Genomic DNA, 271,301 nt, shown 5'->3' on the forward strand with positions numbered 1-271,301 from the left:
GCTACTGAAGACAAGATTGTTACTGCACATGAACTAAAGGACTATTTGTCCAATAATGTCAGTCAGGAGATGTAACAGAGGGCATCTTGTTGTGCGGTCAGACAGCTCAGCCATCCTGTCACCAACATGAGTCTTTGGCCCATGGCGTCCGGTCCCCTGCACAGGAGTCTGATTGAAGCTCGTGTGTGAGGGGCCTATGTAGCATCTAGCCTGAGGCGGGGAACAGGCCTAGGCCTCGCACTCTGAATAGCTCCACAAATACAACATGATCATTACCATAGAAACCACTAATGTGAGTCATCTTTTGAATAATCATCAATTATTCATGGAGCAAGGCTCTCAGACTGTTTTGTCCGTTTTGTAAACACTAACCAGCTAACTTCCCCCTCATAAGGGAAACAAGTGACTTGTTCTCATCCTGCCATATGTTAACTGACGGAGTTCGACTAAGTGCTTTAAATGTTATTATTGTGTGCTTTTTTACTTTACACACTAAGCCATCTTCCACTTTACTATTACAAAGGATTCTGATAAATATAAGTTAGATTTGTTATTGTATTCAAATATAAATACATGACTGCAAAACCACTGGACAGAATGTCTCCTAGCTCCATCAGGGATGAAATAAAGTGTTATATTTTGAGCTATGCTGGAGCTGTGAGTGCTGTGACACCTCCTGCAGTGATGAGGCTGACTGACATGGAAACACCAGGAATTCAACACACGTGTTTCATCAAGTGGTGTTGATAAGTCAGCATATTCTGCCTGAGGTTCCTGAGGGTATCAGTGTCGAAGAACTCCAACAGTGTTGGGTCTCGCATCCAGAAATCTTGCTCATCTCTCCTGTGGTGAGCACTTGGGACAGGTCAGCGAAAACCGAGGGTGAGAACCACACCAGACTCTGGCCAATGTTAAGTCAACAACACTAAACAGTTTGTCCTGTTGAGAGGTCAGCCATCCTCACTTCCCTATGACCTCTGACTCCTGACTTCTTGCCTTCAGTGCTGTGCTGTCAGTCCTAGGGCAGCTCCACAACCTTAACATTGTCTGAGGCTGAAAAGCAGATCCTTGCTACAAACAAGAATGTAAAAAAATCTAACCGAACTCAATTAGTGAAAAGTCAGAAGAAACGCAAATACTCGTGTCATGCTTCATAGATAAATTGCCTAGGACAGAGCCCTCACCAAGGACATTGTCCTCAACATGCTCGGAAGAATATCGTTTTTTCTCCTACTTAAAGCCAAATGTGTTTTTCTGTTGTTTTTCCTTGTGAATATTCTCAAGCTGACTTAGCCTTTCAAAATGTGTTTTTTTCCCTAGCTTAGGGCCAGGATGTCTGAAGCAGATTTCATTTTTTTCATGAGGAGTGGGTGATTTCCTTGTGTATATAGAGACACAGCCCAGTTAGATAGCACTGTCTGCACAGGCTGGAGTCGGGCTCCTCGGCCCACAGATAAGAATGGTGTGTGTTTGTGTGTGAGAGAGAAGAGTGAGACAGTGCTTACAGCGCCAGCATCTATGTTATAGTATGGAAATAATGTTAACAACAGAAACACTTATTATGGCAGAACCATTTAAACAAAAGCTCAATTAAGGTTTTGGCTTGAACTATGTGTTTAAGGGTTGCAACATAACCTGCACTGCACTAGATCAATTGTCTGACGGACATGTCTATTTAGCTTTTTCTGAATGACTCGGTAGCAATTAATCAGCTACATCATTTTAATGAAGTGTAAACCAAGCTCATCCTCAAGCAATGCACCCTTAGATAAAAGTGGTTTTATACATTTCTAATGAAAAGAGACCCACATGCACTGTGCTGAATTAGAAAAAATCATAATCTCGATTATTTGGGTCAATAATTAGGGTCTGAGACCTAGGTCGGCGAAGACCCTATTGAAATCGGTCGCGCAGCAACCGATAAACCTGCGAAAAACACCCCAAAACAGGGAAAACGACCGGCAAAAGCACAGAAAAGGTTCGGAAATCATGACGGCTGATAGGCCGCGTGAGCCCAGTCACGTGGGCGGAGCCGTGATTTGGCGCCAAACTTCGCGTTCGCTCGATGATAGGCGGTCCCTCGCCATGGAACACGATGATGTCATAACTCAAACTGACATACTCCGAACGCCACCAAACTTCACATGATGGTTAACACTACAGCCCTGAACAGCTCTAGGTCAAATCTGATGTTACTTAATTTGGCATTACCATGGCGACGGATCCTTCTCCATAAACAACGGTGTCGTTGTAACTCCAATGGACACGGTCCCATCGTCCCCCAATCTTCACTTTTACATCACCGGTCCATGCCTCAACAGCTCTACGTGAAATCTGAAATCTCACTGTATGCCGTTTCCATGGAAACGCATCCCTCGCCAAAAAATACGATGTTGTTGTAAGTCAATGGAAAATCGTCCAAACAGCACCAGACTTCAGACTATCATTAATGGTCCGGCCCTCAACAGCTCTACGCCAATTATGGGATGTCATCATATGCCGTTGCCATGGCAACGCGTCCCTCGCCAATAAACCTGGTGTTGTCGTAACTCAATGGAAAATCGTCCAAACAGCACCAGACTTCACACCATCATTGATGGTCCGGCCCTCAACAGCTCTACGCCAATGATGGGTTGTCATCATATGCCGTTTCCATGGCAACGCATCCCTCGCCATGAAACACGGTGTTGTCCTAATTCAATGTCGAAACGGCACCAGACTTCATATGATGGCTAATGGTCCGGCCCTCAACAGCTCTATGCCAATTACGGGGTGTCATCATATGTCGTTGCCATGGCGACAGATCCCACGCCATAAAACACAATGTTGTCCTAATTCAATGGAAAAACGTCACCAGACTTCAGATGATGACTAATGGTCTGGCCCTCAACAGCTCTACGCCAATTATGGGATGTCATCATATGCCGTTGCCATGGCGACAGATCCCTCGCCATGAAACACGGTGTTGTCCTAATTCAATGGAAAATCGTCCAAACGGCACCAGACTTCATATGATGGCTAATGGTCCGGCCCTCAACAGCTCTATGTCAATTAGGGGATGTCATCATATGCCGTTGCCATGGCAACAGATCCCTCGCCATGAAACACGGTGTTGTCCTAATTCAATGGAAAATCGTCCAAACGGCCCCAGACTTCAGATGATGGCTAATGGTCCGGCCCTCAACACCTCAATATGACAATAGTGAAATTTCCTCAAAAGCTGTTGCCATGGCAACGCTTCCCTCGCCGTTAAGCACGATATTGCTATAAGTCCTGTGTAAATGGTAAAAAACGGTTCAAGCTTTACATGTGTGCTAACCATCAAGCCCTCGAGACATATATGTGTCAGTTTTGAAATTTCGTCAAATGTCGTTGCTATGGTAACAAAATGGTCGCAGTGAAACAAGGTTTTCTCATAACTCCAGTTAATATGCTCCAAACGGCCCAAAACTTCACAGGTTTGATAACGATGCAGCCCTCAACACATCTAAGCATATTATGGGATGTCATCATATGCCGTTGCCATGGCGACAGATCACCCGCCATCAAACACAACGTTTGTGTTACTGCTGTAACTCAAAGACATTGTCCGATCGGCCTGAAACTTGCCAACGGGCGAGTCCTCGAGACACCTACACACGTCGACGTGCGGACAACAGCCTGTGGAGCGTCGAAGACCCGCTCAACGCTACTTGCAGCTTTAATTGTAATTGCGATTATTAAATGCGATTATTCATTGACTTTGAAAACATCCATTTATTGGAGAAAAAAAATATGAACAGTATGTTTTTAACAGTTGATTACCCTGAACTTTAAGTATAATTCAACTGAAAAACCAAAACAAAAAAATTATTTAAAAAAATAAATAATAAAAGAATAATCGTTTTATTTCGATTACGTTGTTTTCGTAATCGTTGCAAGCCATAATCGTAATCGCGATTAAAATACGATTAATTGAGCAGCCCTATGCTGAATGTTGGTGAGATAGTTTCGGGGGAGGCGGGGCTGTTGGGTCTGCAGTCTCGGACAGAGCTGGGACACTGTCGCCTATTGATCTGGCCCCCTGGCACCTCTCTGCAGACTGTTGTTGAGAGCAGGTCTGCTGGCCTTTTCTCTGCAGAGCCGGGCAGATTTGAGTGGTGCCGCAGCCCAGCGGCTGGGATGTGCAGTGAATACAGTCTGCACAGATAAACAGTGCCTTGTTTAGCTGTTTCTTTGCTGCTGCTGAGCCAGCTGATAACAGCGGCGGGAGGGCAGGCGGCCCTTGGCGGCAGTGGACGAGGCCTAGGGAGGCAGACTCTCTGGCAGCAGCAAGCTCCCTTCCCACATCCCTCCCTCTGCCCCCCCCCCAGCCTGCCTAATCTCACCTCTTTTCTATTCTTCTTTTTTTTCCACAGAGGAGGGCTGTGCCAGTTAATTGCCAAGTGAGAGTGAAAACTATCAGTCAGTTAGCATGGAGAACAGAGAGCGATGATATCTAGGAGACAGACAGTGCCGAAGTAGTTAATTAACTAACATTTATGTGCACATACACAAAATATATTCATGCACAATATTTCTCTGTCGCTCAACAAAAACTATTGCAGTGATAAGAAAGATTTTGTTGGGTTTTGATGTGTTTAATATAACTGATGTGAATTCCAGATGAAGTTTTTGATACAGCAGGCCGCCATAGTAGAGCTCAGAGAAACACAGTAACTGTGAGGACAGGGCTAGCGCAGTACACAGAGTACACACAGGAGAGATGGGAGTCAAACTGCTCTCCCCCTCGACACCACAAGCTGTCATCTCATTGTCTTGGCCCGGCACCAGGCGCTGGAGTAATTGCAGCAGTGTGGCATTGTGGGGAATACTTTGCATTCCTACTTTCACAAGGAAGTTTTTCTTCTTTCTCTGCCTCACACTGCAACCTGCCATAGATCAAAAATGTCTCGATTAATGTTGTTTCCACTGTCGCTCTGAGACAATGCTGCTGTGTGTCGGAGGCAGAGGAGGTACAGAGTAGACTCCTACAATAATGAATATCAATCTACAGTGTAGTTAAAGGTGAAGGTGGTGAGTGTGTGTGTGTGTGTGTGTGTGTGTGTGTGTGTGTGTGTGTGTGTGTGTGTGTGTGTGTGTGTGTGAACAAAAGAAAATGTTCACGTGTGGCATCTAACTTCTGTAAACATTTGTATAATCTGTAAATGTTAATGCTATGAAGAATTAGGAGGACAAAACCAAGCCGGTTGAACGCTCAACGTCCTATAACTTGTCATCATTTAAACTGGGTTTTCTCTCCTTTGCCCATCTACCCCCCTACCATTTCAATGTATAATTTTAGACCTTAGAACCCTGCTGATATTCCAAACATACCAGAGGATAAGCAATCAATAATGTGGGAATGTTTTTGCCCAGAACCCCACTTCCCCTCTTTCAGCCCCCGCCCCCATATTCTCGACTTAGGAGGCCACATCTGTTTTTAATATCCTTGCCTCTGTGCGGCACAGTTACACAATCATGATCAAGTGTGCTTTCTGAGAGGCAGAAACACTCACAAATACAGACGAGCACTCTTGCCAATACCATGAGGAATGAAGAACATGATTTCCCTGCTTTGTGGATATGTTTAATAACATAATAACGTGTAGCTGGAATGCATACGCCTGGAGGATATTGTGAAATCAATAATCAAGTTGAGAGAAAATGGTTTCAGCAATTAATATTATGGCACTACTGGATCACCGGAAGCACTGTTTTTACCATGAATATACCAAATTAAATTGTATTATAGATTTAATTAGTCCTGTATTGTCGTAAAGAACAACAATAACCAATGTTCTCTGCCATTAATGTGTTATTATAAGCTAAATCTTAAAAAAGCCTACATTAAAGTGGGCAACAGTGAGCTGAATGTTTCAAATTTCATTTTGCAGAGATGGAGCAAAGTGGAAAGACAAAATCAGTTCTCAGATTTTACAGCTTTTTCTGTCCTTGAATGCCACCGATTATTTTTTACGACAACGTTTGTGAATAACACTTCTTCTGATCTTTTGCTTGCCTGACATTTATTTATCTCTGTACGGCATGAAGTATTGAACATCTACTTAGATGACTCATTGGTGTGACTTTCACAAAAAACAAGGGGACGGTGACTTGTTTTTGTAAGGAAAGAGTTCAGCTGGAGGCATTGAAACAGAGGCATCCTGTCGACCTTTGATCCATGTATTATTGTCGCCACTTTATCTTTGTTGTTTGCCACAGTGACCACATTTTGAGGGACCTACACTGGAATGAATCTCCTACCGAGAATTCCCCGATAAGTTACAAACTGGAAGGATGCCATTGGCTGGTTGGGCCCAGCTTTAAGCTCCTCATGCAGAGTATGACAGCCGTTATGACTCCAGATCGCCTTACACTGCACTTCCCAAGCGGCTCCGGGATTCCTGCACTTACACTTAGATGTCAAGTTATGAGCTCCGTGGAGTGACAGTGGAATTTTTCACAAACTTGTATACCTCGCTGGGGGGGGGTCGTGGTATGCTTTTGATTACCACAACTGTAAAATTGTGAATGAGGCTAGTTAAAGTTTAATATGGACGCTCAAATATAACGCAACATCCTTGAGTTTCAAATTGAGATCTTATGTCTTCTGTAAGTTAATGAAAGGTTTACAACAAAAAAAGTCAATTGACACTTAGAGTATTCAAATTAAAAGTGCACATACAACCACAGGTATTACCCCAAAACAAAAGAAAACATAATATTTAATCCCCTTCTAACCACCTCTCCTGACAACGACAACCACAATTTTGATTCCTTTCTTCCATTGTGATTCGATGCTGGCATTGCTTCGGATCTTTTACGACTCCTCCAGCTCAGACAGCTCAGCGCTGCCACACTAACGTGGCGCTGTTGGTTTACGGCATTCTCTGATTCTGTACAGCAAGCCCTCTATTATAATTATCAGCGCAATTAGCTGATTCACAGCATTTTAACAGTGTGCCCGAACATACTCAGACATCTCACCAGTCACAGTTAAAAGCCCTGTGTCTCAGTGAGAGGCGATTCAACGTCCTTCGGAAGGGGCTCAACCAGGCCCGGACTGGCCATCGGGAGGACCGGGAGGTTTCCCGATGGCCTGGCCTGCTAAGTGGCCTGAGGATTTTTTTTTGTTATGTATGTATTGTGAACGCAACGCTGCGCAAATGTGGGTCTGACTCTGCCTCACACAGGGTGACTGGCTGTCTACATGATGTGGCCTGCCGACATGGCCACTTTCATACAGATCATACTAATACCCTCGATTGGTCTCTGTGTGTCATTCAAGCTCTGGCGGGTGTGTGTTATGTGTGACGCGAGCGAGTGAGATAAAGCATGCGCACCGGTTACGTGTATTGTTGTTGTTAGCATCTGGTGCTAGCTAGCTGCGCTAACGGATATAAGGAACTGTTTCAACAACAAGGTGGAGGGAGAGTCCTCTGCTGTCAGACTGAGAGACTGATAACTACAGCTCAGGTGAGGTAAAGGACTCTCTGAGTGTTTAGATAGTTAACTTAGTCTAAGTTATCTCAGTGGGTCTCAAACGGTTTGGACACCATTTATGTAAACACATATTTCCATTTGAGGGGGGAGTGATTAGTAAAATATGCATGAATAATAATAAAAAAACGTTAACTAGGTGAAAAAAGGTAAGATAAACTATTAAAACTTGTTGAGAGCTAAAACTAGTCTTTGCTGCTGCCTCAAAGAGGAGCAGGAGGGAGAGGGGGAGACAGGAGAGGCTGGTTCAGGAGCACAGACACACTCACAACTATAAATGAACCAAAAACAAATAAATAAACACGTTTCAGTGTTTTTCATATTGGATATGGTATGTTATTGGTTATGGCCATGTTCTTATGATTTTATGATTATTTAAATGTATACAGTTATGTTTCATATGGGTGTAGTCTCTTTATTTCCCCCTCAAAATGCACCAGATTGATGCATTTAAGTCCAACATTTAAAAAAAAAATGCCCCCGGACCCCCCTATAGGATTTGAGGTCCAAACCCACTTAAAATATGTTCACATAGGTTCCTAAATAGATTTGCAATTTTTTTTCCATATGTTTATTTTTGGGTAGTAGATTTAGAGGGCTATCACTACGGGCAGCAACGCTGTAAATATTGACAAATAAATCCAGGAAAATGGCACAAAAGAAAACTGGTAGTGGCCTGGCTGGGTGTATAATTCCCGGCCTGACTTATTGTCCCAGTCCGGCCCTGGGCTCAACTGTACGAGGCGGCACCGCTAAGACAACGCCACAATCTAAAGACTATAATTTATTAATTATATTGAATGAGGGAATGCATCACACCTTTCCATATGTCACCTTTCTAGTTTGGGTGTGTATTCTGTGTGAAACATGCAGTAGTTTAATGTAGATCAAGACTAATGGAGGAGCCTTGTCATTGGGTTACAGAGGAAGCGAGGTGTCCTAAAAACATTGCACCTCCCTCTTCACCTTGCCCCACACAGCATTCAACTTTAATTATATGCTGAGTGGCACAGATGCTATCTATCAACACGTTTTTCTTTTTTATGAGATATTACTGGCAATTATATATGGATGACTAATCTCAGAAGCATTCAAACTGGTTCTTGGCTCTGGCAGATGCTTAATGAAATACAAGGCATGTGGACTGCTTCTGAAAAAAAGAAGAAGTGTGTTACCTCGTAAAATCCTTCCTCACAAATATATACCTTTGCCTGCGGGCTGGAGCTGATAAAAGCCATAAGCTTCACACTCCACCCAAACCTGCTTGTCCACTACCAACAAGTGGAGACTCTGGCCATGATTTAGGCCAGACAAAGCAAACAATAACCTGACCTTGATGATGGAGATAGAGTTATATCCACCGGGGGCCGGGTGATAACATTTGTGACCTATGCCTCTGGCCGGCTCTGCCTGGCTGGCGCTCTGCTGGTGCCACGCTGTCTTCTGCAAACCAGCTGATAGAATGTTTTCTTGTCTGTTTCTCACAGCAGATTGCAACCTGTCTAGCCATCCTTGAATACCCCCCCAACCCCCCCCCCCCGCACCCTCAACTCCACCCATATCGCCACGCTTGACTGCACACTGTGAGCGCTCCCAGCGCTATCTGCTTCATCAGACGCTGATGATAGTGTGGAGACTGGCGTCTGAGCTGGCCGGTAGCCGGCAGGCAGTTCAGAAATAGAGATGTGTGAGAATGAGAAAATATCACGAACACAGCCATCGTTTGCCTGTCCATCCCTAATGCTGTTGATGACACAACAACATGTTTAATGCTGTTGTTAGTGTTAGAATACTCACCCCCATCAAGCTCTGACTCACAGATCATCTTTGTTTTATTTTCTTTAGAACATAAAAGTGGTACAATATAACTTTATCCCTCCCTAATGTTGAGCTCTATAAAAAGATCAAATAAGGTGGAACGTGCCTCGCTACATGTCTCATTCTTCCTGATGTTTTCCTTTAGCCGAAATGTGCACGTCAGAGGTAGAGTAGTGGTCTGCTGTGGATGTGTGCTGCGGTTTCCTGACGACAGTAAGTCTGCAGGTAGTCTGGCGATGGGGTCACCAGCAGGACTTTGTATTCAAAGAGGGGAACAAACAACAGAGACCTTGACCCTCCAGACCCTCCCCCACTCCCCAGTCTCCTTCTAAATATGTGCATCTACAGATTCAGTGATGTTCACTGCAGCAATGAGTGTGGGCTGTGACTGGGGAGAGACTATAAGTTAAACAATTGAAACGTTTCAGAGAATTGCCCCACATTCATTTTTTTTCATTACATCATGAAAACATAATGGGCATTTGTTCTGAAATAAAGCCACAGCAACAGTGCAAGGGAGATCATTATCAGCTTTGCTAGCTGACTGGCTGCTCTGCTTGTAGCATGTTTAGGTGGGTCAGTGGAGACTCAAAGTAAATGGCCATGCGCCGGTTCTCTCTGCTGCCGAGTCGACCAACGAAATAATGAACCGCACAGGCCCGTTTGATTTCCTCTGGAGACAGCTGAGCAGAAGTCTGATCCACACGCAGCCTTGGCTCCCACTAACCCAATCTGCTTCACCGCGCTACTTCTCTCCGTCTCTGACCCAGAGGCGGCGTCTACGCAGGCCTTTTTGTAGGGCACATCTATTCACTGTGATTTATAGAAGATTAAAAAGCTGGGAGCTCAGCCGCACAGCTAACTCTCCGGCAGCCTGGCCATGCTCCACTCTGTCTGAGCTGGAAGCTGTGTCCTCTTATGTGCACTTTGCTGCCATTGTAAGCAATAATTCACATAAAAGTGTGTGTTTCCAAGGAAAGGTTCATTTAGCCCAGCAGTTTGTGGTGCATACTGATCACGCTAAAATAAGACAGCTGGCAAGAATGAATATGATATGTACCACAATATTATGTAGCTGTACATATAGACTCTGCTGTCAGGTGTAAAACTGTATAAATAGTGATTTTGGATCGCCTGCCCAGCACTATAGCAGTCACATAATTATGGGTCCATGATATTACAGTGCAAAAGTCAGAGTGACTGGTAAAGGCACAGTCATGAAGGAGCACACCGAATCCAGTATTTTTCTTGGAAATAAGGAGGTTGGCTAGCATGCAGGCAGCCAGTGGTGATGTGTCTTGGCAGGCATAGATAGGGGCAGTGTAGTCATGGACCCAGTCATCATCATCTGGCCGCACATTCCTACACTATCTATGCACTAAACTGGATCTCCTTCTTCCTCTTATCAGCTGTCCGGAATTTTCTATCAGAGGCCCTCTTCTTTCTCTCTCTCTCTGTCTGTCTCTCTCTCTCCCTCATATCTCCTTTGCTCTCTTATTCTGACTCCCTTGCTCTTATTTTCCCTCTTCCTGTCCCCTTCCTAGAAGCTGCAGAGCTGACACAGAGCAGAAACGGTTAATGGTCATTAAGATAAGGAAGCAAGGAGACGTCAGGCGGCTCCACGGACGGGCTGGAACCCAAACAGCTCCGGTGCCCCCTGCGTCACCACAGCAGGGAAGCACCACACACACACAGAGACGTGCAATACAGATAATAAACATTACAACCTGTTGTGACCCGTTTCTCTGGATTTACTAAGTGGAGCTTTTATGATCAAAATCAGCTTTGTTTTTGTTTGAAATACTTTTATCGTAGCATTTAGTCAACAATCAGCCAGTTATTACATCATGGGGCATTCCCAGAAGGCCAACTAATGATTGTTCTCAAGTGTACTTTAATCCTTGATTGTTTTATAGATATATCTATTAAGTCTTTTGTTTATAATTAAATGTCAGAAAAAAACCGTAACCCTAAATGAAAAGCAATTCAGTTTGCCATTTGTTGTTACTTTCTTATCTTATATTTTGTCTATTCGAAATGTATTTTATTGTTATTAAATGTTTAAATGTTGTTCTAAAGTATTTGTAAAGTTTATATTTTAATCTTTCATAATGTCAAAAACTACGAGTGAGCTATCTTAAAGAAAACGAGTACTTGACTTGAACATTTCTCTCTCTCTGGCAGAGAAGCACCAGTCGGAACGAGTCCGCTAATGGTCACATCAAATTGTAATCATACATGGAACACATTTCAGATTGACAACGAGGCTTATTGTTTTAGTTTCTGGTAGCAGTAAAAAAGTTATTTTCTTCATTCAATGGAAAACTATTTCAAGAGTTCATACAGTGTTGCATGACATTAAACCAGTCGCTGAGGTTGTAAATCACATAGCATGTTTTTAACAACCAAGAATACTGAAATATTAACAAAGGTTTAAACATGTTTCACATATTTCTACGATGGTAATTCAATGCTGTCGAGATTTTCACGAGGGAATCTCTTTTGAGTAGAAGTCAAATAAACACAATCTGATCTGTATTTTAAAGAACACATTTGTACAGGTTTCTCATGAGCATGGTGCTGCTATTATATACCATGTTAGCTCCTGCAGGGAACAAATAGGTTTCAGTGTTTTCAGTTAAGTTTCAAATGTAAGGGATTTCACTGCTTTCCAGAATCCGATATAACAGTTTTTCTTGGATAATATGCATTATGCATCTTGTACCATCAATCCAAATATCTGCTGTGAAATCCAGCATTTCCCTGTAGGGAGTTTATGGCGTAGTTTGGGCGCACTGCTGAAATAGGGATTATGAAGAGTACCACTTCACTACGATCCTGTCCCGCATATAATCTTAACATCTGGTCTTCACATACAGCTAGCTAAAATATGGCTACAATCCATGCCACTGTGCCCATAATCCTGTAGTATCAAAGCACAGGCAGAGGGGTCTCTCTTTCCTCCCTCTCCCTCCCATTCACCCCCGTGTGATGACAGACCCCTGAGAGGAGCCCTTTGTTGGTAATTGAGCTTACCTCATTTTCAAAATACCAGGAGCCCTGCTGGATAATAAAAATGTGCCTATACCGGGGTACATATTTCTGGCAGAAGTCAAACAGTGCTATGCACAGAAAACAGAGCTGCACTTGTTGAATTAGACCAAGAGAAGGAAAAGGTTTGTTTTTTTCATTCCGTGACTTCTCTTTGGTCAAGACCTTTTTCCCCACTTCCTTAACTACAGCGGGAGAGTGGCCTTGTGTGGAGTCTGAATCGCTGGGACCTTAGTAATATCCACCAGGGAGCCTGTAATTACTCAGACAGCAACGCTGCCTTCAGGCCACACCCCCCCCCCCCCCCCCCCCCCCCCCCCTCCCCCCGCTCTCTGCAGGCTCGGCGTCCTGTAAACGTGTCAGTGGCAGGATGTCTCTCCTCTCTTTTTATACACTTTCTTACTCACAAGAGGAAGGTCAAATACCCTCTCTCAATGCAGACACACAACAGAAGAGACCTTTAATGTTTACTTATTTGCATTGGATGATGGTAAATTGCTAGACTTGATGCTTTTGGAACTGCAAAACACAGTTATTCATGTTAGTACGACTGCTATCCATGCAGTGTAATAATGCTGTGTTCGAAAGCTATAGGACAAGGTGAACAACGCTCCTGGGTTGTGTTAATCGGGACATCATTGTAATGAATATCCCCCACAAGCCATCTCCAACAATGCAAATCTCTAGGAAATACCCTTTTTCTCTTCGATAACAGTGCATTTTCACAGGTAGAGCAAAGAAGCGACAGAGTTGCATGTGATCATACAAAGGCACAGACTAGAAATGCTTTTCTCCTCCTAACTTGCACACAATCTCTAGCTCTAACTATTGGCTATCTCACCATCAGTGTGGAGGCTGGCAGACTCAAGTCTTTGAAATGTGATCCTGCAGCCAAGTCCGCCTCCCTCACCCTAATTGGATGATTATATCCAGAACAACATTATTTTAACTTGAAATGAGACGAGGGAGTCCTTTAATGCTAAGTAAATTCCTCTTGACTTGCTATTTGTACCCGTGGCACAGAGTTACCAACTTCACCCTGTCAGGATTGGGAACAAAGCGGGGAATGGCCTTGTCAGCACTTTAGCTTTTTCAGTGGTCATCCTCAAAAAAAATCCTAAAAACAGACAAGGTCTCTTGAATATTTGCTTAAACTTTCAATGCCTCATAATCATGCCAGTAATGATAGTGTGTTTGCTTTGTCCAAACACCAGGGGCTCTGTTCTAAACACACAGAAACACACACATACACACGGGCAAACACACACACAGAGCGATGGGACGATGATGGACGTGAAGAAATTACAGGCCAGAGGTTCTGAGTCTCCTTCTAGTCATTTCAAAACACAAAGCACATAAACATAGAAGGGCTACGCTAAAATCATGTTCAATCTATACTGAAACAAATTATTAGTAAAATCATAGTATTCTCAATGAGTTGGCAGAGAACATACTGAATCACTGAATCAAAACAACTATGTATCCATTCCTTGTTAGTTCTGGATATTACTTTGATTATGTTTTCCTATAAGTCATTCATTTACTTTATGCAAGCGTTTCGTATTCTTAGTAATGAGAAACACCCTTGTTTTAATGTTTCAAGTCAATGTATTGGAGTCATTGGCAATGTACTCCTGAGTGATTTTGTCAGCAGAAATTAAAATCTTGAGTAAAAATAGGTTTAAATATCAAAGGCTTGGGTTAAAAAAAAAAAACACATGGGGAAAATTGTACAATTACCTAGAATGTGCCAGGCTGCTTGCCAGTTGAACATAAGGTCATGGAAAATGTACATATACAGCACAGAGAAAAAGCAAAACCATATAGTAACATAAGCATTGTCATTCTTAATTTACAAAAAAATGATATTTTCTTTGTTTACAAAACCAAGAAATTCTGCAGGCTGTCAGTGTGATCTTGCATGACTGTGTGTGCAGGCACAGTTTCAATTAATGCACGATCATTTCCTCTCTGCTGACTGAAATGAGTCAGAATACATTTGAGTAACACAAACACGTATACTAATTCAAATCCTGGTGTATGCATCACCCCCATCACCTCTGGTCGCTACACTATATTGACAGTCTGAAGGGTGCCATGGCATTACTATAGCAGCAGTCTAAACCCATGCCATAACATGGGCATCCTGTCACGACACTGAGTGCATGTAAGTGAGGAAAAGGGAACTTGTTTCCTGAATGCTCCACACCAGAAATGAGCATTAGCCTTGTCACAAGCTCAGGGTTCAGATCAGGGGTATGGTAGCAGGAGAGAAGTCACATGACAGCCTCACTGGCACCTGCTATTTGAGGTTATTGGCTGCCAGGCCTTCAGCAGGTGAACAAACACTTCATGCTATATTCTGAACATGCAGCAGCTTCTGGTGCTGTCATCACATGCACAGCGCTAGAGGTTATGCTGCTTTCAGACGCTGTTTTCTCTCACATCCAAAACTGTCTTAGTGGGTCTGTGTCTAATTAAGATGTTTCATTCCCCTGCAAGATCCTATAAAGACAGGGCTACTATTAGCTCTTATTTAGCTCCAGTGTTTGCCTCTTATGTATCATCATTACATTTACATTTGAGCGAGGCCCAATTTTTTAAGAAAAACAAATAAAGATGTCTTTTCAAAAACCCAAAAGGTTGTTTTTCAACACTTATCACAAAAAGTCAAAAAACATGTTCCCAAAGTTACAACTTTTTCGAAATTCAAAGGTAGTCAGCAATGACCCATTTAAAAGTTTAACAAGATTACATTTTTCTACCTTGATATGTAATATACATTAAATATATATATTTATTAATATTAATAAATATAGTTATCTTGTATTGATCAAAACAAGCACTGAGATATGCCAGTTCTAGCCTCCAAGGAGAAACTGCTGCAACTTGGGAAAACTGTTAAAATGTTTTTTTTATCTTGAAACAGAGTATTTTACATTTTGCCTTAAAAACAACAATATTTTTCCTTTGTAAACAAGGATGCTTAGCTTTGACTTGTATAAATATAATTGTTACTCACGAGAGGCAAGCACTGGGGGAACTCTACTTTAAGACCTAAGACTGAAACGTATTTGTTAGTATATGGTTAAGCTGACAAAGCTCTTTTTGCTGTAGCATAAAAAACACTATGATACAAAATGACTTGCAACTTGTGTTTGCCAGAGCTGGTTGGCATTTCCTCTGAATGGTACAGACAAAGGCTAACCACAGAAACACATGACGTTGAACAGAAAATAAGTCGTTAGCGTGGGCGTATATACTGTAAAGAAAGTGCTTGTCATGCAGGGCCTTGTTTGTTTGTACTCTTTCCCAGGCTGCCTGGATCATTAACACGGGGCCCTTGGCAGCACCCACTTTGGCACAGGGCTGAGCTGCAGGACGACCATGGCTGTGCAGCCTCCGCACACCAGGAGATGAGGGCACGTCGTACCCCACCCATCCACACTCAACCTTACCCTACCCTGCACCGCAACCTTCTCTGGCACATATCAATCCCACCTACATTTGCTTCAATGTTACTGGGCCTAAAGCTGAGGCCAGATGTATTGTAAACGTTTATGCTTTGGGTAACAGAGACTGTTAATCCAGAGAAATGCTGCAGGTTTTAGAATACAGAAACAATGAGATTAGTGGGTGGAGTAGACGGCCATTTAGCGACCAAGAAGTCCAAAGATGTTTTGTTTCCAGTCATTACTGCCTTGCTTTGTCTAAACCCTTTCAGCTGGCCAGGTACACCCCCTCCGCTCCTTCTATCCCTCACATTCACCCACAATGCAACTGGAGCAAGGCCAGGGCTGCTGTTAATTTTGCCTCATTATTAAGTTAAATGCAGCGCGGGCGGCGGTGCTGGAGCTAATGAGCAGTGCAGAACTGGCTGTGCTGCTCCCAGCCTCCTGTCCCAGCCATTAGAAAAATTAGAGTGTGGAAAATGAGTCAAGGGTTGTGGAGGCCTTAATTTAAGTCTTGAATGAAACTGTCTCTGATCTGAGTAAACCCTGCGCCGGCTGGGAAGGTCTCAACCCTCACTTAGAAACAGAATAGCTCCTGTTGGGACCAGAATGTGCATTTGTGTCAACAAAATCAACATGGTGTCCCACAAGGTGTTTTAGGTACGAACTGATACATGATACATAAAGAGCCTAATCTCAACCAAACCATTTTTACAAACAATTTCTCCAGCCAGAGTATGGGTGGGTGTATGTGTTTATAATTCATTTGGTGTGTGTTAGAGAGACCCCTTTGGTTGTGTTTATGCACAAGATGGTATCTGAGCTGTGTGGGTGGCAGGGTCTCTGCTCAGGGAGAGCTGTGGTTTCAGAGGAGAAGCTCAGAGCAGAAACATACATGTGAGAACGGAGCACTCAGCGTATCAAAAGACAAACTTACACTTAAGGCTTTTAAAGACTGGGGAAAAAAATACTGATTGCGTAAACTGTTCAAAGCTGTCCACTCCTCTGGTCTTAAGTAATCTCAGGGACCGTCTATCATCCAGCCACTCAGTCAAGACCGTGAGAGACTGGGAGGTTTAGGAGTCTCTATGTTTAGATGACTTTGAGGGTTTTTCCTCTGCAGCCTCGCTAAATTGTCCAAACAAGACCACACTGGCATTCATTCGCACTTCATCCCAACACCGCTTATTCTGACCACACATTGACAATGTTTTTCTGGGAGATACGGCGGAGATAGCTGGCCAAATCTTTGAAAACCAAATCAGGAGCTTACGAAGATCAGCGAGAGACTCCATTTCGATATTAAAAGAGAGAGAAAGATCAGTCCTCTGTTTAGGTTTGGCTGAACTCTGCAAACAGATAATAGCCTGAGGTTCGAGGAACATGGCAGGCAGATGATGACGATGGTGTTCTCGGTGTGTATTTTCTGGGCGTTTCCTTACATTTGACAGACATCTCTGCTTAGATTTGTCTCAAGGGTCAGAGGTTGTAGTAACTGAGCTGCGTTCAAGTGGCTCATCCAGGCTCTTGTCTCCTCCCTCTCCCCTTTGCTGCAGCGTGGCTGGGGACAGTGAACGGCTAATTCCTGTCACAGTATTGTCCTCCTGCAGGCCCGCTTCTGATGGAGAGCACTTAGCCATGTTTATAGCTGTACAGGTTCAAAGAGAGGCCAGCAGCACAATGGATCAGGGCAACTTGGCTGCAGCACCACTGTGTGGGAAACACCATCGCACACCAAGGAATCAAAACAAAGACAGAAGACGGGAAAAAAATCCTGCAAGGATTAAGGAAATTGCCATTTTTTCCCCGTTCTATTCTGCCACGTTGAGTTTGAGAGAAAACATTTCCTTAGCACAACAGCGATATTAGCCAAAAAACACTCTGATACAATAATGGACGTTAAAGGAAACTGACAACAGACATTAAGGTCATTAGTGCATCAGTCAAAAACATTTTGTATTGAGTAAAAAATATTTTTCAGGCATTGAAAAACCTCACATTTACAAATACTGGCCTCTGATTGGAGAATGCCTCTTACTCAGTGAGCCATTGGCTGAGGGAAAGGGTGGGGGCACGAGGCCATCTATAGAGCAGTGTTGTCAAATGATTACATCAATGTGCATGACACTGCAGACTGGTTGTAAAGACTTTCACTTCCCGTCATAAGAACAGAAACCTATGCATACGTGGCGCCTGTGTAGGGGAAGGTTAGACACAAAAGCCACATAAAAAGGGATAAAACTGGACTTTTGGTTTTGAGTCAATGTTTGGCTAACTCAGCTTCATCACATGTCCGGCATTTAACTAAATAGTGTGCTGACATTGACCATCACGTACAATAAAGGCAGCCAGTCTTCTCGTGGTGGCTTTCTCACCCCAACCAGCCCCTGTGACCTGTCCTTCAGCCCCCCCTCCAATGCTTTAATCCAGCTAACCTTGTCAAAACCACCGGACCTCATTCAGAACAAGCAGATGACTCTCTGCACGCCAGTGGCCTCTATAAATAGAAATTTCATTGAGGAGCAGCAGGCTGAATGGGAGGTATTGTAAACAGCGGGCCAGCCTAAAGCCTTACCCAGGGCTAACCTGGGAAAGTGATGGAAAGTGACATGCTGCAGCCATGAGGCATGCAGTACAATAACACACTGACACCGATGTACCACTGTCCTTCACTTCACATGTAAAGGTTTTACCTCACGCTGTTAGCTGCCCAACATCTACTTGCTAACAGAATACTGAGAACATTCTTTGGGTGGATCAACAAAACAATGTGGTTTATGTTTATTTCTGAAGTAAGAACTCTGTCCCTGAGCGATTTCTACTTCCCGGTGGCCCCTTTAAACAATAAAAAATAAGATGTTTGTGTAATGACAAACAGGACTGCTCACTCTGCATTATGTATCACGAGTCAGCAACAATCCATAACTGAGCAGGGAGCAGCCAACTCTCTCTTACAGTATAAACTTGTACATAGTATGTCTGCTTCTTCTCCACACATAATAAGTATACAAATGATGGTTGTTTTTAGCCACCATCAGTCTGTGTGTTGGGCGCAGACCCAGCGGCCTGATTCACTGAATCATTATTCAGTTTACTTTCATACACAACGCAGCAGCTTACTCTGACTTGGGTTAATATGTTTGGCATGGAAATGATGTCTTCCTCAGGGTGGGGGGGGGGGGGGGGAATAAATTGAATAAATCAAAGGATTATTTTGTGTATCAGTGACGAAACATCTCATTCAGCTATTTGCAGCGTGATGGATGTTTTTGATGGGTGAGACAATTTGATAAGCGAGGATAAGCATACACATTTATTCTGTCAGTATGAGCCTGCTGTTGGAGCTGCAGAACAGCAGGGGTCTTACTTTCAGTTGTGTTTCTAGATTATATGTAGGTGCTTCTATCCACCTATTTATGTTCTCATTCCTTTAACACATGGACCAGCTATAGAGGAGCCGAAACAGGCATCAACCTAACCACACAACGAGAGAGAGAGGCTGAACCGTTTTTAAGCCACTCATTTGATTCACAATTCACACGCAGATCCCAGCCAGGGGGCAGGGATTTTGAGGAGGAGAGATCAGTAGCCAGGCTTAACTTAAAATGTCAAATGCTTTACTTTGACTTCATGGAAAGAAAAAAAAGACAGTTCAGAGAACCCGACAGACCACATGCTACCGAGCATTTTCCCTACCAACTAGAAAAAAAGATCTCAGGAGCAACAGGTACAGACTGGCTCTGTCAGCGAGCCGTAGTAAAACAACGAGGTGCTTCAGCGCTGAAGGCCAGTGATACCTGATCATCAAACTGCCACCAATTAGAGCATTAGGAGAACTCGTTTATTTTGCCAATGTTTAAGAAGGTGCTAAACTCCATGAACCATTCCCTCATAGCCCTGCTGAAATTTCATCCAGAGCAGCGCTGGCCCCACGGAGAGAAAGAGGGATATTGAGGGGCTAAATGAGACGAGGGCCCTGGAGACCCAGCTCACCGGAGTAGACCCTGCCATGCCAGACCCGCCAGAGAAACAACCCCCCCTCCATCATTCCTGCCCTCGCTGCCCTTCTCTCTTCACAGCCAGGTTGGAGGACTTGATCAATTCATAGTTCCACGACAGAAGAAATAAATCTGCAAGCTCAGAGCGATCAGTCATGGAGGTCTACCAGAGCGCAGGGGGTTTGAGGTGGTGAATGACGCTCTCCCCTTTTTTAGGCTATGACCTAATGCAGGTAAAGGGTGAGGCTTGATGCTAAAGACCCCTCCCCTCCATACAGCCCCACACCCAAATCTCCACATTTATTTGCTGAACCTCCTGCACTGAAACCGCTGCTCCTACAGGAACAGAACGGCAGCACACAACTTTCCATGCATGGCAGCCAATGAAAGGAGAACTCAGTAAGCTTTGAGCATAACCAACTCCACAACTCAACCAAGGTTTCTTCAATAACTGAAACTGCAGGAATACGCAGCCCTTCAGGTTATCAGTAGATACAACTGTCAGCAGAAATACAGGGATTTATCCATAAATCAACATTTAGAAATGGAAATTGCCATCAGTGAACAAAAGGAGGAAAAAGACACGATAGAGAGATGAACTCCGGAGCGCATGCAGGCTGTCTGGTTGTGTGAACAGGAAATAGCGTGTTTGCATGGTGTCTTATCTGAGAGGTGTTTCCAGGTGCTGCTCAAGTGCTTTATCTGATTTAGCCCCCTGAAGATTGTCAGCTCACACCTGAGCTGTGAGAGGTGTATCCAGCTCACATTAATACATCACCGTGAACACCTCCAACTGGATGTCTACCACACCAGCATGAAAACAGATGGACTTTCATTCTTGAATTTCATATAGTAAAAAGCAGTATTGAGGAAGACATGTGGTAGTTATAAACTACCATAGAATAATATCCATAGTTTCTGTTACCAGTGAATACCCTCGTAAAGAAAAACATTTGAAATAATAAATGATTTGATTATAAAAAAGTAAGACATACTTGTAGTTGTTTCTGTTTCAGTACCTCTTTACTGACATGTTATAAGGACTCCCCAATTCTGATGAACAGCACCCTCTGCTGGCTGGCCTCTGAATCATCCATCCAGCTCCTACCTATACTGTTTAACTGTTCGGCAACAAGGGGTGTGAAGTCTATCCCAGCATGCACTGGGTGAGAACGTGTCACCAGTTAATTATGCTAACTAATAAAGACAGGAATACAAAAGTTAAGTCGAATTCCATTCGAAAAATATGTTTTTGTAAACAAAGAATCATATAATAACATATGTATTGAGATGATAGACTTAATTAACACAAACAATGATTTGAATGACATGTCACACGATGGTTAATGTCTCAGGGAAAGAAACATATGGTAGGCATATTCTTTAAATGTTTATCTTACAATACTGGTATCATAATGAACACATATCATTCACCGCAACAACCAAATCCAAGAGCATTAATCTCTGGAAAACTGTCTCCTTAGGACAGCCAACTTTTATCTTCCTAAAAGCCAAAAAAAGCCAAATTAAAGGAATAAAATCGAAAATAATTTGCAGTGTGAATGTATTCAGTAATTGTGCAGGTGACCTCTTCACTTAAATGTGTCGGTTTTGATCAATCAGTCTCTATTAGTGTTGTCTGACCAGCTTAAGACACATGATGAGGTATAGTTCCTTACAATCAAGAGTGGCGTTCCTGTATCAAGAGTCAATCCCAAAGTGAGGAAGAGGATATTTCATCCAGCGGCTGAGCACCGGGCTCCAACAATAACACCTCCCCACTGAAAGGAAATTCCTCCGCCTCCTCTGCTCTTGGCTGGAACACACAGCTCTCTTAATCCGGCTCTGGTAATGAGGTCATTTCACATAATAATTTTCTCCCTTCCTTTTTTTTCATTTGAACTAATTGAAATCTGGCCAGTTACAGGAACAACACTTTGTGTCTGATCTCTATGTTTAATAAGATGCTTTCTTTACTGAACTATAAATGATTAAACTTAATATGATGAAAGGCTATATTTCTGTAGGAGAACCTTTGATCCTTCACATGTTCAGCAGTGTTCCTGCAGCTAAGATCAGAGGCCTTCAGTAAGGTGGGAGTTGAGGGAGAGGAGGTGGTAAGGCAGTAGTGGAACAGACAGAGATGTTGTTGAAAGCCATGCGCTGCCAAAACCAACTCTGATCACTGATCCGAAGCCATCTGATCGCAGGAGCAGCCGGCCTGGCCTTAAGTGGAGGTGACAGTGTGTCAAGGAGACACATTACAAATCAGAGGAAATTGGAGATAAACAGATAAAAGAATGCAATCTCTGTTGGAAGTAGCGAGGCACAGGGGGCAGGAAATAAACCTGTATTTAAGCTGATTACCCGAGCAGAGTCCCGGCCCCTTTCAGCAGCTCCGTACAGCCCGGGCCTCACCACTACCAACGCTGTTAATTAGAGATTTGCTTAGGGAGAAAAAGGCAGCCTTGTCAGACTTGCAGGAGTGTTAGTGATGGCTGGCTGGAGGGGGACGTGCAGGGCTCTTAATTGGGTCTGTATGCTGTATCGGTGGCTGGCTGGAGCGCTGGTGATGATTGCTGTGAGCAGGTGGCCGTGGTGGCAGCTCCATGCAGGCCGTCCCAAGCCAACCTGTCTGTTCTTGTCAGGACCTGGAACACTGAGCAGACAGCTCCTGAGCCCCGCGCTCATTACGCCAACTTGCCCACCCTGTTGCCTAGTGACGCCCTCACAGCCCCTACACAACACTTCCTCCCTCGTCCCACAATGTAACCCGCAGTCGAGGAGGACTACTTCCACACAGTCTAGCCAGGGGAAAGAAAGATGAATACACTGCTACCCCAGTGTCCTCTGCAGATACAACATGTTGTACCTACCCCAGTGTCCTCTGCAGATACAACATGTTGTACCTACCCCAGTGTCCTCTGCAGATACAACATGTTGTACCTACCCCAGTGTCCTCTGCAGATACAACATGTTGTACCTACCCCAGTGTCCTCTGCAGATACAACATGTTGTACCTACCCCAGTGTCCTCTGCAGATACAACATGTTGTACCTACCCCAGTGTCCTCTGCAGATGCAACATGTTGTACCTACCCGTGTCCTCTGCAGATGCAACATGTTGTACCTACCCTAGTGTCCTCTGCAGATACAACATGTTGTACCTACCCCAGTGTCCTCTGCAGATACAACATGTTGTACCTACCCCAGTGTCCTCTGCAGATACAACATGTTGTACCTACCCCAGTGTCCTCTGCAGATGCAACATGTTGTACCTACCCCAGTGTCCTCTGCAGATACAACATGTTGTACCTACCCTAGTGTCCTCTGCAGATACAACATGTTGTACCTACCCCAGTGTCCTCTGCAGATGCAACATGTTGTACATTAAGCCGGCCTTAATGCATCATATTTTCCAACCAACAGTGTACACCAAATAGAATTATGTCAGTGGCAATCTATGAAAGCTGCAAAATCACTCTGGTTCCTCACCGTCTCGCCAAAAGAACAATCCTTACCTTTAATATGTTCGCTGCTGCAATGGGAAAATTACATTGAGGACACGATTAGAGATTCAGCATCTACTTTCATCCAATGTGTGCGTCTGGAGTTTAATCGGACAACGTCTCAGACACGCCACAGCTGCTCATACATGACATTTGTGATTACGATCTGCGTCTAACAGCACATCAAACACTTGAGCACACAAATGCAGACATGAACATGTGCAAGCTTTTACACACACGCACAGCAGCAGTTAAGATCTTGGAAGCATTCTTGTTAAATCTGCTGTCGACCTTTTCTGGCAGCAATCTCCATTTGCACCAGAGTGTAGCAAAAGCAGGAGTGGGGAGGGGGCAACTTCATGCAAATACTGCGGTGACCTAAACTGTAATCTAGCAACTGGACTGGGAACAGCAGGCTAGAATTCAGAGTTCACCTTTATTCCTATATTCTTCTTCCTACAAGTTCTGGTGCAAAACGAGAATGTTAAACAGTTTTGAGTGACAAGACTGCCTGAGGCTAACTTTACAGGGAGAACTCTGAATGTGGGACTGCATGGGGGCAGAACATGCAGTATTTCTGTTCTATTTGTATTACCAAATGTCAGTAGTTCATGAGGGAAATCTATGTCCCCAGAGGACCTAGCATTTCTATTGCCATGGTTAGATTATTTTGGACAGTAGTCAGACAAAGTTTCATGATTGAATGGAATTGTGATGAATGCTACAAATGAAGTGTAAAAGAATCAATCATGTCAGAGTTTGACTGGACGGACTTTGGAGGAGGGCATGTGGAGCAGCGCCTTAATGGGAAAATGACAGGCAACAGTAGAATGACATCAGCTATGGCACAGTGCAAGGCCTGTTTAATGAGACGGAGAAGTCAATGGGCTTCTTTAACGCCTTTAAAACATGAGCACACCTCGTGACTCGGGTTGTGAATTAAAAAAAAGTACATATTTAATGCGACCGCAGAAGAAATATGAGCTGAGTTGGAATCCAATCAAAACCAACATCACCCCCTAATATGCAGTGACTCATCTTGCAGTAATAGATGTTATTTTCACTTTTCGTGGCTTGAAACTAAAATGAGACCATCTAATTTATTGCTGTGCTTATGATCTGTATTATTATTATTAATTTAATCCAGTCAAAGGTCTACTAAATGACACACAATCCCTACAGTCCTGTCAGTGTTTAAGTTCAGGCTGTCCGGTGTGAAAAGGTCAGAATTAAAGCATCGCCCCACCCTGAAGTCTCTCTGAAACATAACAATCCACAACGTCCACATTCTGCGTTGCTGCTCCAGTAACTGAAGCCGCAGAGAGGGAAAACTCTCAGCCCGAGACCCACTTCTCCGTGCCAGGAAGCCCGGGGCATGTGAAAGCTGAAAACCCAAAGGGTGATCATTTGTCATGGGCCGTTCACACGTCTGGAATGTCTCAGTTTGTGCACTCAGAATATCAGACAAGATGGGTGGTGTTCCTAGAGATCAGGGCCGCTCTCATGCCGGGGCGATCAAAGTGAGCGGGGCTGGCGCTACAGAGTTCACACGCAGCTGTGTCTTCCCTGGGGTTGCACTTGGGCTGCGGGTGCTAGACCTCACTGTGGAAGTGCCTGTAAATAAATGGTTTTGTCACTGTGTTCACACATTCCTCCAACCAATGGGCCTGCTCTGCCTTATTAGCATAAGCTGCCATCCTCCCAGCTGACTGATGACATCACCTCATCACACACGCATTGACTTTACAGAGGAAACTAAACGATACTTGCAAAGTTGGCCAAGAGTTATAAAAAAAAAAAAAAATTCACACTGAAAATCATTGACATTTTTTATTTAATTTATTTAAAAAGGAACAGTATATTTTAAACACTTTAAACATTACTTTCACAATGGGGAATGGGAGTGACTGATATATGCCTTTTTGAGGTGGTGCAGAGGTCTCGGTGGAGGAGTGAGGAAATCAGGAGGAAAGGCAGGACTGCCGTACCTGTGCTGTGGTCTATCCATGAGGAATGCAAGGAATGCCCAAACCTCTGTAGTCAATATTTGCTTTAGATGTAATGATAAGAAAAGCTTGGTCTATTACCAACTGTATCTGGGATGCTAGCCAAAACACAAAGCCCAAAGGAACACATTCAAACCTGCAAAACAACCAGCTAATGCTTGACTTATGTTACATGTAGGTACCATTTAGAACATGACACACACAAACAAACATTGATTACATCCTAACTGATGCTATATCGTGATCTGAGACATTGAGTCATTTGACCTTGGGTTGTCATTTGACCTCTGTCCTTGGCACCAGCACCTCAGACTTTCCTTGGCCCAGTGCTGTAACGAGCCTTATTTCACAACCCTGTCATTATCCGCTCTTTTGGGTTGTGGTGAATCGGGTCAAAGGGATTTGTTTATTTTCCCCATTCTCCAAAACACCTTTCAGCACATTTAGTAACCAGGCAATTTGATATTTGAGATTGAAAAGGCTCAATAAAAGAGAAAAATGAGCCTGCAGACTTAATAATAATGAATCATTATGAAAAAGGAAAAAAGCAGCAGAAAAGGAAAACAGTGGATTTCCTTGTGGCTGGTCTGACATTACAAGGATGTTTAACTTGGGGCACCAAGGGAGGTGAACTACGCAAACTAATACACCAGACTCAGGAGAGTGAGGGAGAAAGAAAGACAGAGAGAGAGGGAAAGGGGAAATGTAATTAATCACACCACAGTCAGAGGGCCGGGTTTGTCATTCTTGAGAGAAAGGCCAGTGGAACAGCAGGGCGGTGCATGGGTGGTCAATTAGTTTGCAATCTTCAGCTGTAACAGAGGCATTCTCCTCAGCCCCAAAGTCCCTGCTGCCATCCCTGACCAAACCACATCCTATCAGGGCCAAAACCTCATGCCGTGATCTGATACAGTCCCCAGGCTCCAGCATGAAGAAGATCATTGGATGTAGCTCAACCTAAATCAACTGTGGTTACATGGCCTTCTGTCCAGGATCTACCTGAGCTTTCAGCCCCTTTTCAATTTTCCATGCTTCCAACGTGAGTCTGAGAACCAGACCTCCTCCGCTCTGGTGATCTGCTATTTCACTTCTCAGGGATCACAACGTGTTGCACATCTTTTCCAATCTGACTGAATGTACTTAAACCTCTCCGGACAGATCAGTTTAACTATAAGAGCGAAATAGAAAAACCCACAAAAGCAGACTGAGATGAAATCTGAACAGGGGATAAATAAGCTTTCCTGAGCTTGTCAAGAATAGGGCAGAGAACCAAAAGTCTTCTGATAGGTAAGAGCTTCGGATAATAAAACGCTGAAGGCAGCAATGGTCCGGTTTTCCAGTTGGATAAGGCAGTAATGCTGGTTTTTACTGCACTTGCATGTAAAATGAGGACTGCATCATAGCTGCAGCGCACCTAGCGATACACTTACTACACGTCCCTACAAGTGTTGATGGACAAAAAACACACTATGGATTATACCACACAGCTGTGGTTTATAGGGTGATAAACACTAGTATCCATCATCTTCTGTGATGCAGTGACAGCATGCCCACTGGGATTAAGAAGCTGACTGATTTAGTGTGAAAAGATTCAATGTGCAAAGAACTAAAGCAAACCAAATCATTATTCTACATGTTGCCATACCTGTAGAGGACTTTTGAATCGCTAAAATGACTACATAACATGACCTTTACTGGATAATATCAGGATGTACGTGCCGATAAACATGTTTTACTCACTTCATTTGTGCACCAATGGATCTGTATCAGTACACTTACGCATCCTTACTTCTCCAGCGAGGTATGCATCCATGTCTCTCTGGCTCTGTGTACGTGCAGAAGATTGGGGCTGATTACAATGAATGAACTCAAATCTATTTGTCCTACAGTGTGCGCGTGCCAATTTGCACGTCATATGTATGTGGGAGTGTAGGACAGGAACTGTAAAGGTTAAGGTAGTTCCTTTGAAACAAAGGCTCTCCCGCATCTTTGCATCTCCATGAGTCCTTTCCTTTCATACAGTGCAGGCGCCAAAGGCTCCAGACAGCCTCACTGTAACTCTAAGAGGGAACATCCTGGAGCCGCCACCCCCACATTTCCCTTCACATCCTATAGATGGTTGGACTAATGGAGTATCACATTCATGTATGCATCACACAGAGGGGGAAGAAGTAAGTAAAAGTCCTGCATTCAAAATGTTACTTAAGTAAAAGTACAAAACTATTAGCATTCAAATATACTTTAAGTACCCAGATATTTGAAATAGTGGTATTATAATTATTGATGCATGAAGGTGTTCATGACTTCAATGTTGCACTTGGCAAATGTGGGGTTTATTTGAATGAAATGAAATACTAGTACCAGGTAACTTAACCTATATAAATTCAAATGTATTTATATTTTTGTATTAATAATGTAAATCTGTGGTATAGTCAATCTCTAAAATAAATGTAGTTTATTTTGCCAACAAAATGTAGTGGAGTCAAAGTAGAACGTAGTATGAAGTACAGTACTTGAGTAAATGTTCACTGTGTTGCACACAAACTCACTTCAGGGCCAGGCTCTGTTGGACTGGTTGCCTCGTTCTTGAACTGGAGACGAATGACAAGCAGTGCCGGCCATGATCTGGTTTTGCTCAGCTGTGATTGCATAGAGCCCCAGATTCCCCGGTGACTCACCGACCCCACAAACGCTCCACTGCTGTTTTACAATCTTATCTCTCCGGGCCTCACCTTACACTCTGTATCATCGTCTTCCCTCCCTCTCTCCTGCTCCATCTTTCATCCCTCCTCTATTTCCATGCTCTTTCTCTGTGTTTTACTGCCACGATTGAAAATTGAGTCATAACTTCCTGACGGCTCTGTTCAAAGGTCAGCCCCGCCCCCCCTCCCTCTTTCTCTCTGTGTTGCCTGCCTCCTTTCCTCCTCTCCCTTTTGGTAGGCCCCTCATCCAACACGTCCAGCGCTGCATTCCTCAGACGGTGGGAGCACCTTCAAACGCTGCAGCAGCATCGCTCGCAGGGCGACCGGGCCCCGGCCTCAGCTGCCACCGGCCCCCAGCACCGGGCTCAAGCCCCTGCATAAGAGACCTTTGATTGTTGGGAAATTGCAATGGAGCAGCAACAGAGTCTCCGTGATGACAAGGAAAAAGCAACTGTAGCTCTCAGGAGCAGAGTGATAACTGTATAGTATTAGCCACCTTCAAGCTGCTGAAACCAACTCCAAGTAAAACCCTCATGCCGGAGTGGGGCCCCTCGTGTCTGTGCTGGGGGGGTGGCAGCTGCGATAGTGGGGAGCAGGCCTCCGAGCACCTTTTCGTCTGACCCCCAAATCCTTGAGGTCTCTACTACACTGACACACAGCTCCAGTTTCACCCTCCCAAGGCTCACTATGTGCTCGGCTCTCATAACAATAATGTTCTTGTACACGGTGACATACAACAACACGGCAAATGTACAGTGCTGTAATGAACAGTCAATTAGTCCATGCGTTGACCAACACAAACCTAATGGATTCCAATCTTGACATTTTCCTCTAAGTAGCAGTTTAACAGTTTTATGGGGATACATCTTGTATTTTGGAAATACCTGCTGGGTTTCAAATGTTTCATTTCGCCTCTGCATAAGGCAGTGTTTCTCAAACTTTTTCATACCAAGGACCACTTAACCAATAAAAAAACACTCGTGGACCACCTAACTCCACAAATATCCCAAATCACATGGTTTTTCTAGAACAGATTACAAATCGCCTGAAAATGGTACAAACAAGTGGCAACATGTGTGATGAAGGTGTTGGGTTGGGCCATATCATGCAATCGAAAGTGAAACTTTAGCTCGCTCCATTGCGGAGATATTCCTGCAAGAGTGCGGAAAACTTAAATGTATTTATTTATTTCAAATGTGAAATGTTACCAATATACTCGCGGACCACTAGGGGGCGCTCACGGACCACCAGTGGTCCGCGGACCACACTTTGAGAAGCACTGCAGGGGTTCATTCTTTTGTTGAATAGTAGTCGTGAAATGTCATGTACTGGATGATTTAAAAAGAATGTGCGCTTCTTAAATTATTCAGACATTGAAAGATACAGAAGTGCAATCATTCTCAAAAGAAATGACAAGGTACAATAAATCTATATATTGGCACACGCATGTCTGCAGCACGGATCAGTGTAGCACATTTCAAAGCAGTATTGACAGGTGTAATTGATATCAAACCTGTAGCAGAGACACATGAGGACACTCTCTTGGCACCTCACATTATCTGCCCCGCTGTGTTATATCTGGAGGCATCCTGGGTCTCTAGCGGGGGCACTGTGTGGCGCTGGACAGCTGCTGCTTCTCACCTAAAGCACAGGCAACATACAGTATTTCTACAAAGTGAAATGATGGGACACAAATTCAAGCAAGCGCAGTTGACTAAAAAGGGAGCGACAGATTCAGACAGGAGGGCCATTAAGATTCATATAAGTGCCAGAAGGGTTATTAGTGAGCTACATCCAATTGTGATTAAAAAAAACTAAAACATGTTATTAAAGGTGGGGTAGGTACGTTTCAGAAACCGGCTCGAGTGCACTAAAATTTGAAAGTACACAGCCGAAAAGAATCCGCCCCTTCCTTCACCTCCTCCAACACACATGAACGCGCACATGACGTCAGCAGACTGGTGAAAGTGGCCTGTTGCTGGCACGAGATACATTTGTGCATGCACGAGATGAAGGCTGACAGACAGGGCGGCAATCCAATCCGTTTAGCCGGGCCGGCTAAACGGATTGGTTGTACTTTTTACAGTACTACGGCTTCCACAGATGCATTTTTTTAATGGATTTTTTGTCAAAGCACTTAAGATATTCATTGCTATCGGGATGTTAAGAGCATTCCATGGAATATAACAAAAAGTGTATCTCGAGCCGGTTTCTGAAACTTACCTACCCCACCTTTAAGTCAATCTTTGGGTAAATAATGTACGTATTTTGGCGAGAGGATATTTAGAATAAAGCCATTCCATAATCTGTCGAACAATAACTTGAACAAATTCTACACATTTTACAATTTCATCACATTGTAGTGACCAGGGTTTTTTAAACCAAAAGAAGGCGTTTGGTGAGAAACATTTAAGGACTCCTACATCCTGCAGTAGTCTTGTTTTCATGTTTGTGTGAACATGGACGGCTAGGCTCTGTCTCTCTCTTTGGCTGGGCTCCATTGTTAGTCTCCAGTCCTGCCTGCGTGCTGTGATTATCAATGCAAACATCTGGAGGGACTTAGCCAAGGAATCCTATAAAGAACCTAATGGGCTCTTCTAACATTTTTGAAGACTGATTAAGAGCCGTTTCAGATCTCGTTCACATCAATGAGTTCCATCTGTGATTTATTTGAGTTTTCAGTTAATTCGTTATCTACACTTTGCTTTTCTTTCAGTGTAATGGGGGTTTGGGGATTTAAGAGAGACTCTCATACTTCCTAGTTAATATACAAGACTGGTCAATATTTGCTTATGGGGCAGCTCAGATACTTGAATAAACATGGAGGGCTGCTCCATCATCACTGTCACACCAGACATGGAAATCGTAGCTGTTTCTGTACCATGAAAACAATCCTAGCTCCCTTCAAATGCTGAGAAACTCTTGCATAAATTGTCATAAATATCCTGCAAACTTTAGTTATCAAGTTTCACTCAATTTTAGTATTGCTAATCATAAACTAAAGCCATTACTTGCAGTTACTCCAGCTAGAAAGCAAATGTACACTTTGCATATAGCCTAGTGGAGTGGCAACCAGGCCTCTCTTTTAAGGCCTATTTGCGTTCCAAAAGTGTGACCCTTATGTTTTATGAGGGAGACTAACACCATGAAGTACATTTGTTACAAATTAGGCTTCCTAGAGCCGTAAAGTTGACACCTGCCACTTCAAACCTCTCTTTGGGAAGGGTGGATGGCCATTGATAACCGACTAGAAAGAAATACCTGCATTAATACAGGTTCATTAGCCCGCTAGCTAACTAACGTTAATGTCCACCTGGTTACACGCCCACAGGGTACTTACAGGAAATCAAGCTGAGCCATAACATGTTGGATCGTGTGCTCCACGAACTCGGCTCAGTAACTTGTAACAAACAAATGTGATGGGTTTCTTTTTTTCAGCGTGTCTCATCCACGTTTTGTTCAAACAATTCTCAAATAATCTGACTTTTTCTCCTCGAAGGGCAAGGCGGCCGTTACCGCTGCTTGACCAGAAGATGGCGCCAAATTCAAAGTTCGTTTTACAGTAGTGCTGCGTTTAGGTGCCTCTCGTGAAGTCGTTTATTAAGGACGCGTTGAGGTTAATTTATTACACTGCATTAATTGTCCAAATGATTCAATGCAAACCTCTTGTTGTCACCAATGTTTTTTGTTGAGGGATTTTAAGTAGTGATGTTACATACTGCGCCGAAGCTTCGGAGCGTGGTTCGAGTAAACCAGGAAGTATTTGGTGAAGCGTGTATCGATTAAGATAACTCAGACTCTCACTTATGGGAGGACGGAACCTGACGTATAAATAAATAAATGCATAAATAAATGTATGAACACATGTATGAATAAATACGGCAATAAATGAATAAATAAATAGACGAATAAATACATGTGGAAATAAATACATGAATGAATAAATAAAGTGTATTTAATTCTTATTTTCATTACTTTATTTTTGTAGTTTTAGTAAAACGTTTTTTTTTCATATTAAATATCTTTATATCTTTTTTTCAAATTTTTATGATTGTATTATCTATTTCATTGTTATTTTTATTTGATTATTTTCATTCTTATAATTATAATTGATTTTTTGGGGGGCGTCTCCCTACTGTTATTATTTTTTGAATTATGATTTTATTGTTTTTTATATATTTTATTTATTTATTTATTATTATTTGTTATCATAATTGTTTTTATTATAATCATTTTTTTGTTATGTATTTATATTATTTTATTTTGTGTTATTTGTTTATTTATATTATTATTATTGTTTTTATTATTATTTATTTAAGTATTCTTAATATTTTATCAATTTTAATCATTTATGGGCGTCCCCCGGAGTTAATAAATGTATTCTTTGATGTTGTTAAGACTTTCTGAGGCTCTACCATGGTTAAGTTTGCGAATATTATTAAGGAATAATGAAATGTTTCCCAGCCTCCTTAGGCTTTTCAATCACAATCATTCAACAGGAATATATACAATATTGATGCAAATTGATTACATGAAAATATTATTGTATGTTAATTGTTTAGTTATTCTAAGGCTTTACTCATTGGGAACTCGAAAGATCACACTGTTGGGATATATCTGCCTGTTTTACACCCTTTGACCAACAGGAGGGTTTGTGCTCAAATGAAAGCCTTTGACATGAGAAATGAGATGATGAATCCTTTTGCGAACCAATTGGCTGAAAAGCTTCAAAGCTTCATAAGGCTTCATCTCGCCATCACTAATTTTAATTAAGACACTTAGTCCTGAAAGTGATGACACATTGTTAGCTCTCCAGCCAGAAGTTTTACATTTCCGATAGTTATAAACGTTACCAAAGGTCCGGATATGACATCATGACCACAGGAACCAAACTTTAGCTCGTAACGGTATCTGTAGCATAACAGCTAACTTATCAGTATTCAAAACAAAAGCTCTCGTAAGCACAATATCTTCGTTCAACACCTATTTGGACGTTAATATGGAGCTGTAGGCAGGACTTATAAATAAAGGTAATAATCTTAAATTGGGTTTTATTTTGCATTTGTGAAAAGGATATATTTGGGGTACCGCTAACGTTATTATACAACATGTTGTTCGTAGCGAGCAGCAACTAAACAATACAGTTACCTTTTTTAGATGTGTTATTTTACACAACCTGTACTTAACTGCATGCGATAGTAGCCCGTACTATATTGAACGTTTAGCAAACTAGCGTTACATTGGATGGAAGCTGCTGAGTAGAGTTAATGAATTGTCATATTTTTCAATGAAATCCTAATAAATGGGACAGGAACAGTTTGAAACTGTATATTATCTAAATGTTTGCATCATTTGAGGTTGAGTAAAGTGACTTTCTGTCAAATAAAATAAATAAGTAGGGCATTTTGAAGACTTGAAAACGTTGCCACCCCTATCCACTTTGTAATGGATATCAAATCTGACATAACACTGTAACCATGACTACCTATCTCTTCCCTTTCAGTGTTGAGGAATGGTGTGACTGCAGCAGAACCAGTAAAGATGCACAGCCGTCTGCAGGAGTTGAAGAAGGAAGAGGAGACTCTCCTCAAAATCAAAGTCATGCTCCAAGACCAACTGAACAGGCTGAAGGTGAGTGAGAGAGTCCACAATGAGTGTAGAGGTTTGTGCTTGTGTTTGTGGTAAATCTGATTTATATTTGATGTGTTTGCTCTGTGTTTCAGTTCGAAGAGGGGGCTTTAAAATCTATCATTAGTGCACAAACAGAAGAAGGAGCCTCTGAACGATCTTCCCCAGAAGCTGAGGTAATCCCTGTCACATCAGGCACAACCCTGCTAAATGTGCACAGGTCACAATCATATTTTTGCCTGTGTTTTCTGATCATTTCACACTTCAGTTGTTTTATTGAAAATGAAGATAACTTGTGTTTTACTACACAACACTACTGTAAGCTTGGGGTGTTACAGTTTGCAGGCCTGCATAACCGCACCGATTTAAATCCACACATAAACCATGTTACTTAGAGTAATAATGTTAAGACAGGAAATTGGCTAACTTGTTTATGTGAGTTGTCGTAATCTGATTACTTTACCACCTAAGTTTACATCAGTACGACTAAGTTATACATAGCCATGTAATCCTATTTGGCTAACAGAAATGTTGCTGAGTTTATTAGGTTGATTAAAATGCCTTCAATTGTGACGAATAATCAGATTATTATGTTGCACGCAAAGGCTATAACATTTTAGGAATGTTATTGTTTTTATGATTTAATTTAATTTAATTTAATTTATAAACATAATGTATGTACCCTTTTTTAAGAAACTTGTACATTACTATTGGGAGGGATGAAACCCTCTTTAATGGTCACACATGCAGAGCACACAGTGACATGTGTTCTCTGCATTTAACTAGTACTAGGAGCAGTGGGCAGCTATTGTACAGCGCCCAGGGAGCAATGGGAGTGGGGGGGAAGGGGGTTGTCCGGTGACTTGCTCAAGGGCACCACGGCAGGGCAGGAGGTGAACTGGGACCTCTCCAAGTAGAAGTCCACACTCCATTTTTAGGTCTGGTCGGGGACTTGAACCGGCGACCCTACGGCTCACAGTCCAAGCCCCTACTCACTGAGCCACTGCCAATGTACATATTGAATTACTGGATAATAGGATCACTGAGAACGTTATTAATGGTTTTATAGGCCTTGTCTAGACAATCGATGATTAAAACAGTAAATATGAAATGCCTCTATACTACTCATGCACTGTACACTAGTATTTCATTACACTTTTTGATTTCATTGTATGCATCCGTCAGCTTAACATTTTTTTTCTTCTAATTATTACTTCTAAGGCACATGAAGCTATACCTACGAGGAATCACTGGGCAACAGAAGTCTCTAAAAACAACTCTCAAAGACATACTGCTCTAGCTAGTTATGCATTCTCACTTTGACTTTGTTTCAGGTTCATATTAACCTCGATGATGAGGGCGAGATCAATCAAACCAAACTGCTACTGAATGCCGCAATAGATCTTGATATGGAGGAGGACGACGATGAGGAGGAAGATGAAGAGGATGACGAAGAAGATGACATTGAGATTGGGTCTGGCCCTGATGACGATGAGGAGGATGATGATTACTGAGATTCTCAGTGTCTCATGGAGCTTAACTATTTGCACCACTGAAGAAGAACCACATGTTAACAGACATATGTTCATTTGTTCACCTGTTTATCACTTATACAGTTTAATTTATTTGAATGGAGTGAGTAACAGTTACAGTGTAATGATGAGTGGTGCTAACAGTACCCTCCTTGGTCTGGTTTAAGGCACAACAAACCACATAAGAATTTATTTGTCAAATGTTGTGAAAAAGGTCTATCTGAAATGCAGTAAGACAGTGTTATTAGCTGCTTATAGCTTACTAGACATATTGTGCATTTTGAGGATTAGCATTAAAATGTGTGGCTGGGCCATATAAGAAGATAGTACATATACATTATGCAAGAAATGATAATTGTAAGCACAAAATAAAATGTTTTGCATACGTTTCATCTGACTGATTTTTACTATAACACACTTCTAGTTATACACAAGCATCATACAGTATAGTTTTTCTAAGTTGCCATGCATACATATGGGCAATAAGCAGATTCATGTTATTTTCAATTTAGGTTATACCTATTTAATTGTCCTAACCTGACCCAGGCGAATGGGTTATGCAGTGCAAACACTTTCCTCTAGCAAACCATTCAGCATTTTCTAAACAGCTAAAACAATACGGCGAGCCTCACAATAAGGCCAGCTTTGACACTGGCAGCAGGGGCAGCTCTGGAGAAGGGTGGTGCTACAACAGGAACATACAATAGAGAACGCAGCGATAGATATATACAGCTTTCTACGTGGGCGGTTGTTCCAGGAGAGCTCCCATTCACACAGGTACACACCTGCTGCAAATGAACTCTTCTTAAAGTACGCAGGTAATTAGACATAATTCATATGCTGTGAATCAGATTGGAGTGATGGTTGATGGATTTATGATTGATTTAGCTAAAAATAAATGACTAAAAATACTATTCATATTTGTTATATAAAAAATAATACCTACACAAAAATGTTTTAGTGAGAAATCATCTGAGAAAAACTAAGGTAAACTGTGTTTTTCAATGAGTGTTCATTATTCCATGAGCTTTAGATTCTTAAGGTGATGATTTTAAATGACTAATTTGATCATACAGAAATGCGTCAATTCTGCATTATATGATGAAGCTTTCATTAAATTGATTGCCGATTTATAAGACGAAAGTATTGTGACATGATGCTCATTATTTATTCAATTTAAGATTATTAGGTTTGTTTAGTTGTGAGGACTTTACATTGACATTAACAATGTGACAAATAACATTAAATATCTTACTATTGTCTAATGGTGAGGTTAAGGCATTTCCCAAATTCATTGGACAAAGGTTGGTCCAATGTCATGTGATTGTGCACTAAATATATCCCCCCCGCTAACATTAACTTTGCTTACAGAGGGGAAACCATAGTTTGTATGGGATCTGTCTACCTCAGCACGATGAGCTCAAACTCCATTGAGTTTGAAAGGGGCTATTTGGGGATGCGGGACCCCCCATAGTCTATCAGATTGTATGCTTTTAGAGACAGTTTGATGGTAGTTAATTGGGATTATATCAAGATTATTTTCTGCTACTAGTTCAACTTTTATCAACATTTTTTAAAAGAGGGGCATGTGTTACTGTGTACAGTATATGTATTTTGATGAAATTACATGTTTGCTACCTAACTTGTAATAGTGATTCAGAGGTGATGCTAAATGATTCTCTTTTGTGTGCAGACGTGAGTGAGGGACTGGAGCAGAACCAGACAGTGACTGTGCTGCAGGCTCAGGAGTACCATGCTGCCCCGCTGTGCGATCAGTGTGTGTCATGTGTTTGTGCTGGTGCTGTGTCTGTCTTCGGCTGAGGACTTCGACTGGACAAAGAACGACCACGGCTCCTTCTATTATGGCACTTTTCCAGCTGGTAAACACAACCCTTTTCTCCAGTAGGATGGAGTTAGTGCATTATAATGAACTAATAAGTGGTGATATTATATCTCCTAAGAGCTGTTCATATTATCTCCTAACTGTATGTGCTTAATAGGATTTTCGTGGGGTGCCGGCAGTTCAGCCTATCAAACAGAAGGAGCCTGGGACAAAGATGGTAAAGGATTGAGCATCTGGGATGTGTTCAGTCATAAGAAAGGCAAAATCCAACAAAATGACACCGGGGACTCGTCTTGTGAGGGCTACCACAAAATCAAGGTGGGATTATCAAAGAGATATGGAGAGAACAGAGGGGGGGAAAGGAAATCTAAATATTTCACTCCGTGTGTGTTGTTCAGGATGATGTTGGTCTGATGAAGGAGCTGAAGCTTAACCACTATCGCTTCTCCATATCCTGGCCTCGACTCATCCCCACTGGCATAAAGTGTGAGTAACTTGCTTTTAATTCAAGTATTTCTGAACTGAACCGGCACATATTATTTCCTTTGTCAAATACAAAAAACTCTATAATTACACAACATTTTATTATTTGCAGCTGACCATATAAATGAAAAAGGAATACAGTACTATAACGAACTGATTGACCACCTGCTGGAGAACAAGATCACTCCCATTGTAACTCTGTATCACTGGGATCTGCCACAGGTTGGTATACAAGACGTTCATAAACCTTCAATCATCTTGCATCACAGCACAATTGTTCTTTACTGAGTTACTGCACTCTTTTTGTCCTACTAGTTCTTACAAGAGAGATATGGTGGATGGCAGAATATAAGCATGGTCAATCATTTCAATGAATTTGCCAACCTGTGCTTCGAAAGATTTGGAAACAGAATCAAGTACTGGATGACTTTCAACAATCCATGGGTAGGTTCAATATAAAGGATTTGCAGGTGTATCATTGACACCTGCCTCACATGTTCTTTTTGACATAGCATAGCTTTGATTAGTTTATTACCTTTGAATTGAACTCCTGTTGTTCTCAGACTAATAATCTGCTAACATTTTTCATTTAGTCTGTAGCAGTGGAAGGCTATGAGACCGGTGAGCATGCTCCTGGTCTGAGGCTGAGAGGAACAGGCGCATACAAAGCTGCACATCACATAATCAAGGTAGGAGAGTTCATGAATATTGACTTATCAATAACACTTAGCAATGCATGTGCCACTTGAAATGTAAATCATGTCTAAAATAATCATCCCTTTTTCATAGGCACATGCTAAAGTTTGGCACACTTATGATACACAGTGGAGGGCGAAACAAAAAGGTAAACAGGGTCAAACTCAGGTTCATTATTTGCCTCTCAACAGTACTTTCTGTCTGAGTGTTGAGTGCTGCTGTTTGCATGTGCAGGTCTGGTGGGCATCTCTCTGTCTGGAGATTGGGGGGAGCCGGTGGACATCACCAACCAGAAAGACATCGAAGCAGCTGAGAGATACGTCCAGTTCTACCTGGGCTGGTTTGCCACACCCATCTTTCATGGAGACTACCCTCAAGTGATGAAAGACTTTATTGGTAGGTTCAATATTTAACATCCTGAATCCGGTGTTATATTGGTGATTTGGGAATTAACCAACTACTTGTTTGCACTGGTGGAATGAGTGTTCAGATCCTTTACTTAATTAAAAGTTGCAATATCAGTTTGTCAAAGTACTTGAAAACAAGTTGCATTTAAAATACAAGTAACAGAAAATACACTTTTGTGTGTATTACTATATTGTATTTTTATTATTCATTCATTTTATTATAACTGATTCATTCATGTTGTACGAAATTCACCATAATCAGTCTAGGTGGAACTTATTTGAACTATTTTGTATGCTGTTGCGTTTTTTCATATATTTAATGAACAAAACACATGATAACCTGATAAAACATAATTCATTGTTGTCATGTTTTATGAAATAATCAATTGTGGTGAAGTTAAAATCGTAGTCTGCAAATTAGTATCTTAGGTCAGATGAATGTAGTAGAGTAAAAATTGTTATACTTACTTCTGAAATTTAGTGGAGTAAGAGGAAAACATTGTATAAAATGGAAATACTCAGGTAAATTGCAAGATCCTCGAATGTATACTTGAGTAAATATACTCAATTACATCCCACCGCTGCTTGTGTGTGCAGGTAGGAAGAGTGTCCAGCAGGGCCTCGGGACGTCCCGTCTGCCCAGTTTTTCCCCTCAGGAGAAGAGCTACATCAAGGGGACGTGTGACTTCCTGGGCGTCGGTCACTTCACCACCCGCTACATCACCCAGAAGAACCACCCCTCAGCTCGTAGCAGCAGCAGCTACTTCACTGACCGGGACCTGGCGGAGCTGGTGGACCCCCGCTGGCCGGACCCCGGCTCTGAGTGGCTCTACTCCGTGCCTTGGGGTTTCAGACGTCTGCTCAACTTTGTCAAGGTGAATTATGGTCTTTACATTTGAATGATGCCGGACAGGCTTATTGACAGTTGTGCAGAAGCTGAAATGATCTTGTAGGCCTAAGCCTTTAATTACAAAAATCAACTTATTGCATATTGACTTGTTCCCTATAGTCTCAGTATGGAAACCCAATGATTTATGTGACTGAGAATGGAGTCTCTGAAAAGATGCTTTGCACAGAGCTGTGTGACGACTGGAGGATACAGTACTTCAAAGACTACACCAATGAAATGCTGAAAGGTAAATGAGCTTATAATATAAGCACCTGCAAATCTTTATTGTTTGGTCATTTGGAGCATATTTATTTAAAGCTCAATCCCATGTTTGTGGTCAACTCACTCTCACTCAGCTATCAAAGATGGAGTCAATGTGAAGGGCTACACCGCATGGTCCCTGCTGGACAAGTTCGAGTGGGATGAAGGCTACTCCGAGAGGTTTGGCTTGTACTATGTGGACTTCAGGAACAAAAACAAGCCTCGTTATCCCAAAGCTTCTGTCCAGTTTTACAAACGCATCATCAGCTCCAATGGATTTCCCAATCAGAGAGAGGTAAGAGACTTAATGAGTCCTGCCTCCATTCCTTTCATGACAACACTTTTAAAGATATTCCACCAAAATGAATTGGATAATGCTCTAATGTGCCACAAAATAAATGTCAGTTATTTTATGAAATTGCATTGTGAACCTCCACAGGTTGAAAACTGGAGGAGGAAGGCAGTGGAGACGTGTTCCACCAGTAACCAGCTCCTCGCTGCAGGTCAGTGTGTCTTGCAGGTGAACTAGCTGGGGTAAACAAATAAAGATTCTGACTTACATATCAAACAACTGGCCAATAGTATAGAAAAAAAGGGTAAATAATATCAATTATTAATTATAATCTGACTTGAATATGTGTTGCTGCCCCTCAGAAAACACATGGACAAATTATAAAATGAATAAGAATGGAAGTATAAGCCAAAGTTAAACAAATCTCTAACAGAATATCTGAGATATCTTTTTTGTTTGCCCCTCCAGCTAGAAGAACATCCAAGGAACATGCAGAACTGCCAAAGGTTTGGCCAGTGCATGATGAAGTTTAGATCTTGAGGGTATATGTTTTTTTTATATTATTTAATATCAGTTTTAGTGTTGTTGCTTTGTGATTGTGTTGTTCTAAAATTAACTAACATAATTGCAGTTTAACACTTAAACATGCCTCTGAAATAAGCGTGTACTCTGTGTGTACTATGTTCATATATTCAAACTTTTAGTAGTGTGCTTGAATCTCATTTGCAACCATGAGCAGCCCTTTAGATTTCACAGCAGCTTTGACAACAACTTTGCTTATCTGTGGATTTGTGCCCACGGGGTAATTCACAAAGCAGGATTATAAATTCACTAAAACATCATAATACCAGTTAAACTGTCTCATACATTGGAAGTTGATTTATAAAACCAAACTCAAAAGTGATGTTAAGGAACACGATTTAGCAATGCCAGCTGATGACTGGTATTTATAAATTACATTTCAGGGGATTTGATTCTTTCACAATAAACTGGCCATGTTACAAATTCTGCTTTCTGAAATATTCCCCATAATCTGCATGCAAGTTCTCAAAGGGTTAAAGTGTTGTCAATCAACTCTGAGTACTTTCTCTTTCTTTATTAGAGGAACAGCGGAGTACTGCTGCCAATATTCTAAGACTAATACATGGTAAGGAATCACTTATGCTCACAGAAAAAAGTTGATTTGATTTAGGAGGAAAGTATTAACCCTTTGAGTGCTGTGCTGGAGCTTTATCACCCGCTTCATAAGCAATGTCTGAATCGAAAAAATTCTACTGAGTTGTTAATGTGTGTGTATGCTTTGCAGACCCTTTGACCAGCCACATGGAGATGGTAACTGAGATCGTGGTTCCCACCGTGTGCACGCTCTCCATTTTGCTCAGTGCCGTCTTCCTCATGTTCCTGCTGCGGAGGCGCAACTAAAAAATGTTTACAATCAAAAAACATCGATACACATGCTTGTATTTAAGTGCACCTTTTCTTTAATTGATTGTGTGAATAAATACATGATTTGAGCTGAATTTGAAGCGAATACGTGACTTCATTAAAGTACTTTGATGTGCATACAATGTTTGCAAAAACAAATGATTGACTATTGAGCCTTTTATAATGCATGTAGTACTGGGTTAGGGTTAGTGTGATAAGCCCTGCTGCATTTTGGGATTTTCTTACAATGTTGCTGTGGAATATTACCATTGCAAACAGCCCTTGTGTTATATTGTACTTTGTGGTTTGAGTTGTTCAGCTAACATCTCTTTCAACCGCTTTATTGATCATTAAAAAAATCTGTGAATGTGATAATAAAACTGCAATAAGAAAACCACACATAATCACATCATCAAAAAACAGGACTTATATTTATTTTTTCAAAACAATTGACAATAATACAGTATATTAATAAAAGCATACACTTTGTGATGTGGTATAAGGTATTCTGGAAAGTTCAAATGGCAAATTTAAAACATGTTAATTGCCGATGAGAAAATAGATAATGACAATAAACGCATCTTTGTCGTTAAGTTGTGTGTAAACTCATGCAAAGTTGACGAGACTGCAGCAAACCATGGTGGTGAAGAAGGCCGGATCCTCACTGTCCACATTCACTGTTTCATTTGGATCTAAATACAGAACAGAAAAGGAATATTAATGTTATCGGTACTTTATTAAGATAATTATTAGTTAATATGTTGCATGAACTATATTTTGGAGTGGTGAGGATCACCTGCTTCAAAGATGACATGATCCACCAGCGGTCTGTCACTCAGCTGTACGGAGGTCCGGACCTCATGGGGGCCGTGGCCACTGGACACCTCGGCCCTCCACAGCACTGGGTTCTCTCTGTGGAACACACACACACGAGGGATCAGAAAATAGTGCCTGCTAAACCTATACAGTTGACACTAAAGCGCATGTTGGGAGATCTGATCAAAAAACCTTGGATACAGAGGGTTAGAAATGGTTACATTTCAGTCACTACAGCTATATTTGAAGGTAGGCACGCACTTGAGAGCACATTACAAAATTGTGTGGAAGCAATTGTGTTATATAACAACAAATATTAGTGGACTTACTTCTTACAAATGACTTCAAATCCTTTTTCTTTTTACTTCATACATGATGCAAATGACAAATGGCCCCTGCTACCTTTCTTCTAAGGCTGATATGGTATGATATGATATGGCCAAAATATTCCATTACAATATAGATCATTTCCTATCTCAATATAGACTTATATATAAATCTATAGTATGTCTTCTGGTAGGTCAACAAGTTATATGAAACATGAGATGAAAAATGAACTACTAAATTAATAACTGACAGATAAAGGTATTGAGTTTCTTGTCATTATTTATAATTTTTTCATAATTACCAACTTAAGTGAAAATGTACCTATTTTTTCCAAGTGAAAATAATGAGGGAAAATAAACACTCACATTCATTGAACAATCTTCAAATGATATTGTCTTAAAGTATTACACATCAGATTTTCTGAGAAACCTCAGTTAGTATGTGCTTACTATTTAAAACTTAAATGTTATTTATTATCACCCAGCCCTACTTAATTTCTGTTTATATTTTTTGGCCGTGCAAATAGTTACATTCCTTACTTCTGGTAGAAATGGCTGATCAGCGCAGGTTTGATTTGCAGTTTGAATTCATGCTCCTCATCGTATGGGTATGTTTTGTAGTGCTGCAGACATGATCTGTGGGGGGGGGGAACAGTTTCACCTTTAATCTAATCTTTAGCAGAATACATTTAGCACAGTCAAAAATCAGCAGAAGAAGACAAATTCATTTACTGTGTGAGAAGGAAAAGTCTGTCGTAGGGCAGACCCAGGAAAGTACCGCAGGTCATGATTACTTCCAGCAGGTGGTGCAGTTTCCGGAGTCTGATCACTTGCTCCTGGGGGTCAACCTCAGTGCTCAGGAAATAACACTAAGGAGTAAAATATTCAAACTTAGAATACTTTGGTGACAGTCAATTAAAAAAGGTTGTCAGTCAAATAGTCTTAGGCTTACCAGGTGGTTGAGGGTTGTCAATTCTTCACCTGAGGAAAAAAGTAGAAAATAGAAGAATATCAAAGCAAAGTGTGTTTAATTTAAAGTTTCCTGACTGTATGACTCATGCACTGAGGCTCAATATGACTGTTACACTCTGAATGACATGCATTTATACAGATAAGTAAGAGGTTACCAATGAGGTAGTTAATGTAATCCTTTCTCATCTTGTCCAGCCCCATCTCCAGCAGCATGTGGACAGGGGTGACACCTGTGAGAGACACGTGGTCGATCTGCTGGTGGTACGACTGCAGGATGAGCTTACTGAGAGAGCTGCTGCTGTCTCTGTGGATCTGAAAGAAATTCAACAAAACAGAACAAACTTCACACACAAGCCTCAATCTCCTCTCACTGATAAACAGTTGTCTGATTCTGCATCATATCATACCCAGGGTTTGATGTCACCGTATCTTAGAGCTTCGGTGACCAATTTCAGGCAGTCTCCAATATCTTGATATGAAGTCACACCTGTGATGAAAAACAAAATGGGGGGAAATGGTTAGAACTGCTGTTTTGTAATGATAGATCAAGTGATATTTAGTTTCCTTATTGACAAACTGACTCACTCTTTCTCATCCGAACCCACAGCTGCTCCACGAAATCCAAATCGCCTCGTTCCAAGAAAGAGTTGAAAATGGGAGTGTCCATGTCTGTCGTCGGCTTTGAGTTCTTTTAAAAAATATGGAAAAGCAAGAAAGTTATCTTATTTATCCTGAAATTAATGAACTTGTAAAATGAAAAAGTCCTTTGAGTTCTTGATATTGACACTAACTTACCTCAGCTGTTTTTGCAGCATCTTCTTGTAGTGTCTTTGCAGTGCCCTGAAGCTCTGGGTGAATAATAAAACAAAGACAGTCTTAACCTACTGTTGTCATGAAATCCTGATAAAGGTGCCTCGATTGAACAAAACAGATACCTTCTAGGAACGCCTTGGTCAGGTTTACAGCTGATGTGCTTTCCAAAGGCTCCATCCATTCAGTCTCACCAGTTCTTAAACCATCTGCAAGAGACTGAAATAACAGAAATCTTAAATATTTAGTTGTCTATTTACGTATTGATACTCACAGTCGTTCACCTCAGATTAATGTGGGACACAAACCTGAAGAAACTCTAGCTCCCTGTACATCTCGTACATCGGGCTCCTCATGTCCCCAATGGCAACTCTGATATTCTGCATGTGAACAAAGATAAACAAGTCAAGTACACATCATGTATCACTTTATCCTATATTTGAAATGGTAATACTAAAATAAAATTCAACTTTAGACATATAAAAAGTAGTGGTGCACGATAATTATCGGCCCGATAATTATCGGTCCGATATTAGGAATTATGACGTCATCCCGATAAACCCGATAACAGTATTAATAGCCCCGATAATATACAATATATTTTTGGGGTAAAAAAAAGAAAAAATACTGCGGTGTGGGTGGATTGAGATGAGGGGCGCTTGTTTTTCACTCGGATCCTCCCGTTTTGCCAGTACTGTGGTATTAGTGGTTTAGGAAGAGGGGAGTTTTTCACAAATCCAGCGCTCCCTAACTCATGCCTGGCTGTGACGTAAATGGTGTGTGGCAGTGAAGCCAGGACAGTAAACAAACATGTCGCCGGTAGTATGGGACTATTTCAAAGTTTCAGAGTTAGATAGTTCGCTTGCTATTTGTATTAACAAATGCAATGCAGAAGTTCCACGAGGAGGGAAAAAGGCAACGAGCTATAATACTTCCAACCTGATTTGTCACCTGAAACATCGCCATCGCTACGATGGTGTGTTAAAAGCGTACGAAGACGCCTGCGCTGCTAAACTAGCGGCGAATCCAAAGCCAGCTGCAAAGGCACCGGGGCTTTTACCTATCGACGAGGCTTTTGAAAAAGGCAAGAAGTTTGCCAGAGACGACCCCAGGGCTAAAACGATCTCCAACTTCATCATAGAAATGATGGCGCTTGATAAGAGTCAAAACTGTTCTTGGCTTTGTTTTGTTCATAGTAGTAATGCTCATGTCATTTGCTCACTGCTAGTCTTTTTTTTACCACCAGGTGTGCAAAAACTACAGGTACATTTAATATATATATATATTATATTATTATCGGTTATCGGTATCGGTCTTGAGAAGCAGGAAGTTATCGGTATCGGTTTCAAAAAACCACTATCGTGCATCCCTAATAAAAAGTAAGCATTCATGTTAAAGGAAGATAATGTTTTAAATGTGGTTACTGGTGCTTACCAGTGTTGCTGTAGAGGACAGGGGAGGGGTCTCCAGGACACTCTCCACATGGCTCCATTTGAAATCCACCGTCACACTGCTCTGTGACTCAACCGTGGTGTTTTCAACAACAGTGGGGCCAAACAAGCTGAACCTGGCACTGCCTTTAATCGCTGTCTGTAAGCATCAACAGATGAAAGTGAATGAACATTAATTCACACTGAATTACAAGAAAGGATGCTCATACCGAGGATGGGGGGTGCCTTTTCTTGTGCTCCTGTTTAAGCACGTCCAGGGTTATGAGAGATTTTTTGTCCACAGTAGAGCCTAACAAAAATGAAGTTGGATTAGCACAATTGCCAAAGTTAATGAAAAACAAATATTCCCTTATCTGATAAAGTTTCAACAAAGGGTTATTCAAAGAGGTATAAAGCATTTGAGTTATACCCTTGCAGGTAATGGAATACAATTTGACAGCAGACACTTTATTGCCCGTGCAGACGGTTTCAGCTCCGACCCAGGCTGTTCTAGCCGGATCCGACATGTCACATCGCACCCACAGCGGGTGTAAGGCAGGGTTGTTGTCCACAGCTGATACATTAGCATTTTGAGATAATGTGTACCAAGACAGCAACTGCCTAAAAAGCAAAAATACATTTTGTTTGTCATCAACAGTGTGTTTGATACATGGGTTATAAACAAACCCACTAGATCTGTGTCATTTAGATGAAGTTTTCTTAGAATCGGTCACCTTGCTTCCATTATTGTGAGCGGCTGTGGTCCCAATTCTGGGAGAGAATTGGCATCGTCCTCAGCATCATCATCATCTTCATTAGCAGTATCTTCATTAGCAGTATCTTCATTCAGTGGACTCTGACCTGAGTTTCAACAGTCACATTAAAACTGTTATTAAATCAGCCTTCTATCACCTAAAGAATATATCTAGGATTAAAAGACTAATGTCACAGCAGGATTTGGAAAAACTTGTCCATGCTTTTATCTTCAGTAGACTCGACTACTGCAATGGTGTCTTCACAGGTCTCACTAAAAAATCTATTAGGAAGCTGCAGCTGATTCAGAACGCTGCTGCTCGAGTCCTCACTAACACTAAGAAAGTGGATCACATCACTCCTGTTCTGAAGTCTTTACACTGGCTTCCTGTGTGTCAAAGAATAGATTTCAAAATACTGCTGCTGGTTTATAAAGCACTGAATGGTTTAGGCCCAAAATACATTTCTGACCTCCTGCTAAATTATGAACCATCCAGATCTCTCAGGTCTTCAGGGACTGGTCAGCTTTCTGTCCCCAGAGTCAGAACTAAACATGGTAAAGCAGCGTTCAGTTATTATGCTCCAAATATCTGGAACCAACTCCCAGAAACCTGCAGGTCCGCTGCAACTCTGACTACTTTTAAATCCAGGCTGAAGACTTTTCTTTTTGTCGCTGCTTTTAATTGAACTATTCATATCTTAGACTGCACTGTAACTTTTATCCATGTACTTTTTCTTTTAATGTTTAATTGACTGCACTGTAACTTTTATCCATGTATTTTTTCTTTTAATGTTTATTTTATTAGCTTTTCTTTTTAATGACTGATTTTAAATGCCATTTTCTTAATCTCTTTCATTTTTTGTAAAGCACTTTGAATTGCCTTGTGTTGGAAAGTGCTATATAAATAAACTTGCCTTGCCTTGCCTTGCCTTCATTAGCGCAGTTAGATGTTTTAGTCATTGGTTGATCATCGGGTTCATATATTTTTGGAACCTTTTGAAATCACAAAAATAGAACATCACACAAACATGATCCAATGGTTAACAATAGGAAGGTCTTATCATACAATTGTATAAACAAAAAGGATATCTGCAGGTATCTGGAGTAATATCCCTTGATTTAACAATGATGCAGGATTGTATTACACAATACAATTATCGCCATTAATATATTGTTTTAAAGTTATTTATATATATTATTTAGATTACACAGCGATACTTGTCTAGGATTTGCAGACACTATTAACATCTCTTAATAACATTAAGAATACTCACAGGTTTTTCACTAATGAAGACAGGCTGGTTTCCACAGTATATATTCAGCACAGGGATTTTGTTTCCATTCATCTTTAAGATTTGAGTGTCCTCCTGAAATCAATCAGATACTTTATCAACATCATTAATAGATACATACACGACAGATTTGTATTAAGGGATAATGAAATACCTCATAGATCAATGGATTGTTGCTTTCCTGATCTTGGAGAGATCTTCAAACAAACGAAAAAAACACCTTACTACAACAAGATTGGTTCAATATTATTCTACATAAAGGGTGACAGTTCATTCACTGCCTAGCAATCATCTGACGTTAGCTTAAAAAGGCTAAACAAGCAACATTGGTAACGTTGAGCACCCAAAAGTAGACTCACCGAAGAGTATTGTAAAACTCCTTTGCACTGGAGATCACCCTTGAGCCCATCGCAAAACAAAAAAATGGATTACTTGTTACAGAACTAATAACATGCAGAAAATAGAAGAGAAGTTAGCAGAGTGAAGTTTGAGCTGCTACTGTTGTTATGTTTGATACTCGCGCGCTGACTTGGGTCCTGACGTCATGAGGTTACAGGTCATAATTTTATTTTATTTTATTTTTCAGTTTACACTTAAATGTGATGATTTAAATAGCCGTAGTGCATATATAACATAACCACAAATAAAATGTAAAATACATAGAAATTAAATAATATTTGTTGTAGGAAACGTTTACTAAGGAGGTAGTTCGGGCTTTCCGTTCACCGTGCGCCAACATGGCGTAAAGAAATAGTCCCCACCGAAGCTACTTACTTTAAGGTTGTTTTGTTTAGCAGTGTGATTTTAAGTAAAAATAGCAACGCAATAATTTGTTACTAATCTACAAATGTAACAGGTGTGTTTCCGTGCGGTAAGCAAGACAATTGTGAAAAATAATCCGTCGGCGGAAGTGATACTCGTCAAGGCGGAGGCATAAAGCTGTACGGGTGACTTACACACTTCCTTTTTACTGTGGCCGCCATACCGTAAGGAGCTTGGTTCACGGCGAGCCTAAAATAAATAAACGAAAATGGTAAGAAATACCCCTCAGATCGCTATGGAAAGGTTGTTCTGTAAGTTAGAATGTATTTCGGTGCTAAATAAAGCCGTATTGATTGTCTGTGGTAAGCTTAAATTCGGGTTCAAAGTGGAGCGAGATGGAATGCTCCCGACTAGCGAAGCTAACACGAGGAGCCATTTTGGACGAACAGCTTCAGTAGACCAAGTTACACGTGTGCCTGTCGCCTGAGTGCTAGATATGTTACACGCAGCTATCAGATAGCACTTCGTTAAATGGGGTCTATTTTTTTTGTTTTGTTCATGCTAATGTCATGAGACTTAATTGCATGCCTTCAACTGCGTTAACACCATCTATAATGCTTTAATTTTTCTCTAGCTAACTCATGTTAGCACACTTAGGCTAGGCTAAGGCCAACAGCCTGACATTTCACGGTAAATCGAAAATGTCTTAACACTTTAATGATCTGCTATTTTCGTGCGAGGTGCACTTGATTTGACGTGTCACCAATTGCACCAAGTTGTATCAGATTGTTTTAAAGTTAATGTAAGTAGTTTGAGGCCCCCACATGTTAAGAGATGGGTTTGCTGGTTCTTAAGACGGGTTTAAATTATTTACATTTCTCTAAAAGACCCTACATAGTTTACAGTGTACATGACGTTCTATTAATCATCCCAATGGATCTGTTTCTCAATGTTGTTAAATGTGCTTCCTAGGCTTGTGCCCGACCCCTGATCTCGGTTTACTCCGAGAAAGGAGAATCCTCTGGCAAGAATGTTGTCATGCCTGCTGTGTTCAAGGCTCCAATTCGCCCTGATGTTGTGAATTTCGTTCACACCAACATGCGCAAGAACAGCCGCCAGCCTTATGCAGTCAGTGAATTGGCCGGTGAGTGTGTATTTGACTTGAACTTGCAGGTTACAGGATTTTATTTAAAAAGTTTCCTGAGTGCATGCATTCACAACATCTATTGTTTGTAACTTGTGTGATTGTGTTTATTTCAGGCCACCAGACCAGTGCAGAGTCCTGGGGAACAGGAAGAGCTGTGGCCCGTATCCCTCGTGTGAGGGGTGGTGGTACACACCGCTCTGGCCAGGGTGCTTTTGGAAATGTATCCTTTTCAACCAAAATGTGAGCTTTTTTTTTCTTATTTATTTGAGTATAGCTAGAAGAGCTGACACAAAAGACTTGCAATGATGGTGTAATTTGCGACTTACTCTGTGACCAGTGACAGTATGCCTGCTGTCATATGCTGGCACAGATGGCTGACGATCCTTGAGTCTGAGCAGGTATTTAGAACTCGAATACTGTGTTACTTCAGTTGTTGTCAAAACCTCCTTGACTTGGGTCTAGATGTGTCGTGGAGGTCGTATGTTCGCCCCCACCAAAACCTGGCGTCGCTGGCACCGCAGAATCAACACAACCCAGAAGCGTTATGCCATCTGCTCTGCCGTGGCTGCAACTGCCATTCCCGCTCTTGTAATGGCCAAGGGTAAGCTCCAAAACATTTGTGAAGACAAACATAGGTTTAGACATTTTCTTTAATATACAGCTAGGCATGTATCTTGCCATGATGGTGTAATTTGCGTCTGAGCCTGTGAACAGTGACAGTGGCCTGCTGTCGTTAAGCTGTCATAAGGCATTGACGAGTATGAGTTTCTGAGCAAGCTAGAGCAAAACTAAAGTCAAAGCCATCTGAAGTTTTTGTAGATAGGTTTTGTTGACTAAGATTATCTTGACGTTTAGGACACCGCATTGAGGAAATCCCTGAGGTCCCACTGGTTGTTGAAGACAAAGTTGAGGGCTACAAGAAGACCAAGGAGGCAGTGCTTCTGCTGAAGAAGCTCAAGGCCTGGAATGACATTAAGAAGGTAATTTAACATTTTCAAATGGAATGTGTCCTGCCAGTAAGGCCTCTTTTTCTGGCTTTATTAAAGTATTTAAATATGTACATTCTTTTCTTAGGTCTACGCTTCTCAGCGCATGCGTGCCGGTAAGGGTAAGATGAGGAACCGCAGACGTATCCAACGCAGAGGGCCATGCATCATCTACAACCAAGACGGCGGTGTCACCAAAGCCTTCAGAAATATCCCAGGTGTGTTTGGTATACAGATGTAGGTAAATGGCTGTCATGAAGTTAGCTTAAACCTACAGATGTATAGTTTAAATTCCTCTGTCTCAGGAGGTAGTGGATGCCCACCGATGGGGCTATAAACTTAAAATAAATTCCTATCCCTACGTTTTTTGAATATTTTGTTTTGGTGCCAATTGTATATGTTTTTCAACATTCAAATTCCTATTTAAATCAAACAAGATCATTAAACCTGAGTGTTGCTATTTTCCTGTATGAAGGTATCACTCTGCAGAACGTGAACAAACTGAACCTCCTGAGGCTCGCCCCTGGTGGTCACGTTGGACGCTTCTGCATCTGGACCGAGAGTGCTTTCCGCAAGCTGGATGACCTGTACGGAACATGGCGTAAACCCGCTTCCCTGAAGGCCGGATACACGTAAGTACTTAAGGAGCAATCTCCCTGTAGCACAACTGCTTATGATCAGATCTGTGATGAGCTTCCACTTCATGGTCCGTGTTTTTGAAACTCTGTGATATTAAAAGAAGTTCTGAGTTGAGCATCAAAGGATTTGTCATTTTCTTAATTTTCAACATGTTTAATTAAATGTTCAATGTCTTGTTTGCTTCAGCCTGCCCATGCACAAGATGACCAACACAGACTTGAGCAGGATTCTGAAGAGTGAGGAGATCCAGAAAGCACTTCGTACACCTAGGTAAGCGCCTAAAGTTCTTTATATTTATTTCAACTTATGAGCTATGATGAGTTTCCTACTTCCGGTCCGTGTTTCTGAACCCTGATTATATGGAAGTCCTGAGCAACAAAAGCCTTTTTAACGACATTTTTGTTTAGCAGAAGTTCATATTAAGACTGTTATTTTGTCATTACAGCAAGAACATCCACCGCAGAGTGCTGAAGAAGAATCCTCTGAAGAACTTGAGGATAATGCTCAAACTCAACCCTTACGCCAAGACAGCAAGACGTAATGCTATTCTCAAGCATAACCCTGCTGTAAGTAAATTAACAATTCAAGCTAGAAGCATAATCTTAACATTTTAAAGTTTATTGTGACTTGACATCTTGTTCTTTGTCTCTATAGATCAAAGCTAAGATGCTGAAACCCAAGAAGAAGCCTGGAAAGAAGGGAGCACCTAAAAAACCCAAGGCATAAAGTTCTAAACTTGACTAGGTTCAGTGATCAATAAATCATTTGTTTCAAATGAACGAGTCGGACCTTTCATTGAAAAATTCAGAAAGGAATAAAGCACATGTTGAGCATTCGTTATGGTTATAAAAGGTAATGACGCACGATGGCTTTTATATAGATCTAGAAACTAAATAAAAATATATTCATAGTGTGTTTATCTAATTTATAACTTAATATAAATTGATTAATTTATCAGTAAGACAAACTCGGCCATCGGGATGTACGGATGAGAGGTTTCCTGTAGACCTAGACATAGCTGTATGGTGGTTATCACAGGCAGAGTCCAATGGGTCCACACGACTGACCTGCTCTGCCGAGATGGGTTCGATAAAAGGATACTCCTGAAGACCGGTCTACAAGGTGAGTGGATTGATTGGTGGCAAGAGGAAGAATCTCAGATTAATCTAACGCAGAAGAGCACATCTAAAGCCAAGACCGCCACCAAAGCCTTCAGAGAAATCCCAGGTTTGTTGTTCAAATTGTAGAATTTACTACTGTTAGTAAATGGATATCACAATATGATAACGTTTTTCTTATTGTAAATTACTTAGCTTTCATTGCCTCCTTCCCTTGATGAGCTGTGCGGCACCTGGCGTATCCTGCTTCCCTGAAGGTCGACTAAAAGTGAGTATTCTAAGGAGCAATCGCACGATACACTTTTAAGTTGTGAGCTTTCACTTCGTGGGTCCAAAAATGGGTTTAGACATTTTTGATTGATATACAGCTTACAATTTATCTTGCCATGATGGTGTAATTTGCGTCTGAGCCTGTGAACAGTGACAGTGGCCTGCTGTCGTTAAGCTGTCATAAGGCATTGACGAGTATGAGTTTCTGAGCAAGCAATAGCAACACCACAGTCAAAGCCATCCAACGTTTTTGTGGATAGCTTTTGTTGACTATGAGCATCTTGTCTTTTAGGTTACCACATTGAGGAAATCCCTGAGGTCCAACTGGTGGTTCTGAAGAGTGAGGAGATCCAGAAAGCACTTCGTACACCTAGGTAAGCGCCTAAAGTTCTTTATATTTATTTCAACTTATGAGCTGTGATGAGTTTCCTACTTCCGGTCCGTGTTTCTGAACCCTGATTATATGGAAGTCCTGAGTAACAAAAGCCTTAACAACATTTTTCTTTAGCAGAAGTTTATATTAAGACTGGGTTCTGTTTTCATCACAGGAACATCAACTGCAGAGTGCAGAAGAAGAATCCCTAAAGAACTTCAGGCTAACGCTAAACCTTTACACCAGGAATCTGAACAGTGAGGAGATCCAGAAGGCACTTCCTACACAAACGTAAGCACGGCTAACTAGGTTCTAAAATATATTTATAGCTTGTCAACTGTGATGAGTTTCCTACTTCCGGTCCGTGTTTCTGAACCCTGATTATATGGAAGTTCTGAGCAACACAAAGTATTGGTCCATGGTCCAAAAATGGGTTTAGAAATGTTGATTGATATACACAGCGTAACATTTATCTTGCCATGATGGTGTAATTTGCGTCTGAGCCTGTGAACAGTGACAGTGGCCTGCTGTCGTTAAGCTGTCATAAGGCATTGACGAGTCTGAGTTTCTGAGCAAGCAATAGCAACACCACAGTCAAAGCCATCCAACGTTTTTGTGGATAGCTTTTGTTGACTATGAGCATCTTGTCTTTTAGGTTACCACATTGAGGAAATCCCTGAGGTCCAACTGGTGGTTCTGAAGAGTGAGGAGATCCAGAAAGCACTTCGTACACCTAGGTAAGCGCCTAAAGTTCTTTATATTTATTTTAACTTATGAGCTGTGATGAGTTTCCTACTTCCGGTCCGTGTTTCTGAATCCTGATTATATGGAAGTTCTGAGTAACAAAAGACTTAAATAACATTTCTGTTTAGCAGAAGTTCATATTAAGACTGGGTTCTGTTTTCATCACAGGAACATCAACTGCAGAGTGCAGAAGAAGAATCCCTAAAGAACTTCAGGCTAACGCTAAACCTTTACACCAGGAATCTGAACAGTGAGGAGATCCAGAAGGCACTTCCTACACAAACGTAAGCGCCGCTAACTAGGTTCTAACATATATTTATAGCTTGTCAACTGTGATGAGTTTCCTACTTCCGGTCCGTGTTTCTGAACCCTGATTATATGGAAGTCCTGAGTAACAAAAGACTTAAATAACATTTCCGTTTAGCAGAAGTTCATATTAAGACTGGGTTCTGTTTTCATCACAGGAACAACGTCAACTGCATAGTGCTGAAGAAGAGTCCTCCGAAGAGCCCTCCGAAGAGCCCTCCGAAGAGCTTCAAGATAATGCTCAAACTGAACAATCGTGCCTGGCAGCTGTTTATTTCAGCCTGCCCATGCACACGATCATCAACACAAATCTGAGATTTGGACAAGCACTATGTACACCTACGTAAGCACCTTAAGTTGTTTTCACTTATTTCAGCCTGTTAACTGTGATGAGTTTCCTACTTCCGGTCCGTGTTTCTGAACCCTGATTATATGGAAGTCCTGAGCAACAAAACCCTTAAATAACATTTCTGTTTAGCAGAAGTTCATATTAAGATTGGGTTCTGTTTTCATCACAGGAACATCAACTGCAGAGTGCTGAAGAAGAATCCCTAAAGAACTTCAGGCTAACGCTAAACCTTTACACCAGGAATCTGAAAAGTGAGGAGATCCAGAAGGCACTTCCTACACAAACGTAAGCGCCGCTAACTAGGTTCTAACATATCATTTTAGCTTGTCAGCTATGATGAGTTTCCTACTTCCGGTCCGTGTTTCTGAATCCTGATTATATGGAAGTCCTGAGCAACAAAAGCCTTTAACAAAATTGTAGTTTAGCAGAAGTTCATACTAAGACTGGGTTCTGTTTTCATTACAGGAACAATGTCAACTGCAGAGTCCTCCGAAGAACTTGAAGATATTGCTCAAACTGAACAATCGTGCCAGGCAGCTGTTTATTTCTAGCCTGCCCATGCACATGATAATAAACACAAATCTGAGATTTGGACAAGCACTATGTACACCTAGGTAAGCACCTTAAGTTGTTTGCACTTATTTCAGCCTGTGAGCTATGATGAGTTTCCTACTTCCGGTCCGTGTTTCTGAACCCTGATTATATGGAAGTCCTGAGCAACAAAAGGCCGTAACAAAATTGTAGTTTAGCAGAAGTTCATATTAAGACTGGGTTCTGTTTTCATCACAGGAACATCAACTGCAGAGTGCTGAAGAAGAGTCCCTAAAGAACTTGAGGATAACGCTATTCCTTTACACCAGGAATCTGAACAGTGAGGAGATCCAGAAGGCTCTTCCTACACAAATGTAAGTACCGCTAACTAAGTTCTAAAATATGTTTAGCTTGTCAGCTGTGATGAGTTTCCTACTTCCGGTCCGTGTTTCTGAACCCTGATTATATGGAAGTCCTGAGCGACAAAAGCCTTAACAAAATTGTAGTTTAGCAGAAGTTCATATTAAGACTGGGTTCTGTTTTTATTACAGGAACAACTTCAACTGCATAGTGCTGAAGAAGAGTCCTCTGAAGAACTTGAGGATAATGCTCAAACTGAACAATCGTGCCTGGTAGCTGTTTATTTCAGCCTCCCCATGCACACGATCATCAACAGGGGTCTGAGATTTGGACAGCACTATGTACACCTACGTAAGCACCTTAAGTTGTTTTCATTTATTTCAGCCTGTTGACTGTGATGAGTTTCCTACTTCCGGTCCGTGTTTCTGAACCCTGATTATATGGAAGTCCTGAGCAACAAAAGCCTGAAATAAAATGTCTGTTTAGCAGAAGTTCATATTAAGACTGGGTTGTGTTTTCATCACAGGAACATCAACTGCAGAGTGCTGAAGAAGAATCCTTTGAAGAACTTGATGATATTGACCAAACTGAACAATCGTGCCTGGCAGCTGTTTATTACAGCCTGCCCATGCACACGATCATCAACACACACGGGTCTGAGATTTGGAGAAATTCACTTCCTACACCTACGTAAGCACCTTAAGTTATTTACACTTATTTCAGCCTGTTAACTGTGATGAGTTTCCTACTTCCGGTCCGTGTTTCTGAACCCTGATTATATGGAAGTCCTGAGCAACACAAAGTATTGGTCCATGGTCCAAAAATGGGTTTAGAAATGTTGATTGATATACACAGCGTAACATTTATCTTGCCATGATGGTGTAATTTGCGTCTGAGCCTGTGAACAGTGACAGTGGCCTGCTGTCGTTAAGCTGTCATAAGGCATTGACGAGTCTGAGTTTCTGAGCAAGCAATAGCAACACCACAGTCAAAGCCATCCAACGTTTTTGTGGATAGCTTTTGTTGACTATGAGTATCTTGTCTTTTAGGTTACCACATTGAGGAAATCCCTGAGGTCCAACTGGTGGTTCTGAAGAGTGAGGAGATCCAGAAAGCACTTCGTACACCTAGGTAAGCGCCTAAAGTTCTTTATATTTATTTTAACTTATGAGCTGTGATGAGTTTCCTACTTCCGGTCCGTGTTTCTGAACCCTGATTATATGGAAGTCCTGAGCAACAAAAGCCTTAATGACATTTTTCTTGAGCAGAAGTTCATATTAAGATTGGGTTGTGTTTTCATCACAGGAACATCAACTGCAGAGTGCAGAAGAAGAGTCCCTAAAGAACTTCAGGATAACGCTAAACCTTTACACCAGGAATCTGAACAGTGAGGAGATCCAGAAGGCACTTCCTACACAAACGTAAGCACCGCTAACTAGGTTCTAAAATATATTTATAGCTTGTCAACTGTGATGAGTTTCCTACTTCCGGTCCGTGTTTCTGAACCCTGATTATATGGAAGTCCTGAGCGACACAAAGTGTATTACTAACCAATGGAAGCAAGTGCTTTAGCCTTAAATGTATGTAAATTTAAAAAACGTATTTGTTCTCTCCATAGATCTAAACCAAGATACTGAAGCCCAAGAAGATTCCTGGAAACACAGAACTGCCAAACCAGTCATATAATGAATGAATAAATATTTGATTTCAAATGAACGAGTCAGACATGTTGTTTAAAATTGATTCACAAGACTATTTATTTCACAAAAGCTAACAAAGACTATAATCTGTTGGCGCTGTAAGGACACAAGGCAGAGGTAAATCAAGCACACAGGTTGAGCAGCATTTGTCATGATTAAATAATTTGATCATTAGAAAAAGATGGCTTTCAGTCAGGCCCGCAATGTAGCCTTATTGAATACATATTAATTTCACTTGGCATGTAGGTTGTACACTAAATATACAACTTTTAAACCCATTTCGTACTTTGTATAAACTGATACATTTTACTCATGATATAAATCCATTCATCAGAGGATCTTGGGATATGGAGTATGCTGTACACGCATCAGGCCTCACATAGCTGTACTGTGGGTGGGTGTCAAAGGCTGGTTGAGTCCAATGGTACTGCACAGCCAGCCTGCAAAGTCCACCTGCTCTGCCTCAGACTGCTTGATAAAAGAATGCACCTAAGGAAGAAAGTGTTAAATTGCTATAGAGAAATATTTAGGGAATAATAAAACTGGTAAATAAAGACTATTACCGTCAACTGCTTAAGGTCCGCTCTCTCTGCAGGATTCTTCACCAAACTGTAAAAGAGACACATTATCTGAGTGTAATGTAGTTTAACACCACTGGATGGCAGAAAGTCTGCAGATGTTTATATCGGTTTGGTGTATGATGCCAGTAAATATTTCCCAACATACCATTTGTTCACAAAGTCTTGGAATTCAGAGCTGAATATCCCGGGCAGCTTGGGTGGAGGCTGAAATGTTAAAAGGTCTGGTCAGCACTGCATATTTAATGATGAAATGGTAAGTAGATGGCAATTGTATTGATACAGCAGTTGACAGATATGTCCGTGTGGGGATGCGATCACATGATGAGCCCACTCACCTCATTTACTATGTAATCAAGAAGCTCAAATATAGCCATTGGTGGTCTGTCGGAACTGTATGCTGGTGGTAAAAACAAAAAAGATGTCAGTCTCTTTCATGCTTCACTGTCATCACTCAAGGTCACTATTTCATCACGATGCTGTCAGTTTTATTGTGGTAAACATGCTGTAATTTAAAACCCCTGCTTAATGTCAGACTTACTGCTGCCTGGCCGCCCGGGGGGCTGTGGCTTTGGGGAGGACTCGCCGCAGGCTGCCTCTCCTTCCACTGGGTAGCCAAAAATCTGTTCAAGCTCCCTAGCATCAGGTGGAGGGATAGGGAAGCGTCCAATGGCCATTTCAACCAGGGACAGACCCATACTCCAGATGTCCGACTGAACTGAGTAATGGGTGCCTTGTAAACGCTCCGGCTGCACAGCACAAATGAAAAAATCAGTTAGTGATTTGCATAAAGATTGACATGCAACAAAGCTGAAATTCATTACATACAGTGACATGTACAGTGAGGCAAAAAAGTATTTAGTCAGCCACCAATTGTGCAAGTTCTCCCACTTAAAAAGATGAGAGGCCTGTAATTTTCATCCTAGGTACACTTCAACTATGAGAGACAGAATGGGGGGAAATAATCCAGGAAATCACATTGTAGGATTTGTAATGAATTAATTGGTCAATTCCTCGGTAAAATAAGTATTTGGTCACCTACAAACAAACAAGATTTCTGGCTCTCACAGACCTGTAACTTCTTCTTTAAGAGCCTCCTCTGTCCTCCACTTGTTAACTGTATTAATGGCACTTGTTTGAACTCGTTATCAGTATAAAAGACACCTGTCCACAACCTCAAACAGTCACACTCCAAACTCCACTATGGCCAAGACCAAAGAGCTGTCAAAGGACACCAGAAACAAAATTGTAGACCTGCACCAGGCTGGGAAGACTGAATCTGCAATAGATGAGCTGCTTGGTGTGAAGAAATCAACTGTGGGAGCAATTATTAGAAAATGGAAGACATACAAGACCACTGATAATCTCCCTCGATCTGGGGCTCCACGCAAGATCTCACCCCCGTGGGGTCAAAATGATCACAAGAACGGTGAGCAAAAATCCCAGAACCACACGGGGGGACCTAGTCAATGACCTGCAGAGAGCTGGGACCAAAGTAACAAAGGCTACCATCAGTAACACACTACGCCGCCAGGGACTCAAATCCTGCAGTGCCAGACGTGTCCCCCTGCTTAAGCCAGTACATGTCCAGGCCCGTCTGAAGTTTGCTAGAGAGCATTTAGATGATCCAGAAGAGGATTGGGAGAATGTCATATGGTCAGATGAAACCAAAATAGAACTTTTTGGTAAAAACTCAACTAGACGTGTTTGGAGGAGAAAGAATGCTGAGTTGCATCCAAAGAACACCATACCTACTGTGAAACATGGGGGTGGAAACATCATGCTTTGGGGCTGTTTTTCTGCAAAGGGACCAGGACGACTGATCCGTGTAAAGGAAAGAATGAATGGGACCATGTATCGTGAGATTTTGAGTGACAACCTCCTTCCATCAGCAAGGGCATTGAAGATGAAACGTGGCTGGGTCTTTCAGCATGACAATGATCCCAAACACACCGCCCGGGCAACGAAGGAGTGGCTTCGTAAGAAGCATTTCAAGGTCCTGGAGTGGCCTAGCCAGTCTCCAGATCTCAACCCCATAGAAAATCTTTGGAGATAGTTGAAAGTCTGTGTTGCCCAGCGACAGCCCCAAAACATCACTGCTCTAGAGGAGATCTGCATGGAGGAATGGGCCAAAATACCAGCAACAGTGTGTGAAAACCTTGTGAAGACTTACAGAAAACGTTTGACCTCTGTCATTGCCAACAAAGGGTATATAACAAAGTATTGAGATGAACTTTTGTTATTGACTAAATACTTATTTTCCACCATAATTTGCAAATAAATTCTTTAAAAATCAGACAATGTGATTTTCTGGATTTTTTTTCTCATGTTGTGTCTCATAGTTGAGGTATACCTAGGATGAAAATTACAGGCCTCTCTCATCTTTTTAAGTGGGAGAACTTGCACAATTGGTGGCTGACTAAATACTTTTTTGCCCCACTGTATGTAATGACAAATCTAAGTGTTTTTTTTTTATTGTCCCATGTTCCAGTGCTGTAAGCATAGCCTACCTTAACATAGCTGATGCTTAAAGGATATTTTCATACTTGATATAAATGTATAGACAGTCCCAGTTAATTTGTGAGTGTCTTGTTGCCTTAGAGATACATCTGTGACACTCTGGAACAGGAATTGTAAATGCTTATGTGTGAATGAGAGCAGCTGGAAAGCAGGAGTGTGTCCTTTATAACTCACAGACATGTAAGAGCGGGTGCCCACAAAGGAGTTGGCCATGGAGTCGATGAGCTGTCCGCTCACTCCAAAGTCGCACAGCTTGATCTCACCGCGGGAATTCACGAGGATGTTAGAAGGCTTGACATCTGAAAGAGAGACAACAAAATATTGGGCAAGTGTTCAAGAGGGAACAGACAGTTCCACAGAGGAACTGCTGCAAAGCCTCAATGCATGCTGTGTACCGTGTGCTTGTCTGTTATAACATTTCCTTTCATTATTTACAGGTACAACACAGATCTACTCTGCATTCAAAACAGGGAATTACTGTGAGGTCGAGAACAATGCTCCGCATCATGTGAGCTTATTAACAGCACACATAAGCTTAGTATTCATTCATAAATGTATAGCATCTTTTAGTAAATGAAATAGTAATTTACCTCTGTGCATGATCTTATGTTTCTCCCTCAGGTAGGCAAGCCCCTTAATGACCTGGAAAGACACATATTGCATATCAGTGCAGAAAGAGATTTACATTATTTAGTCGTGCAATAGACATAATGTGCTCGCACATTTGCATCAAAAAGAAAACAAATGTAGCTCTAGTGTGACGTCCAGAGCATGAAACTGGAAGGAGGTGTTGGAGCTACCCACAGCGATGCTGACTTTGCCGAGGATTTGCTCCGGGATCTTGCCTGCCTTCTTCAGCGACTGGTCCAGGGATCCACCGTCCTACAGCCAGCAGAGGATTCAAATATAAACAGTATTTACTGAAAGAACTCTTTGAAATTCAAATATCCTTTATGCATTGCAACCCAATTAAACAAAATCCTTCAATACTAATGAGGTTGTACATGCAGGGAAACGCATGCCAGACACTCACAGCACAGTCTGTAAAGCAGCACTCAAAGTGAACGCTGTATAAACACACTGGCAGCCAGAAGTTATTAAAGATAAGTACCATATGCTCCATGCAGATGCTGATTTCTCCGTCGCTGTAGAAAGCTCCGTAGAATCCCACAATGTAGGGGGAGTTACACTCGTGAAGCACCTGCAGCTCTCTAATGATCTGGTTCCTGATGGCTGGCTTGATCTCCAGGTGGATCAGCTGCAACACAGCAGGAAGCAGGTTTCATGTATGCTCTTACATCACAAAGAACAGGGAAAAAAAGCATGATTCAATCCTCCTTTTGGACTTCTGTGTGAACATGTACACAAACATTATAAAATACATGGCATGATCATAAGGAAAATGTTGAAATTTGAACACAGCATTATGGTTGGCACTCTTTATTGTATGTAACAAATAACTGATTCTAATGATTCGGTCCTTTTAAGAAAGATCTTTATATATTATTATTTATATAAAGTATGTGTATTAATGTTGCAGCGTGTGAAAAAAGGAGCTTAATTTGTAATACTAAATACTGCAGCGTAACTTGTGAATTTCCATTTTATCTTTCAAGTTTATCCAAGTTTTATCCTAACCTCACATAGCAAATAATAACTTATTTGTTGATACTTAATTCAACTATTAATCCCAATATGAATCTTCTTAACTGAAGCATTCAAATTAATAGAACAAAATGTGTCTCTCAATTGTAGTGAAGTAGTATAATGTATATATCAGGAAATGCAAATAATAGGTGAAGAACAGGTACTTAAACAATGTGCTTATGTACGGTACTTGAATAAATATACTTTTTCATTGTCCACCAGTCTTTTTGCATATATGATACAGTACTCTTGGATGTTGTGACAGTCAGTCTGTTTTTTCAATTAACCACATTTCATGTTAAACAAATAGTGGAAAATGGGAAACAAATGTAACTGCACACTCGTTAAAAACATTGGTGGTGGCTGTAAAAACCAATACATGTCTGCTATACTGAAGAAAATACCCATGTACGTTATGAATGTAATTCCAATGTACACATCTCCTCTAGTTACAGTGCTTTTAGTATCTCCACCAAAGCCCTTCTCTATCAGCATACCTTCCTCGCCATGATCAGACCTGAGGGTCGGTGGGAGACCTTGAAGACGACGCCCCCGTTGCCAGCACCGAGCTCACAGATCTTCTCAAAGTCATCGTCCTTCAGCTCGCCCACCTTCTGCTTCTGTGTCAGAAAAGCCTCCAGACGTTTTCGCTGCTGCTCGTCCAACTCGAGCTCCTCTAGTTTCTTCTGCAGGGCATCCAAGTTTGTTCTTAGAGGGCAGATAGAGAAAGACAGCGAGAAAGAGGAGTTATATATTATTAATGTATTCCTACTCAGATACAAAGGCTATTGAATTCATTCTGAGGGATCTTTTTGCAGATGTTCATTTCATCCATATCTACTGTATTTCATATGATATTTAAACCTTGGAGGAAAGACAGAGCACGGAGTGTGACTGCCGCTCGTTCCTCTGGGATCAACATCAACCAACCAAAGAGCCAGAAGAAAGACAGAAAGTGTTGCAGGGTGAGTTTCAGAGAGAGGAAGCTCTGAGTTTGTCAGCGCTGATGCCGCTCTCCTTGTCGCTGTTGTCATGGCGATGCATTTTCTTGAGAAATATCTTATGGAGCAAGATCTTACAGCATGATTTGACCTCTTCTTCCCTCCCACTGCACTGTATAATGTTTGTTAAAAATCTATTTGGGCTTCTATCAGTAAATGTAAAAGAAGGTGAGGTAAAGACAAACAATAAGTCATGTTATTTAAAAAAACGTCTGCTCATGTTGACTAATAGATACAAGAAACCAATCAGCATTTTGGGTATATGTTAAGATTCACTAATAAGGACATTAAATATGCCTGCAATTTTCCTACATCTTTATCTCTCAACAAAAAGATTTACCTTTACTTAAAGTACTGGTCTTTTATTTTTGCATGCATATCTGATGACAATAATATCAGTGGGCTCAGTGTTAATTATGCATTTTCACAAGCAGCTAGAGCGTGGTAGTGCGCTCTTCTCTCGGCTGCTCTCCACCACACAGCAGTGAGAGGCTTAAGTGGTTTTATTTTTGACAGTAGGCCTGCATATCCATGGAGACGAGGTGCTGAGTTTGAGGTGGTTGTGGGAAGCGTGGGTGTTTTGTCGACAAGAGCTGGAGGTGGAGGAGGCTGAAACACACTCCACACAATACTGTGAGGGACGTCAGTAGCTCCACACTGCAGCCCCCCCCCCCACTACGGGAGAGATTGAGCACGATGCTGGCCTTTTATGCTCCATCCACACAATGTCCAAGGACATCAACTGGAAGGCAAAAGACTAATTATTTCTACAGCTTGCCACAAAGCTCAAGAGAGATGAAGCCTATTTTACCTGTGGACTTGAACTGCAAATGTATTTGCCTACTTTAAAGTACACAATTATATGTAATTATTAGTTAGATAACATGGACTGCAGCGGAGTACAAAGGGTCCAAGGGGGGAAGATCATCATGGAATCTTTGCTTCTTTACATTACATTCTGACTTAAATTCAGGCAAAGTGCACATAAATAGAGTAGTTTGATAATGTATCACAAGAAAGGCGTTATTGCATTTCCCCCAAAAAAAGGTCTGCAAGAGAACATAACAGTTTTTTAATTTAAGGGAAATGTATTGTTTTGCAACAAGGCGTGCCTATCTCAATTGCAAATAAGAACCAAATCCTTTGAGGTTAAGCAGGATATGCAAATCAAAGAGGAATCGGCACCACAAACTACGGTCAACTGCTCTGTTGGTTAATCATTAATTTTCTTTTTTACACATTCACATGAACACTGTATGTCAAAGTTCTCTAAACACCACTCACTGATTGACAGCAACACTTTTCTGAAAAATAAAGCTAAAGAAAAAATCCTTTAAAAAAACAGGCATATTCTGTAAGTGTGGGTTTTTGTGATAGTACGATGTTTTCCAACATTTCCAAGAACAGGTTGTTTTGTATTTGTTTTCAGATCTGCTCTGATAATGTTGGCTGGCATTATGCAGGGCACTCAGTACACTTCTCCCATGGCTGCCAGCCATTTCACACTGAGAAAGCATTTTGCGGGCTATAATGGCAACTCCTTTCCACCAGAGTGGAATGGTCTGGGTTCATTAGTGGCTCATCGATTGCATCTAGCTCATCTGCCTACTATATGAAGCACCTGTGCTGCTAGTATGAGCATCAGATACTCCTGTGTGCTTGTCCAAATCACCCAAAATAACAGGCTGATGTATTTGTGTGTTCTGAAACATCAGCCGTTTCTCATCTTGCTATTCAAAACAACTGGGAGGCTTTCATTATTTTTTGCTGAATGATATATTATTACAAGATTGTTTTGAATTGCAAGCGTAAATAATCTCATAAAACAGTTGAATCTGTGTTAAACTGCAAAACATTAATAATGATGGTGGAATTTCTTACTAACTGCTTAAGGGCCTTATATAATCACACTCAGTAGAGTTTAATTAATGCCATAAGTTAAATCTGGGCTTTATAACAAATTAACTTGACAGGTGTCAATTGAGAAGAGGCGAAACCAACCGAAATAAAAAACACCTGTAGGGACAAACTATGTACCCAAAGCAAGAGTCTCTAATACTATTCTATGCTTTTTGGGGGGGTTTGTAGCGTACTTAAGAAAACAGGGTCCTACACACTATGTCTATGTAAATTGTTGCAGGACTATAATGATCATTTATCAAATCAATCCTCAATTTATAAACACTTAGTTTACCAGCTCACAGATTACCCTTACATATTTTGGTCCCTTAAGGCACCCTCAATCTTGGTGGAGAAATGTGTCCTGTTTGAACGTTTTGAAAGTAGCCATGCTCCTCAGTCACAGCTGAGCTCCAGCCAAACATTATGTCTTCAGCAACAAAGCCAAGGCACATCTCTCCCTTGTGATGGTTCCCACTTCCTAAATGTGAGAATGCTTTTCTTTGTCTTAATAAAATGCATATCTTGGTCGTTTTAAAAACGCCCACAACATTTTAAGACATCACCTTACTTTACCAATTGACAGTTTTCTCTCTCTTCTGACATTTCAAAGGCCAAATTATCAATTAATCGATATAGAAAATACGAAACAAATTCATTGAAAAGGTCTGCTGGTTGTTATCCTATGACTTTTAACTAAAGTTCCAAACTGTGGAAATAGATTTTTCAAAGATGAATGCAGAATTATAATCAGACCTTACGCATCATTTGATTTCAGTCCATTACTTTTTAAGTCATTTATTGAAAAAAACAATGAATAAAAAAATAAATACATCTTAGCACCCTCAGATATATGATCTAATGATAAAACCATGAATTGTTCCTCCTCTACAGGACATAAGAAAATCCGCCATCATGCGAGAGGACATGTTATGTAATTTTCCTATCAACTCATGCAGCTTGTTGCTGGACTGACTGGCTTCCTCTCGGTGAAATGATAACTATGTTGTCACAACTGTTTAATATCTCCATTACTGTGTTTTGGTAAAGAGTGGTGGGAACAGGTCTTACACAAAACCCCTCCAACACACAGCAATATTATTCTACACGCTACCTCCCTGCAAAGGTCAATCTCTGTCAAATGATTGTGCACGCAAACTGGGAGAGATGGAGTGACTATGAAGAAACGACCCGTGAGCTGTACGTTATTCACCTTTACCATGGCAGACACAAACCAATACAGCAGTTGACCGTAGTTTGTGGTGCTGATTCTCCATTAATTAGATAACACCTACCATATCCTGTTCAACAGCAAAGGAATTGGTTCTTATTTGCCATAGAGACATCCATGTCTTGTAGCAAAACCATTCATTTCCCATGACTGTAAACCCTGTTGTGTTCTCTTGCAGGTCAATCTCTGTCAAAAGACGGAGATGGAGCGACCACGAAGAGACGACATGAGAGCTGCACATTATACACCTTTACCATGATAGGTGATACATATTTCACTTATTATGGCTCAGTTCCATAAGGTGTCCCTATAATTAAATCCATTGAACTAACATGCACACTGGCAGAGGCCTGAAACAACCTCACCTAAATGGAATGCGCTGAAGACAGATTGAATGTTATTAATTATAGGTTTGCTTTTCCTGCTACAACCTGCAACCACACCTAAAAAAAACTAATACAGACAATGATGCTTAGTTTTTCTCTGCTAATAAGCAATGTGGTTATTTTACAAGAGTTACAAAACAGTTTGAAATATTTGGAACGTTTAGCGGTTTCAATATTTTGCGTAAACTATAGTGCATTAATGATGACTTGATCAACAGGGAACCAGCAACTTAATGTACTACAAAGTTATAGTAGCTTAATGATTGAAGTCATTATGAAGCATATGTATGCTGTGTGTTTTGCACAATAGGTCTGACGGGAAATGCTGTTTAACACTGTCAACTTGAGTTTGAGGTAAATGTTTAGCTTTTCACTTTTACTATTACACTCTTACATTTTAAAGTTAAATTGATTGATTTAAAAAACGAATCTACTGATTAATCAAACATGACACACACACACACACGCACACGCACGCACGCACACACACACACACACACACACACACACACACACACACACACACACACACACACACACACACACACACACACACACACACATTAGGAGACCTAGGAGGACAAACTGTAAGGTGAAGAAGGTTTTTTGTTATGTGAGTGCAGATGACTCAAGCCTTTACAGCACATTGAACATGAACCTGACATACACGATCAATCAGAGATCCCTTATCAATGCTCCTGCTTCACCTGAACATCAGTGGATGAATATGTAATATTGACACTCACTCTGTGGCTCCGGTGCCATTGATAGTGTTTCCATCGGGGATTGGGTTGAGTTGGATGGGCTCTGGCTTCCTTCTCTTCTGCATGTTACACAAGACACACGAAACACACGAGCTGCAGGAAATAAAGATGGACACAACGAGGAGAGCTCTGCTATCAAAAGGCACGGTGAGGTTACTCGACAGAGAATAAGATACACAGCTGTGCAGGAGGGGATGATGCTCTTCTCAATGGGTGGATGTGAATGATCTGGGAGATGAAACGTCACAAAAATATTTACATCTGTCTTCCGGACAGCATGGCTGGGCTTGGGATAGCGCCCCCTCTGCTGGTGATGGGTGGTATGACCATCAGAGGAGGGAGAAGTACTCTTTTAGCAGGAAATCTACAATGTGAAACATTTGAGTTAAGTCTTAAATCTTAAAGGGAAAATAGTATTCTTTACCAATAGAATGCACTTTATTTCATTGAAATATATTTTATGGAAATCAGAATCAGACACACGTTATTGCCCCTTTGGAGGCATTAGGTGACATCACAGTTGTTCCGTTTCTGAATAAAAATGTTTAAATAATAAGAAATATGTACAAATATGTGGATTAGAGTTCATACAATAGTCAAAAGTAATAAAAACAATGCTTTTTTACTATACTGTAAAGGTACAATTCAGTCTTAACTTTATCCATAATACATAATTCTACTATGATTATATTTTTGTATTATTATTATTTACAAAGCATTAGCATTTGATTGGAAATGGAGAATTGTAATGAAGTCCTCTGCACACACAGTAATATTTAGCCTTGCATTTAACCCATCCTAGTATTAGGAGCAGTGGGCATAATAGGCGGTTATGCCATCACTTACTGTACGGAGGCTCAGTCACTGGTACTTTTTCATTTACAAAGCCATGTTGGATAAACTACCATCTTATATCTGCTCCCTGATCTCTCTGCGAATTGAAAGTACTTATTGCCTGAGATCGCATGCTGTGGTTTTATTAAATGTGCCAAGTGCTAGGACAGTCTTAGGGAAGAAAGCTTTTAGATGTGCAGCTCCACTAACATGGAACAGTCTGCAAAAAGAATGGAAAATTACCAAGCTAGTACCACTACATGTTTTTAAAGCTCGGTTGGATGCTACAAAATCAGATGCTGTTGGTACCTGTACTTGTGGTTAAATATGTAAATTGTAATCCCTGTACATTTTGCTGTATGATGTCCTTTTGTTGTTCTGTTGTTTATGTCTTCTTGTGGAACCTACTGCTGCAGGTCTCCCTTGAAAAAGAGATCATTGATCTCAATGGGATTTTACCTGGATAAATAAAGGTTTTGAATTGAATTGAATTGAATAGTACAAATGGAAAAATAGTTTTAAAAAAAATACCCTTTAAAGTTTAGACTAAGCTACTGTGGCTCAATAAAGATAGGAAATAAAGTATATACATATATTAAAAGTAGTTAAGCACAGTACTTGGGTGATTCATTTAGTAACCATCACTGATAACCATGTTGTAATCTAAATTGCGGTTTAATTCAGACCTGATGTGGGACTCGGCCTGAAGATGCCATTTCCTTTTTTCTTTCAATCATCTCAACTGTGCAACACTCTGGCATTGGTGCATTATTTACACAGAGCATTTCCAATATATTTTTGTTTCTATCCTTTTTGTACGCATTCCAGCATTTTAAACACTTAACGATTGATGGATAAAGCACTTATATTTGAACACTTTAGTAGATATTGTAATTGACAATTTTTTGATATGTATTTCTATTTTCTTTTAACATTAACTTTATATATACTGTTTGATTGTACTCTCATTTTAAGAGAGCTTTTTAAAAAAATAATATCATCATCTTTTTTTCTCCTGGTTTTCATCAGCAAGGGACCTTTTCTGTGCATGCTCCGCTTGTATTCTTTATTTCAGTCTGTCTGATTTAACCCACAGCAATACCCTTCCTGCTTTAATGCCTCCCTTTACACATATGACACATATGATACTTGATGACACCTTCTGTGGCTGTGAGGATTAAAAGAAGATGATTCAATTCAAAACCTTTATTTATCCAGGTAAAATCCCATTGAGATCAATTATCTCTTTTTCAAGGGAGACCTGCAGCAGTAGGTTCCACAAGAAGACATAAACAACAGAACAACAAAAGGACATCATACAGCAAAATGTACAGGGATTACAATTTACATATTTAACCACAAGTACAGGTACCAACAGCATCTGATTTTGTAGCATCCAACTGAGCTTTAAAAACATGTAGTGGTACTAGCTTGGTAATTTTCCATTCTTTTTGCAGACTGTTCCATGTTAGTGGAGCTGCACATCTAAAAGCTTTCTTCCCTAAGACAGTCCTAGCACTTGGCACATTTAATAAAACCACAGCATGCGATCTCAGGCAATAAGTACTTTCAATTCGCCGAGAGATCAGGGAGCAGATATAAGATGGTAGTTTATCCAACATGGCTTTGTAAATGAAAAAGTACCAGTGACTGAGCCTCCGTACAGTAAGTGATGGCATAACCGCCTTGGCATACAGGGTACAGTGATGCGTAAGTGCTTTACAATTTGTCAAAAATCTCAGTGCACTGTGATACGCAGCATCTAACTTGCTCAGGTAATTGGCAGGTGCATTCATATATAACAAATCACCATAATCCAGCACAGGTAAAAAGGTCACAGTGACTAGCCTTTTCCTGGCCTCAAGCGAGAAACAGGACTTATTTCTGTAAAAGAAACCTAGCCTAACCCTCAGCTTTTTAAGCAGGTTATTGACATGAAGTTTAAAAGTGAGACAGTCATCAAGCCAGATACCCAAGTATTTGTAAAAGGTAACCACTTCAAGTTGTATTTCTTGCGTAGTTACAATATCCAAAGCAGTCTCTGGTGTATTTTTAGCTTTAGCTTTAGAAAAGAGCATTACCTTGGTTTTATCCACATTTAAAAGAATGATGATCTTATATTCTACTCCAGATTGGACTTTTACAGGAACTCAGAGATGTTTAACCTCCAAGAGCTGGCTTTGCTTTTCCAGAAATGCCCGGTTTACCAATCATTCACATACAAAAATATATAAAATATCAACTGGCTTTTGCATTTAACAAAGATGTTCTATCAGGATTCATTTGAACAGTGCTTATTAATTGTTTAAACTTTCTGATGTATTTCATAGATCCCAAAATAGAAAAACGTTTTGATCTATTCTGTCTTTAATTTAGGGTCCATACTGTATCAGTCACTTTGACCTCTGTGGAAAATATAAATCAGAACCAGCGATGAATGCTTTCACCTGTTAGGCAAGAGCCCATCACCTCCCTTAGTGAATGATGTTTCAGCTGTCAGCCCAACCGGTCCATGCAGATTAGACATCAAGCACAACTTGAAACAGGCTGCCATTTTACAATCTGCTCTGACGTCTCTACACACTGCCCTGACAGACACAAGGCCACTGAGGCGTGCCTGGTTTACCAAAAGCATCTTACTGCCAAAATCATCTTTTTCTCCATAAACCAGGACTGACAGAGAGGAAAGATTGGTCGTGTCCTATCTTCAGCCCATGGACAGGAACTGTGTGAATTCTAAGTTGCTTTTGACAAATTGGGATGTGGGAACTCAAGCATATCAGACCTGACTACAGTCCCTGTCTCCCACATGGGTCATAAAACATCGACACCAGGGGGTTTCTTTCCTGGGGGGCGAAGTACAGTGTATTATATAAAGGGTTCAAAACCCAAAATAGATGGGGTCCACTGATCTGTACGCTCAATAGTGTTTCATTCATTTAGTTTGTAGGAATTCAAGCGATCTTTCAGATTTGGTAGGAGGTGTAGCAGTAATGCACACAAGATGAATGTCATTTCATTGGTTGTGATCGAAACATAAAAAAACTTAAAGTCCTGCTCCTGAGTTTTGATTATTATGTACTCAGTTGGAGTTCCACTGTACTTCAATCTGATGTTATATAATCAGCCATAATAAGTGAAAACACCTGCGTGGGTCACTTGGGCTGAATCCAATTAGATTCAGTTAAAATCCCCCCCCCCCCCCCACACACACACACACACTCAAAAATGTGTTTTTCTTGTTGCTACTTCACTTTGTTGTTTAGATACACTGCATAATGATGCAAGTGCAGAGTTTGTCACACATATCTGCTCAACGGGGACATTTTCCCTGCGCTCACCTTTAATATTGGATTGCGTCTTGTATACAAGCATGATTTGCTTTTGGACAAACATTTTTAGCAAATGATGGACCAAGTGACACAAGTGAGAGGAGGCAACTTAAAAACACCAGGGATGAGAATTGATTTTTTGGTGAAACAGGAGACATCTTTTTCCATCAGTTAAACTGTTGATATGAATAATAGACGTTCTGTATTGTTGTAATTGGAAGGAAGAAGATGCCATTTTAAAATGTATTACAATCTAATTTAATATTTCTTGGCAAGGCAAGGCACGTTTATTTATATAGCACCTTTCAACACAAGGCTATTCAAAGTGCTTTACAAAAATGAAAGACATTAAGAAAATGGCATTTAAAATCAGTCATTAAAAAGCAAAGATAATAAAATAAACATTAAAAGAAAAAATACATGAATAAAAGTTACAGTGCAGTTTAAGATGTGAATAGTTCAATTAAAAGCAGCGACAAAAAGAAAAGTCTTCAGCCTGGATTAGTCAGAGTTGCAGCGGACCTGCAGGTTTCTGGGAGTTTGTTCCAGATATTTGGAGCATAATAACTGAACGCTGCTTCTCCATGTTTAGTTCTGACTCTGGGGACAGAAAGCTGACCAGTCCCTGAAGACCAACAGATTTAATGCGTTTTCATTGTTTAAAAGCATTAAAAAATGGAAGCTATTGACAGTGAGGTTTGTGAATAACTCTGTTCGTGTTGCAACAGAATGTCATTTTTCAAAGCTGTGAACATCAATTACAACAATTACAATTAAATAACTTATTTATTTAATTTCTGCCCTCAGATTTTACCTTAATCTTGCTATAAAAATAACTCACACCCTCCTATTCTCTCTTTGGTATATTTATTTTTGTTTTAGCTTTTTAGAGCAAGTACAGTACATACTTGCTCCTGTGGGTATTGTCCACAGTGGTGACCATTGCATGTATGATATGTGAAATGTGTATTTGTAAAGCGCTTTGAGCATCTGGAAAAGCGCTATAATAAATGTAAGGAATTATTCATTATTATTATTATTATACTGTGTGAAGCTTGTACAGAAATATCCATATTCATGGCTGCATATGTAATGCACATATACTGTATTTTAAAAAATCATTGCAGAGCAAACACACATACAGGAAGACTGTAGCAGAGACATATAACAGGTTTCACATAGGCAGCCAATGTACAGCTCAATCATTTCAGCCCAACACTGTTTCACCAGACATTGCAGCACCATGAGGAGACATAAAAGGAACCCACTCAGATGCTCTGATTGAGGACAAGCAGCAGTGGTGGGGAACCAGAATATGCTATGCCTTGTTTGATGCTGTGAATGTGTTGCCTCATCCACCACTACTTTGTTTGGGGACTCTGGGATTTGCGGTCAGGGATTACAGCAGGCCACAAAGGCAACTTCTGAAGCAGTCGATAACAGCAGACAGTCGCTCGGGCTGAGGAGAGGGGCCAGCAGTAGAGGTCCCAAACATGCAAATCTGTGCAATGACTAACACAGAAATGTTGCCACAGAATGGGAAGGACAAGTGGGCACTCTTTTGCACTGTTTTCAGTTATTGTAGTAACTGTTTGATCAGGCCCGGTTCTACGGGGGTGCATAAGGGTGCATTGCACCCTCAGTTGAGTCAAACACCGCCACCCCTCAGCGGCCCGCAAGTGCCAGAAGACCTCGGCAAAACAGAGCCTGCCCAGGTATATTTAAAAAAGTACCCAACTCGCCTGTACAGTGGGGTAAGGCGCTCATTTTGCAGCTCATGGTTTCAAAACAGAGATTGGCTGGAATATTCATGTGAAAAAGATGCCATCTTCTGCTATGCATGTAGACATTTCAGTTCAAGTAAGTCAGATGCCTTCACCACAACTGGCTACAACAACTGGCGCCATGCTCTTATAGGCTACGTGATAAGGGAGGACTGGGAAGGCATGAATCAAACAAAGAGCACATAGATCCATAGATCTCTTAATGTTGTTCTCAAAGTGCACCAGATTGATGTTTTAACTTCAATATTTAAAAAAATATCTTCCCGGGGGAGCATGTCCCCAGACCCCTCTAGAGGAAGTGAGGACCCTCCTAGAGGGTGTTAGGTCCACTCCGCACTTATAAAAATAGCACTTTACCCCTGCACTCTCTCTAATCTCAGATGCACCCTGAGTCATTTTGTTCTGGAACCGGGCCTGTGTTTGATGTTAAGCATACTATTTCCTTTTATTCATTGGTTGAAACTTGGAGTGTTTGAGATTCCATCCTTGTTCGGTTCCACATTCAAGGTAATGAAATCCAACGCATGGACTTCATTTTCAAGTGTTGGTCCATTTAATCTATTTCATAAAATGAAATTCAAATCATTGTTTCCTTCACCTTGAGTGTCCCCTCCTTGGTCTATCAGGTGCAGACTAAATTGGACGTCTTACATTAATTTCACCAAACTGATTTGATTCCTCAATGTTCAAATAAAACCCTTTAAGCAATGTGTTTTTTTTCTTGACTAATGCCTCACAGAGATCAAGATATAAATCATTAAAAAGATAACAGTTATAGACCAATGCATTCATATTATCAAAAGAAAAAAAAGGAAAGGAAATACAAATGTTGCACATCCTTGAGTGGTGTAATGGACTTTCATGTTTCATACAGCATAATGTCTCTTAGCCAGTGTTAAAAGGAAGGTGGAGCTGTGCCCTTCTGTTTTGGTAAGATAACTCAGCGAGCTAATACAGAGAGCAAAGGCAGCTGTGTCTTCTTTTACTTTTGGGCAGATGTAGTTCATCTGGAGCCGAGCCAAAGACAGCACACAGAGGACTGCATGCGCCAAATGTGGCTGCAAACACATTTCTGATAAAGTACGAAAAACAAAAGTCCAACACTAAGATGTACTGAGGCAGAACAAGTACTTGTAAATGATTGAGAAATCAACACACACACACACACACACACACACACACACACACACACACACACACACACACACACACACACACACACACACACACACACACACACACACACACACACACACACACACACACACACACACACACACACACACACACACACACACAGTACACCGCTGGGAAAGTGCAGGTTGGTTTTAGTGGCATGGAATATGTTGACCTAGCCTACAACAAACATAAGCAGACAGCAACAACTGAGAGATACTCAACGAGTTCAACGTTTCTAAATACATACATCCAACTAGTTCAAGGGGCCCTATGTGTTTTGGGTTATCTATCTTCTGTTTTGTAAAGGCTTTTGTGCATGTAAATGGTCTTCAAAGGCATCTCTAAGCGGTTGATCAATCACAACAGAGCCAGCTAACCAATCAGAGCAGACTGCGGGCTCTGGTTTCAGGCTGAAAAGCGGTGCTGCAGAAAAAGGCAGTATGAGAAAAAAAACCTTTTGAACATTAAAGCATGTAAACAGGTCACAGTAGAGGCACAGAATACAGTTATGAAACCTGAAAATTATGAAATTATGAGAACCTGGCACAGAAAACAATTATGAAATGTGAAAATGACCCCATTAAATTCAAATCTGAGCTTTACCTATACTGTAGTTGAATGTTTCAATTTCATGCCACATACCACTATATCAGTACATATTTTACAGGTGTAGTTAGGCTAAAGGTCACTTTACAAATGAGGATTTTACATTAAAAAAAGCTTATATAATATGGTGCATTGTTAGAGATTAAACTCCCCAAACATGTGCAGAACTAGAGCTGAAACATTAAGTTGATTAATTACGCAAATGTATCTAATTGAGTCAAATGCTTCTGCCTTAAATCAAGTGAGCTGACAAATGTGTCGATAGAATAGCCATTGGGTGAACAATACAAGCATGTCCACTTTTAATTATATATAATTTAGTATTTTGTGTTGTTTTGTTACCTACTACCCACTGTGTTCATGAACCTGGTCATGTTATACTCAATTTTTGCTTGTTGTCTATAATCTTCCTAAAAGTCCAAAACCATCTTGATCTTATAGTCCACTTCTCCATCTCTGTGATTGTATACCCTGTTTGTGGCTCTTACCCTTAATCATAGTTGTCTTTCCTGCTGAAAATGCAAATCACAAGGCTCACATATAGTTTCCTTTTAAAAATGGCTCCCTAAAACAGGTGGTCAATGCAGTTTTAAGGCAATGTTCCTCTAACAGGAGTAAATGGTGCATTTTTTTGTTATCATTTTCAGACACAGGTTAATACCATATACGTGTTACAATACAATACGTGTTGCTCTGAGTGTTTACAGCAGCAGGCGGTGTAGGTGGAATCGACTCAAAACAAAGTAAAGTGCCAGTGATCATTGTAATAAAGGAACCTCTCAACAGTGCACATTGATGTGTTTTTAATTAAAGAGGGGTTAAGCTTTATCAAGGTTTGGGTACACAAAAAATACTTATTAGGGATCAGAACAAACATTAAATACCACAAGATGTGTCCTTTACAATGTTTTGTCAGGTCAGAGAATAATCCAGTTAAAACAAGGATATTTACCTTAGATGCCCTGTCCGTTACACTCTCAAGCCTCTGACCTTCCCCAAATAATCATACCTCTATTAAATGTCACAGTGTGAAACTATCCAAATATTTCCAAATATTTCATGTGGAAAATTCCAAATGGGGATAGTTTATGTTCTGGGAAACATCAGGATAGTTGAGTTTGAGTTTGACTGAAACCTTGCAAATACTTTTTGCAACCAACCATTACTTAACTTCGTCTTTAAAAAACTGAAATCTTTTGGAGGTCTGGGGATATGTCAAATGGGTTTGGAGCAATTATCTGAATGCAGAAGGTGAAGGAAAAACTAATTCCACCTGATCTAAGTTGATCCTTTTTTTCTTGGTTCAGAGGAGAGCTGTAGTGTTCACCCTTGCGGAAAAATATAGGATCTAATTATAATAATCACGCTGCTCCTGGCAATGTACCCACCATCACCTCATATCATTTTTGCAAGCTGACAGATGGGAGCTAATCTTAAATAGAAATAAGCAAACTAGTTTTTGCCCTTTAAAGAGTCCCACAGGTTGTTTACCTTAAAAGTGCATTTCATATATCTTCTTATTTCAATTATAGGAATATTGTGGGATTATGTTGAAGTGGTTTGTGTGTGAGGGTGAGAGAGGGGGGCGTGCGTCTTCAGCATCACCCCCATGACGTCACCATAGTTTAAAGTGGGCCGCGCTCCACCAGAGAAGGAGAGGAGAGAGAAGAGGCAGGAAGCAGCGGCAGGTCCCCTCACAACACCTGACTTCTGCCCGCCGTGCGTGCTGCACAACGCCGCTCTGAACCCCACAAACAACCTGCTTTAACCCAGCAGCATTTTGAGTTTATCACCAATGAAACATGGAAGCCCGGGTCGCACCGTGGACCCGCTGAATGCTGTTTTGTCGAGGGCGATAACTTTAAATCTCAAGTCTCCAGACGGGTGAGTTTTTTTTTCGCCAAACAAAAAGAGCTTTGACTTAATCAGCAGAGGATGCTAATAATGCTGCAGTGTTGTATGTCCCCACCCCTGTACAGTATCTGCTGATAAAACAGCTTTTCTTTTTTGTTAATAGAGATTTGTTACATTTTTAGTTTGTGTTTTGGACGAAGCCCGCAGTAAATTGGCATTTGGGGAGCCTGCTGCTTGCTGGCTGCTTGGTGTGACAAATGGTGCTTTCTATTTAATTAGGCGATTGGCAAGTCTATACTATGGAAATGTGCGTACTTTGCCAAATAAATCTATCCAGAGAGTTTTATAATTTTGCTGACATGCTATTGTTGTTTATGTTTTTTTTTGCACGGCTTGGAGACTGCGTTTGTATGCCAGGAATGCTATTAGTTTGAAGACGCAGAGATTTTAAAGTCTGTCGTTCAAGGAATGCTAATGCTGCAGAAGTGTGTTTAAAAGAGTTGGTTTCAACTGCTTCAATGCCAACTCTGCTTAGATTCATTATGGTGGGTTTATTCATAAATTATGTGACTGTAGCTGATCATAATATTGCATGTCTTGCTTCCCCTGGGATTAAATCATTTCTCATTAACATTGGTTGAAGAAGCCCCTGTGACTCAAATGTCTTTCTCAATTCTAGCTGAATTTCTCGGTGGAATTCCAACATTTGTTGTGTCTATCAAAGTCATGAGTGAATCAGCCAGCTGTGATCAACAACATGATTCAGTCTAGAAAGACCCCATGCTGTATGTTATGTCAATTTTGAGCCACTAGATGACAACATAGTGCAAGCTAAAGCAGCCGATTAAACTTTCATTAGTCTATTGGTCAATGAGCAGATCTGCACCACGGTTAAATAATGAAGTCACTACTGCTGTAGATTTATTTTTGCAAAAAAAACAACATAAACAGACAAAGGCGGCTTTTGTTGAATTAATACTTTTTTAAAAACGACTGGCAGATACAGGAGGTGCACTGACACACACAGACGTCTCATTTGAAGCCCTACAGTAGATACGGTTGTTTTTCCTGTTGGAGCTGCATGCACTGTATCCCACACTCTGCATGGGTTGCCCGCATTATAGCAATTTGTCATAAAGTCATTTATCATAAATGTGCCTTGGCACTGACTCCAGCAATGCAGGATTTGTTTTGAACCTGAGACTGACACTTTGTACAAGATGTATAAGTTCATGTTTTCAACACATATTTGCTTCCTTACCCTTTGATGACTTTATTTCCATAAGTCTTTTAAGTTTTTTGAGTATGTAACGGTGACGCATGTCGTTTTTAATCACTTCCCAATTTTTAGATTCTACATTATTTCCCTTATAATAACCACCCAAATCTTTCACGGTGCACAAATAAATAATTCACATCATTTAAAGTATTTGGCCTTTTTGTATTTTGAAATTTAGATTACGAGTTTAAAAGTCAAAGCTATTTCAATTCCACTAAAGCAACAAATAAAGACGGTTCTGATTCTATCAGAAAATGTGGACTAAACCTTTTTTTTTATTTGTTTACTCCCACAGAGCCTTTATTTTGGAAGTCAAACAAATCCACATATTCCTTTTTGTAATTGTAATGTTACTGTCATGTAAAAACTGTGTCTCTACAATATGTTAACCATTAACCTGGGTATAAATAGCCACATGGTTTTCTGTTTGAAATTGTAATTTTCAGCCAATCAAGTAATTGATTTATTCTTTATAAGGACAGGTTTTTACTTTCTACAGCAGATAATACACTTTTGAAGTAATTGTATCCCATTATTATGCTCATACAGTATACACAACTTTTTAATGTACAGTAATAATGAAACCTTTAAAAACAATTCTATTTGCAGCTTATGCATATAAAGCTTGTGTGATCAAAAATACATTTTATTTATTTATTGCACAAACGGTTGCTTTAGTCTCTCCGGGAATAGCATGCACCTGCTGAAGTGGTGTGGCATGTTCAATGAGCATTCCATTTATTTTACCCTCTAATAAAGTGTCTATTCATCATCACATGTGAGCTGAGGTTGCTGTTGAATACCATCTGCCGGTCCTCAGGGTTTGGGGTTTGATTCAAGCTGTGATTTCATACAACTTTTTCCAGCATTGAGAGGTTATTCTGCCAGAAAACAAATTGATACTCAGTTCAGCCTCAGTGCTTCAGCTCTCAGTCGAGCCAAGGACGGTATTTGCCTCCGAGACGCTGTGAATTCTGACGTTGTTTAATGAGAAGTGAGCGGACACATCTTTGTCATTTTCTGAGCTCTTCCAAAGCGACGGAGCCTTCAAGGGCACACGAGTGGCTTGTGCATTTGGTCGTTTTCTGTTGTTTGCTCTTTACAGTCTAGTAAACCCTTTCAACTGGAAATCCTGATGTTTGGCTAAATCAATACCTTTAATTAGTGTTGATTAATGAAAGTGTGGCTGTGGAAGGCATACGGCTCTCTCATGTCACAAGGACACATTCTATTAGCAAACAGAGAAATTGCTTTACATGTTAGGAATTTGATTTGCACACTTATAACCATTCACAATGTAGATAAGACATAATGAAAGTATACGTAAAAACTGTAAGGACAATTTACATTTCTGAAGGATTTAGAGGACACACTAATTTGTTCTTTAAATATTCAATGAATGCAATTAACACTGGTTTGGACTCATGCAAGCTCAATAATCTCTTAATCACATGTGAATTAAAAGATTTGGAAGCACTCTTCAGCACATATGCCGAGGAACAATTTCCCCCACAGGCCAGATATGTTTTTGGCAGTGTGAATAGTCTCTAGCAGCATATCTAGATTTGCAGTATACTGTGTTCTGTAGGAAAATAAGTATAATGGGTCCAGTCCACAAGGGCAAAGCATAGTCAGCTCATCGTTGTAAACTTGACTGTGATGTTGAGAACTAGTGAATACCTCAGTGTTCTGTAATATTTCAAGGCAGTGTTTGTTGTTTTGAACACTGTTTTTTCTGTCGAAGCCCCTCAAAAGTAACAGCTTGAATGACCTTTATTCTGCAAATTAAGCTGTTTTTGCTTTGCACTGACTGATAGATCTTATTATTTCAGCAAAATAGCATTGAGCAAATACCCTGGAGCCAAAGCAACTGTATTAACAAAAGTTAATGAAATATAGGAGGCAGAACCTGAACTTTTTGGTATGCTTTTAAAAGCTGTGGCATTTACATTTTGAATGCCTGTGTAGAGGGAATAAAAACAATATAATGCAACATACACCCTCATCTGATATAACTATGTAAACATTCTAATGTGTGCTGGAGCTTTTACTCTATTGGTTGACTCAAACAAAAGCTTGTTTGAGTCCTTTTTGTCATACTTTTTTTGTTTGTCTAAGTCTGTACGGTAAGAAAAAGTCATGGTCAAGCAGGATTTGCATCAACCAAGTTAGATAAGTGCAAAGTGATGCTACATTTTTAAAACAGCATAGCAAGCTGGCATTGAAAAATAAGAGGAAATCTCCAATTTAGATTCTGCTTCAATTCTATATTAGCTGTCCCAAAGGTCTGACCATGTCTGCTTCTGATTACGCTTGCATGCATTTAATTAATAATTCGACAATGCACGGCATTGATGTCGGTCAGCCAGCGCTCTGCAGGGGAATAGATTGCCTGAGCCTGATTTCCAGCCACAGCCTCTTAGCAAGGAGCAGAAACGATGAGCTCAGGCAGATTTCAGATACAGGGGCTTCAGTGTGGAGCAGTGTTAATCCCCCCCCCCTCCCTCAGGTGCAGGCACTCTTGGGGAGGAACGCCACGGACTACAGCTCTCCCCATCGATGCTTGGCTGCGCTCTGATTAATGCACTCATCAGTTCTTTTGTTGTTTGTTTTAATGACAAGCATGTCCCTTGTGGGAATCTGGTGACTTTTTGCAAATACTGCTGATGATTCTGCTTACACCTGCCACTTTTTTCCTTTCTTGTCTTGTGAAAGGAACGTTACCATAAAGCCTGAATCTTTTTGACATGACTAGGTTGTCAGTGGGAGAGCAGGGAACCACACGACACATTCTCCAACCGAGATACAGGAAGTACATGAGCTGAGGAAATGAGCAGTGATAAGATCCCAGCGTGTTGGGATGTGTTGTGCTTTGTTGATAAGGCTATTATTCATCATTATGCCTGAGACAGCAAAAATCCGCTTCTCCATCTCAGGCATATGCTTTTTATGCATAGTCGACTTTGCAGTTTGTTGTACTTGCTTTTATAATTGCAGTAATTACTGTAACGTTTTAAAATGATTAAATCACTAATTTAAGCGTTAAAGAATCCAGAGATAATCAGTGAGCATCCTAAATGTTGGCTTTTCTTTTCATTGTAAGATCATGCGTTTAAAGATGAATGTTAATTTGACAGCATCAAAAATGTACTGAGAGGCTATAAGAGAGTATAACAAATTGTGGAAATCAGTTAAAATGTATATTATTACTTTCATAAGTGAAGCCAGTTTTTTCTACCTTCCTTTTTGTTTTTTAAACTCAACAATACCCATTCCTGTTAAACAAACTCAAACATGAACTGCATCCTGCAGTGTGAGCTTTTCATGGGTCTTAATTATATATCTATTAGGTTGTGTTTTGATGATCAAACAATATTTCTTCATGAATTAAAATTCCTAACAAGAACAACATATGTAATTAACATGAAACGCTGACCTGCACTTGAACTCTTAAGGACACAACCTAGGTGGTTCAATAAGTATCACAGTAAGTCCTGTATAGGCTATCCGACACATGCGTACTCATTATTATTCAGTATTCACATTTCACATTATACAGTAATTCTGCAACATGATGGATGATCATCATCTTGACAAATGCAGACAGGGAAGACTTGTGGTTATGCTGCATTTGTTTGACTGATGATTGATGATTTAAAGTGGACAATGATTCTCTGTGCTCAACTGTCCATTAATACTGTGATGCCTATTGGAGTGTGATACCTTGCCTCTGGCACCTTTCAGAGAGGGACCTCATCATAGCATTTTTGTGTTACTGTATGTGTGCGTTCTTCTTGCTGATATAATTACATTGCAGATAACTTCTGTGGAAGTAAAATCTGATTTAGAAACTGAGATGCTTACTTGCATTCACTCGGCCTTATTGCCTCATTGCACGTATACCTGATATGGAACGTATTGCAGCCACATCTCAGCCACATGCTGTGCTACTCGTGTTTAATAAATATTGAAGATGCATCTCCTCTCATCCTGTCCGATCAGTTCCAGCAAGCAAACTCTGGCCCATTTCCAATGTCTAGTGATTGATTGTTGTGCTAGGCGCTTTGAGCTCTATAACATAAAGCCCCTGCGCTTATTCAGCACCCGGATACCTCGCTATTGATCAATGGCCAGCAGTTAGGGCAGTGAATGGAGCACAGATTGAACCACATCTGGGATTTGGATGCTGAATAACTGCCCACTCAACAGGGGCGACTCATGAATAATACACCAGGCAGCCGAGTGTCCCTCCTTTTGCCCCTCGCAGGCGATGCTTTCACACTCTGACCTGTCCAGAGAGCAGAAGGTCAGGGGGGGCGCAGGTACTTGGCACCCCAAGCACCAGCACCAGACCTGCCTGCCATGGCCATGGGGGAGTTATGAGAATAATGGCTCAAAAAGTAGCAAGTAAGGGTGTCAGGGAAACTTTTGGTTAGATTTGTATAGATTTTTAGAATAATAAAGAGCACAAGGCTGTGTAGGTTGAGATGGCAGAGAAAACTGCAATCACAGACAATGAGAGCATATGAGTGCATTACATTTATTTTATTTTGTTTGTTGGATTTCATGGTGATGTATTACACTATTGTGATCCATGACACAATTATATTGTAGTATTTTACCCTACAGGGAAATAGAGATACAGAAAGAGTTTTAACAATGTGAACCTCTTATGAAGCTGAGGATTTATAGAACATGTTTCACTGCATTGTTTCTTCAGCCCAGTAATTGTATTATGTATCCTAATGATTATACAAGCAAACTCCTACCTTTGACTCTGGATGTATGTGCGTTCTCACCATCTGTTACATTTTGGCTTCATTTGATTCTGTCATGTAGTGATGAATTTAGGTATCTTCTTTGTGTATTCATCAGGCAGGCTGAATAAAGCCAAGCAATCCTCTCTTTGGATCATTTAAAAAAAATGCATTCAGTCTAAGTAGTGGAGGCGTGTTATGCTCAAGGGGATTCAAGGACATTTAAAAGGTCATAGTCGCAAAAATGAGGCATACATCTTTAATGCAAATCTGGTTGATGGAGCTATCATTTTACTAAATTGCGATCATCTGGTTGTACGATGGCCTGGTTTTACGTGCTGCAGAAGCATATTTTCAGACTTAATAATCATGATAGTAAATCATCCCTCTTGTAGTCATTGACTGGTAATCCAAAAGGTTAATGTGCTACACTGGCTGGCAGAGGGAGTAATCCACTGATATACCGAGGAAAGTGGGAGCTTTTAGTCTTTAATATTCTATTCTGATTGGTTATTTTTAGAAAATAATTTGCACCTAAATACACACACATTAATCTTGTGAGAGATCCGACTGGGTCTTGGATATATCTGAATTTTTAATAGAGTTGGCCTGCACTGGATTGATAGTTACAATACCAAAACTACAGTACATCAGTAGTTGAAAGTAATTGAGTACATAAGGTCAAGTACTGCATGACATTGTAGGTACTTGTAATTTACTTTAACTGTTACCTTATGCTTCAACTCCATTGCATTTCAGATGAAAATATTGTAATGTTGACGTTTCGGCCGGCTGAAGTAACTTTTCAAATGAATAGTTTGTGTAAAACAACTGCAGGATACATTGATAACACATTGTTAAAGATTACATAGTGGTTCGAACTGTTTTGATTAGTGACCCCTTTTGGATACAAATCAATGTCCTGTTTTAGAGGTCTGTGAGCTATTGGCAGGTCCAACAAGCACACTTTCCCTTAAACTTATTACACAATCTAATATCAATAACAGTTCAAATTGTCCATGGATCAGAATAATTCAAATATTAGAGAAATAAATATATATATTATTATATATATTTTTATTCTACTATTAGTCATCTCATCACCACCAGATTCATCTTTGGACCCTAATAGTTAGTTACTATTTACTAAAGAAGTAAAAATGTGCTTCACCTTGACAAGCATAGCTATGTTCTGCTTACACACTGCATCATCATGACCTTAACACTGGTTCATCAATTTATTCAAAGTCTAATTATGTCATATATAATGATATATCAATCTCATAGGCCATCTACTTTGACACTTTGTGTGTATTTTGCTGATAATACTTATGTACTTCCACTTAAACAAGATTTTAAGTTCAATAATTTGACTGGAGTATTTTCTACACTGATGTACTTCTGTATCCATGCTTCTTCCCCTGCAGCACATACAGTGATCAGTAAACAACTACACACTTGTTATGTGTTTTCCTATGTGTACCACTAATGTGAAGTGCAGTACTCTTGGTAGAGAAATCTCTACATTGTCTGCACAGAGAGCGAGGTTCATCCAGGCGCAGTGGCTTTTATCTTCTCGCTCCCCCTGTCTGCTTCACACACCGCTTACCCTGCGACATTTGGGACGAGTTTCTCACTGCTTGGCTTCTCACATCTTGGACACTGACACAAAATAAATGAAGACACCAAGAAGACGTAAGGTTCAGAGTTGGAAGGGGTTGGTGGCTGAGGTGTGAATCTATTGGAGTGTAAAATTGCCCTGGCAGCCATGCTGTTGTTTCAGCATTTCATGGCGAGCTGCTCAGCTAGCGCCTCAACTTGCCTGTTCAGTGCCTTCTTCCCTCTGCTTTTTGTTCATTTGTTTTTCTGTCCACACCCTACCTCTGCTGGGTTCTGCCCTCTCTCTGTAGAGGATGAAACCTTTATAGAATATACTAATAACTGTCTTGGCTGCTTAGTGTGCAAGATTGTGTGTCTGTGCTTCCTTGAACAGACCTCCAAAGTAATAAAGTAGCTCAGTTTTGTTCTCCTGGTGGGACAGAGCAGAAGGTTCAACAGGTTAATAAGCATGTTAATTTGTCCTAAGATGTCCAACTGTTATGTTATTTTTAGTTAGTCACAGGGTGGCTAATTGTCTTTTTGGGGAAGGAGAGCCTTACTGGTGCGAGGAAGAGGAGGCTGGTGCTTCCTCCTGGTGGCAGCAGGAGGCCGGAGCCAGGCCGTGGAGAGAGGACAGACGCAGTGCAGAGGGCATAGCGAGACATTCTGCTGTCACTGTGACGCCTGCGGTTTATTATTAGAAGCATGGAGTGAAACATAGTGACTGTTCTAGCAGCAGGCAGAGCTATGTCACACAGGCATATTGTTATTTTTGATTCATCGAGTGGTGTTGTTTCACTAATTAGTTTTATCACGTAAAATGTAGGCCTGAAGGCGGTAATCGGTGGCGTGTTTATGGTTGTGGATTCTGTGACTGTTATGTGGATTAGTACCTAAATCCTATTAAGTACAAAATATGTAATAATGTTTGACAGTAGAAAAAGCATGACCAAATTGAGGGCAAAGTTGCAGTAGCTCCATCCTATTATCTATATTTGATGATCATGTTTACTCACATTAGTTTCAAATTGTCTGCTCTTTCTTTGAACCACTTCTGAACAGATGGCTCGCCCGGCCCCACTGCTCTCCTCCCTTGTGTGCCTGATTCTACATTCATAAAGCTAACGTTAGACTAGATTAGTTCCTCTGATGTCCATGAAGCAATTTCTTATTATTGCCTGTGGTGGAGAGCGGGCAGACTGCTGCCTGCGAGCACACAGGCCAGTGTGTCTGCTCTGACAGGCTGCAGAAAGTCTTTGTGCCCAGACTGAAAGAAATTAAAGTATGAGGAGAGTCCCCCTCCAATGGGCTGTGTCTGGTGTTGGCCTGCCCTGCGGTAAGGCAAGGTTATTCAGATGAAAGATGGTGTTGAGATTAGTGAGCCCTGCCCGAGCCCGTGGACGTCCAGCATGCCGCACTGCGTGATTTATGAGAGTCATGATATCAACGGTCGCCGCATGAATAAACCATGTGGCCAGAATTAAGCTCCTGTTAAACGACGCACAGCATTTTCCCAGGTGCATCCACATCCAAATGGAATCATGGAAGTTGTGTTGTTGCGTTATAGTGGTTTCATAAGAGCGCGTGTTGAAGGCCCACTGCAGCAGCTGAAGAACTACCAGTGTAAAGCTTCTCTGAGGATTTTCCTAATCGCTCATAATTCCCACGATTTACCACTGCTGTCAGCGGAGGGTTGGATGTTATAAATTCATTAATGGTTGGCGAGTGACTCAAGTGAAGTTAAAAATATTTGAAGGCTTGACGCAAGAGAATGTAACTCCACTATATAATGTATTTCCATCCTATCATTTATTCAATACCATAATAACTTGTTAAATTCAAATGTTGGAATGTGTCCCCTTTTGAAAAACATATACCAGTGCTAAAACTAATGGTTCTTTTTTATGATTGATTATTTAGTCTGCTGGCTAAATTGGCATTTTGTCCGATGCTGGAAAAATGACTTCAACGGATAAATCCATGATCAAAATAGTTTAATTGATGGCAGCCTGATTAATTAGAATTGCACCTGCATACTATAAGATGAAGTCTCTAAATACAATATCTGTTTTTGTACATTGTATTTTATACATATATCATCAGAAACACTGTTTTAAAGTGGGAAACTGAAAACACAATACAGCTAATAACTTTCATATTGCACTAATGGGATCTTTCCCTCATCATATGTTCAAACCCAGAGCTAAGGCAGGGTGAAACTTTTCTTCCTGTCTTTGATAAAATATTGAGAACTATGTCCTATATGTCCTATGTCCTCACAAATGAGTTGAACTAATAACATCCATAACCAGAGCTGAGCAGTGTTATAGTCCCTCAGTGGCCGGTCTGAGATTGAGAGATTGTGAAGTTAATCCTTAGCTGGATCATGTCAAGCCGGCATTCCTAATCATTCAAGTGTAATAAAAAGAAAAGTACCCAGGAGTGCATTTTTACTGAGATCAGGTATAAGACATTGCTGCCTTGGCTGCACTTCATGCTGTCAGCATTACTGAAATTCCCATAAATGCAGCGACAAACACCCTCTCAGGCTTTACGACATCAATACGTTTGAACTCAATGCATTTGGCCTCTTTAAAGTGATGTGTGTATATAGAGAGGAATAAAATGAAAAGTCAAGAGAAATTAAGAAAATGTCTTGTTGCCATAAAGATAAAAACAGACAACATAATGTTAAATTAGTATGTTCTGTGGTGGAAGAAGTATAAGATCTGTTCTTGATTAAAACAAAAAATACTATGTAGTACTTCTTTTGCAGACTGGTTCTATTCTTAATCCAATTCATTAAACATTCTATTGTCTAAAGGCGCATAAAGAAATTATTTTGTAATATTGTAATGGTGTAGCTTTTGACAATGAATTGCTGGGTTGAATCTCAAACAATGATTTATAACGAATAAATCTGATTAATTTGTTCAATCTTAATCTGCAAAGCAACCTGGAACATTAACTGTCAGATACATGTATTAGTCTCTTTTTAAAAGACAAAAGTTTATCAGCTAAAGCAAATGAGCATTTATATTGTCCTGGAAACAGGAGTTTAGTTGGGAGGCATTGGAGAAGATGTGCCCAACTCTGGATTAATTTACTTAAATAACGATTAAACATGACAATTTAGTTTCTGTTTGATATCTATTAATACATTAAACAATATAGAGGCAAATTAAAGAAAACATTATCATTACACCATGCTCTAACTTGTGTACATTTATCTCACCTAATTACTTTCCACCACTTCGCCCATGTTGAAACATGGGCCTAAAATACTGCAGTAAAATCCAAGGAGCTTTAAACTGAGTTTTTGCAGGCGGTAGAAGCAGAAATTCAGTGTGTGCTGTTTTTATGCTCCGCTTGTCAGAAACCAGCACGGCCCCCGACATGTCATTGTCCCCCTGGCCTCCAGCACATCAGCCGCTCAGGTGTGTGGCTGCATTACATTACATTACATTACATTACATTACATTACATTTAGCTGACGCTTTTATCCAAAGCGACTTACAATAAGTGCGTTCGACCAACAAGATACAAACTTGAAGAAAACAGAATCATATAAGTACATCAGGTTTCATAGAGCTAAAACATTTTAAGTGCTACTCAACTGGCTTTAGATAAGCCAGCCCTTTATTAGTATATAAGTGCTTTGTTAGTAATTCTATCGCTCGGCTGCAGTGTCTCTGATGCACCACAGCGCAGCTCTCTAATGAGGCCTGACTCCTAATGACTCTCAGCCCCCAGCAGCAGACAGGGATGGCCGGCAGTGGGCTCATCTCATTGGCACTCTGTGCTGCGCGGTTACACCTGTAACCTTTAGATCACTCCGAATTAGGTTGCTCCGGGATGCCTTCAGTAGTGATTACAAAACAGATTGAGTGGCCGGGAGGATTCTCATAAAAATTGTATATGAGCCCTCCGCTTGAATCTATAGGAGGGATAATAGGCTGATGGTGCAAAGACATGTTACACACACCCACAACTGATCAGGCATTCTCTGTGCTGCTCCAGACAAGATTGCAATACCAAGCAATGTTTCCGTTGACTGGTTTCCATTATGTAGATGTAAATTAACACAAGCAAGAAGAAATTGAGCATTGTGATAAATGAGCACATAGAGCACTAGGATGAGACTGAGAAGCAGCTGGGGTAGATGGGAGGGGAGCTTCTGACTTGTACCAGTCAGTCATGTCTGCCGAGCATCATTCATGCAAGAGTGCAGGTGCTGGTCAGCCAGGGGACAGGGTGCTTAATTGCATTGCACTTTAATAAGTCACATGCTGGAGACACACGGCTTTAATCATGCAGATGTCTGTGCTGAGGTGGTGCTGGGGACAGAGGTCTGGCTCATCAATGTTTCTGCAGGCAGGTGTCTGATGTTAACCATAGTCCGTGTCAAGATTCAGAAGTCCTTATCCTCACATACCCTAGCTCCGACACACACCTTCACTCTACAGTTTAACCTGCTTCTTGCACTTTGCACTTGTGTCTCCATCAATAGCCTAAGAGATGTTGCTATTTCAGCAGTTTTTCAGCGGATCAGATGTAGCAGCTCACAGAGAGAGAGAGGGTTTCATACTCTCAGTAATCAAAGTGATGGGGAACAGGATAGGAATTCATTTAGGGGGGAGTAAGGTCTCTGGAGAGCATTTAGTTTGGTGTAAAGTGAACATGTTTGAAGCCAAAACAGAAACAAAATGTTTTTGCGGATGTCGGCAGATACAGGGAAGAGGAGAGGAATACAGAAGAGCCCCAAGTGATGAAGCGCCATATTGATCCGACTTCTCTGTCTCATGCAGTGCTCTTTGTTCATCCTTGTTTCTGTATGCAGAATAAACAATGAACAAAAGTCACTTCGACCCAGTGAACCGTCATTTTTGTCTTTATTTTAAAGATTTAAAATGTTGAACCATGTTAAAGGACAAGGCAGAGATCTATTCAGGTATGAAACAATATCAAGGATTTTCCTGTCCTTGACATTCCAATATTTAAAGTCACCAGCCTTTTCCTCTGGCAAATGCAGCGCTGCACACAAATAACTCAGTGGAGCAGATTAGGGTAAGATTTGGCTTGACATCTCAGTGTGATACCTAACTGTAGTGGCAAGAAAATATTAGGTCAGAATTTGCAGCTGCAGTCTTTCTTTCATGGTGGGCTGAGAAAAAAATACAGCATTCAAAATCATTTCTGTTTACTAAAAACCATAGAACTTATGTCATGAGCAAATCTGAAGTGTCTTGAAGTGCTTTGATGACTACTTTAGGAGTTAATTAGAAATCACAGTGTTTATAATGTGGAACTTGTATTGCCACATTAAGCACTAGTTAAATAAATGACAAAACAACCTTTACAAGGGTTTCTGTTGGGGGAAAAAATAAGTAAAGGTTTTTTTTTGTATCTGCTAAATATGATCCAGTTATCCTAATGTTACTTTATTTAAGTGTTAGTGCTTGTTGATAAGGGCTCTCCGTAGACGGGTTAATTTAAACTCAGTTCTGATTATAGACATGACAAGTCTATTCTTTCTATAATTGGTCAGTCTTCTGTGTCAATGTCCGCCCAGCTCAGCCTTAGCAACAGCTTACATGCAAAAGAAAAAAAATCTTGAATTATTTATTTAGCCGACAACAAAAACAGCCGTTTTATTATGTCATGCATATGTTAACATGCTATTCAGAATTCACAGCACATGAACGGCGACAGAATCTCATACCCGCCCTCTGACCTCCTGGAGGAATCATTAAGAGCAGCATAGTGAAAGAGATGATAAACACATCAATGTTCTCTTCATGCGTGCATTCATCGCTAATGAACACACGTAACGTCATCTTGTCACATTGTGCACAAACCACTTGTAGTGTTTGAAGTGTGCACAGAGTTCATTGTACGAGACCCTCTTCAGTTAATGTAGGCTTTTATTTCTGTGGGTAAGTAAGAGTATCAGTGGATATCAGGTAGGAGGGATGCTGGAAAAGGGAATGAAAACTGTGTGGTCGGATGTGAAGGCTCCGCAGAGTAAATTGGCCTTTCAAGAGCAGCTTTTGTGAACTATATTCCTGTTGAGATCCTTGATCCCATAAGAAATGTATGAGTGTGTGTGTACGTGCATATGTGTGTGTGTGAGAGCAAGCAAGGGAGCGTGTGTCTTCTGTGTGTCATCATAAGCTCATTACTTTTCTTCTCCCACAGATCTGCGACCTGTCATCACCTCTGCCAGTGAGTGTGTGTGTCTGGGCACAGCGGCACTTCTGTCACTGTGTGCTTCCCGAGCCCCTTCAGCCGCCACAACAAACACCCGGGGACCACAGGCAGTAGGATTAGGTGAGCTCAGGGACACGTGCTTCTGGCTGGTTAACCTGGCTACCTTGCCACAAATTCAGGAAAATCTAAATGTTATCACCGTTCTGCCTCCCACCGCAGGATTCTAAGAACTTGTGAGGTTTGCAGAATGACGTGAGAAGTTATGAGTATTTCCACTTGTCCAGAGTCATTAAGAGAAATGACTATGGGTGGTGGTGGTCTAATCACAGGAGCAATAAAAGCTTTTAAGTCAATCAAGCAGGGTCTCGGTAGTATTTAACAGGATTGTTTCATAGAAGGGCCTGAATATGAAAGTAGCTGTAGCCCTTTAACATCTGTGTTTCTTGATGAATCATCCTGTTAAGGAAATGAACATGACCTCTGCCTGCTCAGATGAACTGCTACTTAGAGGAAGTGGAGGCCTGATTGATTTTCTTTCACATGTAGGTGAACTACATGCGGCTATCAATGCAGAAGATTAGCCGAACATGTGAATGCCTGTGTTATTGGATACAGTCACTCGGAAATATTGAACACAACCTTTTTTAACACAACGTAGCACATGCAGAGCACACACAGCTTAATGAATGAACAAACTATCACATTATGTATACACTCCATTGAGCTTTACAAAGATATATATATATATACAGCCAGTTTCCCTATTTATTCTCATGTGTTTGTATTTATAATACAACAATGTGCTTTCTATTCTCTAGAGGCCACAATCCATCACCATACTGTACATAAGATACAGTTACGCCGCTGCTCTGGCATGCAGCTGTTAACCTTAAGTGCGAGATGTTGTGTGTCAGTCATGCATGTGTCATCCAAACATCCTTTATCTTCGGTAGCAACGTGCTAAGGTAAATTCTGCTCGTGTGGCGAATCCATCACTGTCATGTCCGTTGATAATATGCACCCTTCCGCCTGTGGGTCTAATGAAATAACCTGCTGGTCTAAACAAATCAGCGTCTCTGTCACTGTCACAGGGAGGTTTCATCTCTGAGCTGCTCACTGAGCAGAGCACATGTGGTTTTTGAAGGATTTATTGAAGGTGAAAAGCATAGGAGCACATGTTAAACAAGCATAGGCCTAATCATTTATTGTTTCAGTTCTAACTGGAATATTAAGAAATTGAATGGTTTGACTTTTTGGCAAAAACACTTTTTTCTTGAAGAGAGTATGATGAGAAGATTCAAACCACTTTCTTTGTAATTATGAATCAACAGCCAGGAAAAATGTCATGCTCTTTTCAGAGTTATCAGAATCCACTTCTCTACCTGTCTATTTAGACAAAAAGCAAGGCAAATTAACGCAATTTTCATATGCAAAATGTCTTTCTTTCTTTTTATCTCATCTTTGTACGTTTATATTACCAGCAGGAGAAGAGCACAAAAGTTCAACTAATGAGGGTCCACCTTTGCCTCAGTAAAACACATTTCTTTTTTTTACAGTTAAATTACAATAAATGTAACTTTTTATAAGCTCTGGAATTGCTGGAAGGAAATGTGTTAGACAAGCCCTGGTAGTGGGGTCCTCTGTTGTTTTCATTGTTTTATGCTAAGCTTAACTAACTGCCCTCTAGCTGTAGTTTTTATATTAACTATAGCTTTGGTATGAGAGTGATATGTCGTACATAAGAAAAATACGTAAAGCATATTTAAAAAAATAATCTAGTTTATTGCGTTAAACATAGGCAACATTTTTAAAAGGCAATTTCTATTATTGGAGATTTAACACTTCCAAGATCAAATAACCTACTTGCTGCAGGTCTCCCTTGAAAAAGAGATCAATGGTCTCATTGGGATTCACCTGGTTGAATAAAGGTTTGAAATGAAATGAAATAGGTTCTTATTTAAAAGCCCACCATGAAAACTGAAGTTACAACCATCTATCTTTCTTCCCTGTCTCCTCTCAGAGTGAAGGATGTGGTCGTCTGTTGCCCTGCCGGCTCTGCTGCTGGTTCTGGGATCGACCTATAATGTATGGAGTCTGAATCCAGATGACCCTAATGTCTGCAGCCACTGGGAGAGGTAAGCTTCATCTGTATGTGATAACACATTGAATTTTAGATTTAGAAGGGAACGGCTGTATTTAAGCAGCACCAGCCTCCAGGACTGAAATAGTTGATCCTGGAACTTTTTCAATGTCCTTCCTACAAACGCTGTTAACCAAAGTTGCAGATCTATTCTCAAAGTCCATACAGCATTATCGATCTCACACAGCTCATGTCGCTAGGCTCTGAGAGATGGGAGGAGTTGCAGCTCAAATGAAATACGCAGGGAAATTGATCAGTGTACTCTCATCCCAATCAATCACAACAACGATGGAGCCTGAATAATTATTAGTTGTGGCGGGCAGTGTCATTTATGAGAAATAAGCGAGAATAATTTCTGCGCTCGATGCAAAGGGGAGGAAAGAGAGGTGTGAAGATATATTATCTGGATTATTGCCTGACCAAGGTGAGTGTACTTAGGGATTGTGATTCCACCTTGTTGGCATCAAAAATGAATTCCCTAAGTGGGCTGTGTTCACGGCTTTGAGGTCCTCCAATATCCTCAGACTGCGACCGGCTGCATATATATTACGAACATGAATCACCTAAAAGCTCCTTTCAAGTCCTTTCTTTGCATATCAAAGTTATTGTATTACTTTCATTCGAACTATATCCACTGACAGGGCCTGCGTACTGTTTATGTATTGTTTTATTTTCCTCCAAAATTCTCCCAGTAGCATTAAAATCTATGTTCCAAGAAATGTTTAATATGATGCAGTGTTGCACTGACGGAAGAATTATCAGAGTGAAAAATAAAAAGAACCAGTACAAAAAAAAAACAGAACTCGAGGCATTATCAGCTAAATTGACTTATAGTATGAATGTAAAGATATGGGTTGTGAAGAAAAAAAGCTCCTTTGATCAATTATTATATTATCAGGCTTGTTAACAGAGATGTAACACCAGAAATTCGCTGTTGGTCGAGGTTGAGCTAGCTTAATAATTTATTCAAGTGGTTTTTATCCCAGGGGTCGGACCCCCCTCCAAAGAAACACATCTGAAGGGTTTCTAGAGGATTAAGGGGGAAGGAAATAATACAAAACAAATTCTGTCTTTGTAATATCCTCTCATCTTTGTTTTTTGTGGAGTATTGTTTTTTTTCTTTTTTTTCTTGAGGCAAATTGTCTCTTTGGTTGAATTGCTTAAAAAAAAAAAATAGACATCTGAAACATAACAAGGCAAACCACTGGGTACATTTTTTAACAATTTATTATATTTTCTAGTTTATAGTCTTAATTCTAAATGTAAAATCTAAATATGACAACTTATTTTGGAAATATAAATGTAAGCACAATTTCCATCGGATATGTAATACTGAAAGAGTGGCATAACATGACATTTTAATATACCATTTAAATTAGGTTATATTATCTCAAAATGACTCTTTACCACTGGTGTCTTTACATTCCTTTCTTTTAGCTACGCTGTGACTGTCCAAGAGTCCTACGCTCACCCGTTTGACCAGATCTACTACACCAGATGCACAGACATCCTCAACTGGTTTAAATGCACGAGGCACAGGTACGTTTGGAGGAGCAGAATTCGTCCCCATATTTGTTTCATGAGTGACTCGCCCTTTACTGTCAATGAAGGCCATAGTGAATGTCCTTGTTAATGCGTCAGTGCTCAGATCCTCGATGCCACTGGCTGTAATCATCTCATGTTTTAATGATCCATTAAGGTTTAAAATGGGCATCTAACTAAACACAGACACGCAGAAAGTACAGACACCTCTCAAGTACATCATTTTTAAGTAGCAGCTACTTTATGCAAAATTAACATAGCTTTTAATCTTTTTTTTCTTGTTGCACTTTAAAAAAACGTGCCAATGGAAATGTATGCCAGGGTTTACTTTCAACTTCTATATGTTTTTCTGCCCTTCAGCGAGGGTCACTCTTTGCATCACGCAGCTGTCTCTGTGTGTCCGTTTTTCCAGGATAAGCTATAAGACGGCTTACCGGCGGGGAGTGAGGACCATGTATAGGCGCCGCTCGCAGTGTTGCCCGGGTTACTTTGAGAGCGGAGACCTGTGTGTTCGTGAGTATCCTTTGTTTTTTTCTCAATGGTGTCAGTTTATGTGTGCAAGACCTTTAGAGAACAGGAGTAAATAATATGATTTTTACTGTAGGCAAATAAAGCTAAAACGGCCCACCAGGACACAGTCGTCTCTCCACCTCTGTCCCCCCCACTCCTGTCTGATCCTCTTCATCACCACCACCCTCTCTGTTAGCATACCGCCATCCATGTGATGGTGATCCATGTTTTAGGTGGTTGAGAATGATTTATTAGGAGGGCACAGCAGACTGCTCTCTGCTTTACTCTTCCACTATAAGTAATTTAATTGAAGTTGTATAACAATGACAAACATTTACGAGCCAGGACAGTCCTCGTTACAAACCCAGTAGGTAAAGCACCCATCATAAAACCACAGTTCAATTGAATAACATAAAATAATCAGAAGCTGTGAAAATTGGACTGAAGCTACAGTATGTGCGGTTAACAATCCTTCCCTGTGTTTTTTTTTAGCTTCATTAATTGTCATTCTATTTATATTCACACACATCAAACTGAATATTCTGCGTTTTGGCCAAATAAAGACAGAACATATAGCTTCTGAGAGTTATGTTCTTGATATTCTCGCCTTACCTAATGTTTTATTCCCTTTTTTAAATAAGATTGGAATCAGACTATAATATTTTTCTTAGATTTTTCACAACATGAGGGAGTTACTGATACAGGGACTGGTGTGGGTATGCTCTTTGACCACAGCTGAGCTTGTCCCTGTCTAGGCTTTACCAGCCTCGGGGCACCGGGAAGCCAGCCAGCACAGAATAAGAGCTGCGATGATTATCTGGAGGTCTTGAGGAGGGAGGCGCAGATTGATCAATAATGTATTCATTAACCATTTGACTGCCAATCGAGCTAGTTGGTCATTGACAGACTCTTCTGAGTGTTAACCAGGGGAATCTACAAACAGAGGAGGTGCCTCTCTCTAGTCTGGCCTTCCCGTCGTATGAACAATAGTTTTTCTTTTATATTATATGTCAGGCTGAGTGTAAAAACAGCGACTCTCCCCTTTGACCCTCTTTTAGTTGAAGTAGGGAAACTGTGTTGATAGGGGCCAAGAGGGCAGTTTGGCTTTTTGCTGCCTTTGCAAACTGTTCCTCCCCTTTTAATCCTAGCACTCTCACTACCAGGATTAAGAGATTTGTACTCCCCATGCTGTTTTGCATGCAGTGACAAAAGGGGGCATTGTAGAGTAAATCGACCCAAAATTAACTCAAGTTGTCTATTTATTTCAAGACACTTTGTTGTTTGCTGAATATAAAATACCCCCCTTCCCCTTGTGTATTGTTTACTGTAGCTTTCTTCATTCCATTTCATAAAAAGTCCGAAATGCTTAAAGAGTGTTTGACGTCTTAATCCTGCTTGTTTTTATTACCATATGGCACAGCATCAACACTTACATTAGCTCCAATTAGAGGTGGCTAAACAAATATGGGGTTGTGTAGACCTTGAATGAACCAAGAGTATCACACAAACACACGAAAGTAAAAATGCTTTTGACAGTAAATCAGCAACATTTTCGTTTACGGACCTTTATTTTAAGCATGTTGTTTAGAACATATTTTTATTTGAAGTAATCGTCTAATTTTCTCAAGCTCTCCACGATAAGTTAAACTTTGATCGGTTTATTGCTAATTAGTGCTTGAAGTTTTCTACTAAAGGTCTTTATTAATTCTGTGACCTTTGATCTGTCGTAAGTCATTACCTTAATCTGCAACTAGCCTATGTAGAGGATGAGAGGAACTAATTTCCCTCCTAATAAGCATGATTATTACAGTTGTGCATGAGGGGAACTCTCTAATGACAACAGCTCGTAATATCCTCAGAGGTTGAGAGGCTCTGAGGCGATGAGTCCGTTTTCTTTGCAGAGTATTTGGGTTGGATGACTTCTGCATGACTCTTGCCTGTCCAGTGGTGCAGAGTAATTCTAAAAATGGTGTTGGTGGCAGGCTTAGTTTGGTCCTGACAAAGTTTCAGGCGGCAATACGCTAGCACATTTCACATCTGGGTTTTGATGATGGAGATGATGAGATTTTTCTCCAGAAAGGGATTCTGTACCTTTGATTTCATTTTCTTTTTTGGCTTTGTTGCATTTTTTTTTTATGCTTCAAAGACACGGTTTTAAAATGAATCATCTCTGTACTAGATTGAGGCATGGGGAGAAAGCTTTGGAGCGAGTTGTTTGATATGTTCTGTAGGCATATCTCCGAGATTGATTAATCCATCAGCTTCTTCATAATGTTCCACATTTTGTTCACTTCATTTTCTGGTGTACAACAAAAATGACAAACACATAGAATTAGACTTTAATGTCTTCTTTTTTTTACTGCAGAAAACTCTCAAAAACTTGGAGAGAAACACACTTCGAGTTAAGCCTAAATAGATATTACATTTCAAAAGATTGTAGTTTAACTGGGCAAGAATATGAAAATGTATTAACACTGAATGACAATCACCAATTAGCTCCATTGTTCCCTGTTCTGATAACACCTCTGCATAATGAGTTAGATTAACCTTTTATCTAGATGAAAGACTACATTTTCCAACAGATTCCTTAGACATGAGTTAAGCAGAGTGATTCATGAATTTCAATTAAAATGAAAGACCTAATTTATTATGCCATCCCTTCAGAACATCGGTTCAGATCTCAGGAGAACGGTGCGCTTTATCCTTCTCCCATATTCAAAACTTCATTTCCATATTCCTTTTTTTAATTTATATAAAGGATGCGACACATTTGCATTTCCCTGTTCTCGCAGATCAGAATTTGCTGATTGAAAGTAAACGAAATCAAGTCATCATGGTGACATTGAATTTGTCTCCTCTTCTCTTTGAATGCTCTGCATACTGTGGACTCATTGATTACAGGTAGTCGATCTCACACCTTCGTCAGCACAAATGTTCAAGCTCTTTTCCATTTTCTTTCTGCTGGCTTACTATAATTAGACAGTTTTCTGCCAGAGTACTGATGCTCAGAAATTATCTTTCAATCTCTGGTTTACCGTTTTTGCCTTGGGAGCATTTCTGCGATTAGCATCGGCTCGTGGGTGTTTGGGATTCACTCGTCATTCTCCTCTCCTGCAGCATCTCTCCCGCTGGCGGTGGATCCTAATCGATGGCTGATTGAGTGATAATCTATAGTAGCACTGTTTAGGCCTGCATCCAGCTCTCTGCTGACCTCTCTGCCGGCAGGATGAGCGCTATGGTGTTGCACACAGATCTGCAAAGCACCCCAGGCAGTATTTCTTTTTTGTATAAAGCCCAACAGATTTTATCCTGCTGTCCTTTTTAATTCTGACCATAAAACAAGAAAAAATAACAAAAGAAGTAGGACTTGAATGAAGTGTTCGGATTAGTGGATGTTCAGTTAAAGCGATGGTATGTCTGCTGCCCTTGGATAGTGTATCATCCCTTTTAGCAGTCCGCTAAAATCCCTGTTTTAGCGGACTGCTGATTCCCATCAGGCTGAGTTTCTCTCTTGTCATAGTGGCCACACTTTCTCATTTTTCAGATAAGAGCCTGCCTGTCGTAACCCCGCTGGCCAGATGACCTTGGCTGCCACATATTTATTCATGCTAAGCGCTTTTTTGTGTGATACTTCTCCTTCTTGGCTTCAGAGAAAAAAAATGGCACTGTGGCAAAGGAGAAAACTCTTTGTAGGACACTTTATTATCCAGCCGAACCGCATCTTCGACTCTTATGAAAACGCTCCCAGGAATACTAATGCAGACCCAATCAATCGGGTGCCGTGTTGCTCAATATGAATGATCAAGAAAACTGCACACTTAGTAAACACTGAGGTGCCTGGACCTGCTACATTAAAGCCTCACTATATGACAAAGCACTTGCTGATCAAATTAGAAGGGATTTACAGCTTGTTCGTTTATAGCTCAGCCTACAGATAACAGCTCATTGTGCAAAGTAAAGCTATGTGATAAACAAAGATGTTAACCAAGGACTCAATCTCCTGAGAAATCATTTAGCCCAGTGTCAAGTAGTGGGGATGAATGTTGAATATGAGTGCCATGGCTAAGATTTACTCCCCTGGCGGTATTAGGAGATATTGAGTGTTACATTTTATGGGCCATTTTCTTTCAGCTGTTATCTTTGGTGGTTTTCATTATGCTGTTTATTGGTGTTTTAATGATGTTTTACACTCTGCTTATATGTGTGTATGTGCATTAGCTCAATTATAAACTAGACTAATGAGGAAACGTCTCTGTGTCTCAGCTCTGTGTACTGAGGAGTGTGTCCACGGTCGCTGCGTGTCTCCTGATACATGCCAGTGTGAGCCCGGATGGGGGGGACTGGACTGCTCTAGTGGTGAGTGCACTTTATTCCTAAACCAACCCGGTATCACGGCAAGACGTGAACATGTGACGATTTACCACGCTGGGAGACGTGAACATGTCATGATTTCGTCCCTTCAAACGTGACAGTTACACTGTATTGTTAACATGGCCCAACCAGTGGAGAAATACCCGGAAATGCCAAGCAAATGCTCTACTCCGACGGTCGGTTGTTATTGTCAATATATAATCATTATTTATTTTTTAATAGTCACACTCGATTTCGCCAATTTTCTTGTTTCCCCAGCTGGTTGACACCTCTTTTAGCAGAAACAAAGGCTACATTAATGTATTAAATCGATGTTAATCCATGTGTGTGGTTGTGGAATTAACGGACGTGACGTTGTGCGATTGCGTTGCCAGGCAACAGCTTGGGTTCATGTTAATTTACAAACTCTTCAACTAGAACCCTAGTTATATTTTTAAAAAAATTAGAAGGCCTCACAAAATACTTTAATGTACATTTTATTTTAAATGTGAAGGAATGTGTGTATAACAAAAATACATCCGTACAATACCGGAAACGGACGTAGGCAAGATCCTCAGCTCGGTGATTGGATGTTTTCGCCGCAATGCACGTTGGGATATGGTGTTTATGCAACACATTCTCACTCCCAACTCGGCCTATGTTGACGTTCTGTCAGGTTCGTCACTTTCTAACGCAAGGGAGGGCCCTTTAGCGTCGAGTTTCATCTATCAGGGAGTCCCATTGACTTGCATAGAGCTCCCTGAACGTTGGTAATAGACGAGTTGGGATCGCGGCAAAATGCTCTCCGCAGATCCATTCTCACAGCGTTTATCAACCTTTTTCTAACTCAATATCAAGCCACACTTATTGTGTTTACTTCTTTATTTTAATTGAATAATGTCGGATTTTGTTGCTGTCAGTTAGGGGGGGAGTAGGGGCTCAGAAAACTGAAATCTGTATTGTTTCATCGTTTTTTCCTTCTAATTTTGTATTCTTTTCTAAACCACACACTGTTATTTACTGAACAATAAGACACAATTATCCTTGTTTATTTATTTGTTTGATTGTATAATGTCGGACTTTTGGAGTCCGTCAGGACCGAGGGTCGGAGCAGCTCATAGTAGTTGCTTTAGAGAATTTTACACCCGGAAGTAAGTATTCTCTCCGCTTTGCTTCACAAACCCCGTGATTAGTCCTCAAGCTCTGTGATTGGATGTTTGAGTGGCAGTGCGCCGAGGGTTACGCAGAGCGTCAAACAGCACTTTGAAATGGGATGGAACCACGGCGGACTATCCAAAACTGGATTCGAATGGGTCCACCACCCCCCTCCCCCACCCCCACCCCGTCCCCAGAACTACACATGCTGGCTATTGTGTGTTTCGCAACATGTTCTATGGCACGTCTCTACTGGGAATTGTAGTTTTAAAAGACGTTTTCGTATTTCCCATAATAAGAAGTTGCCAGTATTAAACTGTGTACATCCCTGGAGGTTTAGGGTTAAAGGGCTAAAACATATAATTAATAAATGGGTGAAAATTGCTTGTGTCCATAATGGGCAGCATTAATATATACCCACATGCCAGCTAAGGTCAGAAGAGCTTTATTTAACAGCTGGTCTTATTTCTGTGACCCCTCCTGTTAATTGATAAGCCTGAAACATGCACTTGTCAAGGTTCGGAGGCACATTTTACAAATATTGCAGTAGCCATCGATCATCTTAAGATAATATATACTTTATTGATCCCAAGTTGGAAATGTTTTCGTTACAGCAGCATGTGTAAATATGCAGTGGTGTTTATTTGTAAATCATTTAGTATAATCACACAAATTCTGTGTTTTATATTTAATAATTCTGTGTTCTTTATTTATTGAATGTTCAATACCTGATAAGGTCGGAGATGAAAAACTTGGGTCGCAGGTTCCTCAACAGTGCATTACAAGACATCTATCAATGTGTGTATACCTCCACCATTAAACTGTCGTATTCTGCACATTTGTTATACTATCTACATACATCTTATAAGAGTATAATACATATGTATAATATCAGTTAAATAAGTGCTTAAACATACAGTAGTTAACATGGCAGGAAAGCACTATATTAGTACTTTGTCAGGCTTAATATTTATCTGTAGATACCCCCAAAGCTTTTTTCTTATTCAAAAGAAGACCTTAACCTAAAGTATTCTTTAATGTTTAAATAAAGCTTTATTAGTTTGTCTGTCTGTGTCTCCTATTAATATCTAATAATACAAATAATAAAATTCAATAACGTGCTTTAACCACTAGGTGTCCCTTTCTATCAGCTGTGCACCGTTATGGTGTAAATACAGCCTACCTACCAATTGGATCAAATATAAAAGTCAGCCGAATTAGTGTCGATACTGCAAGGAGACGTATATTGTGAAGAGAAATTGAAGATGTTGTTTAATTGCTGATATATTTATGATCCACGTCACATATTCAGTTGGCATTTCTTCCTGTTTGTCCAGAAGTCTTCTCAACAGGGCTCTATAAATAAAGAACTACGGCAGATGTGTAATATTTAATTTTTTTTAATTTTATGACTTCCAAAGAGAAAAGCAAGCACACTCGGAATAAAGTATTTTATTTTTAAATAATGTTTTCGGATTTCACAGCGCATAAACACCATATCCCAACGTGCATTGCGACTAAAACATCCAATCACCGAGCTGAGGATCTTGCCTACGTCTGTTTCCGGTATTGTTTATGACAGATGTATTTTGTTATACACACATTCCTTCACATTTTAATTTAAAACCCATGAACCCAAGCTGTTGCCTGGCAATGCAATCGCACAACGTCACGTCCGTTAATTCCACAACCACACACATGGATTAACATCGATTTAATACATTAATCTAGCCTTTGTTTCTGCTAAAAGAGGTGTCAACCAGCTGGGGCAACAAGAAAATCGGCAAAGTCGAGTGTGACTATTAAAAAAGAAAAGGAAAGGATTTTATTAATATTGACAAGAACAACCGACCGTCGTGGTAGAGCATTTGCTTGGCATTTCCGGGTATTTCTCCACTGTTTGGGCCATGTTAACAATACCGTGTAACTGTCACATTTGAAGGGACGAAATCGTGACATCTTCATGTCTCCCAGCATGGTAAATCGTCACATGTTCACGTCTTGCCGTGATACCGGGTTGTCCTAAACACACCATTACTCACTAAGACACATTTTAATCTTGAATGGCTTTCCCAGCCAGTTATTTCTTAAAAATGTACTGTGAATTGTTCAGCTATTTTTGCCTGGATGTACGACACGTCTATCTCAAAGCTGCTCAGCTTTATATCCTCTCTTCTTTGCAAACACTGCCAATGGAACAGGTAAGTCACAATGAATTCATTTTCATTTGCTGGAAGTGATTTGCTTGATGAGTATAGCGGATGGATGGATGGATGGATGGATGGATGGATGGATGGATGGATGGTTGCAGCCCCCTGTGTCTACCCAGCTCTCTGTTATGGTCTTAATCATGATTAGACTGGTGCCTATGACTTGTTCAGGGGAATGAGGAATCGATGCCAAGCTGGAGCAGACCATTATTGGCCTTTCTGTTTGCAGGGGTTTCCTCCCAGCTCCCAGAGCAGGTCTCCAGGAGAGATGGGAGGGAGGAGTTAGGCATATCCATCCTACAATCAGCTAAATGCTGAGGCCAGACAGGAGGAAACAATCTATTTACTCCTTTGTGATATTTATGTCTTCAGAGATATAGTGCGTGTGAATACAGGAGGCTGTTATTCCCAGGTCAGGACTGAGATAGCCGTCAACATTTCTAACCTCAAATTATTAACTCCAGCTGTCTTCTCATAGTTGCATTTAACTGTTATTGCGTATTGCATATTTAGAAATTAGTAATGGGAGCAAAAATCATATCAGTACTACAGTTATTGTATAGATCTATGAGTTTTCATTAGCGAAAGAGCCATTCCCTGATTAGCAACTGTGTGTAAATCAGCTGCTCTCGCTGCAGCGCCGGCCCATTGGCGGGGGATTCATGGGCATAAATGACAAGCCTGAGCTGTTTGCCGCTGCTCACTCCTGCAGACTGCTGAGAGTCCAACAGGGAGGATGTGAGGTTCAGGGCCCCCAGGGACTCTTGTCCCACTCTTGGTTGGTTAGGAGTGCAGCCTTGTGTGCCTTTCAGCCTGCAGGTGCTGGGCTAATCCACCTTATTAAAACAGACTTGATGATTGAGACAGAGGCATTATTCATAACTTTTAGATTTCCATACCAGGCATGATTCCAGGCTTTTTCTTTTACGAGCTTTCATCTGTAGAAATGAGGAATGCGTGCCAATTTTTAAATTAAATCTGCCCTCTTTTTTTCCTACGTGTAAATGGTTCAGGATGTATTTCTTTTGTCTTTCACAGTACATTTTACTTTCACTCAGCTCAGGTAGGTGAGGTGAGCTTTAGCAGTCTTGTGTGTGGATCTAGCATCATATCTAGCCTTATGTGGGCTGCAGAGCACACATTTACATCTATTCAGAATTCACAATCAATGCCACGGTTTATGTGCTGTTTGTTTTACTGCTATTATATTTGAGTTGAGGTATTGGTGTTAACATAACAGCCAATTTCCAGAGTGTGAGGGCAGAATGAGGCGGTCACGTGATGAAGGATGTGTGAATTTGATGAAAAGTGTGTCGCCCAGGCTTGGAGATGAAGAGCTGCCGTGGGATGCTGAGCGGCCTAAAGCTGAAGTGACAGCCTTTCAGCCAGTGATCTGGAGCCGCATCAAAGGCTTGGACCTCGTTTCTGGAGCAGTACCCACCAGAAAGCAGTTTTGTATTTGGGTCAGGTGGTGAAAATAAAGAGTCGGAGTGTTTGTGGCCAGAAGAGAGAAGGTGATAATGTGGGAGAGATTCACTAAGTTGTGTTGAAGGCTGAAGAAAGATTTCACCTGTTTTTCTCCCGCTGATGTCCACCTGCTGTAGCTAGAAAACATTTCATCCTCTCCCCCTGCCCGAGGCAAAAGCCCCACTGAGACCAGCCCTGCCCTGTGACCTGCCTGCAGTCCTGGGGTGTCTTACATTCATGTCAAGGACACAATGGTAGAAGTGGACCACAGATAAAACAGCATGTTTGCTGCTGGCTTTGTTTGAAAATGTGGTCTCGTTCTATATCTATCAAACGTTGATCAGGGTTGAGGTTGTGTTTTCCCAAACGTGTGATGAATGATTAATTGTTGTTAGTTGTTGTGATGCCTGTGTGTTGTGTTTGTGGAACGTGATTTTGAACATATTTCTCTGATCACATTGTCGGTTTTATTTTATTTTTAATTCAAAAGCTCAGGTACGGAGCCCTGGATGGTTCATAGAGAGAAAAATAAATAAAACGTGGCCACGTTTTACTTTCTCGTGCGCACGCTTTAGTAACTCGTGCGCACGAGTTACTAAAGCGTGCGCACGAGTTACTAAAGCGTGCGCACGAGTTACTAAAGCGTGCGCACGAGTTAATAAAGCGTGCGCACGAGTTAATAAAGCATGGCCTCGTTTTGTGTGTGTGTGTGTGTGGGGGGGGGGCATTTGTTTATGATAGTATCGTTCGTTCCGGTGCACTCCGGCAGGACTATAGCACATCGAGATTAAGATTAAACACATTTCTTTCACTTGGGAATACACTTAACTATGGGGAACCAGATTTGTTTAAAGTACTGTTCGTGGTAATTTGAAAACAAATGCCGGTGGTGTCGGATACACACGAACACGCACACGGAGCGGAGCTGAGCACACACACACACACACATCATGCGCCCCGGTGACAGGACATCTCCTTCATAAAACGAGGGAGAATACTCTGGTAGTTCGATGTGTGTATAGGTGTGTGTGGTTAAACGTAGCAGCCTCGATCTCTATTCAGCGGTTCTAATGAAGGGAAACGCAGTGAAGTAAACAGTAAAAGGCACAGCTCTTTGCAGCTGGTGCTGCTCTTCTCAGATTCTGCTGAGTTACACGTTACTGCCTCCAGTGCCCTGTACGACGAAGCCAGTTCAACAGACCCTGGACTTGGACATGTTCGATTTACCCGGCTTAACTAACCCTAACAAACGCGATGTCGATAAGCGGTCCTACGAAGCTGGTTATCAACTCAGTAAATCAACCAGGGTTTCTCTGTCCGGCTGAGAGCGCGTTCACGTGAAAGGGACGGGGTTAGCAACATTTGACCAATCACAAACATGGAGACGCGTGCTGACAGCGCAGCGTCATACTTCATGAATGAATAGTGTAAATAGCAAATCCTGCTTCGTAGTAAAGGCCACTGGTGCCGCAGAGATTTCATAAAGTGAAGGAGGTTTTCCTTCTATAAAACAGCTGTGGGCAGCAGATACTGTGAGTCACGGACAGGAATCCCTCAATTTAAATAAAACGAGGCCACGCTTTATTAACTCGTGCGCACGCTTTAGTAACTCGTGTGCACGAGTTACTAAAGCGTGCGCACGAGAAAGTAAAATGTGGCCACGTTTTATTTATTTTTCTCTCTATGAACCCTCCAGGGCTCCGTAGCAGGACATTAAAGCAGTGTGGTGACATGCACCTGTTAATGTTTGTTCTGTCTGTTTTTGTTGTGCTTGCATTTTATGTTGCTTTGCCTTATTCTCTGTTTATATTGAAATGCACGGTTTGTTTTCTCTGACACTGTGTATACCTTTTTGTTGGTATGGTGTTTCATCAAAAACAATATTGTTTTCTACCGGATTTTCACCATGTGAAAAATAAAACATTATCAACTTGAAAGAAAACAGACGTTTTTGCAAAGGCAATAAAGATGGCTAGAGCACTGTTATTGGTCTGAACAGTGTGTCTTCAGTCCTTTTAGTCTACTGAAAAGTACTACTGGGTATCACCAAGTAGTTTTATTATTAGTTGTAGTTTGTAGTATACAGTATATTGCTGTAAAAAGACAAGACACGATATGAGATGAAATGTTGAATCAAATCTTTGCAGCATATGAGTTTTTGAATCAAACTATATATTTTTCTTCCAAAATCTAATGAATTTATTGGCTTTAAAAGTACACTTTCTTATTTTAAAGTTGATGTGAAATGACCCAGTCCCTTTGCTTGCTTCGCTGTGTACTTTTCAACCCTCGTGATTGAATCCCTCTTGATGAGTCTGTCACACAGGGTCACTATACATATGCTGCAGTAATAACAGCTTTCAGATAAGTATGTACAAGGTATATTTAGCTATGACTGCCATCACTTGTAAAATATTAGGTGCAATGAAGCACTATCATTGATTTCATGTGCTTCAGTCAGATAATGATATGTTCCCAGTGCATAAATATGGAGCTTCAAGTGTTTCTCGTCTCTGCCTTCTTAGAGTTCGCTTTCCCTTGGAAATGTTCTCCCACTTGTGCAGATAAAAAAAATCAATGCAAGTATCTGAAAAGTCCAGGGAGTAGTTTAGCTTTGTTAAACATAAAGCATCCTTTGTGTTCTAAGAAGAAATCTATCATACTTAATGGTCAAATCTAATGTGGCTGGTCAGCCGTGGCCCATGAGGTAACATATTCCTCCTTAATGTATTCAAATGGGAAGGCAGCCACTGCTGCGGGTGCTATTCACATGGTTAATTGATGAATGTGGCCTATGAATTCTTGTTTATGGTATATTGCACCAGACAGGGTGGTACAGGCTACTTATTTTATGTTAATTGTCTTACTGAAACAGAAATATTATTCATTATTATGGGTTTCAATCAGTGATTGGTTTTATTAGATATTGGGCTTATTGTTGAAGTAAGAATTTGGGCTGGTCTAGCAAAGATGGCAGATATTTCCTTTAGCTTTATTAATTGCAGATTACATTGCCCCAACCATAGAAGATGCAATATCAAAGAATAACAAGACCAAAAACCGTGCAAGTGAGCTTCCTCTTGGCTTGAAAACCCCCTTGTGAGGACTCCCTCTGGCACCCGTCGACTGAATTTACCCATTATTCTCAAAAGTGCATCTGATCCAGATGGTTCCTCTCCAATCTCACAACAGCAGGACATTGACATGCATCGCTGTCAAAGACCAAGAGACTGTGAATAACACAGAACGGGACACAGATTTACTATAGCTCCACACATCACTCCAAATGTCTCTATACTTTCTCACACAACTTCTGTCTTCATTAATCTTACAGATAGAGATTTCAATATGTGTGTGAAAGTCTGTGTGCCTTTTGAATGTGTATAAAGTATCACATCATTTTTCATTGGGATGATGGCCCCATATCAACAGAAAACCCCTGAAAAGTGAGATTAGATCTCCACACCACCTCTTTTATAAAAAGAAGTCAAACTCAGTAGAATTCCTCATTATATAACCATGTAAAGATAGATATTTGCGAGCACTATAAATATTCGAACTATCTTTTTGAAAGGTTTTCCTTGCCGCATGTAACAGTTGATGCCGTCTGCCTTCATTTTGATGGATCAAAGCGCCCGGGCGACTGTAATTCTCAAGGGGACACAACACCGACCAATCTATGGTGCCTCACGGGACACAGTTACTTCTCTGTGTGTGTGTGTGTCAATGAAGCTGTCCTGTGTTGACGGAACTACAAATATGAATGTTACATGGGGCTCCTGGGGAGTGCTGCAGCCAGTTTGTACACTGCGGAGGATGTGACAGTGTTAGTTACAGTATTCCTCTTCACCAGAGTTAATTGAGATATCACCTATTTTCTTAATCCTTATCGTACTGATGAACTGGAGCTATTTAATCTAGTTATTCATTAAATCAAACTTGGACATAAACTGGAATTTCCTTCCACCAAAGCCACATACACAAGTGTGTGAAATACTTTTTCCAAAATAGAGACAACATGTACAATAAAGTTAAAGATGAAAAATGCTATTCATTTATTGTATTTCAAATTTTCTTTTGGATAATAGGCGTGTGGTGCAGTGGGTAGAGCCTTGGTGTTGGGGTCAGGGGGTCACAGGTTCAAACCCCACTGCAGTCAGCATGTCGTTGTTTCCCTGGGCAAGACACTTCATCCCAAATGGCTCCTGTGGGGATTGCCCACAGTATTGAGTATGTAAGTCGCTTTGGATAAAAGCGTCTAACAAGTAACATGTAATGTAATAATATGGTAATCTGGAATTATTTTGGCCTTGTTATACTTTTGTTTAGAGAATTTCACAACCCTAATTCTTACCTCACACAATCATCATGCGTTTAATAGTTTCGATTTCATAAGCTATGAATTAAAACAACTTATGGGACTTCATTTGTGGTTTTGAGAGGTATCAGTGAAATAATGAAGTCGAGACCACCTTGTCACCCATAACTGGGGGACACGTTGGCCCTTCCCCACTTCCATCCCCTTACCTCTGATTCCCTTGCTCAGAACACAACCATTTTTAAACACACACTACATTTTATTCACAATACACAGAATCAGAATACCTTTTATTAGTCCCACTAAGGGGACATTTACATTGTTACAGCAGAAAAAGAGCCAAAGACATCTTAATGTTACGTAGAAGCATGCATAAAGAAGAATTAAAGTCAACAAAAAAAAAAGTAATAATAGAATACAAATATACAATCTCTATATCTATATATATATTGCACAGAGTTGGTTGGTATTTAACAGCCAGGGGTGTTATAGTGTGTTTGTGTGGGGGGGGTCTACTATACATATATTTTTTATATATATATATATATATATATATATATATTACATATTACACAGTTGTAGCGATACTGTATACATTTGGAAGCATCTGTTCACAGAAACATGTTCTATCCCGAATTGGAGTCAGGCTTAATTTGTTTTCAGAAACAACCCTGTGTTGTCGCCCCCATCCCAACTGGTCTCATTGAAATGGAGGAGGCTGCATTATTTTTCAACCAGGGTTTCAGACAGTCTGAACACCCCCTGATGCATGACTAAATAAAATGGGTTGCACCACCACAAGAAATTCTTCGTACGTAGATATTAGCTGCTATTAAACATTTATACCCAGTATCTGCAAGATGTTATTGTTACATAACCGACTGAACGAACTGACAAGGACTTCATGTCAATGCAATATGCTCATCTCATCTGACTAACATTTGATCCAAATGCTGTTTAATGATGATAGTGTGACAATTTTAAACTGTATAAAAAAGAACATACATCTTAAAGGTCCCATGTCATGCTTTTCCGGTTATTACCATATACTGTATTATACCCGTCCCCTTGTGTGTTATGAAGGTTTTTATGCATGTAAACGGTCTGCAGAGTCACAAAACCTCAGAGTACAACTCTAACACAGAAAGTGGAGCCTCGCAGATGGGGGTGCTGCTGCCCCCTCAGCCCCCTTCGCTTCCCGCGTCCATTCGTGATGTCTCGCTGTCTCGCAGACCCCACGCAGCAAGCAGGAAATGAACCCAGCTCACACTGTCCACTCCTCGCAGCAGCGAGCCGAGCAACGTCCCGCCAACACGGCACCCAGACCCCACGCAGCATTCTCATCTGTTTGTCATTACAGGTGTCATTTTCTGGTTGTAACATATAATCACTGATGTTCCGCTGTAACGGTGGTGGACTCATCAGAACAGAGTGGGCGAGCTGACCAATCAGAACACAGTGGGCTCATAGGGAGGGGGGGGCAGGAGCTCCAACAAGCCGTGTAGGACAGAGAGTGAATACACATACTATGCGGAGATGCTGTATGAGAAACCAATGTGAGTTTGGAAAATTGCACAATGTAAATCTATTCTAGTATACCTCAACAATGGAATTTTGATCAGTAGAAATGGCCATGACATGGGACCTTTAACATATTATGCTGAAGGATTAGTGACAAAAATATGGCAAGGTTAGCATAATCAGATATCTTCCAGTCATGATCACCCAACTCAACAAGGCATCTTTTTAAGTGAAATATATAATTTGACCCTTTTAAAACTTTAAATAAAATGTGATACATTACAGTTACAGTTTTGACGTTCGTTAGTGTCACCTAAAGCTTTTTTGTATTGTAAACATTTCTGGACATCTTGAGAAAAATACTGGAAATACAACTAAATGAATTTGACGTGTTTTAATTGTATTAAAAAACCAAACATACCAAAACACAAGCTCTTAAATAGTCAGAGACATTACCTAACAATACATAATTTCCTTTAATTGACTATGATTATTTACTATGGACAGCATGTCTCCCTATTTCCCAGAAATGAAATAATGGTTGGATATGTTTTGCTATCCGCGGCTGGTGTTTTCATCATGTTGCAATTCATGAAAATTAAGCAATGGTTCCAACTTACACAATAGTGTACATGCTGAAGTGAAGTTCATAGATAGGGTAATTCATGCAGACTGAGATATATACATATACATTCACATACTATTACTTTAATTCAGGAGGAACTTTACCTTTAAGCCTTGTTTCAAATGTGTTATGTGCAGTTTCGACACTGATGATGGTCGTTGAATAGATCAGACTAAACTGTGTGGATGCTCCTGGCTCACACAGACTGTTTCAGGATGTGGCTCGGACAGCATGCCTCTCAGATCTTTACTCGCATGTCTTTTAGTGACTGACGTGACTTATGTGTGGTGTAATTCACCACGCTGAGACTTCAGCTGACTGATGGTGGGTCAATCGAATGAATTGCGGCATACGCAATTTAGCTGACAGCCGCCTTAACTGCTAAAGACACACACACACACACACACACACACACACACACTAAATATTAATACAATATTCTCACTTAAAGCGACAACCAGAAACCTTTTAAGATGTTTTGCATTACTGCTATTCATCTACTGGTTTGACACACACACACACACACACACACACACACACACACACACACCATTTTCAGTACATGTAAGCCTCATTGGCTGTGTATGCAGATTGACTTCGCTCAGCTCTGAAGATTTTTTGTACCATCCCATTAAGCAGGATTTATTGTTCCCCAAGAGCTCACTGCTCCATTACCTTTGGGAGAATGCCTAAAATGTGTGTGTCAATGTGAGTGTGCTTTCTCTCCATGCATATACCTGAGCACACAAACCCAGTAGATATCACGGCATGTCGTGTGATGGTTAGGATGATACGATCATTTTGAAGGAGCAGATACAGCATCCAGTCCCGCTGGTCATTATCACTGCGATGCTTATTAGTCACTAAGAGAGTGAAGGGCTCCTGAAACACTGCACTGCTCTGGGAGTCTGCATAGATGGCTTGATTTAATAAGGACATTAAAAGCCTTACCTCCTGTCCTTAAGAGAAGGTCAGTGTGTCGAAAATAGCTGAAATGCTATGATAACAGTTTAAAGCGATAAGATATCTCCTGAATACTAATGCTGAACAAAGCTGCTTGAAGCTCATTTCACAGTCTATAAGCAGATTTTGTGGTCCAATGCCGTGTTTATGAAGTTTGTTAGCAAAGATTCAATAGATTTTTATTGATCATTGATTTTGATGACCTTTTCACAGTTCAGTGTGTGGTAGATATAATTCAAAACAACTGATTTAGACTGTCATGGTGTTAAAAACGCTGCTCGGTTCAGTTTCATGAAGTCACTCCAGCAGTGCCAAACATTCCTTTCAATGTCGCCATTTTTTTCTGTATTGAGCAGCGGAACTTAGCCTGTGACCCTTTTTAAAGCAAAACAGTGCTTTGTAATTCTTCTGATTATTGAGAGGTCTAAAGAGGTAAAACAACTCATAACAACAAATACAGTTAAAAATAGAAAGATTGGACAAATTCTTAATCTGTTTAGGAAAAAAAAACGTTTTCCCTTTGTCCAACATTATTAATCAGAGCCTCTCGACCCCTTCGTTGCAAACCTGTTTGGGTTCTCATCCGCTACATATTTCAAGTAGTCCCGACAACTACTGACTTAGACCACAATTGTGCAAAGTCTCATACAGTATTTTATTTGCAAAATATTTGTTGTTGACACCGGTATCATCTCTGGGGACCTGGGGTTCATGATGATTTTGGTCAGAATAATAGCATGAGGCGTAACTCATCTCTTTGGTATGATCTGAGCCCTTTGGGAGTTGTGTTGCAGTGTCCTTGGTTTGCTTTGGGATTGGGAGCATATTAGCAGTCTTTCTCAGATCCTCTGGTGCACCTGCAATCTCCTGATGTTTAACCCTGGACTTCATTGGAGTGTTGCAGTGATTACAGGCCGTCCTGAGGGACATCGATTGTCCTGCTCCTTGTAGGCAAGCCCCACACAATGCTGACGAATGAACTCGTGGCCCTGCCAAGTCCAATTAACTGTCAGTGCCGCATCGACGAGCTCCTCCGTTTGTTGAGAGTGAAGAAAAACAAACTTTTAATCAAATTTGCCTGCAGGCCCTAGGGTATTTGGGGTTGTATTTTGCATTCTACTGTGTTCTGCCTCGCCTGCAGTCGGCCACTCTCTCAGAAGGTTAGATTGCATGTTGTTTTTGTGAGATAGCAGAAGGCCTGCACCTTACTTTAATGGCAGCCCTATCTCTCCACTGTCTTTGACTGATGAATCATCCAGCGCTATCATCTTGACATTACACAACAACAACAACAAAACTAGAATGCTAGGTCAATTCATATCAAATGTATTTGCCACTCGCATTGTTTTATATACAAGTTATTGTTTGGTCTGTAAAAAACAATCACAGTAAAGTTTATCTTTGATGTGACTTTACAGCATGTTGTCATGTTTCCTGTGTGTTAGTGTCTGGAACATCCATAAGCATTTTTGACTAGTTGATTAGTACAAACTCAGGTTTCGATCTTGATAAAATGTTTCTTTTCAAAGCATTAACATCCACTAATACCCTCTGCTAATTCTACCAAGGTCGAGATAAACAAATCTACTTTCCTTTCTTCTGATTAGAGTAAAGGAGATATTAAAAGCCCAGAAATTCAATTAAATTGGTGGCTTTTTCCACAGAGAAAAAAAGGGAAAAGGACAAAATGCGAGCAGACTCTATCTCATAGCTAGGGCGTACTAAGTGGAACAAAGCAGCTTGGGATCTAAACATCGACAAAAGGGCATCTGGCTGATAAGGATCAAAGGAAATTTGAGAGGAAATGTAATCATTACCAGACACAAGTAAGCATTCATAAGGATCTGTGTTGTGCAGAAAGTTCAAAATGTGTTGTAAGGTTGAGAGAAAAACAACACAACAAGAAACAAGGTCACTGAAGTTGTCTTTTTGCACAAAGCAGCCGAGCATGTGTCGTCGGCTATTGCAATGTTAAGTCTGAGCAGAAAAGCAGACCTATAGGAGTTCATCATGTCCTGTAGTGTGCACTTCATTAAGACCCTTCAATTGAATTTAGATGGATAAAAGACAGAAAATGCTGACATACTGGTTCAGGCACCCGCATCCTCAAAGTGATGAATCCCCCTTGAGAAATTAGATTTGCAAAGAAACTTGACACGATGCGGTTCTCTCAGCCTCACACTTTACACATTAGCTTGTATTATGATTCTGGGACTCACTTCCTTTCGAGGCCAAGGCTTACTCTTGTATGAATGACAAAATTGCCCTCAGCCACTGAACAAAAATAGGGTTCAGGTCCACGGATCGATATCACGGTCCTTGACTCTGAAATAAGATTTTGGATGGAAATGTTCTTGTATCATCTGTCTGCCCTTTACCTAGACAACTTCACTTTAATCAAAAGTGACCAATGATTAAATCTATTCTTGGGCTGATTTTAAATACTTTAAAAGTTTTTCCGTCAGTCATAGTAAACGTCATGTGGAGTGAGATTCAGGATTTATGCCCCATGCTGACAGGTGCTGGAACCTCCTGCTCATCCCAGATGGCTCGATTCATTTCTTAGCTGGCTCTTTAATGTCCTCCTTCCCTCTCTCACACTCTTTTTGTCACACACACACACACACACACACACACACACACACACACACACACACACACACACACACACACACACACACACACACACACACACACACACACACACACACACACACACACACACACACACACACACACACACACACACACACACACACACACACACAAAATATTCCCTAAGTTGCTGTTGTATTCTTTTCACTTTGACTTTGAGAAATGGGGAGAATAATTCATGGGCCTAGCGAGTTTCAGAGACTGAAAGAACAACAGTGCTTTCAGAGCCAGCAGTTCATTTGAGATGAACAGTAGGATTTCCTTCTCATTCTTTTTTCCTTTCAAGGGTCCATGTTATCCTAGAGAGATGATGGTATAAAAACAAAACATAATCTACAGTTGTTCTGTGTTAATCAAAGTCTAGAGATGTTTTCCTGTTTCTGTCCTTTCATATTGTACCAGCTCTATCCACTGCCACCGCTCTTCATACCTAACATTATGCACTGCTGTGGTTTCCAAACTTCTCTCTTCAGATATTTGAATATTTCACAGGATCCAGTGCTAATTTAGCATTAAACACACTATGCCACATTCCATCCGTTTTTATATAAATATCAACCCAGAGGAGTAAATTATACATTTCTGGTATTTGTGGCTTATTTTTGACAGTTTAAATAATTTAATATGCACAGTATTAAGGTATATGATTCATAGATAAGAAGATGGAGGCCAGTCAAAATGTTGTTACCTTTGCTCAATATAACTTGTCTATAGGCATTACTGGTGGTCAGGCAGGTAGGAACCCCCTCAAAGATTTATTACTTCATAATAAGCATTTGCATAATGTGAGATCATTAAAAAGCAATTATCCTTGTATTTCTGTGTTATTGGGATTCATTTGGGGGTTTTATAGGCACACCGATTGTCTGCCTTTAAACTAAATCATGTTTTTGTTTACAGTAAGGGATCCATACACTGTGACATGGTAGACACACTAAACTGTTTGTTTGAGTAAACAGCTGATAGGCTCTGTTTGCTTACACTCCACAGAAGGAAATGGGCAAATGCATGCAAACAGTACACATACTAACTTTCCCTTCGTACACATTCACACTCCTCTTTGTCGATATGGTTTATTGCCCTTTGACTCCAATTGTATTTATTTATTACTTATTGCATTGGTACAGCTTGAGGTCATTCAGATAATTAAATTGACAGGAACATAAAAAAGAAATAATTAATTTCAAATTGTTCTTTTTAATGAAAATCTGATATGAGTGCATATAAACTAAGGAGTGATAAAGGTACATGAATCATTTGTGTTATTTAATAAACAGTTTAAGTTTTAGTTTGTTATTGTTATTTTGCAGAACAAATCTATGTTTTTCTCTTGTATCTTTGCTCTTTCCCATCCGTGTGTTCTTTGAGAGGTATTATTGCAAAGTTTACAGTCGACTCCTTCACAGAGAACAGCGGCTGTGCTGTTAAACTTGGATTATCATCAATCCTCTCCTGCAGCACAACCGCTATTGACTGTTTTTAAAGTATACTGCGAAGACTTGTATTTTTGCCAGAAAGTGCCAAAATATATCTAAATCGACTCGTTCTATCTGCAGTTGCAATGTGAGTTTTGAAAGCACTACATTACAGCAATCGACACCACAAGAGACAAATTGTAAAGATATGTGTTTGCAAAACAATTGGCATTCTCATCAGGGCCGTTTCTTCCTATAGGTGGACTATGCAGGGCATAGGGCCCCCGCGGCCACTAGGGGGCCCCCAAGCTGAAAGTATTTTTTTTTTTTTGATTCATCCGAAAAACAAAAAAAAGTTTAATTCATACACACAAAGACTTTATTACCCCAAAAACAAAAAAAGCTTTTGAAAATAATATATTTTAATAAAAAGCTTTTTTTGTCTGATGCTTCGATTAATTTTAAACAGACAGTTTGACAAAAGGATACCAAAAAATGTAATTTTATCATTTAAATATTGAATTGTTCTCTCTTAGTAAGATCCCATTTTCAATAAAATTGCGGTCTTACCTTGACTTGAAGATGAAGTCCATTTGCCTATCCTTCTGGACAAAAATCTCTATTACTTTTTTGTAAAAGTCCTCCTTATCTTCTTGTAGTTTCAAAAGTCTATCATAAATCTAATCGATAGATTTATGATTAGAAAATTATAAAAGTGGGGTAGACATGTGGATATTATCCGGCTGAACAAAACGTGCATTTATCTAACAGGTACGTTTCCCACAGATCTTATTTTGAGCTATTTTCTAAAATCCCATGGAGAAATATCATTGCTTTTTTGTGGAGGGAAGCCATGCGCAGCTTACTTCCTGTGCCCCACCTGACCCTAATGACCAGTCGCCACTGTGTGTTCGGTGAAGCATTATATGCTTACAAATCCAATGTACAGATGTAGCACTCCAGATAGGACTCACATGGGTGTGTCCCAGTCAAAAACCCAGCGGATCCCAGTGGCTGGGGGTGTTGCCAAATTGCTAGAGGGCGTTACCAAAGTTCTCCATTTGTTCAATTACAGGATTTAACCATGAGATGGCGCTTCATTCACAAATACACAAAGACAACTGGGTGTTGTAGAACTTAGTCTGTTTGCAATGTTTGCAGCTCTGCAGTTGTGTTTGCTGAATACTGTAGCATTTAATCACTTATTTGTTATGATTTTCACAAGCAACTATAATAAAAAAACATCAGTTTTAGATCAAATAAAGTATATAGTTTGTTTTATGCAGTATATTTTTTGTAATATTGTTGGGGTGTTTTTACACAGTAGTGAGAGTGAAAAACAGGATAGCACAGATTAATAAAATCAAAAATAAGATGAGCGATAAAAATAAAAATAATGAGAAACTATGAAATAAGAAATGAATAAAACTTAAATATAATTATCATATCATATATTATAATGTATTGTATTATTAAGTAATATCATACATTAACCCCATTATAGCAGATGCCACATTGAATGGATGAACTCATTTATGCATCAATAATTACAACAGAGTATTTCTAAATACAAGTTGTAACAATACTTATATGTATTTAATATTAATAACATAATGATTAATTTCAGATGATAATACTTTTCAGGGTTAGGTCCGGTCTGACAGCGCTTAGCTCTCTGCTGCAGAGAAGATCACTGCTCTAAACAAAGTAAAAAATCCTACATCCAAACGGAATAAATATAATTAATTATTATTAATACCTTAAGTCTTGTTCATTGTTTTTCCCTTTTATTAAATGTTTGATATTTCCGGTGGAAATGGTGGACTATCGGACATTCAAAATGCAGCACATTTTCACTCTTACACACATATATTCTCCTTTTACATACATACATTTTCACTCTCACACACGTATATATTTACACTCACACATTCATACATTTTGCTCTCATATTATCATATTTCAATGCACACATTCATATATTGTCACTCACACATTCATGCATTTTGTTCTCATATTCATATATTTTAATGCTCATATTTATACATTTTGCTCTCATGCGAAATCTACTAAAAAAAAGTATGTCATGGTAGTGGTCAGCTGTTAAACACAAAAGTGTATCTTAACGGCTGTAAATAATATAATAACATTCATTTTCTGGACTCAATGTGTGTCTTGGCCGTTTTCTTTGTTCCAAGCAAACGAGTGCTTTTTGTTTTGAAATCACTTCCGCGAGTTTCGCGGGCCTCCCCCCTCGCTCCACTGACCATTAGACCATTTAGTAAGGTAAAAAGCAAAAGGGCAAAAACGCCTCTCAGACGCTCTTCCGTTTACTTTTTTAATAAAGAAAAACAAATGGTCTGGTTAATGTTTGTAAACACAATCCCCAGGATGTGTCCTAATCAAACCAAACGAGAAAATGCAGATATCATTCTCTCTCTCGACTCGGTGGTATCCCGAGCTGAGCGCTCATTGGTGTTTATACTGCTTACAGGCTGGGCTGCTGTGTATATCTAGTGTATTCATACTGTACCCCTCCTCACTGTTTAGTCATCATTCAACCATTTACACCTTCCTTTTTTCCCGTCAAGAGGTTGAAAAAGATTGATTCCTATGTTTCCAATTGGTTGCCAAATCTGAACATTGACCAGTGACATAAGATCAGGAGCTGGGTAAATGAGAGACTGAGGAGCCCCCGAAAAACAGATCCCGAAATAGCTCGTCCTGGTTTCCGCAGCAGATAGGCCTATAGTATGGTGTCTGTTATGTCAGTTATTTTAAATAAAACGGTGAAAACTGAACTTGAAAATGGTTTCCTCTTTTTATTTTATTTATTATTTTCGGGACGGGGAGACGTGGGGAGACGTGTGTGATTAAAAATTAATTAGCAGAAATGTAAAGTGATCTAACTAAGTTCTATTCATATTCTTGACGGGAAGAGCAGTGTAAATGGATGGCCATATGCATTTGAAAAGCAATATAAATCACACAGTTATTATACAATAGGCTATAAAAGCACCACCGATAACCATTACCTTTATCCAATTCAAACTTTGGACGGGGAAAAAAGGAAGGTGTAAATGGTTGGGCTATACTGTAGGCCTACTGTATACATACAAAGGCCATTCAAGCTAGAGTTCTTCTGGAAATGTTCACATCAGGCACCTTCAAGTTAAACAATACTACAGTAAACAATTAACACAGTAAATTATGTGGATTAAACCACATTTATTTCGTTAAAAATAAACGAAATATGATTTTGTTTGAATGATTAAATGTCATCAGGCACCTTCAAGTTAAACAATCAGGTGCACACTTTAATGTACCGCCACCTCCGGAGTCGGCTTGACTCGGTTTAAAGAATGCACAAATGTGTTTAATCGTTTGTTCCTGCTCAAGATTAGATTCAACTTTATTGTTATTGCACATATTGCAGGTACTGAGACAATGAAATGCAGTTTAGCTTCTAACCAGGTGCAACAAGCAGCGAAAAGTAATGTGCACAATACTACAGTCAACAATTAACACAGTAAATTATGTGGATTAAACCACATTTATTTCGTTAAAAAGAAACGAAATATGATTTTGTTTGAATGATTAAATGTAGGGTGAATTGCCCTAATGTGGGACATTTTTGCATTTCAGACTTCGGGAATATATTGCGATATGAAGCCGATACAATAAATCAAAATCCAGTACCATTCCGAAATCCCCAGTAATATTAGACATTAATAATACAGTAAACTATTAACACTGTACATATTATTGTTTGCCCGTGGGATTAGGATGATCGGTAGTGAGAGCCGTGCTGCATTTTCCTCCGGTCGGATGTGATATAAAAACAAAGCGATTATTTTTGTTGTTGTAAACTCACGTGGATTAAATTTAGTGCATTAATTTCAACTCGCGAACATATGATAGGCTACATTAAATGATCGTGAGGATGATGATTGAAAATCGTTTGTTTGAGCCGGGATGCATTTCCTGATCTAAAAACATAGCGATGGTTTTGTACTTACGCCAACGTGAATTAAACATTATTTTGTTAAATAAGAACATGGTGATGTTTAGTAAATGATTACATGTCTCTTATTTAGCACAGAATATGATCCTATCCGTGACATATGCTTCTTAACAAATATCCGCTATATCAGATACCTGTAGATCAGCTGTTTATTTCACATGAGTTCCAGTGTGGCAGCTTTTTAATCACGGCTCCCCCTGGTGGATTCATGATCCATTGCAGCTGGTTTCATTATAATTAAATGTATTTATCAAGGGGGCGTTTCAAGTCCTGCGGGGGGTTTTCCTTTTCAGCAGGCGCCCACCCCGCGCCGATCACGGACCCGCACGGGTAGGCGTCTGAAATGAAGCGCTACATCTGTAGGATATAAACACGACTAAACTGCAATGATAGCAAACCTGTGGCTTGGGTTTTTGGGGTAATAAAGTCCAAACGATCACTCATTGGCTGACAGCCAATGAGTGACGTCTGAGGAAGATGAAAAATGTAAATCAAACATTGTTGAGAAAATGCTGCATCTCTTGCATTTATTGACATAGAGGAGCCTTATTGTTTACCTTTTTAATATCATTTTTTGTCATTTTCAATTGCTTGGTTTTTGTGAAATTAGCCTGTTTTCCTAATAAAGTGTAACAGATTGATGCATCTCCACAGATCATCTTAAAGGCTTCGGAATCCCCCTCATTGTAGTTAAAAAACTGTCAAAACTAGGGTCCCCAAACAGCATCTTGCACAGGGCCCCCAAAAAGCTAGAAACGGCCCTGATTCTCATAGTTAGCTGTGAAATGAATAATTCTGTAATTCTTTTGGCACTTGAAAGACATGTAGCTAACCAATGCTCAAGTACATTTTCAGAACAGATGGTCATGCATATCTGATTGGCAACAACAACCAAATGTTTTTTCTGTGTCTACATCTACGCCGGGATCCGGAGTCGAGGCTGATCCTCTTGCTGTGGTCCTGTGTCCTGGATCCTCTATCCTGAGTTCTGGATTAAGTCGTGGACTTCGGGTCGTGGTTAAACCTGTCTCTACGGTCCTGCCTGGGTCTCGTCATGCTGCTTCCCTGATGGCTTCCACAGGATTGTAGTTGACATCTTCGTAGATTCATCTTCTTATTACAGACACATGCATTTCCTAACATTCGGTCTATATGCTGTAAAATGTATTATCTCTTCGATTTACACACGGCATCTATTGCACGTCTGTCCGTCCTGGGAGAGGGATCCCTCCTCTGTTGCTCTCCCTGAGGTTTCTCCCATTTTTCCCCCTTAAACTGTGGGTTTTCTCTGGAAGTTTTTCCTTGTACGATGTGAGGGTCTAAGGAAAGAGGGTGTCGTTTTCTCATACTGATATTCTGAACAATCTGTGCTATTGTATTAGCTGTAAAGTGTCTCTACTGTAGGCTATTTTTATTATATGTAGGCCTACAGCACTTTGGCTTGACCAAAAATCGTTTATAAATGTGCTATATAAATAAAACTTGATTTGATTTGTGTTAAGGAAGTTTTAATAGCTGTTCACATATCAGCTACTTTAATGCAACAAATTATGATTCTATCAAATGGTAAAGAGAGAATCACTAAACATTTTTTAATGAATATATTATTTTATGCTCTGGGCTTTACAAACTATCTACATTTAAGTATTTAGTGTGTTTTGTGCATTTTTATTTTAATTGCAGCAGAAAAATGTTAAGTCTATCATCACATAAAACAGTATGTGCATACCATTTTGTAACAAATCTAAATGAACAAAATTGTTATACTCTACTTTTTATTCCTCAACCCTTTCCAATTCTTACCCCATCCCTTTGTCCCTCAGTCTTAAAACCAAACATTTAGCAACACTCTGATATTTATTTCCTGGCTTATTTCAACATGCTTTGTCCTCTTTAAATGCATAGTTGACAGAGAGGATATTATCATTACAAAAATCAATACTCTCACAAACAGCAAACTGCTCTGCATACAGACCAGCGTAGCAAAAAGGCAATATTTTCCCATTTTAATCAGAAAAAGAATATTCACAGATGATCAAAGTGTTGTTTTGCATTTTACTCTGCCAATTGGTGACCAAAAACGGATCCTCAACCTATTTTGGGTCACAATCCTAATTTTGGTAAATACTGGTTTTAAGAAATACAAACAAGGCAGAGCGTTATTCTCTATAGCAGATTTATAATATGTGTAGCCTGGAGCTGTTGAATAAGTTGTGGCTGTGTGAGACCAGGCTGGGCCGGACAGCTGCAGGCTGCAGATGTCCGTAGTATTACAAGCTGCACTCGATGGTGAAATGTGTGCTTTTATATCCTGCTATTTTCAGTACATGCCTGGCATGTATAGATAATTGATGTCATGTGGATGTTAAAACAGACTGGTTTAAAAAATCTCTTTCAAGCTCGTACCCTACAATAGTGGGTACTGGATACCACAGAAGTCATGCTATGCACAGAGGTGCACTAATGATTAGCATGTGCACATATTTAACATCCAAAGCTTTCTTAAACGTTTCACTTACTAACCCACGTATGCAAATCACGACAGTCATAATTCTCTAATTACAATACCTGAGGCACAACAATGGCCCCTCACTCTGCAGCCTCGCGCTCTAAATGAAAGAAAGTGCAGGTGAAAGATCACACTGTGATGTTTCTATAAACCACCAGAGGCTGGGAAATGAAGGATTGAAGTGTTTCAAAAGTCGTGTCATCTTGACTTTATGTTTAAGTTAATTTTCTGTGACTTCAAGAAATGTCTTATTCCATTTTTATAATCTGCTCACAATTTAAAATTTAAAAAAAGAACACTTTTTAAAGTTTTGTTTTTTAAAACATCAACTCTGGCTTTTTCAGGATGAAGGGATGTACTTTAGTAAAAAAAGTTGATCCCAAAATTGAAAAAGTAGTTATCCCACAAATTCCTGCATTACACTTTTTAATTAATAAAAACACAGAAATCTTTACCCAAATCATTTTTGGGTCATAGTTATTGATGCATTTTCTGTTTAAGTGGACCAAGAACACAGTTGAACTACTGTTTGTTAGTTTTATCTATCCATATCCATTGCTTGTTGATATGTCTTTTAAGGTACAATTTAATCTTAATTTGTATCTAAAAAACATTGATATTCATATGCAATGTTGATATTCATGATATTCATGATATTCATGTGCAATGTTTGCCTCTGAAATATAGAGTATAGAGTACATTTACTAAAAATGGTTTGTCAATGCAGTATTTAAGAAAATGCGCTTCGTTACTTCCTGTGCACAGAGTCTGAATTGTGTAAACACACCACCGCAATCATTGATAAAATATTGCCCTGATGGTTGTTTGACTTTCTCATGATGGGGGTCCCCTATTAGCATTACATGAACGTGCATCTCCACCCTGGGACCGCACCCCGTCCCATCGACTGCTGCTGCCCCGTGGCACATTCTACTTCATCCTAATTACAATTAATAATTGAAAATAGGAAATCAATGTGTGCAAATTAAGCGTTGTAACAGTTGGCTTTATCGGTTTGACATTGTTTTTCGGGCGGCTTCCCCATTGCACGTGACTGAGTCGATGTTTATTTTTTTGTTATGTCTGTGCTGCAGTACAATCGTGGCTTTATTTATACTCCAGTCACTGCGTTTCGCTATGTACTGTAGATAAACGTCCACCTCTACTGGGATTGCTTTTTTGTTGTTGTCCTGTGGCAAGAGAGCAAAGGGTTTGTTTTCTGCAGGACAGGGTGAAGGGTAAATTATTAATTGGAAGGAGCAGTGGGCTGTGTAACAATTTGCTGATCCAGAAGCTTTCATGAGCCGTGTCAGGTTCTGTTGAACAAGTGACTGGTTTACTGCGCTGATGGCAAAGGCATCGCTCACAACCTGCACGCATTACTGCTCAACAAGCCCTGTTTTATTAGAAGTAGAAGGCGGCATCTCTCTTGAGTACTTGTTTTGAATAAAGCGTGAGGTTACCTGGACTTGTCTGTGCTGGTGAACCCCCGGCCCTGTTAACCCTGTTAGAGCTGCAGAGGAGAGCCTGCCACCTGCATGGCTCTTATTGATCCGGGTTCACATCCTGAATTGGACTTGGACAAATGATCAGATCCTCCTCGGGATAAACAACCAGGATGGACTTTTTAATCAGTAATGTACCGTCTTCAAATAATTAAGTTATTCCCTCATTAGATTGTGGTTCCAAATAGGCAACAGTCCGATCTTGTTATTTCGTATTGAACTGCGAGGTGGTACCAGGATATATGGTGCATTATGGTGAACAGTCAGAGCAGCAAACTCTGTTAAAAGAGTCTCTGTGTTGTGTTGTGGGTTTGGCCGGTGCTGCTCTTTCCCCCACCCAGGGCTCGGATGAGATGAATTAGGGCAGGACAAACGACACGCCCAACAACAGGAGCTGCAGCGTGCTGTTATTCCAATTCAGCAGAAGTGTCCCCATGACTATTGGCAGTTTTTTTTTGTATATTTAGAAATTCATTTGTCAAGCTCACAGGGATGTATCTAAACTGTTTACTTGTCGTGTCTGGATTTTTCTGAGGATTAATAAATAACAGTGTAATAGGTGTCAGCAGAACATGGAGCGGACAGTGGGTCCTGCCTTGTGGCGTATTGACAGCTTTTACAGCGGCAAGTTTAACAAAGCTGAGAGACATTTATCACTCCTTTTCATCATCACATTCCCTCAAGACTCTGGTACTGTACCAGGCCTGTCGTCTTTTCACTCTATTAGTCTGCGTCATTGAGTCTGGGAGCTGTGATGAATAGCTGGATGTTGAGTCGGGCTTTTATTGAATAACTCCCATTACAAATGGCTCATATTGACTGAAGAACTGAATATTACACATTCTTGTGTCAGCTAAATTGTAAGCACAATTGTTTCATTGTTCCTTTCTAGAATTAACATTTGAAAATCTGTAAAGAAAGCCTGTCTCTTCATGCCATTTTGATATACTGACTGGCCTGTATTAATTCTGGTCATGGAGTGTAATTTGAAAATTCAGATCTGTCAAGGGAAAAAAATGAACAAAGCTTGTGGTACAAAGCGTGAATCAGACAATATGAAACTCGGAGGTGCACTCTTGTAAAGAGGAAATGCTGGAGACTCGTCAAGACAATGAGTCATGCGGCTTTGCTTTGCTACAAGCTCTGCTAAAGAGTAAGCAAGGAGGGGAAGGCTCTCGGGAGCATTTAGCCTTCTAATGTTTTGTATGGGTTGAGTTATTCCCCGAGTGTCAGAAGTGTGTGTTAATAATAGTTATGTGACAGTGAGGAACTCAGGCAGTGGGGAGTGAAGTTGGGCTGTGTGTCACATTTTCCAAAAGCAGTAATGTGGTTTTCCTAGTTAAAGTTGTCAAAGCAGCAAACAAATGTCTGCACACACCTCCTTGAGCGGCCAGCGTTTACACCCATCCAGCCGTGACTGGAATGGAAGTCTGCTTTGCACTGCGTCCAGCTGAATAAATGAACTTGGTGTATATTCTGCGTTTTAAAGAGCTTGACTCAGGCCCTCATTTCATATTTAGCTTTGAGAGGCTTTCGGTGGCACAGACTCCCCCCCGGAGAGAACAGTGGCCAACATTTAGCTGAAGAGGCCAAGTTCAGGAGAACTTCAGAATCAAGTCAGCTGCAGAAAGTTGTTTGGTTTTAATCGTGTTGCAGCCGGCCCCAGATCATGCAGACTCTTGAGCACACTTCAAAGCTCCGCACCACCATGATGGCTCTCTCAGCCCATTCTTTGGACATCACCGTCAGAAGTTTACTATCTGCCGGTACCCCTCAACCTGATCTGTTTTGTTCCAGCCAAGGGGATTATACCCAGCACCTTGGGATTCAACCTCTCCCTGTGTGTGAGGTTATCCACTTTCCAGCTGTTATGTATATTATGAGCTCTGAGTGTATGTTTCCTCTGGTTAGGCTGGCTGACCCGGGCCGGGACAGTTAATGAGGGAGGTCGCAGCTTCTCTTGTTTCAGCCTTGAGTGGGATTCACCGCCTACACACACCACAACCCACAGGGGGGGTCTTCATCACTCCACACAATTGATCTGTACTCTCTAGAAGCTGAAACCTCCTTGCCACATGCTAGTTTCCTCTGCTGTTTCTCTCTGTTTTTGCCCGTGGCTCATCGTGAACTCTGACTCCTAAATCACAGTTAAATGCTGTGAGAGCTGGGAAGAGAGAGACTACTGGGTAAAGTTTGAGAACCTCTGTGTAGGAGAGAGACAGCGGGATAATGGGCTTTGCTCTCAATGTGCTGAGGCCTCTAACTGGAAGCTAAAGGAGGTTTAAAACTTCAAATGGTAACATTTGTTGAGCTCCTAAGCGCCAGAAAAAGCCTGCAAATTAAGCGTTAGATAGATTTTGGTTTATTTCTGTTTTCCTCTGCCGCTCTGGGTATTTTTTTTTAATGACATCATATTTTGAGTTATACATGTACGAATATAAAAACACTCTTAATGTTGTCAAGATTTGAAGCTGAAACCAGAGGTGATGATGCCTCCAGTTATTTAGGCACTACCTGTTTTTGTGCAGCGCTGAGCGAGCACTGTTGAGCTGAGGGAGCTCTGATGAGTGCTTATAGAGTACTAAACCAAGTTGCAGCTAAACTGCAAATCCATTACGTCGGCCGCCCGCACACCCCTCAGATTTAATATGCCAGGGTCGTTTGCGTGGCAGCAGCTCAACCTTCAGGGAACTCATTCATGCCGGACTGGAGGCCAGAAGCACATTAGATCAAATCAATGTGATCCCTGTAATGTGGCCTCTAGTCTGCCTGACCACAGAAGCAATACAGCACTAGCCCAGCGTTTCAGGACCCCCATCAGGGCAGACCTGTCTGTATCAGGGTTGGCCTGATCATCTTCCTGCTGTGCACCTGGAAAAACAAGCTTCAGTGCCGACTATGAAACAGGGTTCATTAAGCTCCCGCTCTGGCTGATCACAGCTCTGGCAAAGTGAGCATACAAGGAGGGAACATTGTGTCTCTACATTTTCAACTGAGCCTGCTATGATGCAAGAATCAATAGTGAAATATTCAGCGTCCTGGATGCTGTGCCGGCCCGGATCTGATCTCAAGCTGAGCTTTTATACGAGGCAATACTGCTGCTGCTAGAAATAAGGACATACCAATCATTTAAATCAACACTATACTCTAAAGAACAATTACCCTGGTGCGACTGAAGACTGCTTACTACCCTCGCTCAGGGCCCATTGCTCTTCACATAAGAGCTGGTTGAATGTGGGGGTGCCACTTAGTAGTTTGACTGAGCTATTTACATTAACCCATGTAAAGTAGCTAGGTTGTATAGCTTAACCAATGTTCCTGCCAATATCATAATACAGCTGGGAAGACCAATTTTCTTTTTAATTGTTAATGAGGAATGGCACCTATGGGGTCTGCATCACAGAGGATTAGTATTGTCTCTCCCACCAAATTAAAGCTTTCTGCACTTCGACTCCAAGTTCAATATTAGTCTGTTTAGAGAAAATGTATTGAAGTTTGGAGAAAAAAATGTGTTTGTCAGCAGCACCGTAAGATTTTTTTCCCACTTCCTGTTTTGACAGCTAATGTTGCAGCTCAGAAAGGTGTTAAAACATCGGTAACAAAGCGTTCCTCGTTCTTAGTCTTCGATCCTCTTCGCTCTTCTTTTGAATCCCAGGGAGGTGTGAACAGCTTGCACATTTGCTTCCCTTTTTGCAGATTAAATGCAGGTTTTTTTTCATGTCTTTCTTTATCAGTAAACCTTACACATAGTCATGTATATCAGGGTCACAGAATGTATCTTCTACAATTTGTGAGTGACAGAACTTTCGCAATTGTTTGATAATTTCTACTTGATGGTTATGCAGATTTGTTGTCACTTCACACACCGAGAATAAGATAAAGCACACGAAGCAGCATTAATATGCTAATATATTCTAATGATTGATGTCTAATGTCGGTAAGGCTGCTTGTTTCACTGAAGTTAACCCAACTCCACACATCTTTCAGCCTTTGAACATTTTGTTATGACTTGTTTTACCATATGTTTGATTCTAAATGTAATGATAAGTAGATTAATTGATAAATGCAACTATTTAGTTAATTAAAAAAAAAATGCACTGTGTGTTAACCTGAATTGCTTTGTGTTTGAAACGTTTCAATATTTTCTTCACATTTTATACACCACACTGGAGAAAATGCTGCTCCAAAAACATGTTAAACAATAATGAAAACAAGCTGTTTTCACTTGAAATAAGCACAGAAATCTGCCAATAGAACAAGTGAAATGTTGCTTTGTAAGATTTCTTGAAATAAGATGGGATATTTAGATAAATTAGATCTTGTAATTAGCTGGGAGAACTCATTTTGAACTATATTTGACCAGAATCAGGAAATGTTTAGTGACAATATAAGCCGCAAATGCTCACAAGTGTTCTGTTTTCTGATGTTAGTGATTTCTAATACATTTGTAAAAAAAATTGTGTTTCATCTGAGATACAACTCAAAATAAGATTTGTTGACTTATCAAGATGATGCATTGTCTAAAAACAAGACCCGATATCTCACTTCAGTGTTACCTCTGAAGTTATTATGTCTTATATCAGGTGTAAAGACATGACTAGATATTAGACAGATATACTTGACAAGATTTTAAGTTTTTGTAGTGTAAATCATGATCAATTAATCAAGACAGAAATAAGCCCAACAATTATCAAGTTCTAGACTTCTTTTTTTTCAACGAACTACTTTGGCTTAACCTGTTTTATGTTAATTAGCTAAAGTAACCTGCGAATGTAGGAAAGCATTTGAGAGATCTATCTCAGTCTAACTTTGGTTCAAAGACGTAAAACAGGACAGAAAGTCAAGTGTGTGAAAATCCATTGTTTTATTATTTGTTATATTGTTTTTATAGACAGATCCAATGCTTACCGGTTTGCAAAGCCACTGAACTGTTCATCCTGCGTGATGTTTTTCCAGTCAGAAGCACTCTTTCATAACTTCTCTATGGTATTAATCTGTCGGGTTACAATTTGATTCATCTTTTGGGAGAATATTGACAGGTGATGTATTTTTTTTACTGCAGTGTTTTTTGCTGGCTTTAGATATTTGTTTCAAAGAAGCTTTGCACATATACTGGAGGAGTGTTTAAAGATTTGAAACAGAACCTCACTGAAGTCTCATTTAGATTTCTGGCTCAGCTTCTCTCTGTGTGGAGCTTGCATGTTCGTCCTGTGTTTGTGTGTACATTTCTGTGAAAGCGATTGTGGTACTGTATGATGTCAGATCCGTGATGGATAGCAACCTGATACACTCCTGATTTATATGACTGAGCAGAAATACAGACAGTAAATGGATTTAAGGGATACAGCTTGTAATATTCAATATTTATTCAATACTTTTTAAAAACCAACAATTCATACTATCCACTTTTTTTACTTCACATTTCCTGTGGCTCTCAGCCTAAAGCCATTGATTTACGAGGAGGTATGTTCTAGGTTTATGAATAAACATGTTTTTTTGTTTTGTTATTAGTTTTAATTCTTGATGATTTTGGATGGCTTAAATAGCTGGACACTGCAACTTCTAGCAAATACTCAAACAGGAGAATTCAGTGTATTTGTTGATGCACTAGTGTGTATTTAACTACAGCAGCACAATGGTGAATGTGGGATTGACTCAAAATAAACTACAGAGCCCATGTTCTTGGTAATGAAGAAACATATTTCCCAGTGCAGCAGTGGGGCTCATCGATGTGTTTATAATAGTTTTTTGATGACAATCAAGCACTGGCATTTGAGCACAGAGGAAAAGTTACAACATGCTTTAAATTCAAATACAGTATAGTTAGAATTCATTCATTTTTGGTTTTGATCTTCTTAGTGGCATATCTTGACTGAACAAATAATACAAATGTCATACCATATTAAGAAAATAAGCATGAGCTGAATATGAATGTCAACAGTCACAAGCGTATTGAAATCTGTCTGAAAGTTTTCACAGGGATAAATAATGTGTTGTGTAGTGTGTACTTTTCTAAAACATTCACTATTAATGTATGACTATTACTACATGTACTTCAATTATGAGTAATTATGAATTGCTTGCATTACAGGACTTCAACATTTTCCCGAGAATAATTGCGGGGGAATAGCCCTCTTTTGTTTTGTCGCTCAGCTCTGTCTGATGCCACTTCTCTGTGTGTCTGCAGGCTGTGAGAGTGACTACTGGGGACCTCATTGCAGTAGTCGGTGCCAGTGCCAGAATGGAGCTAAGTGTAACCCCATCACAGGTGCCTGTGTCTGCACTGATGGGTACCAGGGATGGCGATGTGAGGAGTTCTGTGAGCACGGCTACTACGGCAAGGCCTGCCAACTTCCCTGCCAGTGTCTCAACGGTGCCACCTGCAACCACGAGACAGGAGAGTGCATCTGTGCACCGGGCTACTCGGGGGCTTTGTGAGTACCAGCAACATATTTATTCCTTTGCAACTCTCTCTTTGGTGTCTACAAAATTAATGTTGATGCTGCATTTGTTGTTTGTCTGAGCGTGCTTTGTTGATACAAAGAACTGCAGGCAGAACCCAAGTTTTGTGTGTGAGTTGTTTGACTTTTGACATGTGGTGATAGCTGTGGAGAGCGCTGCCCCTCCGGTAGTCACGGGCCTCAGTGTGAGCAGCGCTGCCCCTGTCAGAACGGAGGAATGTGCCACCACATCACTGGAGACTGTTCCTGCACCACCGGCTGGACGGTAGGTCACACCAGTTAAGGTGGGAGGGCAATATGTAATAAGAAAATAAACTAAATGTTGTTGGTGTTCCTGGAAAAAAACGTTTATAACTCTTTACTGCAGAGACTGACATGTTGATAACATGGACCTCAGGATCAATAGGTTGTGTTCAATTATAAATGAGAACGTGGGATTCTCTACTCCCTGCAAGAGAACAAATAATTGGAGTGCCTGGTGGGGAGGTTGTGCTTGCTTTCTCAAACCACAGATCAAAGAGTCATGTCAAGTGAACATGGCCACCCACATTCAACAATATAGAGTGTTTCTTTAGGGACGTCCCACTGGCCAAGGGTTTTAAGGCAACAATCCCAGTTGGATTACAGCTGAGATCCTTTGTTGCATGACATCTTGCTTGCACTCTCCCCGCATGTCGTTTCCACTGTAAACTATTGAATAAATGCAATCAAGAAAAATCAAAACCTTTTAAAAGAATTGAATGCATTAAAAAAAGCAATACCTAGTTAGATTTGTAGCATTCCTTCGAATAAGCAGAGGAAGATAAATTCTTCTTTTGTGCTATAAATGGTTGTCTTTATGTATTGTGATGTCATATAATTTCTGGAAATTCAATTGAGAAAACTGATTGCATATGAAATAACCAGATATGAAAGTGGGTTTTCGGCTAATGTAGAGAATTAAGTACTTTATAAATTGAGGTACTTCATCACATTTATTCCAACTTTTTTTCTTTTAAATCCAATTTTGCTGTAGAGCCTTCCTGCTCATCGATGTGCAAACAGCCCACATTACCTAAAGCAAGCAGAGATTTAAAGGGGACACCATAATATAAACTGTATCATAAAAAGTCTGATTTATATTTTTTCATGCTTTTATCGTCCTCTTATCCAACCCCACTGATTAAATCAGTAATTTGCCAATAAAGAGACTATTGTTTGTTAATTAGTAAAATAAAATAAAAATCTCCAATGCCGGTGTAAATGTTATTCCGTCCATCAGTTTAGACGGTGTTGTCAATTTATGTTATGTCTTTAATGTTTTACTATATTTTTATAAATAGCAGGATATAAGGATATGGCAGAAACATTAACAATATCTAAACCAGGGGTGTCAAACTCAAGGCCCGGGGGCCAAATCCGGCCTGTGACTTCATTTTCTGTGGCCCCACAAGAGCTTGCAAAGAATATTATATGTTTATAATATGGTTACATGATGATTTACAGAAGCACGTTGCCCATAAACTACATGTCCCACAATGCATCTCAAATTAGACTTTTTTTCTCAGAATTTGACTTTTTGTTCTTCTAAATATGCCTTTTTTCTTAGAATGTGCCCTTTTCTCAGAATTTGACTCTTTTTTAAAAATGTTACTTTTTTTCAAAATGTTACTTTTTTTTAAATGTCACTTCCTTTTCTTTTTTAAATGTCACTTCCTTTTCTTTTTTAAATGTCATTTCTTTTTTTTGATTTCGACTTTTTTTCCAGAATTTGGCTTTTCTTTAAATCATTTTGTGACATTCTCACTGAAGAGACTTGCAATTATTTGCCCCAGACTTCTGCTTTCAGACGTAGTTAATTATGAAGTTATTTCCCTATCTGATAATAATCCAATGCAGAGGCAATAATGTAATATAATACATTATTTGATATATATATTTATATATGTATTTGTATATAGTCTTAAAGTTACAACCGCCCCTTTGAGTGCAGCCATAATGCTGATTTGGCCCGCGATTAACTTGAGTTTGACACCCCTGGTCTAAACTGTCCAAAAATCAGTAATAGTTGAGGGCTTTCAGTCCAGACAAAGTAGTGAGGGATGTATTTCATATGGTTCTTTGCCGTCTGTTTTTCAAAGGGTTCAGTTTGTGCCCAGCCGTGCCCTCTTGGCAAGTACGGCATAAACTGCAGCAAAGACTGTTCCTGTCGTAATGGAGGGCTGTGCGACCACGTCACAGGGCAGTGCCAGTGCGCAGCGGGCTTCAGCGGACGCAGGTACGCAGCTCATACCTCTGCCAGACAGACTGCTGAAATATTGCACATAAAAGCCTTTTGTGAATTACAAACTTTTGTACTCCTACTTTGAAAATAGGTCAGACAATGGCATGATTTATTGATATAAGTACTTAATGCAAAGGATGGTTTCATGCCGACAGTTAAACAGTCACTCATTGACCTATTCTCTTTGTTGACGTACCAATGAGGCACAAACCTGGCTGTTCTTTAGAAAGACAAAGGAATTGCAAGAAGAATATCACACTCATGAGAAAGAGGCATTTATTAATGCCTATTAGTCCATTTGAAGGAGGATTGTAAGCTTTTAATGGGGATGTTTATGTTTAATTCATCTTATACTCCATGCTTGCCTGCAAGGTTTCATGTCTTAAACCTTCACCCTCTTCCACTCCCAGCCTGACCATTGATCTCACCATTGATCTCACCATGAGCTACATGCTGTTTTGATTCTGCTCATTAATTATAAGTAATGGGCTTATATTAAGGTCTCATTGAAATCCACAGATCTTTTTAGTTCCCCCTGCCAGCTAGAGCAGCCCAGAGCAGCGCAGGTTTATTAGTTCAGCTAAAGCAATTGTCTCTTGCATGGAAACACTTCCTCGACAGAACCTTTACTTTCCTTTATTATTTTCACTAAATTGCCCTCATTCATTTTGTCAGTGGCAGGTGAATTAACCTGCCAGGAATAATCTGAGATTGTGTTAGCCCCCCACCCTCTCTTGTCTAGTTTAATAATACAATTGTCCCTGGATAAAACTAAAGCTGGGGTAATTTAAACATGAACATAACTCGCCCATTTTGTAATGCAATTGAGCTATTTGTAATAGCTTTGTTAGACTCTTGAGATTGAAACTCCACCAGGATTGTATAGTTAAGTCAGTATATTTAAGTGAAGACAAAACTCTACTTCAGTTCTTCATGTGGAGAAACTCATTGACTCTGTTCGTGACGTTTAAGTCTTGTCCGACTAATGTTGAACATTCCTGGCTGCTGACGGCAAGGAGCTCCTTCTCGGGCTTCCCTGTTATGTACTCGCTCAAATTAAGCTGTGTCAGTTTTGTGTTTCCAAAAATGCTTTTAGATCAAATATTCATAATTAAAATCTGGAAATATTAATACTATAATGTTTCATAAATTACAGTAGTAGCTGATGCATGTAATTCCTTAATCAAATAGCCACTATTTTGAAATACATTTTTAAGAAAGTGTTCAGTTACAGTTATCATTCATTCTTTCCCTTCAAAACATTTCAGACAACTCACATGTTCTTAATATGTGTATTAGAAGCAGCATATAGTTTGAGTTTGGCGTCTAGGCTCGGGCCTCATCACTCCACAGATTTACAAAGAACATTGAGTGATGATTAGATAACTATTCTCCGAGCCTACAGGTGGAAGCTGGGGTGGTGGTGGGGTAGGCGAACAGCAGCAACATGAAACACAGCAGCAGGAACATGAACGCAGCAATAGCAAGTGAACACAGCAGTGGCAGCAGCAGCATAAGCGAGGCAGAGGCAGGAAGACCTGGCAGCTTAAATAGAGCGGCATGTTTAGGAGAATGTGTTTGGTTGGTTGTAAGAGGGACGAGGTGCGCCACGTGTTAATGTATCATTGGTGCTCGAGTTGACTGCCTGAACTAGCTCGCAGGCTTCGCCCCATTTTGTAGATGTTAGAACAATAACAAATGTATCCTAAATGGGATACCATATGTTTAGTCCATTTTAACATTTAAGTTGTGATAAGATGCAAGTTGTAGATTGTGCAGCAGCAAGAGCAGTGTTGGTATAACAAAAGCAGCAATAACACCACAACTAATATTACATTTGATTCATCATGTCTTTCACCTTGTCTCTTGAATTATATATAAAATATGTACCTTGGCTAGCAACTGTTGCTTCTTCCCCTGTTGACTAATCCTTTAGTTAGTTTATTGATTAATTGCAGTGCATGTGAACAAAATGTAGTCCAAGGGGATGTCAGACTAAACAAATGACTTGTTTTTTGTTTTAATATTTTTTCCTTACAGGTGCCAGGATGACTGTCCTGTGGGCACCTTTGGTCCGCAGTGTAACCAGAGGTGCGAGTGTCAGAACGGAGCCAAATGTCACCATATCAATGGAGCCTGTCTGTGTGAAACTGGCTTTAAAGGCCCTAATTGCCAAGAGAGATTCTGTCCCCCAGGCCTCTACGGCCTCATCTGTGACAAGTACTGCCCCTGTAATACCACCAACACTGTGAGGTAAGAGAGACATCACTGCAAGGCATCACACTCTGACCAAGCACTGAAATTAAGACCTTTATGAATTAAGACTTTTCCAACTCAATTTTGTGTCTTCTTAGCTCCAAGCCAGCTCTCATTTTGAAGTCTGGACACCTCTTAGCCATGTCATCCAGTTAGCTTTTAATCATGTCCTTTGCTTCATTCATAATTTCTCAGCAGCATTCATAGTTAATGCAATGTTAATGCTCTGATTCCGGCTGGAGTTGGGCGCCGACCGTAGAAGTCATTACAGAAAGAGGGAGAAAGCGGACACCTCATCTATATGGAACAAGCACGTAGACTCAAAGATGGATGAAATACTGCTGGGGCATACTTCATAATTTGACCCTGCTGAGGATGGAAGTGTTGATACTCTATGAGCTGAAACTTTGCCTCACACTTCCTGTGGTTGTCCCATCTTTCTTTCTCATTATGTTGTAGCTGCCACCCGCTCTCTGGTGAATGCACCTGCTCTGCGGGATGGACAGGGCTTTACTGTAATGAGACCTGCTCTCCGGGATACTTCGGAGAGGGATGCATGTCGCCTTGTAGCTGCACCAACGGTGCCGACTGCCATCCTGTCATAGGCACCTGTATCTGTGCCCCTGGGTTCATGGTGAGTGGCATATTTCCTCATTGCTATTTAATTATACCAAGGTCATTGGCCTCTATCCCAGGAATGTTTTATTGTTATTTTAGATGTTTTATTGTTATATAATTCAACCTTTAATTTGTCTCATGACATATAAATGACCTTTTGGAGACTGACAACATCTGAAGAAGCTTAGCATAATTATTTACAAAAATGTAGCAAATGTTTACTGAAGAGAAAAAGAGTTGGGCAAAGGAGAAATAAAATAAAAAGATATAACTTAAAATGTTTTAAAAAACATTGATAAGAAGGAATAGATACACAATCAATACACAAAAGTATTACTATTAGAAGAACTGTCCTTGATATACAACTAAATGTGACTTATTATTATGACTTGCTTATATTACAAGTTGTAATTATATTGTTGGTTATGCTAATTGTTCATAAAACTGCCATAGGTTAATTGGCATTGTAACTTTGCTTGTTGTTACCTTTGTTATACTTACATCCTTAGTTTCATTCAATAATAAAGGTAAAAGCAGGTCTGTGTTGTGTCTATAATATAGCTCTTTATTGATAAGGTTGTTGCTATGATTTATATTTCATGTTATTTGTGGCCGTATTAAAATGTTTGCGTCATTGTGGTCGTAATGCTCTGGAAGTGGTCCCGGTATTACTTTAGAGGCTTTTTGTACGCAGGCAGGCACAAGCAAGGTGAGATATTTTATTATTGCCTTATTATGGATGTGCTGCACCATGAGACATTATAAATTAATCATTCTCTGGTCCAGACTTTAGTAGACATTAATAATTAGTCGTGTGTATTTTACAAAAAAGGTTTATACGCCTAAACTTGTGACATCAGAGAGACAAGTCGAGATATACCTAACAACTATGTTCCTGCACCAATTGGGAGAAAATTGAAACTTTTACCTATATAACTTTCCATTTTAGCAGTTTTTTGTGCAGCCATTTTATCCCTTTTTACAACTGTCCAATTAGTTGGGCAACTTCAATCAGTTTTCCTATTGTATTTCTCGTCCGGCAATCTGGAGTTACAGAGCAACAAAGACAGAGAAGGTACATTTCTGCCAACATTACATTTCAGTGGAAATTGCCTGTGTCTTACAGCGGGCCACTGTGGTGAATTGAGCTGCCGAGTGGGGCCGCAGACTGTGTCTTAATTTGCTCCACCTGTTCTCTTTGGCGGCTGCTGAGAAGAGCTGCCAGATCCATTAAACAGACCTAGAGGGCAGGAGCTGGATAGGAAAGGAGGCAGTCAGATGGGAACAGACACACATCATATGGTGGATTGGTGTGTTTGTGTGTGTGTAGGAGTGAGAGAGAGTGAGGGAGGGATACTGTGATGCCAGAGCTGCTGCTGCTTTATTAGAAAGTTAGAGCTAAGAATATTTGTCTTACCTGCCTGTTTAACTGTGTGACACCTGATCATTATCACACAGTGGAGTTTTTTAAACATGATTGATGATGGCGTTGGGGTTGTGATTGCTGGTAGAGTCACTTCCTCAGGGGACCGCCGATAGGACTTAGTCTCCCTGCTGCATCTTTGTTCTGGAGTCCCATCGGGGGACAAACCAAGCAAAGTGTTGGAGCAGACCGAGCTCCTGCACGCTTGATTTAGCTCTAGTAATTGGACATACTCTTTTCGACTTGGACAAAGTGATTACATGTTACCTATTCAGGCATTGTCCCTTGCAATTTATAGCAGATACTCGTAGCAACAATTTTTCTCCCAGATATGTCTGCAGTTTTTTACAGATTTGGTTGATACTGCTGTTTCTGAAATATGAACGCATTAGGAATGGATTCCTGTCTGCCTTTGTAGGTGGCGAAAATAAATAATTTTCCTATCTCTCAGGGCTTTTCATCAAAAGGTTCAGAGGTTCATTTTCTGTCTTGCTGCATGAATTTTAAACTGCAGTCACTCATACAGCAGTTAGATGGACTGCTAAGGAGTGAGACTGATTGGTAATTAGTGGTTCCATTTGCATCTAGTCTCAATGGGTACCAGGCTGATCAATGTTGTGTCAGTGAGAGGCTTTCTGGAAAAAGTGCTCTCCAATTACATTAAGATACTAATAGGTATGAATTTAGTGCCTTGGCCAAGGACGACCTGGCTGCCTCTCAGCGGCTCAGGTCTGGTTGCAGCCTCCACTGGATGTGTAGTTACGTAAGGTCCTGCTGCTCTCGTGCGATGGACTGACAGCCCGTGTATTAATAATGATTCTCCACATAGAGACTTCTATCCTTTGCCGCTCAGAAGGAATATGAATCAGTCGACTAATGAGAGGGCTGCCGTTCCCCTCCTGAGAGCAGACCAACCACTGCTCTCTGCACCATGTGGGTGAACCCAAGTGGAATCGGACGCAGCCGAGGATGCAGCAAAATCCATGTGGTCATTTGTGGCGGCATGACGTTTTATCCATGAGTCCAGTCACCAGTAAATTGCCTGTGCTCTGAAGACAGGTTGAACCCCCCCCTCCGGCCCCCACTGACTGGTCGAACTCTTCTCCACACTTAACAACTGTAACTGGACTGCTATTGTTAGCAGTCTTGAAGCTGTAATTTTCAACAGAACAAAGGGTATTGCAACCGATTGATACATTTTTTATTCACAGACAGGCGCTTTTATGTGCTGTTCGGGGAGAAGAGATGTTTTAAGATGTGTGTTCTGCCCCTGGCGTCCATTGGCACATCTTCTCCTGACTCCTGTTTAAACTGAGTTCAAAATGATAATGAGAGCAGTGAGCAGCCAGCAGTCCCCCAGTGCTCTGGTGAGCAAAGCAAGAGCCACTCAGGACTCCTCTGGGCCACTAATTGGAACTCTAAATCATTGTGTCACCTGTCACTCAAGGCAGGCTGTGGGAATCCATAGACTGTCTGTGATCTCCAGCTTAGGGAGGGACGAGACGAGTGAAGGTGGGCTGTGCTCGGCTTTTAAAGCAGAGAAATTCTAATGACAGCGAGCTGCAGAGGACAGGGGAAGAGCACTGGATGTCCTTTACCAGAATAGTTCACCCTTATGCAACGGTAAGGGGCTTAAAGGCTGCGCCAACATGGCTGCCGATCTTCCATCAGTGTGGTTATTGATTGAAGATTGAGAGTTGGCTGCAGTCTCCAGGATCTTGTTGTTCCCCTGTCCTTCCTGTTCACCACCTTGGAGTTTATTTGTTTGGTTTTGGCTCTTCCTCACTTTGGTGTCGACTTTCTTTTATGTACTGTTGGCTAGAGACGGATGTAGTCAACCATGCTTGTTTTGATATTCATGGTGTGGCCAGCTGCTTCAGCACTGGAGTGTTTACAGTATTCTTCTCTGATCCCAAACCATTTTGTGCTTGTGCCTCCACCAACCTATAGTCTATAAATTGCGGAGAAGGACATGATAACCACATGCTGTCAGTGGTGTGAAGAATGGTTCTCTGGTCTTGAGAACTACATAACTTCACCCTTGATTTGAATTCTTCTTGATGGTCCCACTCCCTCGGGTTAACAAAATCCTAAAAGCAGTGTTCAAATGTTTTGTTGCATCTTCCAAAAGGCGTTGGAATCAGAAATTAGAATTTAGAATACCTTTATCAGAGAGGAAATGTACAATGTGACAGCAAAAGTAAATACTAATTAAGGTTCATGCATAAAATATTAGAGATATAAATTACACAAATTACACCCAGTAGTAGTAGTAGTAGTAGTAAGTAAGTACCCATCGAGGTGGAGAACAATAAGTACAGTAGTAGTATTATTTAATAAGTGTAGCATGTAGAAGTAGTGTGATCCAAAGCCAGAACAACATGGTTGTTTTAACTATTTAAGAAACACTATTCAGTGTTGTATGAACTAATGGCAGGTGGACAAAAGGGTGGGTTTAGTAGGAGTCTGGATTTTCTTGCTTTAGAGTCCTGTCAGTCTCCCTGCTGATGGAAATGGAGACCCCCCCCCCCCATGAGACAAACTATAAGGGGAATATATATGGAGTGAGAAGTGGAGAGATGGGACGTATTATGGTTTCAAAAAGGCAGAGCGTGGCTGGAGTAGGTGCAGTCTGAATAGATAGAGCATAATTGGAAGCTGTGAGGTGACAGCTTCAGGGGGGCCTTCCTCTTGAACTTCACTTACCATCATAAATCAATTCAGATTTACAGTTGCTTTGCTCCTCATTTTGTCTACTGGTACAGTATGACTGGTCTAAATAAACAGTTAGTAAGCTATGAATAAGTGCCGGAAACCTTTCCTGTTTTTCTGTCTGCCTCTATTCACACTTTATTACTCCTATTTCTGGTCTGCCAGAGTCAGCATTTAATGCCATGCGGATTCTTTGCCTCATGACTTTGCATTATTTCTACCTCAGGGTGAGGACTGTGCTACAATGTGTCCTCCGGGTCTATATGGGCCGAGCTGCATGTCCACCTGCTCCTGCCACAACCATGCATCGTGCTCTCCATTCGATGGCTCCTGTATCTGCAGGGAAGGTACAGTATAATGGACTCATTGTAAAAGGTTAAGAGCACCTCCTGAGCTTTATTAGATATGCTACACTGACTGCACCTTTTACACCTTCACATCTTCACGGATGAACACTTGCACACTTATAGAGTTAGTACTGATCTTTTTGCGCTCTGTGCTTGAGAATGTATGACTCAAATCATAGAGGATGTTGTTTTTGTATACATAATGACTTATGCACCGGCAAATTACCCTGCCCTTTAATAATACCCCGCTTGAACATTTGTAAGTGGAAAATTCCACTTACAAATTCCATTGTCATGTAAATGTAACCTTTAACTTAAAGATAACCTACATTTGTTTCCTTTATTTAATCAAATAAGACCTGCTATTACTGTGTATAGTATCAAAAATAGTTAGGTAGTTCGTTATAGTAAACAATCTTTAAAGTTATCTTCTCTGCACAAATCATTTCGGGAAATGTAAAAAACTTTTTAAAAAAAAGGTGAAGGCCTCACTGCTGAAAGTTCAATCGTGTTTACACTTGCAGCCAAGTTTTTGTTTAAATTTGGTGTTTAAAATGCTCCGAGGTCCACAGTTGATTTCCGACCTATAGAACCAAGCACAGGTCTTAATTTTGACCTGTTGTAGGCACTGCAGAAAAACTTCAAAGTCAGTAATCCTGTTATGAAGATGAATGTCTGTACAAACATTGGATTAACCAATCCAGTGGTTGTTGAGATATTTCAGTGTAGAACCAACCATCTGACCAACATTCACCGGCCCAAATGCCATGCATTGCAACAAATGCATTTTATCAGAACGGAATAGTTTTTACCACTCATAGCAATTGATCATATCCCTTGAATTAGTCCCTTTCATTTATCTTAAATGCTGAAACCCCAGGCCGGGAACCACTGTACTGTACACTTCAAACTTTTGTTTTGTGTAATTCGAAGTGACTACATTTATTAATTGAATACAGCCAATTATAAAACTGTTCAATCTGTCTTTGCTCTGTCTAACCCCAGGCTGGCAGGGCGTGGACTGCTCGCTCCTCTGTTCCAGCGGTACGTGGGGTCTGGGCTGTAATCTGACATGCTTATGTGCCAATGGAGCTGCATGCGACCCTATAGACGGCATCTGCACATGTTCACCTGGGTGGAGAGGAGAGCACTGCGGCGAGTCCTGCCATGTAAGTTTCTCTTTTATCTTTGCTGCACCATTCAAGGCATGCCTTATTTTGCCCATATGTGAAGTTTTAAAGGTATGACAATGAGTTGTTTTCATTGTCAGGATGGCACCTATGGGTTGGAGTGTCGTGAGCGCTGTGACTGCAGCCATGCTGACGGCTGTGATCCAGTGAGTGGATACTGTCGCTGCTATCCCGGCTGGACAGGTCAGTAATGCTTTAAAAAAAAAACTAATCAGAGCAGGCTGGGAATAAGGATGGAAATAACCTCTAAGATCTAAACTCTTTGTATTTGTCCCTATCATCAAATCAAAGACATCAGAAATAAAGCCAGACGTGCTTATGATCCAAAACAGGAGAATATACCGGGGCAATGGATTGAGTTTTACACTATGTTTATATATGTTTTGTTCATTAAATGTTGAATTTGTTTTGCCACTGAGCCGACGGTGTGTAAATGAAAAATGTTGAGAATGGAGCTCTAAATTAATTCTCTTGGATAACACTCTCTGTGCTGGTATGCATTCATGCTTATTACATCCATTATTGGTTATACATCTGAAGTGACTCGCCGGATAAATATTTGGAGACAGAATCAAATCGTTGGCCCAGAGTCCTCTCATAAGTTTTAATCACGGCCTCTGATACTTTTATTTTTTATTTGTGGCTCTGTTAATTATTCAAAGTTCCTGGTTGTTGTGCAATCTGACTGAGCCAACTGCCATATTTATTAATTTGAGTGTTCGTTCTTTCCGAGTTGTCACAGATGTATTGAAAGTAGACCTCAGCTGGAAATGAAAACGTTATTGCAGCCAGTAGCAAATTACACAGACAGGAATACGGATACAAATTACACTTAAATGGATAAACATTAAAAAAGCAGAAAGCCTACTATTTGGTAAGCGGGGTTATTAACTGATAGTCTGGTTACAAATAAGGTGCAAAAATGAAGTGCACTGAGCTAGTGTGCAAAGAGCAAGGGTATAAATAATACGAATGACAACAGAATAATATGCATGGGCGTCCTGTTTGAACTCTTTCCCCCTCTAGACACACATTCTTACTTTTACATGTCGGCTCATTGTTTCTTGTCATTTCAAAACATTTGTTTACAGCGAAGGAGGTGGAAGTAGGAAAGTGTGAATGTCACAGCAAGGGTGAGGATCATTATGCTCAAAAATGAAGCGTCACATCTGAATGTCAAATACAGGGGCTATCCGAGGACCGGGTCTCTGAGCCTGGGTGGAGAGGTGCAGTCAGGGAGGGAATAGATTCAGCAGGAAAAGGTCACGCCTGCGAGCTCTCCGCAGCCCCCTCCATTCAGCCTCTTGAGTTTAGGGCATTTATTCTGGGAAACAATGTGGGTTTTATTATCTGCAAGAGCGGTGCCGGCAAAACGTTCCTCTCATGCTCTGAATCCTGCCCAGGTCGGACCATCTGTCAGCCTTAATTGAGTCACCGGGGTGCGTGGCTGGGGGCAGCATCTAGCCTATTGGGCCGGACAAACACACATGCATGCGCTCTTCAACCGTAGAGGCTTGACAATTGGCTCTCTGAAGGAAACAGCACCTAGAGAGAGGAAGATGTGGGTTTCATCTCAGGAGTCAGGGATGAAATAAAATGGCTATTTACAGAAACTGTGGAGTTGTTTTTCTCTTGTAAACACGGTCATATCACTGAGCATGCTAGCTCCAGAGCTGGTATTGCATCCTACTATGCTGTCAAGTTGCTCTTTTTATTATAGTGTTTTTTGCATAAAGCAACTCTAGATATGTGAGCGAGTAAGTCGTCTATAACCCACACAGTTGTTGCTGAACTGTCGTAAGTCTGACATCAGCCTACAAAGATGAGGAGTGCTGCGACTGGACACTCAATGCAGGGTCTTCAACCCAGTCCATGTTTAATAGGACTTTTATTTTATGAAGAGATCCCATGTCATAGAGCAGGTAATGTGAGTGTGTGTTTACATGCACTGAGAGAGAGAGAGAGAGTCTTAAAGCGGCAGAGAGAGGTTTGCGTTTCTCTGCTCACTCTGTACAAATTGGATAGTGGGACCTCTGGCACTTCTCAGTGAAAAGCCTCCTTTGAAGATGCTTCAGTTCTGGCTTCTCTCGCTCTTTCTTCTTCTCCCTCAGTAGGCATCCAAAGCCCCTCTGTTTGTCACCATTAGACTGAAAAGTGTGATGCTCTGTCTGCATTCCTTTTCTGACAGTGAAGGCAGTGATGGTTTGTTCTGCCTGACCTAGCAGAACCTCAAACACACTTGCACAAGCCTTGCCCTCCTTTTGATGTCATGGCAGGGGCTCCGACTGAATCACTGCTACCGTGCCCCCTCCTCATCAGCACTAACATTTCCTTTCCTTTACTCCTCTGTTGCAGCCCTAAGGCGCCCTGGTTACTGTATAACATTAGTCCCCAGAGTTTAGCTCAGGTTTAATTCAAAGGTACTGCTCTAATGCTGCTTTAATGGCCACACCATTCTCAGATATTCTCACTCAAAGAAAATTTCAAATGAGGCTTCGAACTAAGGGCTGCTTGAAAGGTGTGTGTGTGTGTGTGTGTGTGTGTGTGTGTGTGTGTGTGTGTGTGTGTGTGTGTGTGTGTGTGTGTGTGTGTGTGTGTGTGTGTGTGTGTGTGTGTGTGTGTGTGTGTGTGTGTGTGTGTGTGTGTGTGTGGTGTGTGTGTGTGTGTGTGTGTGTGTGTGTGTGTGTGTGTGTGTGTGTGTGTGTGACTGTAAGTGTGTGACTGTAAGTGTGTGTGTGACTGCAAGTGTGCATATGTGTTGGAGCAATATATATTTTATATTTTTAGTCTGCCTCCATGTGCAGTACATGTGATGTTGCCCCTCAGTCTTTTTAAGGCATGGGTTTGACTGACAGAAAGCATGCTGCTTTGATGGATATGCTAATGCCTTAATGTGCAAAGCTAGAGTACTGTACAGTATGGATGCAGTGTTTTGCATTTGTTGGTTGGAGATGCAGCAAACACCCACAGTGACACTTGCAGACTGCGCTCTTGTAGCCTGAGATACTCGCTCGTCTCTGTGCACTACCCCGGCTCTGCTGAAAGAGAATGGGAGACAAGCTTGGCTTCTCCGGAGACTCAACCTTGTTAATCAACACAGTGAACTGGCAGGGAGCTCCAGTCAGATCAAAAATAAAATGCATTTGAAAGGAAAACGGAGTCATAGAGGATGGGCTGAACTAAAAAAAAAAAACACTCTCCAAGCTGCTTCTTATTCAGGACTGAAATCAATTGAGGATCCTTGCTGGGTGAATAACCCTCCAAAGATCCACTGTGATCAGGCATTGTGAATGCTGTCCTTTTGATGATGTGTTCTTACAGATGGCAGGCTATTTAGAGTATTTCATTCAACAAGTCTTTGCTTTTCAGTGCGCATTCGCTGAATATTTTCGTGTAATGTTCCTGCAGGAATCCACTGTGATAATGTGTGCCCACAAGGCTTCTGGGGACCCAACTGTTCAGTCAGCTGTTCCTGTCAGAACGGAGGATCCTGCTCTCCAGAGGACGGGACATGTGTGTGTGCACCTGGATACAGGGGGACGTCCTGCAAAAGAAGTGAGCCTCCTTCTCTTTCATTAAACCACCCTTTTCTTTATCCAAACAGCACAAGCCTTTGAGCTCCGCCGTAACAAACCCCATCACAGGATTGACCTTGCTTTGATCTTTGCAGAATTGTTGAAGGGTGAGCCTGCTGAGGAGAACACTCAGTTGTCGGCCATAACTGCTTGAGTGTAAACCCTTCATCACTGCTATCACTTAATCACAGTGTCTTTACCCCGACAGCAACACACACACACACACACACACACACACACACACACACACACACACACACACACACACACACACACACACACACACACACACACACACACACACACACACACACACACACACACACACACACACACACACACACACACACACACACACACACACACACACACACTACTCAACCCCCTGCCCTGTCCTCAACAGCCAAGTCGCAGTGGGAGACTCGCAGTCCTCACCCAAGGCTCATCAGAGGGCGTGCTCACTGGGAGTGCTATCCCTGCTTTTTGAACAGGATCGGTCTGGGGCTGCTCTCAAGTGATGAGCTCACTGATTGACAGTGAAATTCACAGTCACAAACGTGTAAACATCAATTTGAGCGGGATGTAAGACAGAGAATCAAACAAGCTCTCTCTGTTTTTGTGTGTGTATGTGTGTGTGTTTGTGAGGAAGTTATTACTCCTCCAAATTCAATGTTTAGACAGATAATGTTCTCATCAGGGGAAAACCTCATAACCGCAGTCATGCTGTTTTCTCCTGTAGAAACTTTAATTGGAGGATTAAATCCTCCTCCAGATGATAAAGGTGTATCCCACCTGGTGCTTTAAATCAAATCAAAACCCTTGGGGTACATTTAACATTGCAGTGTTGTCAAGCAACTACCAAGGTTGTCTTTGACAATTCCTAAAAGGTTTCTTGCTTTGAAAATACCTGATTGTCTCCTGAGAGTGGTGATTATTGGAGTAGGAATATAACCAAATCACCAGCTATGAAAATAGATACATAACATTTCATTTTGTAAGGGTCTCATACTGAAATTAAAATATATTTTTTATATAACTGCATTCTCTTATCATGCTTGCACAGTTAACACTCTTTTTATAAAACGTTAGTATAATCACCTTTCTACCACCTTTTAAATATATCTTAACGGTCCACATTATTTCAGTAAAATCTGCATTAACACACAGTGATGTGTTTCCTAAGGTTTATAGATCATCAAGACTTAACATAAAAGGGACTTTCATGATTCTCTTAACTATTTTTACTACTCCATCTCTGGCAGCGGATGAAATGAGAGTGATTACGATAAAGACTGACTTTTCTGCTTCCTCCCTCCATTCACCCTCTCTACTCATTCTTGATTTTTCTATATAATCACTCTTGTTATTGCCTGTTACAGTATTATATACCTCTTGTTGCACCAAAAGTTGTAGACTGACCCTCTCTCCTCTCCTTCAACGCTCTCCCTCCTGCAGTCTGCTCTCCGGGGTTTTACGGGCACCGCTGCAGCCAGTCGTGTCCGCAGTGTGTGCACAGCACTGGGCCCTGCCACCATGTCACCGGACACTGTGAGTGCCTGTCTGGCTACTCCAGTTCACTCTGCAACCAAGGTGAGTAGCCTTGCTGAAAAACGATGTCTGAAAATACCTGCTGTTTTGTGTTTACAGGAAATATGAGAAAAAGTAGATAGATAGATACTTTATTGATCCCAATTTGGGAAATGTTTGCGTTGCAGGAGCATAAAAAACAAGGCAATAAGAGAAATTCAGACACAAGAAATAAACAGTCCAAAATGTTTCTGAAATAGAAATAAAATAGCATTTACAAAATATATGGAAAATATACAGTATAAGTATATCAAATACAAAACATGTCGTATAACGTACGTATTACCCAGTCAAAATTATATGGACTTTAAAGTTGCTACTGTATATCCCACAATGTCTTAAGGTTCATTTAAAAATCTAAAAAGTCTTCTATCCCAGCATTTTGTGGGAGCGCCAGTACCTTTCCCTTCAGCCCTCGCTATGATCAGTGGCTCTAATAAGATCAAATGGATGACCTGCTGCCTCTCCCACTGGCACCTGAGCCTTGAAACTTTTAATAATGGCTATTATCAGTGCACTCCAGACCAAAAAGAAATGAAAACACTTTCAACAGGATCCTGAATACCGCTGAGACCCACTATTTTAGACCAATAATTTGTCAAGTAAATGTTGCCATCCCTCTGCCTAATCTGCAAAGAGAGCTGCATGCAAATTAGTTTTCATGAAAGAAACAACACATGTGCAGAACAAATGTCTTCTTCTCAAGTTCCCATCAGCAAAAACACGTGGGTTTGCTATCCTGGCACCAAGATGGTGGAATGAGCTCCCCATTGACATCAGGACAGCAGATAGCTTGCACATCTTCCGGCGCAAACTGAAAACTCATCTCTTTCGACTCCACTTCGAGCGATAGAACTATTAACAAAGCACTTATATACTAATAAAGGGCTGGCTTATCTAAAGCCAGTTGAGTAGCACTTGAAATGTTTTGGCTCTATGAAACCTGATGTACTTATATGATTCTGTTTTCTTCAAGGTTGTGTCTTCCTGGTCGAATGTACTTATTGTAAGTCGCTTTGGATAAAAGCGTCAGCTAAATGCAATGTAATGTAATGTAAAATAGAATTCAAGGCAAACAGGAAATGTATTAATTGTTGTATTGCCTTGATGTTTGAATCACATACAAGATGTAGTTGACAGAAAACATCCTAACCTTTATACAGTTTCTTATTGAGCCTCAGATGTGTGTGATTAACATGGTGCACTTTTACAAATAGTGAGAAATGTTAGCATATCTTACTTCAACAATTAAATTCAGTGCTAGAATATTTGGAATATAGTGTGGTGACATTTTCTTAAATATGTTACTTACCAAACATTTAAAGGGAAACATATACAGTTGTTGCATGTAAAATGTCAACTACATATTAACTTTGTATTTACTTTTGTTACATATAAATCGGATTTCAGTGCATCATGGAGGCTTTTTGTCTGTCCATGAGCCACCCTTCAATAGCTTAATGTCAACAGTTTGTCCACTATTGACTTGTGAGTGATGATTTATGTGGCCGAAGGTGTTTGTCATGTCAGGGATTCTTCACCGGCTATAAAGAGCAGTGAAAATCACTGAATTGAGAAAGGACACATATAAGCGTACTGTAGATATCACTTCTAATGATACACCATTTTATCTTTAAAAGAAAGGCATAAGGGAACTTTTGGACTCCCTGTCATGGCTTTGAGCAATGTCTTTCGAATAAAACTTTAATAGTTTTGCTGAAGGATGAGGAAAAAAAAAAAAAATGAGAGCCCTAATTTGTCTGGTCTGTAATTACTGGTAGGCGGTAGGCCGCGAGGGACGAAGGTGGCCAACAACACACACATTCTCCTCTTGTCGAACCCTGTTATCATCGTATCTTGTCCGCTGCCCAGCACACACAGTCCCCGCCTAATGAAGCTCTCCTGGTGTGTTGAGGCTTGAATCCCCAGAAGCAGCAGTATGGGGAGCCAACCTCTGGCCTAATGACAACCTGCTTGAAAGAGCTCTCGAGAAGAGGGGAAAACCAGTTGAAATGTAATCATTAAAATCAACCCACATGAAAATGAGTCAGATTCATTTCCTTCACAGCCAGCCACCTTATCTGATTTTTCTAACGCTGGGCTATTCTCTTTATATGAGACCTTTGATGTATCTGCTGGTGCTGCAGCTCCCTGATCCCGATGCTTAGATACACCTTGATTCAATTTGTCTCACGGGCCAACATGGAAACACAATGGTGGTTTCACTGGGAATGAGATATTTTATTCAAGAGTGCCGGAGAGCATTGAAATATTAATTTCATGAAACATTTATAGAGTGGTCTGTGTACATGGTCTATTTTAATTATGTGGCACATCACTCATTTCACTCTAGTGAGTGGAAATGGGGCAGTGGTGCCACAGGAGGCAGTGATTGACTCCTCCTTTTGTTTAAACAGATCACTTCACTTCATGTCCACTCTAATAGAACAATATCATCCATTAGAGCAATATGTGTACACAACCTTTCACAGAATGAGTTTGTTTGCATAAATGGACTCACAATAATTTGTCCAAGTTTGATGTCATAATGTTAATGGGTTTTATTATTTTCTGCATGTGAGTGATAATATGCAGATAAGGGTTTTGTGAAGTGATTATTTTTCTTTTTGTGTGTGTGTGTTTTGCAGTTTGTCCAAGTGGCAGGTATGGGAGAGCCTGTGCTGAGATCTGCCTTTGTACCAACAACGGCACCTGCAACCCCATCGATGGCTCCTGCCAATGCTTCCCTGGCTGGATAGGAGAGGATTGCTTTCAGGGTATAGCTTCTCTCGTTCACCTTGTGTTTGATCGGCTTATTTGATTTGAAATCCCCTCTCATTGTCTGTCTCCACTCCTAATTTCCCCCTTATATCTACCTTCATATGCATTAATCATTTTCATGACCCTACACATCCGAGGAACTACCCTCAGCCCGGGCTGATGTAAAACTGATAGCTTGCTTAAATGATTGTTGTAATACATTATGCTCTTTGATTTACAGCGCTGGAGGCCAAAGATCATTAGCAGAGCTTTGAGCTGTCATGCCTTGAAAAGTCTATGTGTGGTTTTTATTGCATGAACTACTTATATACAAAAAACGTATGATCAGATTGATGACACATTACTAATGCTTCACTTTGGGTTATTCAACCTGACACATACGTCTGCTCTTTATCTGCTAGTCTAAATGGAGCCATTTCCATTTTTCTCCCATGGGAGACAATAAAGTTACCTTGACCTGAACTCTAACCTTAACATATTTGCTCTAGGAGGGAGGTTCTGCAAGGATCTTTGTTAAGTGCATGCATTATTTGTATGTGTAGAAAATATTAAGACATTCTATCAAACATATGGGTTATGTTTCGTGTATGCATGCATGTGTGTGTGTGAGGATGTGTGACCATGGGCTTGACTGTGTCTCTGGCGTCTGCAGCCTGTCCCTCTGGGCACTGGGGCCCTGATTGTCTCAACTCGTGTAACTGTCACAACGGAGCCCAGTGCAGTGCCTACGATGGGGAGTGCAGGTGCAGCCCCGGCTGGACCGGACTCTACTGCACACAGCGTGAGTCTCTGCCGTCCAGTCACGTAGACACACACTGTCATCTACTGGCAGTCCCACAGAACTGCAGCAGATGACATGTGAGAATCATTTTGGGCAACCGGATGATGTTAGGTTTTTATTTACTCCCCTTTTTTTCTTCAGAGGGAGCAACATCCAAATAACGCTAATGGTCACCCCATTGATTTGCTAATTATACATTCCAGTCATTCACACAGGGATAGTGCACATCATCAACATCAGTCAACTAATTTGAATTCCATTATCTAACACCCCAAGGGTCTCTGTGGTGTCATGCTTCTGCTCTTTTGCATGGAAATGACTTTTGTTTGAACTGTTTTGCTTTTTTCTCACATAGACTTTCACTATTTCCAGTCGTCTCATTCTTTATCTCCATGTTATGCTAACAGCATAACCACATTTTCTGCTGAAGCAGGAAATGTTTAATTTCCATTCATTCACAGTGTCCTTTATTGAGTGTGCTGCAGAGACATGAAATAGTATTGATTTCTGTTTTCCCCTGAGATATGACCTTGACTCTTTACAATGTCTTCCCCTCTCTTTGTTTTCTCCTCCCCTCCCATCACAACATTTTCACATCTGTGTCCAGGTTGTCCTTCAGGGTTCTACGGCAGAGACTGCTCTGAAGTCTGTCGCTGCCAGAACGGTGCAGATTGCGACCACATGACTGGCCAGTGTGCCTGCCGCACAGGCTTTATTGGGACGAGCTGTGAGCAGAGTTGAGTAGGCCCACCACATTTTATCGCCGAGCAAAAATTACCTTGTGCTGTGTGTGTCCATAAACACTTTGGCTCCCACTCCCTAAGTGCTTTAATTTTGATGGATGTAGTAATGCACCTCTCTCCCATGCAGAGTGTCCTGCTGGTACATTTGGATACGGCTGCCAGCAGCTTTGTGAGTGCCTCAACAATGCTACCTGTGACTACGTGACGGGGACGTGCTACTGCAGCCCTGGATATAAAGGCATCCGCTGTGATCAAGGTGAGGGGTGATCGAGATGATCGAGGCTCTCCACTGTATTATCACTCAAACACAGATGTGTACACATTGTTTAAAAAACCCACTCTGTGTGTTTTCTCTGTAGCAGCTCTGATGATGGAGGAGCTGAACCCGTACACTAAGATTAGCCCAGCACGAGGTTCAGAGCGCCAATCTGCCGGAGCTGTTATGGGCATCATCTTTCTGCTCCTCATCATCATGTCCATGCTCAGCCTGTTTGTGTGGTACAGGCAGAGGCAGAGGGAGAAAGGCCATGAGATCCAGCCCAGTGTGTCCTACACACAGGCGATGCACATCACCAACACAGACTATTCCCTGTCTGGTAAGCTGTTTTACAAACTATAAATGTATATATTCTCACTATGGACACATGCTTCATACTAGGGTGGAAATGTAGATCTACAACAATTAGCTAATAACAAAAATCCTTCCTCCAAACAAAAATATCAGAACCAAAAATATGAAATATCTAAATATCTGTGTTTTTGTAGGTGTTGATTGGTCAAAACAATAATTTTAACTATTGATTCATGTATTGTTGGCAAAGACAGATATTTGTGATAAGATCTTTGTGCATGCACAAAAAAATCAAACCTTGCCTGTTGTTTGACCCGCAGAGTGTGGCAGTACGGTAGTGAGGACCAGCGCTGCGGAGGTCAACCCGGCACAGGGCAGCGTTGGCAGCAGTGGGCAGTGCTTCTCCAACCCCAGCTACCACACTGTGGCCCAGTGCAACGTGGTCTCAACCATCTCCAGCAACCTGGACGGCACTCTGACCCTCAAAGTAAGATCACTCTCCATATTTATATACATTTAACGTAACTATATAATCCATTCATTTACTAAGTATAAAAGCAACACACACTGTGCTCTTTCTTTCACAGCCGGGCACTTTGAAAAGTCGGAACGGCGCAGAATGGAGAGCCTACTGCAACCTCAATGACCTCGGTCAGTTTACCTCTCTTACGATAAAACAACATACACAGCCCCATTTTTAGACTTTGTAGAACCGTCACTTCAAGGGCAAAGGCACATGAGTCGTTAGCACAAACGTCATATCGGCACATCCTGGACCCAGCTACCCTGTTCTGAATGAAGATGAACCGAAGGTTTCTTGTTAGACATAACCTTTGCTCTGATTTTGATAAGATATGCGGGTTGGACAGGGAGAGCTGTGGTGAGGAGGTGTACAGGGTCACTGCGAGCTCATTAGTCCTCTTTCACTTCCCCCAGTGGCACATCTCTCTGTGATGCCTCACTCTGGGTCAGAAACTGCCCTCCAGGGCTGTGAATTATAGATAATTAAGTGTGACAGAAAATGACTCTACAATAGCTTAAATATTTTCTTCAAATACCCATATTAGATTTATAAACAATACACAAACATGTAATAAGTCCTTTATAATGCATCACTCATATTATATGTACTGTAGTTGTTTAAGAATCTTCCTATAGGCAACCAAAAGTGAGAACTGCTGTATAAAGACCGAACAATAACAACGAAGAATATCATAATTGTTAATATATAATGTAAAACATGTCTTCGAGAAATTATAATTTTTAACACAAAGTGTACATTAATGAACACCAAATTACCTCCAGTCATAAATTGACAGATATATGATACTGTGTGTCTTTTCGGAAAAGAAAGTATAATTTCCACATTAAAATCCATAAAAGAGCATAAATTCCTACCTAATTAAATTAAAATAAAATACATATCTTTTCATTTCTAAAGTTTTCCTGCTAGACACAAGATGTTTGCTACCTCACAAAAAGCCCATTATTGATGTATGTGCAAAGGCGGCTGCAAGTTATTTTACATTACTTTTGTAAGAATTGCAAATTAGATTAAGAATTACTTCCAAAATAGTTGTGATGACACAAATCACAGCACAGAAAAACTCCATGTTCAGCAGTTGAATGTGAAAACAGCCTTGTGTCAAACTCTGCATGTACAGTATGTACTTCACAGTGAAACACAAACATCCAACTGGAGGAACACGAAGAAAAACATATTTGCAAGTTAAGGGAGGTCGACTTTAAATATGTGTCTCTTGGTTTGTGGTGATACAAACTGAAAGAGATTGGAAATACTGTCATTCACAAATCTAAATGTCCATGACTAATTCTCTGTCGTGCTTGACTTAAAGTCTGATGTCTTGATTTGCACATTTTAATTTAGTGTGAGAGCACACAGCAGATTGATCATAGCGACAAGCTCCTCTCAGAAAGCAGTGCTGTATGTTAATTGATGTAGCGTTAAACAGGCTTGTCCTCTCTTCATGATGTGTTGTTGTTTGGCACACATCCCATTATGACCACAGTCAATTATGCAACCTTGTAAGCCTTGAGGGAAACATACAGTAACTCCTCATATTCTTAATATTTTCCTAAATAATGACAAACATAGCACTTTTTAATTAGATGTTTTCTGTAAACGCTCATGCATTTGGGGAATTCATTTATGGTTTTTAACAATATTTTGACATTCTTTACAGATGTTCAACAGGAGGAGACACAGAGAAGCTCCAACAAAGGTAAATGATGTGTTATATATAACAGTGTGTGTTTGTGCTGTGTGTATGTAGGAAGGTTAGCAGACATGCTGCATGTGGTATCCTGTTTAGCTTCACCAGCACCAATATGCTCGACATGTCAATTTCCCCATTTGGTTTAATTTCCCATCGGAGACTCTCTCACCCCGAACCCATATCCTTATATTCTCCATGATTTATTTGAAAACTCTCTGCACTTTGGACAAGATCATGGTGGGCTGGGGTTTTGTTCCAACAGTAATTGCTGGCTATGGCTCAGTGCCTGATACGTCATTTGGTCTCCCACACTGTGCAGTGGCTGCTGAATGTGAGGGACCCAGGGGTGTGGAGAGTGGTCTGAAGGAGCTCTGCTGCGGTCTCTAATGAGGCCTCTTATCAGACTGATGAGACTGTTATGGATGAGATGAGCCTTCCACTCTTTTCCCCTTTGTACTCTGATTACTATCTACCACCATTAGTCACCTGGCGGAGACAAAAAAAAGCACAACTCTTCACAATGTTTCTTGCCATTCTCCAGACCGTACTAATGTCTATTTAAATTGTAGTGGTCATATCAGAGTTGAGCTTTAATACCCCTGCAATAAGTCCGTGACAATTCCTTAATCTTTATTGATGGCGAATATGTCCTTGTCTCACGGCTACTGCAGATTACATCAAGAGCTCCATGTGCAACAACAGCTCCTGCTCCCTGAATAGTGAGAATCCATACGCCACCATTAGAGACCCACCAGGCCTGGCTTGCAAGCACACAGAGAGCAGCTATGTGGAGATGAAGTCCCCCTCCCACCGGGAAGTGCCCTTTGGAGGCACTGCCACCCTCCTGGGCAGTGCGGGCAGGAATGTCTATGATGTTGGTGAGTGCGTTATTGCTCTGCTGCGTGGAGCTCAGCGGGGTCCTGCAGCTCGTAGCCTTGCTGGTCATGCTCCCTGCTGAGGGCCTGTGCAGACTGTGTAAGCCTTTATAAGGGGAAATGTGAGCTGCCTCTATTGCATGTGCTTCTCTTTTCTCCTTTTGTTCCTCAGCCTGTGCCTGACACTCTTCCTCTGTGTTTCTCATGTTCCTCTCCTACTTGTGTTCCTTCCTTCTTTCCTAAACTACTACAGAGCCAACAGTGAGCGTCCTGCAGGGACCCAACGGCATGGCCACCGGTTTCTCCCAGAGCCCCTATGACCTCCCCCGCAGCAGCCACATCCCCAGCCACTATGACATACTTCCCATGCGTCACAGCCCCACACACACACCCCTGCCACCCCCAGAAAGCCCCAGCTCCCAGCTCTAGAGGGCAAGACCCCCTGCCCCGGCTCACAGGGAGCGGCAATCGTCAACCAACTTTCAACCAACGGCCCTCCCTCTGTCTCCGAGTGTGTTCAATTAGATACTGAGATGTTGATATGTTGAGATGGAGGGACAGCCACAGCTCTTCTGGACCCTACTCTCTTTGGCTCCTTCACTCACATTTTTTGGAGGAAGTGGAGGAAAGAATGTCCCACACACCAGCGACCATTCAACCATTTTATTTTCCTATAGAACCGACCACTCAAACTGCAGCCCGGCCTCTTTATGGACCTCCTGAAGTGGAACATGATGGTTCCGTACAGCAGCGTACATGGACTGGGCGGACAGATTATTTACAGGGAGACAGACATCCTCACACTCATTTCTACCCCATGATATAGGGTTACTATTCAAGGGAAACCAAGTGTTTATAATGCGCCCTAAACAGAAGTGATTTTCTCCACAGGAAAGGAAGGTATATATACTAACCTTGACTATTTTGAAACGGGTGAGATTTACTACATACACATCAGAGTTTATGAAGTGCCACTGTGTGCAGAAGCTGCAGATCACATGCAGCTGACTGGGATTATGGTCTGCTCTGAGGGGAGAATGGTTGAGTCAAAAAGAAGAGGACTCTCTGTGATAAATGTTAAACACAGAAATCCAGCAGAAAATTCAATAAATAAATGAAAATAAAAACAGATACAGTAACTATGAGTTCCCTCCTCACTGATGAAGTGATCAGATATTGTGTTTTTTATGTGAAAGCATTTTCTTCTTGCAAATGTCTTAGTTTACATTTTTTAAATATTGGGTGTTAAGAAGGGATTGCTTTTACCTTTTATGTTTTGTATTTATAAAGCTAATGGGCTTATTTATTTATTTATATTAGTGATTGTGACTTTTAATTAATGTGACACTAGAGTTAAAAAAAAGATGAGCATGATCAGATAATGGATACCCACTGATGTAGATAACACACAATTTATCTTCTTGTGAGATGATCAGTGTCATTTCGTGTGTGTTTTTGAAGTTATTAAAAATGTTCTTTCTCTCTGTCAGATTGTAAATTAAATATAAAGTTTCAGCTGACCAATTCAAGACCCACGATATCCTGTGCAGTATTTACAAAGGGAACCACTCTGTATGTAAAAAGTCCATTTCTGGAATAATTTATGTTTGTATCAGGCGTAACGTATATATTATTGAACTGAATTTATTCATTCACTATGTGAATTCCATTTCACCCCCTGTAGAAGCAATAACATGTTGACAATCGATGCCCAGGCGTTTCATTAGTGCTGGACATTATGACATCTTTGACCAGTGTGGTGACAGTGGATCATATTTTACGTGTCTGTTTTTCCTTTGAGGAACTTTTTTCCAATTGCTGTCATATCAATGCTGCTTGTTGTTTTGGTACTTAAGTTTCAAATTAAAAGCCTACTCTGCCATCAGACACCTGGTTTGGTCAGGTTCTCGTGTCAGTGTTAGACAGGATGTCTCTTTTCATCTGTTGCTGTGAATATTAAAATGTCAGGGGTATGAATGGTGACAGGACTGATGAATGAAGAATTGAACTCTAACAAATTAGATTTTTTTATTTAAGTCCGCTACTGAGTACCAAACTGTGGTCAAAAGTCTACAGGTGAGGAAAATCATGGATACCATTTTTTCTTGTTAAACATCTCAAGGATGAACGAAGAGACATTTCGTCGATGTGCTCTCATGTTTAATAAGCTTTTTCAGAGGAGTGACAACTATTTAATTCATAAATCAAAGGCCTCACCATGATGTACAACTTGTGAATTTAACAACATTTTATTGTTTGAAATATCTGACAGAGATTTTTTTATGATGGCATTTTGTTTCTCTCTAACAGTTTTTGTATATACAATAAGATAATAAATAAAAACACGATGTATAGTTTTATAACTACCCATCCTTGCATAAAGAAGTTACAATAATCTCCACGTTTAGACTCGCTACCTCCTAAAACAAAGCTGCTTACATGTTATTCTATTAATCAAAATGTATAATACATGAGAACAATGAGAAGCTTTACTTTCTATACTTTGATCATTTTTGGCTGGTAAATGTATTCAAGTATTTGAGTTTTCAATGCAGGACTTGATCTTGTAAAGCAGTATGTTTACACTGTGGTTTTGCTTTATTAAGTTAACCAATCTAAATACTTCTTAAAAAAATCAGTCACTAATGTTGCATTTCTAATAAACCTGGTATTCACATTCAACACTTTCTTTTGCACAATTGAACTCATCTTCATTTTTGTTAAGAATGTTACATTTAGCCTTTGCTAAAGGAATTCAGAATGGAAGCATTGAATCACCTTTTCTTTGCATTTAGAGAAAATTCGACCAGCTTTCATAATTGCTGCTTTCAAAATACTTCAGGGTCTCTTTATTCAGTAAGGAACTTTTTCCACTGCAGCTATAGCTGAGGAGTAGAATCACTGGAGGTCTGCAAGGACAACATGTGTGTTTGCTAGGTATACAGTTCATCTTTAACTTCCTGTCTAACGGGAACTTCTGACTCAGGTAGTTCATCCTCCACAACACCAACACAGCATACATTATCATTATTAAACAAGCATCTGAAGCAGTACAAACAATGTGGTGTGGTAAACAGCAACACTGTGGATAACTATAAAGAAAGCTATTTTGAAATATGACATTGTATGGGACCTGTTAGGAGTTAATGTGAACTGCTTACTAAAGTAGAGGAGTTATTTAGTTGTAGTCAGCAATTGTCCAGAGCTCGTCAGATGATGGACATGCCCAGCTGACAGCCAACAAGCCCTGAGTGATGCCCACTGAAAGGAAATGCAGCCAGTGAGTCAAGAAGTTAATGGACCAAATAAAACTGAGTACTTCAGAAAGAGCTGGAAGGAGAGAGAGGCCTGAAGAGGTGGGGTCAGCGGGTGAGCACTTGAAGAAGGTTTTTATATTATTTTTCAGCTTGTTGAACACCCTTCCAACAACGAATGGGGTTTCTCACAGTTGAGAGGGAGCCTAGAGAACAGCATCAGAACAGAGCTATAATTTTAATTATTATATGTCAGTTTAAGGGGCACATACTGGAGGTGAAAAGCTCAAGCTGTGTGAAAATCAAATTGATCTCGGCATGACTTCCTGGTGCTTAAACAACTACTCATGTTCGAAAGCAGGTACTGCTTAGGTAGCTGCTGATGTGCTCTCGGTGACAGAAAGGAGAAATAAAGGGATTTATGGAGCGTTGACTCATTGTTAATATGAAGTTGTATTTCCTAATAGATTCTCATCGACATGAGCAGAATTTGTTCCCTTTTCTTACACATTAATACTTTTATAAAATGAATCCTAACAGTGGAAAAGACAAGTTTCTTCTATTCTGATTTCAGTGTAATGCATGGAATAATTAAGTTATACAATGTTTGTTTAACTTAATTAAATCAATATTCACATATGTGCAAAAGCTAACAATATTCAACTGTCATGTTGACTGGTGCAACAAGGCAAGGCAATTGTATTTGTATTGTACTTTTCGTGAAATAAGTTCACCGCTTTCACAGTCAAATGCAAAAAGCAACAAGTAACATGACAGAAAATGTGATAAATAAATGTCTACCAAAAATAGCATATAATTAAACTGCAGCACAACAACCAACCTTAGCAACAAGAGGCCACGTTTCTTTTCAGACCACGACCGAGGAGACTATTGTATTGGTGGGCATATATCCGACACATTGAATAAAACAACGAGAACAATCTATCAATTCGCAGTACCACTGTCTCCAGGCTGATTATTAAAATGTTGTAAAATATTGCAGGGGCAAGAAGAACTGCAGGACTTTGCCTCACTAATGCAGGCCTTGGGCATAATCCGTTCTGCTGCAGTCAGCCTGTCAGCTACATCTTTTAGCCAAAGCTGTTTCTCACAGAGGCTGCCTGTGGGAAGAGGCCATACCTCCAAATGCTCTGACAGAGTTGCCCCTTTGGTTTTTTCTCAAGAGGCTGCACCTGTATGCTGACCACACTGCTGCCGGATAACCTGTCACTTTCACTTCAGCCTGAAGCAGGATGTTTAAAGCCAGGGTGGTATACATTTAAGGGAATATAATACATTCTACAGCACATGACTACCTCTGTTAAAGTTTATATTTTGCAGATTAATTACTTCCATCATCAGCTTTTATTTAAACGTGTACAGGCATTTGACTGCACTCTGCTGTTGATGAGTCCATAGCAGAGCTCAGCTGCAGATCTTTATTGCAGTCACGTCCGGCTACAGGAACTGTGAGGATCCATCACACCAGAGCTGGAGCTTTAGCCACTCTTAATGCATAATCAGTATTCATCCCAGACAGGCTGATCATTTTCACTTCTTTCGTGTCTACTGCTCTCCAATACAGATCAAAATGTACCTTGACACACATAACTCCACACAAATACGCTCTTTAAAAGTAAGCCTAGAACATTTTATGGACAACATCCTTATAGAGGTCAGTAAGACCATGTGAGGACACTTCGGTCGTTTCCAGATTGGTTTAAAGCTAAGACAGACATTTGAATGACATGTCTTATTTTCTTTTTTATCTAAAGTGGTGTTTTATTGTGATTCACAGTGTAGTCATCATTTTTGAAGAATGAGCAAGGCATGGCAAGTTTATTTATACAGCATCTTTCAACACAAGGTAATTAAATTAACGCAAGGAAATTCGAGCAATATACTTAATGCAAGGCCTACAGACTGCATAGCAATAATGGAGGTTCAAAGTCAAATGGCTTCACAGTGCCCACATTATGAAACCCCTCATTAAAACGGAGTTCATTAATCATTGGTACTTACTCGTGTACAATAAAACTCATGCAAAGAGTTATTGTAAATGACTAAACTCGCACAAACGGAAAAGGGAAATAATGTTAAGTTAAACGCTGCTATTCTTCCTGTTGGCCACCAGGGAGCAGCCACGATGACTGCACGTGTGCGAATGGGTGAATAAATGCAACCAACAGTAAGTTTTATTGTTGTATGGGTGCTAATCGATGTTCGCCTCTAAAATAAAACCACAGCTAATTATATCAAGACACTTATAAAGGCCAAACCATTAAAGTAATGTAACTAGATTATGTAACAACACGAGATTACGTGCACAGCGGTTCTATGGTGTAATGGTTAGCACTCTGGACTCTGAATCCAGCGATCCGAGTTCAAATCTCGGTAGGACCTGTGTTTTCATGATGTTCACATGATAGGAGACAGCATCACAAGAATGAACAACATTTGTAACCGTTGAGATAAGGGCTTTTCAAACTTTTTAATCAAATGATTATTTCTGAAAGCTCAAATATCTTGTTAATCTATTACAAAGGCAACTTTTCAAGGATATAAAGCACATGGCAGAGTTTGTACAAATAGCAACATCTAATTTAAAGATTATTCAAGTAGGTTTGCAATGCATAGACATGTTTCACAAACACAATATTAAATGGAAACATGTAAGTAAATCTTTGATTATATGACTGTTTTTCAAATGTAATGAAAGAAGCCTATAGGACACTGAGAGGAACTTAACCAACATCTTTTTTTTACAAGGCCACGGTTAAACTTGAATGCAGGAGTCAAGCTTTTAATATGGATGAGTCTACAAGATTAATTATTCATGAAATGGTGACCATTTCTGCATTGTGTCGAGGTGTTTGTATTTTCTGCTAATTACATCAGGCTGCAATACGGTCATTTATTTTGTAATTTTCATCAGGGATATTGACTGTCTATAAATCATAATGTCTTTATTAATCATAAAAAGTGACATGCTGGCTTACACCTTAAAGATGACTGATTGTATTTCCGTACGACAGAGAGTACATTTGTCACCGTATTGGTCTTCTTTTAAATCTCATAATAACCCCTTACACATAGTTCTTTATTTCTCCATGTAGCCCCTTTTCTGAGTTAATTTGAAGTTGCTTATACCAGTAAAAATTCTCTGTTCAGATTACTCTGTTAAGCTTAAAAATACTCTTCTCTTTACTATTTTTTGTTTCTGTTCCCATGTATGCTCAGTTTCCCACCTTTGACAGCAGAAGTGTATTGACAAGCCTTCTTCACCGGGGCAATTTTTTTTAAATTCTCCTTGTTATTTGATGGAGTGGAACGCCCACAGGAGCTGACTGTGTTTTGATGTATTGCTCCTGCAAAACAAGTCAAGTGATGTGACATATATTCATGTTTCTGCCCGATGAAATGACTTCAGGCTCATATTTTATACAGTAACCATTGTACTTTGCAGTTACTATAAAGTCAGGGATCTTGACTGACAATAATATGAAATGTAATTATGACCACTTGTTATGACGAACAAAATCCCAAAAGTATGGAAGTCAGCTTATGTCCTGCCACTACTAAAAGGAGGGGAGGCCACCTTATTAAACAATTATAGACCCATCTCTAAATTGTCAGTTCTGGCCAAGGTTCTTGAACGCCTAGTGAGTGAACAGGTAAAGGTGTTTTTATGTAACAATGACATCCTGTCTAAACATCAGTCAGGCTTCAGAAAGCAACATAGCACCATCACTGCCACAATGAAAGTGGTAAATGATATTACGAGTATTTTAGATAATAAGCAGAGTTGTGCAGCTCTATTTGTTGACCTATCCAAAGCTTTTGATACTGTCGATCATCACATTTTAAAGCAAAGGCTGGTCAGTATAGGCATGTCCAGCCATGCAGTAGGGTGGTTTGTAAACTACCTCTCTGAAAGGTCCCAATGTGTTCAGTTTGATGGGCTGTCTTCTGAGTGGTTAAACATCACTAATGGTGTACCACAAGGTTCAGTTTTAGGTCCGCTATTATTCTCTATCTATATTAATAGTTTAGGTGAAAATGTCGAAGGAGCAACCTTACATTTTTATGCGGACGATACCGTTATGTACTGTGCAGGTCCCTCGATTAACGAGGCTGTTGTTAAATTACAGGCTGTTTTTAACATTATTCAGGCTCAGCTCTCTGAGCTTAAGCTTCTTTTAAATGTGGATAAAACCAAGGTAATGCTCTTTTCGAAAGCTAAAGCTAAAAATACACCAGAGACTGCTTTGGATATTGTAACTACGCAAGGAATACAACTTGAAGTGGTTACCTGTTACAAATACTTGGGTATCTGGCTTGATGACTGTCTCACTTTTAAACTTCATGTCAATAACCTGCTTAAAAAGCTGAGGGTTAGGCTAGGTTTCTTTTACAGAAATAAGTCCTGTTTCTCGCTTGAGGCCAGGAAAAGGCTAGTCACTGTGACCTTTTTACCTGTGCTGGACTATGGTGATTTGTTATATATGAATGCACCTGCCAATTACCTGAGCAAGTTAGATGCTGCGTACACTGAGATTTTTGACAAATTGTAAAGCACTTACGCATCACTGTACCCTGTATACCAAGGCGGTTATGCCATCACTTACTTTACGGAGTCTCAGTCACTGGTACTTTTTCATTTACAAAGCCATGTTGGATAAACTACCATCTTATATCTGCTCCCTGATCTATCTGCGAATTGAAAGTACTTATTGCCTGAGATCGCATGCTGTGGTTTTATTAAATGTGCCAAGTGCTAGGACTGTCTTAGGGAAGAAAGCTTTTAGATGTGCAGCTCCACTGACATTTCAAAAAGAATGGAAAATTACCAAGCTGTACCACTACATGTTTTTAAAGCTCGGTTGGATGCTACAAAATCAGATGCTGTTGGTACCTGTACATGTGGTTAAATATGTAAATTGTAATCCCTGTACATTTTGCTGTATGATGTCCTTTTGTTGTTTATGTTTTTATGTCTTCTTGTGGAACCTACTGCTGCAGGTCTCCCTTGAAAAAGAGATCATTGATCTCAATGGGATTTTACCTGGATAAATAAAGGTTTTGAATTGAATTGAATGCCTAGAACAATAGTCAGTTGCCCAAATTAAAACTCGATATGTAATAGACATTCCAACCCAGTCTCACAAAACGTGTAATAACTACGTTGGTCCACAACGTAGGACGTAGTATTTCTACAAAAACGCCTCTGAAATTGTAAAATCCCTACGTTTTTTTTCACCATTCATTCCAATGGCTGGCGTCTATGTCACTTGATCTTCACATTTCTCCCTGCAGAAAAAAAAACATGGCCGAACTTCGTTTTATTCTCGATGGAAAATGTCTATTTTAAAGTTAGTTTGGCCATTAAAATGCGTTTTGATGTCATTTGATGCGAGAAATATGAGTTGTTATTTCAGATGATGTGTGCAGTGGATGCACATAATCTTTAGTTTGCTAGTTATTACGAAGATTACTTCAGGAGATTGTGTCTATAGGCCTACAACGTTTTCATTGTTACCAAGGTGGTTGCTAGGGATGCTGCTATCGATATTGTTTCTGTTATGTTGTGTAACTGTTTAATGGTGTTATCTTTATTGCTACCCCCTTCCCCGTCAATGTATAGTGTTGGTCCACCGTGCAAACATATTAGTTTAACAAAATCCGCATCTAAAATTGTGGCATAGATACGTTATTTTCCCCTTTTTTCTTTTAACTTTTAAATGTATTTCAGCACAGAAAGAGGATGTTGTCCCCCTAACCCCTATTGGAAGTCCCTTTGGAAGGATTATTGTAATGTGAATATTATTTTAAAACATCAATGAAAATGGATGGTTTAATCCACTGAAGTGGCTCTGTTTGGTCTACATGGAAGTAATTGTATTAGTACATAATACATTCTGGTATAAACTGCAGGTATAATTTGTTTGAACTCACTTCATTTCAGAGATTCAGCACCTTGCAAGCTCTCTTCCTGTGAACGCATATATCTGAATGCAAGGCAACATCCCTGTGTGATGAGAAAGCCTGGGAGGCAGATGATGATTTTGTTTCCCTTTCTGCACAGATAACCTTGACTGTAGTCAGATTTCAATCTGTGTAGGATTACATCTCAGACAGATAAATGAAAACCACTGACACTGTCTGTTGCTGCTGAAGAGCTATAGGCAATCTGCTTGAAGTATTTAGGTTTTTCATTCCAAAAAACATTAGATTCATATTTTTCCTTTTTCTTATTCAACAAAATCTTCTCAACTGAAAAGAGGCAAACAGTGCACAGTGTGATGGTAACATTAGATGTATTTAATCTTATATCCTGTTTTTTCATCCATCGTTTACTTTCAAACTTATGTGACTCTCATGACAACAAACCTACAATGTCAAAACCCTGTTGGTTTCATTATCATAAAGATAATTACAACATCAAATATTACACAGCAAGACCTGCAATCTTCCGGTACACACATATGGACAAGCGTACATTTCAACAGAACTGTATGTCTTGGGGATCACCACAGAAGGGCAGCAGAGGGCAATTCAATAGCCACATCAGGCACTCTCACTCCTCTGCATCAGATCAGCCTGTCCAAAAATGAGACATTGTTTCTGCTGACTGCAGTTACTGTCAGAAAAAGTTTAAGCATTTCTTCAAAGTTAACAAATAAAATTGTTTATGTGTTTTTTTTATTCTCTGCACTTCTCACATGTTTAATAGATAGATAGAGATTAACCTGTTCACCTACATTTCAGTAATGTTAAGGTCATTTCACTGTGATTCAGTCAAATGCCAGAAAACAGATAAAAAGCCAGGTAGATAACTCAGTAATCTTTTATGCAAACAACCCCAACATGTGCGAATTCCAGTTTCTCAGGTGTAGGGATCTGATGTTTTATTTTTTGGGTGGAATTAAATTAAATATCTTTACATCAGCTGAAAAATAAAATAAATGACATACAAAACAATTACATTTAATTGACAGTTAATCAAATGTAACTCCTTATTATCAGGGTGTACCAAGAAGTCAGTTAAGTCGCTTCAGCTGATTCAAAATGCTGCAGCTCGTGTACTAACCAGAGTTAGGAAAAGGGACCACATTACTCCTGTTCTGGCTGCCTTACACTGGCTCCATAGAACACAGGATAGAATTTAAAATTCTCTCGCCTACAAAGACCCTAATGGGCAGGCGCCATCTTACCTTAAAGAACTTATTATACCCTACTGTCCTACTAGGGCATTGCGTTCCAAGAATGCAGGGTTGTTGGTTGTTCCTAGAGTCTCTAAAAGTACAATGGGAGCCAGAGCCTTTTCTTATCAAGCTCCACATTTGTGGAATCAGCTTCCAGTTTGTGTTCGGGCGGCAGACACCCTATCCGTTTTTAAGAGTGCGCTTAAGACCTTCCTTTTTGATAAAGCTTATAGTTAGGGCTGATTAGATTCAGCCCCTAGTTTTGCTGATATAGGCTTAGTTTGTCGGGGGACATCTTACTTCTTCCTTCTCTCTGTCTACTCTCATGTTCCGATTAACCCAGCTTCCCCAAATGTCTTTCTTTTTGGTGTCTATATACGCCGGGATCCGGAGTCATGGATGATCCTGCGGTCCTGTGTCCTGGATCGCGAGCCCTGGATCGCGAGTCATGGCTGTGGTCCTGGATCATAGGTCCTGGATGGATATCCTCGTGGATTCATCTTCCTATTATACACACATGCATTTCCAAACATTTGGACTACCTATGTTGCAAATGTATTATCTTTTCAATTTACACACGGCATCTATTGCACGTCTGTCCGTCCTGGGAGAGGGATCCCTCCTCTGTTGCTCTCCCTGAGGTTTCTCCCATTTTCCCCTTTAAACTGTGGGTTTTCTCCGGAAGTTTTTCCTTGTACGATGTGAGGGTCTAAGGACAGAGGGTGTCGTATTGTCATACTGATATTTTGTACACACTGTGAAGACCACTGAGACAAATGTAACATTTGTGATATTGGGCTAGGCTATATAAATAAACATTGATTTATTTATTGAAATGAAGATAATATTCTTCCTTTGCTTTTTATTTTTTTAAATAACATGCTATTCCTTGTGTTTGGGCAACAATGTCTAGGATGAGTTATATATTAATACAATAACCATAATCATATCAATAATAATTACAATAATGTTAAATAAACAACAGAAATAATCACTGTCCTATAATAATAAAAATGATAGTCTTTGGTAACCATAATGATAATAATGAGGCTTTTAAGAGAACACTCTATAAATGTGTTTTCCTATTCCTCTTGTACGCATTCGTGCTGCTCATTATAAACTATTTTACATAAAACATTTCCTCACATCTCAGACGTTTGTTTTACTTTTGTCACAGCTGTCAAGTTTGTCATCAGTGACGTCAGTGGAGGTTGTAATCAGTCACGTGACCCGCGCAGGTCTGGATAAAGCGCAGCTCGGGACTACACAGGCTGTTCGCATTCATCCAGTCCTCTGTACATTTTATTTTTTGTAACGATAAAACATGAAGACAGTGATACAAATAGTCAAAGCAACCACTGAGGATTGATATTTCCTACAACAGAAACCTGGGGTTTGTTTCTGCGCAGGCTCATATTCGACTGATCATCTTTTAACCGCGATGTGAGTAGATTCTTCTTTTACTAAGAATAAAAACAAACGACGCCCGCACGCTTATGAAGGTATTTTTCACGATTGTGTCTTATATACTGTCATCTTGTTTGTGATTGTGTCTGTTAGCGGTTCAAACGAGGTCTTTGATTGATTATTTTCGTGTTGGAAGATTGACAACTGACCGACACAGTTAACATATTATATTATTGTGTCGTCTAGCAATAATACTGTAATGCTTTATAATGAGCATTGCAGGCTTAATGTTATTTATTATATGTAGTGTGCGTCAATTAATCACAAAGAAGTAATGGATGCTCTTTTTATTGCATTCTGTATAGATGCTCCATAAGATGGCTTCTTGTGATGTGGACAGAGGAGAAACCCCCTCAGTAGTATTGTGGCCGCTACAGTCAGTTGTGTTTTTTTAAAGGCACATTTGCTGGATTTGTGGTAGACCAGATATAAGCATTGCATAAAATGCAACGTTGCAAGCTTTTAATGCAGGGTTCTTTTGCATGTTTTCTAGCACCACATTGTGATATTTTCTCCTCCATCGTTCTGCTCTATTTATCCTGGGCGTGTGTGGTTTCCTCTTTGAGCAGCCAGGGTCTCCCCTGTCAAACATAAGGAATGCAAATGGCTGATGAGGGGTTTTCTTTATGGCTAAGAGGGAACAGATGCTGAGTGAAATGTGGTGGTGGTTCCCTCTCCAGATCAAATTGCCCATCCTCCATGCCCTCCTGCTGTTAGCACACCCCTTTAATCCCTGCAGAGCCTGAGTGTCCAGCAGCCTGCCTCTGTCCCTGGGGTCATCATTACAACAACAACAACAAAAAACAACAACAACAACAACAACAACAACAACAACAACAACAACACTGTGATGCTCAGTGCAGAAGCCAAAGGCCTTGATTTCACATCACATCACAACATTGCATGCAGTGTAAAGAGAGGCTAAATCTAAATCTAAAAGATACATTTCAAAATCCTGCATGGCTATTTGGGGCACAATGTAGAACAAATAAACCTTCATGTATGAAATATTCAAAGGTGTGGATGACAAAATTGAAACTTCTCCCATTGCTTATATAATTTAATTTAATTCAAGAAAGCATTTCGAAATATTGTATCACTCTTTAATCTTTGAATAAATAACATATATTGTCAAATAACAGTTTTGTCAAAACTGACAGTTCTTTACAAACTGGTTTTGCGAACCAAAATAAACATAATATTTCTGATTTTAGTCGAGTCCCTAATGTTTCCCTAGATACTACGGTTTTATTTATATCCATCAATGGTACAACCAAGAGGTAGCAATATTTTTAAATGAAGCCCTTGTACATACAGAAATGTAATGTTTTCAGAAAATCAAAGTGCTTGGCTCCTTTAGGGTGAAATTAAATGTTGGGAACATTATGGCTCAAGTGGTACAAAATATCATCAATCTGTCATAATCGCAAAACATCCTGATGGAGGTGACTCATAAAAACATTAGTGGAATGGAGAAGTTGGCCTGGTAGCTGCCAAGAAGAGAAAATCCGCCATGTCCTTATTTGTGCTGCTTTCAAAGCATAAAAAAAATGGTTGTGAATGAAAAGATTGCAGTTTGTGGGGAGGCCTTGAGTGACTCACTTCCAGTCATGGCCTAACATGGGATTTTCTACAATAATTGAGCAGGAAGAGAGTTGAAAATTATGTAGAAAAATGAAATATTGAGTGTTTGAGTCAGGTTTATTAATAGGCTTTTTTTCACTGAAGCAGGTCTCAAAGGATTAAAGAAGACACATTTGTTTTAATCTAGCCTGATGGACTGAACAGTCGAAGGGATATAATACCGTGTACAAACAACACAATGACAGTTATAGGCTAACTTTCTATTGTAGTGCAGCCTGCAGAGAAATATGAAGCGCAGATACTAATGGACAACAGTTAACTCGATATAAATACAGACAGAAACTATTATTATAGTTGTTGAACAGAATCTATCTGTGGTAGCGACCCGGTCTGTTAGACAACTTGCATGTTCCCGGCTCGTTTCAGCACATTTTCACAATTTTAGTTCAGTTTTGATGTTGTTGCTATGACAAGGATTAGATATCATTTTGGGCATGCGAGTCCTGAGGGGGAGGAATAGATGCAGAGGATGTACTGTAGTCGTAGTTGGAGCTAGAGATTGCATCTATATTTAATCCTGAACCTTCCAAGTATTAAACGACACATCCAGCATGCCATCGCTTTTATATTTAGCAGCATATGTGATACTGAGAGGAGGTATTATACAGACTGGCATAAGTAATTACATTACATTACATTGCATTTAGCTGACGCTTTTATCCAAAGCGACTTACAATAAGTACATTCGACCAGGAAGACACGACCTTGAAGAAAACAGAATCATATAAGTACATCAGGTTTCATAGAGCCAAACATTTCAAGTGCTACTCAACTGGCTTTAGGTAAGCCAGTCCTTTATTAGTATAAAAGTGCTTCCATCCAAGTAATGTGTCACTTAAAAGAAGGAGGGAGCTACGGAAAAGAGAAATGTTTTCTTTGGTTGTTGGCAGTGAAAGTATGCCAGTTGATTTTCATACTTTATCAAAACCGTTGTGTTTAACAGCATTTTCATCATGACTGAAAGCTTTTACAGTGACGATAGAAAGTTTGTGAATCTTTGAGTGACCTGAATAATACAAATCCTCAAAATGATACTTGCCAACTACATACAATCATCTATTTGGAATACTGATCCACATATATGAAGTCTGTGACGTGGTATATTTTCTTCACATCATCTGCTGTTAAAACGCTTCAATAGTAATTAGATATAATAGGAATTGACAGCATTTGTCTTCTTTTATAGCCACACCAAAATGGAACATTTAAAAAAAGGTGTCTTTTAATATTACTCTTCTCAGTAAAATTGCTTTAGTGCCACTTGTTTGTAAGTGCTAGAAAAAAGTTTAACTCATGGAGCAACAAGAAAAAGTTATAAAAGAATACCTTTTTTAAATGAGCATCAATGGTAGACACAACATCACATCCTAAGTGTAAACATTCACAGAACTTTCAGTTTTTCAGAAATTGATGGTACAGCTCATAAAAACTGAATTATAACAATAAAAAAAAGAGTGAATATGAGTACAACTAGTTGTTTTATCCATAAGTGCAACTATATATTTATATAAATATAGCATTTTCTGCAGTTTTGCTTGCTGAGTGATCAGTTATATCCCCAAGGCTCAACACTGCAGAGCACAAAATAACTCATCTGAACAGCTGTCAGCCAGTTAATCAGGGAAAACACTCGTAAACACATGTAGGCCAAAACACTGCAACTTAATGGGCAACCTTATGATGATAATTCATGATTATGAAAGACAACTCTCTGATGTACTGAGCAAATGAGCAGGCTAATGAAACAGGAAAATATGTCTCCAAATGTAGTTAGTAACTGGTTTCTGAATAGTGTTATGGTTCCTGGTAGGCTCAGATATGTGCATGCTACTATAGATTATCTTCCTTTTTTTCCATGTTTTCATGTTAGCATTGAGTTTTACGCCATAAGCCTGTAAGCAGTGCTTAGCTTCCTGCTCCATCACTCGTCCAGTCAGGGAACAGCACACACATCCATTAGCTTTAAAGCCAAAGTCCTAAGTGGTTGAGATATAGTCACTGCTTCTCGTGTGCCAGGAGTCCTCGCAGTGACACATCCAGCGCACAGGAGGGGAATAACTTTATGCTAAGTCCTTCACATCCCAGTGGGGCAATAACAGGCATCTGTTTATCAGTGTGCTGGTGAGTGTGGAGGCCCTGCGGAGGGAGATAAAGCAGGCTCTTCAGCAAAAGCACAATAAGCCAGCACAGAGCAGAGAGCGCTTCCAGGCTTTGTGATGAAGCTAGAATAACAAGCTGACTCACAGGCACTTCTTCTACTCCTTTCTTTTTCCTGACATTGTTGAGCGCAGAATATATGTCGTCTGATTATTACCTTGCTGAGAGCTCAGAACAACCTTTCGTTGCACTTCGATGCACCCCCTCTTCATTTACCAATGTTCAATGTTCTGTTATTGTTCTGGTACTTTTCCCTTCTGCACACTTTTTTTTTCCTTTCTACACAGGCATGTGTTTTATTTTACATAATCAGTCATGGCATATAGCGAGGTCAGTGGTCTTAAGCCCACCCATATTTCTTTTTGAAATATGGTGTTTTTGCAGACAGGAATGCCCACTAAATGCTTCCAGATGCTCTCATTATACTGATGTTTCTTTAATATAGTATGCACTTGTTAAAGCGTATGTCTATTTTACATGCTGCATGGAATCTCGGTCTGTGTGTTGATTCAGGGAGACAATTAATACAGTATGCTCAGAGAGGTACTTTCCTGATGGCGAACGCATATTTTCTCTTTTGTTTTTAAGAAAGACCACAGCTAGCAGTATCATTCAAATGCATAACGGAAGCCCCCTCCTCACTGCCCTTCACTTTTCAGCCCACAGTGTGGGAATGGTAAATGATGGAGGATAAGGGGCCTCGTGTAGCCGACTACTTTGTGGTTGCCGGTTTCACCGACTCATCCAAGCCTCTGGAGGACGAGCTCCACTTTGATGATGCCTATCCCAAGTCTGTGAAACCAAACGCCCCCATCACCGACGTAGCTGTGGTGATCCGCTCCCTGGGTGAAGAGGTGCCCCCGGGTTTCACCTGTGTTGAAAGCACCCCCTCAGGCCTCTCTGCAGAGCTCAATGCAGCCAGCCTCAGGGGCCCTCAGATATTCCTGTGCTTCAAACGAGGCAGAGATAAGCCCCCACTGACAGATCTTGGGTAAGTAGTAATCCTCAGTCACTGACCCTTTACTCAGCAAGCACCACTAATCGCTTCTTTGCCTTGGGTCACTTTAATCTGCTTTAAACACATCCTCTAATTTGACATCTCTTCCATGAATACATTATCAGAGCACTCCACTGATATTTCTTTCAGATTTCTTGTTTCAAACTTACCCAACACGTCTTTCGGTTTCAGGATTCTGTATGAGTGGAAAGAGAAACTGAAACCTGGATGTCACATCGTCCAGACCACGCCCTCAGGTCGCCCCGCCAACATCAGCAGCTCCTCGTCACAACGCATCTACATCACCTACCGCCGTGCAGCCAAGAGCCAGCCTCACACCTCACTGGCCGTCACTGATGTCTGCATCATCATCCCCGGCAAGGGGGAGACGCCCCCCCACACCTTCTGCAAGGTGGACAAGAACCTCAACAGCAGCATGGTTGGTTAACACACTGAAAACACAATAACTCCAGTCTCCAGTGTGTCTTTATGAATAATGCAGGTTTTGATTGATCTGTAATGTCTTCTCTCCTATTCCAGTGGGGATCCTCAGTCTACCTTTGTTACAAGAAGTCTCTGGCTAAAGCGAACACAATCGCATACAAAGCAGGTAAAGATGTGTGCAGAATTTGTATTATGAGCTAAGTGCTTAAGAATTCTCAACGAGGGCATTTCATGAATGTATTCTGCCTGTAAATGAAAATACAATGGAGTTATGACAACTGTTTCATACAGTATTTTGTGTATTGGTGTCCAGGTCTGCTGTGTAGGTACCCTGAAGAGGACTATGAGTCCTTCCCACTGCCCGAGTCCGTGCCTATGTTCTGCCTGCCCATGGGGGCAATGGTCGAGTGTTGGCCAGCACACACCAAACACTCCCTGCCTGTTTTTTCCACATTTGTACTGACGGGTGCCTCTGGAGAAAAGGTAAAACAACCTCCTTATATTTGTGTTACCAATAATAATGTTCCTTTTCATAATCCTTTGCAAAACACACAAAAACATTCATACTGATTTTGACAAGGATCCACCACTCTGTTCAGAGACCTGCGATTTTTATTTACATCATCATTCATTAATTAGATTTCTGCTTTTCAAAACCTAAATTGTCCCTTAATTGCATCATTTCAGCCAGCCTCTCCAACTTCCTCCCTGTGCGTTATAATCCCTCATGGATTAGTTTGTTGATGAACTGCAGTACTTTTTCGTCGAAAGTCAGACAATTGTAATGAACTTCAGGCCTTGACTGGAATCAAAAATGGTCTACGGGTTGTGTTTGGAATACTAAAAGGCTGAAGTCTTTGAAAGCAATGCAGCATATAATATTTTTTGCAGCTCATCTTTTGAATAATGGATAGCTCATGCACCACTTGGGCTGTCACATACGTTTTAAACGCTGACTGCCTCAGTGCTCACTGTTGTTCCCTGCAACCTCTAGTTTGCAGACGAGTCCCCTGGTACTTTACGCCTGAAATCTTCTGTTTATTTATTTGGGAGGAACAACTTCCAAGGACGGATAAGAAAATGTAGCTGATTTATTATGATGAAAACTCTCTTGTGAAGCAGCCATAACAGCTTACCTTAATAAGTTATTTCAATGGACCTGTGACTGCTGTGGCTTGTTACTTTGTGAAGTTTGCATCAGGATGTTAGCAAGTCTTTTTTATCTGTGTTCTTGTGCTTGTTCTGGATACTTGTTATTCAGATGATCAGATTACATTGTGATCTTTTTGCTTGCAGGTGTACGGAGCGGCCATCCAGTTCTATGAGCCTTTCTCAGAGGAGGATCTGTCTGAGCGTCAGCGTTCGCAGCTCGGCATGGCAAGCTCTGATCTGGGGTCTGATGGGAGCCGGAGTGTTTACAGCAACAAGAGCATCTGTCTGCTCTCCCACTGGCCTTTCTTCCAGTCCTTCAGGAGCTTTCTCACTTTCCTCTACAGATACTCCATCTCTGGCCCACATGCCCTGCCTATTGAAAAGTAAGATTTGTTTTCATTCTCTTTGTTGATGTCTGTCAGTCCCTCTGCTTCAAATGTCTTTGTCTTGCCCTTATTGCTTAGTTGAGTAATTTTTATTTTACTTGCAGGCACATCTCTCACTTCATGCAAAATGTGCCATTCCCCTCGATTCAGAGACCACGCATCCTAGTGCAGGTGAGCTCAAAATGTGAAATTGTCCTCAAATCTGAATGCTTGCATCATTTTGTTTGACTAAAATGTATTTAATCCCGCTGTAGTTGTGAGCTTAATCCCTTCCCGCTCTAACACTCTCCTGTGTGTCTTCCACAGCTGTCTCCACATGACAGTCTGATGCTGAGCCAACCTGTGTCCTCTCCACTGCCTCTCAGGTAAAGAAACATCACTAACATACCACATTATTACATCAACACATACTATATCTGATGAATTTTTTATTTAAAACCATTGGTTTGATTTGTGTTTTTAGTGGTGGGAGTCTGTCCACATTACTGCTGAATCTGGGCCCGAAGAATGCAGCCACTCTGCTGGTGCTGGCCGTCACCGAGCACAAGATCCTGGTTCACTCCCTGCGCCCAGCTGTGCTCACAAGTGTTACAGAGGCCCTCGTGTCTGTAAGTCATTTCAAATCCAATCAAACTGTATTAGTATTGCACTTTTCATACACAAAGCTAACTCAAAGTGCTTCACAAACCAACCACAATTTATACAAAATTACTATCTCCCACTTCCTAGGTATAACCAGAGTAACACATAGCTTTTTGATTTAAAAATCACTTAATACAAACGCAAGACTGAAAAAATCAGGAACAAAATAATAATAGAAAACCCCAAAAATGTAATAGAAATAATAAAAAGGAATAAAATAAGAATAATATATCAATAAAATACAATTCAGCGAAAAAAACAATTAAAAAGCTGGGTCTTGAGTTTGTCTTTGTTTTCACTTTGGGTCTGATGAAAAGGTCAGTACCAGAACACCTGAGGCTTCTAGAGGGCTCATAGGTCAAATCCGATAAAAAGCTATGCCCAAGACCATTAAGAGCTTTAAAACCAATTTTAAAAAAATGGTATTGATGCTGTAGCTCACAGGGAGCCATCACAGAGACTTTCAATGTATTATTTAAAGAAATCAGAAAGATTGATGAGGATCTCACAAAATCTCTTGTGTCTCGTGTATGAATCGATCATATTGTAAATTTTGATAATCCTTTTCAGATGATCTTCCCCTTCCACTGGCCGTGCCCGTACATCCCTCTGTGCCCGCTGGCTCTGGCCGGTGTGCTAAGTTGTCCTTGCCCTTTCATTGTGGGTGTGGACTCTCGATACTTTGACCTTTATGTGCCCCCATCTGACATCAGCTGCGTGGATCTGGACACAAACACAATCTCCCAGTAAGTCCCCTATAACTTCAACCTCTCTGTGATATATGTCCACCTTTAACTTTAAAACACCCAGCCAAAAATAATCTACCCATGGTTTAGGTTTTTATAAGTCTGATGTTGAAAGGTCTTCCCAAGGTTATCTGTAACTGTCAGTGAGAGCGTCTTATGTAATGATATGAGCTGGAATGAGAAATGTTCTTTATACACAAAAGCACATTTGGGTTAATGCTGGTCTCCCACATCAATTTCAAAAGCTGTTTGCAAAAGATTAAATGTTCAGTGCTGATGTCAGTTAATCCGTCTCCCTCCTTATATATTTTTACAATGTTTCTTGACTGTCCTCCCCTTTAATGAAAACCATATGCTGTGCTTTCAGAAAAGAAGACAAGAAGGCTTTAACGTGGAAAATCTTGCCCAGGAGAGCCTGTAAACATCTTCTGAATACCCTGAATAAGATCTATCAGCAGCTCACTGAGGGTGAGTCCAGTCTGATGCTGATGTGGCCTTTTATATTTGGATTGATGAATAATTTATCTCGAGTCTGTTGATCTAGCCTTTACAGACCATTTTACAGGAAACTCATTGGATGCTTACACTGCTATATGAAACCACAATGTTTAGTGCATCCCAGGAGATATGAAGTGTAATTTAGTCTTCATCTGCTCCTGCTCCACCTGCCTGATCGAGATGTACTTAGATTAGTCATTTACTGCAATTCCCAGAAATGCTTTCACCCCTATACTCAAATTTCAGCATATCAAGTGGCTAAATGTATTAAGGTCTATAAAAACAGAAATATCAGCCTCTTCCCTACAATGTATTTTCTCCTTTGTGATGGTTAAACATTGTTAAAATGAATTACCAGCCGATTAACATTGATCTTTGATGTTTCCTGCTTTCACACCGTGGTTTAGCTGAACTGAACAAATTATGAAAATTGTCATACATCACGATACGTATACAAAAAATGAATTGCTTGCTAAAAGCTGTGTTGCTCTCTGGCATTGTTGTTCCACCATTTTGGTTCAGAGTGAATATTGTTTACAGACTCTTGGTCCCCAGAGGATGAATACTACTGACTTTTTAATAGATTGCCATGACATTTGGTACAGTCATTCAATACAGACTGTAATCTTTCGTGATCTCCATCATCTAAAATTGTATTTGTTTTTGCAAATACCTGCAAAGTGAATTGCATTGTCTCTGGCTGCAGTAGGGTGATTTTTATGCTGATTATATCTTCCTTTAGCACCACCAAATCTTCATTGTCTTAATTTATCACGTGAAATACATATCTTTTGGAAAATGATTGGCACAAAATAGAGTTCAGCTTTTAGAATTAATTCCGATCTTTCTCTCGAGTCATCATGTTACAAGAAGTCTTTCAGTTTCTTGACAACCGTTTATCCGATCAACTTCACACTTCAGTGGGTGCATTTGAAACGACCCAAGGAAGTACAATGTCGAGTGTGAAAGTGTCTCGAGCGGTTTCTAGAGAAAGAAGCAATCGGCCAAATGAGCACAGCACTCCTTATATTATATTTATTTATTCGTTTGTCCAGTTCTTGGTCTTTAGGTAAATACCTGCAAAACTAATGACTTTCCCCCTGCTCAGCTGTACTTCATTAGTAATAACAAATTACCTTGGCTTAGTTTATGCTGGTTGTCAGCATTATTTTTCACTATGCCAAATGCATTTTAGAAGGTAAAATAAATAACTGTCATGTTGGCAAATTGATGTATAATCAGAGTTATGTGCTCGTTTAAAAAAATAACACCCAACCTTTTTGATAACAACAATAACTTCTTAATATTTTGTGCTTCATTTCGATGGTTTTAAATTGGCATATTTGCTGTTGTTCATGTGCTCATGCGTTCTACATAATGTGTTGTCGTGTGCCCTCAGGTGGTCAGCTGAACCGTGAGGATGTGCATATGGAGCACACAGTGACTGACAGTGAGCTCAACGGGGGGAAGAGCCTCCACACTCTGGAGCTGGAGATCCAGGAGGCCTTCCTGCGTTTCATGGCGGCCATCCTGCGAGGCTACCGCTCCTGCCTGCTGCCCATCACACAAGCCCCCTCTGAAAAGACCACCGATGCCAGTTCCCTCTTTGACATACAAGGTACACTTCAGTTTTAACTGCAATACCTTACCTTATTCAATCACAAAAACACGCTGACAAGCTATTTTTGTCATGCCTATACGTGATTCAGGGCTGAAGCAGGACAGGGGGTTAAGGTCTGAGTGCTCCTTCATCTAAGTTTGGCCTAAATCACAGCTGAAATGACTAATGATTTAGCCGAAGCCTCAGTGGAAATTAGGCTTGAATGACAAACCGGGGAAACGGCCATGATTAACAGCACAATGTCCCCTCACATCTGTGTGCTCTTATGCAAGCGGAGCAGCCGAGATCAAATTGTTTCATATCACAGTATTCATTTCCTGTAAATGTTGGTTAAGCCTGCATGTTGACCCCGCTAACGTTCCAAACCGGTTTGATGACTAAATGTACAATCATTTGTAATCTTATATCAATGCCCACATGTCATGACATAATGTCTTTTGTGCCACAGGTTTTCTCAAGAGCAGAGACCGCTCCCACCAAAGGTTTTACTCCCTCATGACAAAGACTCAAATGTTCAGCCGTTTCATAGAGGAGTGCTCTTTCGTCAGTGATAAAGACGCCAGCCTGGCCTTCTTTGATGAGTGTGTTGATAAGGTGAGGAGCAAATCACTTGCTGTCCTCTCAATTAGGATGTCTTAATTAAGGTCTTGGTTTAATTTGAAGGCCTTAATAAGTAAATAACAGGAACTAATCAAAATAAACAAATACATTTAAATTGTAATAAGCATCTCCCTTGAGCCTGGTCTGAACATCAATGCTGAGCTTTTCTAATCTATAGTATCTTCAGCTACGTCAAGTTATTTTGTGTTTTCTTTTCTGCAATTTCTACTACTGCCCTCCTCTTCTTCTTTTCTGATGTTCTGCCTTTTGTCTTTTCTGCTGCTCTGTTTGTCATCATGGCCTATTGCCTGGTAGCTATACACCACTGGAGGCAAGGTAAGAGCTTGTGTTGAAGCTTTTATGTTTGTGAAATTCATTCTTTTTTCAAACAGTTTTCCCTTTTTAGCTGTAAGTGTTTTCCTTTGTTCTTGGCACGTGACTCAGCCCAGAGTATTTTGTCTCTCTGTACTGAATAAACCAAAGTTAGGGGAAGGGAGTGGAGCTAAAAGTGCAGGAGACATCTTGGATGTGAGGATGTGCATTAGCTGTCAGTGTGTGTCAGCTATCTGCAGTATTGAACTAGGTGCCATAATGAAGCACAGAGAGGTCATGCCGAACTGTTCGAGACTCTGAGGTTAGGCTGACACAGTGGAATTAATCATTTTGTGCTCGCCTTTCACTGAGATGACTATGCACTTAGAGTCTCTCTAAATTATAACACAGAAGAATGACAGAGAAAGACGGAGGCGATTATCCTTAGCTGTCAAAATGGTTTTTTTGTAGAAATCCCAGAGGATGTTGTCCCGCTAATTGTTAGTGAGAGGGTTATTCATTTGAGGATTTGACAGCTTTGAACACAACCTTCCCACACATGTGTTGTAACACATACAAAAAGACAAAACATTGCACTATCCTCCAAAAAACATCTCTGTTCTTACAAACTTGTGCAATCAGGAAGTCACGATTACATCCTGCACACAGTCGGAGCTCCTGTTAAAGTGGTCATTGCGGTTGTTATTGAGAAGTGGAAGCATTGATTCATTCAGTGTCAATGCTGCTGAGGTTGACAAAGAGTGTGTGATTGAGAAAGACCTCTTGGGTGTAAGAGGAAGGACACAGCAGAATCGAAGCGAGGGTCAAAGAGAGTTAGCTGACAGAATCATCCACTTGACTGAGTGGAACAAATCCTGTAACGCAGTAGCACTGGGTATTCAGCAGCTGACAAAATATTAACGTTTTTGTAATGCTCGTGTCCAAGATAAGCTGGTAACAGATTCCGATAAGCCAAGTGCGTGCACATCAGCATAGCAGGCTTTTTATGATCTCCCGTAAAGCTTTCTGTCATGATTTTCTCCTAAAAGAGAATGTGGCTATACCTTGTAATGCAACACAAAGGTCAGGAAGTCAGACAGGAAGGCAAAGGTTTCTACATTTTTCTCCATATAGTGGATCTGTCAGTTCTGAGCTGAAGAAAATGTGGCAGTTTAATATGAAGCACTGCTGTCAAAGTGGTACAATTTAATTGTTTCATGTCCCTAGAGAAACATGGCATTCATTTTGTCCAGGTCACTGCAGCCTGGATTCATTCAGTCTTTTGGGAAACATATTATCAACCCCCAGACTTGGCAGTGCCCTTTAGATAAATGGAAATGGGGCACGAGCCATATTTCGGATGTAGATGGACTCATTACTGACATCTGTTTGTCCTCAGTGACCCTCACAACTGATCTGATTAGAGGGCCCAGACAGTATCAGATGCCCAAAAGCCCCCAGGCTGCATTGTGTTTCATGGAAAGCTGAGAAGACAAAACAGAGGGGAAAATTACAAATATGTTTTTCTCTCGAAACCCAGATGGATAGTGAGCGACCAGAGGAAACCAGACTGATGGAGCTAGATGAATCCCACCGCAGCGAGCACACGGTGTACGTCAACCCTCCGGAGCTGCCCCCACTACCACAGGGAGAGGAGCATCCTCTGTGCTATAGGTACCACAGATCAATCTCTTAAGATGGGCTGTTTCTTTTGTCTGACACGCACTTCTCATCGACCCTGGGTGCATACCGTAAAATGTCTCTGTTGTTGCAGAATTTGTTACTGCTTAAGGGATTTGTGATTATTTTGAGCCTCGCTTTAGGATAGATATGTCAGTGTTCAAGCTCACAGGGTGTCAGACAAACTATTGTGCTTGTCACTCGGTTTGCCACTGTTCATGTTGGATTGTTCTCTATTTCAGTTTATGTGCCAATGAGTGATTTTATGTCTTTCTGCAGCTACTCTGGATTCCCTGTGCTGAACGCTGAGCTACTGGAGCCGCTGGACGGACCAAATCCTCCTTCAGCCGGCATGACCTCACGTCACAGCAGCCCAGCCAGCCCCACGGCCATCTTCAGGCGCTCTAAGCAGGTCAGCCATTAGAGTAGTGAGAGATTTAAAATACATTCGGTCTTAGAGGTGAAGAAGGTTTTATTGATCTATAAACATAATTTTCTAAAGACTAAAATGTTCCCTGTTTTCCCTGTCTTTTATCAGCTTTTGATATTTTAAAACACAACTTACCTTTTTATTGTTCAATCTGATACTTATTTCAGAGTATTTCTTTCTTTTTTTTACGTTTGTTATTTTAAGATTTTAGCTCATTTTACTGCTGCATTCCTTCTCCACAATCATGGCGACAAGAATCGTTAATGCAAAATGCCAATGGGGTTGCTAGAGGATGATAAATGATCCCGACATGTGATGTTTTTTTCTTTCTCAGGAGATCAAATCAGCTCAAAGGATGGCCAAAACCTATTCCTCAATGCCTCAGATGTGGTCCAAGTGTCTGCTGCGCCACTGCTATGGCCTCTGGTTCATCTGCCTCCCAGGCTTTGTTGACACCTGTCACTCAAAGGTGCGGGCTCTGCGTACAGCTTACGATGTGCTGAGGAAAATGCAGGACAAGAAGTTGCAGGCTCCAGATGAGGTGAGAAACTGTTTAAGACATCACACAACTATATACACATTAAGCATGAAGTTTAATATCCTGGTGTCTTCTGTCCAAGGTGTGTTACCGTGTGCTACTGCAGCTGTGTGGGCAGCACAGCCAGCCAGTCCTCGCTGTCAAGGTGTTGTTTGAGATGAAGAAAGCTGGAGTTCAACCCAATGCCATCACCTATGGGTACTACAACAAGGTGGGTGTATGTACTGTACATCCACATAAGGATGAAATACACCAACTGATCTGACTCTTGAGTCAGACAGATTCGTTTAAATAAAAATAAATTTCATTTTTCTAGGCGGTGTTGGAGAGCACATGGCCCTCCAACACCAGAGGAGGATACTTTCTGTGGGGAAAGCTGAGGAACGTGGTCCTAGGTGTGCTCCAGTTCAAGCGAGTGGGGAAAAAACAACAGACGCCACACAGAGATCCTCAGCTTTCAGGTAGGACAAATTATGACATGACACTGGGATGCATTAAATATATATATACACCCACAGTACTGATATCTGATATGGGGTACCCCCTTTCTTACGATTTATTCAGATAATTAAATGTTCCATTTTTAAGCAATTCTTTAACAAACATCTGTCGAATTATGCTCCATGCAGTCATTACTTAAGTTATTAAAAACAGACAGTTAGATATGAACTTTATTTATTCATTTAAAATGTGCCAGTCATATATAAGTAAGATTAGAAATAATAAGAACACTCTTTTGTAAACAAATTAATCAATCACATACCAGCATGTTTCAGGCCTATTGCCCAATATGATAACATACATAATATATCATAAACTCCCACACTGACTGCCTTACAACACTAAAACACACCAGTAGTCATTGGTCTACCTAAGACTTATTAGGTTTTAACTTTGTTTAAGATTACAAGTTCAGTAATAATTACTTTCCAACTAGTACTGAAAGTATAGAATCTTTCTCACAAGATGTTTTTAATTATTAGAAATGAAAATGAGTATGATCCGAGCAGTCGTTTCTTCTTTTCTGTTCTAATAAGAAGGTTTTTTCCACCTCCAGCACATACCATTTCCAGCCCCTGTTTTCTTTAATGACACTCATTAAACAGAGTGAAGAGGTTTTCCTCACCAGCAGACACAGCACACAGGTCCATCTTTATTCTGGTCCCTAATTCCCAGTCCTACTCTCATTACCATAATGAATGTTGTTTAAGGGGCTCTGATGAAAGCATCATGCTTTAAGCACATACTGCAACCTTGTTGTTTTTGTTCTTGAGAGTTCATTTGGAATTAATTCCCTTTTACATAGAGGATTGTATACAACGTTTAGAGTAGCATGGTCTTTTAGTTATTTCAAAAATAATTCTTTAGTGATTTCACAATTAGTGAACTGAAAATGTGCAGTATGTGATTTGTTCAACCTCCATTTGGCTCTCCTTTGAGTTGGGATATCTCCTTTGTAGTTCAATCCCAATTACAGCTATGTGGAATTCAAAGCACCTGTGTATCTTTGCATTTGGTGATAACGATTGCAGCACCATTCAGTGATTGTTTACACACAGCTCTTTACCAGCTGGGCTCAGGTCTCATAATCCTGTTGGTACGTCATGTGTTTTAATCATCCTTTTCTGTTATCTCCTTGCAGACGGCAGTGATCTTGACACAGTCAGTCATGGCAGTTTGGACAGTGCTAATGACTCTGCTGAGCGCACATCCATTGACACGGACTTCACTAAAATGGACTCCAGTGATGATGGATTTAGTACAGGTAGGAAACCAGAGTTTGCTTCCCTCGTTTTGAACTTTATCACTCTCATCTGTTAATTGTGTGACCCCTGTTACTCGTGTCTCAGCTTCACTCTGGAAAAATCGAATTTGATTGAATTCACCACCTTAGAAGTTATCAGAATTCATCAAATTGTCTACCTAAATGTCACTGTGCTAAATTTAAAATGTTAAAGGCTAATCAAATGTCATAAGTGATTGTGGCGACATAAGCACATCCATAACATCTTTACAGGTGCTGAGGAACAATAATATGCACAACATTTCTTATTATCATATTTTATGTGGAGGAATGGAAAACCATTTGTAGACAAAACATTCTCATGTCAAACATTGTAAAAAATTAATAAATAAACATTGTGAACAAGCTAGCATGATGCAAGTTTGTCCTGTCTTTATGCAAAACATGTAAATCAGACTTTGACATTAAATGGATTGGTTCCTTTGGCAATACTTAGATTATTATTTTGTCCTTTGCCTCACATTCTGACTAATAGTTAAAGGCCAGTAAATGCAACAGGGTTTATGGCTGTCTATCAGTATGATAAAACAATAACAATACCATGGATGTGAATCTGGCTTACAACTAGTTTTGTATTTCTTAGCAGAAAACAACTGTATAAATCAGAAACTCTGTGAGGATAACACGCTTTGTACACCTTTATGCAGTTCGACCTTGTGAATATGATGAAGTTTTTCAAAGAGTCCATTCCTCTCTTGCTGCTCCTGCTTTTCTATTCTGGGAGTGCTGTGTGATGTGAGCTGTACGGACTATGACTGCACTATGTTGAAGAAAAACTCTCTGATCACTTGTCACATATAAAGCAATCCAAGAATAGCTTGTTTCTGATTCACGCAGCTCTTTCTAAAAGAGGAAACTTAGAAAGGAGAACAAATACAACAGGAGAGTAAAACCTCTTGTCTTTTCCAGGTGGACAGTCAGACCAAGGCTACGATTCACTATCCAAAGAGGAAGAGAGGATGTGCACCAGAGATAGTGACAACACACCATCGGTGGAAGACAAAGGACCGAGGCAGTCCAGTGAGTTATGGATCAGATTCTATCTCTAATCGTTGACACTTAGCCTCCATGTCTGCAGTAGTGAATCACAGCTTACTGGCAGCAAAACGAATGCTCTCCCTCTAAAAGCTGCACTCTCTAAAAGCTGGGGGATCATATGGCAGTGTGGGTGTAGTGTATTCTCCACTCGTCCATTTGCTGTTATATTTAGATGTTCTTGAGAAAGACTGTTGATGGATGAATGTGTTAAGTAAGCAGGTGATTGTTTGCATGACAGGTATTGTGTTGAATGCTGTGCCTAATTACAACTTGCCATGTTTGATGTATTCTCTGTTCAAGCTTTTGTGATCAATGGTCATCAAAAATCGATGTGGGCGTTTCAGCAGAGTTACTTAATTGTTTGGGATGGAAATGGAATACAAGATATTTTATGATTGACCACTGTCCTCTAAGGCAGTGCTTCTCAAACTCTTTTCAGTAATGTAACCCTTTTGAAACATTTTCTCAGCCAAGTACCCCCTGACCGACCCGAACATTTTTGATCAAAAAAGCCTATATAAATGATTACAATGTAGTGATGTTCCCTCAGTGTGTGATTTATTAACTCCTTCGTGCATGCACAACAAACTAAGGATATTTTCATCTTCATGCATGAAAAAAAACAACGTTTTTATAAAACAGATTTTTCCAAGGAGTTTTTCAATTTAAGTCATATGTTTAACAAACCAATGAACAACATTATATATTGTGAAAAACTATAAAATACATACACATTTGAGGAACCACTTGGTGGTTCTAGGAATATTTTATATACAATTGTGTTTTCTATGTAACTTATTGTACTGAGATTATTTTTGTAATCATGCATGGTATTTTTTTAATTAACCTTTTTTTAATTTTATTTTTGAAATCTCACGTACCCCCTGCAGTACCCCAACGTACCCCCAGGGGTACGCGTACCCCCATTTGAGAATCACTGCTCTAAGGAACTAAGCAGCTGCCATCTACTCTTCTTCACTCAAATGCAGTAGCTTTATTCTTGCATTAACACCTGCACTACATAAACTGATGATTTTGAATTGATGCAAGCATTCAGATTTTAGAGGTGTGGATGGTTGTGCCAAATGCACACAGATATGTTTTCATTTTCTATCGCCTTAATAATTTCATTTCATTTTAATTTCACTCTTCAGTACCTGAGATTGAGGCTGCAGGCAGCAGCATCTCTCCTTCTACAAGAAACTGCAAGCCAACAGATATCAGAGCAGGTCTGCCAAAGAAAGAGAGGCCAAAATCTCTTGATTTGTCAGATGGACAAGGAAGTCTAAGGCTAACCGTCCCTCAACTAGGGTCAACAAAGCAGCATCACCTAGCTGCTGACAGACTGCACGGTGTAGAAGAAGAAGAGGCAGAGACTGATAATCAGAAACCCGGTGTGGAGAGAAGTGTCAGCTGCAGCGGTGCAGCGGAGAGGCCAGGAGGGTCCATGGAGAGGAGTGTCAGCTGCAGTGCTGGGACAGCGAGCAGAACAGGACTCCAGAAGGGCTTTGATCCCCTGTCACTGATGTCCTCTGATGCCGCAGAGTGCAATCACGAGAATGGAGACACGCCCACGGCCCGACGCGACCTCGCCGAGGAGATTGAGATGTACATGAATAATGGCAATAGTCCCCTGAGCAGCCGTACCCCCAGCATGGACCTGCAGAACCCCTCGAGCCCTTTGTTTCGCTCCGCCTCGTCGCCTCACACCTCGCCTAGACCCTCCATCTTGCTGCGCTCCAACACGCACATCCCGCTGCCTGTCAGGTCCAAAGAGAGGCTGAGGACGTCACCCTCTCTTCCCCTGGGTGTTTGTACCAAAGTCAGGGAGAGGCCTTCCTCCTTGGTGTCCCCGTCCTCACCTACTCCCTCCTCCTCCTCCTCGTTCTCCATGGACTCTCTGTTCACCCCAACTCTTGACATCTTCAAGAGCAGCGTGTTATCAGCCGGGAAGGGCGTGGCTGAGAAGGCCAGTCGCTTCTACTCCCGTCTGTCCTCACAGACTTCATTGACACAGGTTGGTAGTGGAGAACTTTTCTCCACGTTTACCAATGTATCTGCTGATGAAGCTACCCCTATTGATATTTCTCTTCTCCCATACAGGATGCAAACAGTGACCGGATAAGTGTCTGCTCACTGACGTCAGGAGAGGCGGACTGCTCCTCACTGCTTGATCATGACTCCTGTCTGGACCCAGACGGCTTCACCTCCCCCCAGCACGGCAGCGTGTCCCGCCTCAGGAGGAGCCCGGTTGTAGGTCATGCCAACCTGGGCAGCCCCAGCACCCCTGACAGAGTGTTCAGACACAACTCCTTCTCAGGTTTGTTGCACCTCCTTTAACATATTGTTGGAATAATACTGCTATAGCTTTGGTTTAACGATTAATCTAAAATGTTTGCCTCAGACGAACAACACAATCCATCTTTATTAAGAGCAGTTGGCAGCCTTTACAAAGGCATCAACAATGTGAGAAGTCATAGCTTACAGCCATGCTTGTTAAATTGCTTTAACGTTGCATTGGATCCCAGCAAAACACTCTTACGATCTAAATTTAGAGTTGTTCTCAATGGAGAGCGTCGGCTGCTCTGTTCAAACTAGGCCAGCAGCGGTGAGAGCTGATTCAGTGTGTAGGCTGCTCTGCACCCAGCCACAGGACCAATGCTAAATATAATGTGCATGCATACTTACCTAAACAAACCCATACACACCCATTTCAAATAAAGATTGCTAACCTGCAAAACAAAACAAAAGTCTGATTTGATTTGCCGCTTAGTTTTAATTTCTCCACTTTTGCTGTATTTAATCCAGACATGCAGCTTTAATCGTAATTTGAATCTTGGCTATGTCTTGTGTGTCTAATTATAAAATCCTTCATTGTATCCAGGTGGTTTGGCACTTCCTTTTAAAACTCCTCACACTCCAGATTCCTCCCCCGACACCAGATGCTTCCAACCCACTCCCAACTACACCATAGAGGTAAATTACTCTCTTATATAAATCTCTCATCTGGACACTATCTCAGAGTCTCATGATTGAATGTTACATTGTCTCTTCTGCTTCTTAATCCAGGTGCTGATGTCCAGCTGTTCACTCTGTAAGACGTGTGACTGTCTGGTCTACGACGAGGAGATAATGGCCGGATGGACAGCAAATGACTCCAACCTGAACAGCACCTGTCCTTTCTGTGGCACAGCTTTCCTGCCTTTCCTCAATGTAGAAATCAAAGACCTGAGACCACACAGCAGGTAAATTCTCCCTTTACACTGACTAGTATACGCTATATATTCCCATAGTACTTCAATCAATTCACTGAATTTACTGCTAATATAAGGTTGAATGTATTTGATCTCATATGCTAGATTGTTTTATTTGTATTGGCTAGCTGACTTGAAAAGTGCTGACACATGCACACACACTCAGACTTTAATCATTAATTCATATTCTCTGCGTCTCCTCTCAGGTCTTCTAAGGAGAGTAACCCTGTTACAGGGGAAGTCACTTCAGCGACTCTCAATCCCGAGACCAAAAAGTATTCTTCAGACGATGCAGCTCAGTCCTCTAAAGGTCCCGGGCAAGAACAGGGGAGCAGCGAGAGGGCAGGGTTGCCCCCGGTGACGGTGCCCTACCTGAGTCCTCTGGTCCTGTGGAAAGAGCTGGAGAGCCTGCTGGTGAACGAGGGCGACCAGGCCATCTCCTCCCCGAGTGTTGTGGACCATCACCCCATCGTCTTCTGGAACCTGGTGTGGTACTTCAGGAGGCTGGAGCTGCCCAGTAACCTGCCCGCCCTCATCCTCGCCTCCCAGCACTGTAGCCACGGAGACCAGGTAGACACGCAGGCATCTGTCAAGCACACCCACATATAAATTGTGTGGATTGACCCACAAGTCAACATTTTAATAACTCAGTAATGGTTTGACATTTGTGGTAAAATGTGCTCGGGAAGTTTGCTGTTCTCACTTTGTTGTCGAGTTAGATGTGGATATCGATAACACTCTTACATCTGTATGAAGTCCGACAAGAGATTGGAATCGATCTTCTTCTGTAATTCTCTCCACGAAAGTACATTTGTGTATTTCCCGAATGTCAAACGACTACTTCAAACCTCTTTTCAAAGAAAGAATAAAGTTCTTTAGTGACTCCTAGTGGTAGTAGACAGAACCAAGCAATGCATAAGAGCAGAACATTGACACTAGCCATTTTCTCTCTATTTTTTAAACAAATGAAAACGAAATACCCATGACTAAACGTTTTTTTTTGTATTCTTCCTGTTAGGGTTGTTACATACAGAGTATGTATTAATCGCTTAATATGTTTCACCCCTGCAGACTCCTCAGAGCGTTTCATACGAGGACAGTAAGCAGGTGCTTGTGAGGATAATGTGGGACAACCTGAAGTTGCACAAAGACAAAGTCCAACCCTGCTATGTCCTGTGGAACTCACATTGTAAGTTACAACATTTGTTTTTATGTCATTTATTTAATTATGTTTCAAAAGTTACATCGGCTTTAAATTATATTCTGCTGGCAAGTTTGATCAAGGTCAGATATTTACATGTAAATTAAATAATGCATATGAAGTAACCAGGAAAACATGCATTATTCAGTTCAGGACTCCTGTAAGTCACTCCGACCTTATCAGTGCTTTACTCTTAGAATCCTGAGTGATGGAGATGAATGAGACTTTGATCAGAGTGGCTTTTTTCTCTTGATCTGTGCAGGTGCAAACTCCCTGGTTCGCTCTGGGATGTGTGAAGAAGGGCAGCTCTTTACTGTGGAGCTCCTGCAGGGTTTTGTGAGGAGCATCAAGAAAAGTGATGTCTATCAGCCAATGAGCCAGATCATTCAGCTGCTGGGGCCAGAGCTGGGCTTTAAAAGACAGAGGTGAGGAAATAAAGGATTAAGCTTTCTGTGTATTAAAGATGATGTGTATGCAAAGTGTAATGTTTTTGTTTTCTTTTATACAAAAAGGAGCATGTACCGAGACTTACTGTTCCTCGCTCTGGTGGCTTTGGGAAAGAACAACATTAATATCAGTAAGTTCAAAAGCATGATGTCCTGTTTTTAGCCATGTCAGCTGGCGCTCTGTCAACTACTTGAAATATCTCTTAAACTGTTATATGGATTGCTGTGAAATATGGAACAGCTAACCATTTAGCCCAGATAATCCTACTGAATGTAATGACCCCTGACTATTCTACTTGCCACCAGCAGGTCAAAGTTGTTATTATCTTGTGAAATATCTCATTTACCGGAAGGATCCATTTGTGCTTTTATCAGCAAATGTTATCCTGCAAACACGCTATACGTCAGCATGTTAGCATTGACCGTGTGAGCATGTTAGCATGCTAACGTTAGCATTGAACTTGCCTCTGCGCAACTGGTTTTGTGACGTACAGCCTCACAAAATCATTGTCACTGCTATAAACTACTTTTTATATTTCAAATATAGTTAAATCATATATGACGTCCACATTTTTAACAAACTATTACATCTTTGCAGATGCTTTTGACCGGGAGTACAAGTTGGCATATGATCGCCTCACCCCCAACCAGGTAAAACTGACACACAACTGTGACCGGCCCCCGGGAGCAGGAGTCATGGAGTGCAGGAAGACTTTTGGGGAGCCCAGTCTGTAAACTACTTCTCCTCTTATGTCCCATTATAATTTTACTTCAACCTTTGGTCACTACTGTTTTATTTTTGGACTGCTCCTCAGACTCAGGGTCAGCTCACCTGACTTAGCACAATAGGAAAATGACACTTAATGTAAAGCAACTGCCACGAGTTTATACTGTTAGAACTGAGAGACATAGAGGGACGGCCTTGTGTTTGTAAATATTTTTAAGAATCCACTGTATTTTCATTGTAACTATGGTGAAATGTTTGTACAGTTATTATACAATCTATTTTATGACTTTGTTTCTGTTAAAGCTGTGACTATGTAAAAGCAAGTGTATGTCACATTGAAATTCACAAGTGGTCCTGGTGACCTTGTTAAGACTGTTGTTGAGTGTGTGTATAATAAGCACTTGCTTTGAGTCATTTGTGTTTTACAAAGCACTTTGACAAGATGAGCTCTTGCCATTCATTCCCATTACGTAACGCTGTGTCCCAGCAGCCTATGCTTAAGTGACTTTTTATTTGACAGCTGCAGGACTCACTGCACTGTTTAACATTTCCCTTATATGCAGATAATGAAGGCAAAGACATTCCTCCTAATCTGCACCCTGTACACATAGCAGGGCCATGCTCATATTCCTGAATACACTAAACTAGATGGTAACAAAAAATATAAAACATTATTATTTCTGAATCAAGAAGGGAGTAGGCTATGTAATATTTGTAAATGCACAATGTTTGTTCATTTATCTTTTTTTGCAAAATGTACCAAAATAACCCAAAAAGGGAATAATACTTTTATGATTAATTAACATTTTTTAAGCAATACTTTTTTTAATGTAATGATGTATGAGATAATGGGACCACCAAGGATATATTTCCTTAAAATGAGTAAAATCAAACTTATAATAGATGAATAAAAACAGAACATATGGTTTTCTGTTGGTTTAATCAACACAATGTTTTTGATAAAGAAAATAATGTATTGACACAGTAATGGATCTTTAAAAATGTATCTGATTCTTGTATTTGGTACATTTCCTTTTGTTCTTCACTGTATAGAGTAGATGTCATTTTTACATATTTGGACAAAAGTGCACTGTTTAATGTGACATACAGAACAAAAAAGGACATTTTAAATCTCTTTGAACAGATGATGGCGCACTGAGAAGATTTAAAGATGTTAATGTCAGGACGACAGCTCCGACCTGCCCTACTTCAAAATCATTTCGGAAAAATGTGTGTGATGGTTCACCGTGTTACAACTGTCTTTCACTTTTAACTGACAAAAACCTGCCTAGATACCACAGCTTATTACTGGACAAACCACAACAATTTATGATGATACGATGTTGGATTAAACATGGCTGTGTGCTTGGAATAAACACCAATATCACAACATGGACTGTACATTTCCATTTTAATCACCTTACAATCTGTGACAAAAAACAAACACCGATGACCAAAACATTTGATGTGTACATGTTGTTTACACTATTTGTCAACAATTTTAATGACATATTATTTATCATTTGTAACACAGATAATAATTTGTATGATTTTTATATAAAAAAAAGAAATCAAATTTCTTCCCTGGCTGGATCTATAGTTTGCTTTCATTTATAAATAAAACACATTTATTCTACAGATGTTCAGTTTGATCATTTCCAAAGTGTGTGTTGCTATGCCTGACCTTTGTTTTATAAAATGCATGACATAACACTGAGTTCAAGCAAGCTCATTTTCTCTATAATGAATGTTATTAAACACATGTTGGTGCAAGTTTATGCACACAGACAATAACAAATGCACATTTAGAAACCATCAACTTGTGCATATTCTAGATGTCTAATTACTTCCTGTAGATGCTGCTTTTTAAACAGTGAAACAATCCACGTTGGTCTTCATTCTCTTCCACTTCCTACAATATATTACGTAATAGTAAAAGATGCAATTGTTACAAAAAGTGAGTATGTGACAAGTTCTAGGAAAGGTTGTAGTATGTGTTTAGTTGCCGTCATACCAGACACATTTTACTGGCATCAATGCAACTACAGTAGCTTTCTGCACAGTTTCTATAACTATTTAGATCTATGTTCATGAGATCCGTGAACATGGATGCTCGTCAGCTTTTGCTCACACGTTCAGATAGAAACAGGGCAGACAATGATGCGATCCTCCAGCATCACACTAAGCACCAGGAAGACAAGGTAGAGCAGGAACATGGTGAAAGCCAGCCTCTTATTCAACTTCCAATTACAGGATGCAATTGAGATGATGACAAAGAGGAGCATGATGAAGAGCAGCACGATGGCACAGAAGAGCCCGTTGCTGCTGACAGCCATTGGAGCAAAACCGTGGAACGATGAGTACAGGAGCCATGGCACTGGAAGACTTATGAAACAAAGTGACAGAGCGAGAAACACAGAAAAATAGGAGACCATGGAATTAATCATCTGAGTGTTCATGAGAACTTTTTTGTATGATCGTGACACAAGAGGATATTGCATCTCACCCCACTGTGATGTCGAAGATGTTGCTGCCCACCGAGCTGGACACAGCCATGTCCCCCAGGCCTTTACGCGCCACGATCACACTGGTGATGAGGTCAGGGATGGAGGTCCCTGCAGCCAGGATCGTCAGGCCCATAATCTCCTCTGAGATGCCGATGGTCTCACCCACCTACAGGGGCAAACTAGAGTTACATGTTCATAATACATGCATTGTGTAATAGAAAAGCAAAATGGACGTCTACATTCATAAAATGTTGTTTGCCATTATAAAAACAATGTTGATGCAGTTAATCACAAAATATCCTGATTCAAAATACCTTTTAAAAGATTAAATTAGTTCAATATATTATTTTTGATTGGCCCAAACTACTATAATGTGTGTACAGATGATGACATTTTGGTTGGTTATTACTTAATGCAAGTGTTATTATTATATTTTCATTAAAAAGATAGAAGCTGGAGAAATGTGTTACATATAGCTTTCAAGTTGTTCATTATAAACACAGCAGATAAGTACAACACATGGGTGTTATTATGTAATGAAATTCAAATGTATTAGATTTTGTTTGTATTATTACATAATAAGTTGTGTCCATTTTCACATTTCCTATTCAATCTCTAACCTAAACTCCAGTAGCTGACCTGATGGGCCCACCAAACCATGAAGTAGGAGAAAATGGCAATCCAGATGATAGAGCCCAGAAAAGTGGCGACAAAGAAATGTCTGGATTTCTGTTCAACAAAGTAAGAGATGTTATAGCAAAACACAGTGTGGAGATATTAAAGATACAACAGCTTGTCTCAGAAATGCTTCTGTTTTTACCTGGTTGCGAACATCTGGAACTGTGAGCCACAGAGGGAAAATGATGGGCAGCAGGAAGAGGTAGGTGGCTTGTTTACGTCGTGTTTCAGGCCACTCTAAAGACAAAGGCTCATCTTCTTTCTCCTCTTCTTCTTCATCGCCCTCCTCCTCATCTTCTTCTTCTTCTTCTTCTTCACTGGACTCTTTGCTATCTTCTTCACTGTCATCTTCCTCACTGTCAGAGCCTCCTGACCCATCCTCTCCTGTTGGCACATCCTCCTGACATGAAGAAATCATGATGAACAGTCGAAGCAGAACAGAAATAAAAGAACAACCAAAAGAAGCCTAAGGTAAGAGACCTTTGCTTATAGTTGTTGCTACATCAATTTTTGACTCTTACATAGACAGGTATCAAAGACTGACTTCTGGGCTTTTTAAGTACCACCAGGAACCGGGTAGAGAGTACCTTCTTGTCCTCTGCGTGATCCTGCTTATCCGGTGCTGGGGCCGCCTCTCGCTCTTTGGTCGCCTCAGATTTATCTCCACCATCTGTGAAAGGAATCCCAAAAATGTTGTGCATTTCCCTGATGTCTCTTTAGCTTTCTGAAACACTTCCGATTCCAAGTCTTTAGGGCCAGTCATATGGAGAAATGCAGTGAATTTGCTGTTACATGATAAATGATGTTATCCTTGTGGCAACTGAATTAAATGAACTGTCTATGAATATGTATTTGGATGTTATCACACACTCCTTTAGGCCATTTGCTTAGTCTTTACCACCCTTTGTGTGTTTTTGTAAGGGTATATTGTACCTGTATGCAACTTGATATTCTATTTGTTTTTTACCTTAACAAGTATACACTTTTCATTTTACTTTCTGCAGCCCAGCTTTGAGACTCTGTTCATGAGCAAGTCACAAAGTGTCTGACCATTACATCATTCCACATTACCTTCACGTTTGTCTTGAGTTTTGTTCTCTGTCGCCCCTCTAGCCACATTATTCAGCGTCTCAGCCTTATCCTTAAATTTCCCTGCAAAAAATCAGAAATAAACTGAAGATTATACGAGGAACAAATTCAATTTCACAGGACAATGCCCTAAGCCCTTAATAAGTTAAGCATTTGAAAAAACTGGCAGTAAAACATAATAACCTGCAACAGCATCAACATATTTTCTGCAGCACAGAGCAACGTCATGAGAGGACAAGTCCTACAATAAACAGCCATCATACGGTACATAAAGTATGCTCTTACCATTTGTTTAAAATGGACAAGTATGTATTGTTTTTATTAATAATTTCAATAATTTGCTGTCCCTTTACCACGGTCTCTCAGGCGATATACTCCCCCCTCAAGTAAGCATCATTTATAACAGAGGTCGATATTGATTACCATGCAGTACACGGTATCAGAACATACATTTGTATATAAACTTGATTTGATATAACATTTAAAGCATGTCTAATTTTGGAGTCAGGCTAATACATTGGCTTCCGGCTGTGATCCAGAGTTTGTGGCTCTTGAAAAGCTTATTATTGTGTTGGAGTGTTTGCTGCCTGGAGGCCTAAGAGGTATCAAACCAGGAGTCAGAGCGAACAAATTTGGGACACATATGCACATTGTTGTACGAGACACGACTAACTTCTCAGGGAAAACCATTTGAAAAGCTGTTAAGGGTGAGTCTTTCCTCCCATTATTTGACCAGCCTTATATACAGATAAATGAGTAAATGACTAAAGGTGAATAACAATAATCTGTTGGCAGAGACAGCTGTGTTTTTTGAGTTTTTTTCCACTGTGGGCCCACACCAGATGCCACCATAGACCACGGTATTTATCTGCTTAGTATACATCTTAATTAAGTGCTTTTCCAATAACAAGGAGGAGGTAGTTGCCAACCACTCTATACAGGAGCCCTTCGAAAGGCACACAATGAGCAAAGATGAGGGCATCAGTGTGGGGATATGGCACTCACCCTTTCCTATAGGGTCCAATGTGTGGATCATGAGTTGAAAGACGGTGTTTCTCATGGTGCTGTTGTGTAAGGAAGCTGAGCTCCCCCCTCGCTGAAGGGATGGCTTCAACTGGGAAAAGAGAGGGCCGATGACACGGTAGCTTCTCATAATTGCAAACAATGAAACATCAATGAGAGAGAATCGTGTTGTAGTGGATGCAATGCTTTTGTTTTTTTCTTAATAACATAATGAAGCAATTGAAGGAAGGCTTGTTTACTCCAAGTTACGATAAATGCAACTACAGAAACATCAATAAGATGTAGGATAACATGTAGATAATTGAACATTGCTAGTGTCTATGAGGATATGGTTATTTGTGTCTTTCTTTTTGGAGTTTATAATTAGTTTTTTTACCTTTAACAGATTATTGTCCCCTTGAGCAGGAAGGGCATTATGTTCAGCGTCACCGTTTATCTGCATGGAACAATGTTTTTAACATAGATCATTCATAGGAGAGATTAACCAAAGTTTTTTCATTTTGTTAGAGCCTAAATATATGTCAAAAACAACTTAGGGAGTCTTGTTTGTGTTATATGTCAGAATAAAAAGATAAAACTCTGTTTCATGAACAGGATTATGATTTTATGAAATCATACCTCGTTCAATTACATGAAATACAAATAAAAACCCTCTAGGATGATTATGTATGATGTAATAAAGCATTGTAAATATATTAGATAATTACATTTGCTGGACATACAGCTCCATCAGTAGAACCGTGTGTGCTCATAATGTAGAGCTCCAGATCCTCAAAGGATTAGTTTATGTCATTGATCAGCTTTGGATCCACTAAAGCCTTTGCTAGAATCATTTCATTCTTTGACAAGATTTGCATAAAACTCCACAGGTTGCAGTAGACATGTCACGAGTGATGAGTAGTGTGACTTTCTGTTACCGTAATAAACTACACTGAAACAGAATGATGAATGAGGGGAAAGGACACGTTTCAAATTTAAAAATGTTCTTATGTTTTATGGACTAAACATATCACAAGATTTGCAAATGTGAAACTCATGACGAGATTTTTTTGTCTTCAATAGTTGGACATATTGTTATTTGAAGCTCCATAGATTTGTTCTCAATTGCATACCGTGGTAATTAAAAAAGAATGTCACACAACACTGATTTAAATGCCTTCAAGAATCATTGTTGTGTCAATTAAGGACATGAAAAACTCAAATTAAGATCAGAGTCATTTTCTGAGTGCTTACCTTTCCAGGTTCCCCTACAGCAATTCTCACAATGTTCTTGTTTTTGAAGAGTAGGGACTTGAAGGTTTGTTCAATTTGCACATTAAACTTCATGAAAATCACATAGACAGTGTAACAGGCCAGCAGCATCAAGCTCTCCCACCACATTATGACATTATCCAGGAAGAAGATGATGAGTAAGATAAGGCCAAATATGTAGAAGGATCCATCTCTGAAAAGTGGCCACCAGGTGAGATGAAGTATCTCCCGTGAAAACAAAGCACACATCCCGATCACAAACAAAATGTTGAACACAGCTGAACCAACGATTGTGCCGATACCCACATTGCTGTGGGCGATGAAGACTCCTATCAAGGAGGTGAACAGTTCGGGGGCAGAACCTCCAGCAGCCATGAAGGTGGCTCCTGCTACATCTTCAGAGATGGCTAAAGTCTCTGTGATCACCCCCAGCGCAGGAACAAAGAACTCATCACACACTATTGCAAGTGAAATGAACATGTACAACATCCCAAAAACGTGGAGGATCACCCAGCCTCGTCTACGGTCTTCAACAGAAAATAGATCTTCAGGGTAGTCTCCCTTCAAGTGTGGAGCTTCACCAGGAAGAGCTGGAGTTGGTGAAGGTGTCTCCTGTGGAGGCTCAGGTGCCACAAAGATGCAATGCACCATAGTCCGTTTTGTAGTTGGTGATAGTGGAGGTTCAGTTGGGGTGAATGCTTCAAAATTTGAATTTATATCCGAATGTGCCACATGTATCTCTGGCGTTGTTTGATCTGTTGGCTCAAATTCATGTGTTGCAGTGAGAGGTTCCTCCGACCCCTGAGTCTCTACTGTGGCCTCATTGACCCCTTCTGTTGAACCTTCTCCAAAATCCTCTCCAATCTGAGGCATTGGCAAAGGCTTGTACAGTCTGGCACTGATAGTCAGCTGGTAGAGTGTACAAAGAAAAACCCCGGAGAGGAGAAACAGGACCCGGCAGAGATGTAGTCGCTTCCTCCTTGCACAAAACATTTTCCCTCCAAAGCAGTGGTAATACTGGCTATGGAGACACAACAACTCCAGCTCTCTCCCCAGCAGACCATGGGGCGACAGAATCTAAAACTCTGGTGGCGTGATTCATGGCATCCTCAATCCCTTGGCAGCCTGTTGTGTTTCGAAAGAGGCATCAGAGACAAAATGATTAGAAAGCAGGTTGCAAAGAATTAGGTTTCATTTGAAAACATTAGAACTATTCTAACAACCACTGGACTATTAAATCAATGTCTATCATAGTATTAGTGATAAGCTCATTTAGAAGCAGCTTTATCTGCATGTTGGTGTTTTTTTCCAAAACAGAATGAACAAAAGGAGAGAGGTGAAAACAAGAAAATAAAATAACCATTCAAATAAATGTCCCGTAGAAAGGGGTTAATCTAATTTCTACACAAATCACACAGAGAAAAACCCAATGAATTTCATTTAAAGAGGCAGACTTACCACAGAACCAATGTCTTCCAGAGTCGAGGGTGAAACAATATCTAAAGTCAGATTTCCCCTGATGGTTATTGTGGTGCAAACAAGTCCAAACTGATGCAAATGGCTGCAGTGCTATGTAGGACACGGGACGAGTCTTTACAATGGCTCAGCATAATACCTGAAGTCTTCTAAGAGGATTATGTCCATTGTCTCACTCTTACTTTATCAAGAGCCTACCTCTGTAATATGTAATTTAAGGCAACATACACATTGTATTATCTGGCCATTGGTAGTAAAGATTGATATAACAGACTAGGGATATTTTCCGTGCTTTTATTAAAGAAATAAAAACTACTAATCAAATCAAATCAAATACAAATGTAAGAGTAATGAAGTTGGAAAAAGCAGGCTGAAGACATGGGCATATTTTATTTTAGTGATATATTATCTAAATTCTCTATTTATATATTTCAGTATACGGTTATTTGTTTTTTTCATGTTTCTTTGATATAAAATATAAATGTAAAAATAGTCATACAAATTATATATATCTAGTTTATATGTATTATAGTAGGTATTTTTTAACTTTTGGAGCAATAAGGTATTTTAAATTCCCAAAAATATGTTTTCAATATCAATAAAATCATCGACATCATAGCAATCATTTCAATCATGAGGACATGGATGTGGTTATAGTGTACAAATATGACTAATTTAAACTCCCTACAGAACTGACCACACTTCATTCAAGTTTACATCACAGTTATTGGGAAGAGGCAGTGTAGCAACAGGTTTGAAAAGAGAACAGAGATCAAAGTTCTGCATAATGACCTGGACATATCTTTACTTCATTTATGCAACAGAATTTATCTGCAGCCTCGGGTCACAGGAAAAGCTGAGTCACATCTAGCATTATTGGCTAATCGGACATGTTGCAATGTTGGTGCATAAAAGAGATGCAGAAGTGTATGTGTTTGTAGCATAAAAGTTGCAGATTAAACTGTCCAATCACTCCAATCACAAACAAAATGTTGAACACAGCTAGACCAACGATTGTGCCGAGGAAGCCAAAAAACGTAGGAGCGGATCTTCCAGCAGCCATGAAGGTGGCTCCTGCTACATCGTCAGAGATGGCCAACCTGTTTGTGATCACTCCGAGTGCAGGAACAAAGAACGCATCACACACTATTGCAAGTGAAATTAACATGTACACTATCACAAAAATATACGGTCTTCAATAGAAAACAGATCTTCAGGGTAGTCTCCCTTGAAGTGTGGAGATTCACCAAGAGATTGTGTGGTATTCAAATGATGAGCCACATGCTTCTCTGTTTCATCTGTGGGCTTTAATTCATGTGTTGCTGTGAGGGATTCATTCAACCACTGAGTCTGTACTGTGGCCTCCTCGACCCTCTTTGTTGAACTTTCTCCAACATCCTCTCCAATCTGAGGCATTGACAAAGGCTCGTTCAGTCTGGCACTGATAGTCAGCTGGTAGAGTGTACAAAGAAAAACCCAAGAGAGGAGAAACGGGGTCCATCTAAGCTGCAGTTCTTTTGTTTTTGCTAAACACATGTTGATGTGGTTTTGGAGACATAAACCAAGAGGCCTGAATAGGCGACAGTCAAGTCCAGCTTTCTCACTAGCAGACCAGGGAGGTTCAGAATCCAAAACTTCAGTAGTGTCCTTCTTGTCCCATTCTGTAATCCAGCCTATTGTAATAATAGATAACATGACAATCAATCAGCAGGTGGAGCACAACAAGTTTTTTTGCAAGTATTCGATTATATTTAGATAATATATTGTTGCCTGCCATAATAGAGATATGAACATAAGCTATTTGTGTACTTGACAAAAGTCATTCTCCACCTGTCACAAACAATAACGCATTTTAACACCATTACTTTCACAAAGAAATTGGAACCACAATTGCAGGACGATGATAGTTATGGATTATGTATACCCCGAGTCTAAGAGAATTATGTTCACTGTCGTAATTTATTAAAAAAAAAACCTGGTCATTGGAGCCTGACAGACATGTGCAAGATTGTTTCTTTTTAATATTAAATGACTGTACAAAACACAGTGACAGTGAGAGCTGCCTTACGGACGATTCTCACTCACTAGTTTAATCATAGGATTCACCAACGTTTTAAATCCTAGGACTCTTACCAAATCATTAGATGCCAAAAACTAAATGTGCATTTCTGGCATGGTACCATATTCCTCTTGGACGAGCTTTCACAATCCTCACTTTTACAACAAGCACAGTTTTTTTTGGACAAAAACAATCTCATTTTCCAGCCCCTGCCCCTGGATGCTAAATGTATACTCTAACCTTGCATGTATTACCTGCATGAGGCGGTCAAATTCATAAAATAAATAATTATTGTATTTCCCTTTTATCTATAACAAATCTAAAATCACATAGGAACTATTTATTCTAGAGACTGCGGTCACCCGGACGGAAGTAGCGTTGCACCTTACAACACAAACAACACTGGATGGCGAGTGAAACGTTGAATGGCACGTATATATTAATATTGTTCTTACATAAATCATTCTCTATATAGTGGAACGTATATATAATCATCATCTCACGCTCGTTAAATATCAAGCAACATAGTTATTTCATTATGTTTCAAAATGCTAGCGTAAGTTAGCTGAACAACTAGCTAACAACATTAGCTAACAGTAATCTGCTGTGACATGTCTTCTGTTCAGCTTTCAACGTAGTTACTTGTCGTTGTTTGTTCAAATGCATTTCAGAGACAGATGCCACATATTTTAATATAGCTAACTCCTGCATCTTTGTTTGTTTCTTTTCCTTCAGTGGGAGCACGTTGGAGGGTACTTTAATTCGAATCCTGGTGGTCTTTATAAGCAGTAAACCATGCCTACCGTGATCCTGATGGACGTGTCTCTGTCCATGACTCGGCCGGTGTCACTGGACGGCGGCGACGAGTTCCAGAGGAAGAACCTGGCTGTCCACGGACTAAATATGTTATTTGAACACATGGCCTCAAACTACCGCCTGGAGTTCACATCACTGATGGCCTTTTCTTCCCTCTGGGAGCTCTTGGTGCCTTTCACTAGAGATTACAATGCATTACAGGTACAATGATAACAATGTGCATCTAATGACGCCTGGTAATCGAAGCATATGTTGCTCTCCTGATTAACCACCTGCGTTTACCTCAGTGAAAACCAGTCTGACTTTGGAGTAGATTTAAGGATTTTCTAATAGATTTTTTTGTGAGTGCAGGAGGCTTTGGGCAACCTGGAGGACTATGACAAGACTTGTGTTGAATCAGCTCTTAATGGAGTTAGTAGCGTGGTACAGCAGGAGTGGGGCAGTGCCTGTCCCTGTCAGGTAATGTTGTCTTTATACAAGATCATCACACATCCCTTTGATTTATAAAGCTGGTATTTCTTTTCCAAAGTGATTTCAGCCATTTATTCTTACAGACGATTATGTTGTTTACTTTGTCCTGCAGGTGGTGCTAGTCACTGATGGATCTCTTGGTATTGGAAAGGGTTCCCTTCGTCAATCCCTCCAATCACTGAAGCATCGTGCGGATGACAAGAAGTTCCCCCTTCCTTTCCCCTTCCCAACAAAAATGTTCATCATGTCTATAGCCAATGCAGAGGAGGTACTGAGCGAGTCAACATTTACTTTTCTATTAGCTTGTATCCTGATCTGGACACAGTCAGTGTCAAATCATGTATTAAATCTGTATTTTACGTCAGCGGCTGGTTACAAACAACATGTTGTAGCCATCTACTTGGTTTTTATATCTTAGATGTTGTTGAATAAATCCTATGATGAAAGAATGGTTGGTTGGTTTGTTGCTGGAAAGAGTTGCCAACATGTTTTGCATGGTGATGTACTTAAAGCAGTGGTTTTAAATGCTGATCCAATATTTGACTGTGGGGAACAGGTGTGAATTTTCCTCCACTACGTCTGAATTCAAACTTTAAATATTTTATTTTAGCACATTCAGTTTTTGTGTAATTTCTGTCGTAAGTAGCAACCCTTTTCTCCAGTGTACCTTGAAACCATGTCAAATAAAAGCTAGTTAGTGCTTGCAATACATGTCCCAGCTGTTCAATGCCACCTCCTTTCTTGTGTACTTGCAGCTCCAGACGACTGATGCCATGAACAACTTGGAGGAGCTACTTCATCTGAGCGGAGGTGATGGACAGATCTTCACTATGGAGGGACCTCTTTGCATGAAGAGTGTACAGGCCATGTTTGGGTAAGATATCAAATGGGGAAATAGTCCAGAATTTGTTGAACTTCTTGTGTTATCTGTTTACTTAGGTGCCTTTGAACATGTCTCTTTGTTTGTCTTCAGGAGGCTGATTGATCACGCGTACTCTCCCTTCCATGCGGTCCTGCACTGTGGGAACCTGTCCTCAGACGTTCAGGTGTTCCCTCGGCCGGAGCCTATAGTGATGGATGAAGAGGTGGACCCCATGCCGCGCTCCATCAATCCAGGTACCTAGATCGTCTCAAACGTCAGTTCACGTTAATCCATGTTTTGCTATAACTCATCTTTGTTCTGTTTTCTGTTTCAGATTTGGAATTAGTGGGCTTCATTGAAATTGCTGATATATCCAGTCCCCCTGTTATATCCAGACACTTGGTACTGCCTATTAATGTAAACAAAGGTTAGTGGTTTTTAGAAAAGATAAACTTATATTTCATGTCAGCGATACGCTCATTGATTTTGGTGGAACTGATTTTAGCAAATATATTCTCTGATTATCTCTGAGGAGTGGATGGTTTGAAACCAGTCCCCCCCCCCCCCCCCCCCCCCCCCCCGTTGTTTATTTCCCTACATCTAAACGTTGTTGCCCGCTTCAAGAAAACACAATTCACTACAGTTAACGGTCATCCATGTCTTTTTGCAACCAGCAGCAGCAGGAAAAAAATCAGCGTTGTTCTTTAAACCTTTGTCGGGTGAAGCCCGGCTTAAAACACAAACAATCATTGAGCTCTCAGAATGCCACATGTCAGGTTTCAGTATTTTTTTGATTGATTTTTGATTTCAGAGGTGGATGAAGTTGGCACAGGAGCCACCGATGAGCTTGAGGAGGAACCCTCTGCCAGTCAAATGGCAGGCAAAAATCCAAACTTCTGTGTACTCTTACATGGCAGCCTTAAAGTGGAGGGCATGGTGGCCCTCGTCCAGCTGGGGTGAGACTTTAACATATTTCAATTCTGTTGTGGTCAGAAATTAGTGCATTTAAATATTAAGGCATGCAGAATGAAAGGAGTTTTTCATGTAGAAATGGCCTAAACCATGTTTGTTTTTCTTCAGGCCGGAGTGGTACGGCATGCTTTACTCCCAAGCAGACAGCAAGAAGAAGTCGAACCTGATGATGTCTCTGTTTGAGCCTGGGTCGGAGCCTCTGCCTTGGCTGGGCAAGATCACACATTTGGGACCAATATCAGGTAACTCCTTACCCCAGACCTGACAAACTGCAATTTTTCACAACAAAACAAAGGGTCTCTTAAGCATATTGTTCGAATACTATATGGTTTATTTTTCCTGAAGGCATCATTAATATATAAGGTCATTTTAAGGATATCCTTTAACTCTGCATTACAACATAACCTATGACACACTAACCGTGAACAGGTAAATCCTTGTTTTTCTCCTAGAGACCAAAGGCCTCTGTGTTCATAATCAAGCAGTTAATAATTAAACAGTCTATATTTGGCTGGCATTCAATGTGTGGCTTCACTCTGATGTTTTCTGACCCTCGTTGTATTTCAGAGGCAGCTGAAAATCCCTATGGAGAGGATGACAGTAAAAGTCCTTTCCCTCTGCAGCCTTCAGTCAAACGAAGCTATGCGCAGAATGTCACGGTGTGGATCAAGGCCAGTGGGCTACAGGTACTGGAACATCACTGGAAACGAGCACTGCTGTTTGTTAAAGTCTTTTATGATTAATGTCCACATGCCATATTTCAGAGACTGGTTTCCCTCAATACATTATAGCTAGGACCTTTTATAAATTAAAAGTATCATCATATTTTTATCAATTCTGCGCATTGAAGTAGACTTAACAGGCTCCTATGGAGTCTATAGGGCTCATAGGAAGGCCTGCAACTAACGATTATTGTCTATCAATGAATATGCCAATTATTTTCTCTATTAATCGTTCTATAGAATTGTCAGCCCCAGATTCTAAGGTGATGTCATCTAGTCAGTCCCAAAGCCAGAAGATATTGTAATTTAAAATATATTGACTTTAATATGAAATAAAACAGGGAATAGCTATGAATCTCCATATTTGGGAGGCTGAAAACAGTAAAAGCTTTTTTGTAAGATATACCACTAGAGCCTTTACCATGTGTTTGGTTTAAAGGAGTTGTTGAATGAGTGTTTCTGTAAAAATGAGTCAAAGAATATTTAAAGGTGCATTTCTGTCATCATTGACTATTTATTGTTGTTTTCCTATTACAGACTGATGTGCAGAAGATCCTGAGGAATGCAAGGAAGCTGCCTGATAAAACTCAAACCTTCTACAAGGTAAATCTAGCTGAAGATGTCTCTTAACTTAGAACTTGATCTATATTTTCCATTAAATTAACGCTTTTCCAATTCAATGTGTCAGGAGCTGAACCGTCTGCGTAAGGCTGCGTTGGCGTTCGGTTTCTGGGAGCTCCTGAAGGGCGTGGCCGACCTGCTGGAGAGAGAGTGCACCCTGCTGCCCGACTCGGCCCACCCTGACGCTGCCTTCCAGCTGTCCCACGCCGCACAGCAGCTCAAACTGGCCAGCACCGGGGACTCCCAGTACGCTGCTTTCGATCACAATATTGCTCCCATGCACACTGACTTCTCCAGCTGAGCCTCGTCTGAAAGAGTGAAGAATTGACTGAAATCTAGCAACATCAGCCTGTGTGGACCAACGATGACACAGCGTCTGTTGTTGTGCTGAATGTTGTTTAAAGGACTCAAAGGGGCCGCTTCAGAAACCGTGTGGACCCAGGATGAGTCAGTGTGATAACGTGCACTCCTTCTTTGATACTGCCTGAAAATGGCTAAATGTACCTTGTGAAGGTTTTGTAAAATGTTAGCGTGTACATAATTTTTTACATGTTCCTTTGTAGGACCTTTTTCACAAATTGACTAGATTTAAATTTCCTTTTTATTCATTGTCAAGTAAACATGTCAAACTTGGCTTTCAAAATTCAGATAATTGTCAAAATACAAATTCTACAAAGCAGGTTATTGAGCTAAAGGGACAAAAGCCCCTCTGTATTTGAGCAGTCACCAGTGTAATGGTCCCTGAGGTTTGTGGGATGTTTCAGAAATCTGGACTGATAACGAATACAGTATTTGTTGAGAACTTTGTACTTTCTTCATTCATACACACATTGTTATTATAAACGACATCAGGAGGACCACCACTGCATTAAGAAACACCAACAATATCAAAAGGAAAATAAATGGAATCACATGTGTATACTTTTTATGGCTTATTACATCTTTTAACTAATCTACAAAACATTTTTTTTAAATACCAGAGGAATTAATCAGTAAATGAGACATCAGTGCAATGATGACATGTTGCATCATCTGTGGGTTGTTCAGGGTGAACACTAATTCAATTGTTTTAGTAAGAAAAACTGTGGATAAGGAACTCGTCTTCATAACACCTGAAACATGGTTTGAAACCGTTTAACCAGGCAGGCAGCAGAGGTGTTGTTTGTTCTGAATCTCAATTAGCTTTCCTCTTTTTGGTACGGAAACGCCTCTTCCTCTGCTTGTAGAGATGACGAAAGTTGATAAGCAGTCCTAAAATAGAAACCCAAAGATTGATATATTAGTACAAAAAAGCTGACATTAGAAGATAATATATGCTCAAATGTGTATATAGATAATGATGTATGTGCAAACTTACCAAGAAACATGAGGACCAGATAGATGTACAGGACGAAAGAGAAGCTGATGGAAGTACCGAGGGCTTTCGGCAGAGGAATGCTGAAGAGTTTGGTCTCATCAAAGATGGGAATGGATTGTATTACAGCAACAGCTGTAGGGATTTAGAGACACTTTAGTACTTGTATGTGATTATTTTGTATTGATACCAAGAGACGTAAACAAGCTCACCTTCTGCTAAAACACCTAATGGATACAGTGGTATCCAGATTGTGTACCGCAGCCATGTCAGAGTTTTCCACTCTGTGTTGAAGCAGCCCAGCATGTAAAATGGATACCTAAAATGGGAGATTAATGTTATTTGATGGAGGAAACAAGACGTGTAGCTCATCAACTGAGGCATCTTTATAACAATGTAGGCTAGATGATCTGCTTGCTGTTCTGTTGATTATTGTAACACCAACTTCTGCTGAGAAAACCTTAACCTCAAACCTTAGTCAGGTTGAGTGTGACTTTGCTGCAACGAGGGGATTTTTACTGCACTTGTTGAGTCACCAGTTAATGCCACAAAACAGCGTTTCCATGTGTTGTAGGACTGCAGCTATTTATTATTTTCACTATCAAATAATCTTTCACGACTCATTCTGTCTGATCTATAAAGCATTGGAAAACAGTGTGAAATCATTATGAGCACAATATGAGGCCATTAAATGTCTTGTTTTCTCCTAACAGTCAAAACACAAAAATATTTATTCAACTATAATTTAAGGACAAGAAAAGAAACCAATTCTCATATTTTAGAAACGGGTACCATCAAATGTTTGTCCTTTGTATGACATACATTTACAACATTGTTTAAACTTATATATCTTATTGAAAACAAAATCCACAATTCAGCAAAAGGATTTATATATACTGGCTTCATACAAAAGATTGGTCTAGGACTTGAAAGGAAACGTCAGCCTTTACCTAGTCCCATGAAGTGACTGTTCACCAACCATGACGATGCAGATGCTTACTTACCGCACAATCTCAATGGCACTCCACAGATAGAAGACGAAGAACACAACAGGCCGGTTGTGCATTTCTTCCAAACTACCAAAAATGATGAAGAGGACAAAATTCCTTCCAACCACCTAATAAGAGAACAAAACCCATACAAATAAGTACTTGCATTCTAAATGAATCAGCTTCACTTCACATCAAACAAGCCTTGCACACCTGTATAAGACTTGGAATAACACCCGAGTGGACGACACCAAAAGCAGCGTTGAGGACTTCGACTGCAGCCAAGATCTGGCAGAAGAACATCACGTCCGATATGGTGTGAAATGTGTCGTAGAGAGAATCTGGAAAGAGAGAGTATTATTATAAATAATCATTCTTTCCATGGTATTTGTGAACAAATCGATCACAGAAGAAAAACAGTAGCAAATGTAAAGCCACAGCAGTTTTAGTTTTTCTCACCTTGGCCAAAGATGAAGAGCCGCACGGTCATGTTGACAAAGATCCATGAAAAACCAAGAAACTGCACCAGGTTATAGACAAACAGAAAGGCTGTTTTCAGGCTGATAAACCCTGGAACATTTGAAAGAACAAAAAAACATTGAAACAACCAACATCAACTTGCTTGATTAAAGTTATATGAAAAAGACTACAGCGAAAAACCTCAAAGAATCATGGGAGATGTGCACTCACCTTCTTCCTCTTTATGCCTGGAAGCCTTCAGCCTGTTCTTTTTCTCCTCCTTTTTTAAGAAAAATAAAATGTAGGTTAATACGTTTTCAATCTTTGCTTTCTGTATCAATATTACTATCTTAATAATGTAGTCATTTGAATTATTGAGTATGTTATTTAACCATCTGTTAAATATACAGTATTACAATGTCCCTCTGATGCAATAACTTAAAGGTCCCCTATTATACTGTTTTTCATCAATATATTATAGGTCTCAGATATATATAAAACATGTCTCTACAGTGTTTGCCTCCAAACAGATCATGCGTTGTAGCATCCCATAAACCCCTCTGTTTCAGCCCTGTTTCAAAAGTGCTGATTCTCTGTCTTTAACTTTAGATGAAAATAAGGAGCCCCTCCCCACGTCCCTCTGCGAGATATTTGGTTACAAAGAACACAATCGTGCTCGAGGAGGAGATTCAGGATAAGGTGGGGGGGGGGGTTACCTTGGTTGGTGATTGGCTAATGGTTACACAAGCCAAAACATCTGTATGACATCACAAAGTGGCCAAAATCTAATCAGCTCATTTTCAGCCAGGTTTTTTTTATATTAATGGATCAGGACAAAAAGAGAGAATCTTTTTTCCTGAAACTTTCAGAATCTCTTTCGACAGAGTGGACACAAGTTTATGTATAAAAGACATGAAAAAGTGGATTTTGCATAATAGGTGACCTTTAAATCTTACTTTTTCCCGGATCTCCATCTCAGCATCCGACTCGTCCAGCCAGCGGTCAAAGTCCGGAGCCAGGAACACCGGTTTGCGCTCCTTCAGCGTCAGTCTCTCCCACCAACTGTGCTGCCCTTTCTTCACCGTGATGCTCACCTGGCGCTGCGTGGACCTGTGGATCACCTGCAGACAGATTCATTTATAGAGCACAGTCAGCAAAACTAGAAGGAATAAGAAGAAAAGAGCAGCAGATAACTAGGAGTGGTGTTTAAATAGAGACATACCTCTGGCTTTACTGGTGAAAGAAACTCCAAGCTAAACTCGTATTCATTTTGTCCTTTCGCACCATGGCCCTGGGCTACACACACAAAAAAGAAAAGTCACAAATCATTCATTTCCTAAAACATTTGCATTGTCAAATAAACATGAAATGTATGTTACCTTTAAACTGAAGGATGTTTTCATGGACATGCACATCTATATCCTGCAACAAGAAGCAGAGAGGCCGATGATTAGTTTATACTTCCTCTTAAATATTTAGATTGGAATTAAATAATGATATTACAACCTCAACACAACTGGATTCAGACAATAACACTGTTGAATTTGAAGTCAATGCTTCTTTAACACTAATCCATCAACAGTGGATTATTGAGTGCAATAGTAACATTTAATTACCAGCAACAACAATTTGTTGTTCCTTGTTTTAAGACACTGGAGGAAATGAGCTGTTTAACAGAATTAACACCCTGTGTCAAATCTTGTTTCCGTGTTCTGTGTAACACCCACAGTAACCTGCAGTGCTATCAGGACAAAGAACTATGACCACAATGATGCTACATTTGAAAAGGATAAATTAACGTATGCAACTGACTATAGTATACACACACATTTGATTAAATCCATGACAACATGCCTTAACAGAGGGCTTTGTTAATATAATATCTCGTAAACATGCAAAGTGTGCAGCTACCCAACGAGGGCAAGTACAGGAACCAGCACACTTCATTTGTCTAATTTAATATTTACCCTTAGAGGCATACAATAAATGACAAGCCCTGACAGAAAGCATGTTCCTTGGTAAATCTACGTCCTGCATGATGCTCTATTGTTAGCTCACCTGAGCGTCTGTCAGCTCCACTCGCAGGTAAATGTCTTCGTGGCGTTGAGCCCAGTAAACGAGGGGTGTGAGCGGCATTGTTCCGCTTTTTGTGTAGATTGTTTTTTTTTTAAAGTGTCAGGCTAAACAATGATTAAACTGTCCTCGCTTCATGCTAGCCGTCATCAAATACCCAGAATATTCTGTGAATGCGCGCGTTCGCCATCTGTCAACGTTACGACGTGCTCGTACACGATAGGTTCTGCTCTCCTCTGATTGGCTGGCAGAACTGGGTGAATATTTACGGAAGTTGCAACCCAGAAGTGGTTTACATGAGAAATACAGCACTTTGCCCAACTTTTTCTTGGTAACATGCTAATATGCAGACAGAGGAGCATGATTCTGGTCTAAAGGCTGGTTTGTTGAAATCTTGTGGGACATGTCGTGTTCTTGTCGGTGTAACGGGAAGTGTTGCAGCCCTAAAACTGCCTGTGTTGGTATCACAGCTTCTTCAGCTCTCTGGGGTGAGCTGCTTCATTCATTTCTGTGTAGAGCCTTCTTTAAAGGACTGGATGAAAAGTGAAACAATGAAACTGCTTTAGAGTGAGCTGATGTCTTAAAACTGAAGGTTTATTTAAACTTGATAAAGGAGTACAGACTATGACAAATCAATCAGGACACAGAGGAAACTATCAGTTCTGCCCAACTCTCATTTTACCTAACCAAGTCTCTTTTAATAAACCAGACATTATATCTCAAGCCGAAACATAAAAGCGCCAAAACAAAACGCCATCTGAAGTGTAGTTTCTTTAGATGTTATTGAGAGGTTGTCGTGTTTATGGCTCTGCTTTCAACAGTGACATGATAAGGAGCTTGTAATCCGTATTCAAGCAACTGATCCTGATAGCTTGAGGGAGTTGGCAATTACCATACACAGGAATGTCCCTCCCAGGCTCCAAGCAAGGGATACACACAGTCATTCAGAATAGTGGCTATCATTTAGACTATGATTGGGTCAATGCTTAAGAGTTAAGGACTTGATACGTAATGCTGTATCACTGTCTACAGTCTACCTATGTAACATATCCAACAACCATACTCCCATGCATCCTAACCAATCCTAACACATTGTTTCTCTACATGGTGGCATAACCTCACCCTAACCACAAGATGGAGATGTTGCAGCTGTTAACCAGCTGTATACAACAACATGGTTATACTGTTGAACATCTCTCTTATTCAGCGACAGTATTGGTATTTTACTTTCACATCCAGCCGTTTTCCTTTAAATCTTCTCAAAGTACAGTTGGAATAAATGAACAAAGCAGTGGCTGCAGCATACTCCGCACCATTAGCAGAAGCTGCATTCATGAAAACCTCAACCTGAGTGTCAATGGGAAACTAAAACAAGAAGTAAAGGAGATGCCTGTATTACTCTTTAACGTGTTTTGCAACAATGCTGAACAAGGCATCCTTAATATTTGTAATGAGCATTCAGCTTGAGAGACAGAAACTCAAACCCTAGGAGTTACACTAAGCAATGAATGTATTTTGATTTGATAATATTGTATAATTAAATTAAATGGCTCTGACAAGTCAAAACCACATGCCAATGTGTTATAGTGCAACTCTGACGACACAATTCTGAGAAAGGTGTTCATGTATACTAAAGTGCAAGACCCATAAATGTTCTCTAAGACAAAGATCAGTTACTCGCCCCTTGTATGTGTCTTTAATTATTTTTTCCATCTTGTCAATAGCCTAAAGCAATAGACAAGTGTGTTTTTAAAAACCCTGTGACTGTCACTGTCTTGTTTTATGCTTAAGGTGGACATAAGAGTAGTCACTACCGAACATGCCAAGCACTTCTACAATCCTGCAGAGGTCTCAGTAAAAGTCTACGATGACAAGGATGAGTGGGAGGTAAAAACTAACCTGTCAAATGTCGTAGTTAAGCCATTATGAACTGGCAGCCTACAGCAGTTTCTCAAGCTTGGTGCTACTGATAAGCTGACAAGATTGTGTAAGATTCCTTCAATTTAGATTTTAATAACTGATGTATTCATTTCAGAAGTTGAATCCGTGTGACACATCTTTGAACAATTGGAAAACAGTCAATGTCAAGCTCCCTTCATGTTCTTGAAATTAAAATATAAAAGATCACAACTTAAATGTGTGAGTGAATTAAAATGTGGCGTAAATTATCCGGACATTGCGTGACAGCTATCAAATGGCTGAGGTCAGGAGAATGTTGAGACATAAAAACGTGGTCAAGAGCCAGGAAGATTGAGAAACTCTGGTCTAAAGTGTCAAGCTATCTAGAAAGGAAGTGAGGAAGTGTTTATTTTGCTATGTTGCTGACGGCATGTCTCTGTTCTAGCTGTGGACTCAGAGGTCTGACCCTGTGTTGCACATTGAGCTAAGGCGCTGGGCAGACCTTTTTGTCATTGCCCCCCTTGATGCCAACACTCTTGGAAAAATTGCGAATGGAATTTGTGACAATCTCCTGGTGAGAACATGAACACATTATCTGACTCCCGACAAAGTGTTCTTTCAAATAATAAGTATTTAGATGATTTACTTGAACAAGTTGATTGGTCTTTGTCATTGGCAGACATGTGTGGTGAGAGCCTGGGACACCAGTCGCCCTCTCCTCTTCTGCCCTGCCATGAATACAGCCATGTGGCAGCATCCCATCACAGCCCAGCAGGTATCCAGGCTCACAGAGTTTGGATATGTGGAAATCCCCTGCATTGCTAAGAAGCTAGTATGTGGAGATGAAGGTGGGTTTTCAGTATAATACAAACGCTAAATATATTAAATGTGTACATGACATCTGTAGGAGCAAACACAGTAGTGGTGGCTTAAAGCCTACCTCCGCTCCGCGCCGTCCGTTAGATGAGCCTGGTCAGATTTAATAAAAATAAGTTCAAAACACCGGCATAAAAGTTATAACAATAATCTGATTTTAATGGTAAAAAACACAATACGAAATACAGAGTGCCCTGAAACAGAGCACTCCGGGCTCCCCGCTCTACTGCCGTGCGATACAGATATCGGGACCAGCCAGTCAGAAACAGGGGGCATTTTGCATGAATAAACAACAGTATATATAGACATATTTGGGGCGGAGTTGTGTCGGCTCATCCGTCCCATTTTACTCCTAAGCGAATCAGAGAGTCCGTGGGGAGGAGTTGGGTCGGTTGCTCACTCCCCTCGGTGTTCTTACTGGTTGGATTCACTTTGGGTCGGGCCCAATACAGCGAATCAGAGTTCTGGGAAAAAGTATTTTTCTTCTGAACAGAGCGTGAGAGTACCTCGGAAGTAAACTTTTTATCTTGCACCTGAGTTCACTCCTTTACTTTCCCAAGGAATATTTCCCACAAACTCTATTCTTTCCCAGACAATCAAACATTGTACACAGATATATTGGTGCTTGAGAAATATAAATATGGTCCCAGAAAAAACCTTGAAAAGAATATGTGTGTGTGCTGGTGGAAGGAGGTGTATGTGTGTGTAGCAGGGTATCTGGGTCATTGAGTGTAAGTGAGAAGGTTATATATATATATATATATAGGATTACTTAAAACAGTCCAAAATAATACATGTTTACTTCAATACAGTTCAAGATAATACCTGTTTACTTTAATACAGTTTAGAACAATATCTGTTTACTTTACATCACACCTTACCTTGTTGGATTGACCAAATCCATATAAATACATTGGAGAGACAACCAGTAGAAAAATATATATATTATACTCTACAAGGCATTGTGTTCTTATCAATTTAGTTTTACAATTACTTAGTTGAAATGCAGGTAAACAAATAAATAATAATGATGATAAATAATTATTACCCGAAATTACAAATAAGTTGTCCTCAAGGGCAGTAATTAGTCATCACACCCAGAGGTAAATATATATTTTTGCACGAGAAATGGGTAATTTAGGTTAGGTTGTAGAAAGGTTCTAAGAAATTCCAGATTTTTTTTTGGCAATTCAGCACTCACAACAGGAAAGAATGAAACAGAGAGGAATCAATAAAACACAAACACAGATATAGTTGATCAATTATTATTTCGTTGTACAACAATCAATAATAATGAGGAAACATTACCTTTGCTCTCAAGCAGTGATAGTAATGCTCCGACGAGCACAAGAATCACACAGCATATATATACGTTTTCCAAATGGACGCACACACAATTTTCCTTACATTAACTAACGCACGGATATGTTCCAGATGTCGAAAGGTCATTATCTCATGACATTGTTATAGTAGAATGTTTAATGCAGCGTATTTCTGATATTCATTAAAGATCACTTGGTTTAGCTATATGATGTGTGTTACTGAGTTGGGTCACACACAGTTAGAGAGACAATGGTCGTTCTGAATTATCAATAGATATATTCATTTTAAGTGAGCTGACACCGAGGTTAGAGGAAGTTAAACTTTGTTAGTTAACTAATCCTAAGGATGTCAAGAGATGAGGACATTTTAACATATACAGCTGTCAGAGAGAAACACATGTGACATTTGTGTGGTAGGCTGCATGATAAAATGTGTGTGCGTTAAATATGCTTAGGGTGCTTAATGTGTGTGTGTTCATTGCAGTGGCTATATATGCTGTATGATTGTTGCTACTGACGCTGGGCATTTCCGCGATTGGCTGCTGTGGCAGCAGGTGATGTACTTCCCATTATTGTTTGTTTGTTGCAACAACTAAATAATAATTACTGATCAGCTATATCTGTGTTTGTGTTTTATTGATTCCTCTCTGTTTCATTCTATCCTGTTGTGTTATGCGGGATCTCCACAACAACCTCTTTAGGAGTAATTCATATCTTGTCAGGATATGAACCACCTAACTAACAAACTAACTGTGTTATAATCTGAGTAGCGCCTCTTTGTACTTCATCTGACCTTGGCGTCAGCTCACTTAAAATGAATAATTAGCAAAGAGACGATGGGCCTCTTGGCTCTGGAAACTGTAATTCAATAATATACCTAGTTATATTGACCAGGCATAAGACTGATATAACAAGATCTTCTTCCACCAGTGGTTCAACTTCTAACCAAATGTAGTTGCCCGGTACATTAAGACATCAAGGAAAGGTGCAGCAGAAGACTAATTGTCAAGAATGTCGCTTGGGGAAAGTACACCTTAGTGCAAGTGGTTCTTCAAGCTTATCAGCTGGCTGCAAATAGTTTTTAATGTACCTCTTATGCATTGTCAACTATCTGTGTAAACAATGACAATGGCTGATGCTCTAATGACTCACTTAATTGGTTGTAATCATCAAGGACTCTTGGTAAGCTACTCCATCAACTAAAGGTTCATCTTCTTCTTCGTGACCTTTTTGCATTCATACACACCAAGTGCGGAAGCTGTTCGGAAAAACGAACAAAACGCACACAAAACATAAAAAAGAACTATCAACCGATAACCAAATTAAAAATGTAGATTATGAACTTTGTTATAAAACATTTTTTAATCAGCAATCAGTATCAAATATAACTCTTTCTACAGTGTACCATCACATCCATAGACTAATAGATATCTGAAAATCCTTTGCTTAGAATTAGTTGCAGAAGCAGGGTAAGTTTGTAATACCAGCATAATATGTCTCTGCACAACACCATGTGTTCCCTCTTCTGTGCGGAATGTGTTTGTGTAACTCTGTTTCTGTTACTCTGTTGCAGGTAAAGGAGCCATGGCAGAGGTATCCACTATTGTCAGTGTTGTCAAACAATATCTTCCGATACCAGATGAGTCATCTCAGAAAACATCCATGTAACATCTTATTGTAAAATTAGGGTTGCACTATACAAGACATGATAAACTGCTTTCATCTATTTGACCTCTTCTAGTTGGGAATGTGCGGGTTTGTACTTACCTTCACTGACAACTACCTGAGTTTTGTTGCATGGCCTGAACATGTAAATGTTCTTAAACCCATTAACACACAAACACTTAAACACATATAAGTACAACTATTTGTTAGTATCTTCCATTACTCAGCAAGTGCAACCTTTGCAGCATGATGAGCCAGAGTAGCAAGAAAGACTTGTGTGGGAGTGTGATTTTATCAATGGCTATTACATGAAGCGTCTATTCATTATTAAATGATACAGCCATTTCTGCTGTGACGCAATAATCCCAATGTATGATAGTACATTTCTGTGGTTCACAAAGCAATATTTCATTAGTGACATTTAATCAAGCTCATGTAAATAAATGGAAAAATATAGTTCATGGTATAACACTTCCTCCACACAGGTATAGGCACATCATTTTGTACAAATACGATCAAATAATATTCGGTCTTTAAAAAAGTAATGGTGATTTATGGGCTTGTCATCGACACACTGTTGTGTCTTTGACAACACAGATGGAAAAATACTGTCAGTATCAAAGGTGAATGACATTTGGATTAAAAACTGAAATTCTGCAGTTATTACACTTCGTGTTTTGAAATATGTGTAACTCTGTTAATATAAAACCCACACTGCTCAAACTTCGTTACTTTTCCTAACATTTTATTTTTTCATTAACATAAAATAAATCTCACGTACCCCCTGCAGTACTCCAACGTACCCCTAGGGGTCCGCGTACCCCCATTTGAGAACCACTGATTTAGAAGATGTCATGGCTCCTGAGGGGTTAATTATGTGACATAAGCAGCGGAAACCTTCCCGGCAGACTGGCTAAGGCAGACTGGCTTTACTGCATACATAACATCAATGTGTCAACTGAGGAATGGATGTTCTAGAGTCAATGACCATTGGGTACTAGTCGTGTCTTTTTTTAGAAAACATACTTTTATTTTTATTTGCGCTGACACTATTCCAGTTTAATATTTGGTGTTTATGATGATATAAAGAAGGATATTTTTATGGGTTGTACGGCTTTTTCACCATGACTTTTCACCCTGACTCTAAGCGCCAAAGGTCAAAAGGGAAGAAACCCCATGGTTAACATAGCGTTAGACCTGTTGATCTCTTGAAAGCCCTCAATCTCCTAACACAGCAGTCTGAATTGTGTCAAGAGAAGCCAGACCAGAATGTCAAACCAAACCAGACAAGGCTTTGTTTATGTTACTGAGTGGAAGCAGATGTTTTGAACAACTATCTTACTTGTAATAAACTGAAAGGAACTCATCCTTGTAGGTGGAAATCTTGGAGGTATATCTCGTCTGGAGTATATCATTGTTGCAATTGCAAAATAGATTCAGATTGATTACAAAATAAATCAGCAGCGTTGGTATAAAGTTCATTTTTACATCCAACTTCTATCGTTTTACAGCACTATTGAGGAACATGGAAGTCTTCCTGTTCACATGCATCACCAGGGTATCATCATTTGTATCTCTTTGTCATCGAACTGTGAATATGGACTTTTTTTAAATTAAGAAGGTTAACCTTTCCATTAATATCAACATATTAGCTGGTAATGCTTTATTTGCATATGTTTTCGAGGTGATGGTAGTTATATTTTATCATAGTTAATGTTTGTTCTCATCAAATCCAAAGGCAGGCAGGGGAAATTTGGTTTGCAAATAGCCCGGGGCTTTTAAACTGCTGAGCTGTCGAGGTTTCAGCACATGGCGGCACGTGAATGGCTCTCTAGATGAAAAACATCCTCCCCTGAACCGTAACCTGTCCTGCTGCTATTGGCTGTTGTGTGTTTCTGTTAATGATTCCAAAGGAGCATTACATCAGCCATACCGGCAAGGGGAGTGTTGCTGAGACTTTGACAGCTCTGTGGAGGGTACAGCCTGCAGGTGCACCTTATAAAATAACATGCATGTTCTCATAACTACGGACATATCTTCAGAAATGTAACACAATTGTCTTATCGTCTGCCACTTCAACACCTGTTTATCAAAATATAAACAAGAACTTGCTGAACAGACTTTCAATAATATTATTGCATTCTCAGCCTATCAAACCTTGTTGTTTTGAGATTTAAAAAAAACTGAAGGCTGACCTAGAAAATGACAAAGCACTAAGTGTATGAGACTCATTCAGCAACATACCAACTTCATTTTCACCAGTGATTTATGAGCAATACTAGTTTGTCATTCAGCACTTGTTTGTTATTCAATTTGGTTAAATAATGACCTAAGTTGCTCAACAATGACTTATTAGAATTATACTCATTTCAATATCAACTATCAAAGGAATAGCTAAACATTTTGAAAGCCATTGTTGTTACCTTGGGTAGTTGAGATCAAGTTACCTGAGAACAAGAAGCATTTGAAGTCAACACAACCCCAGTGCTAGAACTACTAATCTTAGATACAAATTATAACTAAAATCAAAAACCCGAGAATAAGCAACATCAGATAGTAATCTTTTAATATCTATAGGAGAATAAAAGAATATACAAAGAAGCAAGGCGCCTGAAACTGGTTCTGCATAGGTTAGTGGGAAGGTCAGGTAAAGCACACGACAATGTTTGCATGAGAGAAGAGATGTGACAGTTGAGTATGCAGCAACATATTTTTTAACTGGAGTTCACTGCAAGTAGGAATTTTTGCCATGACCTTGAGCTTATTAAATAAAAAAACAAAACATCTAACATTTGTTATTATCAAAAAACCCGGAGAAGATGAAAGATGTCTGTAGTAACTTGAATGTGATAAGATATACTGTTTGAGGCTCAGCTAAAAAAAGACAGACTTCCACTATCATTTGTACACATTGCGTAATGCATACTTTTCATGGTATGTACAGTAGGGTATACTCTACACTGTACAGACATGGAACGACAAACATGCAATGAACCTATATGATAGCTTGTTCTCTGTGACACTTTGTGTACACGCTCAGGTGTGTGTCTCCTGTGTGTCTGTCGCAGCTCGAGCAGTCTCTCTGGGCTCAATAGTTCCTGTCCGGTGGGAGCGTTTCATCAGAAATACATCCTGAGAGATCACCTGCTCTACTCCCTGTGTCACCACAACTCTTCTTATTGACTCTGAGATGTTTAAAAGTGGTAAACACACAAGTAAAATTACTGATTTACATTTTCTTGACATATTGTACTTGTCTGTGTATACATTGTGAACTTTAGATACATATTGCAATGTTTGTTACAACAAAACATTACAAAAGTTGTGCCTTGGCCATGAACATTTTTAAAAAGGTAAAAACGAATACAAATCCTGACAATACATTTTATTGTGATATAGCTGCCTTAAAAAAAAAAATTATAATGACATTGATAGCTTCTTGGGGAAGACTAACACTTCTTTGACATAATTAGTTAAATTATTGTGGTATGTATATCAGATATACAACACAAGGAAGAGGGAAATAACCTTCAGTAAGAAAGTACTGCCAGTAAATAAGAGGAAGTAGATTTTAAAAGAAAGATAATCCACCTCTTCACTATGCGATTCAAACCATCGCATGTTTTTTGCATCATTTTTGCATTGTGTGTTTAAGCTACTTGTTGCTGTTTCCATATGGCACATTGTTAGCCCCTTAATGTTCTGTGTTGTTTAGCCTTAAGCTGAAATTCTATGGTAACTGGAAATGAGGGAGATGTGAAAGCTCTCCGTGGGGAAAGGTTCAGCCTCCTCTCCTCAGTCAAACCCCCTGCCGAGCGCGTCTATACCAGCGGGGCCACAGGGACTGATGGAAGCCACCAACTTGTCTAGACTAAACTGAGGCGTCACATGGGACACACAAATTAGCCTCCAGTCCACAGGTGAGGAGGGACTGGTATGATGCAAGTGCAACAAGAAATGAACTCATTCATTTGAGATTCAAGCTAGTGGAATAATTTAAGTTGACTTTAATGTTGGATTGTCTGTGTCTTATTGTAGTGATATGTAGTTAAATCCAACATCACTATTAGTGTAAAAGCATAATGCTCAAGGATAAATGTGCATGTGTTGAATAACAAGATGTGAAACAGAGACGGTCTGAGGTAATGGCTGACCTGATTTTAACTTTGGTCAACCAAAGTCAACCATTAACTACATTAGAATGAGGTCAACCAATGTGATTCTGTGCCAGAGTGTTCTTTTAAAGCAGTGTTTTGTCTACACATGCTACCTATATATAATATATATCAGGCATTTTGCATTAACAAAAAAAAACAATGGAAATACAGCTGTGTGACAGAAGGCCTAACCGTGGTGTTTCAAGGCAAACGCTGGAATTGGTTAGGTGTAGGATACTCCAAACTCTAAAAACCGTTCCTTTATCTGTGCCAAAAACTATTCAGAGTGAACCTTTAACACCTCTGTAATGCATTCTCTTTATGTAAAGTGGTAACACTCAGTCTGTCAGGGGTAAAGTGAAACACCTAAAACATATGTGATAAGTAGCATGCTTGCAGAAAGACTTTCTTCATGTAATGTCTTATGTACACATATGTATGGCGTGAAATCATAATAACTTATTAATGTTGACCCCCTGGATTTCTCTGACGGCTAAATGGACCAAATCCAGATTTGGGAGAAAATAACCCCACCACATTGTAAAATGGACAATGTTATCCCCACAAAGTATAATGTCTTTCAAATGTTCTGAAAACACAGAGAAATATAACACATGTCAACACTTTGGATTTCTTACCCAAGATAACATCAAATTGGTGCACTTTGGACATGTGACGCATTTATTATTATAAAGCCTACAACTGTACTGCACTTTTCTTTTAAATGTGTATCTAGAAACATGTTTTGTAATTATATGACTATCCTGTGACGGCCATCGCCTGTTGATTTAGCAAAGGAGATATACAGGTTTGTCTGTTTATTGTGACATTGATGGCAACTGACAATTTATTGATAAGAGGTATAAAGGTTATAAGACATGTTGGTAATGTATGATTATTTGGCATTGGGCGCGTAATACACACACTGAACAAATTGTTATGTTGAATTTACTTAATTGTATTAAGGTAAGTGGTTGCACGAAACAAATGTATCTAAATCCAGATATATTTTTTAAGTTCACTGTAGGCCTACTTATTATTTGAGTAATTTCAACTAAATTATACTTATAATTTCAGCTCAACTATTTTTAGTAGAAATTCCAACTAAAGCCATGTTCAGTATACTCAAATGGATTATGTAACTGTAATCTTTTTTCTTTTTGAACATTCAGATCAATTAAATTGTCTAATTCCTACGAAAATTAAGTTGAATTCAGTTAAACATTATTAACCATTATTACTATCTTAACTTTCAATATATTAAAATAAAACAAACATATTTTGAAACAACTCTTACTTTATCGTATACAAAATGACGTGACATGAAGCATGAGTCTTAAACATCTTCTGATTCGATAAAAACAAAATGCAACTGACTGACATGGCCTCCACCTCTACCTAGTCTGTCTCTCCCCCCTCCCGTATGTGTGTGTGTGTGTGTGTGTGTGTGTGTGTGTGTGTGTGTGTGTGTGTGTGTGTGTGTGTGTGTGTGTGTGTGTGTGTGTGTGTGTGTGTGTGTGTGTGTGTGTGTGTGTGTGTGTGTGAGAGAGAGTGTGAGAGAGAGTGTGAGTGTGATTACAGGAGTGGAGACAGGGGTGTGGGAGCCAGGCTGCCAGGTGTCCACAATCCAATCACCTCTGCTACAGGGTGGGATTTTCACGGCGGCCATGGCCGTCGTAGCCCCTCGGTTTTGATTGATTGATTGATTGAAAAGTTTATTAACAGCTTGTATATTGGGTACAGTACAGTACAGCTCAAAACATACAATTGTTAAGGGGATGCAGACCAGAGAAAGACTTTCGTCTTGTTTACATCAGGGTCCCCCATTTCCAATTCATCATACATCATACGGTCTGGCCGTAATGCCCCACAAATAATTGTACGTCCTACGGCCACCATGGCCTTTGGGCCCCTCACACTGTTAAAATCTCGAAGTTGCTTTAAAAGCTTCAGAACAGTGGTTTCTGAACTGCATTATGCTGCGTGTGACCATATTTGTGGGCGGACACTCCAGTATTGTGCTAGCGAACTCTGTGGTGTTTTCCAGCATATATTCCAATTGTCACTTCAGAATAGCCAAATTCCTGATAGGCCTATGTGGAAATCCTCAACTGTAATTCCCATCCCTAAGAAGCCTCATCCTAAAGTCCTAAACGACTTCAGACCGGTGGCTTTAACGTCATTGGTAATGAAAATGTTTGAAAAAATTGTTAAAGGCCTTGTCATGTCAGTAATAGGTGGTGAACTTGATCCACTACAATTTGCATATCAGGCAGGGAGAGGCGTAGAGGATGCAAAGCTTTTTATACTGCACACCCTCCACAAACACCTTGAAAAGCCACAAGCCCATGCCAGGCTTTTGTTTGCTGACTTTTCTTCAGCATTTAACACAATGCAGCCGCATCTCCTGGTAGAGAGCCTATTATGTCATTTTAAACTGCCCGATCAACTTGTTTTATGGATTTTAAACTTTCTAACTAATAGAGAGCAGAAGGTGTCTGTCAATGGACGCCTCTCTGACTCTGTCATCACTTCCACGGGCTCGCCTCAAGGATGCGTTCTTTCGCCCCTACTTTTTATAATGTACACTGATAAATGCAGGAGCATGCAAGACAACAGCTACCTGGTTAAATTCTCTGACGATACCGCCCTCTTGTCCCTCCTTAGCGGCTCAGAATCAGGCCACGAGGGTGCTCTTGCCGATTTTATTTCCTGGTGTGATGACAGTTTTCTGGATTTAAATGTCTTCAAAACCCAGGAATTGATCATTGATTTTAGACGTCACAAGAATGTTCCTAAGGAGTGCATCATACACAATGACAAGGTAGAAATTGTCACATCATACAAATATTTGGGCACCATTTTCGATGACCACCTCAAATTTGATGTGAATACTGAGTGTATTGTGAAGCGGGGTCAACAGAGAATGCACCTTCTTCGCAAACTGAACTCTTTCTCTGTCAGGCCCTTCATTCTTTGTCGTTTTTACCAAGCATTCATTGAGAGCCTTATTTGTTTTTCTTTTATCTGCTGGTTCCATAGCCTCACACTGAAAGACAGGAACAGCCTGAACAGCATTGTTAAAACCTGCTCCAAGATCATCTGCGTGAAACAGAGAGACTTAAATTCCTTCTGTAACCAACAGATTAGATTCTGCGGAAAGCAGAGAGCATTCTGAACTCTCCAGGGGCCTCATTTATAAAGGGATATACGCTCAAAAGATGGCGTACGCCAGTTTCTACGCAATGTTTGCGATTTATAAAATACTAACTTGACGGGAAAATGTGCGGTCCTCCACGCAAACTCTAACCCATGCGTACACAAAAACGGGAGAGACGAGAAACTGCGACACCGTTGGCAGAAGGAAGAATGGAGAGAAATATGTGGAAATAATACCATAAATAAAACGTTACCTCTTATTTATCATATATGAAGAATTCATTTTCAAACATTGATTGAAGCCAATCTTAAAATGATTTAACAAACGCCTGTTTGCGACTCCTCAGTGCACACAAAAAAATAACTTGGAGAAATAAATAAATACGGATATGTTATTGAAAACCACCTCGAATATGTTGTGTTAATGTTATGAAATGTTTTCTCATAAATGATGCGGTAAGCAGGACAGAATTACGTCTAAACTGACGCCGTTTTGCATTTCTATAGGTTGTAGATACGAGCATGGTTTTATATACTATCATGTTTAATCGTGTTGTATGCCGTTTGCCAAGACTTGATAAGTCGCTCGTAAACACAGGAGGTATGGAAGCTAAGAACACCATATATGGTAAATTGTACAGCTGATATAACACAACACATATAGGGTTGCTGCGGGGGGGGGGGGCTGCTGTGAACGCTGCGCACAGCTGATCGACAGCTGGAACACAAACCACCAAATACAAAAACATAATTCAGATCCAGTCGTCATGACTCCACTCCGGAGGGATTCCCCATTCACTTCTTACAGTTTCTCATCAAGGGGGTGTCTCCTGTCCCCGGTACAAACACACTGCCTGAGGATATGTGTATTGTTTTTGTCATTAACCTTTTTCGGGCCATTTATTTATTTATTTTGGTGATGATCCGACCTCCATGTTGCTACTCTGGTTCAAACTCCATCCACCAAACAATATGACTTATCTCGACCTCCCCAAAATAACCAGAATCTGACACGGTGTGAGATGTCTTTTTTAGCTGTTCTGTCGTCATTTCCTGCGATCTTCTTCATAAAGTCAGTCAAAATGAATGAATGAATGGGCGTTTCTTTGACTATTTATAGGCAAATATGGGCGTTACGTGAAGCCCGCAAAAGCTGCACCGCATTTCGAGTCGGTTGTGATTTATAAAGGGAAACCGGCGTAGGAAGTGATGTACGCACTTTCCTCGCCGGTCCGCAATGTTTGGTGAATCGGAAAATGCCGGAACATTTCTGTACCTATTTTTTGGATTTCTACTACGTAAGCAAGCTTCCCACGTGAATCCTACGCACGGCGTTATAAATGAGGCCCCAGGTCATGTTCTTTCACATGAATTTCGTCTGTTGCCATCAGGGCGAAGATATGCTCTACCTGCTCAAAGGACTAATCACTTTTCTAAATCATTCATCCCTTTTGCACTCAAACTTTTAAATTCTTGAAAAGGCTTTTTACTTGATTATTTATTTATTATTGTGATGCTTTGAACTATTTATAGTGTAAATTAGAATGATTCACATCTGTGCTCCCGGGTGTATCTGTGTGTTTTTCTTCTTGTATGTTCCTGCCTGTGTACATGACATAAGCTGCTGCTCATAACCAATTGCCCCTTGCGGGATTAATAAAGTTGTTGATTGATTGATTGATTGTTCACAACGGACGCGATGCGAATATTCGCATTGCTCTAACCCAGGGTTCTCCAACACGTCGATCGCGAGCTACCGGTAGCTCGCGGGCAGCGCAGTAGCTCGCCGATCGATTATCGCATAGTAAGGTTACTTCTTGATTTTTCGGCCGCGGCTGGACAATAACGTTTTTTTATTTTAGAATTGTTTCTGTCACACGAATATCAAATTGGTCCGTGACACAGTGATCAAGGAACAAACGTGACAGCGGCACAGCGACACCACACGCGGACCAGTCTGCTTTCTCCAGCAACACCAGTCCAGAACCAAGAGCAGAATGACCCGCTCTGAATCTGGCCCGTGTCGCTGCGGCTCAGAGACAGGGAGGGATTTGTGTTTTTTGAAAAACACTCGTTATCGTCATGTCAGGTTTTTGGTGGATTTAATCAAGTCTTGGATTGCAGAGTATGAATGTCCTCTTGCTATTTGCTGTTGATAAATACTTGTGTGAAGTTTGTGAAGGCAGGAGGAAAGCTCCCGCGATCACCGTCTCCTCTGTTCCTCCAAACCCCGCCCCCTCCCTGAAAATAATGAGTGACAGGCTGACAGTAACCCGATAGAACCTTTATTATTCACTTAATCACTGATTGAGATATGATTAAGCTAACTTACTCTCATACATTCATGGGATTAATGTAACAGTAAGACAGAGAATGTGAGTGTGCACCCACATGCAGTATTTTAGTTTTTATAATGCTGTTGTCTGCTGTGTTCAGACTCAAGTCATGTGTGTGATGCCACATTCAGGACATTCAGTATCCTTTTCTTTAACAGAAGGCCGATGCTAGAAGCTGCAGCTAGACTGCAGAAGTATTAGTTTTTTGTTTTTGAGGATGGAACAATTTCACACACAGATATAGGGAGGCTAGACCTATACAATTGAATTATAATTTCATGTCAAGACGAAGAAGAAGATGAAAAAGATGGCTGAACTGTTCAGTGTCAATCCTGTGGAGATGGAGATGGAGGTTATAAAGTCTCAGCAAAACTCACAACATTTCTGGAGCCTTGTAGACCCAGAAAACTATAAGAACATTCACCAAGCAGCACTGAACATGTCTGCTTTATTTGGCTCTACAGGCCTTTGTGAAGCAGCTTTTTCTGACATGAATGAAATCTAAATACAGAACAAGACTGACTGATGAACATTTAAATGACTCTATTATAGTGAACCTAAGTGGGTACACTCCAGCAGACCCCTCTATGGTGGACTCCATGCAGTGCCATTCATCTCACTGACTGTAAAAAAAAGTGAATGCACTTATTTGACCATAAGTGCACGATGCTTGTAAGGTGGTGATTAAGGACATTTATGTGAATTCTCAGTGAAGTACTCACTATGTGGGCCATAATAATATGTGAGACATTTTCGTTTTCTTGGACCTTGATGTGAAGTTAAGATTTGTGATAAGCTTTAGGTATTGCAATTCCGTACGTGTACAAAGGTATAGCTTAATTCAACTGATGAGTGCTATGTGAATAAATGTAAGTGATGCGATGCAAGTAGCTCTTGGCCACTTTCATTTTTTCAAAGTAGCTCTCAGATGAAGAAAGGTTGGAGACCCCTGCTCTAACCGCTGGAGTTTCACCGCGGCTGTCAGCTGTGTTTACTCCTGTCGGGCTTATATCCATGTTAATACTGTGGTGGAAACCAACTACGACAAAATTAACCTATTTTACCGTGATTTAATTGTAATACACGTTTAAAAAATGATGCCGAAGTAACTAAATACTGATAATGGTTAGTAAAAACCATGCTTTAATAATTTGACACGTGTGCAGACAAGACGGCAGGCGAAACACCTTTTCAAATGCGTGTTTTCTGAATGGAGATCGAATCGATCAGGCTAAACTAACATTGTAGCTGCTCCGTCCGGACTCACAACAACGTCCTGAAGACAGAATTAAAGCAGCGACTGTATTCGCCATGACACAGACAGTCTGTGGTTTGTACAACTTTTGACCAGTTTCTGAACAGATATGAGGAGCTGTGAGGAGTTGATTAAAGAGACTCTCTCTCACACACACACACTTTTGCATTTCAAAGTATTGCTTGTTCATACAGTTGAATGTTGGAGCTTCACTGTGCCCTGCTGAATGATGTATGTGCAGAGTTTGACCCTTGAAGGCTGTTTCTTCTGCTCTGAAATGGAATATATTTGTTACATATTAATAGAATTTTTGATTTGATTTCGGATTTGTGAATGGGAGAAGTAGTAGAAGGAAAACATACCCTACACTAATTATTCAATGTAAAGTATTTCATTTTATATACGGTACTACTAAGGAGGCATAGGCCTATATGATGATATAATGTTTGACATCCAAATTGTTCCCTCAATGGCCTTTCCGCCCTGAAAAAATGTGTGACACCAAAGGCCAAATGACGAAAATCCAAGCCTGGACACAACAGGCGGGTCCGTCGGGACGTGTTCTTTGGTGTCAGATTGGTGTCAGATTGGTGTGTAGGGGCCTTTATAGCAGAGGTGATTGGATTGTGGCCTGGCTCCCACACCCCTGTAATTAGACACACACAGAGAGGGGAGAGACAGACTAGGCAGAGGTGGCGGCCATTACAGCAACAAAGTGCAGTGGAAACAGTGGCCGTTTCTCAATGTCGAGGAGACTTGCTTGGTAGCACATGTATGCTGGGCATTTAAACAGTCCTTCGGCGCCACTCGATGACGTAGTATGCTTGAAATAGTGGCTCTGGAGCAGCTTTACTCGAGATTGAGAAACGGCCAGACTTAGCGAATAAATCATCACATAACATGAAGCATGTGACTCAAACAGCTCCTGAAGCTTCCGAAGAATGTAACCTACAAAGAGAGAAAAGGCGGGGGGGGAAATCAAACATTAGTGATGGTGTTTTACAGTCACCTGCTCTGGGGCATGGTGATCTGCATCATCTTTGATTACACCAGGGGTTGGCAATGCAGCTCTTTAAGGCCTCTGCTCTGGCTCCCTTGAGTTTAGACAATATACCGATGGTTTAGACATAAATAAGAAGGAAATTAAATAAAAGCATTTCTAGGACTATTTAAATGTTGTTGCACGGTTGAAAATGCCGTGACACATAAATACATTTTTAAAACGGTTTTAATTAAGTCAACTAAAATATGCGTCACATCCTGCTACGGTCCCGCGCCAGCGCCTTTTTTTACAGGTGAATAACCTGACCCCCGGCTCGATGAGCAAACTATGGATAAATCAAAGAAAAGAAAAGTATCGGAGGAACACAGAGTGTTTAATTCTGCGTGGACAGAGTTATATGCTTTCACAGCAAACGATGCTGGTTTACCGGTATGTTTGATATGTGGAGAGAAGTTGTCAAAGGTGCTGCAGCCTTTACGTATCGAGGAACAAAACAGAAAAGAAAGACATGCTGACGATCTTCAGTCATAATTCAATCAGTTAACTCTTTTTAGGTTGCAGCTATATATGTTTTATTTATTTCAAAGTGGGTCAATTTTAATTGTATTATTTTTCCTTCAAATGTGCAGAGGACTACAGAAAACTGTAGTTTTTGTGTTTGATATAACAATAAATACAACTTTATAAGCTATCAAATATGTTTTGCGGCTCCAGACAAAACTAATTGTTGGAAAAGGGGGCAAAATGGCTCTTTTGGTCAAAAAGGTTGCAGACCCCTGGATTACACAAAGCCATTCTTTCACACACACATACGGGTTTTGGGCCGAGGGCGACACCGTACTTCCGGTATCCGCCATTTCACACGAGGTGCAAGCAGAATATCATAGTCTATTGCCTTAATCAATATAATCAACTCTACAATACCACATATATGCATTGGCATGATAATATTATTGTGACAAGTGGGGTATTCACCTGGTGTTTCCAGAAGATAGACGTAGATGCTGCCAAAATCGACCGAAGGCCACTTTCGAGAGTCGTTTTTCCATACATCTGCAGGCAGTCTGTAAGGGCAATCCGACAACCCACACAGCTCTAGTTTACGCTGGTAACGACCTAGAGCACACCCCTCAAGTCCAGAGATGTAATCCGAAGATATGCAGCGATTTCTTCGGTCGTTAATTCAGAAAAAAAACCTAGTGCGCTCTGCCTGGCTCATACTTGCCAACCATCCCGATTTTCGCGGGAGACTCCCGATTTCATTGCCCTCTCCCGGTTTCCTCCCGGGGTCATATTTCTCCCGCATTTCTCCCAATTTCTGACAAAATCAGATTTACTCAGGACTGTTTCCACTCGGACTTTAATACAGCTACACCATTGTTTGGTTTTCATGGTAGCGCGTCTCTTTAGTAGCGTGCGCAACTGAAAGTCTGAGAGGGTGAGGCAGATAGTCACATAAAACAGAACAAGAATCGACAACACGACCCTCTGCTCACTCCTCTCCTGTAAAATACAGGTCCAGCCCACATATGCTCCATCAAGGATGGTGCTACAGGCTGCAAGACATTGCACTTACAACTACAATAAGCATGTTAATGTTAATCTAATACAGCTCCCCCCCACCCCGCGGTGGTTTTGAAATGCTCCCGATTTCTGAGTTCTCAAGGTTGGCAAGTATGCTAGCTGTTTATATTAGCACCTCCAGGATATTTGCACCTCCAGAAAAATGGCGTATTTATATATATATGGCGCGAGTTGCATTGTGGGTAGCTCGTGACGTCACTGTGTGTGAAAGAATGCACTGTAAAGTAACTGTGTTTAATTTAACAAATAATTCGGGCCAGGGAATCTCTAAGCAGAGTAAACAAAACGAAAATCCTAATAGTTTGCTCAAAAGTTGAAGAGTAAGGAATTTGTTTGTTAAATGGACTTACCAAAACAATACGAGGTCCCCAAAGAGTAAGGTTCTGTTCCACATCACACCAACATCAGATAAAATAACCTGCAATAAAAATAAAGATGAGCAGAAATTAAAAATAATAATAATAATTAAAAATAATGACTCACAAAACACACAGTCGATAGCGTTAATGTTAGCTATTATTAAGCTACCTGTTTAAGTATAATATAATACACCCAAGGCTATAAATTAGCTACTTAAAACGGAGAGCCGTGGATAACGTTCACCTCACGATAGCTAGGAGCTAAGCAGGCAGACTTGCGAATGGAAAAGTACGCGCTCGCGCTGCCAGAGGGAAAAGTGGCGGGCTGCTTGTGTATGCACATGCGCAGACAGGACAGTATGTGGACATTAAATTGTACATCTGTTTTTCAAATTACTTTTAAATGAATGAAATGAACTTATTTTAAACAGTGACAATTAAAAAAGATAAGAAGGATGCAATTACACATTCAAATCTATTAAAAAAGGCTACAATAAAACATGTAACATCCAAAAGGGGTCAGAATCAGTTTTTTCAGTGCATAAGCCTTCTGTTTGTCAATTTTTTTTATCTGAAATGTGTCCAAATCACACGAAAGCAACTTGTGTAATTTTTCTAATAAACCAACACACTTTAAGTCCACTTGTGTTATCTGCAGCCAGCTGGCAGCCGGACACTAAAGCCAATGGGTGATTCTCTGAATCGGCCAGGTCCTTTGAGTCCCCAAAGCTTACTTCCAAAAATGTTAATGAAAGGAAACTACAACATGTATTGTAAAGCAATTAATTCATGGAACAGGTTGTTTTGCATCACAATGTAAAACTTGTGGTGGATAGCCTATATATTTTTGCATTGTCAACGGGGGGGGGGGGGCGGCTCGCTGCGGGGAAACGGTGGACCTCTGTCACGCAACTTCAGTGATGCCGTTTAAAAACATAAAAAATTACCGAGCCGGTCGTCAAGGGACGTTCTGTGATTCTACAGATTCTGCAGATGGCCGGTCCGCCCCTGGTTATGATAACAAATGCAAAATGTTTGGTTTCATTTTTTTTAAATGTTAAAAAAACCAAAAGGTACCCGATTCAGAGAATCACCGCAATACATGGAAAATGACAAGCTGGAAAACATTAGGTGTATAACACAAGCCGTGGATAGACCGATGGTGTGACTCCGCCTTTTGATCAGAGACCATCCTCCTCCCTTTTGTCTTGTCTTCAGTTTGTTAACTTCTCCAAAAGCCGCATGGACTTCGGGCGCGCCGCTCACCCATTTTTGGCAAACCGTTCCTCTCATTGCGTGGGATTTTAGCGCATCCGTGCTGACCGGTCCACTCTCAAACAGAAACTCCCCCCCCCCCCTTCCTCACAAGTTGTGTTTCATGGAGTCTTCGTGGAAATCATTGATTGTCAACACAGCAGCGAGGTAAGAAAAACAACTTTACTGCTCAATCTTAACATGTCCAAATGTACGAGTGACTATAAATCAAACAAATATTGGTTTTACAAACAATAACAACAATAATGTTTATTCTAAGAAAGCATGGCTGTGAAAATAGGGGGACATATTGCATGCACACATCTCACTGCAAGTGTGTGAAACTGTTTTTGTTGTGCCCACACTGTGGTTTTAGTTTTACCGTGGTTTATGACGCTTTCGCTGCCTGTATGGAAATCACTCGCACTCTGTCTTATGTTATTTTCATATAATTTGCGTCCTGTTCATTTTAGCAGGCGTGCTGGGCAGAACAACGAGCGTTGTGTTCTACAGTATAACCCCTGATACATAATGTGTCACATTATCTACAGAAAGAAGCTGTGAAGACATGTTTAAGTTCCGTTTTTATGCGTGTACAATAGACATGAGTCATTTTATTGGTTACTTTTCAGGAACTAAACTTTGAGATGTCACGTGAACTGCTGACATCCTCGAGAATGAATCATAGAATACATTATTTATCACTAATTTTTTTGACAGACTAATAAAGTGTATTTTGTTTCCCGACTCACTCTTATCCCACGTGGTTGGAGGCTAGTTTGTCAGTTTGGACGGTTTGCTTTCGGAAATCGCACTCTCCATCACCCCTACCCACATATCTGGGAGATCTCACACGCACACAGTTCAGAGTGCTGTTTTCAGTAGCTTAAAAACAACCATGCGCAGCTTCCTCCATGCACATGACTTAAACCACATTTCACCACACTATGTGCAGATATGGCATAGATCTGTACTTTCTGAAAGGTGTCAACAGGATGACCAGATAACATCTCAAATAATTAGGTCTTATTGATAGTGGTCATTACGCCTACATGTATGTCATTATTATTTTGTCTATATTCTACAGTTTGCTGGTTGTATGTGTATGCTGCATCTGATCCAGCTGTTTCAACATATATTGGCAGATGTGAATTTGGCATCATGTCAAAAGGCAGCAGGGATGTTTTGCAATATGAACTAGTTTAAGGGAGTAATCTGGAAATGATTGCCTACTTGTGAATATACAAATAACAAATGTTAGTAATAAGTATAAACACCTTAAACTGTCGATTCATGTTGATTCCAGTGTGGCACGAGGAAGTCACCTTTCCTCTCTCTCCTACCAAAACAGACACTTGTTTTTCAATTGAAGATAGATATTCCACGTGATTATGTTTATGTGAATAAAATATCCATTGGTTGCTGGCTCAGTTGTGAGGATATGCCGCCTGCTAACAATACATTGAATATCTTGACTAACTGTCAGACATAAGAAAACAGAAGATCAAATGGTAGGCGTTTGCTGTTTTTTGTCATACATGATATATATATTTGTACAACTATTTTCTGACATAAAGCAGCAGACAACATAACCAGCAGTTTAACTGAAAATAAAAATAACGTCTATGCAGCCCTGGAAGAAGTGTGTGAAATAGGAACTGTGGTATGACTCACGGTTTGTGGTGAATAAATGCAGAATTGAAACTACAGTCCGCTGTAGTGTGGGCTCTCAGGATAACAAGATGATATCAGGAGATACATTCTGGTTTGTGAACAGCAAGACTGAAGCTCTCTGATGTGGCGCTGATGACACATCTGAAATTAGCCATATATTGTATCGTTAGGATTCTTTTTGGCAGTTTTCTGTTATTTGACAGTATAGAAAAACCAGAGCGAAACCCGGGACGTTGTGGTAATGTGGCATGCGCCAAAACCACTCGGCTACAAAGGTGACATACAGAGTTTGACTCAAATACAATATCACAGTAATTCAGAGCAGATCATTTTCATATTTTAAGACATGGCCTTGAAGTGAACACTGCCTTCAACAACACAAGGATATTGTATTGACACCATAACCGGTATTGATAAGAATTCCATCATGTTAGCTGGTTTGTTTATTGTAATGTGGCAACTATCAAGTTGGCTACTTAGGAAAACTGATTCACTTATTTTTCTTGCATTTAGTAACGATTCATACTTGCACATGTTTACTTCTTGCGTTCGCTTCCCCTTATGTGCAGCGCCTGATAAGGAAGTGTGTGACTTAAGCCACAAGATGCTTCCATGTTGATAAAAGGCCTAAAGCTAGCTGTTATCTAATGATGACTCCTTTTGTGTGCAAAATGTTTTTGGATTTATGCAGTCCTATCTGATGTCTGAGGTGGGAGTTTATTCAAGCACATTTCAAATATGGATCCATTGAACCAATTTTGCAGAGATATTAAATATTAAATCCACTGTCTAATTTTTTTAAATTATATTCACAGGTTTGGAGCCATATCATTGCACCATCACATTAAAGTAACTACATGATGAGCAGCCAGGCGATGCACATTGACCCATTGTTTCGACACACGATGCCGTTATTCGACGGGACCATAGCATCCACGGAACTGTCGAAACCTCCAAATATGTCTGGTTTCCTGAGTAAGCCAGTGCTGCAGTACAACAGCGCTTACTTCACTTATGACCACAGAGGAAAGGACGGAGCAGGATTTACTCCTCCTTGGAGCACCTCAAACCCCTCTCTGCTGGATGGCAGAAGTCCTGTGAGTCACCTTTCTGGCATGGAAGGACAAAACCACATAATGTACAGGCAAGAAAGCAAATCTTTAGAGGAAGGCCATTCTCCTTCATCCTCTTTGCATCACGTCCCAGTAAAACCGGGCTTTGCGTTATACAATAAAGTTCCTGGGATCAGGAGTCCCCCAGCTGCTGTGCCAGTGGCTAGAAAACAAAAGGCTGGAGCGGAGAATTCATCTCCCCCATCTGAAAACTCTGTTTACTTAGCAATTCCTAAGCCACATTATATGCATAACCCCTGCTGTGATGAACTGGGTTGTGTGATAGGACATCAATACAGTGTGGAACATGGCTCTCAGAGGATACCCAGCACTGTATATGAGCATGATTGGATGCAAAATGATGCTCACTGCACTGAAAGACCACCCGTCCAGAGGACAGGACCAGACACACTGCTGCAACAGAGAGGTTTACAGTTTGAGCACAGAGCAGAACCACAAAAGAGGGGGACGTACAGCCCAGGTAGAACAGGGACTTTTCCTGCTATGATCGACCCAAACTATAGCAGTTACCCCTGCACCCCGACTCGCCCACTGTATGGTTCTCTAAGTGAGCAGAGCCAGCGTTTACAAACCTCCCCCAGAGGCTACCCTAGCCTATACTCCTCCCATCCCACATATGAGCATATGACATCAGAGGTTTATCAGGAACATTCTCCCATGTCCAAATATGGCCAGCTAACACAGCACCCGATGTTTTACTACTCCCAAGCAAATGTGGAGGTAGAAAACAGGTCACAGTGTAAGCAGAGGGAAGATGTGCCTGTTATTCTCAAGCACACAATCTCAAACCCCCGGGAGCATTACATATTTCCTCAGTCGTTTCATGGTGAAATTCCTTTGTCTTGCAGTGAAATGTTGCAAAATCATGTCCTAATGCGGAGTTTTGACTCTCCATGTTATGCAGTTCCAAGATTTCATTTGAATGCAAGCCAAATCAGATCCCCCCCAAAAAGGCAACATGCAATGCCGAGCTTGCACTCTAATCACATTGTTTCCCAATCAGGCCAAAACATGGCGCACCACATGGCCTCTGCAACAGACCAACATAAGGACAAACCTAGCCCGCAGTTTGACCAATCACATCCCAACTCGCCATTCCGACGTGTAAACATAAGCAGTCCGGCCAGGCGTGTAAGCCCACAGAGTGTCTCACCGTCCAACATAGACATGAACAGGTTTCATTCCCCACTCGCCAGCATGCAGATGGACCGACCCGTCTTTTCACCAACTGGCTTGAACATGGAAAGAATCCTAGACTATTCTTCCAATGAAGCCCATGTTAGGTGCCCAGAACAGCCCAAAAGTATTCCTGCTTCCCCACAAACATCGCTGCCCCGGTCACCGCATCACATTTCAAATCGAATCCAAACAGCTGTAGCAAATCAGGGACGTATCCGTAAGATAATTGATTCCCCCCTTGCACCAGGAAACCAACACAATGGCCCTGTGTCCAGTCCAGGCTCTGCTATTCTCAAAAGGTGCCTGAAGAGAAGTATTTCTCACTCATTTTCGCCCATCAAAATAAAAAAAGAAGATAAAGATTTATGTGAAGTGGGATTTGTTACAAAACGACATAGGGTAGAAATGGAGAATGCAGAAGAAAGAATACAAACTAGCTCCCCTCCTATGCCAGTTATTAACAACGTATTTAGTCTGGCACCCTACCAAGCATACCTGAAGGCCTCTGGATTTTTATTTTCAGGCAGAGTACCTCAGAGAGCCGTCCATTCGTCCGAGCACCGTGATGTTCAAACCAAGCCAGACATCAAAGTGAAAAGGCCTGATCAAGATGAACCTCAGTCTGTTCTTTGTCTGGTTCCCAAACAAATCTGTGCACGTTCTCCAACAGAGAAGCCTGTTGTAAAAATGTTTGAACCTAAAACTATTAAAGTAGAAAAAGTAGATCCAACAGACACAGAGTACATTAGTCAGATGGACTGCAGCAAAATCAAGAGGGAGCCTGAAGACACTGGTTCCTACAACAGTGAGTCAATGTTGGTGATAAAGAAATGTGAACCTGATGAACTTGAAAGTAAACCTTCATTAGCAGATGAACATAAGGCTTCACATGAGACTCCAGATCATTCCAAATCTGAGGTGGCTGCAGAGATACACTCATATCCTCGGGTTGACACATGCATGATACCTAAACCCATTACTTCACCTCACCCACCTGAGATGAAAATACATTTCAAAAACATTCCTCCAGAGTGTCTGAAACTTTCCACCTTCAATATAATTCTCAGTGATACGAAGCCTTCTCGCCCCGCACCCCCCCCAGAGAAGCCTCCTGCATCGCCGATAACTGAATTTCCACCAAAACTAGAGCCCCAGGCGCCAGTCCGAAAGCACTTCTTAGAGTTGCACCTGTCCATCTGCAAGCTAATATCTAACTGTGTATTGGCCTCCTCAGAGCAGGAGCTCCGGGCATGGCTGTCTCAGTTCGAACTGACTATACCAGCATCTCCTACAACCAAAGACCAGAAAGTGTCCTGTTTGTTGGGGGTAAAAGCCAGGGTGGGGTGGCTCAATGAGGAGATAAAGTCAGCGCTCCATGATGTCCTGCAGAGGTTGAGAGAGTACACCTTTCAGAAAAGCTGTCCTTTTCCACACGTCATGCGGACGGGGGCCGTGTTCCTCCCCATGCTGGTGGTGAAGGAGCTGCTGTTTCCCACAGTGCAGGGCAGCTTCATCGACCAGGTGCTGCAGGAGCACCGAGTGGAGCTACGGCCCACTACGCTCTCAGAGGAAAGGATCCTCATCCAGCTTCACAAACGAGCCTGCTCCTCCAGGCTGAGGAGACTCATGTCCCTCAAACACCTGCCAGATGTCTACTCTGATGCCGTCAACCTTCTGTATCACGCTTGTGTCTGCAAACATCTGGGTGAGTGCATGATCGCTACTGTGAGGGAGTTATTTGTATATATTTGTAATAAAAGGTACAAAACGGGTATTGAAGTGATGTAATGTCCCTTACGGGTGTCCATTCAGTCCTTTTCCCATTTTCTTTCCCCAACAAATGTTGCTCTGGGGGGATAATATGTCTCATTTAGGTATCATCATTTCAGAAAAATTAGAGAGTTAGCAACAGTTGTGTTATTGACCCTCATGGGAAATGCTGGACACAACTACTTTTTTACCAAAACTGCAGTTCAAATGTCCAAAAAGGAGACAAGAAATGAATCTACAATAGACATGTATTGTTTCGGCATGCTTAAACACAATAGCATTTTAAACCTCACACAGGGGATTTTTCCAGTAACTTCTTCAGTGCTAAGATTTGAATAATATTTGACAGTGAAGTACAGTTTATTGGTCCTGCAGCCGTAAAAAATGTAACCTTTCACCCCCCCATGAATAGAAAGTAGAGAAGAGCTTGATAAAGTAAGGTTTCGGTGTCATTTCTTATTACTGTTATTTATGATGGATCATAAGATAGACTGATATAATTCATATGGAAATGTTTGAGATAGAAGTACAATAACATTTGGTTTTCATGTACAACTACCTAGTAAGATTATACCTCTGGCTCGACCATTTGATATGTACAAGACTGCCAGACCAGCTGTACAGTAATTCCCATCGGGTAAATAGTGTGACTTACTGATTCCTCTGGATTTGTTTTATGAGGCATCATATCATGACTGTTAATTGTATCATGGTCTTCCCTCAAACAGTCTTTTAGCAATCATTGCCATTTTTATAGGGAACAAAAAACATAAAATATTCAATATAAAATCCATTTATTTTTTACAGAATCAACTTCAGCTGACGTCCAAAAGAGAGTCCAGGTATATTTATTTTTTATGTTGTCCCTCAATCTCACTCCTCTTTGCTTTTTCTAGATAGAAAGCAGGACACCTTCTGCTAACTGTTAATCACTAATCACTAATCACAGAAGGTTGCATGATTGCGTTTAACCTGTAGTGGTGGGTGCTGAGCTGGGCTATCTCTGGAAAAATGAAACTCATCTTCATGATTTTGTAAAATAGTATTGGTGGACCTAAATGGTTGTGACGCCAGCTGTTGGATCACATTACTGGAGGAAGGAAGTGAAAGTCTGCAACACACACACAGGGGGATTCACTTTGGCACACTTTGAGCAGAGAGAAGATGCTGATCATTTTTTAACTGACCACTTCCCTGGTCAATTAAAACATGCATCTGTGCTTGTTAAGTCCCAGTGGGAAGAGGTTTTGGTGGGATTGTAATGATAAAGCTGTCGATATTCTATATTTTACTGTCAACAAATCACATTAAAAGAACAACACCAACCAAAAGGGTTTTAATATCTCTAGATACTTTCCTGCCTGTGGCTCTCAGCCCCAAGAACATGTGTTGCAACATAATGTTTAAAAGAAATGCTTACATTTCCGTGTTAACTAGTTTTTTTTTTTTACCATTTTGCATTTAGAGCACTGGGTAGTGATTTTCGCTCCAGTAGGGTGCATGTTGTTGTTCTAAGTAACATACAGTGCACCCATCTTTATCATAATGACATATATTTATATATATATATATGTGTATATGTATATATATATGTATAATATCTTGTCAAATCCAACATGTATATTTTCTTTATTTTCTTGTTTATTTCTAGTTTTGTTTTATTGTAAAATGCCTTGTCTTTTATGCTGCTGCAACACTAAATAATTCCCAAATTGGGATCAATAAAGTACCATCTTATCTGATCTCTCTCTTATCTTATAACGAATGAGCATGGTCCCTATTGCAATGGTATTTTTAAACAATTTCCAGGCACCAAAAGAGGTCAATAGCAGAGAGCAATAATTAACTTCAGGCTTTGGCTGCAAAGACCAGTTCATTATTGATTTGAGTCTTTTCATGGAATTTGTTGGCAACACATATCACCAAACGTGTCCTTCAAAAAATATCACCAAACGTCAATAATTAAATTAGTTTCTTAAACTGGGCTTAATCAAGTTTCCGTTCAAGATGACTAACAGTTCACATGGTTCAGGAGCACTTGACTTTGGTATATGAGCATTTCTTTGTCTTACTATTGCCTCACAGCTGGTTTATCCCTGACTGATAGCACCCCTGGTAGCATCTGACTCTTTCCCCAGCCTTCGTGTTTACTCCCACAGCCTTCTTTTCTGTCTCTGCTGAAAGGCTGTTTCATGGTGGAGGATCATGCTGTCCAATCAGCAGGTCTGCTGATATTAATAGAATAGTTTCTCATTGTTCTGGTGTGCTGAAACCAGAGCAATGATTAATTCAACCTGTGTTGGACTTTGTGGTCGCTAGCTTGCTTTTGAGAAACCATCTGCTGGGAAACAAAGTGAATTGCATCGTCTACATGTATCTAATGATTCCCAGATCAATTCATTAACTATATTAACACCTACCTTCCCATTTTATCACTACCTAATTTTTATATATTTCTTTCACATCTTTGTATTCATTTTGACTTGTTCTAATGTCTATATTCCCTGTGTTGCAGGCTTAGCTTTGGATGATTCTGCTGACAGAGAAAAAGATTGTGAGGAGACTCCCGTTTGTTCAGAAATCACTGTCTCAGCCCCAGAGTCACCCCCACATATACATACCAAGGACCACGAATCAATGTCAGATTGGAACAATAATGATAGAAAAAGCAGGGTAAAGAGGAGTTCGAGGCAATTGTTTCTGAACAGCAGTTCAGATGAAGATACAGATGAGACAGAGAAGGCCTTAAGTGGAGGCTTGCTGGATGCATTTAGTGAGAAAAACTGGAGTGGGTTTCAGTTGGAAGGGACTGAGAACAGAGACTCCCTCTGTTCTCAGTCCCTTCCAACTGAAACCTGTATGATTGCAGATGAGGATTCTTCACTAAGCACCCCTCCTGAGAATTCATGGATGTGTCCTTTGACCTTGGACAAACGTTCTCCATCTCCAAGTTACACTGAAACAGAGGACTACTGCAGTCTGCCTCCTGTCAGAGACAAGTCTCCGGTGAGATCCAAGAAATGTTCAGGCGTGATTCTCAAACTGAGGAGGATGTTCGGCAAAGGTCTGAACAGAAAAAAGGCTTGCTACCAAGCAGTGTCAGACTCAGGGACAAGTGCGGATCCTTCCCTCTTGCAGACAGGTGATGGGGAACTGAGCAGAGAGAAGGACATTTACAGGAGGACGTCCAAAGCGACCCACAGGTGGCAGAGGACGGGAAGCTTTTGTCACACATTAAGACCTCTAAGCACTTCTTCTCATAGAAAACACAGATCCCTCTTAAAGATCAAATACTGTCCCTACTTGACTGCGTGCCACAGCGCTGAGCACAGGAGGGTCCTGCGCTCAGCCGTCCAGAGGGCTCGGAGGGCCATGAGATTCTCCTACCCCGACCTGGTGGGGAAGAGGATCCGCCATCTGTACGAGGAAGACGACAAATCTGAGGTGTGGTACAGAGGGGAGGTGATGCGTGTCCACGAGGCCCACACAGACCCTATAAAAACTATATTTGAGGTCACGTATGACAGCGAGCCGGGGTGGAAGTACTACCTGGAGCTACTGATAGACTATAAAAAAGGCTGGCTCAAAGTCGAAGACTAGTTTTCCCACACAAATGTCTTAATGCACATTTTGCCTTTTGTCAAGTGTAATAATAACACAGCTTAATTGCGCCCTCTTTTCGCTGCTTTTTTCACTTGCTGACAAAGGCAGCCTTCATTAACCCAGGAATGAAGTTGGACTGTATTTTGTAATGTGGTCAGCTTAACATTCTTGTCATTTGAGAGCTACAGGATGCATTTTGAGTGACTTTAGCCAATGTGCAACATCCTGTAGATGTTTTAAACGCTTATCTTTTGACACATCTGTTATCTACTTTAAGCACATATTGAATTTGGTTGTGTGAAAGAAATGATACAATCTTGCCTTTTAAGATAACTGCAAAAAACACCTTAAGTGTCAATGTTTTTAAACTTTAATTGTAAGCACTATGTTTGGTATTTATTGTTGTGTTCCAATAATTTTTATATTGATTGAAGTTAGTGACTTGTACATTGTTTTTCTATTTGAATTTTGCCAGTAAAAAAGAAAGAACATGACATCAAGACATCTTTAAAGGTCTTCACTCCTTCAGTGCCAGCCACATTTATGTAGGTTTACATTAAAATGCCAGTTTTTTTTACATTATTATAACAAAGGCTGTTTATTCACCCCGATGACTGTAGTACTTTGTGTTGTATTGTGTGTAATTTAAGCTGGACAGGCATTAGTGTGGGACTCTACTAAAGCTGCCTAAGGGGGCTTTGATGACACCTACACTGCTGTTTTAATCACTGTGAACATGAAGAGACTTTCCCCTCAAATCATATTCAGTTTTGTTGGACTACTGCAGACGAAATGTTTGTGTTTTTCTCACGGTTTTAAATAAATGTTTGTAATGATTCAATGTCTCCTGCTGTTGAAAGTGTACTTTTCTGCCAAATATACTTGATGTTTTTTACTATGGGACTACTTGACCTTTTTTTACTCACCTGAGTTGCATGAGATGTCTTGAATATCAAAGATATATTCAACATATTACTCCATCTGTAACACTGGGGATTACCAGCTATACCTTCTCATCATGTAGGACAAAATACATGTAAGACCTTGTGTGACTAACTGTTGTTAGAGTAACCCGTCACCTCACAGCTAATGAAACTTAGTCATTGTCACAGGTGTGATACTTTAAATGGTAAAACAGACTAGTATAACAATGAGCAGATAGTTTTGTGGAAAATAACCTAAAATGCAAACCTTCATGTTGGAATAACAGTATCTTTGCCTCCATCCTGTGGCAGAATGCTAAATAGCGTTTTGAGGTTGACAGATGGGTTAAGCTTATGTGTACCATAGTACACAATGGCAGTATTCAGAAAGAAACAGGTTGAAATCAATCTTTTTTTTTTATTATGACGAAAAGTCTTTTGAATGAAACAAACCTTGTCCATTATCAAACAATGACCCGTGCCAGAGCGATATTTGCAACATTTTGCACTTTAATATTTTCTCCAAAACAAAAACACTAATTTTTCCCACATTTTTACACTAATAGGAAATAAAACAACTTTGATAGCATAAAGAAAAGATATGTAGAAAAAAGTATTAAAACGTTTTTGGATGTCTCAATGTAAGTAGCTGCTTGTGTTACTTCAAACGGTAAGTCAAAATGTTCTACTAGCACACACAATGAACAGTGAGCCCTGGGGAGTGTTTATGATCACAGCTGAGCGGCTGTGTTACTGCAGGACAGCTAAGCCCATCTTTTAAAACTACCCATTCAACTGGTGACATACAAACAACCACCTGATCTTTATCATACAATCTGCAAATAAAAGTGGTGCAAAGAAGTACCTTTTTTTTGTTGCAGAAAGTCAAAATGATTCAAGGAGTTACCAAATGAAGTCTACGCAATTCTGGAAGACACAGCTCTGCCAAGGCCGGTCGTTCACTACATCGCAAAAATACATAGCGTAGACATGAATCATGGATGTTTGGGTAATTAATGATTGCAACCAAACCTACTCTAATGACTCACACAGTACTCCCAAAAATGAGATTTCTCATGACATTTATTCAAATAAACAATACAGTTTATAATTTGCTAGGATGAAATAATAAGTTTGAACACATTAGAAGCATTTTGGGTGAGAATTCCCCAAAGATCTGAGACTGGGTTAAAGGATGTGTTTTAATGAAAGCTGACATCTTCTGACTTGCATCAGTGCCTGTTTTTCCATGTCCCCTCCGGTCACTCGTGTTAGGACTGCCATATTGCAGAGACATGAACGAGCATTTACAAGCAGAGAGCTTGACACCAGAACAACCACCACATAGAACAATGCAAAACCTGGAGGGGCACTGACATGTCAATGTTGAATCCTCAACCCATGTGCGAAAAGTTCAGACTTTAATGCAAAAGCATAACGGCGTTAAAAAAAAAACTGTCCTACAACCTTTAGAAGTCTCCCCTATATTCTTTATCTGCCTAAGGAGCACAGAAGTCCACCTGTGTAGCTCGGTTTAAAGCTTTGTTCGTTCTCACCGCAGGGCAAGAGATCTCTTAAAGGAGGCCCGGCCACTATCTGCCTCATGCCGCCCAAGTAGTCCCTGCAAGAGTGATGCAAACGCCTGACCCTGTTTGACAGTGATCCAGCCCAATTAGCAGCTCAAAGCTGTGCAGTCGGTACATTCTATTACCCTCATTCGATCCCCAAGGTGCAACTGAGCTTCAAGAGGGCTACCTCAAGCCACGTCGGGAAAGAGAGAGAAAAAAGAAAAGAGTGAATGTCACTCAGTTTGGCTCTTGCAAATAATTAGTAATATTCTTAAATGTTATCACCTCTAAAAACAATTAAGGGGGTACGGCAAACGGTTAGAATAGGAGGACACAGGGGCGTTGCATTCTACCTCACCTCTGAACTGTAAAATCTTTTCTGCTCTGAGTTTCTAACTTAGCAGTGCGCTTTAACGGAGTCCTTTAGCTGATTACTTGGCGACTAATAGAAATTCTTTCTACCAATCCCCATTTGGAATTACTAATAAGGTGGAACCTGTGTACTGCTCTGAAGAGACTGAGGATGACAGGACGATGATAAGACATCCGACTCCCACTCAGAGGAGGGAGTTCACAGACTCAACGTACTTGGAAAAAGTACACCTTTCTCGATATTGGTGAAGAATAAATATTTCAAAATTTCAAAATTATGCAAACACGTGCCACTCTTGCTCTTCCATGCATATGGACTATTTACAAATTGGAAAATACAGACTTACTAATTTGTTCTTTAGATGTTTTTTTCTTCTTTCCCCCCTGAAATGTCTTTGCCCCTTTGCAATCAACCTATCAACATTCAGCCACTCAGACAAGGATCTCAACACATACTGCACACATGGCCAGGACAATTAAAGCTGTGTTGAAAACATGTTCACACTAATGGGAAAACAAAAAGTCAAAATCAAAAACACAAAAAGAGTCACAAGCAAATAAAACAAAGGAAAATAAGATAGTTCAGGGGAGGTGTTACAATACAAGCCCAACGGATGTATTTGTTTAAGATGGATTCTCTGCTTTCTCAAGACTCCACTCGGTTGCTAACAATACTGTAGTACACTTTCTTTTTATTACTCTACCTTTTATTTAAATATAATTTATTTTGAAGATTTTGTTAAACAAATCCAGGAAAAATGATGCAAAAGTGGTTGGTTTGCCAAAGGAGAGGCGGCAGAAGGCCCGTGCTGCCCTGTTAAATTGCATCAGCGCTCTAGTTTGTCAAGATACTCAAGAGTCTGTTGCATTGGGACGTGTCCTCAATCCTCTATGTACTCCCACAGGTCCTTCTCATAGCCTTCATGCACGTGCTGTAGCAGCACTCTTCGCCGGCTCTCACAGTATCTGCAGAGGAACAACACACTTGTTAGCGTCTGAGAACATGCATAAACGTAACAGTGGACGGCAGGAGATGAGGATTTACTGACCTGTACTTATCTTGTACTTTCTGCTTGATATCCTGCAAGGAATCCTGGGAGATATCCCGCTCTAAGTAGCCAGACAGCACCTCAGTGGCATTTTCCAGGTCTGCCTGGTTGTTCTAATGAACCAAGACATTGATAAAAACTATTATTCTGACCGAAATAACAGCTATTCATGATAATGTTGCCTACACTTTAAAGCAGAGTTTGTCCGGATTTTTGAGGCCATAAGCTGAAAGCCCAAAGAGCAGGGACCCCGGCCAACAACATAAGCGTAAAAGTTAATCAAATGTATTAAAAAACTATTAAATATCATTACAAATGAACAATATGTAGCCACTAGTTCAGCGTTACGGATAGGTAGCACACTAAATTCAGTTGGTAACAGTAACGCTATCATTGATGTTGTCTAAATTAAATAGGTTGTTTCTTTTTATGAATAAGCCATTTATCTTTACTAATAATATGTTATGTACATGGTACTCTAATGTGTGTGTTTTTTTTTTTACCTTCAAAACAATGAAGGCTTAATTTAGGGGCCCCCCTGCAGTAACTCTGAGGACCCCCTAGTGGTCATGGACCCCATGTTGAATACCCCTGCTTTAAAGCCTTCTGCCAAAAGGGCGTTTGGCTGGTTTTCCTTCCCTCTGCCCTTTCAACAGTCAGGTGACTCTTTTGGTCAGTGGACTGGATCTGCTGCCAGAGGAGTGATGAGGAAATGATGCCAGCATCTAGAGGGATTTCTGTTTGTTTACCTCAAAAATGATGGACTGGTTGTTCTTCTTGAGGTAGAAGGCAAAGACGTAGGTGAACATGAGTGTAGAGCGACACTGGCACAGCACATCCACGGCCTTCTTCAGGAACTGCACCTCAATCCAGGACATGTTGTGCTGCTGCATCTCCTCCATCTTCTGCTTGACCTGAGCATAGAGCTTGTGCTCAAAGCGCAGGCTCTGCATGTGGTTCATGTAGCGGTTGCAGTAGAACAGGTACCTCTGCAAGGCTGCTCTGGAGCGCTGCACACAGGATGGAATTGGCCTTGACTCTTTTAAATCAAGATGACTTATAAATCTTAAAACTGATTGGTTACCGTTAACAAAATGTCTCAATTGTATTCTGCAGGCCATTCTTCAGTATCTAACATGTTGTGATGAACATTTGTAATTACACACACGTAGCATCTTACCCGTCATTGTTTCCACTGCACAGTTTTTGGATGGACTTCTTTATGATGTACAATCGTTTACGTGATACACGGTACCTTGTTGAATTTCACTCAGAAAAACGCCAAAATAAAATGGCATGCACGCGTCCCTAAAAGGTATTAATGAGTCAAGTTTTTTTACCACCTCTTGAGCATCTCTGGCTGCCTTAGCATCATCTTCATTGTAGCGATTGCAGTTGTACCTGTAACATCCCCAGGTTAGAACCATCTATACATGTCACTACTATTAGACAAACAATAACAGTGATATTTCCTATTGACCATCTTTAACTGTATATGCTATGAGCTCTTACCAGGCAGAGCCATGGGGCTCCCATGGACCCAGGCAGACCCAGCAGAACTCAGCTTTGCAGTTCTGGTTCCGACAAACCATGTGATTGCAGCCACCATCTTTCTCAATGGTCACATGGCATTTTGGACACTCCTGTCATGAGAGAAAAATAATGAGTTTTGCAAACAAATAAACAGAAAAAAGCAACAATAAAAAGCTTTGGATGTTAAAGTTTGAGAAGCAGTTTGTTTTTTGGCAGATCTTTTAGAAGTCTAGAGTTGTGACATTTTTTGTATGCCTGATGTCTTGGGACAGGATACATTCAATCTAATTGTGGGCCAGCAGCCGTCCCGGCAATCAAAAGTTGACCATTTCAAAGGGATGAAATGTATGTACACCTAACTAAAGGGACTACAGTCCTTCATTTTACCCCATGTTCAAAAAACGGATTGTTCAGTATGATCAGATCAGTATTTCCACAATTAAAATGTCTTCAAGATCATGCAACTAGTTACATGCCAACACAAGCCAGACACACATCTTTGATTCCATACCTTAGTATTTGCTGCAATCCAGTTTGAAGTTTCACTGTCATCGTCACATTTCTTTATCCATTTTCTCAACCACTACAAAAAAGAATATAAATAAGAGATATTAACACAATGAATGCTAATCTTAATAGGTTAACATGTCTGCTAGTTGTATAGCCTTTCCCGATTAGCTTACCTTACACTTGACAGGATCATGCCAATTCTCTCCACAGTTGAAGCTGCACCAAGAGGAGGCAACACAATATACATTTAGACAAAGCTTAATAAGCGAGTGTCGCTAGCTGTTAACAACTGTCTAATACACCCAATTCTAAACAAGCCATCTTACCAGAACTGACGGCCACACTTGCACCTCACTGGCTTGGCATCTGGGTACTGGACTTTGACAACATGATGGCAGTCTGGTGCAGGGCACCACTTTAACAGTCGATTGCACTTTGAAGGAGTAATGAGAGGTAGAACATCAATCTGTAGTTTCATGGTTTCATAGTTAAGTACAAATAAGGTCCCTGCATTTCAAAATAGTACATATAGTATAAACCTAAAAGCTAAACCTCATAAATCAAGGCTTCATATTCCAATACATCATACTAGGGATGCTCCGATCAATCGGCCGCCGATCGATATCGGCCGATATTCACTCTCTGCCGATCGATCGGTGCTCTCTATAAAGGCCGATCGGGGGAGCTGATCGCATGACGTAAAATACATGACACTTTTCTCTGCGCGGCAAAACAAGCTCGCCAAAGTGGCTTCACCGGTCTGGCAGTATTTTAAGGTGTCCAAAAATGACAATAAAATAGCGGTATGCAACGTGTGTGAAGCAGAAATCCTGCAGCTCCACCCGCTGTGACGGACCGGTGAGCGGAGCGAAACACACACTAAGAGTTAGACTTAACACACTTTTTTATCTACCTCTGGAACAAACTAAACTAGTTATACATATATTTATTCTTCACTGTCGGGTCACTCATTACTGGATCATTGAGCTGCATGAGACGATACTGACAGGCTGTCAGGGAGAGAGAGGGAGAGGGAGAGGGAGAGGGAGAGGGAGAGAGAGAGGGAGAGAGAGAAAAGAGAGGGGGAAGAGAGGGAGAGAGGAAAGAGAGAGAGGGAGAGAGAGAGAGGGAGAGAGAGAGAGAGGGAGAGAGGAAAAGAGAGGGGGAGAGAGAGAGAGAGGAAAAGAGAGAGGGAGAGAGAGAGGGAGAGAGAGAGGGAGAGAGAGAGAGAGGGAGAGAGAGGAAAGAGAGGGGGAGAGAAGAGAGGGAGAGAGAGGAAAAGAGAGGGAGAGAGAGAGGAAAAGAGAGAGGGAGAGAGAGAGGAGAGAGAGAGAGGAAAAGAGAGGGAGAGAGAGAGAGGAAAAGAGAGAGGGAGAGAGAGAGGAAAAGAGAGGGGGAGAGAGAGAGGAAAAGAGAGAGGGAGAGAGAGAGAGGAAAAGAGAGCGCTTCCACTAATTTCTCCCGTGTTATTCTCCAAAGTTAATGTAAACTTGAATAATGTACTTCATGTGAATGTAATAATTATGTTGGTTGTTGTTTGTGGAAGCGCCAGTGAATGAGCCCCATGAACTGAGTTTTAAACATCACTTTAAATGGAAGATCCCCATAGGCCCCGCCCACTCGATCGGATCGGCGATCGGTATCAGCCGATAGGGATGGGTACCGAGCCCCGGTATTAAACGGGCCCCGGGGCTGAATTATTAAAGACCATGGTACCGTTAAGCTCCGACGTTAGCGGTCTTTTTATCGGTACTGGAGACATCTAAAAAATATGTCTTATGTATTATTGCTACACAAACATTATACTGCAGTTTTAGTGTCACCAACTCCGTTTCTAACATGCAAAAAGACTGCAAAATGCTTCTATGATTATTTTTAGTATTTTCGATCTCTCTCCCCTGCCTGCTTGCGAGGGGGCGGGGCAGTTTACACACACGCAGCTGCTACATGCAGCAACACACACACACACACGGAGGAGATGGAGGAGATGGCAGAGAGAACGCACTCCGAGGTTTGGTTAAACTTTACCCGTCTCGCTGCTCTTTGCCTAAAGTGCAATAAGAGTTTAGCATGTAAGGGCGGTAACACGAGCAATTTGTCTAAACATCTTGCAAAAGTGCTCCACATTCAGACGGAGGAATGCACCGGTTTTGACTGTCTTTCTAGCAGCTCTGTAGCCCCCTCCACGAGCAACGTTTCCACGTCAGGTGTTATGTATGCTAGCAGCAACACACAGAGTTATATTATAGAGGTGACTGAGGTATTTATTTTGTTAAAGTTTCAGCTATTCTGTCATCAGATTATTTAATACGATTTGTTAAAACGTTGTTGTTTCTTTTGATGTGAAATATTATGTATTTAAATTTAAATAAAAAGCAATGTAAGTTTTGTTCACAATTTGTTTACCTTCTTTTTTTCTCCAAAAGAACCGATTAGAGTACCGTTAAAAGACCGGACCGATAAGCGGTATCGATAAAAGTAGTAGTACCGTTAAAACCTTAACGATACCCATCCCTATTAGCCGATACTGTTTCCGGCGATCGGCCCCAAAATTGCCGATCGGAGCATCCCTACATCATACTGTTAAAGACAAAAAAAATCTCAAAGCTTACCTCTACAAAACTATTCGTTATTAAATGCTGGTACTTCAACTTCACTTTTGAATCTGTTATGAGGCGCCTATAGGAGAGGTCAAATCATTCATTAGCCTTCATTACATCAAATTGATAACTTTGTTCAAAGGCTTTTTCCTTCATGTGCATAACTTCCAAGAAACAATACAGGAAAGAAAAAAGATTTCAAACAATTCCACATCTAAGGAATTGCTCAATCAAATCAAATGTAAATTGGTGTTTAAATATGAATTTGTCCGCAATTAATAACTATTTTACAACATATTTCCAAATAAGAAAAATATGATATTAAGTGCAGGCGTTCAACTAATTGGTACAAAATGCATTTCATGAAACTAAACGTGAACCACAACTATTCTATACTAGTCTGCTGGGTGTCCTGCTAGCTGGTCAGATCAGAATGTAGGTTAAGACAATTAGACATCTTAAGCGCTGGCAGAAGGGATTAGTGTGCTCACTTTCAATATGAAGGTACTTTACTGCACGACAGGCACAACATCAACATTGTAAGGTAGCTAAGTAAAGATGCAACTAGAAACCACTTCACTTTTTTTAGTATGCCAAATGTCAGGTAAAGTACTTGAATTAATAGTTTCTACTAAACCTATGGTTTGAATAGAGAAATCATATCTCATTTAAATACAAAATTAAGTTCTGTTTTTCATTGCAGATATAACAATGCTCTTTCTCAAGTAGTTTGTTATTGAACTGTGTTTGTCTCTGTTCCCAAAAATAAAAAACTGAAATCATTTTTGTTTCCTGTCACTCACAATATACATGTGCGGATCACTGCTGACCAACATGCACGAGACATCAAAACAAATAAGGCACAGAACGATACTCACATGACTGTGTTGTCATCAACCAAAATGTCACAACTATGAGCAGGACAGGAAATGGTCTGGGAAAACAACAAATCATTAGTCAGACAGCTAAGACTAACAGTGCCTCGTGCCTTAGAATAAAGCTAGTAGGTACCTGTCCCATTCCTTCTTCTATGATTTTGGTGGTCAGGTAGTCTCCCCAGCACTGCATGCAGAACTTGTGTCCACACTCCAAGCCCGTAAAATACTGTAAGAGAGAAGCACCTCATGAATAACACAAACAAGACATCACATGATTAGAAGCAAATGCACTTCTGGTAACCAAGCCAAAGCCTTCAGGGTGATTCAGAGAAAACCACATCTTTCAAAACACAGTTTTTAACAAAGTGATTTATATAACAAGTGGATCATTTGTTGTGCTTCAAATTCCAAAATATAAACAATCCATGTTAGAATATCTAGATTATTTAGCTTTCTTTCAGATGTTAGGACACACACTAAATATCAGAGCTGAAACACAAAACCACCTCACTGTGATAATGTCTTCTTTTTGGAGTTTTCACCTTGACTTTTAAGTTATTCTTATTGGACTAATTTAACCCAACCCCAAAAGATTAACATTATGAAATCCATATTTAGGTGGTTTGTCATAAAGAAAGACAGTATGTTGATCAAAGATGTCATAAGGCGAAAGTGACAATCTTATTATGCTCAAATAAACAAACATTTTACAAAAAATACAAGTACTGAGTTTGAACACATTTGACCATTAGAGCGCTCAGATTTCAGAGGTCTTAATCAAACAACATGATTGCATTCAGATGTTTGGATTAGAGGAACTTTGCGCTGATTCACTTTAACTGAAAAGCTGATTGAAGTGATTTCTTTAAATCAACCGACTCATGCTGATGCGGGACCAAAACGTGCGGGCTGGGTGGGACACACCGCAAAAACTATGGCGACAGACACTCACAGACGGCATGAACTTGACCGACCATATGATGTTTGGTCAGGGCCTCGAAGGATTGTTCTAGCAACACCAAATTGCCCCACAGGTATTCATTGAAAGGGGCTTGCAGGCGGAATGACCCTCAAACAATGTATTCATTTCTAACGTTGACATCAGGACTGGTGGGTAACTCAAACAATCTTTAGATTTGATCCTTTATCACTTTTACGACTTTAAAAAACTGTGAATGTAGTTTAGTGTCAATAAATCAACTCACAGTTTGATGAATCTAAAAAAACAGTGGTCTTATTTATAACGGTGCCTCAGTTTTGCATTTACCAACTTAAAAATCTCTCTTAAATCTCCATTGTGGTATGAAGCCAAGACACAGCTTTGTAGAGTCACTTTCAACATTATAACTATCATAAACCACAACATGATCCAGAACAGACATTGAGCTACTGAAACACAATGCTGGTTTCATAATAGGACTTACAGAGTTGGGGAAGTTCAGATAGCAGATCTGACATGGCATGTCCTGTGCCGATGATCTAGTGTTGATTGCAGGACGGATCCTAGGCTTCTTACTGGGGTTAATGACATGACACTCGGAGAAAAGCTTGTCCAGATTACCATCAAAATACCTGTAATAATCGAGACAAAAATGTATCAGTGTTAAATTGCATTAAGAAAGAAACTCTCCCGGGCACTTTAAGGGGGGAGAAGGATGCACTAGAGATTCTTACCTCTCCATGAGCTTTTCTTTATCCCAGTTGAAGTGACTGAGAAGGATTCGTGTTATTGTTGCAGGATTCTAGAAGAACAAGAAGGGTTGGTTAGAAATAAAGCTAGAGTTTGCATTTCACAACAACAAGGGTACATTTGACATGAAAAGACCCCTCCACAAATGTATGCCAAGTTTAACTTTCTTTGTGGCAAAACACACAGCTTTATAGCCTAGGTTTCAATAGTAGGTTAAGCCTAGCAGTAGACCAGAATGGTTATTTAAACTGTAAATGAAAATAGTTGATTAAATAGTTCTCACTTCCAATAATATTTACTATCCACCAATGTATGTTAAGCTGTATTCCCACTGAGGGTACAGCCCTATTCAACGCATCTCACTTTTGTTACTGTGTACTGTTCAGATGTGTGTTTCCCTCTGCAGTGTAGGCGGGGTAATCAGCTGTTTCCCATAGCAAGACTCCTTGTAGGGCCGTGTAAATGAAAGAGTTGTTTACTCCTGTCATCGGCAACCAAACAGAGGTATGTATCTTAGTCATTTGTAAAGGCACGGTGTGCGTCAAGTTTTGGCTGCAAGGTTTTTTCAAATCTTGGTTGAGTGAAAAAAAAAATCCTGCCAGGTCACCGATCGAGATCGGCCGATACTCACTCTCTACCGGTCGATCGGTGCTCTCTAAACATGCCGAGCGCGAGAGCCGATCGCATGACGTAAAATACATGACACTTTTCTCTGTGCGGCAAAACAAGCTCGCCAAAGTGGCTTCACCGGTCTGGCAGTATTTTAAGGTGTCCGAAAAAGACAGTAAAATAGCGGTATGCAACGCGTGTGTGAAGCAGAAATCCTGCAGCTCCACCCACTGTGACGGACCGGTGAGCGGAGCGAAACACACAAGAGTTAGACCTAACACCCTTAGCTATTTTAGCTACCTCTGGAACAAGCTAAACTAGTTATAAATATATTTATTCTTCACTGTCGGGTCACTCATTACTGGATGAGTGAGCTGCATGAGATACTGACGGGCTGTCAGGAGAGGGAGAGAGGGAAAGAGAGCGCTTCCGCTCATTCCTCCTGTGTTATTATCCAAAGTTAATGTAAACTTGAATAATGTACATCATTTGAATGTAATAATTAAGTTGATTGTTGTTTGTGGAAGCCCCAGTGAGCCCCATTCACTGAGTTTTAAACATCACTTTAAATGGAAGATTTAAAGTGATGTTTAAATCTTCCATTTAGGCCCCGCCCACTCGATCGGCCCCAAAATTGGCGATCGGAGCATCCCTATCCATAATCAATAAGTATTTTTCAGTGTATTTCACCATTCAACATCATCAAATAGAAACCTTCGAATGAAAAAGGTCCACAACAATCCAACTTCTACTAGAATCTTAGGTTGTCCTGTGCAAATCAACATTTCATAATGCATTGGCAGATTCTGCAATGTTCAAAGTATTGCAATATTGATGATGATGTGGCAAATATACATCACAAACAGTATTGTTACACAGTATGAAGCAGAAACTTGTTTACAATTATGTAAAATTCAAATATATTAGCTGAATTTTGTATTTAACCTGCTCTCTACAAAAACAGCGCTAAGCCACAATTTGATGGCGCCCTGCAGTTTGGTCATGGCTCTAAACTGCAAACAAAGTGCTAAATTGAGAGTTGACATGCAAAGTCAATGGAAAGTGGAAACCAAAATGCAGATTGGTCATGGGTTGCATCTGCAAAAGTTGAACGCAGCATGCTTGTGGGAGCAGTATAGTGAAATATGAATCACAAAATCTAATCACTGCTAACAAATGTATTAAAAAAACAGCCATGGTGGTTAATCAAACGTCTCACTTAGAAACGTGTTTACACATTTTGCCCCATAAACAGTATATTGTGACAAAAATCACTTTGTCTGGCTACTGAGGTAACAACACTGAAGTGTCACTGTGGAAATAGGCACTTATGAGTTTTCCTGGAATACCTGGGTATTATATATGTCAACTTAAACAAAGTAGGTATTAAAAACCCATTTTTTTTAAATATGTAATGGTTAAATTGCATGAGGATAAGCATTGTTCATACCATTTTAAAATCAGAATGATGCAACAGCAGGCTACTTTATGTCACTGTGCCATGGTCCAACCCTTAAAGCAAACTACCCACTGAAGATTGTTCTCAGGAATTGCAAGATTAGATAGGGGAATGGTCTTAATGTACCAATACACACGATGCTCATTTGATTACATCCTGCTGTAGTTAAGGATGGGAATCATGGGACTGATTAATGAGACAATATTAATACAATACAGTGTTCAATTCTGTGTTATGTGATAATAACTGTATCCTGATTCAAGAGTGTTTATTATGTTGAGATATTATTTGCATAAGCAAAGAAGGAATGTTTCTCCAAACGGTCAAGTTTTTTATTTCAATGTTATAAGATAAAAAGTTACGATATATTACTTGGTCAGTGCAATCAAATCAAGTTTTATTTATATAGCACATTTATAAACGATTTTTGGTCGAGCCAAAGTGCTGAACATATAATACAATTAGCCTCCAGTAGAGACACTTTACAGCAAATACAACAGCACAGATTGTTCAGAATATCAGTCTGATAAAAAACGACACTCTCTATCCAATGTGTAGTGCTTTCAGATTCATCAAGCCGCATGTGCACACATGATATCGCCCAAATGTCAAAGAGACAAAAACAGTCGATAGGGTGAACTCCTATAAAGCATAACGGTTCATGAATTAAAAAATCTACAATTGAAGATAAACACATTTCAAGAAAACCAATCAGAACATCTGACATTAAAAACATTTATGACAATATATTCAGTTGCCAGTTTATTACGAATAAGTAGCTAGAACTTATATTCAGTCCATTACAGCAGCACTGCAATAAATCCTATTTGTATGACAAAATAGTTGTTGATTTAATGTGACACTCTTAGGCTTTAGTTTGTGTTGCTGTTGACATGTATTACAGAGGTGTTCGTGACATTTGTTTTACCATTATAAATTGGCTTAGGAAATATTAGAAATACAGTTGAGTTTATCCATGAACAATCTTCAAGGTTGTTTTGCCTTTTAAGTCTTTCTGAAGTTTGCAATGGGATCTTTTACTGTCAACAAAGTCTCTACAGATGAAATAAATCCATCAGCCACTTGTAACTTTACACCTGAAGCGCATTCAGAGGCCAGGCAAATCCAGTCACTCTTGACATGTGAAGGCAAAGTCACTAGAGACATTTAAAAGAAAGTAAATCCAAGTGAAATTAACAAATCTATTGTCACATACTCTACATTGCAAACTTTGAATCAGAAAAAATATGTGGTTATTTACATTTAATAAGTTATATGATGCTGCAAATCAATACAAAAAAGCATGTACATGTGAATACTAATTATATGTAGAGTCACCATGTCAGCTTTTCTTACTTTAGAAATAATTGCCATGCGGCTGTACAGTATCTACTGTATTGCTGTTTTACCAATATTCGGTTTTGGGCTAGTTTATATTGAAATAATGCAACCATGAAGCACTTCCTTGTATGAAATGCAACACTTATGAAACTATAATTATAGGTACTGGTGTATTAGGAACCCTTTACATTTTATTATGTACTCAAGTGTAGCTGAGGGAAAGGAAATGGAGGCCCAAGATAACGCTAAGCCAAAGGGCTTCGCTGGGTTCCCCCTTACAATTAATATAACGTTAGCTATGGTAAACTAAACGTTAGCTGTTACAAAACCATAACAGTTGTTCGTAGAATCTTCCAAAACGTTGTTGGAAGTCACGGTTAGATAGCTTGTTAACGTACATAACCTAGCTTGGAACTTGCTAACCAAACTCAATGACCAAGCCTTTCGAGCATTATTAAAATAACGTAAGCGATTCTGTTATTTACACAAAATGTGTAACGAGAAATTGTAATAGCATGTTTAATGCTATCCAGCCAGCGTCTCGTGTGAAATGGCAGTTACCTAATTCCATCACTAGAGACGTTATGCCTTTCAAGTGAGGTGCTGGGATAACGGTTACAGTTGGCTAGTTAGCGAGCTAGCTATCTTGAAGCTACATTAGCAAACGGTGCTGCCAACTTCTCAATGGGATTAGACTACTTCCTGGCATAACATTTGTACAGAAATGGCTACTTAAATGAATATATTTAAATGTTTTCAGATGTTAATTTCAAACACTACACACAGAAGAGAGCTATGTTGAGAAATGTCTAATTGTAGAACTGTGTTAATCTTATTCTTGTTGTGGAGCTACCAACTTCCAGCAAGTAAACTACTCCTTACAATGCTAACAGCTAAGCTAACGTCCATGGCCTGTTTATGATTCACCCAAGCCTGGACCCCGGTCTTTCCTGACTGCAGCATACCAGAAAACCTACCTGTATGACCTCGTTGACCTCCCTGATACACTCCACCATATGCTGGAGGATCTGCTCGGCAGTCAAAACCTCGAAACGGTAGTCCTCCTCCTCCTCATCGCCGGGACCGTGGCCACCTCCACCGGTCTCGCCGAGCTCATCTCGCTCCCCACCGGCCACCACGGGATCGACCAACTCCACCTCTCCGAGCTCCAGGTTGTCGTCCTCGGGCTCCTCTTCGGCGCTATCCTCGCTACATTCCTCCTCTTCGTCGTCGTAATCATAGTTATAACCCTCGTCCGAGTCCATTCCTGGGGTGGTTATCAAGTTGTGACAGCACACCTAAGTCTACAGTGTGTGAAATGTCGATTGCGGAACAATACGAAACCCCAAATTATCCGAGCCTCTTTTTCAGCTGCAGCGAAAATAACAACAAAACGTCGCCGCTGCTAAGCCAACAAAGAGACCCAGCGTCACTAACTGACGACGGCCTTACGTCAGATGGGACGTACAGGATAATGTCAAAAATATACTTTTATTAATATGACACGCTTTTATTTCACATCTATATGTTTGGAAACGTTTTTAAATTACATACAAAAATAATGAATGTACGCCCTGTTCAAACACGGGAAGCTAAAGTTGTCAACAAGTAGGCTATAAACAAAACACGTCCCTTTCGTTTATTGTCTACCAAAGTTACAGTTTATCTAATGTAATCGTACAGGACTCCAACTACACTCGCAGAAAAAGAAGAATTGATGTTGTGTGTGTGTTATTAAAAAAATGAAAGATAAAAAACAATATAAAACGATATGATTCGATATATGGTTATAGTCTACATAATTGACAAACTGTATCCTATTGTTTTACATTCAGATTAAGAAATACATAAGGAAAGAAAGAAAGAAAGAAAAACAACTAGCCTCACTGAAAAAAGCACCCACACCTTAAACCCCGGTCACGTGACTGCTTGCTTTGGGCACCTGACCTGTTCAGCTCATGGTTCAGTTTGACAGTGCAGTAGTTGCCTCTCAGTGGAGTAGTATGGAAGTCATCATGTGTATGCTTAGTTCTGGACGATGCACTCGTGCACATTTGTATTTGCTTCTACTAATAATAATTGCTCTTGGCTTTCACACAGTGGAGGGAATATGGCCACTACCGCAGACTGTCACCACCTCACCCGAGCGATACCCTCTGAACTCGCAGGCTTTCTACTTTGGATACGGAAGACAATCAGCCGCCAAACCAGGATGTTCTGTTCTGGATGCTGCATTCAAGAGATATTTTTTTCTAATATTTCAAGACTACACTTCTGGTAAGTGATGTGAGGTTAAAATGAGACTATGGCAAAACGAAAGTGAAGTTTAACACCTTCTTGGTTTAAAAATACTAACACAAATTATGGTAAATATTGACATAGGCTTAGGGTTACCCTAACCCTTTGTGTACTACTACTAAATATTACAATGTATTGTGATTGCACAAAATTGACTAATCTTATACTATGCATTATATACAAACAGAATGAGCAAAATACAGTAGGTTAAATCCTGTCTTTTTAGATTATAGTGCTAGCATTAATCAAAGATTATCTGGGGATTCACACATTTAAGATATTGTTATGGATGCCCTGATTAATTAGAGAAAAGTGCACACTGGGTGTTTTTTTAATGTTTTGTTTGTCATGTTGGCTTTTAAAGTAGTTCAATAGGCTTTGTAGAGACAGCAGCACAGCAGTCAGTCTGCCTACCTACTCAAAAACCCACCATGACAATGAACCAGTGCAGCAGAGCTTCATGTTTGTGTTCTCAAAAATACCACAGGTTATAGAATAACTTTAGTGTGATACAAATATAAAAGGTTTACACAACTTTAACCAACTTACCAGTATCTAATCATTTTACTTTTATGACCAACAGGAAATGTTCCTCTGCGATTCAATCAGAATAAACCATTTACTGTTGAGGTCAGTGTTGACCATGATGATTGTGAGAGTTACCCTAATGAGGACTCTTCTGAGAGATGTAAGTATTGACATGTATCTGAGCCTGAGCACCACAGGTAAAGTACACTTTGGTAACAACTGTCACAACTGTTAGAGATTAATTTTGTCTTTACTCCTAGACATTTAACCTTATTTTGTGTGTTGACATGTACGACCATCCCTGCTTCTAATCTCCCGTAAGGAATGTGTTGATACTAGGTTTTACAGCTTGACCTACAGGGCATAGGGAGGTTTTGCGAGTGTGAGAACGCTAGCTTCTAAGCTCCAGAGATGGGAGAGACATCTCCTGTGTCTGCAGATGTGTTTACGCCATGGTTTACGCCCATCCCCAATATGTGGATTTGACTCTCTGTAAACTACACTGAACAAAAATATAAATGCAACACTTTTGTTTTTGCTCCCATTTTTCATGAGATGAACTCAAAGATCTAAAACATTTTCTATATACACAAAATAACCATTTCTCTCAAATATTGTTCACAAATCTGAAAAAATCTATGATAGTGAGCACTTCTCCTTTGCAGAGATAATCCATCCCACCTCACAAGTGTGGCATATCAAGATGCTGATTAGACAGCATGATTATTGCACAGGTGTGCCTTAGGCTGGCCACAATAAAAGGCCACTCTGAAACGTGCAATTTTGCTTTATTGGGGGGGTCTGAAAACCAGTCAGTATCTGGTGTGACCACCATTTGCCTCACGCAGTGCAACACATCTCCTTCGCATAGAGTTGATCAGGTTGTTGATTGTGGCCTGTGGAATGTTGGTCCACTCCTCTTCAATGGCTGTGCGAAGTTGCTGGATATTGGCAGGAACTGGAACACGCTGTCGTATACGCCGATCCAGAGCATCCCAAACATGCTCAATGGGTGACATGTCCGGTGAGTATGCTGGCCATGCAAGAACTGGGATGTTTTCAGCCTCCAGGAATTGTGTACAGATCCTTGCAACATGGGGCCGTGCATTATCATGCTGCAACATGGGGTGATGGTCGTGGATGAATGGCACAACAATGGGCCTCAGGATCTCGTCACGGTATCTCTGTGCATTCACAATGCCATCAATAAAATGCACCTGTGTTTGTCGTCCATAACATACGCCTGCCCATACCATAACCCCACCACCACCATGGGCCACTCGATTCACAACATTGACATCAGAAAACTGCTCACCCACACGACGCCACACACGCTGTCTGCCATCTGCCCTGAACAGTGAAAACCGGGATTCATCTGTGAAGAGAACACCTCTCCAACGTGCCAGACGCCATCGAATGTGAGCATTTGCCCACTCAAGTCGGTTGCGACGATGAACCGGAGTCAGGTCGAGACCCCGATGAGGACGACGAGCATGCAGATGAGCTTCCCTGAGACGGTTTCTGACAGTTTGTGCAGAAATTCTTTGGTTATGCAAACCGATTGTTGCAGCAGCTGTCCGAGTGGCTGGTCTCAGACGATCTTGGAGGTGAACATGCTGGATGTGGAGGTCCTGGGCTGGTGTGGTTACACGTGGTCTGCGGTTGTGAGGCCGGTTGGATGTACTGCCAAATTCTCTGAAACGCCTTTGGAGAAGGCTTATGGTAGAGAAATGAACATTCAATTCACGGGCAACAGCTCTGGTGGACATTCCTGCTGTCAGCATGCCAATTGCACGCTCCCTCAACACTTGTGGCATTGTGCTGTGTGATAAAACTGAACATTTTTAGAGTGGCCTTTTATTGTGGCCAGCCTAAGGCACACCTGTGCAATAATCATGCTGTCTAATCAGCATCTTGATATGCCACACCTGTGAGGTGGGATGGACTATCTCGGCAAAGGAGAAGTGCTCACTATCACAGATTTGTTCAGATCTGTGAACAATATTTGAGAGAAATGGTTATTTTGTGTATATAGAACATGTTTTAGATCTTTGAGTTCATCTCATGAAAAATGGGAGCAAAAACCAAAGTGTTGCATTTATATTTTTGTTCAGTGTAGTTAAAAGGTCTACCAAGATGCGAGGCTGATCAGATTTGACATGGCAAACCACCCGTGCAGTCAGAACCTTTGACTGTGTGACTTGTGATGTGAATTTCTCCGGCCGATGCTTGTATTAAATATCAGTGTTTGACATCAGAACTCCTGCTCGTCCTGTGTCACCTTCATGAGTCAGTGACTCCCACTGCATTGCTACACAGAAGTTTCCTCCACAACAACCGTTGGAATTAGAGGCTTTACCTAACTTGCTGTTATTTATGTTACAGACAATCTGAGTGTATCTGCTGGAAAAGCATCTCTGAATGCAGGAACTGTGTGGGGTGCAGTAAGAGGTGATTATAGCAAATTCATGTATGTAAGAAACAACATTTGGAAATAAGAAATTAAACCAACAAAACTTGTTCAGCAAGTTGCACGGGATATCTCGTGATTTATCAAAGCGACTATGACCTTGAAGCAGGCCGCTGTGGCTGTACATGCTTTGGCTAACTTGTTGTATGACTGTGTTGTGATTGTTTGTTTTAAAATGGTCTGTAACTGTGCTACTGTGTTACCTATCTTGGGCCAGGACTCTCTTGAAAAATATATTTGTAATCTCAATGAGACCTATCCTGGTTAAATAAAGGTACAATACAAAAATAACCATTAGGGACCTTCATAGACACAATGTTGTCTCTTTTAGGATGGGACAGGGAATCTTAGGTGGGGAGATAGCAGGTTGACAGTATATGACACAGAGAAACGGTATAAATCAAAACCTGAGGACCTAAAGATTAATTTAAGATGTAGCTCAAGTTTCTATAGCCATAAATCTGTAAAAAGAAAAAAAACATTGTCTTTTGGTCATACTCAAAATGTAAAGTGTGTCTATAAAGGTTTAGAAGATTAAATTGAAGTATATGATGGCCAATTCAATGTTTTACTATGTCTCATAAATTGATGCAGCATTACTGGATCGATTCCATTTGTTATAGCTTAACCCACATTTAAACCGGTGGATTATTACATGTAACTGTGGTGTGTTATGGATCACTCTTTCCAAAAAGCAAACATGACATTTTTTAGGTTTTTCTAGTTTTAAAAGTAGCCAACTAGAGCCTCTCTACAACTGTCAAATCCAACTAAATTGCATAATTACTGACTGTTGATTATATGCTTTATATCCTCTGATTAAACACAGGTCTGGAATCCTTCAGTCAGCTGGTGTATCAAGATGAATATGGCTCAGTAAGTGCTCTAGAGTTAATATTTATCTTAAAACACACTTTGTGACTTTGTCATAGTGCTTGACAATTAAATCTATTTTTTGTTTACCTTTTTTTTTCTTTTAGTATTTTGTGAACAAGACTGAGATTGACGACTTCCCCCGGTTTAAATTCAGGGGGATTTTATTGGACACTTCACGTCACTATTTACCAGTGACGGCCATTTTGAAAACTCTGGTAATAATAACTTGAAATTATCTGAACTTCAGCCTTGTGTTTCCATTCAATGGTATTAACATGTATCTTTCTTGTTAGGATGCAATGGCCTACAGTAAGTTCAATGTGTTTCATTGGCACATTGTTGATGACCCCTCCTTCCCTTATCAGAGCAGCACCTTTCCTGATCTTTCCAGTAAGGTATGTCATGTGGATGAAGCCAGCTGCATAGAAATGAGATGAGACCAGCTCAGCCTGTTGAATCATGACTTTGCACATTTATTTGAACTGCAATGTATTTGCATTGTAGACGATTCTAACCTTTATTTTGTAAAACCCTAGCTTTTAACTTAGTAGCCTGCTTGTGAATATATGCGGTAGGAAACTGTAACAAATGTGCACCCACACTGAGCAAAGGCTTCTGGCTCTAATTCAGGGGGCTTTCCATCCGATGACTCACATCTACACACAGTCAGATGTGAGAAGGGTGATCTCACATGCCAGGCTTTGGGGAATACGGGTCATTCCTGAGTTTGATTCACCCGGACACACCCAATCCTGGGGAAAAGGTAACATTTATAAACAATTTCTTTATCCAACTGATTCCAGATACTTGATGTTTAACGTATAGAGGACTTGGCTTTATGCCTGGTTTTGGTCCTGAAGGAATCATGTCTGCCAAACCCTAAAAGGAAAGTCTATAAATAGCACAAAGACATGTAGGCTACTGAACCTTTGTTACACGTCCTTCTCTGTGGCTATCAGTAGAAACAAATTCCTGCACTCAACAGATAATGCAATACATTTATTTAAACAAAATGCTGAAGGTAATCTTATTGATAAATGTTTATCCCCCAGGCCAGCCTGATCTCTTGACTCCCTGCTACAGAGGTAGCACCCCTTCAGGAACTTTTGGCCCTGTCAACCCGGTGCTACCCTCCACCTATCAGTTCATGACTAAACTATTTAAGGAAGTGTCATCAGTGTTTCCTGATTCCTATATTCACCTAGGAGGGGATGAGGTGGGCTTTAGTTGCTGGTAGGTTGAAATATGATAGATCATTTAAATGGGTTCCCACTGTTTTATCACCTGTTATTTTGTTCACATTTTTACTGAATGTACATCTATTCATTTGTTTTCATCCTATTATCTAGTTTATGTTTAAGCTTAAAAACTCTCACGTCCCATAGGAAATCCAACCCTGACGTCCGAGCATTCATGCAGAAGATGGGATTTGGAGGAAACTTCCCCAAACTGGAAGCATTCTACATGGAGAGGTATGTTTTTAAAATGCATCATACTGTACCATTTTAGAAAAAGCCTGGAGAATTGCACCAACCAAAAAGTCATTGTTTTAAATGTCATTAATGTCTCTTTCCCCAGCATTGTGAATATCACTTCAGCTCTCAACAAGACATCTATTGTGTGGCAGGATGTGTTTGACTACCATGAAAAAGTAAGTACACCCCCACAAATAACCCCTCTATAAATATAATATGAAACATGTAATTATTATGTTTTGTTAGTGTTTTCATATAAGCTCATACCTTTTTATTTTTCATCCAAACATTGCAGTAATTTACACAATCAGTATTTGAAATTCTGTTATTTTTAATATTATTTATTTAATTAAAATGTGTGTCCAAGTATCTGCATTCAATGAATGAGATAATTATTTAAAGCAAACATGAAACATATATTTGTCATAATAATTTCAAACATCTTTATTCTTGATGTTATTCCTGTAGTAGGTGGGTCACTCAACGTTTTCCCTTTTTTAAGATATTGAAATGAAAACAGGTTTTTTGTAAATGTTTGTGGACAGCTGCTGTCCGGTTCACACATGCTAGCAATTTTTACATTCAAACTAAATTACCCCATTGGGGTAATACAGTAGAATAAAACCTTATTAGCATCCTACTCTAATCCAATACATTTTTATGTAAGATACAAATCAGCAGAGTGAATGGTTTGAACCAGGTATATTTTAACAGATTATTGTGTGGAAAATAAAAGCAACGGTTGTGGGTTTTGGTCAGGGTTAGATCACCTTCAATTGAGTCTAATAGAGTATAGCATTGTGTTGCAGCACAGCTCTCTGTCAGTGGTGGAGGTGTGGAAAGATGGCTGCTACCTGTGTGAAGTGCGCAGAGTGGCTAAAGCAGGGCTCAGGGTGATTCTGGCCTCTCCATGGTATCTGGACCAGCCAGGGCCCACACACGACTGGGCCCGCTACTATACTGTGTGGCCCCTCGCCTTCAAGGGTCAGAACATAGCCTGTGTGCTGTGGCCAGTTGAAGTTTGACTTTCTGCTGTGGTTTTTGTTGTGATAATAATAATTACCAGGTAAAACATGGTTTCCTCTGAAGTACACACAGATTTAATTTTTCTAGCCATACCACTAGGTGGCAGTGAAGACAGTTGTCCATTCATTTATGTCACAGACATAATCTGGTTCTCAATCCCTTAGAGTTGAATAATGGTATACAGAATGAAGCATAGTATATATAAATCATTTTACTTTTTTATCAATTCTTATGGTGTGAACACACTTCAAAGGGCACCCAACTCAGAATTGTTGTGTAGTATGGAATTAGGACAGACAAAAGCACGTCATGGGAAATGCAAGCATTTTGATACATTTCAAACCTGTTAACTCTCCTTGGTTAAAATACGATCATGGACTGTGCACAGCATGCTCTAAAATGGTAATGTTTTGGGAAGAGGATATTAGAAAATAATATTCTGGCGAGGATTTTAGTGTGTTAACAGCCTAGTTTGGGAGAAGACTCTGCTTTTGCAACATACTTTTTTTTTTTTTTAAATAATCCATTTGGAATTCAGTTGCCGCATTGTGTGAACCATGTCTTGGTAGAACCATGATGATAAAAGCTCATCAGTTTTTAAAAATAAAATATACTGAACTATAAAAAAGACAGGTCATTTGCAATATAGCACAGAAGGGCAAGACTGCATGTGGTTTGTCACCCTGATCAGATTCCTAAGGACACTGTGCTGCACATCTGGAAAGGCACTGGTTATAAGGCAGAGCTAAGCAGGATTACCAAGGCCGGCATGAGGGTCGTGCTAGCTGCCCCGTGGTACATCAACCACATTGCCTATGGCCAGGACTGGCACAACTCCTACACCGTGCAGCCACTGAACTTTTCTGGTGTGTTCATGTCCAAGTTATTTATTATATAACCTGGGTCAGTTATGGGCTGGTGGTGGGAGCATGTAGAGAACCTTTAAACATTGACCTGCTAAGTGACCTGCACATCTTGAAGTGGTGTTATATATTTGAAGTGACATTTATGATTAATAGAACACGTATTATTATCTCTAAATAAAATACATCAGACTTTTAAAACTCGTATTCCCCTCACAGGCACTGATGAACAGAAGAAGCTGGTGATAGGGGGGGAGGTCGCCATGTGGGGGGAGTATGTTGACGCCACCAATCTCCATCCACGTCTTTGGTACGTGATTAAAAACAGTGCAGCAACAATTGCATGACATGCATGAAATCCCTCTAAAATAAATCACTTGTTGCACCCCAAAAAATCACAGGCCGAGGGCAAGCGCTGGAGCAGAGAGACTGTGGAGTGATGAACAGCAGACATCAAGTGTGGACAAGGCGTTTCCTCGCTTGCAGGACTTTCGCTGTTTGCTCGTGAGGTACTCTAACTTTTTTTTCCCCAGGTCCGGTAAAGAGATTTATGCTGGCACAGTTTAACAAGACACTGTGCTCTTTGTAATAATCTTTGCTTTTTTACACATTAATGGTTCTGCTTCCCTTTCTTCTCAAGGCGTGGCATCCGGGCAGAGCCTCTGTTTGTCGGACATTGCAAACACGAGTACCAAGGTATTTGAAGATTCCGGATGGATTTAACTAATAACTAACTAATTCAGTTAAAAGTTGCCTTCTTTTAAAGTGGTGTTACATCTTTATACATTTTGAATGCATTAATGCTTTCTCAGGGATTTTCTTCTCATCTGTATTTTGTGATTTTCAGTTATCCACTCTTTATTTTTTACCTTTAAAAATGTATTAATCACAATAATTAACTGTTAACAATAACCTTATTTGGAAGAACCCAAAGTGCCGCACTGTAATGTTGAATTGAACTTGATGAATGCACAAGTGTGTAAATATTAACACAGCCAGTATGCTGCAGCATGTACTATTTCACTGAAACTAAATAAAATAATGTTGCTCTGAAGACTTGGTCAGTTATTATTCTTCCAAACAGCTGTTACTGTAATACTACTGCTAAAAAAGCACAAAACAAACACATTGAATACATCTTTAACACAAATTGGCAGTTTAGATGCAGATACAGGTACTTTGATGTGTTCTTGGTGGAAACAAAGCAGACATGGCAAGAACATGTACACTTCACAAACAAACTCAACTCAATGTCTGTCATTATCAGAAAGGTTGTTACAAAAAGGATATCGTCATTAAAACCCTTTAGCTCCGACATTGCCCAAAACACCTCAGTCTGCCAACTTTTCTTGGATACATGCCAATACATTTTTCCTTAATTCTACTTTGATCAGATATAAGGGAAACATTCCCTGGGAACATACTTTTATAAAACAAGCAAAGGGCATCTGTCTCCCTCTATAGATTAAAGAGTGTTTTGTCAGGGCACCCTGAATGTTAGGCCAGTTTTCAGTGACTTGGACCAGGGAAGCTTAAACAAGAGGTTGTGAACACTCACTGTCAAAATGGCCATACATTTTAGTTTCTGACTGACTACATGAAAACTCTAAGAGGATCCTGTTATTCTGTCCTTCTGCTGACACTATTGATCAGTTATGTGTTTAGAAATGTTTAGTATGTGTTGTTTCTAGTGGCATTACAATTCACACACACTGTAAAAACCTTGGCCATGCCATGAGATAAGTTATGGAATAAGATATGTGACTGGATCGAACCAAGACCTTCTGATTCGTGGACGACCGCTCTACGTCCTTAGTCACAGCCGCTCCAATGTAGTCACATCGGTATTAATTTGACATTCAAATTTCTGGTCATTTATTTTAAAAATGTTCTGCTGTATCTATGCAAAAGAGTATGTACATCTATTAAAAGGACAACATAACCCAATAAGGCTCTCAGTTCCTTTGTCAGCGAAAATATGGATCTTGTCTCATTGATGTTGATTTGCTTATTGAGTTGAGCCGACATGACTTTGATACGGACTGAGACAACTGATTTTCTCATTGTATGGATTACAGTAGTGGCAGCAGATGGCAAGGCGGGGCAATCCCTGGTAGCTCCAGTGCTGACACCTCAATCCTTCCGCTCCATCTGACTTGGGGGTGACAACAGGAATTGCTAAAGTGAACCTACAAAGCTTAACCGTGTGTACTTGGACTCAGGCAGTCATCCCTTGAAAAAGAGATCAATGATCTCAATGGGATTTATCTGTATAAATAAAGGTTTGAAATGAAATGAAATGAATCCTGAGTGCAGTGTCACATAAATGTATGCTGTTACAGCAGGCATAAGATTATCCTGCTGGGACATTGAACTGCCTTGATTCACTAGAAATTAACTTTTCATTTGTGTTCATTTTTTAGGTCTTGAGATAGTTGTCGAGTTTTGTTGGAGTTTTGATCGACTGTCAAAATAAATTATAGTTCTATCAAAGTAGATTGATTTAGGGTTCAAAGCTCATAATCAGATTATGACATATTTTATGCCTTTGCAACTCGGGCACCTGTTCCATGTCCACGAAGAGGACAGCAACAACTCTATAAATTAATCTCACTCTTTGACAACACTACAAACAAGGAGCTTATATAAAAAAGCTGCTTAGACTGACAGAGGTTTGTGAACTAGCATTCAAGGTCATCCTCTGAAGGATAACAAATATGCACATATGCACCTTTACATATTTGATGCGCTGCAACGGACCACAGTGAAAAAGCTGACTCGTATATGGAATATAATATATCTAAAGATAAATCGCTCTTGAATAAATGAACAGCTAATCATGACAAGCATCTGAGCGAGGGATTACCAGTGACGTGTGTTCAATCACCTACAGGGCTCTGTCATCATAAATGTTCCCACTAAATACATAATCGTCCAGCTGGCTCATAGCAGTGTGTTGCTAAAGATTGTCTGCATCTTTGCAACAATCACAGGGCTGAGGAGTGAAGAGACGTGACAGTTATCCCTGCCAGGCAAAACCTCAAAGCAGCACTGAGCTGACGGCGGCAGCATCTTCCCTGTGCCGACCACTAGAGAATCATAAAGAAGACAATAAAGGACTATTATATGTTTGACTATGATATAAATCTTAAGAATCATTGCTGTGTAGAGGACTATTAACAGTGATTTTGAGCTGTACTGTACTGTACCCAATATACAAGCTGTTAATAAACTTTTCAATCAATCAATCAATCAATCAAAACGTTCAGATTTAGATACTTTAGTCGTTTCTGTCTGTCTAGTCTGTGTGCATAAACTTCCCTAACATGGTCCAATCACAAGAGGTGTTCTGATGCCATGTTTGAAGTCTTTTTTTTACAACTGCTCTAACAAATGTCCCCTCCAGTCTGGATACAAGGTGATATAGAATATTCAATATGGCCCTTTTGTTTTAGTTCTCGTCATCTCGCCTCTCCTCTCACTCCCCTGTTTCATGCTGGCAAACGGCCTTGTAGCTTTAGCAGTCTTTCCCCACAGCTGTGTATTGGTCTGACTCGTGATAGTTGATTCGGCTTGCCAAAAACATTCATAAAACAATCTCTTCTTCAGATAATAACAGGACCAAGCTGACGCATAGTGTCAGAGAGCAGTAAGGACAACCTGGAGTCCATCTTATCAGGTGGATAGCTCCAATTATTCCCTGCTAGGAACAGAGCTTGATTTGTCATCGAATGTTGATTATTCTCTTAGGAATAGTCGAGGAGAGAGCAAGAGAAACTCAGTGTAGGCTGGGCACTACGGTGTCATATGTCTATACAATAAATCTTCTGTGTCTGACATCAGTTCGAAGCTCCCCTTTGTGCTCCATGTGTTCCTGCTCTTTGCTCCAAGAATTGCATCACACAATATACAAGCTATCAGAACTGTTGGCATCAGGTTGTGAATATTTGTGTAAACTGTGGTATGTTAATTTGCCTTGGCATGCTAGTCAAATAGTTGTTTGTTGCGCAAAAGGAAAAGCAAGGTAAGTTTGTATGGCACCTTTCAACTCAGTGTTTTACATTATAATAAATGGTAGGCTATTTGAAGTGCTTTACATAAAGCTCAGCCGTGCACAACTTAAAACAAAGTGTATGAACATAACGAGTAGAATAATAAAAAACGGAATAAAACATTACACCTGCTAAATCTTTAACTGTGAAAGCACAAGAGGTACAAAAGACAATTTATTGCGGACTATATTAAAACCATTGCAACTTTTGGAGCCTTTGAGACAATCTAACCTGTTTTGTTTCGGTTTCAGGATTACAAAACTGATTCAGACAACAGATTCAAAAGGGTCTGTGAGCATAGCCCCCGTAGACTGCACCTACTTTGTAATCCTTTTATACACCAGTTAAGTCAAACAGAAAGAGCTCTGTTTTCAATACCACTTTGTTTTCCTAAAATCAAGAGTGACTTAGCAAGGATAACAGAAATCAGTCTGTGGACACAGCAGGCAGTCACATTCATATATTCAGTGTCTTTGCCCAGTTTGATCTGATTAATGAGCTGAGCTACATGCCATGAGCTACGTGCAACAGTGACACAGTCATCACTGTAGCTTCATAGACCAGTACAGGAACAAACAAGCAACGTTTTTGATGTTTTTTGACATATATTTGATACCACCTACTGTGTATAAGTGAGGAAATCAGTACCTGCAAGAGTTATAAACTTGCACAAACATTTGGGTTACCAATTAGGCAGCAAGCGGCTTCAGAGAGCACTCACCATATGGCAGAGGAGTGGAATTAAGGGTCAACTTGTTGCTGCTCTTTGAATCTCTGTACTAATTGTTTTTCTCCTCATCACCCCCATTCGCGCTCCCCCTCTAAGAAGACCACATTTCATGGAAGGTTAAGCTACTTTGCTGCTTTCGGGTGGCTGTATTCTCCTGAAGCCATTAGTGTCACTGACAGGGCCAATATGGCACAAAGGGACTGTCTTTAGTCTGGTGTTAGTCTACCCGGTAACAGTAAACTGAGACACATATGTTTACTAGAACTTGGACAAATTACCCTATTGTAATGTTTTGTTTTCTTTGATTAGTAGTTAGTAGACTATTTCACTTGTTGACTATAAGTAAACTTCTAAAACCTCAAGCCAGCATTGTGGGCAGAAGTTCATGACGATTGTAGCCAGCATAAGCATATTGACAATTGCTAAAACATGTGAAGCGTCTTTGCCTGTAAACCTTTTTTTAGCTTTTCTTATAACATAAATGTATGTCGGTATGTGTATAGGTCTCAGAATCAGCTATTTGTGAAAGGTTCAATAGGAAAAAGGAATAATTGAAACAACAATTTTAATCGATGTTAATCTACAGAGAAACTGATGATCTTTACCATGCAGCAGCCAAATGTATGAAGCCATTTGGTAACAAAGTTGGTGAGAAGTTCAAATATATTTATGTTTATTTGGTTTTCGGTGGTCACCTTTGTGTAATCCAGTTATGCATGTAGGAGCTGTGACTGATTGATTTACCCATAAAGACAGTAAAGATTAAGAGGATGACAAATCAGCATTTGCTTACACAGCGCCTAGTGCTAATCTCCTTGTCTTCCTTCAGAAAGCCCCCAGACGTCTCACACTCGTTCTGGCAGAGAGAAAGAAAGAAGAAGAAGTAGTAACTCTATTGACCCCCCATTACATGAGAAACGACCAGAGAAGGACCACATCCCTGGATCAATATCATCGATCATTTCTGGAGTAACTCTCTGATGACCACTGAAGAAATTAAGCTTTAACTAGAGCATTTAATAGAAACAATTACAAATGTGCTTTATAGACATTACCATGTGTTAAGACTTCACATAACAAAAATGCTTTGATCCATGGGCATTTCACAAAAATACTTCATCCAGAAGAGGAAATACTTCTAGGAAGTTCAGATATCAGAAACTGAAAATGGAGGACCACCTGAGAAAAATGAACCCGTTTTCTTCTGACACATCTAATGACTTCACAGATGGACTGCAAGGTGAGCCACGATGCAACAACATTTAAAAAAGAAATATTGCAAATATTTTGTACAGCGAATTATGTCGTACGAATAATTATCTTAACAATAGTTGTTTGTATTGTGTATACCATATTAAATAATCAGACTAAAAAAGTAGTCATCGATTGATCCTAGTTTCTCCTATCTGTCCTCTACAGAAATGAATCCAGTCCCAGGTAAAGCACATGGCCACAGTCTGCTGTGTAACGTGTGCTCTGACTCCAGCAGTGGAAAACATTATGGCATCTACACCTGCAATGGCTGCAGCGGCTTCTTCAAGCGCAGCGTAAGACGAAGAATCATCTACAGGTTAGTACTTTTATCTAATAAGGTAGACATAATTGTAACATGTATGATAGAGAAATACAACTGGTGTAATAAGTCATGATTTGTATTTTAACACACTACTTTTTGTCGATATCACAGGTGTCAGGCTGGAACAGGCAGGTGCCCTGTAGACAAGGCTCATCGAAACCAATGTCAAGCTTGTCGATTGAAGAAATGTCTCCAAGCTGGCATGAACAAAGATGGTGAGTTTACTAGCGTATTACATGTGCATACAATATTTCTGTGGCTTGGACTGTTTTCATAAGATATATTTAATTGTCTTTTCTCCAGCTGTGCAGAATGAGCGACAGCCTCGAAGCACAGCCCATGTGAGTCTAGACTCTCTAAGGCTAAGTGACCCTAAAAGAGAGCATCTGGCCACCACGCAGGAGCTCACTTCCTCTGCTAGCTACGCATCAGTCATCTGCAGACCCCTGGTCACTTCCTCCGTCCCCTCCTCTGCCGCCATGCAGCCCTGCAGCAACCCCAACAACTACCAGCGCTTTATGGCCAGCCTGCTGACTGCAGAGACCTGTGCAAAACTGGAGCCCCAGAATGGTGAGATCTTATGAAAGAAGTTAACTTAAGGTGGACACAACAAGGACTTTACTAATGTTTTGAAATACATGTTTTTATTTGGTTTGGCTTCTTATGTCTATGATAAGGGGAGGTTTGCCGTTAAAGATGAGAACAAGAGTAACCTAATCATAATAATCATAATAATACATTTCAAACTTTACAATAATGTACTCCCAGTAGTCTTATTGTTTGTGTGACTCTCTTTTTCTAATGCACAGCGGAGGAGAATATTGATGTCACAACCAATGATTCAAAAAGAGATCGGACTCCCTCTGACTGTCGTATGTCCCCGTACACCTCCAGCTGCTCAGAGAGTATATATGAGACATCAGCACGACTCCTCTTTATGTCTGTCAAGTGGGCAAAGAATTTGGCAGTTTTTGCTCACTTGCCATTTCGAGACCAGGTGAGACTGACTGACACATTTTTGTATATTAACCAAACAATTTAAACATACATAACGTGGACTGATAACATGCATTTCTGTGACATCCTCAGGTGATTCTGCTTGAGGAAGCTTGGAGTGAGATGTTCCTCTTGTGTGCCATCCAGTGGTCCCTGCCCATGGACAGCTGTCCTCTTCTGTATCTGCCAGATCTTTCTCCCACACATCAGGCCAAGACCAGCCTGCCCAGAGTTGACCTGCGTGTCATTGAAGAGGTCTTTAATCGCTTTAAGGCCCTGGCTGTTGACCCCACTGAGTTTGCTTGCCTGAAAGCCATTGTACTCTTCAAGCCAGGTGATGAGATCTTCCCCTCAGAAATATTAATTTGTTATTGAATGGACATTGTAACCAATTTTATGCTGTTTTACCTGCAGAGACAAGCAGCCTCAAAGACCCGGAGCAGGTGGAGAATCTGCAGGACCAGTCACAGGTGTTACTAGGTCAGCACATCCATTCACTATACCCCAGCCAAAGTACCAGGTGAGCCTATCTCTCTCTATGATCTACAGACAACACCTGGAGTATATCCAGTTTGTCATATAAAAGCCCAAACAGAAACGTGATGTTAACTCTCGTTTGTTCTTGTCTCTAAAGGTTTGGGAGACTAATACTTCTGCTGCCATCGCTCCACTCTGTGAGCTCGGAGAAAATAGAGCAGCTGTTCTTTCACAGGATCATCGGCAACACACCCATGGAGAAACTGCTGTGTGACATGTTCAAAAACTAAGACCCTAATGAAAACAAGCACACTGGAAGCCAAATCCAGTTCACGCTCAAGAAACATGTTTTCTGTTTGGTACCCATTTACAATAAGACTATACCTTATAAAGGGTTTATGAATAGTTTGTAATTAATCTATTAATTAGGTTGTGAACACTTTATAAATCATTAATAAGCTTTTATGAGACATGAGATAAACAGGGCAACTGTGACCGGTTGCTTGCCAAATAGTGAGCCCACATTTATCTGTACTGCTAAGCCTTATATTGGCTACTTAGCTTACTTGTCTTCTTCATCAGCCAGCATCCTTGGTATCTGTTGTTCAGTGAGTTGATTCTCGCTAAGTAGCCAATACAAGGCTACAAAGTCATCTTGCCAAATAGTGAGCCTGTGTTGATGTATGAAAACTATGTTAGAACTGGTTTATAAATGGTTCTTAATGATTAATAAAGTGTTTACAACCTAATTCATAACCTAATTATAAACCCTTTATGAATCCTTTATAAGGGTAGTCTTATTGTGAAGTGGTACCGATTGTTTTTTATATTCAGGTTATGACTTTCAAATTCAACAACACATCCCTTTTTTACCAAATAAATGTTAAAAATACCACAGAAGGAAACTTTTTCCCCACTATAAGTCAACAAGTATGTACCCATCAAAGTTTATTGTATTCTAAATAAGTATACCAGGTTAAATTCAGTGATTATTACATGATTTTCTTTGTAAATATTGTAAATAATGTGTATGCAAAACATCACATTGTTATTGTAAAGTGTAGGAACCGAGTTGAAAGGAAGCACGTTTTTTATTAAAGTAAATGAAAATGAACATAATATGTATTTTGAATAGTTGTCCTAAATTAATCTAAATTGTGTATTTGTTTGTTTATTTTTGAACACGTTTTACAAAAGACCTATATTCAAAAAATATGCCATAAAAGAACAGAACTATACATAAATGTCTGGTGTGTATAAAAACAAATTATGATATTCAAGTCTGACCATGTCTAGCTTTAGCTTATTACAGATACATTGGAAATGTTCTGCTTATATGTAACAAGACATTGCAGTGCATAAATAGACTTGTCTGAGGTTATTTAGAAGAAAGCCCTCACAAGGTTTTTTTTCTGTTTCATATATTTCACTCACATATCTTTGGTCACAATTAATAAAAAAAGGTTACCATCCATATTGGCCACACAAATCAAACACTGAACTGGACTGTACAATAAAGAGAA

The 271,301-nt window shown here is 40.3% G+C and overlaps 15 protein-coding genes, 1 long non-coding RNA gene, 7 other non-coding genes and 13 pseudogenes across 34 annotated transcripts; 31 read left to right on the forward strand and 5 right to left on the reverse strand.

Annotated features, from left to right (window-relative positions):
* The first annotated feature begins 32,928 nt into the window (after positions 1-32,928).
* Positions 32,929-35,606, forward strand: snapc5 (small nuclear RNA activating complex, polypeptide 5). Its single transcript, XM_034204821.1, has 4 exons — positions 32,929-33,086; positions 33,560-33,687; positions 33,780-33,860; positions 35,019-35,606. Exons 2-4 carry the CDS (start codon positions 33,598-33,600, stop codon positions 35,196-35,198), a joined length of 351 nt encoding a protein of 116 aa, XP_034060712.1. The 5' UTR covers positions 32,929-33,086; positions 33,560-33,597; the 3' UTR covers positions 35,199-35,606.
* Positions 35,607-35,748: 142 nt separating this feature from the next.
* lctlb (lactase-like b) lies at positions 35,749-41,650 on the forward strand. 2 transcript variants are annotated; one of them, XM_034204819.1, is made up of 15 exons: positions 35,749-36,026; positions 36,910-37,096; positions 37,217-37,377; positions 37,458-37,545; positions 37,655-37,764; positions 37,858-37,986; positions 38,136-38,231; positions 38,332-38,386; positions 38,473-38,634; positions 39,243-39,520; positions 39,655-39,781; positions 39,891-40,090; positions 40,235-40,298; positions 40,556-40,593; positions 41,394-41,428. In XM_034204819.1, exons 2-15 carry the CDS (start codon positions 36,970-36,972, stop codon positions 41,400-41,402), a joined length of 1,644 nt encoding a protein of 547 aa, XP_034060710.1. In that variant the 5' UTR covers positions 35,749-36,026; positions 36,910-36,969; the 3' UTR covers positions 41,403-41,428. The 2 variants fall into 2 exon arrangements, with proteins under 2 accessions (XP_034060710.1, XP_034060709.1); XM_034204818.1 differs by lacking the exons at positions 35,749-36,026; positions 40,556-40,593 and having other exon boundaries at positions 36,970-37,096; positions 41,394-41,650.
* Positions 41,651-41,938: 288 nt separating this feature from the next.
* Positions 41,939-48,810, reverse strand: zwilch (zwilch kinetochore protein). Of its 2 annotated transcripts, XM_034204798.1 has the most exons (20): positions 48,687-48,810; positions 48,272-48,310; positions 48,067-48,109; positions 47,895-47,987; positions 47,535-47,613; positions 46,601-46,727; positions 46,297-46,487; positions 46,097-46,176; positions 45,871-46,026; positions 44,745-44,816; positions 44,562-44,655; positions 44,422-44,474; positions 44,212-44,314; positions 44,034-44,113; positions 43,782-43,938; positions 43,607-43,635; positions 43,387-43,523; positions 43,195-43,290; positions 42,309-42,424; positions 41,939-42,204 (listed from the first exon to the last, which is right to left on the reverse strand). In XM_034204798.1, the coding sequence occupies exons 4-20, from the start codon at positions 47,964-47,966 to the stop codon at positions 42,119-42,121; spliced, it is 1,728 nt and encodes a 575-aa protein (XP_034060689.1). In that variant the 5' UTR covers positions 47,967-47,987; positions 48,067-48,109; positions 48,272-48,310; positions 48,687-48,810; the 3' UTR covers positions 41,939-42,118. The 2 variants fall into 2 exon arrangements, with proteins under 2 accessions (XP_034060689.1, XP_034060688.1); XM_034204797.1 differs by lacking the exon at positions 48,687-48,810 and having other exon boundaries at positions 48,272-48,633.
* On the forward strand, positions 48,656-52,225 carry rpl4 (ribosomal protein L4). Its single transcript, XM_034204801.1, has 10 exons — positions 48,656-48,945; positions 49,647-49,818; positions 49,935-50,041; positions 50,284-50,422; positions 50,677-50,801; positions 50,896-51,025; positions 51,283-51,439; positions 51,633-51,716; positions 51,892-52,012; positions 52,101-52,225. Exons 1-10 carry the CDS (start codon positions 48,943-48,945, stop codon positions 52,170-52,172), a joined length of 1,110 nt encoding a protein of 369 aa, XP_034060692.1. The 5' UTR covers positions 48,656-48,942; the 3' UTR covers positions 52,173-52,225.
* On the forward strand, positions 50,120-50,218 carry LOC117539012. Its single transcript, XR_004567923.1, has one exon. It is a non-coding gene; the product is annotated as a small nucleolar RNA SNORD16 (small nucleolar RNA).
* Positions 50,497-50,596, forward strand: LOC117539014. Its single transcript, XR_004567924.1, has one exon. It is a non-coding gene; the product is annotated as a small nucleolar RNA SNORD16 (small nucleolar RNA).
* Positions 51,488-51,559, forward strand: LOC117539002. The gene has a single exon (XR_004567922.1). It is a non-coding gene; the product is annotated as a small nucleolar RNA SNORD18 (small nucleolar RNA).
* Positions 51,755-51,822, forward strand: LOC117539020 (annotated as a pseudogene).
* Positions 52,226-52,936: 711 nt separating the features above from the next.
* Positions 52,937-57,213, forward strand: LOC117538867. The gene is made up of 12 exons (XR_004567914.1): positions 52,937-53,208; positions 53,383-53,498; positions 53,863-53,944; positions 54,416-54,600; positions 54,776-54,891; positions 55,072-55,220; positions 55,396-55,511; positions 55,689-55,848; positions 56,024-56,187; positions 56,547-56,628; positions 56,803-56,918; positions 57,116-57,213. It is a non-coding gene; the product is annotated as an uncharacterized LOC117538867 (long non-coding RNA).
* On the forward strand, positions 52,947-53,046 carry LOC117539015. Its single transcript, XR_004567925.1, has one exon. It is a non-coding gene; the product is annotated as a small nucleolar RNA SNORD16 (small nucleolar RNA).
* LOC117539010 lies at positions 53,247-53,314 on the forward strand (annotated as a pseudogene).
* Positions 53,542-53,609, forward strand: LOC117539006 (annotated as a pseudogene).
* On the forward strand, positions 53,683-53,782 carry LOC117539016. The gene has a single exon (XR_004567926.1). It is a non-coding gene; the product is annotated as a small nucleolar RNA SNORD16 (small nucleolar RNA).
* LOC117539013 lies at positions 53,983-54,050 on the forward strand (annotated as a pseudogene).
* On the forward strand, positions 54,279-54,346 carry LOC117539007 (annotated as a pseudogene).
* On the forward strand, positions 54,639-54,706 carry LOC117539004 (annotated as a pseudogene).
* LOC117539003 lies at positions 54,935-55,002 on the forward strand (annotated as a pseudogene).
* LOC117539021 lies at positions 55,259-55,326 on the forward strand (annotated as a pseudogene).
* LOC117539009 lies at positions 55,553-55,620 on the forward strand (annotated as a pseudogene).
* On the forward strand, positions 55,887-55,954 carry LOC117539019 (annotated as a pseudogene).
* Positions 56,226-56,293, forward strand: LOC117539005 (annotated as a pseudogene).
* On the forward strand, positions 56,367-56,466 carry LOC117539017. The gene has a single exon (XR_004567927.1). It is a non-coding gene; the product is annotated as a small nucleolar RNA SNORD16 (small nucleolar RNA).
* Positions 56,667-56,734, forward strand: LOC117539008 (annotated as a pseudogene).
* Positions 56,962-57,029, forward strand: LOC117539011 (annotated as a pseudogene).
* A 16-nt stretch (positions 57,214-57,229) lies between the features above and the next one.
* map2k1 (mitogen-activated protein kinase kinase 1) lies at positions 57,230-67,459 on the reverse strand. Its single transcript, XM_034204799.1, has 11 exons — positions 67,206-67,459; positions 62,440-62,650; positions 61,407-61,553; positions 61,100-61,177; positions 60,886-60,937; positions 60,470-60,594; positions 58,317-58,524; positions 58,114-58,175; positions 57,924-57,982; positions 57,761-57,806; positions 57,230-57,686 (listed from the first exon to the last, which is right to left on the reverse strand). The coding sequence occupies exons 1-11, from the start codon at positions 67,286-67,288 to the stop codon at positions 57,573-57,575; spliced, it is 1,185 nt and encodes a 394-aa protein (XP_034060690.1). The 5' UTR covers positions 67,289-67,459; the 3' UTR covers positions 57,230-57,572.
* Positions 67,460-76,602: 9,143 nt separating this feature from the next.
* Positions 76,603-156,627, forward strand: megf11 (multiple EGF-like-domains 11). 5 transcript variants are annotated; one of them, XM_034204956.1, is made up of 26 exons: positions 76,603-76,842; positions 90,646-90,777; positions 92,678-92,792; positions 94,235-94,336; positions 94,752-94,852; positions 99,113-99,205; positions 129,754-130,000; positions 130,172-130,292; positions 132,148-132,284; positions 134,331-134,543; positions 135,006-135,180; positions 139,526-139,646; positions 140,652-140,815; positions 140,917-141,019; positions 144,245-144,391; positions 145,867-146,001; positions 148,647-148,775; positions 149,432-149,560; positions 150,168-150,296; positions 150,431-150,559; positions 150,666-150,899; positions 151,195-151,361; positions 151,462-151,525; positions 153,079-153,117; positions 153,783-153,989; positions 154,240-156,626. In XM_034204956.1, exons 3-26 carry the CDS (start codon positions 92,686-92,688, stop codon positions 154,413-154,415), a joined length of 3,369 nt encoding a protein of 1,122 aa, XP_034060847.1. In that variant the 5' UTR covers positions 76,603-76,842; positions 90,646-90,777; positions 92,678-92,685; the 3' UTR covers positions 154,416-156,626. The 5 variants fall into 5 exon arrangements, with proteins under 5 accessions (XP_034060847.1, XP_034060845.1, XP_034060849.1 ...); XM_034204954.1 differs by having other exon boundaries at positions 150,663-150,899; positions 154,240-156,625; XM_034204958.1 differs by lacking the exon at positions 153,783-153,989 and having other exon boundaries at positions 150,663-150,899; positions 154,240-156,627.
* A 2,944-nt stretch (positions 156,628-159,571) lies between these two features.
* trnaq-cug lies at positions 159,572-159,643 on the forward strand. Its single transcript has one exon. It is a non-coding gene; the product is annotated as a tRNA-Gln (tRNA).
* Positions 159,644-165,690: 6,047 nt separating this feature from the next.
* On the forward strand, positions 165,691-189,862 carry dennd4a (DENN/MADD domain containing 4A). 2 transcript variants are annotated; one of them, XM_034204888.1, is made up of 30 exons: positions 165,691-165,888; positions 170,373-170,704; positions 170,903-171,149; positions 171,251-171,320; positions 171,468-171,637; positions 172,451-172,689; positions 172,797-172,863; positions 172,999-173,057; positions 173,156-173,300; positions 173,905-174,080; positions 174,448-174,548; positions 175,978-176,196; positions 176,648-176,793; positions 177,115-177,135; positions 178,652-178,785; positions 179,071-179,203; positions 179,556-179,762; positions 179,842-179,970; positions 180,076-180,220; positions 181,402-181,524; positions 182,473-182,583; positions 183,756-184,618; positions 184,705-184,921; positions 185,486-185,577; positions 185,671-185,846; positions 186,062-186,425; positions 186,927-187,044; positions 187,319-187,481; positions 187,569-187,633; positions 188,101-189,862. In XM_034204888.1, the coding sequence occupies exons 2-30, from the start codon at positions 170,394-170,396 to the stop codon at positions 188,235-188,237; spliced, it is 5,148 nt and encodes a 1,715-aa protein (XP_034060779.1). In that variant the 5' UTR covers positions 165,691-165,888; positions 170,373-170,393; the 3' UTR covers positions 188,238-189,862. The 2 variants fall into 2 exon arrangements, with proteins under 2 accessions (XP_034060779.1, XP_034060780.1); XM_034204889.1 differs by lacking the exon at positions 177,115-177,135.
* A 98-nt stretch (positions 189,863-189,960) lies between these two features.
* slc24a1 (solute carrier family 24 member 1) lies at positions 189,961-195,770 on the reverse strand. Its single transcript, XM_034204890.1, has 8 exons — positions 194,760-195,770; positions 193,903-193,962; positions 193,509-193,617; positions 192,486-192,566; positions 192,002-192,084; positions 191,557-191,814; positions 190,736-190,902; positions 189,961-190,614 (listed from the first exon to the last, which is right to left on the reverse strand). The coding sequence occupies exons 1-8, from the start codon at positions 195,768-195,770 to the stop codon at positions 190,365-190,367; spliced, it is 2,019 nt and encodes a 672-aa protein (XP_034060781.1). The 3' UTR covers positions 189,961-190,364.
* Positions 195,771-198,668: 2,898 nt separating this feature from the next.
* ints14 (integrator complex subunit 14) lies at positions 198,669-203,693 on the forward strand. The gene is made up of 12 exons (XM_034204833.1): positions 198,669-198,740; positions 199,048-199,329; positions 199,480-199,587; positions 199,712-199,867; positions 200,355-200,473; positions 200,573-200,715; positions 200,796-200,888; positions 201,273-201,417; positions 201,542-201,675; positions 202,001-202,119; positions 202,693-202,758; positions 202,844-203,693. Exons 2-12 carry the CDS (start codon positions 199,108-199,110, stop codon positions 203,075-203,077), a joined length of 1,539 nt encoding a protein of 512 aa, XP_034060724.1. The 5' UTR covers positions 198,669-198,740; positions 199,048-199,107; the 3' UTR covers positions 203,078-203,693.
* Positions 203,364-207,856, reverse strand: hacd3 (3-hydroxyacyl-CoA dehydratase 3). Its single transcript, XM_034204834.1, has 11 exons — positions 207,637-207,856; positions 206,958-207,000; positions 206,801-206,874; positions 206,535-206,699; positions 205,810-205,858; positions 205,579-205,689; positions 205,333-205,460; positions 205,135-205,247; positions 204,343-204,449; positions 204,134-204,265; positions 203,364-204,027 (listed from the first exon to the last, which is right to left on the reverse strand). Exons 1-11 carry the CDS (start codon positions 207,712-207,714, stop codon positions 203,951-203,953), a joined length of 1,077 nt encoding a protein of 358 aa, XP_034060725.1. The 5' UTR covers positions 207,715-207,856; the 3' UTR covers positions 203,364-203,950.
* A 60-nt stretch (positions 207,857-207,916) lies between these two features.
* Positions 207,917-214,139, forward strand: ppcdc (phosphopantothenoylcysteine decarboxylase). 3 transcript variants are annotated; one of them, XM_034204835.1, is made up of 5 exons: positions 207,917-208,139; positions 209,443-209,538; positions 209,996-210,124; positions 210,230-210,398; positions 213,322-214,139. In XM_034204835.1, the coding sequence occupies exons 1-5, from the start codon at positions 207,996-207,998 to the stop codon at positions 213,414-213,416; spliced, it is 633 nt and encodes a 210-aa protein (XP_034060726.1). In that variant the 5' UTR covers positions 207,917-207,995; the 3' UTR covers positions 213,417-214,139. The 3 variants fall into 3 exon arrangements, with proteins under 3 accessions (XP_034060726.1, XP_034060727.1, XP_034060729.1); XM_034204836.1 differs by lacking the exon at positions 209,443-209,538 and having other exon boundaries at positions 213,322-213,603; XM_034204838.1 differs by lacking the exons at positions 209,443-209,538; positions 209,996-210,124 and having other exon boundaries at positions 213,322-213,603.
* Positions 214,140-228,461: 14,322 nt separating this feature from the next.
* cunh15orf39 (chromosome unknown C15orf39 homolog) lies at positions 228,462-238,724 on the forward strand. 2 transcript variants are annotated; one of them, XM_034204894.1, is made up of 4 exons: positions 228,462-228,688; positions 231,010-234,211; positions 236,792-237,057; positions 237,123-238,724. In XM_034204894.1, the coding sequence occupies exons 2-4, from the start codon at positions 231,052-231,054 to the stop codon at positions 237,126-237,128; spliced, it is 3,432 nt and encodes a 1,143-aa protein (XP_034060785.1). In that variant the 5' UTR covers positions 228,462-228,688; positions 231,010-231,051; the 3' UTR covers positions 237,129-238,724. The 2 variants fall into 2 exon arrangements, with proteins under 2 accessions (XP_034060785.1, XP_034060786.1); XM_034204895.1 differs by lacking the exon at positions 237,123-238,724 and adding an exon at positions 235,084-235,118 and having other exon boundaries at positions 228,464-228,688; positions 236,792-237,065.
* Positions 238,725-239,867: 1,143 nt separating this feature from the next.
* On the reverse strand, positions 239,868-253,838 carry arih1 (ariadne ubiquitin-conjugating enzyme E2 binding protein homolog 1 (Drosophila)). Of its 2 annotated transcripts, none has more exons than XM_034204754.1 (14): positions 253,389-253,838; positions 248,987-249,054; positions 248,737-248,884; positions 247,446-247,538; positions 247,313-247,368; positions 246,447-246,513; positions 244,161-244,267; positions 244,008-244,050; positions 243,836-243,907; positions 243,304-243,434; positions 243,135-243,192; positions 242,541-242,801; positions 241,792-241,904; positions 239,868-241,708 (listed from the first exon to the last, which is right to left on the reverse strand). In XM_034204754.1, the coding sequence occupies exons 1-14, from the start codon at positions 253,674-253,676 to the stop codon at positions 241,624-241,626; spliced, it is 1,590 nt and encodes a 529-aa protein (XP_034060645.1). In that variant the 5' UTR covers positions 253,677-253,838; the 3' UTR covers positions 239,868-241,623. The 2 variants fall into 2 exon arrangements, with proteins under 2 accessions (XP_034060645.1, XP_034060643.1); XM_034204752.1 differs by having other exon boundaries at positions 243,132-243,192; positions 253,389-253,836.
* A 518-nt stretch (positions 253,839-254,356) lies between these two features.
* hexa (hexosaminidase A (alpha polypeptide)) lies at positions 254,357-263,001 on the forward strand. The gene is made up of 14 exons (XM_034204751.1): positions 254,357-254,688; positions 255,293-255,397; positions 257,623-257,688; positions 258,537-258,583; positions 258,688-258,798; positions 258,877-258,978; positions 259,214-259,346; positions 259,636-259,816; positions 259,969-260,055; positions 260,162-260,234; positions 261,776-261,950; positions 262,167-262,257; positions 262,349-262,456; positions 262,588-263,001. Exons 1-14 carry the CDS (start codon positions 254,370-254,372, stop codon positions 262,649-262,651), a joined length of 1,662 nt encoding a protein of 553 aa, XP_034060642.1. The 5' UTR covers positions 254,357-254,369; the 3' UTR covers positions 262,652-263,001.
* Positions 263,002-267,625: 4,624 nt separating this feature from the next.
* On the forward strand, positions 267,626-270,159 carry nr2e3 (nuclear receptor subfamily 2, group E, member 3). Its single transcript, XM_034204755.1, has 8 exons — positions 267,626-267,969; positions 268,149-268,299; positions 268,417-268,520; positions 268,609-268,875; positions 269,115-269,302; positions 269,395-269,635; positions 269,716-269,821; positions 269,936-270,159. Exons 1-8 carry the CDS (start codon positions 267,897-267,899, stop codon positions 270,066-270,068), a joined length of 1,263 nt encoding a protein of 420 aa, XP_034060646.1. The 5' UTR covers positions 267,626-267,896; the 3' UTR covers positions 270,069-270,159.
* The last annotated feature ends 1,142 nt before the right edge of the window (positions 270,160-271,301 follow it).

This window comes from Gymnodraco acuticeps, unplaced genomic scaffold (genome assembly GCF_902827175.1).
Source record: "Gymnodraco acuticeps unplaced genomic scaffold, fGymAcu1.1, whole genome shotgun sequence".
Classification (NCBI taxonomy): Eukaryota; Metazoa; Chordata; class Actinopteri; order Perciformes; family Bathydraconidae; genus Gymnodraco; species Gymnodraco acuticeps.

Excerpts from the sequence above, each read along its gene's own strand:
- nr2e3 (XM_034204755.1), top strand. The coding sequence starts at position 267,897 with ATGGAGGACCACCTGAGAAAAATGAACCCGTTTTCTTCTGACACATCT. Across the intron at positions 268,300-268,416 it reads AGACGAAGAATCATCTACAG|GTGTCAGGCTGGAACAGGCA; the intron begins GTTAGTACTTTT and ends TCGATATCACAG. Across the intron at positions 268,876-269,114 it reads AAAACTGGAGCCCCAGAATG|CGGAGGAGAATATTGATGTC; the intron begins GTGAGATCTTAT and ends TCTAATGCACAG.
- ppcdc (XM_034204835.1), top strand. The coding sequence starts at position 207,996 with ATGCAGACAGAGGAGCATGATTCTGGTCTAAAGGCTGGTTTGTTGAAA. Across the intron at positions 210,125-210,229 it reads GAATTTGTGACAATCTCCTG|ACATGTGTGGTGAGAGCCTG; the intron begins GTGAGAACATGA and ends TGTCATTGGCAG. Across the intron at positions 210,399-213,321 it reads GCTAGTATGTGGAGATGAAG|GTAAAGGAGCCATGGCAGAG; the intron begins GTGGGTTTTCAG and ends ACTCTGTTGCAG.
- dennd4a (XM_034204888.1), top strand. The coding sequence starts at position 170,394 with ATGATGGAGGATAAGGGGCCTCGTGTAGCCGACTACTTTGTGGTTGCC. Across the intron at positions 170,705-170,902 it reads CCCCCACTGACAGATCTTGG|GATTCTGTATGAGTGGAAAG; the intron begins GTAAGTAGTAAT and ends TTTCGGTTTCAG. Across the intron at positions 184,619-184,704 it reads CACAGACTTCATTGACACAG|GATGCAAACAGTGACCGGAT; the intron begins GTTGGTAGTGGA and ends TCTCCCATACAG.
- cunh15orf39 (XM_034204894.1), top strand. The coding sequence starts at position 231,052 with ATGATGAGCAGCCAGGCGATGCACATTGACCCATTGTTTCGACACACG. Across the intron at positions 234,212-236,791 it reads TTGTGTCTGCAAACATCTGG|GCTTAGCTTTGGATGATTCT; the intron begins GTGAGTGCATGA and ends CCTGTGTTGCAG.
- hacd3 (XM_034204834.1), bottom strand. The coding sequence starts at position 207,714 with ATGCCGCTCACACCCCTCGTTTACTGGGCTCAACGCCACGAAGACATT. Across the intron at positions 205,690-205,809 it reads CAGGCATAAAGAGGAAGAAG|GGTTTATCAGCCTGAAAACA; the intron begins GTGAGTGCACAT and ends CAAATGTTCCAG. Across the intron at positions 204,266-204,342 it reads ATTAGGTGTTTTAGCAGAAG|CTGTTGCTGTAATACAATCC; the intron begins GTGAGCTTGTTT and ends AAATCCCTACAG.
- slc24a1 (XM_034204890.1), bottom strand. The coding sequence starts at position 195,770 with ATGTTTTGTGCAAGGAGGAAGCGACTACATCTCTGCCGGGTCCTGTTT. Across the intron at positions 192,567-193,508 it reads ATTGGACCCTATAGGAAAGG|GGAAATTTAAGGATAAGGCT; the intron begins GTGAGTGCCATA and ends GATTTTTTGCAG. Across the intron at positions 192,085-192,485 it reads AACTCAAGACAAACGTGAAG|ATGGTGGAGATAAATCTGAG; the intron begins GTAATGTGGAAT and ends TTCCTTTCACAG.
- zwilch (XM_034204797.1), bottom strand. The coding sequence starts at position 48,321 with ATGGGCTCAAGGGTGATCTCCAGTGCAAAGGAGTTTTACAATACTCTT. Across the intron at positions 47,614-47,894 it reads TCTTCATTAGTGAAAAACCT|GTTCCAAAAATATATGAACC; the intron begins GTGAGTATTCTT and ends TGATTTCAAAAG. Across the intron at positions 46,027-46,096 it reads AAAGGCACCCCCCATCCTCG|ACAGCGATTAAAGGCAGTGC; the intron begins GTATGAGCATCC and ends TGATGCTTACAG.
- rpl4 (XM_034204801.1), top strand. Across the intron at positions 50,802-50,895 it reads CCTGGAATGACATTAAGAAG|GTCTACGCTTCTCAGCGCAT; the intron begins GTAATTTAACAT and ends TTCTTTTCTTAG. Across the intron at positions 51,717-51,891 it reads AAAGCACTTCGTACACCTAG|CAAGAACATCCACCGCAGAG; the intron begins GTAAGCGCCTAA and ends TTGTCATTACAG.
- ints14 (XM_034204833.1), top strand. The coding sequence starts at position 199,108 with ATGCCTACCGTGATCCTGATGGACGTGTCTCTGTCCATGACTCGGCCG. Across the intron at positions 199,588-199,711 it reads GCAGTGCCTGTCCCTGTCAG|GTGGTGCTAGTCACTGATGG; the intron begins GTAATGTTGTCT and ends TTTGTCCTGCAG. Across the intron at positions 200,474-200,572 it reads AGTGTACAGGCCATGTTTGG|GAGGCTGATTGATCACGCGT; the intron begins GTAAGATATCAA and ends GTTTGTCTTCAG.
- megf11 (XM_034204955.1), top strand. The coding sequence starts at position 92,686 with ATGTGGTCGTCTGTTGCCCTGCCGGCTCTGCTGCTGGTTCTGGGATCG. Across the intron at positions 130,001-130,171 it reads CCGGGCTACTCGGGGGCTTT|CTGTGGAGAGCGCTGCCCCT; the intron begins GTGAGTACCAGC and ends ATGTGGTGATAG. Across the intron at positions 150,297-150,430 it reads TGGGACGAGCTGTGAGCAGA|AGTGTCCTGCTGGTACATTT; the intron begins GTTGAGTAGGCC and ends TCTCCCATGCAG.
- arih1 (XM_034204752.1), bottom strand. The coding sequence starts at position 253,676 with ATGGACTCGGACGAGGGTTATAACTATGATTACGACGACGAAGAGGAG. Across the intron at positions 243,193-243,303 it reads GAGCCCCATGGCTCTGCCTG|GTACAACTGCAATCGCTACA; the intron begins GTAAGAGCTCAT and ends GGGATGTTACAG. Across the intron at positions 242,802-243,131 it reads CCAGAGATGCTCAAGAGGTG|CGCTCCAGAGCAGCCTTGCA; the intron begins GTAAAAAAACTT and ends TCCTGTGTGCAG.
- snapc5 (XM_034204821.1), top strand. The coding sequence starts at position 33,598 with ATGCACAGCCGTCTGCAGGAGTTGAAGAAGGAAGAGGAGACTCTCCTC. Across the intron at positions 33,688-33,779 it reads ACCAACTGAACAGGCTGAAG|TTCGAAGAGGGGGCTTTAAA; the intron begins GTGAGTGAGAGA and ends TCTGTGTTTCAG. Across the intron at positions 33,861-35,018 it reads GATCTTCCCCAGAAGCTGAG|GTTCATATTAACCTCGATGA; the intron begins GTAATCCCTGTC and ends ACTTTGTTTCAG.
- lctlb (XM_034204818.1), top strand. The coding sequence starts at position 36,970 with ATGCTGCCCCGCTGTGCGATCAGTGTGTGTCATGTGTTTGTGCTGGTG. Across the intron at positions 37,378-37,457 it reads AGGGCTACCACAAAATCAAG|GATGATGTTGGTCTGATGAA; the intron begins GTGGGATTATCA and ends TGTGTTGTTCAG. Across the intron at positions 37,546-37,654 it reads CATCCCCACTGGCATAAAGT|CTGACCATATAAATGAAAAA; the intron begins GTGAGTAACTTG and ends TATTATTTGCAG.
- map2k1 (XM_034204799.1), bottom strand. The coding sequence starts at position 67,288 with ATGCAGAAGAGAAGGAAGCCAGAGCCCATCCAACTCAACCCAATCCCC. Across the intron at positions 60,595-60,885 it reads ACATAAGATCATGCACAGAG|ATGTCAAGCCTTCTAACATC; the intron begins GTAAATTACTAT and ends TCTCTCTTTCAG. Across the intron at positions 58,176-58,316 it reads CCCCGGGCGGCCAGGCAGCA|CATACAGTTCCGACAGACCA; the intron begins GTAAGTCTGACA and ends TTTTACCACCAG.
- hexa (XM_034204751.1), top strand. The coding sequence starts at position 254,370 with ATGGTTCAGTTTGACAGTGCAGTAGTTGCCTCTCAGTGGAGTAGTATG. Across the intron at positions 257,689-258,536 it reads TGTGTGGGGTGCAGTAAGAG|GTCTGGAATCCTTCAGTCAG; the intron begins GTGATTATAGCA and ends GATTAAACACAG. Across the intron at positions 262,258-262,348 it reads AATCTCCATCCACGTCTTTG|GCCGAGGGCAAGCGCTGGAG; the intron begins GTACGTGATTAA and ends AAAAAATCACAG.